Consider the following 288,358-nt stretch of genomic DNA (forward strand, 5'->3'; position numbering starts at 1 on the left):
TGAATGTAATGTAACTGCTTAGCACGGCTGTCCCATTCACAAATAAAACAACAGTACTTGGTTTATCCAAGCTGCATTCCAACTACTTTAAGATCACCACAGATGTTCCAGTTGTACTTTGTGTACTGGATATGCTTTAAGAACAGTTCTATGTTTTCATATGCTTTTACATAGCCTTTTCAGGCAGCATCCATCAAACCCAGGTACAAGCATATCCAGATTGCATAATTTCCAAGGATGTTATGCAACCTGTCCTGAATGCAGAGTTGGGGCAGGGCTAGGGCAGGACTGGGGTGTAATAGAGTGGGGAAGGGTGGAATTGGGTGGACATGGGGGCAGGTCTAGGTCTAAGTAAAATCTGGTGACCCTAGTCAAAAAGCATCTTGATATTCAGTGACACTATCCAGAGAGGGGCCCCTCTGATGGCAATGCCCAATTGTGAGTTTCAAGCTATGGGATTTAGGCCCCCATGTTTACATTTGTTCGAGGCTGCTTTTAACTCCTAACTCCCACTCAGCTATGAAGTACCCATGTCTGTTTTGTCTTTATGGATGCACTCAATTCTTAATACTAGAGCCTTTACTCCCCTCTCTGGTTAAGACTCAATTTCAGGCTTTCTTTACCAAAACGCTTTTCTTAAAGCGAAACCCTCCCAAATGTCTCCTCCTTCCCCCTCCACTATCTTTTCTTTTCTTTATCTTGATGCATTTTTTTACTACCTCTTGTAATCCCCTCTTTTTAAATTTTAATTGCTCTTTTTTTGTGTAAATTTTAATTGCTTATATTGTATTTTTGTTTGAATGCTTTTTATTAATTGTAAACCGTCTAGATACTTTTTTGACAGCAGGTATATCAAAGAAATCATAAACCTGGAAACTTTGGAGATGCAAAAGCCCCATCAGCCAAAGAGATTTGCTGTCTGAGGGGCTCCCCTTCCTTCTTGAGCTGCTGCAGTAAGGAGAGGCAGGTGTTCTTGTGTGAAATGAGCATGCGTCAGGAGTCCCAGTGCGGCAGCTGGAGGCAGCGACACAAGGAGGAGGGGAGGAGCTTGGGAGGTGAATTTCTTTGGCCAGGTGGGGCTTCAGCATCCTCACCAGCAAAGGTCATTCGTTTAATGTAGGGGGGAAATGAGGAGGAGGAAATGCATTGCCCCTCCCCCCCCAACCCGTTCAACCCAGGGCCGCTCCAAAAACAGAGGCTATGCCCCGGGTTTTCCCTCCGACAGAATCTTCTAGGGATGTCGGAACTTTGTGGCATTGCACAAACACAGGATTCCGTGGGAGACAAAAACAAAGGTTCCAGAAACCTCACAAACTTATAGGACTCAAGATTTTTGCAGCTGTAAATACTGTCCTGTCTCCTGAAGAATGTAGGTTGAGGTTCATCAAACGGTCAACAGATCAGTCCCGCAACTTTTCAGCTTGATCAATGAGGAATTATGGTTTGTAGCAGTTAAAGCTTATGCAAAAATGTTGAGGACCCCCAAAAAGATAAAAAAATGAATTAAAAAAAGTTATATTTCACTAGCCCAGTGGCTCAGTTGCAAGGGTTATCCTAGACTAGAGTAACTGGATTCTAGTATTCAGTACCATCATGATTCTCACTAATCGTGATTGAGAGAAAAGGTTACTACAAGTCACAAATAGGGAAACTAATTAGTCATAGAAATTGTTTCTCCTCTCCAGTCTGCAGTGAGAATAATGGCCTAATACTCTGTGTTTGCAGCATGGAAGACTTTTGTTTAAAGAATCGCTAAATTAGCTTCTCAAGCAGATGTTTCAGGTTGTTTTGGCTCGTATTTAATCATTAAAGTGCTTTTGTGATGTCATCTGTTTGAGTTCTGGTTATACTTAAGAAGACATTAAGAACACATAAAATTCTTTCAGCTGTCAGTATTTCTCTAAATATTATATATACAAAACTTTGTACACAATAATCAGGATTATAGCTGGTTAAGCAAAGGTATACCCTAGTTTCAAATCTAGTCAGGATCACCCTACAACAACCCTATACAAAAGGACATTATGGTGGTTGTTTTAGAAGTTTTATTCCTCTTTTGGACGTCTGAAAACTAGAATTTGTACATCCATATTGCATGGATAGCCAAATCCCAGTTCTATAAAACCAAGATATGGATTTCTAACACTGCAGTTTGTCTATTTGGCACGGGGTATGGTCTGGGCATGTTTTAGGTGGCACTAGTGAAGGGCCAAAATATGGATGTCAAACTCCGATTACATAAGGAGAAGGGATATCCATGTCTCTAAAGATGAATGTTTCTGGCTGGCAAATGTACATATGAGAATGGAGTTGATACCACACTGTTCACAAAAGTGTTTTTGAACAACTTGAAAAATTGAAGGTGGACAAAGCCATTGGATTGGATGGGATCCATCACAGGATATTGAGGAAACTTGAAGTTCCAGCAGGTCTTCTTAAAGATTTGTTCACAGTGGCGTACCAAGAGTGGGGGCGGGGGGGTGCGGTCTGCCCCGGGTGCAGCCTGCCCCGGGTGCAGCCTTAGGGGGGTGCACAGCCGGCCCGGTCCCTATCGCGCTCTCTCCCTCCTTACTGCCGCCCTCACTGTGCTTTCACACACACCCTTACCTTCGTGGCACTTTCACCCCCCCCAGGCCCGGTCCGGTCCGACAAACCTCCCTGCCCTGTGCCGGCGATGTCTAAACTGTCTTCTTACGGCAGCCGTAGTGTTGTAGTTGCATATGACGCAACCAGATGTTGCATCAAAAACCTTTACGGCAGCCATATGCAACTATAACACTCCAGCTGCCGTAAGAAGGCAGTTTAGACATCGCCGGCCACAGGGCAGGGAGGTTTGTCGGCCCGGGCCTGTTGGGGGGGGGGGTGAAAGCGCCACGAAGGTAAGGGGCAGGGAGGGAGAAAGGGAGGAAAGGTGGGGTGGAGAGGAAAAAACGCTGAAGGGAAATGGGTATGACAGAGTAGGGAGAAGACGCTGAAGAGAAATGGGGAACAGAGAGTGGGGAGAAGATGCTGGAAGGGAAGAAGACAGAGATGCCAGACTATGGGGGGGAGAGGAGGGAAGAAGATGGGTGCCAGACCAATTTGGAAGGGGGGAGAAAGGGAGAAGCACAGTAACAGAGCAAATAGAAGACGCAGAAAGAAGACACACAGTGGATGGAAGGAATTGAATGAGAAGATGAGGAAAGCAGAAACCAGACAACAAACGGTAGAAAAAAATCATTTTTTTTCTTTTTCTTTTTTGCTTCAGGATAAAGTAGTATATTAGTTGTGTTGATAAAAATTTATAAACAAAGCCCTGCCAGCTGAACATCTCTTTCTCCAGTTCAGCAGCCAGAACTTTGATTTATAAGGAAGGAATAAGCTAAATATTGCAGTACTGAGGCTTGTATGGATGCTGCGGGGACAGTGACGGGGCTTTGAAGGGAATGGCGGTGACAGAGTGGTGAAGTGACGGGGACAGATTTTTTTCCCCAAGTCATTCTCTAGTGCTCACATCAAAAACTTCCCTCTGACTCAGCTTCCTGTTTGCGCTTTTGACTGAGCATCCCGTTACCAATCTGAAGTTCTGTTGATACCGGGGGTAGAAGGAGGTCCGTTGCCGATCTTAAGTGTCATCGCGGGGGGGGGAGGGGTGTTGCCGATCTTGTTGCCAAAATCAGAAAGGTGAGGAAGGGAGAAAGATGGACCTGTGGTGGATGGAGAAATTGAGAGAAGGGGCAGATGGTGGAAGTGGGGAGAAAGGGGAGAGAGAAGAGGACAGATGATGGAAGTGGAGAGAAGGGGGAGGGAGAAGGGGCAGATGATGGAAGTGAGGAGAGAGAAGAGGGTAGATGATGGAAGTGGGGGGAAAGAGAGAGAAGGGGCAGATGATGGAAGTGGGGGGAAGAGAGAGAAGGGGCAGATGATGGAAGTGGAGAGAAGGGGGAGAGAGAAGAGGGCAGATGATGGAAGTGGGGAGAAGGGGAAGATGATGGGAGTGGAGAGAGAGAAGAGGGCAGATGATGGAAGTGGGGAGAAGGGAGAGCAAATGCTGAATGGAAGTGGAGAAAGAGAACACATATTGGATGGAAGGAGGGATAAAAAAAAAGGACATATGCTGGATGGGGGAAGAAGATAGAGTTAGTGAGATAGTAGAGGGGTGAAGGAAAGGGGTGGCATGCTATGGGTAGACAAGGTGAAAAGAAGAAAACTGAAGACTGCATAGTAAGAAAGAATTTAATTTAGACGGAGGCATAAAATAAAGAAGGAAGACTAGAGAAGGGAAGAGAGAGAGGAGAGAGAGAGAGATGCCAGAGAACAGGGAAGGAGACAGAGATATCAGATCTGAGCGGAGGAAATGAGAAGAGAGAGATGCTAAAAACCACAGGGGGGGAAGGAAAGAGAGATGAAAGGAGAAAGATGCCAGACCATGAGGAAACAGAGGGAAGATGATGGATGCAAGACCAAAGGTGGGGGGGGTCTAGAGGAGAGATGGCAGGGGGAGACAGACAGTTTCTGGAAGGGGCAGACAGTGGATGGAACGGGCAGATGCTGGACTGAAGAGACAGGGCAGACGCTGGAAGGAAAAGAGTGAAAAGAAGATAAAAGCAGAAACCAGAGACAACAAAAGGTAGAAAAAAATCATTTTATTTCTATTTTGTCATTAGAATATATCAGATTTGAAATATATATCCTGCTAGAGACATAACTGGGGACTGCAAAGCCCAGGCAGTGCTTCTTTAGTTTCTAGCTGGCTTAGGGCTCTCTCGGACCAGGGGGCAGTTGCCCTAGTTGCACTCCCCTAATACTATTCCTGTCATGTGTGACTGCAGTATCCTGTTAGCATGATATTTCTGTGTAGCATTCTATAATAATTTGGCTTGTTCAGTTTTCTTGATAGTAGAGGGGATATATGTGAAGGGGAAGGGAGACAGGGGTTTTGTTGGTCCTTGCTCTGTATATTTATAAAATGACAATTGTACAGAATATTGTTTCTTTTTATACTTTAATAAAATATCTAATATAATAAAATGCTAGGCCGCTCATGCGCACTAAAAAAAACGTGTTCCCTGATCTGTCGCGAACATGAGAGTGCGCATGCGCGGCCCCGGCTCTCACTGTGCATGGTTCTGCGTCCATCACGCTTATGCTCAAGCTGCCGCCACGGCTCCTCTCTCGAACTGCACCAGGATCGAGAGAGGAGCTTCGGCGGCGGCTTTCAACTAAAAATAAATAAATAAATAAATAATACACAGCTGGGGGTCGCCGCTCTCACCCGGCTCTCACGGTGCTGGCGGCCGGTGAACCCTAATTGCGGCGGCGACTTTCAACTACAAAAACAAACAAAAAAACAAAACAAAACAGCTGAGGGTAGCAGCTCTCACCCGGCTCTCACGGTGCGGCGACCGGCGAACCCTAATGAACATTGAATCAAAGGAAACAACCGGGGCTGCCTAAAGAAACAAAGTTAGGAGCTCTGGTGGCTGCCAATCCACTTCTAATGCTCCCTCTCACCTACTCCCGCTACGGAACTCGCCTCCCTGCTCGCGCACATCTCCATCAAGGAAAAACAGCATTACCGACCGAAGTTTATTTTAAAGTTTAACGCCGCTGCGGCGGCTCCTCTCATCAGCCACACCTGCGTCGGAGAAGGCTTCCGACACAGACAGCGATAGTGCGAGGAGCCGCCGCAGCGGCTTTAAACTTTAAAAATAAACTTTGGCCGGTAGTGCTGTTTTTCGTGATGGAGGTCTGCGTGAGCTCTCCCAGAGCCTGGCCGCACCAAAACGCGCTCCTACGGCAGTAGGCTAGCGTGACTGCGCCTCTGGCCGAGAGCTACGTGGAGCACCGCTGTCCAGGACCCGACTCATTTGCCGCCCCCCCTCTTCCCTTACCGCGGGCCCAACTGGCGATTTAAGCAGCGTGTCAGCACTCTTCACATGCTGCTTCGAGCCCTTCTACTGCCCTGATTTACTCTGGCACGTCCGGAGCAAATCAGGGCAGTAGAAGAGCCCGAAGCAGCGTGTGAAGACTGCTGACACGCTGCTTGAATCACCATGTGTAGTCGGGCCCGCGGGAAGGGAAAGGACTCGGGCCCGCGTTTGTAGTCGCGACTGGTGGAAGGGAAAGAGGGTAGAGGAAACGCTAATGCAGGCACAGGGAACTGGTGTGGGGGGAAGGAATGCTGCTTTGGACAGACAGACAGAGGGAGGAAGGGACACAGAAAGACAAGAAGAAAGACACAGGAGCAGGTGCACAGGGAACTGGTGTGGGGGGAGGAAATGCTGCTTTGGACATACAGACGGAGGAAGGGACACAGAAAGACAAGAAGAAAGACATAGGGGCAGGTGCGGGACAGCGGGAGTCGCGTCAGGAGGGGTGCGGGATGCCGCAGAGGGAACTTTTCCAATGGGTGCAACTGGGCGGCTGTCGGGAGCCTCTGATCACGGGCAGAGCAAGGTAAGTGTATCATAGGGATAAGAAGGAGGAGGGGGGGAGAAAAAGGAAGGGACGCCTACTGCTGGACAGGGGGAGAAGGAAAGAGGTGCTGATGGACGGAGGGGGGTGAAGAAAAAGGAACGGAGGCCTAATGTTGGACAGGGGGGAGAAGGAAGGTGCTGCTGGACAGGGGGGAGGTAAAACAAAGGGAGAAGGGCTGCTGCTGCATAAGGAGACATGTGAAGGGGTGGTGGTGGACACAGGGGAGGTAAAAGGAAGGGAGAATGGACAGGAGGAGCAGGCAAGGGGTGGTGATGGACAGCCAAGGAAAAAGAAAGACAGAAAGAAAGAAAGCGGCTAAGGAGAGAGAGAGAGAGAAAGAAATAAAGAGAGACACACACACATATATTCTAGCACCCGTTAATGTAATGGGCTATAAGACTAGTGTTCAATATAAAATCATAACTGAGACTTGTGCGGATGGGATCAGGTGGTTTGCGGGGACTGAGTTTGCGGAGACAGGGCAGAAATGTGTTTTTAAAATTTCAGTCTTAGTAGTTTCTTTTATTTCTGCCGGTCCACGGGTGTAAAGAGGTTGAAAAACACTGCTCTAGAGCAGAATCAGCAGCTGCGCTGAGGTGCAGGAAGGTCCCCCGATGACTCGTCTGCTGGCTTTGCTCTGGAAGAAGTAAGTTATGTCGGAGGTGGTGGACCCGGCAGACGCAGTCATTGCGGGTCCTTGCCGCAGCTCCCTGCGTCTGCCAGGTCAACCCCCTCCGTCGTAACTTACTTCTTCCGGAGCAAAGCCTGGAGTCATCGAAGGACCTTCTAGCACGTGGCTGCCGACTCTGCTCCAGAACTAATACGTTGGAGTAGGGTGGACCGGCAGCCGGCAGCTATAGTCATAGCGAGAAAGGAGCAGGACTGCTGGAATGAAAGAGTGATGTAGCGAGAGAAAGGGGGCAGGGGGTATGGAAGGGTAGTGCTGATGGAATTGATGTACAGAGAAAGGGGAGAGAGACATATGGGGGAAGGATACTGGATGGAATTGGATCGGAGGGAAAGAAAGGGGGCAGATGCTGATTGAAGAGGGGTGAATGGAGAGAGAAAGGGCAGACATTGGATGGTAGTGTGGCGGGTAGAGGGAGAGCCTATGCTGGATGGAAGTGCAGATGGGAGAGATAAGGGAGCAAATGCAGGGAGGAAATGGGAGGAGAGAAAGAGGGGAGCAAATGATGGAAGTGGACAGAGGAGAAGGTATTAGATGGAAGGGGTAGAGAAAGAGGGCACATGATGGAAGGAGGGGATAAATAAAAGGAGGGCACATGATGGGATTGAGTTAGGGAAATACTGGAGGGGGTGAGGGAAAGAGGTGGCGAGCTGTAGGAAATTGATGAGACGGTAGTAAGAACGTAATCTAGATGGATGCAGAAAATAAATTGAAAAGGAAAATGAGGGAAGAAAGGGATTGCAGAAGAGAGGTGTGGGAGAGGGAAGGAGAGGAAAGAGATGCCAGACCAATGGGGGTGAAAGGAGAGATGGAAGGGGGAGGCATACAGTTTCTGGAAGGGGCATAGAAGGAGAGAAGATGCCATATAGGGGCAGAGAGATTTCAGACAGTGGATGAAAAGAAGAGAGTAACAAGAAGATGAGGAAAGCAGAAACCAGAGAAGACAAAGGTAGAACAAAAATTTTCTATTTATTTATTGCTTTAGGAGACATGTGTCACTGTTTCTGTGGTATTGCATTGTATGCAGAATCCAGCTTTTTGCTGGTTCAATTTAACCTTTGTCTATGTATTTCTATTTTATCCCCCCCCCCCCCCCTTTTACAAAACTGTGGAGCGTTTTTTAGCGCCAGCCGTGGTGGTAGCAGCTCTGATGCTCAGAATTCTATGAGTGTCAGAGCTGTTACCACCTTGGCTAAAATCCACACTACAGTTTTGTAAAAGGGGGAGGGGTTAGTTTGTGATGACATATTCCATACTAGGCGAAGGTGTTTTCTGTGTTCTGTGTGTTCGCAAGACATGGTTTTCTGTTAGGATTGATGGTGTAGGATTGATCTGTACTAGTCTGGCTTGTTTAGTTTTACAATGGGTATATTGATGTTGTACTGCTTACTGCAGTATGTAAGATGCTGCCTTTTCCTAGGTACTCATGTGTGACATGTGGCTTGTTTTTCGTACAGATGGGGGTGGGGGGTGCCAAAAAATGATGGGCCCCGAGTGCTACATATACTAGGTACGCCACTGATGTACTGGCAAACATAACTTGATGCTTAAAGTTAGGACAGACTCTTTTTTTTTTTGTTCTAACTTTATGTGCTTACTTAGTGGAGATATTCAGCAGCACAACCCAGTTAAGAGAAAGATCATTGGAGAAGGACATCATGTTTGGAAAGATCGAAGGAGCCAGGTGAAGAATGAAACCTGGAATCAGCTGGCTAGACATGTTGAAAACAATCATAGGGATGATGCTGGAGGACCTTAATGGACTAGTACAAACCTGATTTCTTTTTAGAGTTGTAATTCATCAAGTTTCTAGGACTCAAACACAAGTCGATGGCACTAACTAACCAGGTTAAGTGCTTCTGAATATTGGCAACTGGGCAGGGGCCTCTCCTGTCCAGTTAAATGCTTTTGAATATTCAATCCCCATATCTTTAATGTGTTTCTTCAAGAAGACAGATGCAAAACATCAACCATGTTGGGACCTTTCGTTTCTGTGAGTGAAGAACTCATGACTTGCTTTGATCAAATAAGTAACATCGATTGAAGTCCCTGTGACTCTGGGCAAGTCACTAAGGGCTAGATTCACTAACCTTTTTTCCGGGGGCGATCTGTGGCCGATTCCACCAGGCCCGATTGATTCAGAACACGAACAAATTCAAATTAGGGCGATCGGAGGAACACCCCCCTCCGACCGCACAGATTGCGAGTTTGCGATCCTGACGCATGCGCAGACCATCTGCTTTCCTTACAGAAGGTCTGCGCATGCATTTTGGGTCCGGGTTTTTAATTTTTTTTATTGCTGGTTTGTTTTTTTTTGAAGCGCCGACTCTCCTGCTCTCCCCTTCATAGAAACATAGAAAATGACGGCAGAAAAGGGCCACAGCCCATCAAGTCTGCCCACTCAATTGACCCTCCTCCTTACTGTCCTCTTGGAGATCCCACTCTGATGACCCCTCCCCTTAACTCTACCCTCTTAGAGATCCAACATGTGCATCCCATTTATTCTTAAAACCTGGCACGCTGCTGGCCTCGATCACCTGTGCTGGAAGCTCATTCCAATGATCAACCACTCTTTCGGTGAAGAAATACTTCCTGGTGTTGCCATGAAATTTCCCGCCCCTGATTTTCAGTGGATGCCCTCTTGTGGCCGAGGGTCCTTTAAGAAAGAAAAAGTCATCTTCCACCTCGATACGACCTGTGATATATTTAAATGTCTCAATCATGTCTCCCCTCTCCCTACGTTCTTTGAGAGAGTATAGCTGCAATTTATTCAGCCTCTCCTCGTACGAAAGATCCTTGAGCCCCGAGACCATCCTGGTGGCCATGCGCTGAACTGACTCAACTCTCAGCACATCTTTACGGTAATGTGACCTCCAGAATTCTACACAGTATTCCAGATGAGGTCTCACCATGGTTCTGTACAAAGGCATAATGACCTCGGGCTTCCGACTAATGAAACTTCTATGGATACAACCCAGCATTTGTCTAGCCTTGGATGAAGCCTTCTCAACTTGATTGGCAGTTTTCATGTCTTCACTGATGATCACTCCTAAATCCTGTTCTGCTGTAGTCCTAGCCAAGGTCTCTCCATTCAAGGAGTAAGTTCTGCACGGATTTTTGTTGCCAAGGTGCATGACCTTACATTTTTTAGCGTTGAATCCCAGTTGCCAGGTCGAGGACCAATGCTCTAACAAAAGCAGGTCCTGCGTCATACTCTTGGACAAATTGCTGCCACTTACTATGTTACATAGTTTGGCGTCATCGGTGAATAATGTTATTTTCCCTTGAAGCCCTTGAGTCAAGTCTCCTATGAATATGTTGAAAAGGATCGGGCCCAAGACCGAGCCCTGCGGCACTCCACTGGTCACCTCCGACGTTTTAGAGAGGGTACCGTTAACCACCACCCTCTGAAGTCTACCACTTAGCCAATCACCGACCCATGAAGTTAGTGTTTCTCCTAATCCCATCGATTTCATCTTGCTCAATAACCTGCAGTGTGGGACGCTATCAAAAGCTTTACTGAAGTCCAAGTACATGACGTCAAGGGACTCTCCCAAATCCAGCTTTCTTGTTACCCAGTCAAAGAAGCTGATAAGATTAGATTGGCAGGACCCACCCTTGGTGAATCCATGTTAGTGGGGATCACGTAGCTTCTCCTCATTCAGGATCGTGTCCAATTTGAGTGTGATTAGTGTTTCCATGAGTTTACTCACTATCGATGTGAAACTCACCGGTCTGTAATTCACAGCCTCTGCTCTGCAACCCTTTTTGTGCTGAGGAACGATGTTAGCTGTTTTCCAGTCCAAGGGGACTCTTCCCATACTCAGGGAGAGATTGAAGAGCACGGATAACAGTTCCGCTAGGACATCACACAGCTCTCTGAGCACTCTGGGGTGTAGATTGTCCGGTCCCATGGCTTTGTCCGCCTTGAGTCTTGATAGTTCGCCATATATATCGCCGGGTGTAAACTCGAAATTCCGAAACAGGTCTTCCGAGCTTGGTTTTGCCTGCAACTGTAGACCGGACCCCGGCGCCTCGCAGGTGAAGACTGAGCAGAAGTATTCATTTAGTAGTTCGGCTTTATCTGAATCTGATTCTACGTAATTCCCGTCTGGTTTTCGAAGGCGTACTATCCCATCTGTGTTTCTTTTTCTGTCACTAATATACCTGAAGAAGGATTTGTCCCCCTTTTTAACTTTCTTTGCTAGATTTTCTTCTACACGAAGCTTAGCCTCTCTGACTGCCGTTATGACAGCTGTAGACCTGGCCATATATTCTATTTTAGCCTCTCTTGTCTCTGATTGTTTGTAGGAAATAAATGCTCTTTTCTTTGCTTTAATGAGGTCCGAGATCTCTGCGGTGAACCATTGTGGTCTATTGTTTCTTCGCCGTTTACTTACTGATTTTATGTAGCGGTTTGTTGCTACGTGTAGGGTAGATTTCAGGGTTGACTACATAGCCTCCACATTATTACATTACATTACATTAGTGATTTCTATTCCGCCATTACCTTGCGGTTCAAGGCGGATTACATCCAAACTAAAACAAGAATTACATTTCAACTTTGAAGTAATAGAATAAGCGATGAGATAAAATTTTAAGGGAGAATTATGGGTTTTAGATAATGTTTAGTAAACAGAAAAATATTAGAGAGTACTAAGGGTATAGAGAATGTTGGATGTTGGGTTAGGATTGTTGTGCTGGATAGGTTTAATGTGTTTTTTGAAGAGTATGGTTTTAATTTCTTTCTTGAAGGTTTTGTAATCTGTGGATGAAGATAACAAGAGTGGTGAGTTATCTGTCCAACTTAGCTGCTTTTTGGAGGCTATTAGGTTGTCATAAAGTTTTTTTCATTTGACATTTTTGGATGGTGGGTAATAAATAGTGAATGGGTTTTTCTGTGTCTGATTGATTTAGTCTGTTATTCCAGTAGGTTGGGCTTTCTCCGTTGATAGCCTTGTAAAGTAAGCAGTAGAATTTGAAGTTCACTCTCGCTTCTATTGGAAGCCAATGCGAGTCATGGTATGCCTCTGTGATAGGGTCATATTTTTTTAGTGAATAGACAAGTCTCAGGGCTGTATTCTGCACCGTCTGCAATTGCTTCATCATGGTCGCGGGACATGGTAGGTATAGTAGGTTGCAGTAGTCCAGCATCCCAAGGATTAGAGATTGTACCAATAGTAGGAATTGCTTCCTTTCAAAGAATGATCGGATTTTTCTCAGATTTCTCATGGTCATGAATGATGTCTTTATTATCAGTTACAGCTTGGTTTTTCAGTGCTCGATGGACGAAATCACCCATGCGTTTGAAGCTAGTGCCTCGAAAGTTGAGTACTTTTGTTGTGCTTGATCTAGTGAAGCCTTTCCTGAGGTTGAACCATACCATGTTATGATCGCTGGAGGCTAGCTTATTACCCACTGAAACCTCTGCGATGCTTTCTCCGTTGGTGAGTACCAGGTCCAGTATTGCCTGGGCCCTAGTGGTACAATACTAATTGTTTGAGTTGTGCTCCCTTTATGGAGGTTAACAGCCTTCTGCTGCCACTGGTTGTCACTGAAAGTGTGTTCCAATCTGCATCGGGCATGTTGAAGTCCCCTAGCAGTACAGTGTCCCCCCGTAAAGTGATGTTCTCTATGTCTTTGATTAATTCTGAGTCCTTGTCTTCTAGTTGTCTTGGAGGTCTGTATACTATACCGAGGTACAGGCATTTTTCGTTGCCTCTGGCCAGGTTTACCCAGAGGGATTCCCCGGAGTACTTGACATCTGTGATTCTCGTAGTCTTGATGGCTTCTTTAGTATATAATGCTACCCCTCCTCCTAACTTGCCCTCTCTGTCTTGACGAAGTAAGTTATAACCCGGTATAGCCATATCCCACCCATGAGAGTCCATGAACCAAGTCTCAGAAATCGCCACCATGTCTAGGTCGGCATTCATTATTTCGGTCTCCAATTCCAGAATTTTGCTGCCTAAACTGTGTGCACTAACATACATAGCCCTCCATACCTTGTGATTGTCCAGTCCCTGTGGGGAGTTTCCCACCTGAGTTAGTGAGGCTCCTAAAGAATGGTTTACTATGTAGGTACTTACCTCAGACTCAGAAATGGAGTTGCGACTCCCCCCCTCAGGATAGTTTCTTACTGCACTGGTGCCCTCCCCCAACTTACCTAATTTAAAGCCCTACGAAGTAGGCGGGCTAGTCGGTGTCCAAAGACGTTCTTACCTCTACCGGTGAGATGGATTCCATCTGGTCCCTGAAGTCCCTGCTGTGCCTCTCCATGGTTTAGGAAACCGAAGTTCATCTCCCTGCTCCATCCATGTAGCCACTCGTTAGTCCTCTGGATATGCTCATCCCTGGCTCTTCCCTTGCCTCTAACTGCTCTTGCCGCCTCTAACTGCTCTTCCCTTGCCTCTAACAGCTCTTGCTGCCTAGACTCTCCTGCTCTAAGCTTCAATTTATACAATATATAGCCAGTATTAAAGAAGGGTTTTGTCGCTGGGGGGTGAGGAGACAGAGCTGCTCTTTTAGCTTAGACATCCAAGCCCCCTCCATATAACCGCCCTTCCCCGCAGTGCAGCCCCGCTTTAAAACTAGGGGCTGCACTGTGGGGAAGGGAGGCATTTTTCCCCACAGACTCAGGAGGCTTGCAGTTTGAACGGGCCCCGACTCTCCTGCTCTCCCCACCCCGGCGGCAACAGCCTCTTCCCTTTTGCCGACTGTCAGCTGGTCATGCCCTCCTCTCTGCAGCCTTCCCTGTAGTGCAAGCCCACGAGTTTAAAGCGGGGCTGCTCTGCGGCATGCAGCCCCGCTTTAAACCCACAGGCTCATACTGCAGGGAAGGCGGCAGAGAGGACATGGGGGAGAAAGCAGGGCTGGAAGATCGGGATTGTTGCTTGCAGGGAAAAAAAAAACCTGACGATCAGGGCAGAGTGCAGGGCGGCAATGGAGCAGGAGAGTCGGGAAGCCGTTTGCGACTGGTCCCCGGCAGTCGCTTTTTGGGTTGATCGGCCAGCCCAGTCGGATCAGGAACTTTTTTTTAGTGAATCGCGTCCCTGCCTATTTTGCATGCAGTTCCCCTCATTTGCATGCGCGGATCGGAATCGGATCGCTACACAGGTTAGTGAATAGTGCAGGAGGGATATCGGGTCGCAAACCGATCGGTACACGATCGGTTTGCTTAGTGAATTTGGGCCTTAATCCTTCACTACCCCAGGTACATTAGAGAGATAGTGAGCCCACCGAGACAGATAGGGAAAAGTACTTGAAGTGCCTGTATGCAAAGGGCTTTGTAGAACTACAAGTCCGATCCTTTACCCTTATTTAATGTGCTAATATTTACAGTCCAGTACTGAAATCAAATTTGGACTCTGAAACACAATTTTGGAGCTATGAACTGTTCCAGTGCTATGATTATACAAAGTTGAGCCTTTGATGCGACAATCTCTCAGCGTTTTACGAGCGCTATATTTAATTCTATTTTTGAAAGTATTACAAATGAGTAAGTAAACTGTTTTAAATATAGCATATGTGAAATGTGAGGTTCCTTTTGGGATTGCGTGATGTTTTCCTCCTGATATTAAAAGACTGCACCCAGTTTGGTTACGGGTTTTTTTTGGGGGGGGGGTCTTCTTTGGGGCTTTTGCGCGTGTGTGTGTTTGTGTAGGTTATACGCTGGACATTTTTCTAAAACTTCTTGCGCCCCCCCCCCCCCCCTCCAACCTATGTAAGCGAACCTGACTTCCTTGCTTCCATTCTAATTTGCATCGCAGATCCGGTCATTGGCAAGGCAGTGGGGTTGAAGGACTGGACGGCAGCTCTAATCACAGCAGTGGAGCAGTGGAGAAAGTTTCTGTGATGTAGAAGTTGACATTTCTGCATCTGGCAGAAGGCGGAAGATAAATGAACCCCTTCTAAAAATGCTCCAGTACATTTCTATGGCTGAAGAAGTTCCAGCAGCTGGTTAGTGATTGAGGAATTGCAGCTTTCAGAGTGCCTTCCTTCCCCTCTCATCTCTCCTGATGATACACAGAAAGCACACACACATATATGAACACTCAACTCCTCATGTGCAGATACATACGTACATACAATACATACATATATTTACGTGCAAAAGGGCTAGAAAGAATCCCATGAATTGTGCTATGCATTCTTTTACCAGTTTAAATATATTTTATCTTTTACCAGGCATTACTTAAGGTAGTCCCTGCAAAGAAGTGGATAGATGCTTTGGATGACTGTAGGGGATCTTTAGAATTGGGGGGGGGGGGATGTAGGGGGCATTGGGAGAGGATGGTTTTCCAGGCAGGGGGCATGGGAGGGGGTTCTTCTATTCAGGGGAGCATAACAAGGTCAAAGAATGGATTAGGGGCATCGGGAGGAGAGGTTTTAGGGAGCATCAGCTGTTTGGCAGTGGTCCGAGGATGCATTTATGAGCCTTTTGTAAAATGCTTTGCAAATTGTGAATTTCCCAGCTGGTCCATTCATCTTCTGACTTAGTTGACCTACACAAAATTGGACTTGTAGTTTTTCAAAGCACTTACTTTTATCGGGTCAGTTTTTCAAAGGTTCTGTTGTTCGGTGGCTACTGCCAGCTTTGAATATTGACTTGTATATGGCCCATATTACAGCATAAGTTTATTACAGCCTTCTTGAGCCTATAAAAACATTGTTCTACAAACCTGGAAGGTGGCTTAGATTTTCCAGCACTGTCAGTGTTCCCTATGGCTCAGGGGACTAAAAAGAATGGAAATACTGTAGTCCTCCTCAAGGTTGCAAAATGTGGGCCGTATTGCTGCCAGTCAGGAAATAGTTAATGATCTCATTGTTTCCTTTGTCTGGGAGGCAGGCGGTGTGTATGTGTGTAGCATTTTTTTTTTTTCTTCTTCTTCTTCTTTTCTTTTAGTAATTTAGGGGAGGAGGCGAATGTGAATCCCACCCAGTTAGAACGTCTGAGACGGGAGGATTCGAAAGGTCCCCTCCCCCTCTGTCTGACTAGGCAGAGTCTAGACGAGGAAGCTGCAGGATGTGAGCAGCGAAGGGAGCCGGGCTCGCCTGTCCATTAGGCTCGCACATGCCGACACTTTTCTGCCCAAAGCGCAGCCTGTTCCCGGGCCGAAAGAGAAGACGAAAGCGGGACGGATCCGGGTAAAAACAAACAAACACGTTTCCATAGCTTTCCTCCCTGCTGACCTGGGGGACTCGCTCTGTCCTCGGCTGGGATAGTTTGTGCGTATAAAAAATGATGAACTGATCGGAGAACTGGAGTTCCCTCGCATGTTGGCTACCGGTACGTTTGCATTCATTTCCCTGCAAAGCATCCCCGTGTGAAAATGAGAAGCAAGCTAGGGTATTGCGCGTCTAAGCTCTGGAAGTTCTGTACCTTTTTGTAAAAAAGAAATTTTTATTATTGGATTTCTTTTCGAAATAAAACATTAGCAAAAAGAAACGCTGCATTTCCCAAAAGTTATGCTTGTTTATCCCATTCAAATGCGGTATGGAAGAAACTTTCGGTGGGGCAATCAATAGCTTTCCTTCCCGTCCTAAGGGCTCTTATGGGGAATGTCTCGGTTGAGGTTCAGAAGGTAGGGGGGGGGGGTTTCCCGGCTTTATTCTCTCTGGATTTATTTAATTTTCTATACTGTTCTTCCAGGAAAGCTCAGAATGGTTTACAAGAATTTATTCAGGTCCTCAAGCATTTTTCCCTGTCTGTCTCACAATCTCTCTGATGTACCTGGGGCAATGGAGGGATTATGTGACTTGCCCAGGGTTGCAAGGAGCAGCGTGGGTTTGAACCCACAACCCTAGTGTGTTCAGGCTGTAGCTTTAGCCACTGCTCCACTCTCTCCCTTTTTAACCGCTGAAATTGTGGGTTTGAGAATGGGGGACTGCAGTGCCTATTGCTGGGCCCTATTTTCTCCCCAGATTATTGGCTTGGGAGTGGGGGGAGGGGGCTATATTGTTTATTGCTTGGGGGGAAGGAGATTATTTTCATGGCTCTATTTTCTTCAGATTGTTGGTTTGGGAACAGGGTGCTGCATTGATTATTGCTGGTGGGGAACAAGGGAGGAGATATTTTCATAGCTCTGTTCTCTCTGGATTGTTGGTTTGAGAGGGGGGGGCTTATTGATTATTGCTGGGGCTCTGGGAGGAGAGATATTTTCACAACTCTTTCTCTCTGGATTGATGGGGGGAGTGGGGTGTCGTATTGATTGCTGAGGGGGGAAGAGATATTTTCATGGCTCAATTTTCTCTGGATTGTTGGTTTGGGGGTGGGGTGCTGTACTGATTATTTATTACTGAGGTAGAGGGGGGGGGGGGTAGATTTTCAGAGCTCTATTTTGACCTGGCTGTTGGTTTGAGAGTGAAGGGCTATACCAGGGGTGGGCAACTCCGGTCCTTGAGGGCCAGAATCCAGTCGGGTTTTCAGGATTTCCCCACAATGAATATGCATGAGGTCTATTTGCATGCAGTGCTTTCAATGGTGCAGGAGGTCTATTTGCATGCAGTGCTTTCAATGCATATTCATTGGGGAACTCCTGAAAACCCGACTGGATTCTGGCCCTCTAGGACCGGAGTTGCCCACCCCTGAGCTATACTGATTATTGCTGGGGCCCTGGGAGGGGAGATATTTCCACAGCTGCTTTTGTTTCCAGATTGTTGGTTTGGGAGTGGAGTGCTAAATTGATTATTGCTGAGGGGAGGGGGAAATATTTTCATGGCTCAATTTTCTCCAGATTGGTGGTTTGGGGATGAGGTGCTGTATTGATTATTTATTGCTGAGGTAGTGGGGGGGGGGGAGATTTTCAGAACTCTATTTTGTCCTGGCTGTTGGTTTGAGAGTGAGGGACTATACTGATTATTGCTGGGGCCCTGGAAGAGGGGAGGGGGGTGATATTTTCACAACTCTTTTTACTCCAGATTGGTAGTTTGAGAGTGTGATACTACACTGATTATTGCTGGGGAGGGAGATATTTTTACCGCTCTGTTCTATTCAGATTGTTAGCTTGAGAGTAGAGTGGTAAATGTCCTAGAAATGCCTAGAAATGTCCACTTATCTTATTTGCTATCTAATTCGCAATTTCTCCTGGAAATATCCAGCTTTCTTATCTCACTTGTAACAAAAAATTGTTATCCTATTTGTAATATTGCCTAGAAATGTCCACTTATCTTATTTGTTATCTAATTCGCAATTTCTCCTGGAAATATCCAGCTTTCTTTTCTCACTTGTAACAAAAAAATTGTAACTATCCTGGAAATGTCCAGTTAGCTCTTTTGTAATCCGCCTAGAACTGCAAGGTACAGGCGGAATAGAAGTCACGTAATGTAATGTAATGTAAATTGATTATTGCTGGGGGGAGGGGGGAGATATTTTCACAGCTTTGCTCTCTCCAGATTTTTGGTCTGGGAGTTGGGTGCTGTTCTAAGAACTGGTGCTCTTATCACTCCAACCGGAACACATGTTGAATGTGCTTTAGGGCCCGCAGCTGCTTATGGGCCAAATCTTCTTGTTTCCGCTGTGAGCCCTGCATTTTAGTTTTGGCTCTGAAAAATGAACAAGACTAAGAAATTCTCCCCCCCCCCCCCCCCCCAAAGCTTAAAGGTAGAGAAATATGGTTAGACTAACTTCAGCCCCTGGTCTAATGGAGTGTACGACAGCACCATCCTGACAGCCCTGTACTGAGCTGGGGGGTGTGACTCACTCTCTCACTCACAGAAGTAAGCTTCTCAAATAGTGAGTGTGAGTGTGTATATATAGAACGAGCTTTAATACATTTTGAGCTTTTGGAGGCTAACGCCCTTTCTAGAAGTGATGTACCAATGGTGGGGGGGGGGGATAGGAAGGGTGCCATGACTTCTGGGTGCCAGCTTGACAGGGGGGCTATGGTGATGAACCTTTTTCCTTTGCCAGCTACACTACAAATTTGGACCACTTGATTTAAGACCATAGTTGGCCCCTGGCAGCAAATGAAAAGGACACAGCCCAACCTGTAAGCTCCCCCTCCCCCTCTGTTTAGCCCGTTTAGGAAGGGAATTGGCCAGAGTGAAGTATGCCCAGAGCTGAAGCAAGAGTAGTGGGTTCCCTACATGAATTTTCCCCCCTCCCTCAAAATTTTGCTCACTAATCTCAACGATCATGATCTCCACAGAAACATCCTACAAAAATGCAAGATTTAAATATGTGTTGATTTTTTTTTTTTTTTTTTTAAGTTTGGCTTCAGGATCTATTGTTTTGCTTTGACTGTGATTGCTCTTTGCTGCCTCCAAAAGGCTGCTGCCCTAGTCAGCCATCGTGTCTTGCCTAGTGGTTGGGCTGTCCCTGATTACTTTATGTCCTGCATGTCATATCCTGCGCTGGAGACAGACCCCCTTTTATGCCTTTTGTCCTTTCCCAGTCATTTATGTAAGGAAAAAAGTCATGAGAGAAGAGCAGGAATGAAGAATGAGAAACTTCACAACTACTGCGCACATCCATCAAATAAATGCTTTCCCACAGGTTCTAGGCTCAGTTCCCTCTAAACTGAGTGGAACTCCACCAATTGCATTGCTGCCAGTAGGGGGTGGTGCAGGTTCCATGGAGTCCTGCAGAACTCGCCTGTCGCTCACTATTGAAAAGGTGATAGTGAAACAGCACTCCTACAAAAATAGAAGGTTGTGGAGCCTCACTCGACCAATTTAGCCCCCAAACTCACTTCACTTGCAAAAATATCTCAAATCAATATACAGTATAGAAAAACTCTTTAATGTGAAAAAAGAAGGAAAAAGCCTCAGAACCCCATCGGGAGCATAGACCCGTTCTCTGATCAGGCAAGGTAATAACTTCATAGGCACAAAATAACCTCCTTCACTTTTAGCGCTCTACATTTTAAATTTAAATTTTTAAATTGCTTGAACATTCAATTTTGTTACCGTGCAAAACTTTTTAAAACTTTCAAAATTCCAGTCCTCAGAATTTGGATTGAAATAATTGAAGACTTGGGCATTTTTGATAGGACATCTAAGTCTGAGTTTGGACACTGGGAAAGATGTCCAAAAATCCAGTAGAGAAAATATCCATTTTCGCAACCAAGAGACATCTATCTTTTTTTTTTTTTTTTCTAATGACCTATCTAGATGTTTTAGCTCCTAGTATATCTTTTTTGGCCATTTTCAAATATGAGAACATCCAAATGAAAAACGCATAGGACCTACAAGTAGCCAGCATAGGACCTACAAGTTGCCAGCATTCTTAGCAAACTGACCACACAGACATCTGACAGAGCAGAGGGCACTCTAGGGGGTCCTGCACTGAATGCCAAATTAAAAAGTCTCAGGTACACATCTTACCATAAGAATGGCCTTACTGGATCAGACCAATGGTCCATCTAGCCCAGTATCCCGTCTTCACGGAGGCCAATCCAAATAGTAGCAGCATTCCATGCCACCGATCCAGGGCAAGCAGTGGCTTCTCCCATGTCTGTCTCAACAGTAGTTTATGGACTTTTCCTCCAGGAACTTCTCCATAACCTGCTTACATTATGTAGTGAGCCCTCCAAAACCTACCCCAGACTTATTGTAACTACCTGTACACCACGATAGTCCTTATGCAAGCAGATGTCATCTTTATGTAAGTTCTGTATGGTTTATGGCTTATTAATTTATATTCTACCTTTATCCAAGGCACATAACAAAATAACATAATTTTTTTAAAAACCAGACAAAAATATTATACTTTAAACAGCAAAATATAAAGAAGTGAAAATGCTGAAGCTTCAGTAGATTTTGGGTGAGTTTTGGAGGGCTCAGCATACAATATAAGCAGGTTATGATGAAGTGTACCTGGGACTTTTTCATGTGACGTTCACTGCAGTACCCCCTAGGGTACCCCTCTGCTCTGCTGAGCTGTGTCTATGTGGACATCTGAAGCTGTAACACAGCCTGGAATGTACTGTTTCTTTCACATCTTTGGGTGGCAGGAGGGGGGTCAGTGACCACTGGGAGAGTAAGGAAGGTCATGCTTTAGCCCACCACTTTGGGCACCTTTCAGCCCTTATTCATTTTTAAAACAGGTCTAGCCCTAGACATTTTGTAAAAATTTCAATTATCGGTGCGAAACATCCACGTGCTAAGCCCGCCCAAATCCCACCCATAACACACCTCCAACATGCCCCCTTGAGATTCAGATGCACTGCAGACAAAAAGCCTCTAGAAAGCCTGTTTCAAAAATGGTAACTTGGACGTTTTGGGGAGAAAAACGTTCAAATGCAACTTTATACCATTTAATTCTATTTTTGAAAGTATTACAAATGAATAAGTAAACTGTTTAAAATATAACATTTTTTGAAATGTGAGGGTCTTTTTGGGACTGTGCGATATTTGCCTCCAAATATTAAAAGACTGCCCCCCAGTTTGTTGTTTTGTTTTGTTTTTTGTTTAGTTTTGGCTTGTCTTGGGGATTGTTTTTTTTTTTAATGTATGTAATATGCTGAGTATTTTTCTAAATTTTCTAGCACTCCCAAACTCAAGTGTCACCCCTCCCCCCCTTCTTATTAAACTGCGATAGCGGTTATTAGCGCAGGGAGCCACACTTTCTCCCGACACTTTATGAGCGTTGGGAACACAATGCAGCTCCCTGCGCTAATAACCGCTATCGCAGTTTAGTAAAAGCGGGCTTATGGCATTTAATTCTATTTTTGAAAGTATTACAAATGAATAAGTAAACTGACAATTGGAAATTTTTTGGATGTCTTTCTGTTTTGAAAATAAGCCCCTTCGCTTTTAACTGCAGAACATTGATATTTATCAAGTTGCACTAGAGGTTTTTAGCGTGAGCCAGCGCAGTAAATGCTCCGACGCTCTTAGAATTCCTAGGAGCATCAGAGCACTTACTTTGCCAACCGTGCTAAAAAATCTTTAGCGCAGCTTGACAAAAGGGTGTGGGGGGGGGGGATAAGCTTTCAATTATTTCAAGTTTGGAGGACTGGAATTTTGAAAGTTTAAAAAGTTTTGCACGGAAACATAATTGAATTTTCAAGTGATTTAAAACTTAAATTTTTAAACGTAGAGAGCTAAAATAAAGGAGGCTTTTGTACCTATGAACGGGTCTATGCGCCTGACAGGATTCTGAGGCTTTTTCCTCCTATTTTCACATTACAGAGTTTGTATATATTTGAGATTTTTTTGTAAATGGAGTAAGTTTAGGGGTTAAATAGTGAAACAGCACCCCCATAGGATACTATGAACGTACATTGTCTTATCAGGCCACCCTCTGGGATAAAGACTTTAAACAATTATTCTTTATTTCCATGTCATATTTGGACTTTAGAAGGCATTTGAAGACTTATTTGTTTTCTAGATTTCTGGGTAATTAATTTCTTCAGATTCTCATATGGTCCTTTGATCAAGGTGCACTACGCGTTTTAGCGTGCACTAAATATTAGCGAGTGCTAAACGCTTAAGCATCCATGGACTTATAATGGGCGCGTTAGCGTTTAGTGTGTGTGTATATTTAGCGCATGCAAAAGAGGGGGGGGGTTAGACTAATTTTTTTGGTAAACCGCATAGATGTTCACAGTTATGCGGTCTATAAGTTGATTTTATGTTATGTTATGTTATGACTGTAGGTCAGGGGTGTCAAAGTCCCTCCTTGAGGGCCGCAATCCAGTCGGGTTTTCAGGATTTCCCCAATGAATATGCATGAGATCTATGGGCATGCACCGCTTTCAATGCATATTCATTGGGGAAATCCTGAAAACCCAACTGGATTACGACCCTTGAGGAAGGACTTTGACACCCCTGCTGTAGGTGGAGGTTCTTCACCTACAGTCCTGCCAGTTAGGGGCGCTGTTTTGTTATCACGTTTTCTTTTTTTTTTTTTTTTTATAAATCTTTATTGATTTTTAAACTTTGACAATGCAATACAATTATCTGAACATAAATATTTCATAAAACGCATTATTAAACATACAATTTATACTTAGAACAATCATTATCTCCCCCCTTACCAAATTACTACAATAAGACAAATTATGTAATTATAATATTATAATTAAGTATTTTAATAAACAAAATATATTTCCCTCCCTCCCCTGGATGTGTAAGGAATTCTACCAACCTAAAAAATAAATAAATAAATACATTACAATTATTTTTGATGTTACAAATATAGATAGGACTCTGAAGCCGTCGGCACAATGCGCGGCAGCGGCAAAGAAAGCAAACAGAATGTTAGGCATGATAAAGAAAGGAATCACGAGTAGATCGGAGAAAGTCATAATACCGCTTTATAGAGCAATGGTCAGACCACACTTGGAATACTGTGTCCAACATTGGTCTCCCAACCTAAAGAAGGATATAAAACTGTTGGAGAGGGTGCAGAGACGAGGAACGAAGTTAATAAGAGGTATGGAGAACTTGGAATATGAGGAACGACTCAAGAAACTGGGACTGTTCTCCCTTGAGAAGAGGAGGCTGCGAGGGGACATGATCGAGACGTTCAAAATGCTGAAAGGCATCGATAAAATAGAGCAGGAAAATAAATTATTTACATTGTCCAACGCGACACGGACAAGAGGACATGGTTTGAAGCTAAGGGGGGACAAGTCCAGGACAAATGTCAGGAAGTTCTGTTTTACGCAGCGAGTGGTAGACGCCTGGAATGCTCTCCCAAAGGAGGTTATTAAAGAATCCACTGTGCTGGGATTCAAAGGCAAATTAGATGCACATCTCCTTATGAGAGGCATAGAGGGATATGGGTGACTAAAACTACATCAGGTGTATACCTGACTGGGCCTCCGCGTGTGCGGATCGCCGGACTCGATGGACCATGGGTCTGATCCGGAGATGGCAGTTCTTATGTTCTTATGTAGTCAATGGACTCCACACTCTATTAAATATATTGGTGAACCCCAAACACTCTGCATTCATTTTTTCATATTTATACGTGGTACAAACATTTGTCCACCAAAACGTGTAATTTAGTCTGCCATACCTCTTCCAATTATGTGTGATCAATTGGATAGCTATTCCCGTCATTATCATAAAAAGTTGACTTTTATATTTATCCAAAGAAGGCTTGACATGTAAAAGCGTACCACAGGTTATGGCTTCATTTTCAATTTTCAATAGCAAGAGAGAGGCAGGCTCTGCAGGAGGACTCCCACTCAGCTTAGAGCAAACCCTGTGCAGGGCCATATTTTGGATTTTTGTAGGTACTTGGAGGGCCTCAGAAAAAAAGAGTTAATGTCTTATTACGATTTTGCATGAGGTAAAACTCTTTATAGTTTATAAATTTTTCCTATTGGCTAAGTCTTAATAACAATACTGTCATTTATAGCTAAAGAGACATATGACCAAGAAACTGTTTTATTTTGCTTTGGTGATTATGATAAACATACCGAGGGCCTCAAAATAGTACCTGGCGGGCCGCATGTGGACCCCGGGCCGCGAGTTTGAGACCACTGGCTTAGAGGGAACAATGGTTCTCTGTTTTATGCAATCCACCTCGTTTCTTACCCTGGGAAATAGCAGAATAGCAAATGAACATAATAAACCTGGGAATATTTTGGGTTAATGAAAACCTGACCAAAAGTCAAATTATTTTAGTGCAAATTAGAGAGTTAATGTGTTCTTTAGTTATATTTATTTATTCAATTTTCCCTACCATTCTTCCAGAGGAGCTCAGAACGATTTGAATGAATTTATTTAGGTACTCCAGCATTTTCCCCTGTCTGTCCCGGCGTGCTCACAATCTATCTAATGTGCCTGGGGCAAAGGGGGGGGGGATTAAGTGGCTTGCCCAGAGTCAGAAAGAGCAGCTGGGTTTGAACCTATAACCTCAGGGTGCTGAGGCTGTAGCTTTAACCATTGCACCACACATTTCAAATTATTGTACTTTTGAATTTAGGTTTTCAGGTTCTGCTTTTTAATGATACTCAGGCCCCCTTGCAATAATTAGCCAATGACTCCCAAACATCCGTAAAAGTCCTGTCCAGGGAGGGTGGGGGGAGGGGAAGGGTGTGAAATTGGAATTTGATTTAGGGTTTTTATGAATAGTTTCATTAAGGTTTAATTTTATTCGTATATCAGATGGGAGGGTGGAAATAATTTAATTGCATGTTAACGTTAGTAAATCACATTGTGCGTGTTTTATAATAGTCTAAAGCGCGCGAGGACAAAGGCGCGCCGACAACCGAGCGCGGACAACTGAGCGCAGGACTTCATCGCGCCGAAGAAAAACCGTATTTTAAAGGGCTCCGACAGGGGGTGTTGGTGGGGAAACCCCCCCACACACACACACACTTTACTTAATAGAGATCGCGCTGGCGTTGTGGGGGGTTTTGGGGGTTGTAACCCCCCTCATTATACTGGAAACTTAACTTTTTTCCTGTTTTTTAGGGAAAAAGTTAAGTTTTCAGTATAATGTGGGGGGGTTACACTCCCACAAACCCCCAACATGGCAGCGTGAGGCAGCACGATCCCTATTAAGTAAAGTAGGGGGGTTCCCCCCACACCTCCCATCAGAGCCCTTTAAAATACGGGTTTTCTTCGGCGCGATTAAGCCCTGCGCTCAGTTGTCCGCACTCGGTTGTCGGCGCGCTTTTGACCCGTCACCTTTATAATATCCTTATCTGTGAATCCGTTGTTGCATAATTGTAGTTGACTAACTTAATAAAGAAATTTAAACAATGATACTCAGGCCCTTATTCCCAAACACATGCAGAGCCCTCACTCCAAATGGGATGTGCACGGAATAATGCGGGTTTTCCACGTTAAAAACCCGGGACAAGTTCACAAATAGCAGCCTCAATTCTTTGCCTAATGTTTCTGGCCATAGATCCAGGACCCTGAACATATGCCTTTGTTTTGTTTCTAAGGTAGTCTGAGGCTCTTATCTCCTTACTGTCTGAGATCCATTATATCAAGGACGGGAAGCATTCCTCCACAGGCTGCAGATAGCCAGAGGATTTTTCTGCTCCGCTCTTTTTTTTTTTTTTTTTTTTTTTGCCGGGAGTTTGTTTTCACAACGGATGGTTAATTACAGAGATACCGAACGCCTGATCTAAGCTGCTGAAACAGTCCCGAGGCCTGATTCGGACTGCTTGCACAGTCATTTGTTGTTTTGTCTCTTGATGTTAGTCCCTGAAATCGTCCTCACTGTCTGTCCATTACACCAGCTCAAGATAATGTTGACCATTTGTGGAGACAGACAGTCTGGATGGAACAGGTGAACTCATCTGCTCTTCACTGTAGATCAGGGGTCTGACGGGGACAAGCCCAGCCGGCTATGTTTTCAGGATCTCCACAATGAATGTGCGTGAGATAAATTGGTTCATAGACAACCCCGCGAAAGACAAAGGCGCGCGCCGAAGAAAATTACAGTTTTTAGGGGCTCCGACAGGGGTTTTTGTTGGGGAGCCTCCCCCAGTTTACTTAATAGAGATCGCGCCGGCGTTGTGGGGGTTTTGGGGGGGTTGTAACCCTCCATATTTTACTGTAAACTTAACTTTTTCCCTAAAAACAGGGAAAAAGTGAAGTTTTCTGTAAAATGTGGGGGGTTATAACCCCCCACAACGCCCCCACAAAGCGGCGCGATCTCTATTAAGTAAAGTGGAGGGGTTACCCCCCCCACGCCCCCTCCCGTCGGAGCCCTAAAAACAGTAATTTTCTACGGCGCGCGCCTCCACGCTGCACTCATTTGTCTGTGCGCGCCTTTGTCCTGGCGCGCTTTTGACCTGACACCGATAAATTGGCATGTCCTATCGCCACTGTATGCAAATCTATCTCATGTATATTCATTCTGAAGATCCTGATTTGCGTACAGTGGAGGGAGGGCATGCCAATTTATCTCATGCATATTTATTATGGAATTCTGACAACCTGACTGGCTGGGCTGAGACCCACTGCTGTAGACGCAGTTTCTTGGCAAAGAAAAGAACTGGAATAAAAAAACTTTTGCACTTGGACTTTTCTTAAAAAAAAAAAAAAAAATCCCCCTGTACATTGTGCAGATGAAACTTGGTGTCTGTTCTGAATCTGTGTCAGATCTATTTATGGGCCATGTCAACATATAGCGATCCCCATGAGCACAAAGGTTTCTAAATGAAACACGATATTAAACTATATTACTCTATTTGGAATGGGGAGGGGGGGGCCTTTGGGGTTCTAATTGTGTAGATTTGTGACTATAACCATGCATACATACCGGTAGTTGTATATATATAGCAGATATACTGTAGTTATGAATTCGCTGCAATTGTAGCCAGAGCCTGAAGCACAGCATCAGGCAAGAGGAGTAGAAGCAGCAAGGGAGAAAAGCAGTTTTAGAAGCAAAAACGAGCAGAGGAGGGAGACAGAGGAGAGCAGGAGGCTAGGGGCTGGGCGAGAGTTAGCTCCGCCCACCCCCACCGCGTCAGAGGAGTCAGCACCCGAACCCCCCATAAAAGGGGGCGGAGCCAACGGCGAACGTGGTGCACAGCATCAGGCAAGAGGAGTAGAAGCAGCAAGGGAGAAAAGCAGTTTTAGAAGCAAAAACGAGCAGAGGAGGGAGACAGAGGAGAGCAGGAGGCTAGGGGCTGGGCGAGAGTTAGCTCCGCCCACCCCCACCGCGTCAGAGGAGTCAGCACCCGAACCCCCCATAAAAGGGGGCGGAGCCAACGGCGAACGTGGTGCACAGCATCAGGCAAGAGGAGTAGAAGCAGCAAGGGAGAAAAGCAGTTTTAGAAGCAAAAACGAGCAGAGGAGGGAGACAGAGGAGAGCAGGAGGCTAGGGGCTGGGCGAGAGTTAGCTCCGCCCACCCCCACCGCGTCAGAGGAGTCAGCACCCGAACCCCCCATAAAAGGGGGCGGAGCCAACGGCGAACGTGGTGCACAGCATCAGGCAAGAGGAGTAGAAGCAGCAAGGGAGAAAAGCAGTTTTAGAAGCAAAAACGAGCAGAGGAGGGAGACAGAGGAGAGCAGGAGGCTAGGGGCTGGGCGAGAGTTAGCTCCGCCCACCCCCACCGCGTCAGAGGAGTCAGCACCCGAACCCCCCATAAAAGGGGGCGGAGCCAACGGCGAACGTGGTGCACAGCATCAGGCAAGAGGAGTAGAAGCAGCAAGGGAGAAAAGCAGTTTTAGAAGCAAAAACGAGCAGAGGAGGGAGACAGAGGAGAGCAGGAGGCTAGGGGCTGGGCGAGAGTTAGCTCCGCCCACCCCCACCGCGTCAGAGGAGTCAGCACCCGAACCCCCCATAAAAGGGGGCGGAGCCAACGGCGAACGTGGTGCACAGCATCAGGCAAGAGGAGTAGAAGCAGCAAGGGAGAAAAGCAGTTTTAGAAGCAAAAACGAGCAGAGGAGGGAGACAGAGGAGAGCAGGAGGCTAGGGGCTGGGCGAGAGTTAGCTCCGCCCACCCCCACCGCGTCAGAGGAGTCAGCACCCGAACCCCCCATAAAAGGGGGCGGAGCCAACGGCGAACGTGGTGCACAGCATCAGGCAAGAGGAGTAGAAGCAGCAAGGGAGAAAAGCAGTTTTAGAAGCAAAAACGAGCAGAGGAGGGAGACAGAGGAGAGCAGGAGGCTAGGGGCTGGGCGAGAGTTAGCTCCGCCCACCCCCACCGCGTCAGAGGAGTCAGCACCCGAACCCCCCATAAAAGGGGGCGGAGCCAACGGCGCACAGCCGTTAGGCGCGCGGCGAAGGCGAGCGGCAAAGGCGCTCGCCTTAGCGAGAGCGCCTTTGCGAAGGGCCTCAAGAAGGGCCAAGTCACTACACCCAAGAGCACAGGGAAGGACTGAAAGGTGAGGAAGTGGCAAGCAGCGCAGAAGAGACGAACACACAAGCAGCAGTAAGGTAAGGAAGAGAAAAGACAACACACACAAGAAAGCAGCAAGGCAAGAAGCAGATACAGAAGGAACAACCACACACAAGCAAAAGTTAGGCAAGGTTGTGCAAAGGCACCAGGCACAGAAAGAACAATCACACAAACAAAAGTAAGGAAAGGTAGAGCGTAGGCAGTCCATACAAAGGCAGAAGGCAGTAAAGCAAGAAGCAGGTGCAGAAGGAAGCAGGCACCGAAGGAACACGTAAACTTATCTGTTTTCTTAAAGTAGTAACCCCGATGGAAGCAGAAGGTAACCAGAAGATGAGCTTTCCAGTGTTCTGCGCGGACTGTCATATGTATGACTACCTCCCCTCGGGGAGACAGTCATACGTATGCAGTCGGTGTCAGGAGCTGAAAAGCTTGAAGAAAGAAGTCAAGCGACTTGAGGACAAGATACAGGAGCTAGAAGGACTTTACACCACGGAGGACCCTACCAGGGCATTTGAAGACTTCAGGAGTGAGAAACACATCGAGAAGGAAGTCAGGGAACTCGAGGAATTCATTGAGGAAGCATACAGGAGGAGGGTGGAAGAGAACGAACTCCAGATGAGAGATGATGCAACACCAACTTGGAAGGGGGAGCAAGAAGCAGATGACCTCAAAGAAGACACCCACAGAAGAATACCACACGAGGGGGAAGAATTGGCTAGTCGATGCCCAGAAGAAGAGAGAGCTAAGCACACCGAGGACATTGACCTGAGACCGATAAGAAAATTGAAGAAGGGAAAGTCAGCGATCCTGGTGGGAGACTCGATATTGAGGCATGTAGACAGCCACATAGCAGGAGGAAGAGAGGATCGACTGGTGACCTGCCTCCCAGGAGCGAGAACCAAGGACATCGTGGACAAAATTGAGAAGGTCTTGGAAGGAGCAGAGACGGAAGAGACCGCAGTAATGATCCACATCGGGACGAATGATGTCAGCAGGAGAGACTACAGAAGAGGCACGCTGATAGAACAGTTCAAGATTCTAGGAAGGAAACTGAAGATGAGGACCCAGAAGATAGCATTCTCAGAGATCCTACCGGTACCGAGGGCAGATGTGAAAAGGCAGGAAGAACTACAATCAATAAATGCATGGATGAGGAGATGGTGTGAGGAAGAAGGGTTCCACTTCGTGAGGAACTGGACAACGTTCTGGGGCAAGAGCAAGCTCTACAGGAGAGATGGACTGCACCTGAGCGTGGCGGGAACAAGACTTCTAGCAAACAACGTCAAGAGAGGAATAGAACAGGCTTTAAACTAAGAGAAAGGGGAAAGCCGACAGTCGACCTAGCGTCGATGATTCGGAAGAAGGTATCCCGTGAAGATACTAAGGGGAAAAAAGGCAGGGAAGAAACAAGAGACAAATTACAGGAGTCAACTAACCCAGAAGAGGAGGTTAGAAAGATTGTAGCAAAAGAGAAGACACCAAAGACTGAAGCACAGGGAAAAGAAATGAAGACAACAAAATGCCAGGATCTAAACTGCATATATACTAATGCAAGGAGTTTAAGAAACAAAATGGGGGAGCTAGAAGCCATGGCCAATGCAGAGGACATAGACATCATTGGAATCTCTGAAACGTGGTGGAATGAGGAAAACAAATGGGATACAGCACTGCCGGGGTACAAGCTCTATCGCCGGGATAGGTCAGGTCAGAAAGGAGGAGGAATAGCCCTATACGTAAAAGAAAGCATACAATCGACTAGAATGGACACAGCGGAGATGATCAACAAACTGGAATCGCTATGGGTTAAAATACCGGGTAGGAAAGGGCATGAAATAAAGATGGGCCTATACTATCGTCCACCCGGGCAAACCGGAGATAGCGATAAAGAAATGGATGCCGAGATGAAGCGAGAATGCAAAAGTGGTTACACAGTTGTTATGGGAGACTTCAACTATCCTGGGATAGACTGGAGTCTTGGAAGCTCAAGATGCGCTAGGGAGACAGAATTCCTGGAGGCTATACAAGATTGCTTCATGGAGCAGCTTGTTAGAGAACCGACGAGAGGAAATGCCACTCTGGATTTAATCCTAAATGGACTAAGGGGACCTGCAAAGGAAGTGGAAGTAGTGGGACCGTTGGGAAACAGTGATCATAATATGATCAAGTTCAAGGTTGAAGTAGGCATACCGAACGGAAAGAGAACCATAGTGACATCTTTCAACTTCAGGAAAGGAAACTATGAAGCAATGAGGGAAATGGTAAGGAAGAAACTTAGGAACACTTCCAAAAAATGGCAAACAGTAGAACATGCCTGGTCTTTTTTCAAAGACACAGTGAGCGAGGCACAAAATCTGCACATCCCCAGATTCAGAAAGGGGTGCAAAAAGGGTCGAACAAAAGACCCAGTATGGATGACTAAAATAGTGAAGGAAGCGATAGGCAATAAGAAAAATTCATTCAGGGAATGGAAAAAGGACAAAACTGAAGGGAACCAGAAGGAGCACAGGAAGTATCAAAAAGAATGTCACCGTGTGGTTCGAAAAGCCAAAAGAGAGTATGAAGAGAGGCTAGCCAGGGAGGCACGAAATTTCAAACCGTTCTTCAGATATGTTAAAGGGAAACAGCCAGCTAGGGAGGAGGTAGGACCGCTGGACGAAGGAGACAGGAAGGGAGCGGTGAAGGAGGAGAAAGAAGTCGCAGAAAGACTCAACATGTTCTTTTCGTCTGTATTTACAAACGAAGACACAACCAACATACCGGAACCTGAACAAATATTCAATGGAAATCAAGCAGAAAAATTAACATCCATGGAAGTGAGCCTTGATGATGTACACAGGCAGATAGAAAAACTTAAAACTGACAAATCCCCGGGTCCGGACGGAATCCATCCCAGGGTTCTGAAGGAATTAAAGGAGGAGATAGCGGAACTACTGCAGCAAATTTGCAACCTATCCTTGAAAACAGGCATGATCCCGGAGGATTGGAAGATAGCCAATGTCACGCCCATCTTTAAAAAGGGATCAAGAGGTGACCCGGGAAACTACAGACCAGTGAGTTTGACTTCGGTTCCGGGGAAACTGACGGAAGCACTGATTAAAGAACACATCGATGAACATCTGGAAAGAAACGAACTTTTGAAAACAACCCAACATGGTTTCTGCAGGGGGAGATCGTGCCTAACGAACTTATTGCACTTCTTCGAAGGAATTAACAAACGGATGGACAGAGGAGACCCCATAGACATCATATACCTTGATTTCCAAAAAGCCTTTGACAAGGTGCCTCACGAACGTCTACTCCGGAAACTGAAGAACCATGGAGTGGACGGAGACGTACATAGATGGATCAGAAACTGGTTGGCGGGTAGGAAACAGAGGGTAGGGGTGAAGGGCCACTACTCGGACTGGATGGGGGTCACGAGTGGTGTTCCGCAGGGCTCAGTGCTCGGGCCGCTGCTATTTAATATATTCATAAATGATCTAGAAACAGGCACGAAGTGTGAGATAATAAAATTTGCGGACGATACAAAACTATTTAGTGGAGCTGGGACTAAAGAGGAATGCGAAGAATTGCAAAGGGACTTGAACAAATTGGGGGAATGGGCGGCGAGATGGCAGATGAAGTTCAACGTTGAGAAATGTAAAGTATTGCATGTTGGAAACAGAAACCCGAGGTACAACTATACGATGGGAGGGATATTATTGAATGAGAGCAACCAAGAAAGGGACTTGGGGGTAATGGTGGACATGACAATGAAGCCGACGGCACAGTGCGCAACAGCCGCTAAGAAAGCAAATAGAATGCTAGGCATAATCAAGAAGGGTATTACAACAAGGACAAAAGAAGTTATCCTGCCATTGTATCGGGCGATGGTGCGCCCGCATCTGGAATACTGCGTCCAATATTGGTCTCCGTACCTTAGGAAGGATATGGCGTTACTCGAGAGGGTTCAGAGGAGAGCGACACGCTTGATAAAAGGGATGGAAAACCTCTCATACGCTGAGAGATTGGAGAAACTGGGTCTCTTTTCCCTGGAGAAGAGGAGACTTAGAGGGGATATGATAGAGACTTATAAGATCATGAAGGGCATAGAGAGAGTAGAGAAGGACAGATTCTTCAAACTTTCGAAAAATAAAAGAACAAGAGGACACTTGGAAAAGTTGAAAGGGGACAGATTTAAAACGAATGCTAGGAAGTTCTTCTTTACCCAACGAGTGGTGGACACCTGGAATGCGCTTCCAGAGGGAGTAATAGGGCAGAGTACAGTACAGGGGTTTAAGAAAGGATTGGACAATTTCCTGCTGGAAAAGGGGATAGAGGGGTATAAATAGAGGATTACTGCACAGGTCCTGGACCTGTTGGGCCGCCGCGTGAGCGGACTGCTGGGCATGATGGACCTCAGGTCTGACCCAGCAGAGGCATTGCTTATGTTCTTATGTTCTTATGTTCAGTACAGAACACCGCTTCAAGGTTAGGTAGGGGGAAGGACCGAGAGAGAGTGGGGGAAGAATTGGGGCCCAGGAAAGGATTCGCAGTCTGGGCTGAGTTTTGATCCCAATCCTCTCCTGGCAATCGCTTTCATTTTCCATAGAGGAGGCAGGATGCTGGTGTACTGTTTGTATGCTTTATTCGCAACTAGAGAATGACACGTGGACGGATTTTTCCCCGTCCCCGCGGGAACTCCTTTTTCCGTCCCGTCCCCGCCAGTTCTTTTCCTGTCCCTGCCTCATTCCTGCAAGCTCTTTCCTCATCTGCACAAGCCTCAAACACTTTAAAATCATAAGTAGCAACATTCTAGAGCTCAGATTGTGATGTCATAATGCCTCATTCCACCAATGCCTAAGCTCTGTCCTCATCTGCACAAGCCTCAAACACTTATCATAATGCCTCATTCCACCAATGCCTAAGCTCCGTCCTCATCTGCACAAGCCTCAAACACTTTCAAATCCTAAGTAGCAACATTCTAGAGCTCAGATTGTGATGTCATAATGCCTCATTCCACCAATGCCTAAGCTCTGTCCTCATCTGCACAAGCCTCAAACACTTATCATAATGCCTCATTCCACCAATGCCTAAGCTCTGCCTTCATCTGCACAAGCCTCAAACACTTTAAAATCATAAGTGTTCGAGGCTTGTGCGGTTAAGGCAGAGCTTACGGGAATAGGGAAGGGACAAGAACCGTGACAAAACTCACGGGGATGGGACGGGGAAATTAAGTTCCTGCGGGGACAAATTTGTCCTCGTGCCATTCTCTATTCACAAACTTCAGGTGAATGCTTCCCCAAGGGCTTCATACTAGCATCTATCATACAGCCTCTCTTGCATAACTTAATCCAAAGCAAAATTTCTAGCAGACAATGCATATTCCTTTAATTACAGCTGTTCTGGTTCTCCATGGTACAGACTACAGCCTATGACTTTATTTTTTTTTTTTTGTCATAAACTTTGGTATCACTTTCTCACTTATTGACTGCAGATCCTGGCTTGTTTGTCTCTATATATTACAAATCTTAGCCTCTCAATGTTCTTCTATTAAAAGGTTATATCTTCGGTTTCTGATTTAGTTACTTTCCCAGAAAACATGCAGCTCTTTGACACAAACTTAAAGCAGGGTATACAGTAAACCCCCGCGACTTTGCGGTTCGCGAATCACGGACTCAGTAATTTGCGGTATTTTCCAACCGCCTCTTCCTGGTACTAAAGTCAGGCTGCACCAATCAGGAGCTATCTAGTGTGTCAAAGCAGCTCCTGATTGGTGCAGCCTGCCTTTAGTACCAGGAAGAGGCGGTTGGAAAATACCGAGAATGATTTTCAGCACCCGCCGGCGCCCCAGCTGCCCTCTCCTGCCTTCGATCAGCTCCTAAACCGCATTCGCGGTTTTTCAAAATTCACGGGTGTTCCTGGAACAGAACCCCCCCCCACGAATTTCGGGGGAGTACTGTATTTCTAATGGTGACGGGACAAAACCGCGTGAGACAAACATGCGCTGACATTTGAGAGCGGACAACTGAGAGCCGTATTCCAGTCGGGTTTTCAGAATTCCCCCAATGAATATGCATGAGATCTATTTGCATGCAACTGCTTTCACTGCGTATTCAGTGGGGAAATCCTGAAAACCCAACTGGAATACGGCTCTCGAGGACCGGAGTTCCCTACCCCTGCTGTAAATAGTCAGAAATCTTAATTTAATGGGTAATGAATTCTAAGCCTTTGCAGCTTGATAAGCAAAAGATGAGGCAAAAGTTTTAAACTTCCTAGCTTCTATTTTTTTGTATCCACTTAGAACAGGGGTCTCAAAGTCCTCTCCTTGAGGGCCGCAATCCAGTTGGGTTTTCAGGATTTCCCCAATGAATAGGCATGAGATCTATGTGCATGCACTGCTTTCAATGCATATTCATTGGGGAAATCCTGAAAACCCGACTGGATTGCGGCCCTCAAGGAGGGACTTTGAGATCCCTGTCACAGTAAAGAACAGAATAGACCAGGAGTAGGGAACTCCGGTCCTCGAGAGCCGTATTCCAGTCGGGTTTTCAGGATTTCTCCAATGAATATGCTTGAGATCTATGTGCATGCACTGCTTTCAATGCATATTCATTGGGGAAATCCTGAAAACCCGACTGGATTGCGGCCCTCAAGGAGGGACTTTGAGATCCCTGTCACAGTAAAGAACAGAATAGACCAGGAGTAGGGAACTCCGGTCCTCGAGAGCCGTATTCCAGTCGGGTTTTCAGGATTTCTCCAATGAATATGCTTGAGATCTATGTGCATGCACTGCTTTCAATGCATATTCATTGGGGAAATCCTGAAAACCCGACTGGATTGCGGCCCTCAAGGAGGGACTTTCAGATCCCTGACTTAGAACTACATACCTCGTAAGTGCTAGTGGAATGCAAGAAGCAAATGTAACGTAACTTGGATGTCTCTTTTCCTGCCTAAGGGCTCCTTTTGCGAAGCTGTGTTAGCGGTTTAACGCGCATAACAGCGTGCGCTAATTTGCCGGCCGCGCTAGCCGCTCTTGAGCAGGCGGTGGTTTCTCGGCTAGCGCGGGGGGGGGGGGGGTTAGCGCGTGCTAAAAAGTTGCGTGCGGCAAAGCCACTAACGCGACTTCGTAAAAGGAGCCCTAAAACTTATGTAAAATTAGGCTTTGAACTGATAAATACCGTATATACGTGCGCACACATTTACATTTCTTTCTGGTATTTTAGGAACTCGAAGAATACGTTAACAAAGAAACGACGCTTCATTTTTGTTAAACCGCCTATCAAGATGGGAACCTTGCGTCTGAGGTTTTATTTGCTCTCCGTGTTGGCCGGGATAGCCCTCGGAAGCACGCTAGAGGGACAGCTCACGAACCTGAGTGTCACCGGAGAGGATGTCACCGCTCTCAGCGGGAACACAACTGCGTTTGTCGTTTCAAACAATTTAACCAGGACCTCACCCTCCCACAAGAATGCAAGCTTCTGTCCGCAGAGGAGCAAAATCAATGAGGTTTTCAAATATATTAACACGGCGATATCCTGCACCATTTTCATCGTTGGGCTGGTCGGGAATGCAACTCTGCTGAGAATAATTTATCAGAACAAGTGTATGCGGAACGGTCCTAATGCACTGATAGCTAGCCTGGCACTCGGAGACCTTATCTACATCGTCATTGATATCCCTATCAATGTCTATAAGGTAAGAAGCTATGTCAAATGCAATTAGCTCTTTCAAAAGTGCCAAAACGGTCTGCAAATTTTGTAATTTATTGCCTGCAGGAATATGGGTCTCGAGGAAGATAAATTGCATGGGATATACAGTGGTACCTTGGATTACGAGCATAATCTGTTCCAGGAGCATGCTCGTAATCCAAAATGCTCGTTTATCAAAGCGAGTTTCCCCATAGAAAATAATGGAAACTTGCTTTGATACGTTCCCACCCACCCCTACCCCACCCCCGATAACCGGCATCGCTCCCCCCCCGCTCGCAAAGGCCCCCTAGCTCCAACCGGAAACCCCCCCCCCGTGTGAACCGCCCCCCCCCGCCCGAACAACTTAAACTTACACATACACACCCCTCCCCCATCTAGCACCGGCACCAGCACGCAGGCACAGATCGTGCCGGTGCCTAGAAGATCTTCCGGCTTCTGCCTGCCTTGAGCATGCATCTGCGCATACTCAAGGATTTCTAATTTCTAATTAATTAGAAATCCTTGAGCATGCGCAGATGCATGCTCAAGGCAGGCAGAAGCCGGAAGATTTTCTAGGCATCGGCACCGGCACGATCTGTGCCTGCGTGCCGGTGCCAGACGGCGGGAGGTAAGTTTAAGTTGTTCGGGTGGGGGGGACCGGTTCACGCGGTGGGGGGAGATGCTGGTTGGAGCGAAGGGGCCTTTGCAAGCGGGGGGGAGCGATGCCAGTTATCGGGGGGGGGGGGGTGCTCGCAAATCGAGTCAACATTCGGTTTGCGAGTCAAAAGTTTGCTGAGTGTTTTGCTCGTCTTGCAAAACACTCGCAAACTGGGTTACTCGCAAACGAGGTTTGACTGTATTAGAAAATATTTCTTCGCAGAAAGGGTGATGGGAACATGGGACAGGAAGCCGATCAAGAGGAGGTGAATGAGGCAAAAAGAGTAACAGATTTCAGGCACTAGGATTCTAGCCACGAGGACCTGGCTGGGAAACCAGAGATCAATTACAGACTTACATGAGGGGATGCTGAAAAGTTCTCAGCCCAACCAACCAATTCCCTAAATTCTGAGCATTGCTTTGCCGCTGTAGCTGAAAAGAGGGTCCATAGTCATTCGCGCGCGAGACTTCAGCGCGCCGACATTGGAGCGCAGACAATTCGGCGCAAGACCTTAGTGCACCGCCAAAAAACTTACTTTTAAAGAGCTCCGACACGGGGTGTAACTGGGGAACCCCCCCCCCAGTTTACTTAATACTGTTCGCGCTGCTGTTGGGGGGGTTGGAACCCTCCATTAAAGAGTAAATTTAACTTTTTCCTGATTTTTTAGGAAAAAGTTAAGTTTTTTCTATAATGGAGGGGGTTGCACTCCCCCCCCCCCCTCAAAGGCAGTGCGAAGACTTTGAAGTAAAGTGGGGGGGTTTTCCTCACGCCCCCGTCAGAGCTCTTTAACAGTAAGTTTTTTGATGGTGCGCTGGGGGTCTTGCGCCGAATTGTCTGCGCTCCAATGTCGGCACGCTGAGGTCTCACGTGCTTTTGTCCCGTCACCGAAAAGAGTGTTGTCGTATTCCGTTAAGTAAAAAACAAGCCAAAACTGCAGATATGTACAACGATGTAGGCAAAATTTATTGTGACAACCAAACTATATATTAAAACCTTTTTACCAAACAGGGGACCCAACACGGTCTGTGTTTCGGACAACCTTCATCAGGGGTCCTATTAGGTACAGATATAACATAAAACACAATATTAAAAATACAATATTATAAACAGATATAATGATAATAAAGGTAAAAAGATAACAAATAATAGAGGTAAAACAACCAGATGATCTTTGTGACCATAAACTATAAATTACTAAAAAAAACATGAGGACAAGTACATGTGTATTCTGTTAAGTGCCAATTTGTAGAAATGAAGTTCTGTGTTTTGACAGTATTTCAGATCATTGACCTCCCCCTCCCTTTCAGAAAACTGCGATAGCGTTTTTTAGCACAGGCCAACGTGCAGAATGCTCTGCGCTGCTCCCCACGCTCATAGAGTTCCTATGGAGCACTGGCCTGCGCTAAAAACCGCTGTCACCGTTTTGTAAAAGGGGAGAGGGGTGACTGAATCATATCCACGTCATTCTCTTCTTGGTTGGGCTGAGAACGTTTCAGCATCCCCTCGTACAAAGAGAAGAAGTTTGGATAGAGTGGATGTTCCCTACAGCCCTTATCTGTCAGCATATCATAGATTTCTATGGACAGCATCTGGTGCATGGTCCTCTGATAAGTCGCTGAATAGGCCAAAACCCAAATAAATAAAAAGCACTTTCAGACATTCTTTTCTTTCTTGTTAAAAGCTTTGCTCTTTCCTAGTTGTCCATATGAGGGGATGCTGAAACATTCTCAGCCCAACCAAGAAGAGAATGGCATGGATATGGTTCAATGATCTGAAACACGTCAAAACACAGAATTTTGTTTCTCCAGATTGGCACTTAACAAAATAAGCTAACTCTCTTTTCAGCCACAGTGGCAAAATAATGCTCAGAATGTAGGAAGTCGGTTGGCTGGACCGAGAACTTTTCAGCACCCCCTCGTATGTAATAAAAGTGAGCCAAGTATAGGACGATCAAGCCATTGCGCCATCACTGATGAGGTTGGCTCTTATTGGTGGAATGAGGCATGATGACATCACAATCTCCGCTCTGGTTACCAGAGACTGAAACTCTTCACACTAGGAGGGGGTGCTGAAAGGTTTTCAGCCCAACCAACAAGAGAATGATGAGGATATGGTTCAATCAATGATCTGAAATAATAATAATAATAACTTTATTTTTCTATACCGCCATAGTCAGGCGACTTCTAGGCGGTTTACATTGTAAGAAGGCTGGACATTCAGCGAATAACAAAAGGTCTTAATACAATACAATAAGTCTACTTACAATACCGAACAATGAGTCTCAATACAATACAATACAATACATTACTATGAGTCTAAATACAATACAATACAGTAAGTCTAAGTACAATACCATACAATGAGTCTAAATATTAAACAATAATCTAAAAGGGAAACTTACGTATTAATTGGAGTTCTATGGATAGTGAGTACCTGAATGCTTTGGTACTAACATATTAAGTGGAGTTCTATGGGTAGAGAATACCTGAATACATGAAAGGAGCTTCTTGAGAGAGAGAAAAGGCGTTTACAGCGGGGAAGTCCTAGTGGGGGAGGGGACAGTTTTAGTCAATTAATTTGGCGAAGAGGGCGGTTTTGATCGCTTTTCGGAATGCACTGTATGTCAGATTGGGTTCGTTTATGTAGTTTTTCAGCCAAACTTGCTGTCTGTTCGCTTGGAACTTAAAGGTTCTGTCCAGGTAATGTCAAAACAGAATTTCATTTCTGCAAATTAGCACTTAACGAAATAAGAGAACACTTTTTTCAGCTACAGTGGCAAAATAATGCTCAGAATTTCGAAAGTTGGTTGGTTAGGTTGAGAACTTTTCAGCGTCCCCTCCTACTACTGACCAAACTGTATACGTAGCTTAGAGCAGTGTTCTTCAATCTTTTGATACCTATAAACTGGAGGAAATAAAATAATTATTTTGTGGACCGGCACCAGTCCGCAGACCAGCAGTTGAAGAACAATGGGATAAGTCGCGGGCCAGACCCCACCCATCTCCACCCAGTCTCCGCCTCAGACCCCCACCCCCATAATAGTACTAATTGTAACACCATTTTTCCCATTCATTTTTCATTTATACAAGTTTCAAGTTTTATTACCATTTGATGAATCGCTTATACAAACTTTCTAAGCGATGAACAACTTAAAAAGCCACTAGTTAGTGGTCAAACAAATAATAGGGTACAAAAGACAACGTACATAATAAATATAACAACTAACAATTTTTCTTGCAGTCAGATTAAAGGCAGACATGGTCATAGAAGGAAAGGGGGGGGGAAGTTACAATTCATTCTATATTGAAAAATACATAAAAGGGAAAAAAACGAGAGGGAGGGAAAAGAGTTGATTTCTGAAACAAAGTATGGAGAGTCCGAAATAAAAATATTAAGTATTAAAAGCATCTTGAAACAAAAAAGTTTTCAAAAGTTTTTTAAAAGAGGTATGATCTTTTTCATTTCTGATATAATGTGGCAATGAATTCCACAGTTTAGGAGCCATAACAGAAAACATGTCACTTCTTCTTGTGCCCACAATATACACACAATATAATCGTATTAACAACACATAATGGTTAACCACAAAATTAAACTACACAAAGCACACTGTATGCTTCTCAATATTCATTCCTACCAGAACACAGATAACCCCATGCAAATACGGGACCAAAAACTAAAAGTACTAATATATACAAACAAACCCTAAGATGCATGTCACAAATGCATTTCTTCCTGAACATACAGCAGATGTCAATCAATCACTAAATTCAAAAATAAAATCATTCCCCCTACCGTTGTTGTCTCCCTCCCTCCATGCTGTGCCTTACCTTCTGGCCTGCTCCCGCCTAGCCGTTTTATGCCGCACCCTGGTGTTATCTTCGGGCCGGCTCCCTCTTCCTCAGTGCTGCAGCGCACAAAGCCGTGGGCAGCGTCCCGCGCCTCATCTGGAAGCCTTCCCTCTGATGTTGCGACGTCGGAGAGAAGGCTTCCAGTTCAGGCGCAGGACACGCTTAGGAGCCTTTGCCCACGGCTTTGTGCACTGCAGCACTGAGGAAGAGGGAGCCGGCCTGAAGATAACACCAGGGTGCGGCATAAAACGGCTAGGCGGGAGCAGGCCAGAAGGCAAGGCACAGCATGGAGGGAGGGAGACAACAACGGTAGGGGGAAGAGGGAGCCGTCCTGAAGACAACGCCGCATCGATCGCACCGTGGACCGGCGGCTGAAGAACACTTTCTTGGGCCCGATGCACATGCCGGTTCTGTGGACCGGCAGGAAATTTCTGCGGACCGGCACCGGTCCACAGCCTGGCTTAGAGTGTCATTTGCTCAAATATTTATGCATGATAGATCAGTTTTAAACAACAGCAGGTTAACACATGTTTAAAATTCAGTCATAGTCATGTGAATGTTTTGTAGATCCTTTTCACTTAACCATATTGAATGCAAGCGATAGGTCACTATAACCCCTCTGTGGTCACTATAGTTACCAAGAAAATATAGACAGTAAGCACTCTCGTTCTGAAATGATTAAATTGGCTTGTGGAACAGTGATCCCGTGAACTCAGGATATTGGTCTGCCAAATGAACCTAATTTGCCTTTAAAAGAAAAGAAAGGCGGAGTCCAAGTGGCTCTCAGGAAAAATTCTTTAACCTCATTTAACTCGGCACCAATGGAGAAATGAGCTCTCTGTTAAGTCTGAATAGCTCGATGGTTATTCAACGGCTATTCTCCATATTCATTAATTCATGTCTTAATGTCTTTTTAAACATCAACAGAATAGATTGTTCCACATTTTGATTTATTCATGGCAGAAACTCAAATTACTGTGTTTAGATAAAATTTCCTAGCTCCGGTATGACAGATTGAACAAGTTAGCTGGGGTGAAATGTTTCCCTAACCGTGCACAGCACCAAAGTATAACGATGCAACGCCGTAGCAGAGCAGAAAATGACTTCTCATGTTGTCGGAGCCTGTGATAATGTGTCAGTCTTTCGAATGTTGGTTTTTTGTGTTGCACTGTTGGGACATTACCTGAAATGGGGCTTCATCTTTACTAAAAGGCATTAAGCCCTAATGCACCCCTCCCCCACCCCCATTCTATATATAGCAACCTAGCTGATGCCCCGGCGTTGCACGGGTATTAAATTATAGCAATAACACTGTAAATGGATTCAAATAAAGATACTTTATAGTGGTGAATGAAATTATTTGTTTACAGCTTTATAAAAAGTACAATATTCAAATTATAATGTGAAATATTTGACAAAATGAATATAATACAACTAACACAAAACTTGATTATAAACAACATTTTTAGTTTCACCTCCAGGAGCAAGAACATATAAATTCTTGGGTGAAGAGACCCCCAGAACATATCACCCCAGGTAGTGAGAAATCTGCATACCAAGTTTCGTTCAAATTGGTCAAGCCGTTTTTGATTTACTGTGAGAATGGCAGCTGTTTACATTTTTTTGAACATATAAATTCTTGGGTGAAGAGACCCCCAGAACATATCACCCCAGGTAGTGAGGGATCTGCATACCAAGTTTCGTTCAAATCGGTCAAGCCGTTTTTGATTTACTGTGAGAATGGCAGCTGTTTACATTTTTTCCATTGACATGAATGGGTGAAATCTGATTTTCTGTTTGTAGCTCCGCCCACATGTGCAGGTGGGCCGCGAAACCCCCAGAACATATCACCCCAGGTAGTGAGGGATCTGCATACCAAGTTTCGTTCAAATTGGTCAAGCCGTTTTTGATTTACTGTGAGAATGGCAGCTGTTTACATTTTTTTGAACATATAAATTCTTGGGTGAAGAGACCCCCAGAACATATCACCCCAGGTAGTGAGGGATCTGCATACCAAGTTTCGTTCAAATCGGTCAAGCCGTTTTTGAATTACTGTGAGAAATGGCAGCTTTTTACTTTTTTTCCATTGACATGAATGGGTGAAATCTGATGTTCTGTTTGTAGCTCCGCCCACGTGTGCAGGTGGGCCACGAGACCCCCAGAACATATCACCCCAGGTAGTGAGGGATCTTTATACCAAGTTTCGTTCAAATCGGGCAAGCCGTTTTTGCGTTGGCAGCTTTTTACATTTTTTCCATTGACATGAATGGGTGAAATCTGATTTTCTGTTTGTAGCTCCGCCCACGTGTGAAGGTGGGCCGCGAGACCCCCAGAACATATCATCCCAGGTAGTGAGGGATCTGCATACCAAGTTTCGTTCAAATCGGTCAAGCCGTTTTTGCGTGATCGCAGCACATACACATACACACACACACATACATACCTCCGATTTTATATATATAGATTAAGATATAGCAGAATTAGACAAGGTTGAAGGAAGAGCGACCAAGATGAAAAAGGGGAAGGAACTCCTGTCGTATGAGAAAAGCTTGGAAAAGAAACGGCTGGGGGGGGGAGATATGATTGAAGTCTACGCCACTTTATTATTTCTATAGTATTACCAGATAAACACAGTACTGTACATCAAACACACTAGAGACGGTCCCTGCTCAAAAGAGCTTACAATCTAATTATAGTCATGCATGTTGGAGATTGGGGGAGCTAAACACCGATTCAACAGCAATTTTAAACAGCAGCTGGAAAGAAAAGTTGGGCAAGTACTTAACCCCTCCATGCCTCAGAAGGCAATGGCTAACGACTCCTGGACCCGATTTGTAGTTACTGCATGTCAGTTGCAAAAATTAATGCTTAATAATAGCAAAGTCTTTGTAATCACTGAGAGCAGTGTGAAATGAGTGTCTAGCTTTAGGTGACTTGTTTGACACCCCTTGAAGAATGCCTCTGCTACCAAGCAGGAGGCTGGAGATTCTTCATGGAGTCACTGAGTAGGTATGCAGATGAGCTAAAGTGGGAGGAGTTGGAGGACCCAGACCTGAGTGGGCGGGGAGGAGGAGTAGGTAAAAGGGAGATGAGGAGCAGAAGCAGGGCTTTTGGTTATCCTGATCTCCTGCCAGAGCTCCTGAGAGAGACTCCTGGAGGTGCTATCTGCCTGTGGGGTGAGAGTCTTGAGTGAGCAACTAGAAGATTGGTTCAGCTTGGCGGGGAAGCAAAGTGGCCCTGAGCTGAGGGAAGAGGGTGGGATCTGAAGTGGCTCACCAAGAGTTAATGCAGAGCCTAGTAGGGTTAGCAGATTTCCTCTAAAAAAATGAAAAAAGTGGCCCAACCTCATTCCGCCCCCCAGCCCCGCCCCATTGTGCCCATGGTCCTGCCCCATTCCACCCACAGTCCCGCCCTGCCCCTACATGAACCTTGTGTTTCCTTCCCCGAGCTCCAGCCCGCATCTAGAGGGCCTCTGTGCATGCGTGGATATCAATGTGATGACATCACACCCATGCGCGCTTGCAAGTGATGTCATCCCTTCGACATCTGCACATGCACAGAGGCCCTCCAGATGTGGCCCTGAGCTCGGGCCTTCCAACACCTGGACAAACTGCCGACAAATATCTTCCTACTTGGGGCCATGACACCAATAATGCTTCTTGACATTCATTCCTACTAGAACACCTGGCCTTGGTCACATGTGCAGAACAAGATAAATCCTATGCAAATACAGGACCACAAATACACATAAAAGAGTCCCTATGATGCTAGACAGAGAAACAGAAATACATATCTTCCTGAACAGTGCAAAATATAGACAGCAGATGTAAATTCTGAAAACCGACATTTCAATCACTAAATTGAAAATAAAATCACTTTTCCTACCTTTGTTGTCTGGTGATTTTTATTTTTCTACTCAACTTTTCCCAGTCTTTAGCTGCATTTCCTTTTGTCTGTGCTCTTAATTCCGTTTCTAGGGCCTACTTATCCATTTGCTGTTTTTCTCGCCTTCGCTTTCTGCCCTACATCCATCTTTCACTCCAAAACCCACCAGGAACAGAGAATCACTTCAAATCACTTTATAAATCCCAACTATACAGCTTATGTGTGCTCATAAATCAATGATTCACAGGCGCCATGCGGTAACATAGTAACATAGTAGATGACGGCAGATAAAGACCCGAATGGTCCATCCAGTCTGTCCAACCTGATTCAATTTAAATTTTTTTTTTTTTTTTTCTTTTCTTCTTAGCTATTTCTGGGCAAGAATCCAAAGCTTTTCCCGGTACTGTGCTTGGGTTCCAACTGCCGAAATCTCTGTTAAGACTTACTCCAGCTCATCTACACCCTCCCCTGCCCATCCTCCTCCAAACGGCCATACACAGACACAGACCGTACAAGTCTGCCCAGTAACTGGCCTAGTTCAATCTTTAATATTATTTTCTGATTCTAAATCTTCTGTGTTCATCCCACGCTTCTTTGAACTCAGTCACAGTTTTACTCTCCACCACCTCTCTCGGGAGCGCATTCCAGGCATCCACTACCCTCTCCGTAAAGTAGAATTTCCTAACATTGCCCCTGAATCTACCATCCCTCAACCTCAAATTATGTCCTCTGGTTTTACCATTTTCCTTTCTCTGGAAAAGATTTTGTTCTACGTTAATACCCTTCAAGTATTTGAACGTCTGAATCATATCTCCCCTGTCTCTCCTTTCCTCTAGGGTATACATATTCAGGGCTTCCAGTCTCTCCTCATACGTCTTCTGGCGCAAGCCTCCTATCATTTTCGTCGCCCTCCTCTTTCACTACTGGTGCAATTCACAGTTTAATCAGAGCACATAGACATGTTAACACATATAAATGGCAACATTGTCACACAGAGTTGAATCTCTCAAAAGTAACAAAGTTTTAAAAAAAAAAGGTAAATTGAAAACACTTAGCTTTGCAGATCTGAAACCCAGCTTTGTGTTTCGCAATAGCTCTTTCAAAAAGCCGAGCAGCAAACGTTTATGAGCCACAGAACCTGTGAATAAATATTACGCGGTATCATATATTGAAAAGAAATATTATAAGATATTACAACTACATTGAATTTCCTTCCAAGATACTGGGAGTTCTCATAGACTCCTTGCTTACTTTTTAGGATCAAATAAACTCTCTTGTTAAGAAGTGCTTTTTTAGCCTTCAAATGTTGAGGAAGGTCAGAGCTCTTTTCCATCAACAGCACTTTTCTGTTCTGGTCCAATCCATCATATTAACCCGGTTAGATTACTGCAATGCAGTCTATCTAGCTTTAACTAAGACCTGCCTTCAAAGATTCCAACTGATACAGAATACTGTTGCGAAATTAATCTTTGGAAAAAGTAAATTTGATCATGTCTCTCCTCTACTTCAAAACCTTCACTGGCTTCCTCAGGATCCAATTCAAATATGCATGTATCACTTTCAAAATCCTATATGGTATTTTTACTCCTCTTGTCGCTCTATCTTGGAATGCTTATAGAACTCAAACTTTCCTTTCCTTCAATAAAGGGAATAAAAGGAATCAAGAAACTCAATCTTTTGTCTTCAAATTAACACAACTATGAAATTAAATTCCTCTTATCTTAAGGGGCTCTGGTCCTTTTCAATTTTTTCATAAAACTTTAAAAACTATTTTGTTTACTAAACATTTTGGAAACCATCCGCATTAATATATATTGTGACGGGGCCAGGGGTAAGACTAATGCTGGCAACCCAGCTCCTGCCACAGGCGCAAGTATTAGTGCTCTTTGGAGGACCACACTGGAATAAGCACAGCAGAGAAACAGAAAAGGAGGAAAAAAAAATCTTCCACCAATAATTGCCAGTTCCAAGTTTTATTATCCAGTTCAATTGTACTGGTTCTAATACATCCTCACCAGCTGATGATGCTTGGAAAAGATCACAAACAAAAGTTCTCTTTTACAGCAAGTCCTTGCTTCAATCAGGAAAGAAAAAAAAAAACCGCCAAAACATTTCCCTTTAAACAGGATTTCTTTCTCATAGTTCTGCTGCCATGCTTTGTACAGTTCTGGGAGTATTATGGTTTCAAGAACTTATATACAAGAGTTTAGCGCCACTCTTTTTAGGCTTGGCACAATTATGGTATTGAGTCCACTGTGTTTCTTCAGGAAGTTTCCCCCACCTGACTGCCTGAAGTATAAATATCCCTATTTCTGGGCAGTGGGCTGGGAACCATCCACTCTTGTTTTAATGGTCTAAGATTCCCCTCCCAAAAGTTCCCACTCTCCGGGATGTGCAATGTCAGGTCACTGAAACAACTCAGGGCTTTATTTCTCCTTCTAACATTAGTTACATTAACCCATCCCCACTCATCATGCTTTGGTTTAATTTCTGTTGCTAACCAATCTTCACATTCACACATCAAATTCTCATTCATTAAATAGTCCCTCATAAGGACGGAATGTTTCTTTTAAGTACTTTAGACCATTGTTACAGAACAAACTTTCATTCCCTTCCCCCACACAGTACCTTACTGACTCATGCTGCATTTAGACATATAGTCTAAGGCTTCTGGGCTGCAGTCCATTTCATTCCCATCGGAGATATCTCCCTCTACCTTCATAGGAGATTCCTCACTTTCTGAAGCTGGGTACAAGCTATCCTCTGGAGCAGCATTAGGCCAGCCCTGCTCATGGAGCTTTTCCCTTCCTTTTAGCCTCTGCTTAGAAAACAAAGTTCTGTCAGCATGGCAGTGCTGTGGGACAGGAGGTTTCTTAGCAGAAGGCAGTAAGACAGAGCTTCTAGCCTTCAGTTCCTTGTTCTGTAAAGAACGTCCTTCCCTCCAGGTTCCTGATTGCCTCTGTGTGTTCTCAGCTGGCTTTGATTTATCCTGCTGTGGAACTTTCACTGGTGCTCTAATCTCATTCTGCCTGTCAGCTCCACCCCTTTCCTTAACCCTTGCTGTGTCAGATTGCATGACCAGAGGTTTTACTGGAGAATTAACAGATGGTTTATAAAAGGGATTATAGTGGCTTGGAACAGGTATTCTGTTCTTTTGTGCCATCCCTGCTCTGTTCTGCCCTACCTGTCTGATCTTAGCACTGGTAACAGAGTTAATGGGCAGCATCCTTGGCTTAAGAATAGGCACATTTTCTATAGTGGCAGGGTTTAAAGCAGATTTTGAACCTGTAACAGGGGCTTCACTGTCACAATATATATTTTTTACTTTGTTCTTTCTTTCCATCTTTTTTTGTATCTTTTTAAATTACTATTAACCGAGTCAAGCTCCTTTTTGGTTGAAAATCCGGTAGACAAAATTAAGTTTTAGTTTAGTTTAGTTTACCTGAGATCCTCAAGGCTGACAGCTTCCAGACTGCTAGAGCAAACCTTTAAAAATTTTTGAAAAAAAGACGCTAGAGTGATTAAAGTGAATATATTGAGGAAAACAAAAAATTGCTCCTTCAGACTATCAAACTTTCTTCTATACACATTTCACAATCGTTTCTTAAACATGATAAAAATATGCTCAGAGACACAGAGGCAAAAATAAGGGGCCGAAGCCCCAAGAATATTGCCTCACCATATATTTCAGTAGTGTAAATATGCTTTTCTTGGCTGCCCACAGCAGTCAAAAACTGTTCTTATTTATTTATTAAATTTTCTATACCATTCTCCCAGGGGAGCTCAGAACGGTTTTACATGCATTTATTCGGGTACTCAAGCAGTTTTCCCTCTCTGTACCAGCGGGCTCACAATCTATCTAATGTATCTTATGCCACTATGCCATCTTATGCCTTATGTAACCTATCTAACGTATCTATCTAATGTACCTTATGCCACTATGCCATCTTATGCCTTATGTAACCTATCTAACGTATCTATCTAATGTATCTTATGCCACTATGCCATCTTATGCCTTATGTAACCTATCTAACGTATCTATCTAATGTATCTTATGCCACTATGCCATCTTATGCCTTATGTAACCTATCTAACGTATCTATCTAATGTACCTTATGCCACTATGCCATCTTATGCCTTATGTAACCTATCTAACGTATCTATCTAATGTATCTTATGCCACTATGCCATCTTATGCCTTATGTAACCTATCTAACGTATCTATCTAATGTACCTTATGCCACTATGAACTTTTAAACAAAAGACTTATCTTAGTCAGGGAACTGGATTTTAAAATCAAAAACCCACAGAGTGGTGTTGTCTCTGAAAACATAAATGTAAAAGGTTTTAAATTTATTTAGAACACTTCAACCGACAATTTAAAAAGTATTAATTTGCTAATATCACAAAATAGATCCTGGCTAAACAGAGGGCACTCGCCCAAAAAATGGTAGAGGGCGTTTCTAAAAAGCTAACTCCTCCACCAATTCTTAATGGCAAAAAAGGCGCCACCGTACTGATACTAATAGCAGCTGACGTAAAGCAACGTAAGGGCGCCAAAAGGCTTCACAGCACAGAAAACCCCAGCATAAATCTATGTCAGTTATCCAAATTTAACACAAACAACTTTTGACTTTTGACTTTTTTTTGTGTGTTGTGATCAATTTGTGAATTGCACCAGTGGTGAAAGTTTTCTTTTACCGCATGGCGCCTGTGAATCATTGATTTATGAGCACACATAAGCTTTATACTTGGGATTTATAAAGTAATTTGAAGTGATTCTCTGTTCCTGGTGGGTTTTACCCTCCGCTATACCCCTTGTTTGTTTTGGAATAAATCTACATCCATCTGTGGCATTAACTTTTAATATTCAACTTTCTTCCATTTTTCTGTTTCCTCCTCAGATCTATCTACTTTTCCATGTCTTCCCTTCCCATCTATTCATGCATATTATCTCCTCCCTCTCTCTGCCCTTCCCCATCATCCATGTGTGCCATCTCCTCCCTCTTTCTTCTCCCCTATTCCCATCTATTCATAAACAGCATTTCTTCCATCTCTCTTCCCTTCCTCACCCCTCCCATCCTTATGCACCATGTCTTCCCTCTCTTTCCCTGTCCAATGGTCTGATATCTGTCTTTCCCCTTTCTCCCTCCTATGGTATGGGATCTTTATCCTCTCTTTCCCACAGTCTGGCACCTCTCTCCCCTCTTTCCTTTTCTTCTTCCCCACTTTGTGATCTGGCATCTCTCTGTCTTTCCCTTCCCCTCCCCCTGCCTTAGTCTGCAATCGTTCCCTCATCCTTCCTTTCCCTGGTCTGACATCTCTCTCCTTCCCTTTCCTTCTTCCAGTCATCTGGCATCTTTATCATCCTCTTCTATTTCCTCCCCTGGAGGTCTAGCATCTTTCCTTCCCTTTTCTCCCCCCCCCCCCTCTGTGATCCAGCATTTCTCTTATCATCCCCATGTTATTCCCCTATCACCCCAGGGATCCGGTGTTTGCTCACCCGGTGCTGTTGTAAGTCAGATTAATCAAAACAAACTACAGAATCCCAATGGTATACTGGGGCTGCCTTCTGCATGTCATACGCAACCATAATGCAGATAGGGCAGACCCCTAGGATTATATACCTTATAGTATGTAATAGCACAAGAAAGAGTTGGGTCTGGCCTGTGCAAACATGGACAGACACATATGCATGGATAGTAAAGTAAAACTTTTTATTAACTCAAAACCCCCGAGTCCTATTACTTCACAGGGACAGTCTCTTTGTTCAAAAAGCAAAAGTCCTGAGATAGGCCTATGGCCAACAAAACCCAAGGCACGGTCCATGGCTTGTAACTGCCATGCCCCAAACACAGTCTTGCAAAAGTCCTTCTTCAGTCAGATAACATGATCTGGCCCCCACCAGACCTCAGAACAAGGCTCACAAGTATTCAGTAAAAGAATTTAGCTTACCTCAGCCAAGCAGAATATCTAGCTGTTATAGTCGAGGTGTATACGGGAGGGGGGGGGGACACTGCTCCCTTCCTCTTCCTGGGCCTTCTTTAATCCAGCTCTGTCCCTGGCTTTTATACTTCCTGACTCCACCCTTCCTATGTCACTTCCCCTTAGGGAGGAGCTATGCAAGTCAAGGTGGCTCTGGCAATATGAAGGAGTATCCAGCAGGGGTAGTAGTAACATTCTATAGACTCTCACAATCACAGACAGGATATTAAACAATATCATTCCAGTATCTGAAAGTATTTTATCACCTGCCCTTCCTTCCTTCCTTCCTTTATTTATTTATCAATATGTCTCAATAAAAGCCATGTAAAGACCTCAGTCACTCCCTTTTTGTAAAAATGTACAATAAACAGTTATCCAACAAATGACCACACCCCCTACTCAAATTAGATTTTAATAAATGTCCATTATTATCCCATATCAGCCTCAATCGCCTCACCCCCACTTAACATAACATAACTTTATTTTTCTATACCGCCTCAATCAAAAGATTTTGAATTTTCTCTGAAAGAAATGTTCCTTTAGTTTTCCTCTAACAAGCAGTCATCTGTGGTCATGTACCATATGAAAAATTACAGAAGAATGTCGAATGATAAGCCTGTTAGACAAGAGCTTTTACTTATGGCATTTAATTACTTCTTAGAAAGAAATAGCCCATTTTTATATAATCCTTTCTGAAACATAAGTGCTTGAGAACTGAATAATAGATCCTAACATTATCTACAAGTATATTCTTAGGAACTTTAAAAATAAACTCTTGTACTTTTAAGAGTGTTGAGTGTTTTTTTAATAACATTTTCTTGCATGCTCTGATGTACAGGGCTTTGCCTATTATTTTGCAGCTTCCTTCTATGGGAAGTGAAAAGACTTTTTTTCAGTCACATTAGTTCGGTGTCTCTCACACTTTTTCAGCTCCGTCACACTAATCGGAGCAAATGTTTTTGACGGCACATTATAAACTGAAATTAATAAAATTGCAAAACCAACAAAAAATTTAATTTGAGAGTTATTTATTTAAAGTTCTTTAAGCTATGTATGAATAATTGTAACAACAGTGAAACTAAAGTAGATAGAATAGAAATGCTAATCAATGCGATGGATCAACTTGTTTTTGAGTGCAAATTAACTCAACACGTGGCTCGATAGTCAACAAGCAAACAAGCTTTTCATCATCCACCATCTGCAGTTATTCTCTTTTTTTTTTTTTTCAATTTAATTTCTGTCAGAACTGAAAATCCAAGTTTGCCAGGATAAGAAGATCCAAACAGTAACAAAGCCTTGATTGCTTTTGTTGCTCACATTAACATATATGGTAACATAGTAAATGATGACAAATAAAGACCTGAAGGTCCATTCAGTCTGCTCATTAGCTATACCCAATAAAAATTAATGATTAAATTAACTTGTCTCTTCTTTGATATTTCTGGAAAATGCTGAAGTTGCCGTCCAAGCTCTCTCCAGCCCATCCAACCGTCCCGTTTGCAGGATATCTACCATAAAGTCTGGCCAGTTTCCAAGTTAGTGGAGTTCCCATTGAAGCTCTCCCCAGCCCATTCTACACCAAATCACCACATATGGGACACAGACTGTGTAAGTCTGTCCAGTACCAGCCTTAGCTCTTTAATTTACATCCTTCATTGTCTAATTAGAGATCCTCTATGTTTATCACATGCTTTTTTTTTAAATTCCATCACCGTTTTCCTCTCCACCACTTCCCTCAGGAGGGCATTGCAGGAATCTACCACCCTCTCTGTGAAAAAGAATTTCCATACATTGCTCTTGAGTCTTCCTCCCTGCAACCTCAAATTATGCCCTCTAGTTTTACTATTTTCTTTTCTCTGGAAAAGATTTGGTTCTATATTAATGCCTTTCAAGTATTTAAACATCTGTATCATATCTCCCCTGACCCTCCTCTCCTCTAAATATACATATTTAGATCTTCCAGTCTCTTCTCATACTTCCTTTGGTTCAAACCCTTTACCATTTTCATCGCCTTCCTCTGGATCGCTTCAAGTCTTATTATATCCTTCACCAGATATGGCCTCCAAAACTGAACACAATACTCCAAGTGCGGCCTCACCAATGACCTATATAGGGGCATCAACATCTCCCTTCTTCTGCTGGTTACTCCTCTTTCTATAAAGCCTAGCATCCTTCTGGCTACAGCCACTGCCATATCACACTGTTTAGATGCCTTTAGATTCTCGGACACAATCACCCCGAGGTCCCTCTCTCCACTGGTGCTTATCACCTCTCACCTCCCAACACATATGGTTCCCTCGGATTTCTACCCCCCCAAATGCATCACTGCACTTCTTCGCATTGAATTTAGTTGCCAGACATTAGACCATTCTTCTAACTTTTGCAGGACAACTCCTTCATAAAACATAAAAATAAAATTGCTTGCCATTAGTTTTCAAGGACCAATCACGTCAAAGAATGATGCATATCTGGGCAGTTGTATCCTTACACACACAGATGCTCATAACATTGACAGACTCTTGTGTGCGCAATGTACATATCATCCCCCAGAGGTCTGGCATCTCTATATTTTTTTCCACTCCATCCCCGCAGTCCAGCATTTCTCTAATGACCCCCCACTTCCCTGCAATCCCCCTGTATTCCTCTCCTCCATGGGATCCGATAAGACAGCTACTCATGCACTCTTTGAGCTTCTGTTAGTATGAGTAAAACACACGTCACCTTCAGCGACCTGGAAGCTTTCCCTCTGCTACTGCTTCATGCTTAAGCTCCTGGGCCACAGAAAGCAGAGTGCATACTTCACTCATGCTGCCGGCAGACCGAAGAGTGAAAGAGCGACTCCAGCGATGAATCCCACCATGCCCAGATCCACCATCTCTCCTTTTCTCAACTACTCCTTCGACCAGCATCTATCTCTCTCCTTCCCCACCACCCTAGGATCCACCATCTCTCCCTTTCTCTTTCCAACTACCCTCCTATCCAGTATATCTGTACCTCCTCCCTCCATCCCTTGGGTCCAACTTCTCTCTTTCTTTTCCCTCCCTCCATCCCATTGTCCACCATCTTTCTCCCTCTGCTCTGTTTCCAAGCCCATTATTTCTTCATCTCCCATCCCCACCTTCAATCCAGCATATCCCCCTCTCTTTGAACCCTCTCCCCCCCCCTAGACTTCAAGAAGAGCCTTTAGGCCAAACAAGGCAGTTGCCCTTGGCCCTGGATGAGGGTGAAGACAAGAGGGAAGCATGCTGGCCTTCAGGGGACTACTAAAGCCACAGGCCTGAGTTAATTAATTAATTAATTATTTTTTTTTTTTTAAATTCTACACCATTTAAAACCTAAACGGTTTACAAAGTGTTACATACATAAGTTTATAAAACAAAATAAAAACAGGCAAATATAAACAAACAGCCCTCAAAAAATCAGCAATAGGAAAATAAAAGCCAAAAGAGGCCCATACAAACAATCACGAAAAGTTCTCAAAAATCAGCCGTCATGAGGAATTAATATCTAGAAAAAGGAATTTACAAACAATTGCGTTTTAAGTACTTTCCTAAGTTTGCCTTTTTCACCGCATTTCTGTAATTGACTCACAAGTGACTTCCACAATTTAACAGGCTTGCACAACAGAACGTCATTGCGCTGGTCTCAACCTATTTCGGATTAACCTTTGCCTTTAATAAAGCTGAACTTTCAGAATGCAGAGATCTGTTTGGGCGATCCGTGGGCAATCCGTGGCCGAGTCTTGCCGGGCGACCGATTCACTACAGAGTCCTTATGCAAATGAAGTCATCGGATGCACGCCCCACAGCGACCCCATGGATCGCTGAAGAGCGATCCTGACGCATGCACAAACCATCCTCTTTGCCTGTAGATGTGATCCGCGCATGCGCTTGCCCCCCCCCCCCCCACACAAGCGTGAGGTCAAAACGAAAGGGGGAGGGGTGGCTGCATTCGCTGGCTCCACGAGTGGACTTCAGGAATCATTTCAATGGAACAGAGCACGCTTTGCAGCCAGATTGGAACAACACAGAACAGAATGCCGCGGCTAAGCTTATTTTCGCAAAAAGTAAATTTGACCATGTCTCACCGCTCCTGTCCAAGCTTCGCTGGCTTCCGATAAACGCCAGGGTCCACTTTAAATGCGCCTGTCTAACTTTCAAAATCCTTCACGGCATCCTCCCTCCCTTTATCCCACTTTCTTGGAACTCCTCAAATTCTAATACCACCAGACCCACCCACAAACTAAAACTATCCTTTCCTTCATTAAAAGGCATCTCCGGTGCAGGAAAACTAGGGACCTCCCTCCCCTTCAGATTCACTGAGCTCTGGAACAACCTTACCTCCCCCCTTCAGATCCTGAGCTCTCTCCAACTCTTCCGCAAACATCTGAAAACCTGGCTATTCCCAAAAATGTAATACTTCTCCTTCCCTGGCATCCTAAGCCCTCCAAATATTCTTCTCACTATATCCTTTAATCTTCATTGGAGTTACTTTCTCTCCCAACTCTTGTAAACCGTGCCGAGCTCTACGATTGTGGAGAGGATGCGGTATACAAACCTAAGGTTTAGTTTAGTACATGCCATAGTGCAGAGCTCTGCTTTAAACCCATGGGTTAAAACCGCATGCTCGCAGAGAGGCAGGACAGCAAAGAGCAGGGCAGCACTGTGGAAAAGTAAAGTAGCTAAATTAAAAGGACACGTTTAGACAATGAAAAAGGAATAGTAAATGTTTTTAACCCTGCTAGAAAGCTGCTAGGAAGCCTGGGAAATTAAAGGTGTCACAGTAACAAACATTTTGTGTGTGCCTTTCTGAAGGAAGGTGGGCAGCCTTAGCAGCTACTGATAAGCTAATTTGCATACCTGAAAGGATGCTGGGAAATGACTGGTTCTTCAGAGGATGGTATGGAGAGTGTGTCGTAGTGGTTAGAGCTACAGCCTAAGCACCCTGAGGTTGTGGGTTCAAACCCCATGCTCCTCCTTGTGGCCCTGGGCAAGTCACTTCATCCTCCCCAGGTACATTAGACTGTGAGCCTGCCTGGACAGATAGGGAAAATGCTTGAGTGCCTGATTTGTAACCCATTCTGAGCTCCTTTGGGAGGATGTGTAGGGTCATGAAATAGTTAACTGTTGTTTAAAATATTGCTCTGGCCTACATAGCTAAAAACAGTGTATAATCTATTGACTGCATCTGCCTGAAATGTATGTCCTTGCCCTACCACATTGTAAGCTGAATAGATAAGAGTTTGAGCCATGATGTGCCCTGCCCTTCTGTACATGTAGCCTTTAGACCTGTAAGATTTAGATAAGCAGAGAAATGAGCTAGTTTCCTATAGGACTATAAGTTGTATCCCTGAGCCTATCATAAGTGCTGGCTTAGGACCAATAATAATTGTAGAAAGTTATAGAAGTAACAAATGAAAATTGTAGTTTTTGCATATATTAGTTTGCGAAAAGGGCATAAAAGTCCGTGTATTTCCTGTTTCTGACACTCTAGTAGGCAGGCTATTAACTGCACTAGAGTCCCGGCATGCTGTGAATAAAACTTGTACTTTCTTCACGCCTCTGACATTGTGTGTCCAAGTGACCTTTCATTTGGCTTCCGAACAGGGACTTGAAGGTCTCTTGACCACTGGTTACTCGATTGGTCACTTGTTTCTGGTCCTACGGCTGATGTGTCTGCTTAGCCGGCTGCCTTCCTTTTGGGGGGTTGGCAGACCTCAGGACGTTGGACCGCTTCAACTGACTTATCTAGTCTCAGTTTAAAGTACAAGAATCTGTATCTGTATCTGTATCTGTCCTGGAGTGGCCACTATCTGGTAAGTGGGGATTGATCATCCCTATCCTGTCTCTCGTCTCCTGCCTAGTAAGCCACGTGATCTGTCGCTGAAAAGTTGTGGGAAAGGGATTCTAGGAACTGTTATTTTCTGGTTGAGTAACTGAACTGAAATCTGTTGTGTTTTGTGTGTTTGAGAGTGTCTGAGACGTCCTTGAGGACGAAGCGAGTGTGGACCTGTTAGTACTGCGTTTCCCTAGCCCGGAGACGGGCGGGGCCAGGAATTCAGGGAAGTGTTTTTGTCCTCCATTGCACAATGGGGGGATGTCTGTCTACCTGTGGGGATCCCTTGATATGTTAGCTAATTTTAAAAAAGGAATTTGTCTTTGATTATACTTAACAAATCAACCCTTATTTGTCTGTGCCAGTTAGAATGGCCGATATTTGGTGTGGGCTGGCCCCCTCTGGCTCCCTGGAAGAGGACATAACTCGTCAAGTTTTTATGCATTCGTTTGCTGTCAGTTCCTCTTCCAGTCAGCCAATTTTTGCATTCCAATGGGAAAACCCTTCCACTGGACAAACCTCCTAAGTAACCTGGACCCGTCTACCCCAGGGCTTTAAAATTAGCCCCTCTCTATTCAGCACTGCCCTTGCTTCAGACCTTGCCAAATTCTTCCCTTCATCTGATTCCCAAGTCCTGCAGTATCCCGGGTTCTTTATGACTTCTGTCTGTTCAAATGTATCAGTGAAGTTTAAACTGTCAGTTGTTCACAGCATGAGAGGAGAGTACTTTTCCTTTTGTGCTGATAAGGGCCATGAAATGTTTAGCACTTCAAATGTGGTTTCTCCTGAAACAGATAAGTGGTTTTGCATTTGAAGTTTTTGGCTATGTTATAAAATGTATATGCATATTCAGAAATGCATATAAACGAAAAATATGATTTCTGGAACTTATATTCCATGCTAAAAAGAAGTTCTTTGTCCAAATTTAGTAGTTATTTGTCTAAATTTAAAAGTTCTGAAAAGGACTACATCTGTAATTTGATCTCTTTGATCTTTAAGCAACTCTCTCTCCTTTGTGAAATTCTGAAGGAAGGGGGAGTAAGTCTCTACTGAGACTCATGTTGATTGTAAAAAAAAAATAAAAATAGACAATATTTAAACTTGTGAGTACAGTAAAACTTTGGTTTGGGACATAATTTGTTCCAAAAGTATGCTTGTATTCCAGGGCACTAGTGTACAAAAATATACATACTTGTATTGCAAGCCCTTGCTAGTTTGGAACAGTCACTGCATTCCTGCAGCGACATATAGAGAGGAACCATTGGCTCAGTTGTAAAAATGTGATGCTTCTATACTGTATGTACGTGTATTGCAAGACGTTGCTGGTATAGCAAGTTAAAATTTAATCATTGCTTGTCTTATAGAACACTTGCAAACCAAGTTATTTGCAATCCAAAGTTTTACTGTATATTCCAATCTTTGTTTTGTATTTCTGTATATAAAAATGTAAGTTTAGGTATAACAATGTAATTTTTAGGAATGCTTTTGTATTGAAGTAAATATTTTTGCCAGTCAGCTGATAGTGAAGGGACTGCTGCTTTAGAGAGCGCTTGTGTCAGACTACCTTGCCTAGTGGGTGGATCCAGAACTGCATTTAGCTTAATTTTTACAAGTCAGCTCTTTGGGGTAGGAACCTGATATAGAATAGGGATTGAGAACAATTCTTATGTGTTAGTACACATCTTAAGTTCAATTATTTTGTACCTTCTCTAATCTTTTGTAAACCACATAGCTCTTCACGGTATTGCGGTATATAAACTGTTATTATTATTATTTATCTGAGTCTTTCAGATAGTGGGTCTGACTTTTAAATTTTCCTGTGGCCATATTTACATTGATTTCAAGTATGCCTTCCTCGTGTCACCTACCTTGGCTTTCAAATCCAGGTCCCTTCGTACACCCGTGTCCAGGCTGTCTGTAGTCTCCCTGTCCCTGATAACTGCAAGGCTCTGAGCACCTTTCTCAGTATTGCAGGATACTGTCCCATCTGGATCCCTGATTTCTCTACTATTGCTTGTCCTCTGTATGATTCCACCAAAGGCGCTGACTCAGCCCCTTTTGTCTGGACCCAACTTCAGGAGCGGTCTTTTCGCTGCCTCCAAAAACTTCTGACTCAGGCCCCTGCCTTCTGGCCCTTCTGCCCAAGAAGCTGAGCTTTATGCCCTCACTTTTGCCCTGCGCCACTCTGCCTCTCAGTCTTGCAATATATATATATACTGACTCCAAATATGCTTTCCTTAACTTGCATTCCCATAGGGCCATCTGGAAATATCGAGGTTTCATTATAGCCTCCGGCCGCCTGATCCACGTACAACTACCCTCACGTGTTTCTGTTATGCACTGCCATGCTTACAGATGCGTGACGGACCTTGTCTCTCGTGGCAATGCCCTTGCCGACCGCACAGCCCGAGCTGCCAGTCTCTGCCCCCTCTTTCGGCCCCCTCTGTATACAATCATTCCTTTTCTGGATTCCCTTACACCCCAGTACGCTTCTCAGGAACAGACTTGGGCATGCATTATTTTGGGCCAGTCTGTCCTGAAAGGGGGGTGGATACAAAATGCGCCAATTCAAGTGCCAATCCAGACCCACACACTGATACTTCAAACGCAAGCACAGCACCCTCATAGTTATTCCTCAACACCTGGCCCTCACGATTGTCAAAAGATGCCATGATCTGGCACACTCTGGAGAACCCGCTATGAAAATTGACTCTCAAGAGACATTTCTTTATCAATCACCTTGATCAGCTAGTCCGGAATATGGTCCGACAGTGTGTTGTCGGTTCTAGAATAAAATTCCCAATCAGATGACTGCCACCTCTTGGATACCAACCTATTGGAACATATCCGATGCAGGTTCTGTCTGTAGATTTTACCCACATGCCCATTTCCCGTTCCCTCAGTCACTTCCTAGTCTTCACAGACACCCTGACTAGATGGGTCAAAGCCTTCCTTACTTGCACTGAACGCGCCAGAGACGTAACCAAACACCTCCTGAATAATTCCGTGCCTTGATCTCCTTGTTTTTATAGGCAGTGACAATGGCCCTGCTTTCATTGCCGATGTTGTCCAACAAATTGCTCAGGCCCTCCAAATTGAATAGAAATTATATGCTGCTTACCATCCTGAGAGCTCTGGTCAGGTCGAAAGAATAAACAGAACTCTTAAGACCCTTCTCACAAAATGAATTGAAGAAACTAATCTGTCCTGGCCTGTCCTGCTGCTTTCTGTTCTTTTTCAGATTAGATGCATCCCATCTAAGCCCCATTTGAGCTCATGTCCGGCCGGCCACCACCCATTGTGAACCCAGATCCTGGTTCCTTTGCTACTCTGGGATCAGATATCCTCCAGAGTCAGGTCCAGTCTTTAGCTAAAGCCCTTTAAGAGCTCCACAAATGGGTCCTGGAAAGGGCCCCACTATCGATAGCTACACAAGTCCATGGGTATGTCCCTGTAAATACAGTATGGCTAAAACTTGGAAGTCAGACCCCCTGAAACTTAGGTGGATAGGTCCTTTTACTGTCCTAATTTCTTCTCTTACAGTTGTCAAGGTGTCCGGACATGAAACTTGGTTCCACTACAACACGGATCTTCAGCTGAAGCTTTCTAAGACCTCAAAAGTTCTGAATATTTACCACTGTACTTAGCAGGTGTTCTGAATATAATTCTTTATAAGTGTTTGAGTTTAATTGACTGCCTGTGGTTCACTACTGCCTTTAGCAAGTGTCTTGAGTATAACTGTTTGAAGTTTTCTAAGTTGTGCCTGAAAGAAAAATGAGCTTCCTATGTTAGTATATATAGATATGATATTTGTGTCGCCCTCACTTATGTTTCTTTCTTCTGTATTTTGTACTTAACAAGTGCAGCCCTTTGCCTGATGTTTGTTTGCATGAAGGAGTTAAGTACAGTGTCAAACATTTGAGGGTATTTTCTGTTTCCAACCTACTGGTGATGAAGTTTAAAAGTGGGCGGAAATCTGCATTTATAATGTTGAGGGTCCACTTATCAACTAGGCTCTTATTGTAGACCCCACTCACCCGGTGTCTTTGTATTGTGATACATGTGTGCTATTTGATGTTTCTCAAGGTCATGGTACTACCCCTAATTCAGTTTTGTGTGGCTCCCTAGATTGACAGCGTTATTATACCAAATGTGCTAAGTATATAGGTCTGTATAACCTGATGCCTTTAAGAACTGCCCCTATGAGGAAACCTTCACTAATGGTGGAGCCTGTCCTTTATGAGAAAGAATACCCCGTCTGCCTCCCTTACTATAGGTCCTAGCTCCGGCCCCTTGTGTACTACAGGCTACTGTAATCCCATGGTTTTCACTATCACTGACCCATATAACTGGAATGCCAATGTCCAAGTCCAGAAGGCCAGAGACTGCATGGCATTGTATATTGATGGTAAAAGGTGAGACCCAGGTACTGATGTATATGTCTGAATTGTATCCCGCTCATGTGCTCCTGTCCATCACTCTTTGGTGTTTCCCCAGTTTTATGAAAGTAGATACTGATATCCTGTAATCACTAGAAATCTGTTTATATAGTTTGCTGAAACTATAGGTCAGACTCTTAATGTTAGCAATTATTTTGTATGAGGAGGGACTGGTATGGGAGAACAGTGGCTATGGGAGGCAATGCAGCTGGACATGTTAAACCTGACTTCACAGACCCTCACTTTTACGTCAGGTCCACGACCTTCACGATGGGCCTTGTGAACCTCCATTGTTGCTTCCCACTGTCTTCAGCCCTTCAGACACTGCTTAATGGAACTTCCTATGAATTATGGTCAGCTCCTGATAGTTGATATTGGCTCTGTGATCCGTTTGCCTACTCTTGGTTGCCTGCTTAATGGACTGGTACATGTGTGCTTTGCATGATCCCTCCCAGCTTCTTCCTGTTACCACTGGCCGATGGTGAACACCTGGGAGCCCCTGTATTCAACACCAGAGGTCGCCAAAAGCGGTCTACTTCCACCAATTCCCTTAAAATAGGTGAATGGGGTGATGACTGGCCTGCAGAACGGATCATTGCTGCTTATGGACCTGCCACATGGACCGAGGATGACACCTGGGGCTATCGGACCCCAATCTATATGCTGAACTGCATTATTTGTCTATAAGCTGTACTTGAACTGATAACCAATGAGACCTCCCGAGCTTTGAGTACCATTGGCAGAGCGAATGCTAAAATGTGCACTGCTATTTATCAGAATCGTCTAGCTTTGGACTATTTACTAGCTGCTGTGCCTGTGATAAATTCAACCTCTCCAACTGCTGCCTTGAACTTGAGTAAAATGATCGAGTACGTTGTGGATCGTATCACCAAACTGGCTCATGTTCCCTGACGTGATCTTACTGCAGACTGGATCTCTGGTACCTTCAGCTCCTGGTTGCCCTCTGGTTCAGCATTGAAGATCATCTTGCTGGTTGCCGCCCTGTCTTCTCTGCTCCTTTGCTGCCTGCCCTGTATGGTCCCCATAGCCATAAAGCTGCTCCACTGAACTATGGACTCTGTTGTCAAACGTTCCACTGCTGCATTGGCCCTCTCCCAGTATCGTCCCTTACCCACTGGGGACCCCGACTTTCCTGACCCCTAACTTTATTTTGTCAGGCTTGGCTCCTTAGGTACGCCAGCCTGAAAGGGGGGAATGTAGGGTCATGAAATAGTTAACTGTTGTTTAAAATATTGCTCTGGCCTACATAGCTAAAAACAGTGTATAATCTATTGACTGCATCTGCCTGAAATGTATGTCCTTGCCCTACCACATTGTAAGCTGAATAGATAAGAGTTTGAGCCATGATGTGCCCTGCCCTTCTGTACATGTAGCCTTTAGACCTGTAAGATTTAGATAAGCAGAGAAATGAGCTAGTTTCCTATAGGACTATAAGTTGTATCCCTGAGCCTATCATAAGTGCTGGCTTAGGACCAATAATAATTGTAGAAAGTTATAGAAGTAACAAATGAAAATTGTAGTTTTTGCATATATTAGTTTGCGAAAAGGGCATAAAAGTCCGTGTATTTCCTGTTTCTGACACTCTAGTAGGCAGGCTATTAACTGCACTAGAGTCCCGGCATGCTGTGAATAAAACTTGTACTTTCTTCACGCCTCTGACATTGTGTGTCCAAGTGACCTTTCAGATGGGCTAAAAAAAAAATCAAATAAATATGTAGAAGAGTAACTTTGATGTGAAGAATTACTTAATGCTTTAATATATTGCAGAATATTCTTCTGGATCAACTTGGATTTCTTATGTTTTCACTCTGAATGAGAAAGAACAGTGAAAGAGAGACCTTTCAAGCTTCAACCTATGTTTGTATTTTTTCCTGGGCTTAGGCCTGGAAGGGAAGTTGATTTGGGTGCCGTCAAAGACAATACAATGAAATCTTCCGCCCAATGTGTGGCGGTGGCCAAAAATGCAAATAGGATGCTTGGAATTATTAAAAACGGATGGTTAACAAGACTAAGAATGTTATAATGCCCCTGCATCGCTCTATGGTGCGACCTCATCTGGAGTAGAAACATAGAATATGATGGCAGAAAAGGCCCAACAAGTCTGCCCACTCTAATGACCCTCCCCCCTAAGTTCTTCCTTGAAGTGATCCCACATGCTTTTCCCATTTTTTCTTAAAATATAGAAGTTGCTGGCCTCAATTACCTGCAGTGGAAGATCATTCCAACGATCAACAACCCTTTCGGTGAAGAAATACTTCCTAGTGTCGCTATGAAATCTCACACCCCTGATTTTCAACAGATCACCTCTTGTTGCCGTAGGTCCTTTAAGGAAAAAGATATCTTCTTCTACCTCAATACGGCCCGTAACATATTTGAACGTCTCAACCATGTCACCCTCTCTCTGCGTTCCTCGAGTGAGTATAGCTGCAACTTACCCAGACGTTCCTCATACGGGAGATCCTTGAGTCCTGAGACCATCCTGGTGGCCATTCGCTGAACCGACTCAACTCTCAGCACATCCTTTTGATAATGTGGCCTCCAGAATTGTACACAATATTCCAGAGGAGGTCTCACCATGGATCTGTACAACGGCATTACAACTTCGGGCTTCCGGCTGACGAAACTTCTTCGGATACAACCCAGCATTTGTCTAGCCTTGGATGAAGCTTTCTCCACTTGATTGGCAGTCTTCATATCTTCACTAATGATCACTCCTAAGTCAGGTTCTGCTGCAGTTCTTGCTAAGGTCTCACCATTTAGGGTGTAAGTTCTGCATGGATTTCTGCTGCCAAGGTGAATGACCTTAACACTTTTTGGCATTAAAACTTAGTTGCCAAGTTGTGGACCAATGTTCCAGTAAGAGTAGGTCCTGCGCCATACTGTCGGGCACTGTGCTTTTGCCCACTATGTTGCATAGTTTAGCATCATCTGCAAATAATGTAATTTTACCTCGAAGCCCCTGAGCCAGGTCCCTTACGAAGATATTAAATAGGATCTGACCCAAGGCCGAGCCCTGCGGCACTCCACTGATCACTTCTGACATTTTGGAGAGAGTACCATTTACCACCACCCTCTGAAGTCTACCTCTGAGCCAGTCTTTAACCCATGCAGTCAATGTTTCTCCTAATCCCAACGAACTCATCTTGCTCAATAACCTACTGAAGTCCAAGTACAAGTGCATTCAATTCTGGTCTCCTTATCTCAAGAAAGATATAGTGGCGCTAGAAAAGGTTCAAAGAAGAGTGACCAAGATGGTAAAGGGGATGGAACTCCTCTCATATGAGGAAAGACTAAAACGGTTAGGGCTCTTCAGCTTGGAAAAGAGACGGCTGAAGGGAGATATGATTGAAGTCTACAAAGTCCTGAGTGGTATAGAACGGGTACAAGTGGATCAATTTTTCACTCCTTCAAAAATTACAAAGACTAGGGGACACTCGATGAAGTTACAGGGAAATACTTTTAAAACCAATAGGAGGAAAAAAATTTTCACTCAGAAAATAGTTAAGCTCTGGAACACATTGCCAGAGGATGTGGTAAGAGCGGATAGTGTAGCTGGTTTTAAAAAAGGTCTGGACAAGTTCCTGGAGGAAAAGTCCATAGTCTGTTATTGAGAAAGACATGGGGGAAGCCACTGCTTGCCCTGTATCGATAGCATGGAATACCTGTATTGCTACTCCTTGGGTTTTGGCCAGGTACTAGTAACCTGGATTGGCCACCATGAGAACAGGCTACTGGGCTTGATGGATCTTTGGTCTGACCCAGTAAGGCTATTCTTATGTTCTTATGATTTGTCTGACTCCATTCAGGCGTGTTATACTTGGTCACTAGACTGGTGGATGATTCTGAAGGTTGTGTCCAAAAGACCACTTCCAGTGACCTGAGACCTCCTTGAGGGAATTGCTCATCACAATTCCCAAAGTGGGTTTTGGAAGGGTTTATATGTATGGTAAGCTCATCTCTTTGGGAAGACAGCCCAGGGGGAGGAAGGGGTCAAAAGTTGTGAAGAATATGGCAGGCAGAGAGGAATGGAGGAGAAGATTCCTTCTTTAGCATGACAAAAGCTAAGCCACCTCAGGATCCCTGGGCAACGTGAAAGGCAAAACCCTCTGTCTCTGTGTAGAAATTCTCCCAAACAGAAAGTTGAGAATTGGAGACTGACCCTGGCAAAAGAGCTGACTTCTCTTCAGGATGTCCGGATTTTCCCAGATATGGCCTCCTTTTTGAGGACATGTCCAGGGGTCTGGACAGCTTTTCAAAACCCGGCACTTTGGGTTTTGAAAAGCCGCCTCTAAATTGCTTTCTTCCTGCCTGACGAAAGCGGGGGAATGGGGCTGGGGCTGAGCTGGGTGGGGCTAAGGCAGGATGGGGGCTGGACTGGGGCGGGGATAGGTAAAACTGGGTGGGCCTGGGGGGGGCGGGTCCAGGGGGGGTCCAGATTTTACTATAGTAAAATCAGGCAACCCTATCTTCAGGCGGGGCTCCATAGTGAGGCTAATACTACCTCTTGGATGGACTGGAAATATATCGTGCCCCTGGGAGGAATAGAAGGGTAGAAGTGGTTCTCACCAGCTCTAGTCCCAGGTGCCAAGAGAGAGGTAAAATATATGGATACTCCCTGAAGAGGGCTAGTTAAGGGAAACTGCCTTGAAGTGTGAGACCACAAGTTGCTATTAGAGAATGACACGGGGACAAATTTTTCCCTATTGCCGTGGGAACTCATTTTCCCATCCCAGTGAGTTCTTTTCTGTCCCTGCCCCATTCCTGCAAGCTCCGTCCTCATCTGCACAAGCCTCAAACACTTTCAAATCCTAAGTAGCAACATTCTAGAGCTCAGATTGTGATGTCATAATGCCTCATTCCACCAATGCCTAAGCTCCGTCCTCATCTGCACAAGCCTCAAACACTTTAAAATCATAAGTGATCGAGGCTTGCGCAGTTAAGGCAGAGCTTATAGGAGTGGGGAAGAGACAGTGAAATTTGGCCCCGTGTTATTCTCTAGCTGCTGTCTCTCTTGTTTGTTTTCCATCTATTTGAGGTGAGGTAAACCTAGGGTGGCTTCTGTCTTTTATAGTGAGTAGAGGAATAGTGGAGAAAGGGAAGGAGAAAGAAACCAATTGAATTTTATCAGCAGTCCTAGAGAACAAATTTTGTTCTTTCTTTGATTAATTTCTGACTTGCTTACAAAAGAGAGAGAGAGGGAACTTGAACTGAGGAAAGGGGGAAGGGAGATTGCCCTCAGGGCTGAAACTGTTTGCTGATAAGTGGAACTTCTGGATAAAAGAGGTTTGGAAAGTAATTTACTAACTGCAGTTAAAGACAAGTTAGCTGGAACTGGCAGGGCAGCCATTTGATCCCTAATTGTTCATTATTACAGTGAGAAGCTCAGCGAAACATAGGGTTTGCCTGGAGCAGCCTGCAACTAGCCTTAAAGGGGCAGTAAGTTGCTTGGCTACCTGATCGGTTCATAGACAGTAACGCGGAAGACAAAGGCGCGCACCGACAACTGAGCGCAAGACGGAGGTGCGCGCCGAAGAAAAAGACTGTTTTTAGGGGCTGCGACGGGAGGTTTTGTTGGGGAGCCCCCCCCCCACTTTACTTAATACAGATCGCGGCGGCGTTGTGGGGGGCTTGGGGGGTTGTAACCCCCCACATTTTAGTGAAAACATAACTTTTTCCCTAAAAACAGGGGAAAAGTTAAGTTTTCAGTAAAATGTGGGGGGTTACAACCCCCCTAACCCCCCACAACGCCCCCAAAACGCGGCGCGATCTGTATAAAGTAAAGTGGGGGGTTCCCCCCCCACACACACCTCCCGACGTAGCCCCTAAAAACAGTCTTTTTCTTCGGCATGCACCTCCGCACTGCGCTCAGTTGTCTGCTCGCGCCTTTGTCCCGGCGCGCTTTTGACCCAACACCACCTGATCTTATGAAAGCCCAAACTGAGCTTTACTAATCACGGAATATAATCTTATACCCGATTAATACCACAATTAAAATTCTAGGGGTTAATTTGGACCAAAATTTGTCAATGAACAATCAGACTGACGCTTTGATCGGAAAAAGTTTTCATATGTTGTAGAAATTGCGTACAATCAGATCATATTTTCACATCTCTTCTTTTAGATTATTGGTGAAATCCTTCATTTTAATAATAATAATAATAACTTTATTTTTTCTATACTGCCACAATCTTGCGACTTCTAGGTGGTTTACAGTGAAGTATTTTGGATAATTGCAATATTATTATTTTGCAGGTTATCCCAAAAATTTATACAGATTACCCATTATTCAAAATACCACTATTTGATTGATTTTCAATTTAAAAAAGAAGGACCATGTTATACTTTATTTTCTCAAATTACACTGGCTTCCAGTTGAGGCAAGAGTGATATTTAAATTTGGTTGCATATGTTATAAGGTGTCACATGGTCTAGCACCAAATTATCTTGTGGACGGTTTCGTATTTGCTAATTTAAAACGTTCACAGCGTACTCATGCTTTATTTGCCTTTCCTTCCATTAAAGGTTATCCATACAAAAGATATTTTCCACAGCGTTTGTCATTTCAGGCTGCAACTTGGGATAAAGATTTTAGTCGTTTGATAGTCAGCTCTGCTTCCTGCTAGCATTTTAGGAAATTGTTGAAGACCTATTTATTTGTAAAATTTTGGAAGCTTAATGCCTTGGATTTCACTGTGATTGTTCAGTTTTTCGTCTTCATAACCACATAGAACTTCAAGGTACAGTCAAACCTCGGTTTACGAGTGCCACGGTTTGCAAGACGGAGAGAGCGAGTGGTTTGCAAGACGGAGAGAGCAAGACCAGAAGGCCTTGAGCATGCACAGATGCTCAAGGCCCAGCCCAGCCAAGAGGGAGGATCTTCGGGCACCAGCACCGGCATGTCCTGTGCATTGGTGCTGGTGCCGGTGCCAAATCGGAGTAAGGGATGGTGTTTGGGTGGATGTGGGATGCTGGATCGCGGGGGGGGAGGGGCGCGACGCGAGTGGGGAGAGGCAATGTCAGTTCGGGGGGTGATGCCGGTTCTCGGGGGGGGGCATTCACTGGTGGGGGGACCATGCCGGTTCTCGGGGGGGGGGGGGGGGGTGGAGCAGCGCCGGTGGCCTCAAGGGGGGGGAACGAATCAAGCGAGTTTCCATTCATATGGGGAAACTCGCTTTGATATACGAGTAAATTGGTTTACGAGCATGCTTCTGGAATGAATTATGCTCGTAAACCAAGGTTCCACTGTAAATTGTTGTGTTGTATCTTGAGAATAGCTGGGATCGAGGAAGGAGTGGCACAATGATTAGAGCTACAACCTCAGCACCTTGAGGTTGCGGGTTCAAATCCCACACTGCTCCTTGTGACCCTGGGCAAGTCACTTAATCCCCCCATAGGAAAAATACTTGAAGTACCTGTATGTAAACCGCTTTGAGTGTGGTTGTATAACTAGCAAAAGGTGGCATACCAGTCATAATGCTTCATTCCACCAATAAAACCCAACCTCATCAGTGATGTCACAATGGCTTCATTGTTCTATACTTGGCTCACTTCTGCTATTGTATTGGAGGAGAGTGTGGCATGGTGGTTAGAGCTACAGCCTCAACACCCTGAGGTTGTGGGCTCAAACCCCCCACTGCTCCTTGTGACCCTGGGCAAGTCACTCAATCCTCCATTGTCCCGGGTATGTTAGATAGATTGTGAGCCCACCAGGACAGAAAGAGAAAATGCTTGAGTACCTGATTGTAAACCGCCTAGATCAGTGTTTTTCAACCTTTTTACACCTATGGACCGGCAGAAATAAAATAATTATTCTGTGGACCGGCATCGGTCTGTGGACCGGCGGTTGAAGAACACTGGGCTAAGTCGTGGGCCAGACCCCACCCATCTCTACCCAATCTCTACCCCAGACCCCGCCCCCATAATATTACTAATTGCACCTTGCACGTCCCATGCCTCATCTGGAAGCCTTCCCTCTGACGTTGCAAAGTCAGAGAAAAGGCTTCCGGTTCAGGCGCAGGATGCCCGTAGGAGCCGCTGCCCGTGGCTTTGTGCACTGAATCAGTTAGGAAGAGGGAGCTGGTTCGAAGATAACGCCGCATCGATCGCACAGTGGACCGGCGGTTGAAGAAGCTGTTTTGGGCCTGATGCACGTGCTGGCCCTGTGGACCGGCACTGGTCCATGGACCGGTGGTTGAAGAACACTGGCCTAGATAACCTTGATAGGCAGTATATAAATACCTAAATTTAAAAAAAAAAAATAAGCTGCAAAGGAATTAATCACGAATTCTTCCAGAAAGACTGTTAGAAAGACTCTGGGTGCACACTCAACCAATCAATGGCAAATGACTCTTTTATGTACTTTATAAATCTGTGAAATGTGTGTTTCTCAGTAGCTGGTACAAATTTATGAAGGTACTTTTCTACGGAGTAACTTTCAGAGGAAAACTATACTGTATGCCTGCTCTCTTTAAAAAAAAAAAATTGGTATAGCTTAAGCACGCGCTTTGTGAACAAGCTATGCAATCTGTAATATTACCCCTTTCCTACCGGTGTCAGGTCAAAAGCACGCCGGGACAAAGGCGCGCGCAGACAATTGAGTGATGTGCGGAGGAGAACGCCGCAGAAAATTACTGTTTTTATCCCAGGACAAGCAGGCAGGTATTCTCACTAGTGGGTGATGTCATCAGACAGAGCCCCGGTACGGACGTCTCACAAGCACGTGTTGCTTGTAGAAACTTAAAAGTTTCTAGATGCCCGCACCGCGCATGCGCCGGTGCCTTCCCGCCCGGAGGTCCGGGCGTGTCTCCTCAGTTCTTTTCTTTCCGCGGAGCTGAGAAGTTCAACTTCATCATGCGCTAGCTGAATTCAGTTAAATTTGCCTTCCTTGTCCGCGTTTTCGCTTTCTTTTAATTACAGTTAACAGTACTTTTCTTTTTCAGTAAAAAAAAAAAAAAAAAAAGAAGATTATTTCCTCCGGCGGGTCGAACGGGCCGGCCACGTGGCTCAGGCCCACTGGCTTCGACCTCGCGGCGGAGATTTTCCGGCCTATGTCCCGGCCAATCACCGGGTTTAAAAAGTGCAGCAAGTGCCAACGCGCGATTTCACTCACGGACCCTCACCGGCGCTGTTTGCAGTGTTTGGGCCCTGACCACATTCCGAAATCGTGCAGGCCTTGCTCTACCCTTACGGCACGCTCATTCAAGCGGCGTTGCCTATTGTGGGAATCGATGTTCAAGATGGACGCAGCTAAGGATCCCTCAGCCTCCACTTCATCTGATACCTCCCCGGTTCGGGCGAAACCGGTATCGACCCCTCCTGCATCGAGTGTGGTGAAACCGGCATCGTTCATCCCGACACCATCCACGAGCTCGACGTCGGTGCCTGCCCCGGTCTCCTCGGTTCAGGTACCTCTTCCTTCCACAGTGCCACCAGTGGTCATCAAAGTGCCGAAAGCTACTAAGCAGAAGCACTCGGCCTCGAAGGAGCGCGATGACCGTGCAGGAGGACCCCCTTTCGGTGCGGATCCCTCCTTATCGGCTTCGCTACGGTCCGTGCTGGAAGCTCAATTCGTTGAGCTCATGCAGACCATCGGACCCGGGCTCATCGCTGCCATACAGGGTGACCTCCCGGTACCGGTCCAAAGGGGCGGTCCGCCCCCTCCCCCTCCTCCACGCCGTTCGACCTCGAAAACCGACGAGGACGAACGGGGGAGGGCGGCGATGCCCATGCGGCAAGCCTCGCTTACCGATATGCCGCCATTAGAACCCATTATGCCTCCGCGCCAACATGGGACCAGACCTCCAATCGATACTCAAAGCCCTGGGCATAGTCAGGAAGAGTTCTTCCGTACTCCTTACCAGACTTGGGTAGCATCGCAAGAATCCGCATCGCAACCCCAGTTGCGATCCACCGCTTCCAGCCCTATCCACCACTTGGGGGCCTCGGGAGACCATGCTATGCACAGACGATCCCGATCCCCGTCCCGCCACCGAGACGGGCACCGATCAAGACACTCATCCTGGCACTCTTCACGCCATTCGGAGGTGTCACCGCAGAAAAAACTGCAACGTAGGGGATACTCCTCATCAGAGGTGTCCCCTCCGGAGGGCCCGGAGTACGAGGAGACACCGGTGCCCGATTCTCCTTGCCACTCCCCGATGTCCATGGACCCGGAGGCCTCCTCCTCCTCCAGCCCGTCCCACAGACCGACGCTGGCGGATCAATTGTCCTTCTCATCATTCCTCCGACAAATGGCGGATGATCTGGATGTGACCCTTGACACGGGCTCCCGATACTCCAAAGAGTATCTGGACACCATGCATTTACCTAACCCTCCGACGGAGTCGCTTCGGCTCCCCCTGCATAAATTGCTGGATCAGACCTTCATGCAGTGTTTCGAAACACCGTACTCCATACCGGCGATTCCCAGCAAACTCGATGCTCGATACCGCATCGTGCACCATAAAGGGTTTGAGGGCCCTCAACTCTCCCACCAATCCCTACTGGTCGAGTCCTCTCTTAAACGCTCTCATCCCTCCCAGGTCTACGCCTCTGTACCGCCGGGCCGAGAGGGGAGAACGATGGACAAATTTGGTAGAAAATTCTATCAAAACTCCATGATGGCGTCACGGGTGCTGAACTACAATTTCTTTTTCTCTTCCTATCTGGAGTTCTTCTTGCCGGTACTCCGCAAGTTCACTCCGTTCATAGACAACCAAGCTCGATTCGAGTTCGAGGAAGTGGTAGCCTCCCTCTCCCAATTACGCCTCCAGCTGATGCAATCCTCCTTCGATGCATTCGAACTCTCGGCACGTGCCGCCGCAAGCGCGGTAGCCATGCGTCGCCTGGCATGGCTCCGTACAATCGATATGGATCCCAACCTCCAGGACAGACTCGCCAACGTACCATGTGCTGGAGCTGACCTGTTCGATGAGTCTATCGAAACTGTTACCAAGAAGCTGTCGGATCATGAAAAATCTTTTCAATCCATCCTGCGGCCCAAACCCAAACCTCAACAGTCTCGACCTTCCAGGCCACCCCTGATTTACCAGCGGCGTTACATGCCCAGACAAACGCCTGCTGCGAGACAACCTGCGAAGAGACAACCTCCCCAGAAGTCTCAGCAAAAACCTCAGCCACCGGCTGCACCTAAGGCTCCCCAGCCCTTTTGACTCCCCTCCCGGGAGCATAACCGACACCGTTCTGCACTCAGCCTCTCCCATAGGGGGCCGCCTCCATCTTTTTTACCATCGATGGGAGGCCATAACCACGGACCTATGGGTCCTTACCATCATAAAAGAAGGATACTCCCTTCAATTCCATCGGGTCCCCCCGGACCATCCTCCAAGAGAGTATCCTTCAAGCTCGACGCAGACCGCCCTTCTTCTTCAGGAAGTCCAAACCTTACTTCAGCTTCGGGCTGTCGAGCCGGTCCCGTCAGACCAATTGAACCGAGGGTTTTACTCCCGGTACTTCCTCGTCCCGAAGAAAACGGGCGACCTGCGACCCATTTTAGACCTTCGGGCCCTCAACAAGTTTCTGGTCAAAGAGAAGTTTCGCATGTTGACTTTGGCTTCTCTATACCCCCTCCTCGAGCAGAACGACTGGTTATGCTCCCTGGATCTCAAGGAGGCCTACACTCACATCCCCATTCACCCGGCCTCCCGAAAGTTCCTCAGATTTCGGGTGGGAAATCTGCACCTACAATATCGAGTGCTACCATTCGGCCTATCTTCGTCCCCCAGAGTCTTCACAAAGTGCCTGGTGGTAGTGGCCGCGGCACTCCGGGACAGGGGTCTACAGGTGTTCCCATACCTCGACGACTGGCTCATCAAGGCCCCGTCAGCCCCAGAGGTCACTTCGGCGGCCTTGGCTACAACCTACTTCCTCCAGAATTTGGGCTTCGAGATCAACTTTTCCAAGTCTCATCTACAACCCACCCAGTCCCTCCCCTTCATCGGAGCGGTCCTGGACACCACCCGACTCCGAGCATTCCTGCCTCTGCAACGCATGGAGTCTCTTCTTCATCTCTGCCAGTCGGTGTCTACTCGCCAAACCCTACCGGCGAGACAACTGATGGTGCTCCTGGGCCATATGGCCTCCACAGTACATGTGACACCCTTTGCCAGACTCCATCTCAGGATCCCCCAGTGGACCCTGGCATCACAGTGGAATCAGACGTCCGATCCACTATCCAAACACATCTTAGTCACACCTGCTCTTCGGCAGTCTCTACTTTGGTGGATGACCTCTTCGAATCTATCCAGAGGTTTGCTGATGCACTCTCCCCCCCATCAGAAAGTTCTCACAACCGATTCGTCGAATTATGCATGGGGGGCCCACCTGGATGGTCTCCGCACCCAAGGATTCTGGACCAGTGCGGAAAGACTACACCAAATCAATCTACTGGAACTCAGAGCCATCTTCAATGCGCTCCAAGCTTTCCAACACCTACTTCACGACATGGTAATCCTCATTCGCACAGACAATCAGGCCGCCATGTATTATATCAACAAGCAAGGAGGCACGGGCTCGGCCCTCCTTTGCCAGGAAGCTCTACGAGTCTGGGACTGGGCGGTGCGCCACAACGCCTTCCTCAGAGCAGTCTACATTCAGGGGGAGAACAACGTCTTAGCAGACAAACTGAGTCGTCTACTACAACCGCACGAATGGACTCTCCATTCCAGCCCCCTTCACCAAATCTTCACACAGTGGGGGATGCCTCAGATAGACCTCTTTGCGGCTCCCCACAACTCCAAACTGCCTCAGTTTTGCTCCAGGATCTACACCCCTCATCGCCTCGAGGCAGATGCTTTTCTACTGAACTGGGGGAAACGATTTCTATATGCGTTCCCACCATTCCCGCTGATCCAGAAGACTCTGGTCAAGCTGAAACTCGAACAGGCCACCATGATCCTAATAGCTCCTCGGTGGCCCAGACAACCTTGGTTCTCCCTCCTACTTCAACTCAGCAGCAGGGAACCAGTATCACTTCCAGTGTTTCCTTCACTACTTACTCAACATCAAGGATCACTGCTTCATCCCAACCTGCAGTCTCTCCACCTGACAGCTTGGTTCCTCTCAACGTAACCCCTCACCACTTCTCTCAAGAAGTGAGGGAGGTCTTGGAAGCTTCCAGGAAGCCCGCCACTCGACAATGCTACTCCCAGAAATGGACTAGATTCTCCTCATGGTGTGTTTCTAAATCAAAGGAACCTCAGCGAGCTTCCTTATCCTCCGTGCTGGACTATCTCCTACACCTATCTCAATCCGGGCTCAAGTCTACATCCATACGAGTCCACCTGAGCGCTATTGTGGCGTTCCACCAGCCCCTACAAGGGAAACCCCTCTCGGCCCATCCGGTGGTCGCCAGATTTATGAAAGGACTCTTCCATGTTAACCCTCCTCTCAAACCACCCCCAGTAGTTTGGGACCTCAATGTAGTCCTTTCCCGTCTCATGAAGCCCCCGTTTGAACCACTCAACAGGGCCCCTCTTAAGTATCTCACCTGGAAAGTGCTTTTCCTGGTAGCCCTTACGTCCGCTCGCAGAGTCAGCGAACTCCAGGCACTGATGGCGGATCCACCATTCACAGTATTCCATCATGACAAGGTGGTCCTCCGCACTCACCCGAAATTCCTGCCTAAGGTGGTCTCAGAATTTCATCTCAACCAATCCATTGTACTTCCAGTATTCTTCCCTAAGCCCCATTCTCACCACGGAGAATCGGCCCTTCACATTCTAGACTGTAAACGTGCGCTGGCTTTCTACCTGGATCGCACCAAGCCACACAGAACCACTCCTCAACTTTTTGTCTCCTTCGACCCTAATAAGTTGGGAAGACCCGTATCAAAGCGCACCATCTCTAATTGGATGGCGGCTTGTATCTCTTTCTGCTATGCCCAGGCTGGATTATCACTTCCTTGTAAGGTCACAGCCCATAAGGTCAGAGCAATGGCAGCCTCAGTAGCATTCCTCAGATCAACACCAATCGAGGAAATTTGTAAGGCTGCCACCTGGTCCTCGGTTCACACATTCACCTCACATTATTGTCTGGATACTCTCTCCAGACGGGATGGACAGTTTGGCCAAACAGTATTGAAAAATTTATTCTCTTAAGTCGCCAACTCCCCCTCCATCCCACTGAGGTTAGCTTGGAGGTCACCCACTAGTGACAACCTGCCTGCTTGTCCTGGGATAAAGCAATGTTACTTACCGTAACAGTTATTATCCAGGGACAGCAGGCAGCTATTCTCACGTCCCACCCACCTCCCCTGGGTTGGCTTCTCAGGCTAGCTACCTGAACTGAGGAGACACGCCCGGACCTCCGGGCGGGAAGGCACCGGCGCATGCGCGGTGCGGGCATCTAGAAACTTTTAAGTTTCTACAAGCAACACGTGCTTGTGAGACGTCCGTACCGGGGCTCTGTCTGATGACATCACCCACTAGTGAGAATAGCTGCCTGCTGTCCCTGGATAACAACTGTTACGGTAAGTAACATTGCTTTATGGCTCCAACGGGGGGGGCCTTGGGGGGGAACCCCCCACTTTACTTAATAGAGATCGTGCCGCGTTATGGGGGCGTTGTGGGGGGTGTGGTGGGTTGTAACCCCCCACATTTTACTGAAAACTTCACTTTTTCCCTGTTTTTAGGAAAAAAGTTAAGTTTACAGTAAAATGTTGAGGGTTACAACCCCCTAAACCCCCCACAATGCCGGCGCGATCTCTATTAAGTAAACTGGGGGAGCTCCCCAACAACCCCCCCCCCCCGTCGGAGCCCCTAAAAACTGTAATTTTCTTCGGCGCGCGCCTCCGTCTTGCGCTCAGTTGTCGGCGCGTGCTTTTGTCTTTCGCGGGGTTGTCTATGAACCCTTCCTACCACATCTAAAAAATACAGCAACAGAAACCCACTGGGAGAGAGAGAGAGCGGTGGGGGGGGGGAAAGGAACAGCTGGGAGCAATATGGAATTAATTTTAGGCCATTTCAGTTTTTTTATTTTCATCAGTTAAATGGAGAAAAAAAGTCCAGGGGTCTGTTTCATCAGTTAAGTCCTGTTTGCTATTAGATGAAGCGTAAACTACACCAAGAATATTTGTTTCTAGAGAAACATCTGCTAGCCTTCTGTTCTGCTCTGTGCCTTTGTTAGCAAAATAATTCCCTATTCTCATCGGCCTTGCGAGCTAACGAAGTTCACATGGTATTTCCAACGAGTAGAGAATCGTGCACATTGCAAGTCACTCAATTACCCGGAGGATACATTAATGACCCTTTGACACTACTCTTTAATTTCATTTCTCCTTTGGAGAATGTTTATATCGTTCCGATTGCTTGCTTTTAGTAATTCCGAGTCTTGTCACTCACTTGGCATATAGAAATTTAAGTAAGTTTTCACAGTACTTAGAGGTGATGAAGTCAGTCTATAATTCCTTTATTTCAACTGGCTATAATTATATACACAGTCCTCGGTGACTTAATATCAGGAACATACGAATAGCCTTACTGGGCTAGCCCAGTATCCCATCTTCACGGAGACCAATCCAAGTCACAAGTATCTGGCAAAAACCCAAATAGTAGAAGCAGTCCATGCCACCGATCCAGGGCAAACAGTGGCTTCCCCCATGTGTCTTTCAACAGCAGACTATGGACTTTTCCTCCAGAAACTTGCCCAAACCTTTTCTAAAACCAGCGACATTAACCACTCTTACCACATCCTCTGGCAACACATTGTAGAGCTTAGCCACTCTCTAAGTGAAAAAATATTTCCTCCTATTGGTTTTAAAAGTATTACTCTGTAACTTCATCGAGTATCCCCTAGTCTTTGTTGCACTAAAAAAATCGATCTACTTGTTCCCGTTCTATTCCACTCAGGATTTTGTAGCCTTCAATCATATCTCCCTTCAGCCGTCTCTTTTCCAAGCTGAAGAGCCCTAACCTTTTTAATCTTTCCACATATGAGAGGAGTGCCATCCACTTTATCATCTTGGTCACTCTTCTTTGAGCCTTTTCTAGTATTGCTGTATCTTTCTTGAGGCAAGGAGACAAGAACTGAACGCAGTACTCTAGGTGAGGTCGCACCACGGAGCGACACAGAGGTATTATAACACTCTTAGTCTTGTTAACCATTCCTTTTTTAAATAATTCCTAGCATCTTGTTTGCTTTTTTGACTGCCTCCGAACTTTGGGCGGAAAGTTTCATTGTAATGCCTACAATGACACCCATAGAAACATGATGGCAGATAAAGGCCAAATGGCCCATCCAGTCTGCCCATCCACAGTAACCATTATCGGTGTCAGGTCAAAAGCACGCCGGGACAAAGGCGCGCACAGACAATTGAGCGCAGCGCGGAGGCGCGCGCCGCAGAAAATTACAGTTTTTACGGCTCCGACGGGGGGGTGGGGGGGAACCCCCCCCCCACTTTACTTAATAGAGATCGCGCCGCGTTGGGGGGTGGTGGGGGGTTGTAACCCCCCACATTTTACTGAAAACTTCACTTTTTCCCTGTTTTTAGGGAAAAAATTAAGTTTACAGTAAAATGTGGAGGGTTACAACCAGTGTTCCCTCTAAGCGGGCGGGTGTTGTGAGCAAACTTTTTTCACCGTGAGCCAAAAATATCGGGCGCCAGCAAGTTATGAGCCAACTCGCCCGATTCTCCTCTCGCCGCCCTGCCATCTGCCGTACGCCTCTTCCGATCGTGCGCTGTGACGAGAAACGTGTGCGCTGCGATGTAATATTTTGTGCGCCAGCGCACGCCAGCGCAGCTTAGCGGGAACACTGGTTCAAATGGTTTTATTTATTTCCCCAAATTTATTTTTGTTATACGCATTGAAAATATTTGATATTGCGTTTAAATCAAAATCTCAATAAACTTGAAACGAGTGCCCGTGAGATTGTGGGAGGGTTAAATACTCAAAACTTAGAAGTTTTTGCTACGCCAGCTTTCTGGTATCTTTACATACAGTGGCGTACCTAGCATATGTAACATCCGGGGCCCATCATTTTTTTGGCACCCCCCCCCCCATCTGTAAGAAAAACATGATTTTTAGTAACAAACCACACGTCACACATGAGTACCTAGGAAAAGGCAGCATCTTACATATTGCAGTGAGCAGTACATCAATACACCCATTGTAAAACTAAACAAGCCAGACCAGCACAGATCAATCCTACACCGTCAATCCTAACAGAAAACCATGTCTTTCGAACACACAGAACACAGAAAACACCTTCGCCTAGTAAGGAATATGTAATCACAAACTAACCCCTCCCTCTTTTACAAAACTGTAGTGTGGATTTTAGCTACGGAGGTAACAGCTCTGATGCTCATAAAATTCTGAGCATCAGAGCTGCTACCACCAAGGCTGGTGCTAAAAACGCTTCACAGTTTTGTAAAAGGGGGGATAAAATAAAAATACATAGACAAAGGTTAAATTGAACCAGCAAGAAGCTGGACTCTGCATACAATGCTTCACAGAAACAGTGACACATGTCTCCTAAAGCAATAAATAAATAGAAATTTTTTTCTACCTTTGTCTTCTGTGGTTTCTCCTTTCCTCATCTTCTTGTAACTCTCTTCCTTCCATTCACTGTCTGCTGTCTCTCTTCCCCTATATGGCATCTTCTCTCCTTCTATGCCCCTTCCAGAAACTGTATGCCTCCCCCTTCCATCTCTCCTTTCACCCCATTGGTCTGGCATCTCTCTCCTCGCCTTCCCTCTCCCACACCTCTCCTCATAGTCTGGTATCTCCCCTTCCCTGATTCTCTGGCATCTCTCTCCTTTCCTTTTCTTCCATCTTTCGTTCCCCCTCCATGCTCTCACATCTCCCCCTTCCTTTTCCCTTAGACTGGCATACCTTCCTCCTACGCTCCAAGCCCTGGCATCTCCTTTAATTCCCTCCCTCATCTTCCTTCTCCCTCCAGCTGGGTACCGCAACACTCTTCCCTGCAGCTCTGCACTTCCCCCCAATTGCCATGCTTCGGTTCCTCTTCTTCCTTCCTTCCTCCCCCCCCCCCCCCCCGCGGGACCCTGCGGCACCATCAACTCTTACTCCCTCTAATGTCGGCCCTGCAGCTCCAGACTTCCTCGCACCTTCTCCCCTCCCCCTTTGGATCGCTATTATTTTAAATGTTATAGCCGCGGAGCTGTATCCATCAGTGGAGATGTCTAACCTCGGCCTGCCCCGGAACTCTTACTGCAGCAGCCGCCCGTCTAGGCAGGAACAGGAAGTCACTGTTGCAGTAAGAGTTCCGGGGCAGGCCGAGGTTAGACATCTCCACTGATGGATACAGCTCCGCGGCTATAACATTTAAAATAATAGCGATCCAAAGGGGGAGGGGAGAAGGTGCGAGGAAGTCTGGAGCTGCAGGGCCGACATTAGAGGGAGGAAGAGTTGATGGTGCCGCAGGGTCCCGCGGGGGGGGGGGGGGAGGAAGGAAGGAAGAAGAGGAACCGAAGCATGGCAATTGTGGGGAAGTGCAATCCCCCCAATGCGTCCCCTTACCTTACCTCCCCTTACCTTTGCGACGCGTGTGTGCGCTGTGAAGAGAAACTTTGCGCTGCGATGTAATATTTTGTGCGCGCGCGCAGGCCAACGCACCTTAGCGGGAACACTGGTTACAACCCCCCAAGCCCCCCACAACGCCGGCGCGATCTCTATTCAGTAAACTGGGGGGGGCTCTCCAACAAAAACCCCCGTCGGAGCCCCTAAAAACTGTAATTTTCTTCGGCGCGCACCTCCGTCTTGCGCTCAGTTGTCGGGGCGCACCTTTGTCTTTCGCGGGGTTGTCTATGAACCCCATTATCTCTTTCTCTCTCTAAGAGATCCCACGTGACTATCCCAGGCTTTCTTGAATTCAGACACTGTCTCTGTCTCTACCACCTCATCCGGGAGACTGTTTCACGCATCTACCACCCTTTCTGTAAAAAAGCATTTCCATAGATTACTCCTGAACCTATCACCTCTTAACTTCATCCTATACCCTCTCATTCCAGAACTTCCTTTCAAATGAAAGAGACTCGACTCACACGCATTTACATCATGTAGGTATTTAAACATCTCTATGATGTCTCCCCTCTCTTGTCTTGCCTCCAAAGTATACAGATTGAGATCTTTAAGTCTGTCCCCATATGCCTTATGATGAAGACCACGCACCATTTTAGTAGCCTTCCTCTAGACCGACTCCATCCTTTTCATATCTTTTCGAAGGTGCAGCCTCCAGAATTGTACACAATATTCTGAATGAGGTCATATATGGGGGCATCAATTCCTCCTTTTTATTACTGGCCATATCTCTCCCTATGCACCCTGGCATCCTTCTAGCTTTCACAGTCACCTTTTCAATCTGTTTGGCCACCTTAAGATCATCACATACAAACACACCCAAGTCCTGCTCTTCTGTTGTGCACATAAGTTCCTTTTCTTGGGTGCTAACCCCCCAAGGTGGACCCTATCATCCGGTAACTGTGATTTGGGTTATTCCTCCCAATGTGCATCACTTTGCATTTGTCCACATTAAATTTCATCTGCCATTTGGATGCCCGGTCTTCCAATTTCCTATGGTCTTCCTGTACTTTTTCCCAGTCTGCACAACTTTGAACACGTAATTGGAAGAATTGGGATTGCTTCAATTTTACTATTTTACTTTACTCTGTAGTTGGTTTTTGTCTTTAATTTCTGGGCCATTTCTTTACACATCCAGGGTGGGAGAAAGTGAGGGGGGGAGGGATCGTATTATTGTATTATTTTAAATAAGTGTAGGTAACATTTGTGTTATTGATTAATCGATGGGTCGGATAAAATGATTGCTTTTGAATACCTGTAAGTTGAATGAGTTTTCCTTGACTTGTTATATGTTCTTATACCTGTGTGTTGCACTGTTAATATTTGAAAATTAATAAAGATTAAAAAAAAAAAAAAAAAAAAAACTTTGAACGTTTCAAACTTGTGCATAATCTGTATGACATCCAGCCTAAAAAGAATCAAATATTCACCCTTTCCTAGAGCTAGCAGATTTTCCGTCTGGTAAAAGAGGAGACATGAGCCCGCCCTAGGACCACTCCTGGGCCCACCCCATCGCTTGTTTGGGGCTAATCAGTCATGTCCAGTGGCACTTAACCAGTTAGTGCTGCTGAATATAACCAGTTAGGGAGACATTCTAGAAATGGCCCCTAGATTTAGGTACCTAAGTTACGTAATAAATGCCCTTTAAAATGGCAAAAAAACCGGCACCACTAAAGCGCATACTGGCACCTAAATAATATGCACCGGAATCGTGCCCTACGCAGGCGCTTTAGGATGCCAAATGCCATAGACATGTGCCGGAAATGTAGGCCCGGAAAACCCAGGCCTACATTTCTGGCACCTATCTTTGGTGGAGGTGCGATTCTCTATAGGGTGCCATCGCGTGATTGACATGCGATCAGCGGCCGCCGATATCGACGCCCTATAGAGAATCCAGGCCTTGGTGCCTAACACAAAACCGGCTATTTTGGGAGTGTTCCAAGGACAGAGTCGGTACTTGCCCAGTTAAGTGCCAATATTTAGCCCTTAACCCCCCTCTTCTACAAAACCACACTAGCGGCTTTTAGCGCAGAGAGTTGCACTGCTCCCGATGCTCATTGAGTTCCTATGAGTGTCGGGAGCAGCACGAGCCATTCAGCGTGGCTCTCTGTGATAAAAACCGCTAGTGCGGTTTCGTAGAAGAGGGGGTAATTGTCCAAGGTTAACTGCATAAATAGGGCCACATAAAAGTCGGTCCTGTCTGTATGTGGTACGTCTTTATGTTGTGTACCATAGCTGGTTAAGTGTTGAATATCTCACTTAACCAGCTATGCTTTAGTTGGCCCTTCAAACCCATAAATTCAATGCTGAAGCCTGGCTAAACCCCAAACACAACCAGAAATTAATAGCTGCAAAATGAATCAATCAAAAAAAAAAAAAAATACAACATTTTAAATGCGATGCCCTCAGATTTTAAAAAAATAACTTCACCTAAACATACAGCGATTTTTGGTGCTGCCTTAAAGGTGAATGGAGTTTTCTTATTCATCAGACTAATCTCACTGGACTATGGCTTTCACAATTCTGTTTTTCTGAGTGGATATGAAAGAGTATGTTGGTTGTAAGAAAGGTTTGGAGGAAAAGTCCTTAGTCTGTTATTGAGAAAGACACGGGGGAAGCCACTGCTTGCCCTGGATCGGTAGCATGGAATGTTGCTACTCCTTGGGATTCTAGAATCTTGTTACTCTTTGGGGAATCTGCATGGAACGTTGCTTACTCTGAGATAATGGAATGTTGCTACTCCTTGGGATTCTAGAATCTTGTTACTCTTTAGGGATTCTGCATGGAACGTTGCTAATCTGTGGGGTTCCGGAATCTTGCTTACTCTGAGATAATGGAATGTTGCTACTCCTTGGGATTCTAGAATCTTGTTACTCTTTGGGGAATCTGCATGGAACGTTGCTTACTCAGAGATAATGGAATGTTGCTACTCCTTGGGATTCTAGAATCTTGTTACTCTTTAGGGATTCTGCATGGAACGTTGCTAATCTGTGGGGTTCCGGAATCTTGCTTACTCTGAGATAATGGAATGTTGCTACTCCTTGGGATTCTAGAATCTTGTTACTCTTTAGGGATTCTGCATGGAACGTTGCTAATCTGTGGGGTTCCGGAATCTTGCTTACTCTGAGATAATGGAATGTTGCTACTCCTTGGGATTCTAGAATCTTGTTACTCTTTGGGGAATCTGCATGGAACGTTGCTTACTCAGAGATAATGGAATGTTGCTACTCCTTGGGATTCTAGAATCTTGTTACTCTTTAGGGATTCTGCATGGAACGTTGCTAATCTGTGGGGTTCCGGAATCTTGCTTACTCTGAGATAATGGAATGTTGCTACTCCTTGGGATTCTAGAATCTTGTTACTCTTTAGGGATTCTGCATGGAATGTTGCTAATCTGTGGGGTTCCGGAATCTTGCTTACTCTGAGATAATGGAATGTTGCTACTCCTTGGGATTCTAGAATCTTGTTACTCTTTAGGGATTCTGCATGGAATGTTGCTAATCTGTGGGGTTCCGGAATCTTTCTTACTCTGAGATAATGGAATGTTGCTACTCCTTGGGATTCTAGAATCTTGTTACTCTTTAGGGATTCTGCATGGAATGTTGCTAATCTGTGGGGTTCCGGATTCTTGCTTACTCTGAGATAATGGAATGTTGCTACTCCTTGGGATTCTAGAATCTTGTTACTCTTTAGGGATTCTGCATGGAATGTTGCTAATCTGTGGGGTTCCGGATTCTTGCTTACTCTGAGATAATGGAATGTTGCTACTCCTTGGGATTCTAGAATCTTGTTACTCTTTAGGGATTCTGCATGGAATGTTGCTAATCTGTGGGGTTCCGGAATCTTGCTTACTCTGAGATAATGGAATGTTGCTACTCCTTGGGATTCTAGAATCTTGTTACTCTTTAGGGATTCTGCATGGAACGTTGCTAATCTTTGGGGTTCCGGAATCTTGTTTACTCTGAGATAATGGAATGTTGCTACTCCTTGGGATTCTAGAATCTTGTTACTCTTTAGGGATTCTGCATGGAATGTTGCTAATCTGTGGGGTTCCGGATTCTTGCTTACTCTGAGATAATGGAATGTTGCTACTCCTTGGGATTCTAGAATCTTGTTACTCTTTAGGGATTCTGCATGGAATGTTGCTAATCTGTGGGGTTTCGGATTCTTGCTTACTCTGAGATAATGGAATGTTGCTACTCCTTGGGATTCTAGAATCTTGTTACTCTTTAGGGATTCTGCATGGAATGTTGCTAATCTGTGGGGTTCCGGAATCTTTCTTACTCTGAGATAATGGAATGTTGCTACTCCTTGGGATTCTAGAATCTTGTTACTCTTTAGGGATTCTGCATGGAATGTTGCTAATCTGTGGGGTTCCGGATTCTTGCTTACTCTGAGATAATGGAATGTTGCTACTCCTTGGGATTCTAGAATCTTGTTACTCTTTAGGGATTCTGCATGGAATGTTGCTAATCTGTGGGGTTCCGGAATCTTTCTTACTCTGAGATAATGGAATGTTGCTACTCCTTGGGATTCTAGAATCTTGTTACTCTTTAGGGATTCTGCATGGAACGTTGCTAATCTGTGGGGTTCCGGATTCTTGCTTACTCTGAGATAATGGAATGTTGCTACTCCTTGGGATTCTAGAATCTTGTTACTCTTTAGGGATTCTGCATGGAATGTTGCTAATCTGTGGGGTTCCGGATTCTTGCTTACTCTGAGATAATGAAATGTTGCTACTCCTTGGGATTCTAGAATCTTGTTACTCTTTAGGGATTCTGCATGGAACGTTGCTAATCTGTGGGGTTCCGGATTCTTGCTTACTCTGAGATAATGGAATGTTGCTACTCCTTGGGATTCTAGAATCTTGTTACTCTTTAGGGATTCTGCATGGAATGTTGCTAATCTGTGGGGTTCCGGAATCTTTCTTACTCTGAGATAATGGAATGTTGCTACTCCTTGGGATTCTAGAATCTTGTTACTCTTTAGGGATTCTGCATGGAATGTTGCTAATCTGTGGGGTTCCGGATTCTTGCTTACTCTGAGATAATGGAATGTTGCTACTCCTTGGGATTCTAGAATCTTGTTACTCTTTAGGGATTCTGCATGGAATGTTGCTAATCTGTGGGGTTCCGGAATCTTTCTTACTCTGAGATAATGGAATGTTGCTACTCCTTGGGATTCTAGAATCTTGTTACTCTTTAGGGATTCTGCATGGAACGTTGCTAATCTGTGGGGTTCCGGAATCTTGCTTACTCTGAGATAATGGAATGTTGCTACTCCTTGGGATTCTAGAATCTTGTTACTCTTTAGGAATTCTGCATGGAATGTTGCTAATCTGTGGGGTTCCGGAATCTTTCTTACTCTGAGATAATGGAATGTTGCTACTCCTTGGGATTCTAGAATCTTGTTACTCTTTAGGGATTCTGCATGGAATGTTGCTAATCTGTGGGGTTCCGGATTCTTGCTTACTCTGAGATAATGGAATGTTGCTACTCCTTGGGATTCTAGAATCTTGTTACTCTTTAGGGATTCTGCATGGAATGTTGCTAATCTGTGGGGTTCCGGATTCTTGCTTACTCTGAGATAATGGAATGTTGCTACTCCTTGGGATTCTAGAATCTTGTTACTCTTTAGGGATTCTGCATGGAATGTTGCTAATCTGTGGGGTTCCGGAATCTTGCTTACTCTGAGATAATGGAATGTTGCTACTCCTTGGGATTCTAGAATCTTGTTACTCTTTAGGGATTCTGCATGGAACGTTGCTAATCTTTGGGGTTCCGGAATCTTGTTTACTCTGAGATAATGGAATGTTGCTACTCCTTGGGTTTTGGCCAGGTACTAGTGACCAGGATTGGCCACCGTGAGAACGGGCTACTGGGCTTGATGGACCATTAGTCTGACTCAGTAAGGCTATTCATAGGTTCTTATGTTAACTCAGTGTTTGCTGCCATTAAACACTGGTATGTGACTGGAAAATAAAATATAAAAACAGGGAGGTTTTTCAGTCAATGATTGAAAATTTTTTCTGACCTCCCAAGTCTCAGACTTTCCCTACCCTGCTGAAGAGTTTTCAGAATATACATATATACCCATATTGCATTAAAAATCATATCTGAAACCCCCTTCTCTAAACATTGCTGCTCTTTGAAAATCTTGGGTCAAACATTTTAGGCGAAAATGGCTCTTTGCTTTAAAAAGGTTGCTGACTCCTGAGCTAGATTAATCCCCAATATTCAGTGCTGGGTAGGGTTACCAGACATCCAGTAAAACCCGGACATGTTCTCTTTTTAGAGCACTGTCCGGGCTCCCAGACGGACTTTCCAAAACCTGGCGAGCTCCGGCCGCTTCTGGAGGGCCTCTGAGCATGCGCAGATGACGTGGCACACATCCGCACATGTTCCAGGCCCTCCAGATGTGGCTGGAGCTTGTCCTGGAAGACGAGAAGAGGCTTTGTGGGGGTGGGGCTGGAGGCAGAATGGGGCAGGATCATGTGTCCAGGGTTTCCCAGAGAAAAATATGGTAACCCTAGTGCTGGGCCGTGTCCAGGTATCGCTAATGAATTTGTGAGCTGACTGAAAGGGCCCTGGCTTCCAGAACTTATGCAAATCCCATCCCACATAATTTTTTTTTTTAGCTCTATGGTCCCCTCGAAAAGCCCCCTTCCTTTCTTCCCCCTCCCCCTAGACAATGAGTCACAACCCCACCCCCATCTCAGTGGACGCCCTCAGCCTACCGAATATCCCTGATGGTCCAGTGGGGCCAATGAGGGCAAGAGTGAAGGCTACTCGCTGCTGTCCATTGCAGCCACTAAGAGAGCATGACTGCTGTGATCTCTCTCATCAACTCATGGCTGCCACTAGAGGTCACAGCAGCCACTTTCTTATAGTGGTCATAATGGACAAGAGCTATCAACCTAGAGAATGACACGGTGACAAAATTCATCACTGTTCCCGTCCCCGCGGATAACCGCGGGAAATAAACCCATGTCATTTTCTAGTGTCTATTTCATCCTCTGTCCTTCTACATCAGCATTATTCAAAGCACAGCTTGTGGGTCAGTGGTTGTGGCCATTCTTACTCTGATTCTTATGGGAGCCAAGGATAATGAAGCCATTGTGACATCACTGATGTGATTGGCTCTTAGGCACTGGTGGAATGAGGCATTATGACATTACAATATCTGCTCTGGATACCAGACTGTCATTCTGTAGTGTCTGTTTCAACCTCGGTCCTTCTACACCAGCATTCTTCAAAGCAAAGCTTGCGGGTCAGTGGTTGTGGCCATTCATACTCTGATTCTTCCCTCTCTCCTTAAAGAATGACATGAAGATGGTTTACTGCGGTTATCCGCGGGGACGGGGACGGTGATAAATTTTGTCACCGTGTCATTCTCTACTATCAACCCCACTGGACCACCAGGGATTTCATATAGGCCTGGGAGACCTACCAATATGGAGGTATCGGGGAGGGGGGAGGGTTATTTATGACTCATGAGCTGGGGAGAAGTGGGGTGGGTTTTCTCAGGGAATTGTGGGAACTAAAAAAAAAAAAGTTATACAGGTCTCAGTAGATATTTTGCACTGGGACCCACATAACCACTGGCTTAGGGTTACCAGACATCAGGATTTTCCTCTAAAAAGAGGACATATCAGGGCATCTGGATGGCTTTTCAAAACCCAGCACTTTGTCCGGATTTTGAAAAGCTTTCACCTCAGGCCCGTGTCGGGAAGGCATCTGCGCATGCATGGATACAACGCAGTGATGTCACACACATGCGGGTGACATCATTGTGTTGCATGCACAGATACCCTCCCGATGTGATCCCGAGGACGAGAACAGGTTGAGGGGGTGGCACTGTGGGGCGAGGCTGGAGCGGAATGGAGTGTGATATGGGTGTAAGAGGGCGGGGCTGGGTGAGCCTGGGGGCGGAGCTATGGGTCCGGATTTTACGAGAGTAAAATCTGGTAACCCTGGCTTCTCCCCAATGTGGCTACCTGTACTGCCCCTGACCTGCCCACTTTTGACATGGGCAGTCGGACGATATGCAGCAGCACTGCAAGGTTTAGTGCTGCTGAATGTCATCAATTTGGTGGATCAGAACGATTTTTATACAGCCCAGACCTAGAGAATGCCACCGGGACAAATTTTTCCCCGTCCCCGCGGGAACTCAATTTCCCCATTCCAACCGCACGAGTTTTGTCACTGTCCCTGTCCCATTCCTGTAAGCTGTGCCTTAACCACACAAGCCTTGAACACTTATGATTTTAAAGTGTTTGGGCAGATGAAGACAGAGCTTGCAGGAATGGGGCAGGGACAGAAAAAGAACTCATTGGGATGGAATGTGAAAATGAGTTCCTGCGGGAATAAATTTGTCCCCGTGTCATTCTCTACCCAGAACTTCTTCTCCTGCCTACTTAAATCACTCTGAATATTGAGGGGATTGAAATTATTGAAAAAGAAAGGACAAATAGCAAATTTAAATATGTACTACCAAAGATCTCCAAGATGTGAATTTTTTGGCACAGACATTATTCAGATGAATCATTCATACATAATCGCTTTCTGTGGTGAGAGAATAATCAGGTAAGCTTCCTACTCAAAGTTGAAAACAATCATATGCATTGTTATTTCAAAATTCCATGTTTCTATATCCATGCATTGTATGGGATTCCAACTTAAGTTTCAGCTCTTGAACAATTTGTGCAAAGCCTGTGCCACAAATCTAAGAAAGGAGGGTCTACGTTTGTATAACCTAGAAGAGAGGAGGGGGAGGGGATGCCATAGATCAGAGGTGCCCAAAAGGTTGATCGCGATCAACCAGTAGATCGCAAAGGCAATGCGAGTTGATCACGGAGCCCATCCCGGGCTCTGTGATAGACTCGCAGTGCCTTTGCGTTCTGTTCTCCCTGCTTCCCCGACACCAGGCCAGGCGCGTACAAGCGCTGGGCCCACAGCCTTCCCCATATGTCAATTCTGACATCAGAGAGGAAGTTCTGGGCCAGCCAATCGCATCGGGGGGAAGGCTTGTAGGCCCAGTCTGCCCCAGCCACGCCCATTTTGCCCCAAACCCACCCAAACCTTATCTTTTCGGGCCAATCTCACCAGCTTTTCAAAACCCAAAGTGCCGGGTTTTGAAAAGCCGTTTGGACGCCCAAACATGTTCTCCGATATTTTTGGATCGTCTCTTGATACCGTGTTCTCCATTCAGGGCACTTAGATCAACACAACAACATTTACTGACTATCCCTTCTTTAAAAGTAATAGGGACCAGGAGATCTACCATTTTCTCAGCTTTGGAACAGTTTACCAATATACTTACGCAATGAACCTTATTTTGAAAAATTCAAGCGTTCCTTAAAAAGCTTCCTGTACAAGGATGCATTTGAAACATAGATAGCTTAACTTACCAATCACTAAATCTTTTAGATCTTAATTAGACCTACGAGTAGGTCGTAAATTTATCTTCTTTTTTCCTTTTATCATTTCTGCCTTTAAATCCCCCTTTTTTTTGGTTTTGTTTTTCTCTTTTGTGTTCCCACCATATGTGTTCTTCCCTAAATGTTTCTTCTCTTTCTTTAAAGATTGTAGTTCATCCCCCTCGCCCTCTGTATCAGTTATGTATTAGAATGTATATAATTTATATTCAATTGTATAAAAAATGTTGTGTTTTGTCCCCTATTTTTTTTAAACGTTATACGTATTAAAGTATATTGCGTATACAACAAACCTTATTAAAACTTGAAACTTGACATGTTCGGGGAAATTTGGATTTAAAGGGCTTTTGCCATGCAACTTTGTAATTGGGGGGCGGGTTTCATCCTCCATTGTCCCAGACACAAAATAAGTGTCTGTATATATGTGAACCACTTTAAATATGTAATCGGAGAAAGGCAGTATACAAATCCCAGTTCCCTTCCCCTTTGAATCTGTGTATCCCAAATATATAAACATGTGGTGACGCATCAAAACCGTGTGGGACATTGCCACGCAGACAATCCCGCACAGGACTTCTGCGTGCCACCTAAAAACCGTTACTGTTAGCGCTCAAAGGGTGTGTGTATATGGGGGGAATCCCCCACTAAACTGACAACTGTTCGTGCTCACGTTGGGGGGGGTCTGGGGGGACCCCCCCACACACTACACTGAAAACTGCCGATTGCCTGAAAACCAAAGGAAAATGGCAGTTTACAGTGTAATGGGGGAGGGGGTCCCTCCTCCACAAACACCCCCAACGTGAGCGCAAACACTTCTCAGTTTACTGGGGGGTCCCCCCCCCAGACCCCCACTCAAAGCGGTATCAGGAACAGTTTTTAGCCGGCACACAGAAGTCCTGCGCGGGATTGTCGGCACGTCAGTGTCCTACGCGGTTTCATTACGGAACCAAACATGTATGCAATCTATTCATGTAAATGCATTTAGCACATTTGTGGTAGATGCCATCCAAGACTTCTAAAATTAGCTCTTTAGTATGTCTGGGCCTTGCAAAGTTCAGATCATGAAACAGAAGGAATTGGAGGTCCCCCACTAAGGCCCTCTTTTATCATGCCGCGTTATGGTTTTTTTATCGCTGACTGCAGCGGTCAAAGCTGAGAATTCTATGAGCGTCAGAGCTTATCCTGCTGCGGCCGGCATTAAAAAAAACCCTAACGCGGCATGCATCAAATAAATAACACGCAAGAAGCAAACCCTTTTCAATAAAAGTTTTTATTATTATTATTATTATTATTAATGGTACAAGAGTGAAAATGGGTAATACAGAAGCAGGAAATGTGTTTTTTTTCACACAAAGCTTTGTGGTTGCTCGGAACACACTCCCAAGACAGATGATGGAGATCAAAAACAGGAAAAGAATTTAAGAAAGCACAGGATAAGCTCCTTAGATCTGAGGCTTAAAGCCTGTGTTTAGGAAGGCTCTTACAGTTTTTGCATCAGGCCCAAGCGAGACTAGGTGGGCCATGAGGTTCTCCTCAGTCAGAGCAGTTCCCTCTAATCTCCCAGCATCAGATCTTGCAGAGAACGTGCCCTGACACACTCTGAGAGGCATGTGAACTTCCTCTTACACACTGCTGTCTGCTGAGTCACTGCTTGCTTTCTCATCGCTCTTGTTTTCTTTCTTCAGCTCCTTGCCAGCCGATGGCCATTGGATTACTCTCCGTTTGGGTTGTTCCTCTGTAAACTGGTCCCTTTCATACAGAAGGCATCCGTGGGTATCACAGTGCTCAATCTCTGTGCCCTCAGTGTGGACAGGTATGGTATGTTTCTATCTTTTATGGAAGTTCCTTAATGCCTAGAGTTACCTTTTGAGGACATGTCCGGGGGTCCGGGCAGCTTTTCAAAACCTTTGAAAAGCCTCCTCAAATCGCGTCGGGCAGGGAGGACGTCCTCCCTCTCCGACGTGATTTGCGGTCAAGAGCAGGCAGCGGGGAGCAGACAGAGAAGGCAGAGTGGGTGGGGCTAGGGCGGGGATGGGGGTGGGGGTGGGATTATGGCAGGTCTAGGGGTCTGGATTTTCCAATTGGAAAATATGGCAACTCTATTAATGCCCAAACTACTAGACTATACCAAAATGCTAATTGCTGATGGTTGTACCTTGGTTGTCTTCACCGTTATCAATTTTTGAGAAACATATCCTATACAAATTGATTGATATTTTTTTCTACTGTCTCTGTGATATGTTAGGGATGTCTGCCAGGTTTCCAGATGATGTAGAGGTGGACTGACAGGGATCTGGGCCCCAGGACAATGTCTCCCCCCCCCCCCCCACCTGCTTTAAAACCTGTTTCTGTGGCAGAATAGCAGCAACAGGGATTCTCTTCAGCTGTCTTGTCACCAAACTCACAGCCTGTTTTCTGCTGCATCCCTCTCTTGTGGAAGTAGGAAGTTATATTAGAAGGGGGCAGGATGAGTAGAGAGCAGGCTGTGAGCTTAGCAGCAGACAGCGGGCAAGAAGCACTGCCCCCTTCCCCCTACACACACACACACACACACACATACACTGCTCTAGGCCAGGGGTAGGCAATTCCGGTCCTCGAGAGCCACAGGCAGGTCAGGTTTTCAGGATATCCACAATAAATATGCATGAGATAGATTTGCATCTCAAGGAGCCAATGCATACAAATCCATCTCAAACATATTCATTGTGGATATTCAGTGTGTGGCGCAGTGGTTGGATCTACAGCCTCAGCACCCTGGGGTTGTGGGTTCAAACCCCGCACTGCTCCTTGTGACCCTGGGCAAGTCACTCAGTCCTCTATAGCCCCAGGTACGTTAGATAGATTGTGAGCCCACCGGGACAGATAAGGAAAATGCTTGAGTACCTGATTGTAAAAACCGCTTAGATAACCTTGATAAGCGGTATATCAAATCCTAATAAACTTGAAACTTGATATCCTGAAAGTCTGACCTGCCTGTGGCTCTCGAGGACCTGGATTGCCTACCCCTGTTCTAGATGTTTTTGCCTCATTGAAAGGAAAAGTGTCAAGAAAAGTGTGGAATAACTTGTACGTTTCATGGCTCCGCATCATTCTCTTCTTGGTTGGGCTGAGAATTTTTCGGTGGCTCCTCATATTGTGATCTCTTAAGCAATCACAGCTCTTATCAAGATATATAATTATAAATTAGTAAAAGTGCTCAGACCACCTAACCTTATGTTTAGTGATGACACCAAACTGCGGGTAGAATCGGGACCATCATAGCAGTTTCACTGTCCCTGACCCAACCTTTAACCTTAGTTATATTCACTTTATACTGGACAAATATAGTCTCTTATCTTTGTCAGCAGGTTGGGTACTCCATTCACCGCAGTATTGTGCAAATGTGCAAATGTGTGAACTGTGCATTAAAGTGCTTTTCTACTACTGTGTCAACTCTAATAAAATTCCGTCACTCATATTGTGATGTCATAATGCTTCATTCCACCAGTGCCTAAGAACCAATCTCATCAGTGACGTCACAATGGCTTGGTTTCTCTATACTTGTGCCTATTTACTAGATCAGGGGTAGGCAACCCCGGTCCTCGAGAGCCACAGGCAGGTCAGGTTTTCAGGATATCCACAAAAAATATGCATGAGATAGATCTGCATCTCAAGGAGCTAGTGCATGCAGATCTATCTCATATGTATTCATTGTGTATATCCTGGAAACCTGACCTGCCTGTGGTTCTCGAGGACCAGAATTGCCTACCCCTGCTCTAGGCCCTTGGGCACTGCCCAATTGCCCATATGGTCAGTCCTCCCTTGAGTTGAGGTCCTCTTTGAGTATGGGAACAATGTACACTTCTCCCTCAATATTCGCAGGGGTTAGGGGTAGAGCCGGCCCGCGAATAACATTTTGGCCGGCTCTGACCCACCCCCACCTTCCCCCCGGCATCCCGGACCTTACCTTGTGGATTTGGAGGGAGAAGTGTAACCATTTTTTATCTCCTTAGCTCTTACTCAACAAACTACCTCGTAGGAGGATGGAAGTGCGACCTTCTGATTGACAGTTCTACCTTCCAGTGGGCTTAAGCGCATGGAGCGTGGGAGGCAGCGATTATTTGTTTTTGGAAAACCACAGCATACTTAACTGCTTAACGGCTCTGACCCTCCCCCGGCATCCCAGACCTTACCTGGTGGTCTAGCGGGCTTCGGGGCAGGAGCGATCGTCCTACGCTCCTGCCCTGTGTAGATCACCCATACAAAATGGCTGCCGTGAGTTCCTTTAGTCTCTCGAGACTTCGACGGGAACTCCCCGCAGCCATTTTATATGAGTGATCTGCATGGGGCAGGAGCACAGGAAGATTGCTCCTGCCCCGAAAGCCCGCTAGACCACCAGGTAAGGTCCAGGGAGGTCTGGAATGCAGCTTTTCCTTTACCAAAAAAAAAATCGCAAATAACCGAATCCGTGGATACTGAAACCGCGGAGGGAGAAGTGTATATCCAACTCCCATCCTTTCAAGCAACTCCTGTTTCTTGCATTGTTTTTAAAAGCACAATGCACTCATCAAAGTACTTTCCCTTACATGAATTTTTCTCATTCTTGCCATTTTATGAAATTTTATACTACCCAGTTTTGCACACTTATTCTTTGTCCAATTTTTAACTTCTTAACTCCTTTGTAAGATTGTGTTGGATAATCATAGTAGGTATTGTCACTTACTAGGGATTAAACCATACTTTAGAATGTCAAAGGATTCCTCCTCCCCCTCTGATGTCACAGCTGACCCGTGGGTGTCCACCTTTGATTATAGGGCCAGCCTGGCAGTCTACTGAGAGAATTACTTCCTTTATGGTCCTGGCCATTCATTATTATTATTATTATTATGTTCTTGTATACCGCCATACCCAATGAGTTCTAGGCGGTTCACATCAATTAATTAAGATCCGATCTGAACACGGATTTACAACATTTTATCCGAGTTAAAGCAACGAGGAAGGATATGTTGGAACATTTTTGCAGAAATGTATCAGAGTTACATGCAGCGACAAGGTTGGATGGGAAGGAAAGAGGGTGGGGAAGCTAAGGGAGGGGAGGGGGGAGGGGATTGTTGCGGGGGAAAGGGGGGTTAGGGGTCCTGTTCGCGAAATAGGTATGTTTTAAGAAGTTTTCTGAAGTCGAGGTAGGTCGGGGCCTCGAGCATCATTGGGGCTAGCCAAGGGTTCAGCTTCGCCGCCTGGAAGGCGAAGGTTTTGTCGAGGAATTTTTTGAGCTGACATAGTTTTAGGGAGGGGAAGGCGAACAGCTGGATTCTGCGGGATTTCTTATTGGTGCAATTCCTAGTGAAGTGGGGAGAGAGGTGTCTTGGTGATAGAGCAAATACTGTTTTGTAGCAGAAGCAGGCGAACTTGAAGAGGACTCTAGATTCGAAAGGCAGCCAATGTAGTTGGTGGTAGAAAGGGGTGATGTGTTCCCATTTATTCAAGCCGATAATGAGGCGGACGGCTGTGTTCTGAATCAATTTTAGTCTTCTGGTGGTTTTCTTCGTAGCGCTCAGGTAAATGATATTACAGTAATCCAGTATGCTGAGAATAGAGGATTGTACCAGTAGGCGGAATGCGGTGTCATCGAAGTATTTTTTTATGGTGCGGAGTTTCCAGAGCACCGAGAAGCTTTTCTTGACAGTGAGATCACCCACCAGTGATAAAAGCTATGTAACTTTTATTGTTTTGTAGCTATGTAAGATTAGCGGTACCTAGGATAGGATAAAGGGTTATTGATTGGTCCAATGATAGCTTATGTTTTGGTGATCAGACAAGACTTGTCTATATCTGACACCTATGGGCACTTGAGGTCCGTTCTCCCCTGATCCGCTAATCTTTTGGTAATTTAACAAATTTGATTATTTGAAAATTTGGATGGGATTCACATCTATCAAGCTTGCCTTGCTTTGGTGTATACTTTTTAGTCTACTCTCAGTGACAGGTCACAGAAAAACTTACTTCCGTCACCATTCTAGTGTCTGTGGTGACGGCAATGTGGCTCCCCAGGCAACTGCCCGTTATTTCCAGCCCTTCTAACAGCCTTAATTTCAGGGCTCACTAAGGTCTGGAAGAAAAATCTTTTCTGAGGCTCGAACTTTGTCCTTCCCAAGCCTTAAACCTGTTTCTCCACAATAAGCCTACACTCTGCCACCCTCGATAACATTCACCTGGTAACATCATTAAAAATACTGAGTGTCATCATCGATGATAAATTTTCTTACCACAAGCACATAAGTAATACCGTTAAATCTTGCTTTTATAGACTGCGAATGATTCGCTCGATCTCTAAGTTTCTAGAGCCAAAATCACTAAATATATTAATTCACTCTTTAATTATCGCTAAACTTGATTACTGTAATTCTTTATTAGTAAATATCACGCAAAAAGAAAAGAAGCGTTTTCATATAATCCAGAACACTGCCGTTAAACTCATTCATAACGGAAAAAAATATGATCATGTCACTCCTTTTCTGACTAAATCTCACTGGCTCCCAATTAACCACCGTATTACTTTTAAAATTTTACTCCTAGTAAAACCCTTGCCACTAATGAACCCCAATTTATTAATAAATTACTCATCCCTTATAGTACGTCGCGTTCTCTCCTGTCCACTAATCAAAAGCTCATGATAGTCCCCTCCTTGAAAATTATTGGAACTCGACGACATGATATGTTTTCAGCGATGGCTGTGCAACTTTGGAACACTTTATCTCAGCATGTAAGAGAGGGAAATAATTTGAGTCGTTTTAAAAGTAATTTAAAGAGTTTCCTTTTTAAAGATGCTTTTAATCTTTAAATGATGTTCAAATTTTACATTAGTTTCTTTCAGGTTTCCATTTTTCCCTCCCTAATGTTCTTTACTTACATGGTTCTCTTCTTTACTTCTTTACTGCCCCTTTTTACCTTGTGTATTGATTAGTCCATTAGTCTGTCGGTCTAACCCATTATTTTAAATTTTAAACGATATGTTTTAATACATGCTTTTTTAAAAATTAATGTTGTATCTCACTTAGTAAAATTAAATAAGCGATTCATCAAACTGAAATAAAACTTGAAACTTGATGGACAGGAGGTTCAAAAACAGGCTAACTGAATGCAAGTCACGGTATCAGCCAAAGTCCCTTCTGTACCTGATCCTGAACTATAGAAATGTCATTGTCCTTTTTACGACTCTTGCAGCTTTCTCCATCAGAAATCCAAGTTCAGTAGCATGCATGCAGGGCTGTGGAGTCGGAGTCGAGGAGTCGAAGGAAATTTTGGGTACCTGGAGTCGGAGTCAGAAGTACAAAAAACTGAGGAGTCGGAGTCGGAACATTTATCTACCGACTCCATTTTTGAACTTGGCATACCAATCACATAAGAACATAAGAACATAAGCAATGCCTCTGCTGGGTCAGACCTGAGGTCCATCATGCCCAGCAGTCCGCTCACGCGGCGGCCCAACAGGTCCAGGACCTGTGCAGTAATCCTCTATCTATACCCCTCTATCCCCTTTTCCAGCAGGAAATTGTCCAATCCTTTCTTAAACCCCAGTACCGTACTCTGCCCTATTACACCCTCTGGAAGCGCATTCCAGGTGTCCACCACTCGTTGGGTAAAGAAGAACTTCCTAGCATTCGTTTTGAAATTGTCCTCTTTCAACTTTTCCGAATGCCCTCTTGTTCTTTTATTTTTTGAAAGTTTGAAGAATCTGTCCTTCTCTACTCTCTCTATGCCCTTCATGATCTTATAAGTCTCTATCATATCCCCTCTAAGTCTCCTCTTCTCCAGGGAAAAGAGACCCAGTTTCTCCAATCTCTCAGCGTATGAGAGGTTTTCCATCCCTTTTATCAAGCGTGTCGCTCTCCTCTGAACCCTCTCGAGTAATCACGAGCGATTCTTTCAGCTATAGCACCCACTATATACACAGCACAAATGGTTTTTTTTTTAAATTATTTATTTATGCAATTTTAAATAAACATACAACATAAAAATGCATTAAGAAATAGAAAGCATATTGCTAATTACAAAAACAAACCACTAAATAATATTTCCCATTTGAAATCCAAGAAGCAAACATATTCATAGCAACTTTCTCTGTAAGTCCTCAATTAAAGATAGGGAGAGGATAAGGAAAAAGAGGCACATCTCAGAAAAAAGAAAATAACTTAATTAAATCAATAATGACAACGTCTCGCCGCCTAAACTAAATATAATCTTCCACTTACTAATAATTATTATAATTATTATACTCTTTCCCCCTGACCCGATACCTGTACCTGTATTTTACGCTTATTCTCAAGAAAAGCCTCCAATTGTTTGGGATCAAAGAAAAGATACCTATTTGATTCATACAATATTAAACATTTACAAGGAAAACGCAAAAAGAAATGAGCACCCAGGGCTAACACCTGAGGGCGAAGAGTCAGAAATTGCTTCCTTTTCTCCTGTGTGTCTATACAGACATCAGGGAAAACCCAAACTTTACCTCCCAAAAAACAATTTATCAGAGTTATGAAAAAACATTCTCATCACCCAATCCTTGTCAGATTCAAAAACAAATGTAACACACAGCACAAATGTTGCAAGCAGCTTCTGCGGCCTTAGAACCTTGATTAAAAGCAAAAAGAAGGTGGTGTCGAAAATGCTCATTTCTCTCAACTTGACATTCCATTTTAACGATCTGAAAATTAACCAGTGCTGTGGAGTCGGAGTCGAGGAGTCGGAGTCGGAGGAAATTTCGGGTACCTGGAGTCGGAGTCGGAGTCAGAAGTACAAAAAACTGAGGCGTCGGAGTCGAGGAGTCGGAGGAAATTTCGGGTACCTGGAGTCGGAGTCAGAAGTACAAAAAACTGAGGCGTCGGAGTCGAGGAGTCGGAGGAAATTTCGGGTACCTGGAGTCGGAGTCAGAAGTACAAAAAACTGTAGAGTCGGAGTCGAGGAGTTGGAGGAAATTTCGGGTACCTGGAGTCGGAGTCAAAAGTACAAAAAACTGAGGAGTCGGAGTTGAAACATTTATCTACCGACTCCATTTTTGAACTTGGCATACCAATCACGAGCGATTCTTTCAGCTATAGCACCCACTATATACACAGCACAAATGTTGCGAGCAGCTTCTGCGGCCTTAGAACCTTGATTAAAAGCAAAAAGAAGGTGGTGTCGAAAATGCTCATTTCTCTCAACTTGACATTCCATTTTAACGATCTGAAAATTAACCAGTGCTGTGGAGTCAGAGTCGAGGAGTCGGAGTCGGAGGAAATTTCGGGTACCTGGAGTCGGAGTCAAAAGTACAAAAAACTGAGGAGTCGGAGTTGGAACATTTATCTACCGACTCCATTTTTGAACTTGGCATACCAATCACGAGCGATTCTTTCAGCTATAGCACCCACTATATACACAGCACAAATGTTGCGAGCAGCTTCTGCGGCCTTAGAACCTTGATTAAAAGCAAAAAGAAGGTGGTGTCGAAAATGCTCATTTCTCTCAACTTGACATTCCATTTTAACGATCTGAAAATTAACCAGTGCTGTGGAGTCGGAGTCGAGGAGTCGGAGGAAATTTCGGGTACCTGGAGTCGGAGTCAGAAGTACAAAAAACTGAGGCGTCAGAGTCGAGCAGTCGGAGGAAATTTCGGGTACCTGGAGTCGGAGTCAGAAGTACAAAAAACTGTAGAGTCGGAGTCGAGGAGTTGGAGGAAATTTCGGGTACCTGGAGTCAGAGTCAAAAGTACAAAAAACTGAGGAGTCGGAGTTGGAACATTTATCTACCGACTCCATTTTTGAACTTGGCATACCAATCACGAGCGATTCTTTCAGCTATAGCACCCACTATATACACAGCACAAATGTTGCGAGCAGCTTCTGCGGCCTTAGAACCTTGATTAAAAGCAAAAAGAAGGTGGTGTCGAAAATGCTCATTTCTCTCAACTTGACATTCCATTTTAACGATCTGAAAATTAACCAGTGCTGTGGAGTCGGAGTCGAGGAGTCGGAGTCGGAGGAAATTTCGGGTACCTGGAGTCGGAGTCGGAGTCAGAAGTACAAAAAACTGAGGCGTCGGAGTCGAGGAGTCGGAGGAAATTTCGGGTACCTGGAGTCGGAGTCGGAGTCTGAAGTACAAAAAACTGAGGAGTCGGAGTCGGAACATTTATCTACCGACTCCACAGCCCTGCCTGCATGCCATATAAATATGCAGTTTAGTACTATAAGAGGATTCCATCAGGGCTGGGTGATCTGTCCCAAATAGATTCAAGCGTCTAGCAGATTACGATGATGAGAAGTGGAAGATGGGAATGGGAGAACAAAATAATAAGAGTTGAACTTAGATAGGCCATTTGCAGCAGAATATTTATTTATTCAATTTTCTATACTATTCTCCCTGGGGAGCTTAGAATAGTTTGCATGAATTCACTCAGGTACACAAGCATTTTTCCCTCTCTGTCCCGGTGGGCTCACAATCTATCTAATGTACCTGGGGCAATGGAGGGATTAAGTGACCTGCCCAGGGTCACAAGGAGCAGTGTGGTTTGAGCCCACAGCCTCAGGTTGCTAAGACTGTAGCTTCAACCGCTGCACCACACTCTCCTCTATGAATCTTTTAGACCCAGTTTGTGTGCAGATAGTCATAAAATTGCAGTTATTTTGCAAATACCGTATATAGTCGAATATAAACCGAGATTTTTAGGTCCAAAAAATGGCCCCAAAATGGGGGTCTCGGTTTATATTCAGACCTGCGCGCTCCTCCATCCCCCACCCAGATCCGTTGCAGGCCTGCCTTAAGCCCTGGTGGTCCAGCCGGTGAGCCGGGACAGAAGCGATCCTTCCTGCATCCTGTCCCAGCCCAGTGTTAACAACCCCACCTCCCTCCTGCCTCCCCGACCCCTCTACAACATACCTTTGAATCCTGGGGGGGGTCTAGCGGTGAAGTGGGGCGGGAGCTATCTTCGTTCATTCTGTTGAGCGGTGCGTGCGTCTGGTAGCGCTATAGAAATAATGAATAGTAGTCGTAGTAGTAGTAGTTCACTCCTGCCCTGTGCACAGCCTCAATCAGAAACGGCCGCTGGGAGTTCCGGCAGCAGTCTCGTGAATTCTCGTGGTCTCACAAAGACTGCCCCAGGAACTTTCAGCGGCCTTTTCTGATCGCTGCTCTGCATGGGGCGGGAGCGAACAGAGACGGCTCCTGCCCCACTTCACCGCTAGACCCCCAAGGTTCAAAGGTATGTTGTAGAGGGGTCCGGGAGGGTGGATCGCTCCTGTCCCGGCTCACTTAGGGTTACCAGATTTTACTAAATCTGGACCGATGGCCCCATTCCATCCAAGTCACGTCCAGTTCTGCTCCAGCCTCACTCCCCCCCCAGCCCCGCCCTCTCAGCCTGTTCTCGTGCTCAGAGCCACGTCGGGAGGGCATCTGCGCAGGTGCGACACGATGATGTCACACACATATGCGCATGACATCACCGCATTGCATCAGTTCATGCGCAGAGGACCTCCTGACGTGGACCCGAGCTGGAAGCTATTCAAAACCCGGACCATGTCCTCTAAAAAGAGAACATGTCCGGGTACATTCGGACACCTGGAAACCCTAGGCTCACTGCTGGGACTTAGCACTACCAGGGCTTAATCGGGTCTGTGGGAGGCCTGCAATGAGTCTGGGAGGCGGGCTGGTTAGCAGTTGGCCGAAACAGGACGCGGGAAGGATCGCTCCTGTCCCAGCTCACCGCTGAACCACCAGGGCTTAATCAGGCCTGCGGGAGGCCTGCAATGGGTCCAGGAGGTGGGAAGGTGGTGGGGTGGTTAACAGTTGACTGGGACAGGATGCGAGACGGATCACTCCTGTCCTGGCTCAATGCTGGACCACCAGGGCTTAAGGGAGACTTGCAGTGGTCATAGGAGGCTGGGTGCAGAGCTGGGCAGGAAGAAGGGAGGGAGGGAGGGAGGGAAGGAAAGCTGTGTGCAAGGCAGGGCAATTGAATATAAACCCTCTGGTTTATATTCGAGTGAACCTTTTTCCCCTCTTTTTTTGGGGGGGAGGTTACCTCAGTTTATTATCAGGTCGGTTAATATTCAAGTATATCTAATCTAATCTTCTATTTCTGCGTCGCACACACCTAAGCAGGCTCAAGGCGACTTACAAAGAAAAGTGAGAGGAAGTGGAGAGAGACGGGGAGAGAAGGAGAGGAGACATGGGGGGGAAACATTTGGGTAGGGGAAGATCTGAGATGTTCAAGTGTCAAAGAGGTAGGTTGTCAGCTTTTTCCGGAACGTGGTGTAGTTGGGTTCCGCTCTGGTCGTTTCAGTGAGGTCATTCCAGGGTTTCACCCCTAGGAAGGTAAGCAGGGAGTGAAAAATTTGCTTGTATTGGAGATGCAGAGATTTACCTATCTTTGATCAGTTTAAATCAGTGAATATAAGTATAATTGCAGTTCATTCAGAGTTCACCCACATTGTTTGTTTAGCACATGTCAAAACAGATTGTGATTGCCCAAATAAATTAAAGGCAAAAACTCAAAGGTCCAAAGCAGAATTTGAGATATGTCAGAGAAAGTTCATTCGTGCGTATGTTCCACTGTAAACATCTGAGTTGAAAAACCTTAAGGCAGTGGTTCTGAACCCCGTCCTAGGACACACCCAGCCAGGTGCTCATGCCCCACTTTCATTGGATGACAATCTCATGAATGCCCATCTGACTTATGCATATTCACTGTGGGAATCCTGAAAGGCTGTATATGTCCCAGAGACTGGCTTGGGAACTACAGCCACGGCATTAACTGTTAGCTTGCATTAATTACTGCATTAACCCTTGGATTCTTTATAGATAGCCCAAATATGTGTATGGATCTCAGATACACAGGTAAACTAATTAGTTTCAAGTTTCAAGTTTAAGTTTCAAGTTTCAAGTTTATAATGGGACTTGATAAATCGCTTAATCGGATATTCTAAGCGATTTACATTTAAAATTTACAATGTAAAATCAAAGAACAATAACAATGCAACATAATAATACATACAATTTAAATAATGGCTAAAATATTCTAAATTTAAACAATGTTAAACACTAGGAAAGGAAGGGTGAAATATAATTTAAAGTAAAGAAGAAACATTAAGGGCAAGTATAAAAAGGATATACAGTAGTTAAAACATGTTCAACCAAATAAATAATTCATGAAATATAAAATTATGTAGAAAAGGCATCTTTAAAAAGGAAAGTTTTTAACTCAGTTTTAAATTTTCCAAGGTCTTTCTCCTCTCGTAAAGAAATAGGGAGGGCGTTCCATGTTTGAGGTGCCGTACAAGAAAAAATAAGTTGTCTTCTTGTATTAATAATTTTTAAGGATGGGATCGTTAGCAGATTTTGATTGCTAGAACGTAAAATTCTCTTTGCAGAATATGGAATCAGTAATCTATATAAAAAAGCAGGGGTCTTATTAATCAAAGTTTTAAAGATAATTACACATAACTTATAAGTGATTCTGTAATTAACAGGAAGCCAATGAGCCTCTTTGAGAAGTGGTGTTACATGATCAAATTTCTTGGAATTATTTATTAATTTTATTGCTGTGTTCTGTATAATTTGTAATCGTTTTATTTCATATTGTGCAATTCCTTTGAATAAAGAGTTGCAGTAATCAAGTTTAGAAATCACCAAAGAGTGAATCAATATAGTGAGTGATTTAGCACAGAGGAATTTCGAGATAGAACGAATTTTACGTAATCTATAAAAGGTGATTTTCACAATGTTGCTGATATGATCATGGAAATTTAATTTATCATCAAAAATTACACCTAAAATTTTTATATTTTTAACTAATTGAAGGGGAACATTATGAATTGAAATTGGATGAACAAGAGAAAAGTTCTCTTTCCATGGAAATAACATAACATTGGTTTTTTTAATATTGAGAGCCAATCTGTTTTTGTCTAGCCAATGATATACTTGATCAAGTTTCTCATTAATAGATGAGATTTCAACTGTATTGTTATTATTTAGAGGGTGTAATAATTGTATATCATCAGCATATGCAAAAACATGAAATCCTACTGATTGGCATAATGTCATTAATGGAGCTAGAAAAATATTAAAAAGTAAGGGTGAAAGAATAGATCCTTGTGGAACCCCATGAAAAATCTGAGATGGAAGGGATGAAGAATTATTGAAATTAACTATTGAAGTACGCTCACTGAAGTAAGATGTGAACCAAGCTAGAACTTCATCTATAACCCCAATAGATTGAAGTCTAGCAAGGAGTAATTGGTGATCAATTGTATCAAACGCTGCTGACAGATCAAGAGAAACTAACAGCACCGATTGATGGTGATCTAGGAAGTATTGAATTGAAGTAGTCATTCCAAGAAGAGAGTGTTCTGTGTTATGGTGTTTTCTAAAACCTGTTTGATTCGGATGTAACACATTAGTTTGTTCTATAAACTCGGATATCTGATTGAAAACAATTTTTTCTGTTAATTTAGCCAAGAATGGAATAGTGGATATTGGTCTATAATTAGAGAGTTCATCTTGACCTACATTTTTATCCTTGATAATTGGACGGATATATGATTTTTTCCAATTTAGGGGAACCGTATGTTGATTTAAACTTTCTATAACTAATATATGAATCATAGGTCCAAAGATTTTAAAATATTGTTTTAGAATTAATGGTGGTATTTGGTCAGCTTTTGAACTTTTGCAATTCAGAGTTTTTAGAACAGTTTCTATCTCATTTAAACTAGGCATCTTGAATTTCGAGCATTTAGAGGATAGCAAATCTGAATTGGTCTGTTCAGAATCACTTATAAGTGAGAGATTTGTAAATAATTTCCTAATATTAGTAATTTTCTCTGTAATGTAGTCAGCAATTTCCTGGGCTGTTGGGGCTATGTCATTGGAATCATTTTGTGTTTTATGAGATGTTATTTTATTAAGAATGTTATAAAGCATTGAAGGATTTTTAGCTTTAAAAATCTTTTCAGAATAGTATTTCATTTTAGTTTGATTAATTTTTGTTTTATAAAATTTCATATGGTCCCTGTATGTAACGCTAACAGTTAATTATTGCAGTTAAGTGGAGTTGATTGCTTTAATTAGGAGTTACATGTACATCTGTCCTATACTCTAGTCCTGGGGTGTCAAATGTCAGTCCTCGAGGGTTGCAATCCAGTTGCATTTTCAGGATTTCCCCAATGAATATGCATGAGGTCTATTAGCATACAATGAAAGCAGTGCATGCAAATAGATCTCCGTCAAATTCGCTCAGTATCAAAATTCTTTTTTTTTTTTTTTTATTTTATATTTATCAAATTTTACATTTTATAAATCAAGTATCCACTTGTACAGAAAGTTGAAGAAAAGCAGAAAAATAATACTCATAGGTAAAATACATAATAATCAACTAAATAAAAATAAATGTTTAGCTTAAATTCATCTCAAGTCCTCTAAATTAGATCCAAGATGGATGAGGCGGACATATTAACAGATGCTGACAAATATCAAATCAAGTATTAGGAAAACAAAGTCCCTTAGCTGAGGAAGGATATCATTTATTCAATTGGACCTCGCTTGATTTCCCTTCATCCAGTCGAGTTCCTGCCAGAAAAGCTGTCAACAGGAATGGCTCAAAGAATACATATTTCTTCATATGGTACTGTATTACACATTTGCAAGGGTGTCGTAGGAAAAAGGTCCCTCCAAGAGATATAACACCTGGCTTCATCAAAAGAAACTCTCGCCTTCTTCTCTGGGTTTCCCGTGCCAAATCTGGGAACATTAATATTTTATGTCCAAGAAATTCTTTCATTTTATTCCTAAAGTACATTCTAAGCAACCAGTTTTTATCTGGTGCAAGGGCCACCGTAAGAAGCAATGTTGCCGGAGATGCTAGCTCTCTGTCCGAAAGTTCCAAGATTGCTGAAACATTAAGTGGTTGATTATCCTCCTGTTGTTTAAGTGGTAATTTAGTAGTTTTCATTGGTAAGTAATATACTTGAGTAAGTGGTGGTAATGTATCCTCTGGAATACCCAAAATCTCTACCATATAACGTTTCATCATATCTCTAGGTGTCACAGAGGCTATCTTAGGAAAATTAATCAAGCGGAGATTATTATTACGAGAAAAGTTCTCCAAATTTTCCAATTTTCTGCGCAAACTTGTGTTATCTTTTACCATTGCTTCATTAAGCTGTTTTGATGCTTTTAACTCCTGTTGTATATTCAGAATTGAGTTCTTGGATTCATCAACTTCAACTTTTATATTTTTTATATCATTTTCTTGAAGAGTAATTTTATTTTCCAGCTGCAAAAGCTGGGGCTTAACAGACTTGGCTAGGTCAGCAACTAAATCCCAGATTGAGTCCAGTGTTACTTCTCTGGGTTTTTCAATAACATATGAAAGATTGGGAATTTGAATAGTCTCACCGGTTATCAGTTGATTCTGGCAATCCTTCTGCTGGGCTGAAATGATCCCTGATGTTTCCAAATCCTCTGTACTTCTTGGACTCACCTGGAAACTCAGGGAGTCCATCTCCACGCTCCCCTCTCTGTTCTTCCTGGCCTCCGAGGGTAGGTGCTTGCTTCCTTCCGGGAGCTCCTCCACTCGTGGGGAGCTGGTAACCTGAGGAGGTGGGGGAGGTGCCCTAGCGTCGGGGCTGAGCGTAGTCTCTAGCCCCAAGGAGATCACCTCATTTCCGCCTCTCTGAGGCGTCTCCAGCGGGGGGGGGGGGTGCCGACGCTGCCGGGATATCCTGCATCCGACGCAGGAGCTCTTCAATATTGCCGAAAGAGGGGACCGCTGAACGCCGCGAGGCTCCAGCGGCGCTGCGGCCTCTCCTCTTCGGCATCTCAAGTAGGTAATCGCTCCAAAAAGAAAATTTTTTTCAAATCAGACTTCTCCGGCGTGCTACTCAGCGTCCGGGACCATCGGCCATCTTGGATCGGACTCCACCCCCAGTATCAAAATTCTTATGTCCAAAGTCTCTGAACATACTAATTCATTCTTTGGTTATTTCAAAAATCGACTACTGCAATGCCCTATTTAAGGGAATGGCTCAAAAGGAAATCAGGCGTCTGCAGATCATCCAGAATGCTTCATGAAAGCCAAGAAATTTGATCATGTGACTCCTTTACTTAAAAAAGCACACTGGCTTCCAGTCGCACATCGTATAATGTACAAATTAAGTTTGCTCACCTTTAAATCTCTGATATCTAACACCCCAGCTTTTATTTATAAAGTATTGATTTCTTATACTGCATCTAGATTACTGAGGTCGAATGACCAACACTTATTAGTCATTCCCTCCCTTAAAATTATTAACACACGACGGCAATCCATCTTTTCCGTTACAGCTCCTCAAACATGGAATTCCCTTCCAATTTACTTAAGAGAGGAAAAAAATTTGGAAAAATTTAAGAGCAAACTCAACAGCTTTCTTTTTAAAGATGCATTCAATGACTAAATGAATTGCTTAGGAGTTTCATTTTATCTTTATATTTTTTGAGAGTTTTTTTCCTACCCCTTCCTATTGTTTTTGACCTTAATTGTCTTTCTTTTTATTAATCAGATTGTATTTCCTTCCTATTCTTTCCTTGTGTTTTATTATGTTTGTAAAGTTGGTTTTTATTATGTTTCGTAGATTTAGTCTTTTTGTTAGTTATGTTTGTTTCCCCTAACTTTGTGCTGCATACGTAATTTTATCAATTTGCTCATCACTTAGAATTTGGAATAAGCGATTAATCAAATTTTACAATAAACTTGAAACTTTACAATAAAACTTGAAACTCATGTATATCCTGAAAACCCGACTGGATTGCGGCCCTCGAGGACTGACATTTAACACCCCTGCTCTAGTCTATATAACATGTGTGCCTAGATTTCACAGCATGCAACTCAAAAGGGGGCATGGCCAATGAACATTCCCAAAAAAGAGGTGTGATGTTACAGAATACTTGGAATTTATGCACCCGGTTGCCAGTTTGGCCACGAGGACGGTGTTGGCTTTCCCTTTGATGTCACTTCCTGGCCCCGTGACCCGGAAGTGATTTCAGAAGGGAGCTGGGTTGGCGCAAGCAGCAGGCTAGAAAAGCTGCTCGCGCTGGCAAAGATGTGAAGATGTGGGGGAAAAGGAGGGTGCGAGCTCGGCGTGGGGGGTGGAGACAGCCCAGGGCGGTCCGCTCCCCTACCCACTTACTACGCTACTGGATGTTGTCCTGCTGAGCAGCGGCTTGTAGTTGAGGTTTTATGAAACACAGTTTTTACACAATTTGTTGATTTTAACAGTGGTGTTCAATTTTACGATACATATACAGTGCTCCTCTGCAAATTCACGGTCCACGGTTCCAGTCCCGGTCATTCGCAGTATTTTCCGACCGCGAAGGGGAAGCAGGAGAGGGCAGTTGGAGCACCGGCAAGTGAAAGAAATCACTCGGGGTATGCTCCGACCGCCTCTTCCTGTACTAAAGGCGGGCCTCACCAATTACGAACTGCATGTCAAAGCAGCTCCTAATTGGTGAGGCCCGACTTTAGTCCAGTTGCTTCAGATACCATCGCTAGATCATTGATAAATATGTTAAAAATCAGCAGTCCCAGCACGAGCCCCTGGGGGACCCCACTATTTACAGTTACTCAAATACTCTATTCACTTTTCTCTCTTCTTTTTATATTAAATATATAGGTTTAATGCAAGTGGAAAGTTGAAAAACATGATTCCTTTCTTAAACCCGAGCAAGAAGTTTTCAACCGCCCAGGACAGGAGAAAAAACCTCAGATCTCCGCCTGTCGCCAGTTATTAGGCTTTGCCAGCAAACTTGAAAGGGAAGATCCTCATTGGCTAAAAAAACCTCCAACCTCCTATCTATTATTTCTAACTAGTCTTTTAGTCCGTTACATTGACGGGAGCTAGAATATATGTCTGTCTGTCTTTCTTTCTGTTTCTCTCCCTCCCGTTCTCTTCTTCCTGCTCTCTCCCCCTTTCTTTCTGTCTGGCTCTTTCCATGGCCCCCTTTGTCTGGCTGTCTTTCTGTCTATCTTCCTGCCTCTGTGGCTTTCTTCCTTTCTTTCTGTCTCCCTCCCGCTGTCTATCTTTCTTTCTCCCTCCCTCCCGCTGTCTGTCTTTCTTTCTGTCTCTCTCCCTGCCCCTATGCTGCAGCAGCATTTCTCTCCCCCCACTTCCCTGTGCAGCAGCCACATCAGCATTCCCTCCCCCTCCATTTCCCTGTGCAGCAGTATTTCCCTCCCCCCACCCCACTTCTCTGTGCATCAGCAGCATTTCCCTCCCCACCCACTTCCCTGTGCAGCAGCTGCCGCAGCAGCATTCCCTTCCCCTCCATTTCCCTGTGTAGCAGCATTTCCCTCCCCCCACCCCACTTCCCTGTGCAGCAGCAGCAGCAGTATTTCCCTCCCCCTCCACTTCTCTGTGCAGCAGCAGCGGTATTTTCCTCCCCCTCCATGTCCTTGTGCATCAGCAGCAGCATTTTCCCTTCCCCCCTTCCCTTCGCACGGTCTGGCCTGCTCCCTTAGTCCCTTGCCCCCACTTCCCTTCTCTTCCCGCGGTCTGGCCAGCTCCCTTAGACCCTTGACGGAGTTTATTTTTAAGTCGACGCAGGTGTGACTCGTGAGAGGAGCCGCCGCCGTGGCTTTTAAACTTAAAAATAAACTTCGGCCAGGTGTAAAGTGTAAGGGAGCCGGCAAGACCGCACATCACCTTGGAGTCTGCAAAAGAGGGACCATTGTATGCGCGCAGGCACACTCTTGCCAGCCACGGACCTAAGGATAACGGATCAAGCAGGTAGTATTTTATTATAGTAGATTTTTCTTATTTATTTTTTACTTTACATATCAAATATATCATTTACAGAATTTGTCTCAAGTACTTAGCTTGTGACGAAGGCCGCCCACATTTCGCTTCTGCTGCGTCAGTGCATCGAACAAATATTGAACAAATCAAATGGGCAGCTACCTCTTCCTACTCACAAACGGCTCAAAACTGCTCTTATATTGAGTATGTGCTGTTCGAAACAACATAAACCTGCATAGCAAATTTCCCTACCACCCGATTTTATTTGCTTAAAATGTTGTTGGATCTGTCCCCTCTAAGAACTAGACCGATATGAACCAACACTTTCCTTCATGTGCAAAAACTTTTAGTTGCCTTGCCCTGTGAGCACTACTCACTCAAAGGGTTTGAAAATGCGTTTATTAAAGTGGCATGTCCTTTAAAACTATTCAGGCCCCACAAGAGTGCAAAATAAAAATATTTCCGTTTACTGATAAAATAGACAACTTCAGTAAACAATCAGGGGTGCATGCAGCGCACTGTTTGGGATCATCGCTACTCTGACATGTTTGGCTCTCAAGACAGTGTTTGGCTTAGAGTAATTCACAAATGCAATAAGGAACTACTATATATGACTGTTTACAAAAAGAGAGAGAGACTGTTGCTAGAAAAAATAGTAAAGCTATATCACATGTAACGTGGCACAGCTGAAATATACAAAAAAAAAAACCCCAAACCCTGAGTACTTACAAATTACAGAGTGAAAACTGTTTCCCTTCGTCCTCTCTTGGTTTTCCACAAATTATAAACACTGTCCAGATTGACATCATATATTTTAATCCTTATTAAATTGTCAAGGTGTTTAGCTTCTAGCTGGTTTCTCATCTTGGTTTTAATGGCATTCATTTAGGCTGAATCTCCTCTAGCAGTCTTTACTGGAAGCTTAAAGTCCCCTCTTCCTTGTTATGCTTCTGGTTGTATGGTCCCTGTTTCAATTGTCAATAAAGATATATTTTTAAAAAAGTCCCCCAAACATCAACATTCTCTTCAAATTGAAGTTACCACAAAAAAACTGCTTAACTGCTGAAACTATTTACTCCTGGCAGAATTATGCACCATGCTGTAACCCTTTAATTGGCAGATGGTGTTGGTAATACTGCAGAAAATGAGGATATCATCAGTGTAACAAAATGGGGTGCAGCCATGTTCTTGAATAATGGTTAAGAGGGGGAGAAGAAAAAATGGAATAAGAGAGGAGCCAAGATGGAACCCAGATAGCAAAGATGTCACTGGGGTCATATTTTGGGAATCTATTTTGATCATAAACTCTCTTTTGATTTCCACATTAATTCTCTAGTTAGAAAATCTCATTTCTTACTTTGGAAACTAAGAACAATTAAGTCGTACTTTGACTTTTTCTCATTTAGATTGCTGGTTCAATCTCTTGTTCTCAGTACATTGGATTATTGTAAGGTGGTCTATCTTTCGATATCCAAGAAAAATCTAAAAAGGTTGCAGATGATCCAGAATACTACTGGGCGTTTGATTTTTGGACTGAAAAGATCCGATCACCTGACGCAGTATTGCCCTAAGCGGCACTGGTTGCCAATAGAGGCCAGAGTGATCTTTAAGTTCGGCTGTGTATGCTTCAAGGCTCTCATTGGGTTATTACCCAGTTATCTCATGGATCATTTTATATTTGCCAATAGAAAACATTTACGTGATCTTCGGATCTTTGACTTTCCTTCTATAAAAGGCTGTGTGTATAAACGTTTCTTTAGTAAGATCTTAGCGTTATCAGGCAGCATTACAGGATAAACTAAACGAAAACTTGGGCCTTCTTTTACTAAGGTACACTAATCGATTTAGCACACGCTACACGCTAACATGTGCATGTTAGTCTATGGATGCATTAGCTTTTAGCGCACAGTAATCGGTTAGCGCACCTTAGTAAAAGAGGGGGTTAGTTTTATACAGCGGGTCATCAATCAATTTGGGGCTCGACTCGGTTAACATTAAGAATGGAGTAATACAAAAGAACAGAACAAAAGAAATCTAATTTGGAAAAAAAAAGAATAATTAATTTCTAAAATGTTTGGCAAACTGAAGACAAGTCTTGTTCGCCAAACATTTTAGAAATTAATTATTCTTTTTTTTTTATTTATTCAGCCTGCCTGAAGGATAAGAAGGGGTCCTAAGCTTCTTAGCGGGAGTAGCAAGTTATTGTGTATCTTTCTCTACTTCATATCTGGTATTTAGAAAATCTACGAAAATTTATCTGTTTGGCAAATATTTTGATTAATTAACTGTACTTATACCATGTACACTTGTATTTTTTTATTTTTGTTAACCGCACAGAGCCGTGAGGTAGCTGCGGTATGCTGTATAAGAAATTTTGTTATTTTATTTATTTATTTAGTCGGATTTCTAGCCCGTCCTCCCAGAGGAGCCCAGAACGGGTTACAAGTTTACGTTGCACAGTGGAAGGTTTAGCAACAAGGTTACAATTTCACATACCGCAGATATATAGAATATGGAGGAGCGTGTGGCGCAGTGGTTGGAGCTACAGCCTCGGCACCCTGAGGTTGCGGGTTCAAATCCCGCGCTGCTCCTTGTGACCCTGGGCAAGTCACTCAGTCCTCCATAGCCCCAGGTACAGTAGATAGATTGTGAGCCCACCGGGACAGACAGAGAAAATGCTTGAGTACCTGATTGTAAAACCGCTTAGATAACCTTGATAGGCGGTATATAAATACCTAATAAACTTGAGAATAACAGATTAAAAGGATGAAGAGCTGTAGTAGAAGTTCCTATGTACATGTTTTGGGCACTGTTATGTTACTAGATACTACCTAATAGGTCATATCTGAAAGATAGCTCTGGAACTAGTGAAGAACGGTCCCCGTAATACCAATGGTATGCATCCAAGATGGCGGATTAACCATTGGCTGAGTTAGACTCGTGCTAGAGAGCTTGCCTAAATTATCTTCCTTTACCTTGCCTACTTCTAATATGCCGAAGCGGAGAGGGTGCAGTGCCGCTGGAGCCTCGCGGCATGTGGGCCCGACCGGTCTCGGCAGAATGGACAAGTTCCTGCATCGAATGCAGGACACCATGGGAGCATCAGCAAGCCCGCTGGAGACGCGCTGGAGCGAAGCGGAGGTGATCCCCTTGGGCCCTGGAACCATCTTAGATCCCGACACTGGAGTGCTCCTTCCCCCTCCCCGGATTGCTAGCTCCCCGCGGGTGGGGGAGTTATCGGATGTCGGTGTTCGACTCTTCCCGGAGGCTGATGGGAACTTGGAGGGGAGCATGGAGATGGAATCCCTGAATACACAGGGTATTCCTTTACCTTCTGGGGACTTTCCAACACCACAGCTTGTCTGTGAGCAGGAGAGCTGCAATCAAGAAGGAAGTACAGCTGGTGAGAATATTAACTTTTCTTCTAAAAAGTTCCCCTTTATATTGAAGAAATCCAAAGAGGTAACTCTTGAAGCTATTTGGGATCTTGTGGTGGATTTGACCAAAATAATAAATCCTCAGCTCTTTTATTTAGAGCAAAAAATTAATACTCAAGAAAGTGAAATTAAGAATATAAAAGTTGATTTACAGGATTTGAAAAATTCAATATTAAATTCTTCCCAAGAAATGAAAGTTTCTAAACAAATTGCAGAAACACTGGTGAGAGACAACACTAATTTAAGAAGAAAAATGGAGATATTAGAAAATTTATCTCGTAGCAATAATCTCAGACTAATTAACTTCCCTAGAGTTGCGGCAGTAACTCCAATAGATATGTTGAAATGCTACATGATGGAAGTGCTGGAAAGAATTATTATTAGAATTATTATGGAAAAATTATTACCGCCATTCACCCAAGTGTATTATCTACCTATTAAAAGGGAAGAAAAGTCAAAGGATGAAGATCAACAATTGCTTAATATTTCTACATTGTTGGAACTTCCAGATAGGGAAGTAGCAAAGCCGGCAACACTTCTTCTTACAATTGCCTTAGCACCGGATAAAAACTGGCTATTAAGACTTTTCTTTAAAAATAAACAAAAAAAATTTCTACAAATGTATCCAGATCTGTCACGAGATACACAAAAACGTCGACGCGAATTTCTGTTGTTAAAGCCGGATGTTATAGCTCTTGGGGCGACTTTTTTTCTTCGTCACCCATGCAAATGTGTGATAGTGCATCAAATGCAAAAATATGTTTTCTTTGATCCTAGCCAGCTGACATCCTTCTTGTCAGCGGCTCGACTGAAAATAGGAGAAGGAATATGAAGCACTCTCCATTTTATTGTTTGGTTTTCTGTCTCAGCCAATATAATTGTTAATTCTTTATTTCCACTTTTGTTTTTATATTTCGCTGATTCTACATTTTGGATCCATATTGAGGACTTGAGTTTAAAGTTAAGATAATTTTGTTGGGTTATTAGAATATAATTTGATTTGTAAATGTATTTCTTGTTTAACTTTATCTTTCTGTACAAGTGGATACTTGATATATTACTGAAAAATGATAAATAAATTTAAAAAAAAAATGGTATGCAATCATTGCATGAAAAGGGTGTGATCAACAAGATCAAAGGCAGAAGAAAGATCTACTAGCTGTACTGTGTACTTAGGGCCAGATTAAAAGATAGGCCCAGTAGGCATATGCCTAGGGCCCAAAATGGTCAGTAAGGCCCACTGAAGGAGGGCAAACAGACCACTCAAGATTTTTATTTTTAAATTTTTTTCCAAACAGGCCCCCCAGCATCGATCAGCAACGCACCCCCCCTCCCCCCAATGGAAAGTAAGATCAGCAAAGTGGGTAAAATCGGCAACGGCGTTGCTTGCTATCTTACTTTCCATCGATGGGGGGGGGGCGTATTGCCAATCTTACCTTCCGTGTGAAATTGAAACTTAATATCTAAACAGATGACATGTAAATTTCATTCTTCTTGTTTATGAGTTTTCTCTTTAAATACTGATGCAAGGTATGAACCTAGGAAAATTTAATCTTGGTTTTCTTTGTAATTTTAACACTTACACCGAGAACCGTAACTATCTTAGTCTAGTGATGGTGCCATCTAGTGTCCTCTCAATATATTACATGCCCCTTCTTTAAAAGACTTAAATAAAAGCAGTAAGCATACTTTATATTTCATTACTGCATTTTTAATTGCAGGGAAAATAATCAAAGTGTGTTCATAGATAACTGTATGCTTACCCATATAAATCACATTTTCATTATCACTCCACTCTCCATGTGGGGAAAAAGTATGTATATTGTTCCCAGACTGGATACCTTTACTAAAAAGGAGCAGAGAGAGGTCAGAGGAATCAAAGTATATGTTGCAAATGTATTTTCAGATCTATCCACTGCCTAAGGGCAGGTGCAAACTATCAAATTAACAAAGTAGCATAGTAAATAACAGCAGATAGATTAGTGGCATAGCCACAGGTGGGCCCGAGTGGGCACAAGCCTATCCAGTTTGAGCTCAGCCCCTCCCCCACCCCTAGTGAGCCAGGTGATCCACAATGGAAGCAGTGCATGCAAATCTCTGTAATGAATATTCATTGTGGATATCCTGAAAACCTGACTGGCTGGGGAGCCCCCAGGACAGGTTTTGGAACCACCGCCCTTTACTATAGACAGCAAAATTCTCTGCCTATCTGGATCATACAATGTGGGTCTTGGTTTCAAACCAAGGTGAATCATTCTTTGTGAAAACTATGTTTTATTGACTCTAATACAGCTCCTGCAGCCTGTACATCACTTACCAGGCAGGTAAATGGAACGACTGGCTGGATAACATTATCATGCATTCCTCATTCTACTTCAGTTTTAGAAAATCAGTAAAAATGAATTTGCTTAATCGATTTGTAACCTAAGATCTTATCTTATAGTTTTTCACTACTTCCATTCTGTAACCTTGTATTTGATGACTGTGAATTTTGACCATTTCGCTGACCTTGCATTCGACGACTTTGTATTGTGACCATTTCGCTAATTGTCCAGCACCTCTTGTTGTAAACCGCCTCAAACTATCATGGCTTTGGCGGTATATAAAAATTATTATTATTATTATTCTGCAGTCTCTTTCCTTGGATTTTGTTGTTCGACACTTAGGGCCTCTATTACAAAGCCGCGCTAACGGCCCCGAAGCCCATAGAGATTTAAAGGGCTTCGAGGCTCTTGCCGCGCGGCAGCCACTAGTGTGGCTTTGTAAAAGAGGCCGTTAGTGCAGATATGTTGGACTCTTTTTTTTTTTTTTTTTTTGCATACAAAATTTGAACATCAGTTATTCTGTGTTATCCTTTTTTTTTGGAATATAAAAAAAATGTGGGTTTGGTGAAAATGTGTTAGAGCACAAGGGTAAACCTTTACAGCTGGCATCTCTTGCATGTTTGCCCTATCTGTAAACTATAATGTCTGATAGAAATGGAGAAGCTTGTCTCTCTCTCTGGTTAATAGTTTGGTGGAAGATGGCAAAGAATTTCTCTAAGCAGCTGGCTACCTCTGTCCATACAGCTCTGGGAATCAGTGTCCCAGATTCCGGAATATACTGGTAAAGGAGGAGTTTCTGTTTTTAACCCTCGATTTACCTCTGAATATACGGTGAACCGTCAAATGCGTGCAGAACATTGGTGTGCCGACAATTCCACCCCGACATTTGCACGCAGGACAAATGCACACTGCTCTAAAACCTTCACTTTCCACTCTCAGGGAGGGTCTAGGGGGGATATTCACACTTTCGTTAAGGGGGGTGGGGGGAACTCCCCCAATACACATACAACTTCCGCTGTCCTCACGCTCTGATCTCTTAGAACTCACTCTGCCAACCTATTCTCTTCCCGTTTCCGGTCTGAGGAGAGGTGTGGGGGGACCCCCCCCCCCACACACACACACACACACTACACTCACGCTTTCATCAGGGAGCTCTGAATTCAAACATTGCCACAAATGCCCCCCCCCCACTACACTTACAATTGTGCTCCAAAAATCCCACTCTCTTGTCGGTGCGCGCATTTGTTAGAGCAGATTGTCGGGGTGCAATTGTCCTGCGTGCTACTGACGGTGTACCAAATATACTGGTAAAAGAGGAGTTTCTGTTATTAACTCTCTATTTACCCTCTTTTTACCTGATAGTGTCCTTCTGGCCTGCCTCGCATGCACAAAGCCAGCCAGAGTACCATCTCTCCTTCACATATCCAACAGACTGCCAAAATTTATTGTTTCTTCTTCTACAGTATTGCTAAAATCAGGTCCTTCCTTTCTAAGCGCACTGCCAAGACCATCATTCATACCCTCATCACCTCTTGCCTAGACTACTGCAACCTGCTGCTCACTGGCCTTCCACTAAACCATCTCTCTCTCCTTCAATCTGTTCAGAATAGAGAATGACACGGGGAAAAAATCTGTCCCCATCACCGCCCCGTCACCGGCCCACCATCCTCTGCATCGCCCCGTCACCATCACCGCCATCCCTTTCACCGCCCCGTCACCGCCACTGCCATCCCATTCACCGCCCCGTCACCGTCCCCGCTGCATCCATATAAGCCTTAGTACTGTAATATTTAGCTTATTCCTTTCTTATAAATCAAAGTTCCTGCTGCTGAACTAGAGAAAGAGATGTTCAGCTGGCAGGGCTTTGTTTATAAATTTTTATCAACACAACTAATATACTATTTTATCCTAAAGCAAAAAATAAATAAATAAATATAATTTTTTTTTTCTACCTTTGTTGTCTGGTTTCTGCTTTCCACATCTTCTCATTCAATTCCTTCCATCCACTGTGTGTCTTCTCTCTGCGTCTTCCACTTGCTGTTACTGTGCCTCTCCCTTCCCCCCCCCCCCTCCAATTGGTCTAGCACCCATCTTCTTCCCTCCGCTCCCCCATAGTCTGGCATCTGTCTTCTTCCCACTCTGTCTTCCACATTTCCCTTCGGGGTCTGTTCCTCTCCACCCTCCTTCAATGTCTGTCCTATTCCTTTCCACCACCACCCTTCCCTCCCTCCTTTACCATCTGTTCCTTTCTACTACCCTTCAGCTCCTCTCGCGTGGCCTATCTATCTACCTTCCTCCCTCTTATTTTCATGGCACGTTACAATGTAATTTGTGCAAGCCACTGGAGCCTGCAAGCTCGGTCCCTGTCCCATCCCCACAAACCATCTCGCTTCTGTGCTCCTATTTTCTCCATTTCTAATATCTCCCCTATGTATCTGTCATTGCCCCCCCCTGTGTCCATATACCATCCCCATGGCATGTCCCCTTTATGTCTCTGTCCCTATGCCCCATGCACATAATTTCCCCTCTTTCTGTTACCTTCCTGTGTCCAGATTTCCCCTATCTTCCTCTTCCATACCAGTGTGTCTCTTCTTTTCAACCCCATCTAGCTTTTTTCCCTCTTTCTTCCCCCCCCCCCTGCTTCTAGCATCTGGCTCACCTGCCAGTCCTTCCCTTTCTTTCCTGCTGTGGGTTTTTCTTTCCGACTTCATCCCCTTGGCCCAGAATCCTTTTCCTTTTCACTCCCTCCTTCCAATTTGAGCCGGGAACACTAGCGATCGCACGGTCCCCGGAGCCACTACCTGCCTGCCCAATCGATCCTAGTGTTTAGCCAGCTCTCTCCCTTCTCCTCACCTTAGTTTATAGGTTTTCTTTTTCGGCGACCTGCACGCTTTCCCAAAGAGCCGTGCATGCGGGGCTGCTCAGTGTTTAATCTTCTGCTCTGCTGCAACTTCCTGTTTCCGGTTGCGTCAGAGCAGAAGATTAAACACTGAGCAGCCCCGCGTGCGCGGCTCTTTGGGAAAGCGTGCAGGTCGCCGAAAAAGAAAACCTATAAACTAAGGTGAGGAGAAGGGAGAGAGCTGGCTAAACACTAGAATCGATTGGGCAGGCGGGTGTGAGCTGCGGGGACCGCGCGATCCTTCATGCCTCACTGCGGGGACAAGACCCATTCACCGCCCCGCGGGCGGTGAATGGCCTTGTCCCCGTCGCCGCAGCGACTGCTAGTTTTCTTCCCCGTTTTCGGCGGGTGGCCCGCGGCTAAAATGCGGTGGCCGCGGGTAAACCGCCACCGTGTCATTCTCTAACATAGATCTCATGCATATTCATTTGGGGAAATCCTGAAAACCCGACTGGATTGTGGTCCTCAAGGAGGGACTTTGAGACCCCTGCTATAGAACAACTCGGACCTAAATGGGTAAGCCTAAGTTATGTTTCATTCAAACAAAACAAAAAAATGCCTGCCAGAAATATTTAGAACTACCAAGCACACAAGCTACCTGGGCAGTGCTCCTTTCATAGCGAAACGAAAGAAAAAGCCTGTTATACAGGTGGGGGGTAACCCTCTCCACCATCCATCCATCACAGGCAGAAAAAAAACTTTCGTTGCTATAAGTAGGCACCCTCTGCAAAATATACTCATGTAGAGTGGACTATTGCAATTCTCTGAATTTGGGAGTTACTAAAGTGAAGATGAGGGCACTGCAGATGCTAAGGTAACTCCGCCGCAAGATTGATTACTGGGGTTTCAAGAATGACTCATATAACCCCAGTGTTGAAACAACTGCATTGGTTACCTAGGCAGCAGAGAGTACAGTTTAAGATTCTTTCAGTCATACAGCAAATCTTATACCACGTTTCTCCAATGGCACTAAAGGAGTCTTTTGAAATCTATCAACCCAGAAAATGTTTGAGATCTGAAAATAGTACCGGGTAAAGCTTTGGATTCTTGCCCAGAAATAGCTAAGAAGAAAAAAATAAAAAAATTTAAATTGAATCAGGTTGGGCAGACTGGATGGACCATTCGGGTCTTTATCTGCCGTCATCTACTATATTACTATGTTACTATGTTAAGATGTTAGTCTCTCATGTTAAGATTGGGGCAACAAGGCTGTCTGTAGCAGGTGCCAAGCTCTGGAATGCGCTGCCTGGTTTTCTGCGATTCTGTGATGGGCGACTGAACTTTAAGAAAATGTTGACAACGCAATTATTTGTCAATGCCTTCATGTGGTAAAGATGTTTTCTGTTAATGCTTTCCCGTCCTGAGAATGTTTTTATGGGATTTTGTCTTTCCATCTTGTAGGATGAATTTGAAAGAGGGTTTTAATAATATTGTTGGTTAATGTTTTATTGTGCTCATCTTGTTTAAACATGTGTAGCATTTTTAAAATGTATGCATGTAATTTTGTAAACCGCATAGTTTTTATGCAGTATATAATTTTTTTTTTTTATTGATTATTTTCAACATTATTACATTCATTCAAACATAATAAGATATGGATTATAAAGAAATTATACACTATCCAAAAAACAAATTTTACGCCCTTAGGCACATATCCATCTAGCCCACTAATGAAGGAAGACATCTCATTATTCATATAAACTTAACAGGAAATACAAAATAGGTATGGAGAGAGGAAGAAAAAAGATCAGACTTACCCCCCAAAACAAGAGGAACAACATGTTTCTAATCCGGCACTAAAAAGTAACATGTGAAATGATCTGTCACAAGCCAGCCTACGATCGTTTCGTAGCCTAGACGCCATTTTCTCATGGCCATCTTTGTGCAGATAGCACCATAACACGTCAACGTGCAAATCCTCTGTCTCAAAAGAAAAAAAACCACTCGGGAGATCACAAAAATAAATTAAATTCCCAGGATTTATCCAAACCAAATCTCTAAGGAATCCTTCAGATCGTTGTAATACTGTATATAATACTTATAAATAAAAAGCAAGATACTAAATAGTGAATTGTTGTGCTCAGCGTAAAACACCATTCTTACACCGGCAGCAGTGTTTCAAAACGGTGTCGTACACAACATCATTGCACCCACCTGCCTGCCACATCTATAATGCACATAAAAGATCAACTACTATGACAAAAACATCTTGTTGTTAGAATGATGTTCCTTCAGGTAAATGGGTGAAAAGCTGCTCAGAGTCCGTTTCCACTGTTGCCGGGAAATCCCAAAGTGCTGAAATGTGTCCAAGAAAGTGCCCTCAATCTACAACACAAACAGTGTCCCAAAAAAACAAAAATTCAACCAAATATCCAAAAATCAATCCACAACACAAACAGTGTCCTAAAAAAACAATTCAACCAAATGTCCAAAAATCAATCCACAACATCTTCTTCCTCAACGCCGATCGTGTTTCACGTTGTTGCTTCGTCAGGAGGAAGACTAATCATCTAGTCCAGGGGTAGGGAACTCCGGTCCTCGAGAGTCGTATTCCAGTCGGGTTTTCAGGATTTCCCCAATGAACATGCATTGAAAGCAGTGCATGCAAATAGATCTCATGCATATTCATTGGGGAAATCCTGAAAACCTGACTGGAATACGGCTCTCGAGGACTAGAGTTCCCTACGCCTGATCTAGTCCTTCTAAGGACGGTAATGGAAATCTGTTCCTTGCCATTTTTTAATCATTTTAGCTTATTTTACATTATTCCGGACTATTTATATTTTCTTCCCCTCCCTTTTGTTTTGCTCCCTCTTCCCCTTTCTCTTTATACAAATTGTATTTCTGCCCATTTCCATCCTGTATCGGTAAGTTAATGTTTGTCAGTGCTTTGATTGTTTGTAGCATTGTTATTTGTTTTTAATGTACGTTCTTATTATACTTTGTTTTTACATTATGTAAAACCGCTTTGAATTTTAATAAGGTGGTATATCAAATTTTTAAATAAACCTGAAACCTGATAGGACTGAGAAAAGAAAGCGCAGGTGCTGACCCTGAAGAGTACGGTGCCTAATTCCTACAGTTTAGCGTTGCTCGAGACCAGGTTTTAACATTTTCACTTGAACAGTATTTCAAAGGGTGAATTACTACTACTACAGCTAATAATAATCATTTGTATAGCATTATTAGACATACACAGTGCTGTACATCAAAACATAGAAGAGGCAGTCCCTGCTCAAAAGAGCTTACAAATCTAGTCAAGACAGACAAACTGGACAAAAAGGTGCATTTATACACAGTGCTCAGGTGGGGGAATTACAGGGGGAATGATAAAACAGATAGTGGTATTTAGAAGGTGGGCTGGAGGTTGGAATTGAAAGTAGCTTCAAATAAGCAGGACTAAAAGAGAACAACTGATCCCAGAAGGACAACCAATAATGGGGAAACAAGCTGAGGAGGAAACAGATACACCACACGAGGAGGATGACCGAGACGAGGCTTGGAGACTAGCAACTTACGAGGGGGACGCCAGGAGTGCCAAACCACGAGGAACACCAGCAAGAAAGGCGAACAACCGGGACTTACATTGCTTGTACACTAACGCTTGGAGCCTAGGGGCTAAAATGGGAGAGCTGGAAGTATTAGCCTGCAAAAAGGGCCTAGACTTAATCGGAGTCACAGAAACGTGGTGGACTGATGACAATAAATGGGATGTGGCCTTACCAGGGTTCAAACTCTACAGGAGAGATAGGTCACACAAAAAGGGTGGAGGAATAGCGCTATATATAAAAGATTCCATACCTTCAACCAGGATGGAAACAACAGTAAGGGCGGACGACTTGGAATCATTATGGGACTACCAGGAGGAGCAGGAACAGACATAAAATTGGGTCTGACTATCGCCCACCTGGACAATCGGAAGAAATCGACCAGGACCTGGAGGCCAAACTGAGGCAGTTATGCAAAAGCGGAAGCGTGGTGGTGATGGGGGACTTCAACTACCCGGGAATAGACAGGAGCATCGGACACTCAAGCTGTACGAGAGAGACCAAATTCATGGAAGTCACGAGGGACTGTTTCATGGAACAGCTGGTCACGGAACCAACACGGGGAGATGCCACTCTTGACCTAATCTTCAACGGACTAGGGGGACCCACTAAGGAGGTGGCGGTACTAGCCCCACTAGGAAACAGCGATCACAACACGATCCAGAACAGGCTAGAAATTGGACCATCAAAGGTGAAAAGAACCACAATGACAGCACTCAACTTCAAAAAAGGGAATTATGATGCCATGAGGAAAATGGTGGGAAAGAAACTCATCGATACCACAAGGAAGATAGAGTCCGTAGAAAAGGCCTGGACCCTACTCAAGGGCACAGTGCACGAAGCACAGAACCTGTGCGTCCCCAAGTTCAGGAAAGGGTGCAAGAAAAATAGAACAAAAAAACCCAGTGTGGATAACCAAATGCAGTGAAAAAGGCAATAAGCGATAAGAAGGCATCATTCAAACAATGGAAAAAGGACCAGACAGAAGACAACCAAAAGGAGCATAAAAGACACCAAAAGGAGTGTCACCGAGTGGTTAGGAAAGCAAAAAGAGAATATGAAGAAAGACTGGCAGGGGAAGCAACAAACTTCAAATCATTCTTCAGGTATGTCAAGGGGAAGCAACCAGCTAGGGAGGAAGTAGGACCCTTGGATGATGGAGACAGAAAGGGAGTGGTAAAAGAGGAAAAGGAGATAGCGGACAGGTTAAATGAGTTCTTCACGTCAGTTTTCACAATGGAGGACACAACAAACATTCCGGAACCCAAGGAGATCGGAAAAGGAGATCAGGATGAAAATCTGGTCCAACTAGAGGTGAGCAAGATGGATGTCCTCAGGCAGATAGACAGGCTAAAGTGCGACAAATCGCCAGGTCCGGACGGCATTCACCCAAGGGTACTCAAAGAACTAAGGAACGAAATAGCTAAGCCACTTCGACAAATATGCAACCTATCCCTAAAAAGTGGAGAGATCCCAGAGGACTGGAAAATAGCAAATGTCACGCCCATCTTCAAGAAAGGCTCAAGGGGAGACCCAGGAAACTACAGGCCGGTGAGCTTGACCTCGGTCCCTGGAAAGATGATGGAAGCGCTGATTAAAGACAGCATTTGGGAACACATCGAAAACAATGGGCAACTAAAGTCGAGCCAACAAACTTATTATACTTCTTTGAGGGGGTGAACAGCCAGGTGGATAGAGGGGAATCCATAGACATCATTTACCTTGACTTCCAAAAAGCCTTTGACAAGGTACCACACGAAAGAATGCTAAGGAAGCTATGGAACCACGGGTTGCAAGGGGAGGTCCACCGATGGATCAAAAACTGGCTGGCGGACAGTAAACAGAGGGTTGGAGTAAAGGGCCATTACTCAGATTGGCAAAGGGTCACGAGCAGAGTTCCACAGGGGTCGGTGCTGGGACCGCACCTGTTCAATATATTTATTAACGACCTGGAGGCGGGAACAAAATGTGAGGTTATTAAATTTGCGGATGACACTAAATTATACAGCAGGGTCATAACCATGGAGGACTGTGAAGACTTCCAAAAAGATCTGACAACGCTGGTAGAGTGGGCCAAAAAGTGGCAAATGAGCTTCAACATAGGGAAATGCAAGGTCATGCATATTGGGAAAAAGAACTCGATGTTCACTTACAAGATGGGGGATCACCGCTAGGGATGAGCAACCTTGAAAGAGACCTGGGAATGATGGTGGACACAACATTGAAGGCGTCGGCGCAGTGCGCCACAGCCTCAAGGAAAGCGAACAGAATGTTGGGTATCATTAAGAAAGGTATCACAACCAGGATGAAGGAAGTCAACCTGCCACTGTATCGTGCAATGGTGCGCCCGCACCTGGAGTACTGTGTCCAGTACTGGTCGCCGTACCTCAAGAAAGACATGGCAGTACTTGAGAGAGTCCAGAGAAGAGCAACTAAGCTAATAAAAGGTATGGGGGACCTCTCATATACTGGCAGACTGAAAACGCTGTGGCTTTTCTCCCTGGAAAAGCGACGACTCAGGGGAGACATGATAGAAACCTTCAAGATCATGAAGGGCATAGAAAAAGTGGATAGGGACAGATTTTTCAAACTAAGGAGAACCACAGGTACAAGGGGGCACTCGGAGAAATTGAAAGGGGAAAGGTTTAGAACAAACGCTAGGAAGTTCTTTTTCACCCAGAGGGTGGTGGATACATGGAACGCGCTGCCAGAGGATGTGATAGGCAGAAGTACGCTACAGGGCTTCAAAGAAGGTCTGGACAGGTACCTGGAGGACAAAGGGATTGAGGGGTACAGATAGGAGTAGAGGTAAGGTTATAGGGACAGGATTAGAGGTAAATTACAAAATTAGTCAGAGACCACTGTTCAGGCAGTGGGCCTGATGGGCCGCCGCAGGAGCGGACCGCTGGGCGAGATGGACCTCTGGTCTGCCCCAGCGGAGGCAACTTCTTATGTTCTTATTTATTATTTTTATAGCGGTGAAAAGACGTACGCAGCGCTGTACATTTTAACAGTCCCTGCTCAGAAGAGCTTACAATCTAATTTAGACAGGATATTTCAGGGTTGGGGAGATTATGGTAGAGGAAATGATTCCTAGGTATAGGTATCTGACAGCATTGAGTGGGAGTTAAGAGTTGAACATTAGCTCATGACCTGCAAATTTAAAAAAAAAAGAAGAAGCGCTGCTTTAATAATACATTAAATCTGAGCCTATTGTATGGGAAAGCCCAAATTTTACTGCTTTCTTTAGTACAAGGTCTCATAAAATAGTTGGGACCCAATACAGCATTTTAAACATCCCATCGGCTGAGCGTGATACAGCAAGCTCCTTGTTCGGTGCATGGTTTCTAGATGAGAGTTTCCCATGGGAAGATTAGTCTGGGCCCAGCCATTCCTCCCTGTCACGTCTGCATGTCCCAGTCCCAGTCAGCTCTGACGGAGTCACACATTGCAGAGTTTATAGTAACACAGTACATGATGGCAGATAAAGACCTGAACGGTTCATCCAGTCAGCCCATATATTATACCCATTAAAAAATACATGATTATATTAACTTGTCTCTTCTTTGATATTTCTGGGCTGTAGACTGTAAAGTCTGGTATTGTCCTAGGTTCCAAATGCTGAAGTTGCCGTCCCAGCTCACTCCAGCCTATCCAACCATCCCGTTGTTTGCAGGACATCTACCGTAAAGTCTGGCCAGTAACATCCTCCTGTTCCATATTAATGGACTTCCCATTGATGCCCATCCTACAATGAAACACCATATATGGCAGGTCTGTCCAATACCGGCCTTAGTTCTTTAATTTACATCCTTCATTTACTAATTAGAGATCCTCTATTTTTATCCCATGCTTTTTTGAATTCCATCACTCCACCACTTCCCTCGGGAGGGCATTCCAGGCATCTACCACCCTCTCCGTGAAGAAGAATTTCCTCCTAAGTCTTCCTCCCTGTAACCTCAAATTCTGCCCATTTTTTCTTCTCTGGAAAAGATTTGGTTCTCTATTAATGCCTTTCACGTTTAGTCCTTATACTCCTATTATAAATTGGAAATGTGTATAGATTGAAGGTTTTCCCTTTGCAAAATGAAGGCAGGCTGTTCAGTATCCACAAAGCCCATTTCCTAAACTCGGCGCATAAATTATACTGCTAAGAGCCTCTCTGTAAGCACAGCTTGCAAGAACAAACCATTCAGTGCTGATCTAAATGAAACATCTATAACCCAATACAGTGAGATCCCTTTTGAGTGCAACTAATCATAAAACTACATAGTTCTCATGCTGGACTTTAGACGGAGGGGGGGAGTGGGGGGGGGGGAACCTGTGCGGCTCATGCATTCAGCATGCCCTCATGTTTAAATTAGACCAGCATGCTGAGGAGACACTCAGGCGCCAAGGGGTCTATTAAATGAAACTCTTGCCAAAGAATTGGTATGTACTTTAAGTGGCCCATAGCAAGTGATTTAATCATATTTACGGTAGCATGGTTGACGTAAAACTGTTGCCGATTATCTTACATAGGAACCTGAAAGCTACAGTAAATATATTATTTACACTGAGGAAACTAGAAAACATAGAAACATACGGGGCTCCTTTTACAAAGGCGCGGTGGCGGTTTAACGCGCGTAATACCACACGCTAAACCGCCGGCCGCACTAGCCGCTACCGCCTCCTCTTGAGCAGGCGGTAGTTTTTAGGCTAGTGCGGGGGTTAGCGCGCGATGAAACGTTGCGCGCGTTTGAAGCCGCTACCGCGGCTTCGTAAAAGGAGCCCACGGTCTATGCCTTCATTTTTTCCTATCTGTCTATCAATTCCTGTGGGCTTTGGTGCTTTTGCCAAGGGAGTATCGCTTCTGCGGCTTTGTAAAAGGGGCCCTTAGATTCTCTCCTCCCCCCCCCCCAAGATTTTCACACTTTTTTGTTCGCGCATTCGTTTTAAAGAGGAATTTTAACATGCGTTAGAACATTTTTTTAAAAAACTCTGCCCCCTCCCCCTCAAAAACTTTAACACAAAATACTATACATTTTTGTATTGCAAGACCTCGCTTGTTTAGAACAGTCGCCGCACCCTTGCAGCATCAGAGAGAGAAGAACCATCGGCTCAGTCGTGATGTGTGTAGACCGTGTGTACTTGTATTGCAAGACATTGCTTGTATATCAAGTTAAAATTTAATCAAATGTTTTGCTTGTCTTGCAAAACACTTGCAAACCAAGTTACTTGCAATCCGAGGTTTTACTGTAATTTAACTTCATCCATCCCAGAAAAGTCATGACCTACACAAGCACAATAAAAAAAAAAAAAAGTTCCTAGAGTTAAAAAAAAAAAAAAAAGAAGTGTTCCATAACAAATTATTATAAAGACAATATCTGCAAGATAATGATAAAATCTTCGGCAGGATGGAACCTGAAACAAAACATCCCCACCCTTTTCCTGCTCCCATATCCAGCCTCCAAACATTCCACGTTCTGCTCCTTCATCAAAGTGCCTGTGAACATCCCAAACTCAGGATAAGTGCACGCTTCCTCGCGTCAAATGCAGGGCTGGGCTTTGTTTTGGCTTTCCGTCCTGTTGCTTGTTGCTTGGGCTTGCAAAAAGTTCCTCATTTGATCTCGGCCCCTTTGCCAACTGTGGTAAAAAGCCACTTCTGTAAGACCTCGCTGAGCATGTTCAGTCCCAGTGGGAGATACTGTACCAGGAGCATTTAGGACTTTAATATAGTAGATGTGTACTGCAAAATGTACTGTAGAAGAAAATGTATTGTCTTCATGGGGGGCAGTTTTCAGATATCTATTCATAACTGGAAATGAGTCTGGGTGTATTTTTCCCCATAGACTTTGTACCCCTTTTCAAAAGGAGGACATCAGGATGTCTGATAACCCTAGATTTGCCCCATGCTTTTTCGGTGGGTATTTTTTTCTCTTCCAAACTATGAATATTTATTGGGATTTACAATATACTGAATTGTCAGACACTCTTAAGTATTTTTCCCAATCTGTCCCAGCAGAGGCAATGGAAGAATTAAGGCCCAAATTCTGTAACCAGCGCCTAAACTTAGGCACCTATTTCGGAGGCGCCCAACTAGATAGGCGCCTATCTAACTTGAATAACACGCTCAATTAAGCTTTTTAATCAGCACTGATTGAAACCTAGGCGCCTATCAAGAAAGCGCGATTCTGTAACAAGGCGCCTCAAAAAATGTAGGCGGTCTTCAAAAAAATAGGCGCTATGCATGTTAGGCGGGGGCACATGTTAGGCGCCTTGTTGCAGAATCACTGCTCTTAAGCGTGCTTATGCGCTCAGCGAGGCGCCTCATTTTTAGTTGTGCCTAGAGCTGGCCTATTTCTTGGGTGTCTCCAAAATAGGTTCCGCTCAGCGTGATTCATTAAACAGCACCCAATTTTACTTGAATCCCGCTGAACAGTGCCTAATTAGGCGCCTAACTTTTGGGCGCTTCTTATAGAATTTGCCCTTAAGTGACTTGTCCAGAGTCACAAGGAGCAGGCTGGGATCAAACTCACAACCTCAGGATGCTGAGCCAGCAGTTCTAACCACTAGACCACGCCTCCACCTTTTTTTACCCAGTCATTGCCCCAGGAAGCAACCCCATCCAATGGGGGTAAATGTATGTGCCTTGAGAAATGACACCCAGAGCTGCAAATCCACTAGGGTCTAGATTCAGTAAAAGTGAGGGAGAGGGGGGGCCTCAAAAATTGGCACAGAAAGAAAAAACTGACACACGGTTCTATTCTATAATGTGCACTCAAAGATGAGCACCAATTATAGAATAGCCCTGAGTGCCAATTTCAGGGCCCAAATTCGAATACCTGCTGAAACCAGGTGTAATTCCTGGTGCCCAGTTTGGGCGTACATCCCGGTGTCAGGTCAAAAGCGCGCCGGGACAAAGGCACGAGCAGACAATTGAGCGCAGCGCAGAGGCGCACGCCAAAGAAAATTACTGTTTTTAGGGCTCCGACGAGGGGCAGCCCCCACTTTACTTAATACAGATCGTGCCGCGTTGTGGGGGCGTTGTGGGGGATTTGGGGGGTTGTAACCCCCCACATTTTACTGAAAATTTCACTTTTTCCCTGTTTTTAGGGAAAAAGTTAAGTTTACAGTAAAATGTGGGGAGTTACAACCCCCCAAACCCCCCACAACGCCGGCGCGATTTGTATTAAGTAAACTGGGGGTGCTCCCCAACAAAATCCCCCGTCGGAGCCCCTAAAAACAGTAATTTTCTTCAGCGCGCACCTCCGTCTTGCTCTCAGTTGTCGGCGCGCGCCTTTGTCTTCCGCGTTGTTGTCTATGAACCGTACATCCCTGGTATTCTGTAACAGTTTTAGGAATCCCCCTGATCCACCCATGCTCCTCCCATGGCCAAGTTCCCTTTTGGATTACATGCTATAGGATTTCGGCACACATCATTTTAAAATTTTCAAACTGGTGCTAATTACGGATGCTTTAGCCTGTGCAGTCGGGTGCACATCTTGGATCAGTGCCCAAATGAACAATCATCCAATTGTGGTGCCATATACAGTGCTCCCCCGCGAATTCGGCGGTCCCGGTCATGTGCGGTATTTTCTGACCGCGAACCGCCGACCCGGAGAGGGCAGCCGGAGCGCCAGCGAGTGAAGGAAATCACTCCCCGTTTGCTCCGACTGCCTTCTTCCTCTTCCTGTTCTAAAGTCGGGCCTCACCAATCAAAACCTGCAGAATACAATGAAAACCAGGAACCTCTAGCCAGACTTGGGCTGGTACTTTGTAAAGCTGGATTATAAAGTCCTACTTAAAATCTGAGTGTCTCCACGGTTCTTTCAGCTAACATCTGTTGTGCTCCGCTGTTCTGATTAATACTGTCTGTGGCCACTATGCCCCTGGGCGGTGTATTCTGTTTCCCAATCATTGTCCACATCTGCTCCTCTTCCCATACACTAATTTCAAAGAAAGCCAAAAGTTCTCAGCTCCAGATGATGGCTTAAAAATGTATACATGTATTATTACTGAGGAAAGGACCTCACTGGTTCATTTCCTAATACAAAAGTCCATAAGCTATTATTAAGATGGGTGTGGAGAAATCCGCTGCTTATTCCTAGAATCTGTTTTACTCCTTGGGATCTTGCCAGGTACTTGTGACCTGGGCTGGCCATTCTTTGGAAACAGGATACTGGGCTTGATGGACCTTCGATCTTATGGTCTTATGGTTGCAGGAGCTTACGACTTTTAGCACTTACCCCCCCCCCTCATGCTATAAACTTGGGTGGATACTTTTATACATAGCGTGCAAAGCTGTGTGTACACTAGTGCTATCCGATAAAGGAATTGATCATCACAGGTCACCTTTGTTGTTTTTCTTGTCAGTCTACCTTGGAAAGGTAGTGTGGTGCTTAAGCACAATGTTTATGAAAGTTAGGCGTAGAGTTGGGCTTAGTGGTGCCTAAACTGGGCTTAGGCATCGATAGGTGTCCTAAGATTAGGCGCACCCTGATGAGTGCGCCTAATATAAAACAAGCACCTCCATGAAAAACATGCCCACAATCTGCCCCATAACCAAGTGAGGCGCCTACCGTCCAATTAAATGTAATTTACATCAATTACAAGGTGTTAATTGTCAATTATCAGTTCTGATTAAGCCTTTTAATTAAGGGCTAGCGGTTTTAGCGCACGCATCCAATTAGCGCGCACTAGCTGAAAATCTACCGCCTGCTCAAAAGGAGGCGGTAGCGGCTAGCACGCGGGGCGATTTAGCACGCGCTATTCCACGTGGTAAGGCCCTAGCGCACCTTCGTAAAAGGAGCCCTAAGTTAGGCATCTAGATCAGCTAGGCGCGCCAATCTAGGCGCCTAACTGTAGGCGTCATTTATGGAATCTGGGCCAAACAAAACAATTTGAACTGTTGGATACACTCGAAGAAAAAAAACCGTGAAGCATTTGAAGAAAATAAATACATTGAGGGGCATAATCGAAAGGAACGTCTAAGTCCGTTTTCGTCTAAGTCGCAAGTCGTCCAAAGTAAAATACAGCTTAGGACACATTTTTGAAAAATACGTCCAACTTCTTTTTTGTTTCGAAAATCGTCTAATTATACGTCCTGCCGATCTGATCGACCAAGTCGCTAAATCGTCCATCTTTATACCACATTTTCGTCCAACGTTTCATACAAGTCCAAAACGCCTAGAATAAACCCTGTTGGACGTGGGAGGGGTCTGCAAAGTGATGGACTGAACATCCAGACATGGCACCTAAATAGTGGGGTACCTTACAGGGCACTGCTGTGAACTTCACAAAAAGGGTGTCTTGTCTTCTCACTACAGCTCCCTTATAGGTCATGGTGAGCCCCCAAACCACTTCCAGAATCCCCTAGACCCACTTATCTACCACCCCAATAGTCCTTATGGCTGCAGGAGCCACATATATGCCAGTAAAAAAGGATTTTGGGGGTGTATAGGGGAGTGCACGTTTCAATATTAATGCAGTGATTACAGGGGCTTATGGGCATGGGTCCTCTGTGCAGCACGACTAGACTTTCCTATGCTAGGCTGCCAAGTGATGATGTTCTGGAGGCACAATTTTCAAGTTGTGATTAATATTTTAATGGGGTGGGGGGGTCAGTAATCACTGGGGTAGTGTGTGGGGGTCTGTATTATGTGTTTGCAGTGCTTATCTGGTCACTTTAGGTGAGTTTTTGTGACTTAGACCATGTTTTAAATGGTCTAAGTCACAACATCCAAGTTCTGTCGATCCTGGGTAATACATGCAGTATGACTAAGTCTAAGCCTGCCACGTCCCGCCCAAATCCCGCCCTCGACACTCCTCCTGAAACGCCCCGTTTAACTATGGTCGTTCAGCGGCACTATGAAAGCCTAGGTCGTTTAGAAATACATCCAAAACCCGTTTTTATTATCGGCACTTGGACATATTGTGACAATGTTCGTCCAAGTGCCGACTTAGGCCGGTTTTTGGACGTTTTTCTCTTTCGATTATGAGCCCCTTAGTATACCTGATTGTAACTTACCTTGATCTACTACCCAGCGACCGGAATTGAATTTCCGGCTTCATTGTTGGCTGCCAGAACTTAACTGGTTAAGCCGATATTTAGTGCTAGCCAGTTAAGTTCCTATTGGTTAAAGTTTTAACTGCTAAACCAATGCTGAATGTCGGTGCTAACCGGCTATATCATACGATAGAGCCAGTTTGCCACTATGTGCCTACCGCAAATATTCAGTGGAGATAACAGCTGTCTACCGCTGAATATTGTGATTGCTGACCAGTTAAATAGTGCTGAATCTTGGGGGGGAGGGATTGTGTTTAAAAGACAGGAGGGATACCCACTCCCTCCTGCCACCGGATGCTCCCCCGGACCATGCAGAGGCTATGTCAGTTTCTATACTCATATATACGATTTAACCAATGGTCTCTAAACATTTGCACACAGTGGCTAAAGTTTTCATCCAATGACAGTGTGGCGGTTACCCGCGGCTAGCCGCGTTTAGCCGCGGGTAATCCGCCAAAATGGTGACCCAAAAAAAATGGTCACCGCAAGTTCGGGGACAAGGCCATTCACCGCCCCATGGAGCGGTGAATGGTAGCACGGGGCGGTGAACAATCTTGAACGCGCGGTGACCCAGCGTTCGAACCGGCAGCCTACTCTCTCCCGCCGGCCGTCCATGTATCTCCCTCCCTCAATTTCCCTTACCTTTCCTTCTTAAAATGGTGATTTCTATAAGGCTACGAGCTGTATTACAACCGGAGCCTTGAAGTCGCGTTGCGTTGCCTGCTGGTAAAAGTCTCCTCTGACGCAACTTCCTGTTTCCGGTTGCAACGGAGGAGACTTCTAGTAGGCACCCCGATGCGACTTCAAGGCTCCGGCTGTAATACAGCTCGTAGCCTTATAGAAATCACCATTTTAAGAAGAAAAGGTAAGGGAAAAGGAGGGAAATGCACGGCTGGCCGGCGTGAGGGAGCTGCTGGACCGCGTGAAGGGTGCTGGGGGTGGGGGGATGGAGAGGAGAAGACGCTGAAGACGGGGACGGGGCGGTGAAAGAGACAGCGGGGCGGTGAAGGAGGCGGCAGAAATGGGGACGGGGCGGTGAAAAGAACAGCGGGGACGGGGCGGTGCAGAGTTTGGTGGTCCAGGGACAGGGCGGTGACGGGGACATAATTTTTCCCCGTGTCATTCTCTAATTAGAATCAAGATTTATGGCATTTTATGTTGAATGTATATTGTGAATAATCAAAATTGCAACATGGAAGATCTACTTTGCAGTGAGTACTGAATTTACTGTTTTCTGTCTTTCAGGTATCGAGCTGTTGCTTCATGGAGCCGTGTACAGGGAATTGGGATCCCCTTGGTCACTGCTATTGAAATCATTGCCATATGGGTTATCTCCATTATTTTAGCTGTTCCGGAAGCAATTGGCTTTATAATGGTGTCTTTCAATTACCGAGGAGAAGAGCATAATACCTGCATGCTCATCGCTACAAGCAGCTTCATGGAGGTTTGTATTATGTGAAAGATATATCTAAAGATTAGCAGTTGGGGGAAAAAAAAAAAGAAAAGCATTAACCATGATTTAGAGAAGGAGAAAGAAACAGGATAATAGACATGAAGCCGCGGAGAAATCAAGAAATATCAGAGAAAGCAGCAACGGTTAAAATTGAGCAGCAGGAAGTACAAGTGTTTACAGCAGGAAATTTCAGAAAAACAAGAGAAGTTGATTGGAAACAAGTAGGGTTGCCAGATGGGCGGGACTAGACTTGCCTATCCCTAGCCCCGCCCCCTGCTGCCCACTCAAAAGTAGGACATGTCCAGGGAAATTCGTATTTCTAGTAACCCTAGAAACAAGGGCAGAGAAAACAGGAGAAGGGGAGGAATATATGGGCGTCATCGTTATCTATTTATTTATTTTATACTACTTATATCTTTTTTTCTCTCTCTCTCTTTATGTACTATAGAGATTAATAACAGTTTCAGTCTAATAATCAATGGCACTTCATTCATTTTTCCAAGTTACTGAACTGAATCAAATTGAATCGAAATTGCCCTTCTATTCCACAGGTTTCCACATAAGTGGTTCAATGCGAATCAGAAAAGAATTTAGCCAGTTAAAAATACCTGGAAAATACAGTTTTACGCAAAATTATTAAGGGCCTCTTTTAGCAAGCTGAATTGCGCGGACCGGCACGGTAAATGTACTGAAGCCCATAGGGATTGAATGGGCTTCAGTGTATTTGCCGCACAGCACTCTCTATCGCAGCTTGATAAAAAAAAGGTCCTAAATTATTTATTTTTATGGACAATTTCCTGGAGGAAAAGTCCATAGTCTGTTATTGAGAAAGACATGGGGGAAGCCACTGCTTGCCCTAGATCGGTAGCATGGAATATTGCTACTCCTTGGGGTTCCGGAATCTTTTGTTACTCTTTGGGATTCCGGAATCTTGCTATTCTATGGGATTCTGTTTGGAATGTTGCTACTCCTTGGGTTTTGGCCAGGTACTAGTGACCTGGATTGGCCACCGTGAGAATGGGCTACTGGGCTTGATGGACCATTAAGGCTATTCTCATGTTCTTATGTCCACAATCAGCTACTAACTCTATGTTGCCATATTGAAAACTTTGCTAACCAGTCTTTTCTTAAGCTGTTATAGTTTCATTGTGGTTCCTTGAAATGCCAATTTCCAATAACAAAACATTCCCAGACATCAGACAGTTTACAAAAAAAAAAAAAAAAACCCCATAATCTTATAGCCTCAGAGAAGCATTTGTGCAAAGACTCAGTCTTTTAATCTCTGACGTATCTGAAACTGGTTCCTCATTCCACAGCAAATAGCAGAACATAAATGTTATTAGTCAAGCTCTGGAAATCTTTCTTCTTGTTTATTTCCAGAAATCCTATAAACTCCTGTTGGTGGCATCTCAAATTTTTAGTTTTGGGAACATATGATCTCGTAAATGGGACTGTCTTCCCAGAGTAAACAAGCTAAGGGGACAGGAGATAGCTTATGAAAAAAAAAGGTCCTTTTCATCCATTTGTGTTTTATTGACTTATTTAGAGGCAGGAAACATTTACATGTCAATCTGGATTCTATTATAGGGCTGGATTTTAAAATTCAGCTTTTAAACATAATGTCGAAATGTAGTGAAAATGTCCACTCAATTCCGAGCACTTAGTACATACCATCAGGGCCAGTTCAAGGATACTAATTGACCTAGGCCAGGGGTAGGCAATTCCGGTCCTCGAGAGCCGGAGCCAGGTCAGGTTTTCAGGATATCCATCTCAAGGAGACAGTGCATGCAAATCCATCTCATACATATTCATTGTGGATATCCTGAAAACCTGACCTGGCTCTAGCTCTCGAGGACCAGAATTGCCTACCCCTGACCTAGGCAAATCAGCCTTATGTCTACCCTGCTAACCCCCTTCACATGGGTGTAAGGAAGAATTTTTTCCAATGGGGGGGGGCAAAGTAATTTTTGCATTATCCAATAGAATGTTTTGGATGACAGTCATGAATTTATGGTTCCAATGGAGCTGATATTCAAACCGTGGGAGTTAGCAGGGCTGACTCCCATGATCGGTAGTGAACCCAGAAATTCAACGCTGGGCCATGTCTGCCAACCGGCAATGAATTTCTGATCTATTTTTAACTGCTAAAAATATAGCTGGCTAAGCCGATATTCATTGGCTGACCAGCTAAGTCATATGGCCAAACCATGGGGATCCTCACAGTTGCATAACTTCATCTAGGTATTTTCTACTTCTCTCCTCCCTTCCCCTCAAATTTTGGGATTCTAGGAAATTGCCATGGTTCACCTAGTTCACAATGTATCCCCAAGTCCAAATCAGACCCAAAAAGCAATGCAGTGAACAGGCACACTTGGATTTAGGATATTGTATCCTAAATCCAAGTATATTTAGGATATTGTATCCTAAATCCAAGTATCCCTTTGCAAGTAATTATCATTCTTTTCCTAGATTGACATCTTCAATTATTTTTTTTTTTTTTACCAAACTCTTGGCAACATCATTTGTTAGAAAGGATAAGCATTAGGTAGATACCAAATTTATGTGTGTACTGTTGACTCTTCCCCACTTTTCACAACAAATTTGTTCTCAGGGATCCGTATAAGGCCATGAGTCTTGCTAAAAGACACAGATGCTTCATCCACTCATGTTAGGATTCTGGCTCTGGGGCTGCTTATCTGATTGAGGTAAAAGTGTACTCTTGAATGAGTTGAGCAATAACAAGCCACAGCGAAGCATAGAAACAGACCACCCAAAAAGAGAAAAACAACAACGTGTGTCACTGCTTGGTTGCTGGAATCACCTTGGAGGAGGGCGTTTCAGCCATTGCTCAGTGGCAGCACCTAGTGGTCAGACTTTGAGCCCACATTAGCTAGGTTATGGAGGGTACCAGGGCTCATGATAGGTGAGTATGAGGGTTCACAGCATAAACAAACAAAGCAAAAATAAAATAAAATAAACATCAGAATTAGCCCTCCAGTTTTCCTGCAGTTTCCATGCAAATGTTTTGTTAAGTTTGAGGCTCAAACTTTTGTTTTTCCAGACCCTGATCGATTCAAGAATTTTCTAACAGCACAGAAACCTCCCTCCCCAAATGTGAACCGAAATCTCACTAGGAGGTGACATTTTCACGGTAACAATTTATAGCCTGCTTTTACTAAGCCGCGGTAGAGGTTTCTATCATGGCCCGGGGCACAAATGCTCCAACATTGCTCCAATGTTCATAGGAATTCTATGAGCACTGGAGCAGCATCAGAGCATATAGCAGTCTGGGCCATGGTAAAAACTTTTCACATCTTATGTTTGAACATTTTTATTGAAGGAACAAAAAGAAAATATATTCATATAATATATAAAGATATTCCTTACAAATAAATTCACATATTTAAAAATTCCCCTCCATATTATATATATATATATATATATATATATATATATATATATATATATATATTATAATAATAATAATTTTATTCTTATATACCGCCATACCCGGTAAGTTTTTTTTTTTCATCAATTAAGGTAGTATCTGCGTAGACACGCAGATTTACAAACAATTTTATCAGATGTGAACAAGTTTTAACAATTTTACAGATTTTACAGATATAAACAAGTTACCACAATTTTATCAGATATAAACAGTTTTAACCAAACTTGACAGGATGACGGGAGGTAGTGGAAGCTCGGGAGGAGAGAAGCTATTATGTGGGAGGAGAAGAGCGGGGGGCGAAGTGGTAGGAAATGCGGGGGGGGGGGGGGGTCGTTAAGGGTCTTGTTTGCTGAATAGGTAGGTTTTGAGTGATTTTCTGAATCCAAGGTAAGTGGGGGCCTCGAGAATCATTTGTGCAAGCCAATATATGTGTATATTATCAAATAATATAATTTCTCCAAACATTTTATATTATAAGCCATAATCCCCCATATCACCCTCCTCTTCCTTTTTCCTCTCCCTCCTTCCCTTCCCCCCACCCTCCAACCCATTCTCCCTACCCCTCCCAGGATGAAAGGTGACAAAAACAGACAAGTTTTGGAATGCAATTAAGAAAACCATAGTTTCAGTGTAAATGATTAAGAATTAAATTTCTTGCTTTGGTGAAAGTTTTTGAATATATGGATCCCAAGTTTTCATAAAAAGATGAGTTCGTCTAGGAGATCTACGAACCTCCCAAACCTCAAATAGCATTAAACGATGTAATTGATTCACGTCTTAGTCAAAGGGGGCTATGTGTATTTTTCCTTTACATTCTAGTCTCCTGCTTAACTAGTTTATGCACTATTCCTCCTCGTTTAGATTTATTTTTCCTTTTTGCTCTTGTTTGCTGTTTAATCCCCCTTTGACTAAGCCACAGTAGAGATTTCTACCATGGCCCATAGTACTAACAGCTCCGACTACTCCAACGCTCATAGAATTCCTATGAGTGCTGGAGCAGCCCCGGAGCATTTAGCGCTCCGGGCAGCAGTAGAAACCTTTACTGCAGCTTAACAAAAGAGGGGATAAATTTCTTATGTGATAATGATGATTCTTATGTTATAACATTTTATTGAAGGAATCAAGTAATTATACAATAATAAAATACAAAGTAATACAAGTCATTTCACAATTCTGATATTTCCATGCATATTACTATCATTCCTCCCATAATTTTTATATGACCTACCCTATCCCACCCTTTCACCCCCCCCCTTTTCCCTTTCCTTCCCCCCTTCCCTTCCCCCCCCTCCCCGGATGGAAGGTGACATAGATTGCCAGGTCTTGGGATACAATGAAGGTTTCAAAAGTTTCAATGTAATTCATTAAGAATCATACTTCGTGCTCTAGAAGAAAGTTTTTGAATACAGGGGTCCCAAATTTGCATAAAAAGACGAGTTCGTCTAGGAAATCGACGAACCTCCCAAACCTTGAATAAAAGTAAACGACATAGTTGGTTCCTTCAATGCCAAAAACTAGGTTCTTTCTGAAACCAATATTGCAAAATACATTTATGACCTATCATATTTCTGAAATAAAAGGCAGTTCCCTTGACCATGTACCCCACAAGCAGCAGCCTTACCAAATAGCACCCCCCCTTGGGGATTCCACTACTGGACTATCCCATAATGAACCCAAATATGATAGGATGGCAGACCAGAATGACTTAATAAGAGGATATTGCCACAAAGCATGAGATAACGTGATGATTCTCTATTGTTTGCTTTTTATGAGAAATATATTCTGTATTCATATTTTTGATATGGCGTTGTAAAATTATAACTATAAAAAAAAAAGAAAAAGCTGCCTTCCTCGCTTGCTCAAGAGGGTCTTTTTCTCCTTTTTCAGTTTTATAGAGATGCTAAGGACTGGTGGCTGTTTGGCTTTTATTTCTGTGTCCCCCTGATCTGCACTGCAATATTTTATACCTTAATGACAAGCGAGATGCTGAACATGAGAGAGGGAAGTTTGAGAATATCTCTCAGCGAACATCTGAAGCAGGTGTGTAATTCATAAAGCTGCTCAATCGTGTGCAGGTTCACATTTATTCCACAGGTGCATTTAAGGGAGGAATTCATCAACAGGCGCTAACCACATTAGTGCATGCTAATCATGTTAGCACACGCCAGCACGTTCTAAACACTAAAGACATCCATTATATTCCTATCAGTGTCTTTAGCATTCAGCAAGCGCTAACGCGGTAGCGCCCGTTGATAAATTACCCCTAAATGTACCTGCCATATCTCCTCTCTTGTACTTTTAAGTCCGTCCCCCAGATTCTATGAAGGTCGCCCAAGTTTGGGCGCAATCTAGAGATGCACAAAAAAGGATTTATTTAGGCACAAAGGTGTCACCAATAGAACAAGCTCACAAAAGTGAGATCCAGACCCTACACGGTCCATGTTTCAGCACATTCTCCGCCTTCGTCAGGGGTCCTTAAAAATAGTTCATTCGTAAAATACACTGGAGAGATGTACTTGCTTGATTTTCTGAGTTTGTACTTTTGGCTTCACTGCTCTTATTTATATTGTGTATCATACTTATGCATGAACAGGAGGCTCCATTAGTTCCGCATGGACTTAGTGAGGTCAGTACGCAACAGTGTGGCTGCCATATAACTTTACTTCTACTGATAGGGAGAAAATCACTAGTATTCTGTGATGAAAAATAATATTATTCTTTATTGAATCACAGCTCTATTATTGTATTTAAGTTCTTAGCAGGTTTACATTTAAAAAGCAGACACTTATCCACTATCAAAAGTAGATTCAGTTTCATAGAACGCTGCAACAAGTCACGTGTTTAGGTGGAAAAACACATTATCTTCTGCAATTTCCAACCATTTACAGCATAAATGGCAAAACATCAGTAAAAGTCTATAGCAGCGTTAATAGGTTGTGCAATTGGTGCAAAGTAGTGCAAAAACATTTTTTTGAAAGTGCTGAGGTGCTATTAAAGTGCAACGAAGTAAAACGCACATACTTTATTGAAGTAAAACGCACATGGCACCTTAAATTGCACTTTAATAGCACCTCAGCACTTTCAAAAAAATGTTTTTGCACTACTTTGCACCAATTGCACAACCTATTAACGCTGCTATAGACTTTTACTGATGTTTTGCCATTTATGCTGTAAATGGTTGGAAATTGCAGAAGATAATGTGTTTTTCCACCTAAACACGTGACTTGTTGCAGCGTTCTATGAAACTGAATCTACTTTTGATAGTGGATAAGTGTCTGCTTTTTAAATGTAAACCTGCTAAGAACTTAAATACAATAATAGAGCTGTGATTCAATAAAGAATAATATTATTTTTCATCACAGAATACTAGTGATTGGCCCAGGCGCCTTAGGCCCCACCAGTAGGCGGAGCTTTGGGACGGATGGGCCAATCCGGCCTCATTCCGTCGATGGCTGCCTGCCGGACAGGCGGGTTTGGCTCCCGTCTGTCCGGCCAACTACAGAAAGGTACGGGGAAGGGGGTTGGGGGTGTCGTGGGGGTCGGCCAGGGGGGTCGCGGGTCGGCTGGGGGTCGGTCGGAGGTTCTTGGGGGGGGGCGGTCGTTGGGGGGAGGGGGGTTTGCGTCGAGGGCAGGAGGGCCTGGGATCCCTCCTGCCCGTAATGTAGTGCAGGGTGGGGTTAGGGGGTCACCGTGGCCAGGAGGACTTGGGCTCCCTCCTGGCCCGATATTGTCGGGGAGTTGGGGAATCGGCGGGGCAAGAGGGCTTGGGCTCCCTTTTGCCCCGATCGTGTCGGGGAGTCGGGGGGGGGGCAAGAGGGCTTGAGCTCCCTTTTGCCCCGATCGTGTCGGGGAGTCGGGGGGGCAAGAGGGCTTGAGCTCCCTCTTGCCCCGATCGTGTCGGGGAGTCGGGGGGGCAAGAGGGCTTGAGTTCCCTCTTGCCCCGATCGTGTCGGGGAGTCGGGGGGGGCAAGAGGGCTTGAGCTCCCTCTTGCCCCGATCGTGTCGGGGAGTCGGGGGGGCAAGAGGGCTTGAGCTCCCTCTTGCCCCGATTGTGTCGGGGAGTCGGGGGGGCAAGAGGGCTTGAGCTCCCTCTTGCCCCGATCGTGTCGGGGGTGCCAGGGACTACACGGAGTCACCCACCGTACCACCCGATTCGGGTAAGCGCAGGTATCGGTGGGTGGCTTATTTGCGGGGGGGTGCCTTATTTTACATTTTTTTCTAAAAAGGGGGGGCTGTCTTATTTGATGGCCCTGCCTTATCATCGGGGAAACACGGTAAAAAAAAAAAAAAAATGAACAGTTAAGTCCCAGTTTTTGCCGCTGAGACTCTGCCCTCTCACTGTAAAATTAGACTCTACTTAGTCTGTCTTTAAATTTAAAAAATGTGTGTTGTTTTAAAAAACAATTATGTTTTTAGATGTATCTAAATAAAAATAATAACCAAAAATTTATCTTTTTTTATGTCATCTTAGCATATTTTATGCTACAGAACGAATTATTTTTTTTAACATGTATTGTTATGGGAAAACGCGTTTCACACAACGAACGTTTCACATAACAAACTTGCTCCTGGAACGGATTAAGTTCGTTGTGTGAGGCACCACTGTATATAAAATCGGAGGTATGTATGTGTGTGTGTATGTGCCGCGATCACGCAAAAACGGCTTGACCGATTTGAACGAAACTTGGTATGCAGATCCCTCACTACCTGGAATGATATGTTCTGGGGGTCTCGCAGCCCACCTGCACACGTGGGCAGAGCTACAAACAGAAAATCAGATTTCACCCATTCATGTCAATGGAAAAAATGTAAAAAGCTGCCATTCTCACAGTAATTTAAAAACGGCTTGACCGATTTGAACGAAACTTGGTATGCAGATCCCTCACTACCTGGGGTGATATGTTCTGGGGGTCTCGCGGCCCACAACTCTATGTTGCTTGCTCAAGGGTGGGTTCACCCAAGAATTTATATGTTCTTGCTCCAGAAGGTGAAACTAAAATTGTTGTTTATAATCACGTTTTGCGTTAGTTGTATTGTATTCATTTTGTCAAATATTTCACATTATAATTTGAATATTGTACTTTTTATTAAGCTGTAAAAAAATAATTTCATTCACCACTATAAAGTATCTTTATTTGAATCCATTTACAGTGTTATTGCTATAATTAAATACCCGTGCAACGCCGGGGCATCAGCTAGTCATTAAATATAATTTACCACATAAGCGCTTAACACAAACTATTTTGAAGGTGGTAAGGGCTCCCGCGGTAATCCTGTGCTAATCAGCATGTGGTAATGTAGATGCACTAAGGGCTAGATTCACTAATGGCACGGATCCGATCTAATCCGTGAGGGATCTGATCCGTGTCCGGGGGGCTGATTCACGAATTGCCCTCATGCAAATGAGGGCGATCAGAATCACGCCCCCAACCGACTGCCGGGATCGCTCTCTAGCGATCCTGACGCATGCACAGACCCTCTGTAGATGGTCTGCGCATGCGCTGGCCCTCCGTGCCTGGCAGAACAGCCCAAAATCTTTTTTCTAAAATACTTTTTTGCGAGCCCGTGGTTTTAACCTGCTTTAAACCTGTGGGTTAAAACCACGGGCTCGAAGTGCGGGGAAGGGCAGGAGAGTCAGGAGGGCGAGAGCAGGGCGGCAAGTCGTGGCGGTAGGCAGGAGAGATTTGAGGCAAGAGCAGGGCGGCCAGAGCAGCAGATCAGGGCAGAGTGGAGCAGGAGATCGGGGCAGAGAGCAGGGTTTTTACACAAGCGACTGGTCCTGAGCAGTCGCTTATTTTTGGATCGGCCAACCCAGTCAGTGTGCCTGCTTTTTGTTAGTGAATCGCAGCCCTTCCTACTTTGCATGCCGTTTCCCCTCATTTGCATGTGCGGATCGGAATCGGATCGGAGGTGATCGGCCACGAGGTTAGTGAATCGGGTCGGAGGGAAATCGGGTCGCAAAGCGATCGGTACACAATCAGTTTGCTTAATGAATCTAGCCCTAACTGACTCGCGTGCATGCCTCTTTTCTTCCCCAGACCCTCCCTCTCAGCGAAATAATAAAAAAATCATTTTTTAGCACGCAGGTAGTGCGCACACATTTGGGACTTACTGCAGGATGCCTGAGCGTGTGTCTTGCAGTAAGCCTGCTTAAGCTGCGGTAAGTACGCCCTTTTTTGTGCACGTATGAAACTCAACGATGCCCCTTGTTTAGATCACTTTTTCAGTTGACAAATTGTTTCCCGTAATCACATAATAGATCAATTTGACAAGCTGAAGATGTGGTCTCAGCCATCACTGATTAACTGAACTTTTTACGCCCTACTAATTGTGTCCTCCATACCACTTCTCTTTCCTTCAGCGGCGAGAGGTTGCAAAGACGGTTTTCTGCTTGGTCCTGATATTTGCTCTGTGCTGGTTCCCTCTCCATCTGAGTCGGATTATTAAGAAAACCATGTACGATGAACGGGATGGTGGCAGATGTGAATTACTTAGGTATGGCAAGATTCTTTTCCTAATTATCTATCATGCCAAAGAGATGTGAGTCGGACGTAGGAGGCTTTGTTCTGTCTAGGGTTACACTACACTTGGGGGCCTAAGCTCCGTTAGGTGTTTAATGCGGCTTTTAATGCATGCCATCTGCACAGCGACACATTCATTGTTAGTTTATGCTATTTGTCACGTTAAACACTTATTAGGAAGCATTGCATGAGTGGACCGTTTACCAGCTGCTAACATGGTAAACGGTGCAGTGCATTTAGCTGTCCCTCCAATGTGCCATTAAGGAGAGGAAGTTATGAACCCATTGCCCCAGGTACATTAAGTAGATTGTGAGCCTGCCGGGACAGACAGGAAAAAATGCTTGAGTACCTGAATAAATTAATGTAAACCGTTCTGAGCTCCCCTGGGAGAACGATATAGAAAATTGAATAAATAAAAAAAATAAATATGGGCTACCATTAAGACAGACTATTTTACTGTTAACCTAGGGTGACCAGATTTTCTATTTGGAAAATCTGGATCCCTAGACATACCCTCCCCCCCCCCCCCGTTACTCCCTGAACCCTCCCCCCAATCCCATCCTAGCCCTGCCCCCGCTGCCTGCTCTCGTCAGGCAGGAGCGCAGGCGACGCGATGCTGTCATGTGCACGGGACATTGCGTGGCCTCCACGCAAGTGCAGATGCACCCCCTGCCTGACAGTGATTTGTACCAAGTTTTTCAGAAACTGGACAAAGTGCTGGGTTTTGAAAAGCCGTCCAGACCCCCCCAGACATTTGTCCTCCAAAGGAGGACATGTCCGGGAAATCCAAACGTCTGGTAACCTTTAACCTGTCATTGGTAACTAGGACTCAACTGGGACCTGTGCTAAAATAGCCTGTCTTAGGGTTACCAGATTTGTTGAAGCAAAAAAGAGGACATGAGGCCCTGCCCCACCCCGTCCCATTCCACCCCAACCCCCCCACCACCATCACCACCAATTCCACCCCCACACAAACCTCATCTTTTCTTCCCTGAGGTCGAGGCCGCATCTAGAGGGCCTCCGGACATGAGCGGATGCAACACAATGACATCACACGCATGTGCGTGACATCGTCGCATTGCATCCGCACATGCTAGGAGGCCCCCCCCCCCCCCCAGACAGAGCCAGGGCCTTCCAAAATCCGGACAAACCGCCAGGTTTTAAAAATCCATCCGGACCCTCGGACAGTCCTCTAAAAAGAGAACATGTCTGGGTAAATCCAGACATCTGCAAACCTTAGTCTGTCTTAATGGTAGCCCACATTGATAACTTCTCCCTCCTCCTTCACCCCCACCCTTAGTGTGAACATAAGAACCTAAAACTAGCCTTACTGGGTCAGACCAATGGTCCATCTAGCCCATTAGCCCATCCTCATGATGGCCAATCCAGGTCACTAAAACCTGGCAAAATCCCAAAAAGTAGCAACATTTCATGCCACCGACTCTAGTACCCTGACTTCACGTGGCCAATCCAAGTCATTAGTACATGGCAAAAACCCAAATAGTAGCAACATTTCATGCCACTGATCCAGGGCAAGCAGTAGCTTCCCCCATGTGTGTCTCAGTAATAGACCTTGGCTTGCACTTTTCCTCCAAGAAAATAAAAACAGCTTATATTGTGATGTCATAATGCCTCATTCCACCAATGCCTAAGAGTCAACTTCATCAATTATGTCACAATGGCTTGACTGCATATACTGTACTTAGCTCACTTTCTTTTTTTTTTCCACATATACCAGTGATTTTCATTTCTAGAGACATTTCTTTTTAGGAGGGTAGCTATCAAGCTACCATTAAAATGTATTGTTTTATTGTTAACTCTTTATTAGTAACTACTGTTGAACCCGTTAGATTAATGGGTGCTAGAATAGATGTGTAGAATTTCTTTCTTTCTGTCTCTCTCCCTGCCCCGTCTTTCTTTCTTTCTGTCTGTCTCTCTCTCTGCCCCGTCTTTCTTTCTTTTTTCTTTCTGTCTCTCTCCCTGCCCCCATCTTTCTTTCTGTCTCTCTCCCTGACCCCCATCTTTCTTTCTTTCTGTCTCTCTCCCTGCCCCATCTTTTCTTTCTTTCTCTCTGTCTCTCTCCCTGCCTCGTCTTTCTTTCTTTCTGTCTCTCTCACTGCCCCCTTTCTTTCTGTCTTTTTTTCTGTCTCTCTCCCTGCCCCCTGTCTGTCTTTATGTCTTTCTTTCTTTCTTTCTTCTATTGGCTCCTGGCGCTATCCATCACCATTTCCTTAGTCCTCTGAACCCTTTTTGGCCTTCATCGATCCTCCATTGCATTTATCACACTTTCAGTTCCAGCTCCATTTCTGTCTATCCTTCCTTCCATTGCCTCCAAGGCCATTCTTCCTGTCCCTATATTCCACTCCCACCCAGCTTCTCTTCCTTTTTTACCCTTTCTCTTGTACCCCACCCCAGGCCCAATTTCTCTCATCTCTCCCCTGTCCCTCCCCACGGTACTGCAACTCTCCCCCTCCCCATTACTTTAACCCTCTTCACCCAACTGCACTGTCAGTGTTGAGTCTTCGAGTCCTCGCAGTGCTACTATCAATAAAGTGAACTTTGAACTTTATACCCGTGGCTGAATTATTGAAATCAAATCCTCACGACTCCTTTGTTGTGCCTTATGGAGGTCGTTCCTGTGCGCTAACACCATTTTTGTACTGCTGGGGTAAAATGGCAGATGTTTCTATTTGTCTTATTAATGGTCACGTGTTAATTTTCCCTTTAGCAAGTGGCTATTAGTGCTTGAGCCCCTACCACTGCCTATTTTGTAAACAGTAAGGATTTCTGTGCCAAACATGCGCAATGTAGCTGCACTGACCAATTAGTGGAGAGCACACCCACTCTCTTCCCCCAGACCTTCCCAGGGAACAGTGGCATAGTAAAGAGTGGGGTGCTGGGGGGGGGGCAGACCACCCCGGGCGCGTCTTAGTGGGGACACCGGCACCTCTCTACCCCCCATGCCATGCTCGTGTCCTCCCTTCCTCCTCCCCACACCTCTTTACATCTTTGACAGTGCGAGCAACTTCTCTGCCCTGCTGCTCACGCCGGCCTAGCTCCCCTCTGAAATCACTTCCAGGTCGCAGGGCCAGGAAGTGACATCAGAGGGGACGCCAACGCTGGCACGAGCAGCAGGTTGGAGAAGCTGTTTACACTGGCGAAGATTTTAAAGAGGTATGGGGGGAAGGGAGGGGAAGGCACGAGTGTGGCAGGGGGCGCAGAAGCAGGAACGGCGGAGCGGAGGGTACGGGGGAGCGCCACCACCTCAGGCACCTCCTACTCTCACTATGCCATTCCTGGGGAGTACTGGAACACCTTAGCACACCCCAACTTTGTAAAAGGGCTTCTAGTTACCAATAACTGGGTCCACTCTAAAATAACACATCTTAACCTTCCCCTCTCGGTCAGTTTTGGAAAACAGCTAACCCTTGCGGATAGTCCCACCCGGAAGGTTCTAATGGTTTGACTTTCCTCTTTGGTTCCCAGCTTTCTTTTGGTGATGGATTTCATTGCTATAAACCTGGCGACACTGAACTCCTGCATCAACCCGATTGCTCTTTATTGCGTGAGCAAGAAGTTTAAAAACTGTTTCCAGGTAAGATCATTCACTGGTTCCAGTGTGTTTCCTAAGCAGGCACCTAGAGCAAACATGGATCCGTTCATCCTGACTCTGTGGGGCCTGAACTGCAGCAGTCTGTGAGGAGGAGAAGGGCGAAGGAACGGTATGACATCAATTCCACTAGTCACAGTTGGGAAGACTGAAGCACGGGGAGGTTAAATTATTTTCTCAGTTGCAGAGTAGCGGGTCTAAAAGTCTGAAGACCAATCCTTTTGTATTTTTAAGGTCAGCAACCAGCACTTACGTAGTTGATTACTGTGCATAAGAACATAAGATTTGCCGCTGCTGGGTCAGACCAGTGGTCCATCGTGCTCCGCAGTCCACTCACGCGGCTGCCCTTAGGTCAAAGACCAGTGTCTTATTTGAGTCTAGCCTTACCTGCATATGTTCTGGTTCAGCAGGAACTTATGTAACCTTGTCTTGAATCCTTACATTCAAGAAACATAATAAATAAAATACATCAATTTTAGAAAAGAAAAATAATAAATTTCCAATTTTTACATAATATTGAAGTATATAACCCACATTACTAGAGAACTAGAACGAAAATAAGCTCTATCAAGTATATAAAAAGAAATATACGGATTAATTAAATCCACATTTGGCATTTTTTTTTTTAATCCTAAAAGGACCCTAACATCTAACTCCATTGCTAACAAGTAACTACTGGGAAACTTTATCCTTCAAGAAACCTAATTGAAGATGGTCAAAGAAAATATATTGTTTCCCTTTCCAGGAGATCAAACACTTACAAGGAAACCTTAAAAAAATGAACCCCTTACTTTCAATACTTTTAACTTTAACTGTAGAAATAACTTCCTCAAGGCCTGAGTGGACCAAGCCACATCAAGAAACACTCGAATCCTTTGACCACAAAACAAATATCCTTTTTTCTTAAAATAAAATTTCAACACCATAATTTTATCCGACTCTGTGGTGAAAGTAACTAAGAGTGTAGCTCTTCGGATAATTTGATCTGTAGAAGATTCCAGAAATTCAGTTAAATTAAAATTACTCTCCTCAAGGAAGTCAAGAGCTCCCCTCCTGTTCACTCACCACACAAAACTTCTGAGGCAAATAGTAAGACTAAGAAATCTTCACTTCTTCTTTAATAAGAATCAGCACCTTAAAATATTTAGAAAGCAATATCTCTGATGTCAATAATCTTGTTTGTGGGAATTTCAAAACTCTAAGATTCTTAGCTCTCGGTGAATTCTATAGCCTCTCTAAGCCATTACAGATTGAGAGACTATCCTTTACTGCAGCAGAACCAGTCATCTTTAGTTTATCTGAGGCTCCACTTTCTGGAGCCTTTGATCAATAAGAAGAATTTGCTTTGCCATATCCTTCATTTTGACAATTGAGTCCTGAGAGAACTGGCACAACTGAGACACATCCTAGACCAGTGGTCTCAAACTCAAACCATTTTCAGGGCCACATTTTGGATTTGTAGGTACTTGTAGGGCCTCAGAAAAAATAGTTAATGTCTTATTAAAGAAATGGCAATTTTGCATGAGGTAAAACTCTTTATAGTTTATAAATCTTTCCTTTTGGCTAAGTCTTAATAATAATATTGTAATTTATAGCTAAAGAGACATATGATCAAGAAACTGTTTTATTTTTGTGATTATGATAAACATACCAAAATAGTACCTGGTGGGCCGCAAGTTTGAGACTCAATCCTGTCCTAGACTCAATCCTGGTCACTGCTGCCCAAATGTCCTTAAAAAACATAAGAATAGCCTTACTGGGTCAGACCAAAGGTCCATCAAGCCCAGTAGCCCGTTCTCACGGTGGCCAGTCCAGGTCCCTAGTACCTGGGGCAATGAGGGGATTAAGTGACTTGCCCAGGGTCACAAGGAGCAGTGAGGGATTTGAACCCACAACCACAAGGTGCTAAGGCTATAGCTCTAACCACTGTGCCACACACTCCCTTCATTTGATATTTTGATATGGATTTGTTTTTAAAAAACTATTTTTTGAGCACTGTTTTTTGAACATTGATTTGACTGCACGTTGGGATTACCCGGCATCAGCAGATAGAATTTATAGCGTCCAGACCCCTCCAGACTGCCTAGAGAAGGATCATAAGATAAGTGACTGTTTTTTGGTTTTATGTTTTAGAAACTTTATTTTATTTATTTATGTTCCGCATATCCTACAATTCTATGCAGATTACAAATTATTCAGGGGCTCGAGATTTTTCCCTATCTGTCCTGGCGGACTCACACTCTATGTAATGCAGTGTTTCTCAACTCGGTCCTGGAGTACCCCCTGGCTAGTCAGGTTTTCAAGATATCCACAATGAATATGCATGAAAGAAATTTGCATATAATGGAGGCAGTGTATGCAAATCAAGTTTATGCAAATTTGGCAAGGGGGTACTCCAGGACCAAGTTGAGAAACACTAATCTAATGTACCCAGGGTCACAAGGAGCAGTGTGGGATTTGAACCCACAACCCCAGGGTGCTGTGGCTGTAGTTTAAGGAGGCAGGGAGGGTGCTATGATGTTTATTATAATGCTATCATGAGACACCGTTACCGGTGTAGGTGGTGTTAATTCACTGAGCATTATTATTAATAACAATACGTATAATTGTTTAAGTTATGTGTGTTACACAAAAATTTCAACAGGCTGATATGTGCTGAGTGAGCCTTTGAAATGCAGTTTTTATTGTTGTATGTACTTTGATGTCTGTTCTGATTCTCTGAAGAAGATATTGCGAAACAAACTCGTCAGAATCAGAAAGAATCAGAATTAGTGTTTAGGATGATTCGTCTGACGCCACTAAGATAAGTGGTTTTTCATATTTTGTAGTATTTATATAATATAAGCGTGATTTTGCACATTATATAGTGTGATTTTGCACAGGAGGTGGTAGGAGGAAGGCCAGTGATTGAAACTTTTTGTCCGCATTGGCTGAATGGCCTTGAGGCTGGTATGTGATACGGACATATAGTCTGAGGCCTCTCCTCCCTGCCACAGATTATCTAACCTTGTATGGATTAGTATGTTGGATAAAATGATTTATTAATTTTTATATTAAAAGTTCCATTTTCTTTTGATTTTTGGTATTCAAGATTGGAAATCCAATTGATTTTTTTATACTCCCATTATTTATATTTTTTAACTTTTTGAAATCACCATTTAAAAAGTGTATGTAGTGTAATAAAGACTCAATAGTGAAAAAGGGGATTCAGTGCAATAATTATCAGCCCTGTAAACACAAATACTTATTTAAAAAAAAAATCAAGTTTCAAGTTTATTAAAAATTTGTTATATCCCCAAATCAGGTTTCAAGGCGGTGTACATCTAATAAATATATTTTTAAAATAACAAAAGGGTATAACATCAATTCATAATATAACAAAAAAACTTAAAACCAAGCATTAATTTATACAAGTTAATACAGAGACAAACAACAAGGAAGGAAAACATACGGAGAAGGAAAATTACGAGAGGGAGGGGAAACCCATAAATTGTAAGCTGAAAGAATTGAAAAGGGAAAAAACGTCCTTAAGATGTTTTGCCACCCAGTGAGAAGTCAAAGAATGATTATAAGGCTTCTCCTCCTGATGAAGCCGGAAGGTGAAACCCAGATTTGAGATGGGGAGAGCTGATAAGGATTGTGAGCTGAAGGACAGGTTTAAATGCCAATTATGGTTTTGAAGAATGGTGTTATGGGGCAAAGAATGCAGGAACATGAATAGTACGAGTAATGAGGACTTTTACTGTATCATCATCTGATTTTTTCAGATAAGTGACTATGAGCTAGATTCACTAAGCAAACTGATTGTGTACCGATCGGTGTGCAAGCCCTTTGTAACCCGATATCCCTCCGACCCGATTGAGGGAGGGGAATCGGCATGCAAAATAGGAAGGACATGATTCACAAAACTTCTTCTGGCACGCCGACTGGCTGGCTGATCAAATAAACTAGCGACTGGTGAGGACCAATCGCTTGTGCTAAAACCCTGCTCTCTGCTCCGATTCTCCTACTCTGGCCGCCCTGCTCAGCCCCAACTCACCTGCCCTTCCCCGCAGTGCGAGCCCATGGTTTTAACCCGCGGGTTTAAAGTGGGTTAAAACCACGGGCTCGCCAAGTTGGAAAAAAACAGTAGAGTTAAAAAGAAAAAAGAAAAAAACTCTGACGGGCACGAAGGACCAGCACATGCGCAGACCATCTACAGCCAAGGAAGATGGCCTGCGCATGCTCCAGCGATCCGTGCGGTTGGTGGTGGGGTGTGCCTCCGATCGCCCCCATTAGAATATTCTTGTTTGCAGAATCGATCGGCCTTGCCTGGATCGGACCCGGATCGGTCACGATGGAGCAGGTTAGTGAATCTAGCCCTATATTGTGGTGTAGGGAACTAGTGACGTGCGATGACAGTTCGTAGCATCTCTTTCCTCCATACTGGAAAATTATTAAGGCAGTGAGCACTTCTTTCATTACGCATAAGTTATTATTTCGGCACCGTGGTGGCGTTGACGAATTATTTTTTTGATTAAATGTTTTATTTTATTTTTCGAAGACGTGATTTTTCGCTTTTCTGTGGCTTCAGTCAAAGCAATTTACATATTATACACAGGAACAATTCCTCTAAGCAATAATTCCATTTCTAGCAACGTGAGGGGGGTAGAAAAGCATGAATGAAGGATTCAAAATTTTAAGTTAGTGAACAGAAAGACATATAGCATGCATGCCAGGCTTTTGTTTGACACAATCCATGCAGCTAAAAGCCAAGGAAAGAGACAGCTATGAGCCTGACACTGTCCAGACCACAGCATACCAAGATACCCCCCTAGGCCTATTGCATTGTTCTTTATCCATTAGACTAAAGTTTGCTTGACAAGTCTTCTGCTGAGCACTGCTTTTAAGGAAGACAAATATTGTATATGTGCTGACATGCCAGCAGTAATCAGGCTTTTACACAGTAAAGTTTGCCTGTAAGACAGGCTTTACACCAGTGTCTCTCTACTGTGTGCCATGGCACAGTTGTGTGCCCCGAAGAGATTCCAGAATTGTACTTTATTTTTTAAAATTCCCTTCATAAGTATACACTAAGGGCCTGTTTTACAAAGCTGCGCTAGCGGCTGCTGCGCGGCAACAGCCCTGAAGCCCATAGAGATTTAAAGGGCTTCAGGGCTGTTGCCGTCCGTTACCATGCTGCAGCCGCTAGCGTGGCTTTGTAAAACAGGCCCTAAAATAGATGTCGTGTACGCAAGAGTCTGTTATGAGCGTCTGTCTGCGTAAGGATATTGTTTGTGCGATATTTTCCAGAATGATTTGTGTTTTATAAGAAAATTTGGGGAGGAAGCAGATTTGATTTGTTTGTATTTTATGTATTGTACGTTAAATTTTTATTGTTTTTATTTTATCTGTGCATGCAACTGTGTAACTCGCGCAGAACTATAGGATGGAGCAAGTAAGACATTTTTAAATAAATTTTAAAAAACCACCCAGACAAGCATCATTCTTTGACGTGATTAGTCCTTGAAAACTAACAGCAAGTAATTTGATTTTTATTTTTTATGCCGTAGTTATCCTAACTTGAGCAACAAAGCAATCAATGCTTTGTTAATGTTAGGATCTTCTTATCTTTGCGAACTTGGATTTTCAGCTATGAACAGAAATTAAATTTTTTTAAAAAAAGATCAACTGCAGATGGTGGATGATGAAATACGTGTTTGCTTGTCAACTATCAAGCCACCTTTTGAGTTAATTTGCACTCAAAAACAAGCTCATCCATCGCATTGATTAGCAACTCTATTCTACCTACTTTAGGGGTCCTTTTATTAAGGCACGCTAATCAATTTAGCAAGTGCTAAATGCTAAGGGACCTATGGAATATAATGGGCGCCTTAGCATTTAGCATGCGTTAAATCAGTTAGTACGCCTTAATAAAAGGACCCCTTAGTTTCACCATACATAACTCAAATAACTTTAAATAATTAGCTCTCAAATTTAATTTTTTGTTGGTTTCGCAATTTTATAATTTCAATTATATTGTGCCACAAAAAACATTTGCTCTGTTTAGTGTGGCAGAACTAAAAAAGTTTGAGAGACACTGCTTTACACTGTCCCCACATGTTATCTGGCAGGTGCTGGTCTCAGTAGCCCCAAGCTCTTTTCTCTGAAGAGAGCAGGCAAGAGTAAAAGAGAATTGAAAATTTAAAAAGAACATAAGAGAAAATGAGGAAGCAAGAAGGCAATGGATATGGGGAAAAGATTATTTATATGACCACTTTCAGTATGCAGAATTTATGCAATAATTATGCAAAGCACACTAATATATATGAACTATTATCTAATATAATAAAATGGTAAGCCGCACATGCGCACTTCCTATGCGTGCTTCCGTTTTCCGTGAGCTGTAGCGACCCATAGGAAGTGCGCATGCGTGGCTTACGGTCTGGCCTTACGCGAGGCAAGACAACTGCACATGTGCGCCCTTCCCTGCTCTCCACCTGCGGAGCGGCGGCTGCCGCCTGCTAGCACACCCTGCCCTCTCCAAGCCGGGACCGCAGCCAGCCAACGATCGCCTCCACAGCGCGGAATTACAGGGAACAAGTCGACGACTCCCCCCTCCCGCACCAACCGCTGCCGCTCCTGTTTGAAGCGGCCTGATGAGGTTCGCGGCCGGCTGTAACGAACCTCGCAGGCCGTTCTCCACATGAAGCACGTTCCCTCTGACGCGATCGCGTCAAAAGGAACATGCTACCATATAGAGAGCGGCCTGCGAGGTTCAATACAGCCGCCCATGAACCTAAGCAGGCCGCTTTGAACAGGAACAGGAGCGGCAGCGGCGGCAGGAAACATGGATGCATGGAGGAAGGTAAGAACGGGAGGGGAAGCCAAAAAAGAAGGGCTATGGAGCAGGCAGAAAAGGGAGCTGTTTTGGTGGGAGGGTTGTGCTGAGTGCACCAGGCAGGCAGGCATTGCACAACAGGGGGAGAGGCAAAGGGGGCTGCTTTGGGGGGATGGTTGTACTGGGGGCCGACAGCAATCATGGGGGGAACAGAAGAGGGCCACAGAGCAGGCAGGCATGGCACAACAGGGGGCCAGAGGGAGAGCGAAAGGGGGCTGCTTTGGGGGGAGGGGTGTGCTGGGGGCAGACAGCAATCAGGGAGGGGGGAGAAACAGAAGGGGGGCCACGAAGCAGGCAGGCATTGCACAACAGGGGGAGAGGCAAAGGTGGCTGATTTGGGGGGATGGTTGTTCTGGGGGCAGAAAGCAATAATGGGGAGGGAGGAATAGAAGGGGGCCATGGAGCAGGCAGGCATTGCACAACGGGGATAGGGGGCTGCTTTGGGAGGAGAGTTGTGCTGTGGGCAGACAGCAATTATGGGGGAGAACAGAAGGGGGCCACGGAGCAGGCAGGCATTGCACAACAGGGGGAGAGGGAAAGGGGGCTGCTTTGGGGGGATGGTTGTTCTGGGGGCAGACAGCAATCATGGGGGGGGAACAGAAGGGGTCCAAGAAGCAGGCAGGCATTGCACAACAGGGGGAGAGGGAAAGGAGGCTGCTTTGGCAAGCAGGGGGGCCAGGGAGACAGACAAAAAGAAAGATGCATAGACAGGGGACCAGGGAGAGACACAGACACAAACAATGACAGACAGACAGCGTCCAGGGAGAGAGAGAGAGAGACAAATAAAAAACAAAAAAAAGACATACAGACATCTACTCTAGCACCCGTTATTGTAACAGGCTTAACACTAGTTACTTATATATAAACCAAGAAAAAGACCTGGGTGTCATTGCAAACACTATACAGAAATTTCTTCCCAGTGTGCAGCTGCGGCAAAAAAAAAAAAAAGAAGCCAACAGGAATGCTAGGAATTATTAGAAAGGGTTGGTAGATAAGACTGAGAATATTATAATGCCTCTGTATCGCTCCATGGTGTGCTCTCATCTTGAGTATTGCGCTCAGCTCTGGTTGCCGTATCTCATAAAAGATATAACAGAAAAGGTTCAAAGAAGAGCGGCCAAGATGATAAAGGAGATGGAACTCAAGACTAAAGAGGTTAGGGCTCTTCAGCTTGGAAAAGAGACGGCTGAGGGGAGATATGATTGAAGTCTACAAAATCTTGAGTGGTGTAGAATGGGTACAAGTGGATTGATTTTTTTTTTACTCCGTCAAGATTTACAAAGACTAGGGGACACTCGATGAAATTACATGGGAATACTTTTAAAACAAGTAGGAGGAAATATTTTTTCATTCAAAGAATAGGTAAACTCTGAATTGCCTTACTGGGTCAGACCAATAGTCCGTCTAGCCCAGAAGTCCGTCCTCACGGTGCTCAATCTAGGTCACTAGTACCTGGCCTTCGACCCAAGGAGTAGCAACATTCCATGCTACCGATCCAGGGCAAGCAGTGGCTTCCTCCATGTCTTTCTCAATAACAGATAAGAGGATGTGGTAACTGCAATTAGAGTAACTGGGTTTAAGAAAGGTTTGGACAAGTTCCTGGAGGAAAGGTCCATAGTCTGCTATTGATATACATGGGGAAGCCACTGCTTGCTCTGGGATCAGTAGCATGGAATGTTGCTACTATTTGGATTTCTAAACTAAACTAAACCTTAAGTTTATATACCGCATCCTCTCCATAATTATAGAGTTCAGCACGTTTTACAAAAGCTTAATATAAGGAAGGTACAGCATAATGGGATTGGAGGTTGAGTATAGGGGGGAAGACAACCTTACATTTTTGTGAATAGCCTAGTTTTTAGATGCTTTCGGAATAGTTGGAGGGAGTCCAGATTCTGTAGTGGGGCAGAAAGGTTATTCCAAAGCCATGTGATTCTGAAGAAGAGAGATTTCCCTAATCTTCTCGCATAGAGGATACCTTTTAGCAGGTACTTGTGACCTGGAAATGCCACTGTTGGACGTGGCAGAGGAAAGACCCTGCCAGGGCTGGCCAGAAGCAGCCTGTTAATGGTACTTCCTCTGCTCACTAGCTGCCGCTACTCCTTTAAGTGAGGGAGGGAGGGAGGGGGTGGAGTTGTCAGGACTGGCTCTGCTGCTTCGGGGACCAGGGGAGGGTTGTCAGGACAGGCTGCTTGCTGCTTTGGGGCTGGAGGGAGGGAGATTTGTGGCTGTAAAGGGGGTCAGACCTGTGCTGAGGAAGGGAGGGCAGACCCCCAGAGGAAGGAGGACCAAAAGTGAGGGGAGAAAGAAGGGGCATGGATACTGGTCCTGCATGGTGAAAGGCAGGGGATGGATGCAGGACCCATAAGTGGGGGCAGAATGGGAGAAAGTGACCCAGAAAGAAGGGAAAAACAGATGCTGGACCTACAGGTGGGGGTGGGGGGATGACCAGAGTGAGGTGAGAAGGCAGACAAAACTATTTTTACAGTAACTCTCAAGCAACTAGAAACTACAGTTATCTGGCATCCATCAACCCCCTGGGGTACCAGATAACTGATAGTCTACTGTAGTTTAATTCTGGCTTCTTTTCTATAATCTTCCCTGAACTTTAATCGGTATGGTGTTGAATGGAAATATCCAATAATGTAATGTATAGTGCTGGGACAGTCTAATGATTTTTCTGTGGCACCGAATATCAGTGGATAGTTCTAGCTGGCACACTAGGGGGAGAGTGTGACGCAGTGGTTAAAGCTACACTCAGCACCCTGAGGTTGTGGGTTCAAACCCACGCTGCTCCTTGTGACTCTGGGCAAGTCACTTAATCCCCCCATTGCCCCAGGTACATTACATAGATTGTGAGCCCACTGGGACAAACAGGGAAAAATGCTTGCGTACCTGAATAAACTCATGTAAACCATTCTGTGCTCCCCTGGGAGAACAGTATACACTTCCCCCTCCTCATTCGCGGTTTCCGCACTCGCGATTTCATATAATCGCAATTTTTTTGGGGGGGGAGGGGAAAACAAAGAAACCCATATTTTTGCCTTCCCCCCGGCATCCTGGCCTTACCTTGTGGTCTAGCGGGTTTTCGGGGCAGGAGCGATCTCCCTACGCTCCTGCCCCGTGCAGATCGCCAATAGGAAATGGCTGTGGGGAGTTCCCGTCGTAGTATTGAGAGACTACGGGAACTCCCCACAGCCATTTCCTATTGGCAATCTGCACGGGGCAGGAGCGTAGGAAGATCGCTCCTGCCCCGAAAACCTGCTAGACCACCAGGTAAGGCTGGGATGCCGGGGGAAGGCGGGAGGGAGGCGGGATGGGTCAGAGCCGGATATTCGCGGTTTTTCGCCATTCGCGGTCCGCCTCTGCCCCTATCCCCCGCGAATAACAAGGGAGATGTGTAGAAAATTGACTGAATAAATACGCTGATCTGGATACTTGCCTTCGACTATCAGTGTATTAAAGTGTTTTCTGCCCTATACTTTAAACACTGACACCCCCCCCCCCCCACACCTGATATTCAACCAGTGGCAGTAAGCATTTTGCTCCCTCCGCTGGCATTATTCCCAGACATTCAATGACGAGCCCTATCGAGGTTTCAACACGGAATATCCAGGATTTTTTAAGCTGGCTAATTATAGCCAGCTATGTCAATATTTAGCCGTTGACTGCATAAGCCAAACCGCTTAAAGAGAGGACTGCCATGTATCCTACCCGATTGAAGCAGTTTACTTATGCAGTGAGGAGCTGAATATCGGTTCTAAACCTGACTCTGCCCCTGGAAGACCCACAGGTTAGCTGCTAACTGGTCATTTTCAGCAAAGATGGACGGATAGCCACAAACAAGTGATTTAATCAGTCAGCAGCCATTTCCAACTGGTTAAATCATTTTGAACATTGGCCAGTGAATATTTGAAAGTACTAGAAAGCTGTTTTTTTTTTTTTTTTTTTGTCATTTATATTCCGCATATCCTACAATTCTATGCAGATTACAAATTATTCACGTCCTCAAGCATTTTTCTCTAATTGTCCCAGCAGGCTCCCACTCTATGTACTAGGGGCAACGAGATTAAAGGGCAAATTCTATAAGAAGCGCCCAAAAGTTAGATGCCGAATTAGACACTGTTCAGCGCGATTCAAGTAAAATTGGGTGCTGTTGAATGAATCGTGCCGAGCGGCACTATTTTGGAGGCGCCCAATCAATAGGCCAGCTCTAGGCACAACTAAGGGCTCCTTTTACAAAGGTGCGTTAGAGCCTTAACGCGCGGAATAGCGCGCGCTAAAATGCCACTTGCGCTAGCCGCTACTGCCTCCCCTTGAGCGGGTGGTAGTATTTCGGGTAGCGCGCGCTAAAGCTCGCGCTAATCCGGTGCGTGCGCTAAAAATGCTAGCGCGCCTTTGTAAAAGGAGCCCTAAAAGTTAGGCGCCCATGTGAGCGCTTAAGCACGCTTAAGACCAGTGATTCTGCAATAAGGCGCCTAACATGTAGCCACGCCCATGCCTAACGTGCATAGCGCCTATTTTTTTTTGAAGGCCGCCTAAATTTTTAGAGGCGCCGTATTGCAGAATCGCTCTTTCTTGGCAGGGGCCTAAGTTTCAATTAATGCCGATTAAAAAGCTTAATTGAGCTGGTTAATCATTTTAGATAGGCGCCTATCTAGTTGGGCGCCTCCAAAATAGGTGCCTAACAGGCGCCGGTTACAGAATTTGGGCCTAAGTGACTTGCCCAGGGTCACAAGGAGCAGGGCGGGATTTGAACCCAAAACCTCTGCACCACACACTCCCCCACAATGTTCAGTTTGCTCGCTCACTGGCACAACTTTTTTTTTTTTCATTTTCCAAGTTTCTTGCAAACGGATTGAAGAATGCACGAGACGGAAAGGGAAAAAGGCCTGGCTAACAAATAAGTCGGCAACGGGTGGAATTCGTTCCCCAGCTTTCATTTCTGTTCTCTTTCCCTGCTCTGCATTACTCTCTCCTTTTCCAAGGCGGAGGTCAAACAGGGTCCCTGAACTGGAAATGAGGCCCGGGTTTCCTACAGACCAGTAAAGAGCATTAACCACTTGGCAAAACAACACTTCCTTAATGTAGAGCTGGCCGTCAAATCTTTGCTGACGTTAATCTTTTCTTTGTGTTTCCAGTCATGTTTGTGCTGCTGTTACCAGCCCGGGATTGTAGTGAGCAGCATGCCAATGAACGGAACGAGCATTCAGTGGAAAAACCATGAGCACATCGAAGGAACTATAAAGACGTCATAAATTTGGAACCAAGGACACATACAGTTCCCGTTGATTCTATGAGAAAATGTCTGCTCAGAAAGGAAAGCTGTAGAGTGTCTGCAGAAAGCAAGAGCTCCTCTGAAATGTTTTACCTTTCTGCTCTCAGCTGGATTGCTTCTGAATCAGGGTCTCAATATCTGGCGCTCCCCAGCACCCAGGAAGCATTCAGCCAGTCAGATTGCTTGCCACTGTACACCACATAGTATGTAAGAGCCTTCTGCAGACACTGAAACGCCAAGTGCTCAGTCAACTGCGGACTTGGCAGCCTATGAGACTATACCGCAGTGAAACTGGCACGCATCGCTCTTCAGCGCTCATGAGATACCCAGCAAGGATACGGGCAGTTTGCGTGCACGGTGTACACCATGACTCTCTTCGATGGTCCTCTACCAAAACCAAAGCATTTCATTGAGTATGATAAACATTTTTCTCCAAGACGAGTGTTCTTTACTTAAACCTTTTACGAGTGTGGATTTGAAAACCTATTATCTTGAAATGTATCAGACTGGAGTAATATTTTAAATATGCGCATGCCAAAACAGAAATCATGTTAATCTGGTATGTTTTATAGTACAGATCTTTTTGCCAAGCAAAATAACGTGCGTAGCACTTCATTATCCAAAGGCTTGCTTTTATGCCTAATAGGTCCTCGTATAAGAACCTTTTTAAAATAGCATGTGAATTTTGCAGTTACAGCAGTCAGATACAGTACACGGTTTATTCTCCATAATATCTTAGCAAAGAAAACATATATTTTTATAGAAAAAAAATGTTTTAAAGGGATGTGTTGTCTTACTAGAGAAGCATACTGAACCATGTTTTTCATCAAGCAAGTCATGTTTGGGTTTCTTCAGGCATGCAAACTACTACAGTAGTTGAATGCAATCTCTATTTCACATTATTCCTGAATGATACCTCCTTATCAACACCGCACAGAGTTACCAAAACACCCCTAAACAGTTCTAAGAAGAATTTGACATTGGTCCTTTGTTAAGTCTATTGTAAACTGTATTTCTTTGTTGTAAATAGCAACAGTCTGAATGCAGCTAGCAGATTTTCCATGAGGGCTTAACAAGAATGCAAAAAAGCGATCGATATAACGTAGAAAAGAAACTTTTTAAAAACATAAGTTTAAGCTTGTAATTTCTCTTTCAAACTGTGCAAATTCAAGAGAGACTGTTTCCTAAGTAATTATAGCCTTTTGAAAAATAGACTTCATGGACCACATTAGTCTTTATCTGCCATCGTTTTCTGAGAAATATGGGAGTTCAACCTCCAGGACTCTCGTTAGGTGTTGTATCAGATGTAAATCTGGTATTCACAATCCTTACACTGGCACTTTTACATTATATCACTGTCAGTGTCCTGGATTTTGACAATTCAGAGTGGTTTCTGAGACACTGGGTTTATAACATGGTATGAACAAAGCTTAAGACTGATAGGCTGATGTTCAAAGCAAACTATGCATTCACCAGCAGCCAGTAACCCCCAAAATCGGTATATAGGGCTAGATTCACAAAGCAAACCGATCGTGTACCAATCTGTTTGTGACCCTTTTACTATCAAATTTCCTTCCAGCCTGATTCACTTACCTGTCCTGCGATCCGCTTCGAATCCGTGCATGCAAATGAAGTGAAACGCATGCAAAGTAGGCTGGGACATGATTCACAACACCAAATTTCAGATTTGACTGAGCTGGCCGATCACCTGAAGAAGCGACTGCTGGGGACCATTCGAAAACGTCTTTCCGACTCTCCAGCCCTGCTCTCTGCACGCCCTGCTCTCTTCTCCTGCCCGTCTGCCCATGCTCGTCTCCTGTCTGCCGGCCCGATGCTCTTCTGGCCACTTTGCCCCATGCTCTTCTCCTGCCTGCCGCCCCAGTGAAAAAGCAAAAAATAAAAAAAGTCACAGTCCCAAAAACCTCCTGCAGCCCCGAATCTCCCGGACTCTCCCACTGCCCCAAACGCCTGCCTGCCTGCCCTGAACGGCTTGCCCTGAATGCCTGCCTGCCCCGAAAACTGCCTGCATCGATCGCCTGCCTGCCCTTACTCCTACCCTTCCCCGCAGTTCAAGCCCGTGGTTTTAACCCGCGGGCTTTTAAGCGGGTTAAAACTAAGGGCTTCTAATGTTAAAAAAAGAAAAAAAAAATCTAAGCCAGGCCCATAGGTCTAGCGCATGCGCAGACCATCTACAAATGGTCTGCGCATGCGCGGGGATCGCTTAACAGCGATCCATGCCTGCAGATGGAGGTGTTCCTCCAATCGCCCCCATCTGCATATTTACTTGTTGGGAATTCGTCGGACCTGCCCGGATCAGGCCTGATCGTGCAGGTTAGTGAATCTAGCCCATAGTGCCTCAGGTTGTGTATGCAAATCAGTGCACATAGCCAATTTGCGCATATAATTTAATTATTTAACAAGCCAATCAGCGCCAATGGCTGGAAATCAACACCTAATAATTGATGCTAATTGGTACTAATTAGAATTTATGTGCACAACTTTCTAAGCACATTCTATAAAATAGTGCACGACACTTCTAGAACACAAATCTCAAAGGGGGCATGGCCATTAGAAGAGCATGGGTAGATGAAGGGTATTCCTAAAAGTTAGCATATGCCCAATCTGCGCACAATTTAGGCACAGGTATTTAGGCCTGGTTTTCAGTGGCCTAAATGTTAGTGATGTATACTGCCTCTAAGCATGATTCTGTACACTCACATAACTTTTATGGAATCGCACTAAGCCCTAAGAAGGCTTGCACCTGCTTTTTGGTCTGGAGTACTGGCACCCGGGTAATAGCTTTCACCTTCCAGATCTGAGGTTTCACTTGTCCATTCCCAACCGAGTATCCCAGGTACTGAACTTCATGTCTTCCTAGGAAGCATTTTTTCAGATTGGCCATCAACCCCGCACTCCGCAAACTGTCCAGAACTGCCTCCACTTGGCTTTTCCAGACCTTACTACAAATGATAATGTCATCTAAGTAGTCCCTATGCAGTCTTAGAAGGCAGTCAAACAAATGGTAAAAAGTAGCAGGAGCTCCATGTAGACCAAAAGGTAGAACTGTAAACAGGAACAGACCCTGGGGTATGGAAAAGGCTGGCTTCTCTTTGGCAGCCAGATTAAGAGGTACCTGCCAATATCCCTTGGTCAGGTCCAGAGTAGAGATGAACTGGATTCCTCCCAGCGTCTCTATGAGCTTATCAACCCTTGGCAAAGGATATGCTTCCATTCTGGAGGCAGCATTCACCATCTGGAAGTCAATACAAAACTGGATGCTCCCATCTATTTTTGGCACAAGCACAATGGGGGAAGACCAGTTACTTGCTGATTCCATAATAACCCCCAACTTCAGCATGTCTGATACTTTTTTCACCACAGCCTGCTGCTGAGCTGCCAGGATCCAATAGGGCCTCTGTTGGACCACTACTCCCGACTCAGTGATAATGTCATAAGTTGCAAGATGAGTCTGGCCTGGCTTCTGCAAACACACCTTGGTTTTGCTTTGCCAACTGTTCCAGGTCAGCTTTCTGTGGAGAAGGAAACTGATCATTAAAGGGAAATTGAAAGTGTCCCAGCTCCGTTAAGATCTCCAGACCAAATCCATCCCTCTGAACTAAGGTTGCAATCATCAGGACCTATTTCTTTAATAGACTGCATAGAAGACCTTTGCCTTACCTCTTTTGCTGGGTTGGACTACCTTGTAGTTAACAGGTCCAGTCTTCTCCACTATTTCATACTTATCACTTTCAGTACATAACAGTTTTGGCAGTAGGACCAATACTCTGTCCCCTGTCTGGAAGACTCTCTGCACTGCTTTCTGGTTATAGGCTCGGGTTTGGCCCACCTGAGCCCTCTCCAAGCAGAGTTTGGCCACGTCCTCAGCCTTCTTCAGTTTCTCCTGCATGGTTAGTATGTACTCGGCTAAATTCCTCCCTCAACTAGGTTCTTCCTCACAGGCTTCTCGAACCACATTCAGGATTCCTCTTGGCCTCCTCCCATATAACAATTCAAATGAATAAAACCCTGTCGAGCTCTGGAGTACTTGTTTCTTGACCTCTCATGTATGGTCTTCTACTTAATTCCTGTTAACTGCATCAAACTTCACGGTGTATTGCGGTATACAAATACAATTTTATGTTATGTTATATGGAAGGAGAGAATCCCAATTTTCCTATCTTTAGCCACAAACTTTCTTAGCATTTAATTAAGAGTCTTATTAAAATGTTCCACCAGACCACATCTCTTGATGGTCCCTTGGTCTGTCAGTTTTTCCTTAGCGATTCCTATCCTGGAGAAAACTTCTCACAAGGCAGTGGCCAACATGGTGACCTTCATGTTGCACAGAGCAATAGCCTTGGGATACTGAGTGGCATAGTCCAGAATGACTAAGATATACTTGTTGCCCTGTGTGGTGCATTCCAGAGGTCATACAAAAGTCCATAGCCATTTTATGAAAAGGAGTGTCGACCAGGACCAGAGGGGCCAGTGGAACCCTTGCAAGACTACTCAACTAGCAAATTGGGCAGGATTGACAGAATAATTTTATTATTATTATTTTTTTTTTTGTATAGGCCTGGCCAGAAAAATCAGGCCAAGATCCATTCTCAGGTTTTCTCCTCCCCCAAGTGTCCTCCTAGCAGGTGACTATGGGCTAACTGCATAACTTCCCTGTGGTAAGGCTGTGGAAATAACAGCTGCTCTATCTTTCCCCACTCCAGAGTTCCCTTGGCCGCCCCTGTACATCAGATCCCTCTTAATTATGAAGTATGGGATTGCTATCTTCAAGGTATCTTGATTGCCCATGGGTTTCTCATCCACCATAACAACTTGAGCTCAGGTTGTCCTGAGGGACTCATCTTCAAACTGTACTCTCTTGAAATCCCCGGAGACCCATCCCCACTCAGGCAGGCTATTCAACAGGTATGGGGTATCATAAGCACATAAGAATAACCTTACTGGGTCAGAACAATGGTCCACCTAGTCTAGTAGCCTGTTATCACAGTGACCAATCCAGGTCACTAGTACCTGGCAAAAATCCAAAAAGTAGCAACATTCCATGCTACCGATCCAGGACAAGTAGTGACTTCCCCCATGTTTGTCTCAATAACAAACTATGGACTTTTCCTCCAGAAAATTGCCCAAACCTTTCTTAAAACCAGCTACATTAAATGCTCTTACTACAATCTCTGGCAATGCATTCCAGAGCTTAACTGTTCTCTGAGTGAAAAAATATTTTCTCCTATTGGGTTTTAAAAGTATTTTCCTGTATCCTGTTCTCCCGATTCTGGATCCTCAGCTGCTACAGTCCCCAATTCAGGGGGCAGCACAACTTTTCCCACCGCCTCTGTGTGGTGCATTTTAGGCACCTTGAGATTCTCCACATAAAGGTTGGGATCCTCCAAAGGAAATATTTTAATGAAAGACCCTTCCCCCTTTCCCTGAGAACCAGTATTTAGTTGAGCCCAGAGAGCTTCAAATTTTGGGAATTCCTGGTCCAAGACAACAGGGTAAGGGAGCCATGACAAGGCTGCTACTTCCATCTGTGGTCTCCATACACGCATGAAAGTGTCATCCTGCATTCATAATTTACATGCAGTCGGGTTACAATCTCTTCATACAAGAGTCTTGATGCTGCCAGAGTCTATTAGCACCTGGTAGGGGTTCCCATTCAGTCCTACTTCCATTAGACAGTTTTGCCTCCAGGTTGAGAGGCCTCCACAATATTGCAATCATGTGGTTCTAACATATTCACATCCATAGCATCTTCACTTATCCCCAGACAGTTTCTTGCCAAATATCCCTTGGTTGCACACTTAAACAGACAAGAGAATTTGATTCTTGTCCCCAGCACCACTTGGTCCATTGCTCGGACCTTCCCTTCAGAGCTCCTGGGCTTGAAAGCCTTCTCTTTTCCTTGAGGTATTCGACCCTTGTCAGTTAAGAACATAAGAATAGCCTTACTGGGTCAGACCTAGGGTTCATCTAGCCCAGTATCCTGACTTCACAGAGGCCAATCCAAGTCACAAGTACCTGGCAAAATCCCAAATAATAGCAGCAGTTCATGCCACCAATCCAAGGCAAGCAGTGACTTCTCCCATATCTGTCTCAACAGCAGACTATGGATTTTTCCTCCAGGAACTTGTCTAAACCTTTTTAAAACCAGCTACATTAACCATTCCTCCTTTCTTCCAGGACTCCCTCCCATCTCTTCTCCTTCCCAGGTTCTTGGATTGGTTGGGCTTGGTAGAACATTCTGCTACTTCCAAGGCATTTTCTAGTGTTAGCTTGGGATGCTGGTCTTACCCACTGTCTCATAGACCGGGGTAGTCCATCCAGGAACTGCTCCAAGAGAACCATATTTGCTATCTCTATTCCAGACCTCTCTTCCGGCTACAATCACCTTCATGCAATCTCAGTATGTATTAAAAAAACAACTGTGCAGGTCTCTTCATCTGGAGGGTACGTTTCTGAAACTTCTACCTATAGGACAGCCATTCCTAGGTGTCTGCCTTAACCTCTTTAAAGGGAGCACAGCCATCAGGATTGGTGCTCTTGAAAGAAATTTGGCTGCTCCCAGTTAACAGGTTTCCCAGATATGTAGTCTACATTGCCTCCAGCCATCCAGCTAAGTTGGCGGTCCTTTCAAAATTCAGCAAGAAGTGATCTGGATCATCCTTCGGTATCATCTTAGGCAATATTGGGACAGGCACTGTCGTGTGGGACCCTGGTCCCTGTAATCTGGGAGAGGACTGGTCTTGAGATCTCTGTTGAAGGTCCACCAATTTCAATAACATTTGCTATTGCTCCAAGTGTGCCTGCATAAACTGCTGCTGCTGATGTCCCTCAAACAGGATCTGGATTAGTTTCTCCATGGTTCCTGGGCAGCCCTCAAGCACGCTGAGTGCAAAAAAAACCCTGCCTGTCTGGCACTACCCATACTGTTTTAGGTTCCTCTCTCAAGACAGAGCTAATCCTCTTAGTCTCAGAGTATAACTGGTTATTAAACTCAGGCCCAGTTTCCTGGAGCACATGGGATCCACTGCTTCTGGCAAGTTGGGAGGAATCTCACTCCTGACACCACATTTAACAGTGCGAGTGGCTCTGGGGGGTTTTGGGCCTGAACATGCAGAGCTAGACATGACCACCACTAGTACAGAAAAGCTCTTTATTGATTCAAACAAAAACTCCTTGAGCCCTGTTACTTCATACGGCAGGATATGCAGGAAAACAGTTTCTTGGTTCACTAAACAAAAAGTCCTGAGATGGGCCTGAAACTGGTAGTGCCATGCCCCAAACACAGACTGCCAAAGTCTTCTGAAACCCAGGTAGAAAGGTCTGGTTCTAGCCAGACCTCAGCCAAGCAGAATGTCTAAGGATTGAAGTCAAGGGGCCACTTCTTCCTCCTGCTGGGCTGGACCTCCTTAACTTAGCTTTGGCCCTGCCTCTTATACTTCCTGGTTCCTGCCTCCCTCTCCCCATGACATTGTGAGGGAGTATCCAGCAGGGGGAGTGGCAGCGTCACGTACACTCCCTCACACGACAACAGTAAGGAGTAGCCGCTTACACCATGTCAATGGCAGATGTAAATGCCTGTAATTAAATGTTTCAGTTGGGTGTGTAACTATTGGTATTCTATATCCTTAACGAGAAGGGCTGGACTCGCCTCTAACCCACCCACGCTCCTCCCTTATCCACATCCCCTTGCAGTTGTGCATTCTTGAATTTGTGCACTAAGGTTATAGAATACCAATTAAGGGATTTTTATTACTAAACTGTGGTAAAAATAGGCCTTGGTGTGCCCTTATACAAGTCCTCCTTTTACCTTTTTAACTTCAGTAAGAGCAGCCACGAAGTTGCTGCTCATATCAGCTTTGACAAGCTCTCTCTGATGTCACTCCTGGGACCCGCGTGGCTGCACGCGCTGAAGATAAAAAGGTATGGGGAAGGGGCATGCACGTAAGGCGGGGAGGAGGGCAAGAGAGAGGTGCCGTCCCGGGCGACGCTCACCCCCGCTGCGCCACTGACTTTGGCCATAAAAGCCTCAATTTCTATTTTTTCTATTAATAGCCATACGTTAATATTGCCGTTAGCGCACATCCATTTATAAAAATTACCATGGGAACACTTACCAACACCTGTTTTGTAGACAGTAAGACCCTGATTCTATATAGAACGCCAAAACCTAGGCACTGAAGAACGCGGGGCTTAGTTCATGTGACTTTAGGTGCACCCGATTTATGTCAGAGTTTTCTTGGCCTAAATATTGGCACCTAAGATGCCTACCCAAGATGTCCGGATTTCTCCGGACATGTCCTCCTTTTGAGGACATGTCCAGGGGTCCAGACAGCTTTTCAAAACCTGGCGCTTTGTGCGAGTTTTGAAAAGAAATCTCATCGGGAGGGGGCATCCACGCAGGCAACGTGATGGTGTCACATGCACACATGCATGTGCACAACGTCATCGCATCTGTGCATGCGACGTCAACTCTGTGCATGCGGGGATGCCTTCTTGTCCAACGAACAGGCAGTGGGGGTGGGGCTGGGGCGTATCGGGGTGGGAATGGGTGGAACTAGGCGGTCCTGGGGGGTGGGTCTAGGAGTCCGGATTGTACTGATATAAAATCTGGTAACCCTATGCCTACCGGCACCTAAGTCTAAAGCAAGCACCTATATGCCAAACACACCCTTAACCATACCTGCTTTCCGATAGGCACCTTGATCTAGGTGATTATCATCCAATTAAAATTTAAGCCAATTATGAGGGCTTTTTAAATAAGTTAGGCACCTCAATCAGCTAGGCATGCGTAACTTTAGGTTTCTTATGTAGAATCTGGGCCTAAGGGCTCCTGCATTATCCATATACTAACTACTTAGTGTATTTATATTACCTCTTGCTCTGGGTAGCATAGGGATGCCCATTCTCCACCCCTGACACAACCCTTCAAAAAAAAAAAAAAAATTATTTAGTATGCACACATTCGAAAACTATTATATGATACTGTACTGTGTCCTGTGCTAGTCCATTTTGTGCTCCATCAGGCACACATTAGCACCTAGCATCATTCCTCCCCTCACCCATCCCCCTGTGCAGCAGAACCCCCACTGACCCTCCCACCTTGAGACTGACATACCTCCACTCTGAGGCCTAAAGCAGCAGGGGTGGGGGTTGCTGAATTGACGAACTTAATAAAAAGGCCCCTAAGTGTAGCTGCACGCATAACGGCAAATTAGAGCCAATTAACAGCCGTGATAGCCAATTATTGGTGGTTAAAGTCAAGTGATCACCTAATTTGTCAATTAAGTTATGCACATAAGTGGCACTAGTCTATAAGCCACGTGTGCAATTTTGCACACTATTCCCCAAATATATGGCACCTTAAGTTCTGCTCGCAAATCAGTGCGCACAGCCAATTTGCATGCACAACTTAATTCGTGAACAACTTGGAAGGCATAATTCTATAAAAAGTATGAGCTAAGTCTCGGGCGCAAATTTGAAAAGGGGGGAGGGGCATGGGCAGATCATGGGCATTCCAAAAAGTTATGCATTTAGGTCTGGTTTTAGGCGTGGGCATTTAGGTCTGGTTTTAGCTGGCCTAAATAGGCATGACTAAATGTTATGCAATGCACAGGTGCTTAGCACGATCCTATAAAAGGTATGTGCACCTTCTAGAATCGCACTAAGCACCATTCTAGTCACTTCCTATTTTTATGGGCGCTATATATAGAATCAGGCCCTAAGTGCAAAATTGTACAAACAAGATTATGGAATGTGGATACAGTATATCTGTTTAGTGGTGTGATATTCAGCTACTAAATGGATAATTTATTCTAACCAATTAGGCCTGTTGAATAAACAAATAGTGCTGACGTGATCACCGACCAATACATATTCAGTATAAATTGAATGTCAGCGCTGATCCAGTGGCTATGTCAGATGAGTATTAGCCCCTGAGAAAGTATGGTAAAGTATATCAGATAATAAATCAAATCTGATTATCTTGTAAATTATTCTTTGTGTTCATTTCAGCTGGGAACCGAATTGCAATAGGAAGGAACCGAGTAACATCTCCAAAAGCTACTGATTAACAATATGTCTGCTGAAACCTACAAGCTGTTCACTGCAATAAGCATAAATAGAATATAAGATCATATAGATTATAATAGCATCATAATGACTGAACAAAAAAGTAATAGCAGTTGATGATGAATAAAGCCATCTAGTCCTGTTCAGGATGGATGGACTAGAAATAATTCATGGTTACAGTGGAGAATGGCCAACACTCACAATATGAAACTACTCTATAAAACTGATTCAGCGAAAAATTACAAAATACTGTGATACTGTGTTTCCCCGAAAATAAGACAGTGTCTTATATTAATTTTGGATCCAAAAAATGCACTAGGACTTATTTTCGGGGATATCTTATTTTTCTCATGTACAACAATCATCTCTCCCTTCCTCTCCTCTACCCCAATTCGTCCTCTTTCCTTTCTCCCCCTCCCCCCCATGTGCAGCATCATTCCTCCCCTCACCCATCCCCTTGTGCAGCAGAACCCTCACTGACCCTCCCACCTTGAGGACTAGACATACCTCCACTCTGAGGCCTAAAGCAGCAAGGGTGGGGGTTGCTGAATTGAAGAGTCTGATTTTTTCGGCTAATCGGGCAGCACTAGTGTCGGGTGGAGTCAGAGAGTGTCAGGGACATTCGGGGGGGGTGGCTTTGGGGATCGATCTTAACTAGGGCTTATTTCAGGGTAGGGCTTATATTAGGAGCATCTTTAAAAATCATGCTAGGGCTTATTTTCGGGATAGGTCTTATTTGAGGGGAAACAGGGTATCACTAAGAATAGAGGAAAAAAGACTTCAGACAACTGTCAATTCCTGGGGAGGCTGTGGCCCCTGTGGCCTCCCCCATCCCGACGCCCATGATGCCAATTATGGCTACCAATATTTGAACTATCTTCTTCCTTCTAATCACTTTATCATTTTACTTTGAAGGTCTAGATCAGTGGTTCCCAACCCTATCCTGGAGGACCACCAGGCCAATTGGATTTTCAGGCTAGCCCTAATGAATATGCATGAGAGTGATTTGCATATAATGGAAGTGACAGGCATGCAAATCTGCTCCATGCATATTCATTAGGGCTAGCTTGAAAACCCGATTGGCCTGGTGGTCCTCCAGGACAGGGTTGGGAACCACTGGTCTAGATAACTCAGGGATCTCAAAGTCTCTCCTTGAGGGCCGCAATCCAGTCGGGTTTTCAGGATTTCCCCAATGAATATGCATTGAAAGTAGTGCATGCACATAGATCTCATGCATATTCATGGAGGAAATCTTGAAATCCTGACTGGATTGCAGCCCTCAAGGAGGGACTTTGAGACCCCTGAGATAACTACAGATTCAACCTTTGCATTTGTTAAAAGTCATGTTACCTTTTTTCTGTATTCAAATATTACATCCCAAAAGAATATGCGATGTTTACAATTAATGCAAAATGCAACGGTCAGACTAATCTTCGGGCTAAAGAAATTTGATCACATGACACCCTACTACCAGCAGTTGCATTGGCTACCAATGGAAGCACGCGTAAAGTTTAAATTCACCTGCTTCTGCTTTAAAGTACTATACGGACTTGCCCCTAAATACATAACTGACCTTTTCTCCTTCTCAGCCAACAGACACAAGAGAAGCTCACATTCCAACTTCGTTTCCCCCACAGTTAGAGGTTGTAAACTGAAAAAACGCTATGAACACCTTCTCTCACATCAAGCAGCATTATGGGGTAAAGATCTAGGACAATTGCTTTCGCCCGCTACTTATGAGGAATTCAGGAAGCGTCTAAAAACATACCTGTTCCTAAAGTATCTAGACAACTGATCCTTTCTTCTCTTTCTCCTCAATAATGGTTTTCTTGTCCTATTAATCACTCTCTTCCACCTCTCTTATGTTCAATCAATTTGTTCCTTCGTTTAATCTTTTGTAAACCGCATAGAACTTCACGGTATTGCGGTATATAAACTGTTATTATTATCCTTATAAAACTGCTTTTTCTTACATGAACAGGTAAATACATTTAAGGTTCCATCTTGTCAAAAAATTACTGCTCCACAATTAATTAGTAAATAAACCCTTCACTTTTTCAAGAAAAGGACTCTTATGCTTAAGTTCTCCTAAGAAAGGTTTTGACCAGTGCAGGCTGGGTTTCTCTAGACATCTGTTCTCACATGGAGGGTTATTGGAAGTCTGGGTGATCATGCTGGAATTCATTATGCTTTCAAGTTCAGCATTCCATTTGCTAATCCAGAAATTTCCATCTTTGGGTGAGGAAAGTGGTTAGGCTTTACTTCTGAGGTAGCATCTGTTGAATTAGCAATGGCTCCATCTCACATCAGCTCACAATACAGTACTTTCTTTTTTTCTTCACGTCAGTTGTGTCAGGTCTCATGTCAGCTGGACAGCAAGGATAACAAGGAGAGAGAATCTCTTGAAGTGAGTAAAAATATGGAACAGACATATGAATCAAGGCAGAATGAATACAGTTCCCTAAATTACATCCATTTAAAACACATCTCCTTCAACTGGCCTACCTGTTTCTTTCAAATTTCACAAACTTAGCAATACACACAAGAAAACAATTAGGCCTCCTTTTACGAAGGTGTTAGGGCCTTAACGCGCGGAATAGCGCATTCTAAAATGCCATGCGCACTAGCCGGTACCCCTCCTCTTGAGCAGGTGGTAGTTTTTCAGGTAGCGCGCGCTATAGCACATGTTAATCCGGTGCGTGCGCTAAAAACGCTAGTGCACCTTCGTAAAAGGAGCCCTTAAAGCTGAAGAAAAAAAAAAAGAGAAAGAAAAAGAGAGAAGAGAAAAAGAGAAAGAAAGAAAAAGAGAGAAGAGAAAAAGAGAAAGAAAGAAAGAGAGAAGAGAAAGAGAAAGAAAGAAAAAGAGAGAAGAGAAAAAGAGAGAAAGAAAGAGAGAAGAGAAAAAGAGAAAGAAAGAAAGAGAGAAGAGAGAAGAGAAAGAGAAAGAAAGAAAAAGAGAGAAGAGAAAAAGAGAAAGAAAGAAAGAGAGAAGAGAAAGAGAAAGAAAGAAAAAGAGAGAAGAGAAAGAGAAAGAAAGAAAGAGAGAAGAGAAAAAGAGAAAGAGAGAAAGAGAAAGAAAGAAAGAGAGAAGAGAAAAAGAGAAAGAAAGAAAGAGAGAAGAGAAAAAGAGAAAGAAAGAAAGAGAGAAGAGAAAAAGAGAAAGAAAAAGAGAGAAGAGAAAAAGAGAAAGAAAGAAAGAGAGAAGAGAAAGAGAAAAAGAGAAAGAAAGAGAGAGAGAGAGAAAAAGAGAAAGAAACACCTAATGCAATAATGATTATATCTAGCAAACTAGGAAAAGTCCTTAGTTTCAAACTATAAAGCTTTTAATGTTCAGTCTCTTAAAACTGTTGCATTTGTAGACTGGCAATCCGGTGTCAGGTCAAAAGCGCGCTGGGACAAAGGCGCGTGCAGACAATTGAGCGCAGCGCGGAGGCGCGCGCTGAAGGAAATGACTGTTTTAAAGGGCTCCAACGGGGAGTGTGTGGGGGAACACCCCCACTTTACTTTATACAGATCGCGCCGCGTTGGGGGGGCGTTAGGGGGGGTTTGGGGGGTTGTAACCTCCCACATTTTACTGAAAACTTCATTTTTTCCCTAATAAACAGGGAAACAGTTAAGTTTCCAGTATAATGAGGGGGGTTACAACCCCCCACAACGCCGCCGCAATCTGTATTAAGTAAAGTCATGGGGTTCCCCAACAAAACCCCCCGTCGGAGCCTCTAAAAACACTCTTTTTCTTTGGTGCGCGCTTCCGTCTTGCGCTCAGTTGTCGGCGTGTGCCTTTATCTTCAGCGCTTTTGTCTATGAACCAGCAATCCTGATGACATAGAAGTCTGTAACACACTTGCAGCTCTCTCTGGCAGCAGATGAAGAAAGAGTCCTGATGCTAGAAATCATGTGAATCTATGTTAGGTCATGTAGCTTGGTCTTTCTCATCTGGAAGACTATGAATGGAAGGCTTCAACAAATGTCAAATGAAGGTTCTGCTTAAAACAATAAATCCGTTAAAACACATCAGCCACTTCATCATTGTTTGGAATATAGACCTCATATTTGTTTAGACCATAGTTTAGTCAGTCTTTGCATAAATTCTAACAAGCTTTGTCATTAATGTTATATTTTCCCCTCTTAGTGCCCCTATTGACCATTATACCAGCCTGGTTCCTTTAAAAATCCCACTTGCTTAATATTTTTTTCTTATATCATTCAGATCTTTATGCCTTACAAAGTTCTTTTTCATAGAAACATGACGGCAGATAAAGGCCAAATGGCCCATCCAGTCTGTCCATCCCACGTACTTGTCCCAAGCTTTCTTGAATTCAGACACAATCTTTGTCTCTACCAGGAGACTATTCCAGGCATCTACCACCCTTTCTATAAAAAAAAGTATTTCCTTAGATTACTCCTGAGCCTATCACCTCTTTAACGTCATCATATGCCCTCTCATTCCAGAGCTTCCTTTAATTGAAAGAGACTCGTCTCATGTGTATTTATGCCACATAGGTATTTAAACATCTCTATCATATCTCCCCTCTTCTACCTTTCCTCCAAAGTATACAGAATTATATGCAATTCACAGGATATCAAAGTCTCATTTCTTTACTGCTATCAGAAATAAAATCCTTTGCAATTCTTGTCTATCCTGAAAGTGCATATCATAATTCACATAAATACCCCTATTCAGGTGCTATACACATATTTATTTATTCAATTTTCTATACTGTTCTCCCAGGGGAGCTCAGAACGGTTTACATGAATTTATTCAGGTACTCAAGCATTTTTCCCTGTCTGTCCTGGTGGACTCACAATCTATCTAATGTACCTGGGACAATGGAGGGATTAAGTGACTTGCCCAGGGTCACAAGGAGCAGCGTGGGTTTGAACCCACAACCTCAGGGTACTGAGGCTGTAGCTTTAACCACTGCACCCCTCTCTTCTAATCAACCTGCATTTTCCTTTCTTCTTATACATATTGTGGAACAACAGTACAGTATATTTAAATAAATATTAAATTTAGAATGTGAATCCTCAGTGTGAGGTCTTGAGCTGTAAAGAGCGCTATCCCAAAATGGGAAAAAGCTCTAATGCTCATACATGGCCCCAGTTCTAACAAGCTTGAGAAAACTCTCACCATTTAGGCCTTATACCATCATAGGAATTCACTTGAGTACAATAAAGAAACTGGTGCCTTAACATGTGCAATCAGTGAATCTAACCAAATGAAAATAAAAATAACTGTGTACTATGTTCAACAAGAGAGTTCCCCCTCCCCCCCCCTACCAATTTCAGCCACAGTAGAAATGAAATGTGAGAGATAAGAGCTGGACTTGTCTTGATTGGAAAGCGCGTCTATGAGTTCACCAGGAAGACCGCCATTCTGCAGAGCTTAATGCGCCTCCTTTTGTGAAAAATTATGTGCATTCAGGTTCAACCAAGTTCAGTTTCAGGAGGAAACCCCCCTTCTTCAGAAACCTTGCAATCACTTTGCTTGACAAAAGTCGAAAACAAAATTAACTCAGATACTGCTGCTCTACACAAACAGGAAAGACCTGAGTAAGGACATGTTATGTCCGCTTTTTACCACAATTTAATAAAAGGACCCCTAAATTACTATAACTGCCTTTGAAATATTGACTCTCAAGGTGTACATATGTATTCATTTGAATCACAGAAAATTTGACTTTATTAGAAATAAAATTTGTGAAATACGAGGGTCATTTCATAAATAATGCACAGGTAGGCAATATTGGGGAGTGGATGAAGCAATTGCAGTACATCTTGTTTCACTTTCACTTCAGCGCTTAAAGCAGCAGGATGTGTGCTTAGGAGCTCTGAAGTGTACATGGTATGGCTGTGACAAGTGTGGGAAATGGAGACTGCAGGTGTCTCGGGGATTGTGTGTTGACGATCAGAAGTCGTACATTAAGACTGAAACTCTACTTGGTAAAAAAAAACCCGACAGAAATCCACAGTGCATTACATGAAGTTTGTGATGAGTTAACAGTGCACCGTAGTACATTACATTACATTACATTAGTGATTTCTATTCCGCTTGTGCCTTGCGGTTCTAAGCGGGACATTTCCAGTAGCATTGCAGTACATGTAATCAAGAATGCGTCAAGTTACAATTGTTATTCTGGACTTTTCCAGGAGAAATTGATAGCAGGTAGTAGATAGTGATAGGTTGTTTAGACGAATAGAGATAATATTGTCCGGATTCTGTTGTTTAGACGAATAGAGATAATACTGTCCGGATTCAAGGTGTTGCTGGTGGTGGTGGTAGGGTGGTCATGAGAGCATTTTCTAATACTTTTGTGAGGTTATGATGATGGGAAGTGTTTTTTGAAGAGATGAGTTTTGATTTCTTTTCGGAATGCTTTAATGTCTATTGATTTGGTCAGTAGATTGGTGATGGTAGTATCGATCTTTGCTGCCTGTGTCGCTAAAAGGCTGTCATATAGTTTCTTTCGTCGTGTTCCTTTGAGAGGGGGGTGAGTGAATAGGCTCTGGGTTCTCCTTAATCTGTGTGAGAGGTTACGGTGTAGTCTGTTGTTTAGGTAGCTGGGGGCTGTTCCATGTATTACTTTGTATAGTAGACAGTAGAATTTGAACTGGGATCTTGCTTTTATTGGTAGCCAGTGTGAGTCTAGGTATGCTTTGGTGATGTGATGTAGTACAGTTTCTTGGTGAGCAACTCGTTTTTGGAGTGGTCGCGTGAGCGTAGATGATGATGATGCAAGACCAGGAAGGCCGAAATCAACAACTGATGAATGATGTGTGAAACTCGTGGCTGATGCCCTTGAACAAGATCGTCGTGCAACATGCGAGGAACTTTCTGACATTCAGTATACTGAATTCTGACAAATGATTTTAAAAAAGAGAAAAATTTCTGCACGATGGGTCCCCCACTTCTTGACTGCTGAACAGCAGCAGAAACGCCTGGACAATGCAACCGTGCTGAAACAAAGATTTGACATTGAAGGTCAGGCATTCTTGAATCGCGTTGTTGCTATTGATGAAACATTGGGTCAGAGACTTTGAGCCGGAGCTGAAATCACAGTCCAAAGAGTGGAGAGCTCCATCTTCCCCACAACCCAAAAAATTTTGACAAGCTCAATCAAAAGTCAAACAAATGATTTTTGCTTATGATCATGAAAGCATCAGCATCACAGACAAAGTTCCATGTGGAAGAAGTGTCACAGCATTGCATTATCGTGATTTTTTTTTTTTTTTTTTTACAAAAAATGCACAGAACAATGCCCAAAACCCGACCTCAGTTGCTCTTGACTGGACCACTCATTCTTCTTAACAATACTCAACTGCACGTAGGGAATGTCATCTTTGAAAAAGTACGCAAATATGGCTGGGAGGTGTTACCTCATGCTCCCTTCAGTCCAGACATGAATCCACCAGACTTTGACCTTTTTCCAAAGTTGAGATAACTTATGCATGGACATCGTTTTGCATCTATGGAAGGGCTTTCTTCTGCTGTTAACAAAGCCATTCGGCAACTGAACAAATGGTGTTTTGGATGGAATAATGGTGTTCCTGGACGTTATTGCAACACAGGGAGACTATATTGAAGGATTGTAAAGAAATACTTGAAAAAAAAACCCATGTAAATAAAAAGAAATAGTGTGCATTATTTTTGAAATGACCCTCGTATGTTTAAGGAGGCGACTATCTGAGAAAACAAGCCCAAGGAACTTGATAGTCTACAGATCCTAAGCCCTAAGCAGCTCCACGGACCAAAACTTCTTCTAAGAAACTGATATCTGGTGCTAGAGGAAATCTCATACCACAGAAAGCTGCATCTGTGCAGCTGTTTATTTGCTAGGCTTACCTGAGACTTCTTTTTCTTTCTCTGTGTTTCTTTTTCTATCTTTTGCACCTGCATAGTTGATCCTGCACAAACACCTGTCCCCCAAGGGGTGCATCTCCTTCCAAAAATCCAAATACCGATGAGCTCATGCAAAAGAGCCATGCATGTTCCACATGAGGCCGATATTAAGGAAAGTCCTTACGGTGCAGTAGGAGAGGAAGGAAGGACAGAAATCTTTTGATTTTCCTCCTGTGGGGTCTGCTTGTGACATAACGTACAGGCTGTTCACTTTCCATACAGAACAAGCAGCTGGCTTAAGACCATAAGCAGAAACTGAACTTTGGAAGTTTTTCAGAACTTTGGAAGGATTCTGGGAGTTTCTCAATAGTAATAAAATGTTGAGGTAGCCTTGTTAGTCCACTTTTAAAGATACTATATAAAAATAAAACATAAAGGAAATAAGGTGATATTTCTTTTTATTGGACTAACAATGCATTTTTTAATTAGCTTTTGAAGGTAACTCTTCTTCAGATCAGAAATCAGCAAATGTTGACAAATACCAGTATATATATATATATATATATATATATATGTGAAACACAAAGGCATTCCAATGGCAGTTGAACAGGGAGAGGGAAGGTGTAGGTAAGGTGAGAAACACGTAGAGCCGGGTGGACGAGAGACAGAGAGATATATGAATGGGTGATAGGAAAAAGTGACAAAGCAGTATAGTAACATAGTAACATAGTAGATGACGGCAGATAAAGACCCGAATGGTCCATCCAGTCTGCCCAACCTGATTCAATTTAAATTTTTTTTTTTTTTCTTCTTAGCTATTTCTGGGCGAGAATCCAAAGCTTTACCCGGTACTGTGCTTGGGTTCCAACTGCCGAAATCTCTGTTAAGACTTACTCCAGCCCATCTACACCCTCCCAGCCATTGAAGCCCTCCCCAGCCCATCCTCCACCAAACGGCCATATACAGACACAGACCGTGCAAGTCTGCCCAGTAACTGGCCTAGTTCAATATTTAATATTATTTTCTGATTCTAAATCTTCTGTGTTCATCCCACGCTTCTTTGAACTCAGTCAAAGTTTTACTCTCCACCACCTCTCTCGGGAGCGCATTCCAGGCATCCACCACCCTCTCCGTAAAGTAGAATTTCCTAACATTGCCCCTGAATCTACCACCCCCTCAACCTCAAATTATGTCCTCTGGTTTACCATTTTCCTTTCTCTGGAAAAGATTTTGTTCTATGTTAATACCCTTTAAGTATTTGAACGTCTGAATCATATCTCCCCTGTCTCTCCTTTCCTCTAGGGTATACATATTCAGGGCTTCCAGTCTCTCCTCATACGTCTTCTGGCGCAAGCCTCCTATCATTTTCGTCGCCCTCCTCTGGACCGCCTCAAGTCTTCTTACGTCTTTCGCCAGATACGGTCTCCAAAACTGAACACAATACTCCAAGTGGGGCCTCACCAATGACCTGTACAGGGGCATCAACACCTTCTTCCTTCTACTAACTACGCCTCTCTTTATACAGCCCAGAATCCTTCTGGCAGCAGCCACTGCCTTGTCACACTGTTTTTTCGCCTTTAGATCTTCGGACACTATCACCCCAAGGTCCCTCTCCCCGTCCGTGCATATCAGCTTCTCTCCTCCCAGCATATACGGTTCCTTCCTATTATTAATCCCCAAATGCATTACTCTGCATTTCTTTGCATTGAATTTTAGTTGCCAGGCATTAGACCATTCCTCTAACGCAATAGAAAACCAAGGGCTAGATTCACTAACCTGCCCAATCGTGACCGATCAGTGTGCAATCCGGGCAGGGCCGATCGATTCAGGAACCAAGAACATTCAATAGGGGCGATTGGAGGCATGCCCCCATCCGCCGACCTGGATTGCTAGGTAGCGATCCCGACGCACGCGTACACCATCTACTTTGCCTGTAGATGGTCTGCACATGAGTTTGCTGTCTGGGGTTTTTTTTTGCTGTTGTTTATTTTTTTTTTTTACTGGCCTCAACTCTCCTGCTCTCTGTCGCCCTTCGCCGCAGTGCGAGCCTGTGGTTTTAACCCACGGGTTTAAAGCGGGTTAAAACCATGGGCTCGTGCTGCAGGAAAGGGCGGCAGAGAGCAGGAGAGCTGGGGAGCCAGAGAGAGTCTGGGCAGGTAGAGAGCAGGTCGCGGCAGAGAGCAGGAGAGTCGGGGCAGGCAGAGAGAGAGTCGGGGCAGGCAGTACTCCGAGTGGAGCCTCACCAAGGACAAACAAAAAATAATAGTACCTTTCTATGCATGAGCAGGGCAGAGAGCAAGGAAGGCTGATCAGGGCAGAGAGCAGGATGGCCAGAGCAAGAGAATCAGGGCAGAGAGCAGTTTTTTACACAAGCGACTGGTCCTCACCAGTCGCTTGTTCTTGATCGGGCAGCCAGTCAGTGTGTCAGGAAAAAAAGTGTAGTGAATTGTGTCCTTCCTGCTTTGCATGCCAATTCCTCTCATTTGCATGCACGGATCAGGATCGGATCGCTAAACAGGTTAGTGAATCGGGTCAGAGAGAAATTGGGTCGCAAAGAGCTCATAAACCGATCGGTACACGATTGGTTTGCTTAGTGAATCTAGCCCCAAGATCTTTGTTAAGTCCTGTCCGGTGGGTGTCAAAAAAGAAGGGTTAGCTTTGAAAGCTAATTAAAAAAATGCATTAAGTTAGTCCAATAAAAAGGTATCACCTTATTTCCTTTATGTTTTGTATTATTTCTATAAATTATCAATAGTAATTTTTTTAAAAAACAGATACTAAAACAAGATTGATTCCCTCAGTTTCATATGATCTTGAGACATGTGGAAACCTCGCGTCAACCAGGTATCTCTCTAACTCCCTAACCCTAACCCCCCTCCCCCCTTTTTACAAAACCATGCCAGAGGTTTTTAGTGCAGGCCGGTGCGCTGAATGCTCTGCGCTTCTCCGATGCTCATAGGATCTCTATGACTATCAGAGCAGCGTAGAGCAATCAGCATTCCGGCTGGTGCTAAAATAAATCTCTTGCGTGGTTTTGTAAAAGGAGAGGGGGTAACTATAGCTAACATAAAGGAATGGAGATCAACGCAGGATTGAATCAAACCTTAATTAAATCCTGTCTTTATGAAAAAATTGTGAATGTGTGGGTGTGTTTATATAGATATTATAAGGGTAATTGTATAACTGGGTGCTCATATTTACATGTCGCTTGTATGCATAAATGTGTGCATAACTGGGGTCTGATAGGCAGTTGCCTAGTGTATGTCTGGAATCAGATTAACCTCTATAGATAAACAGGGCTAGAATCAGAATCCTCCGGAAGGACATAGCAGCTTTACTCTGTTTCCACAAATGCACTCACTCAGCTGCCCCTCACTATCTCTTTTCACTTATCTCCCCTTATGATTTCCCCCCCCCCCCCGTGAGCTCCGCTCAGCTGGTAAGTCCCTCCTATCTGTGCCTTTCTCTTCAACTGCCAACTCCAGATTCCGTCCCTTCTGCCTTGCTGCACCATATCCTTGGAACAAGCTGCTCGAATCCCTATGGCGTGCTCCGTCTCTGGCAGCGTTCAAGGCCTAGTTAAAAGCCCACCTCTTTGAGAATGCTTTCAGCTCCTAACTCCTCTCACCATGGGTCCTGCATCCCCAACCCTATATGCTGTGTCTGTCTGTCCAAGTTAGACTGTAAGCTCTTCTGAGCAGGGACTGTCTATAAATGTCACAATGTACAGTGCTGGGTACGCCTTTCAGCGCTATATAAGTGATAAGTAGTAGTAGTAGTAGCACTCTCTCTTCAGTTGATCTAGAATACTGCAGCTAGGCTGATCTTTGCAAAAAGTAAATTTGATCATGTTTCTCCGCTTTTGCTAAAACTTCACTGGCTTCCAATTATTTCTAGAGTCTATTTCAAATGTGCTTGCTTTACATTTAAGATCTTGCATGGCATCTTTCCTTCCTTCCTTCCTTTATTTTGGAATTCTACAAGATCTGAGATTACCAGACCTACTCAAAAACTTCATCTATACTGGCGTCATCTATACTGGAAAACTAGGGAAGTCTCTTCTTTTCAAAATTACCGAGCTCTGGAATAATTTTCCTGTCCAGTTGCGTGATCTGGGCTCTCTCCAATTATTCCAAAAACATCTGAAAACGTGGCTTTTTTTCAAAATTATGATCTTCGTTTCCCTCTATATTAACCCTATCCCTATTGTATTTTTTTTCTTTAATTTTTTGTAAGCCCTGTCGAGCTCTATTTTTATATAAGCTTAAGGTTTAGTTTAGTTTAAGCCGGTCTACTCTCAAGGCTGTTCTGATGTTTCAGACAAGTCTCTATAGGGAAATAATGCAATGTGACAGAGGCAGGTACAATGCAAGAAGCAACAAATGGCAACACAATTCCAGTGTCTCTGATACCTGATACCTTAAACTCCAAAGCTCAGAGAAAAATGCAAACTCATACAGTACTCACAGTTCTTCTGATGTCAGCTGTGAGGACACTCAGGCTCTGACACTCAGATGTGGTTTCTTTCACATTATGTTTAGCTGAAATGTTTTGGGCTTGTATCCTCAGGTACCCTGTAAAGTTAGATGGTAAACTTCCTTAGCTAAGTGGGAGTCCTCCATCGACAGCCTTGCCAGTGGAAAATGCTGTTTCAGTATCACATTTTCTTTAGAAAGGGGCAGGCAAGATCTGCAGGAGTTCTCCAAGGAGCCTGCCTATACTTAGAACAGTGTATCGCAAATTGTGTGCTGCGACACACTAATCTGCCTCCTGAGATTTCATGCTGCGACACACTAGGGAGGAGGAGAGGCATCAGCTGACTGCCTACAGGACACGCCACTCGCGGCGAGAGGCACGTCCTGTAGGCAGTCAGCCAGCGCCAGCGCCTCTCCTTCTCTCCGGTCCTCTTCCCTGCTGGCACCCCCTCCTGGTGGCTCAGGGCCCATCTGGAGGGCCACCACACATGCGCGGATGCTGACGTGATGACATCACACATGCGCATGACATCATCATGGCAACATCCACGCACTTCCGGAAGCCTCGAGCCGTGGCCACTACATTTAGTCTGTCGCGGCTTGACAAAGTTTGCGGGATGCTGTCCTAGAGATTGAAAACACAGTATTGAAGTACCACCCTCTAGTGGTAGCAATGCAGTTGGAGGTTTTATTTGACAAGTACTCGTATATGTTGTATGTTTTGTCGTCCCCCCCCCCAAAAAAAAAAAAAAAAAGTTGTATGGATTTTAGCTTTGCACGTTGCTTTGAAGTTCGATTAAGCGATTAATAAAATTTTTTATAAACTTGGAAACTCAGCTTAGAGGGAACAGTTGCCCTCACTGCACGTCCTTAGGGAACCTAAAAGGGGGCCCCAGATGCAGTAGTTTCAAGTTTATTTAAAAATTTGATTTGATCGCAATATCAAATTCCAATGTGAATTACAAATAATAATAAAAACAGGGTAAAAAAAAAGCACTCAATTTTAAAACTATGACACTACAGGACACAAGAGGAAGACAGGTTTAACTACAGTTCATAAAAAAAAATAATAAAATGAACATAAAGGTTAAAACAGTAAAATTGGAATTGTTACCCACTTAATTTTCATTTAGAGGATTTTAGTCCACTACAGAGTGTTTGAGTTTTACAAAATTCAAGCAGCTCAGTTGAAAGCGTCCTTAAAGAGCCAGCTTTTTAAGAGACCTTTGAACTTACTAAGTGATTTTTCTTCCCTAATATAAATTGGAAGCGAGTTCCAAGTTTGGGGTGCCGTGACAGAGAAGATCGTGTCCCTCTGTGTGTAAATGAATCTTAGTGAAAGGACTGAAAGGAGAGATTTCTCCTCAGATCTTAAAGATCTTGTAGGAACGTAAGGGATTAGAAGTCTTTCTAAAAATGCAGCAGCTTTATTCATTAACGTTCTGTATGTAATTCTATAGTTTACGGTAACCGATGTGCTTCTTTTAAGAGGGGAGTGACATGATCAAATTTTTTCTTTTTGGTAATTATTTTTATTGCAGTATTTTGTATTATTTGTAATCTGCATATTTCTTTTAATGTTATTCCAATAGTCTTACAGTAATGTTATTCCAGTAGTCATTACAGTAGTCTAATTTTGATATGACTAACGAGTGTAGTGTAGTTAGGGGGGGCAGACCACCTCGGTTGCCATCTTGGTAGGGGCACAGGCACCTTTCCGCTCCCTCCCATGCCACGCTCGCGCCCTCCCTTCCCCGCTCCCCCATACCTATAAATCTTCACCAGTGCGAGCAACTACTCTGGCCTGCAGCTTGCGCCGGCCTGGATCCCTCTGATATCACTTCCAGGTCGCAAGGCCAGGAAGTGACATCAGCAGGAAAGCCAATGGCAGTGCTAGCAGCAGGCCAGAGAAGCTCACACTGGCGAAGATTTAAAGAGGTACGGAGGTGGGAAGGAAGGGCGCAAGTGTGGCATGGGGCATGGAAGGAATGGAGGGGGGCGTGGAAGGAGCAGGGGGCGCCACCGCCCTGGGAACCTCCTACCCTCGCTGCACCACTGAGCAGATGCAGAATTGCACCCTACATGTTTTAATATTTCAGCAATCTAAATGTAATCTTTAAAGAACGATTTATATTAACATGTAAAAGTATGCTATAAAAGGAAAATGTGCGTCAAGGAGCCCACCTGTAGCCCAGTTACGTGGGCCATAAGTGTGCCACCATTATGGCACAATAGGTAAAGACCGAATCACTTTCCAAACTTAGTACAGAAAAGTAAGGAACAGCCTTACCAGCCTGGATTCAAACAATCCTGACCTGTGCATATGGCATACACTGAGCAGTAACAGAATGAATGTTATCTTGTGAATTTTTGTGGCTGTGGAGTTTTGCTTCACTTCCAGTGCTGGTCTGAAAGAATTCTTAGAATTCTGAATAACACTGTCCGCTCCGGGGCAGAAGCATGAAAGGATAGCGTGAGATTCGGGAATCAAGCACATCATGCACATTTAAATCTGAAAATAAACATTTTTTTGTGGTATGTTAGAAAAAAGAGGAGCTGTGATTATTTCTAAAAGGGCATTTAAGAACTTCTTTGTAATTCAATAATAATGTTTGTATGGTGTGCCTTATTGACCTATATAGACAGAGGTGGCCTGTGAGTGCCATGTACAGAGTATCTCTGTGGTGCTGGGATCAAGGATGGGCTTCCCCTTCCCCCCTTCCCCTCCCCCCTTCCCCTCCCCCCCTCCCCCCCGCATTAACTTGATTCTTGAGTTCATGTCTTTTTCAGCACTCTCCAAACCTCGAGTCCCAGGTCTCTTCTATATGTTCTTTGGTTCTCTCTTTCACAGTGCTACATAAGAACATAAGAATAGCCATATTAAGTCAGACCAATGGTCCATCTAGCCAATATCCTGTTTCCACAGTGGCCAGGTACCTGGCAGAATCCCAAATAGTAGCAAGATTCCGTGCTACTGATCCCAGAGCAAGCAGTGGCTTCCCCCATATCTATCTCAATAGCAGACTATGGACTTTTCCTCCAGGAATTTGCCTAAATCCAAAATATAGCTATGTGATGCAAGGTTCTATGTTAGGAGTCACTACCCAAGAAAAGGATCTAGGTGTCATTGTTGAGGATACGTTAAAACCCTCAGCTCAATGTTCGGCGGTGACTAAGAAAGCAAATAAATTGTTAGGAATTATCAGGAAAGGAATAGAAAACAAAGATGAAAATGTTATAATGCCCTTGTATCACCGTATCTCAAAAAAGATATAATTAGAAAAGGTGCAGAAAATGATAAAAGGGATGGGACAACTTCCTTATGAGGAAAGACTAAAGCGGAAAAGACTCTTCAGCTTGGAAAAGAGATGGCTCAGGGGCGATATGACAGACGTCTATAAAATGGAAAGGGTAGATGTGAATTGCTTGTTCACTTTTTCCAAAAAATACTAGGACTAGGGGATATGCGATGAAGCTACTAAGTAGTAGATTTTAAACAAACCAGAGAAAATATTTCTTCACACATCGTGTAATTAAACTCTGGAATTTGTTGCCGGAGAATGTGGTGAGATCAGTTAGCTTAGCAGGGTTTTAAAAAAAGGGAAGTCCATAAGCCATCATTGAGATGGCTTGGGGGATAAGCTTATCCTAGGATAAGCAGCATAAAATGTTTTACTACTTGGGATCTAGCCAGATACTTAGGACCTGAGTTGGCCACTGTTGGAAATAGGATGTTGGGCTTCGGTCTGTCCCAGGATGGCAATTCTTATGTTTTTATATGCTAATCCAGTGTTTCTTTAACTGTGCCACGGCATAGTGGTGTGTCCCAAAGAGATTCCGGGTGTGCTACGAGAGATTCCAGAATTTTATTTTATTTTTTAAAATTCCCTTCTTAAGTATACACTAGAATAGATGACATGTAAGTCACGTATGCAAGAGTCTGTCAATGTTAGGAGCCTCTGTGTACTTAAGGATACAACTGCCCAGACAAGCATCATTCATTGACGTTGAGAAATGTAAAGTATTACATGTGGGAAGCAGAAACCCGAGGTACAGCTATACGATGGGAGGGATGTTATTGAATGAGAGTCCCCAAGAAAGGGACTCGGGGGTAATGGTGGACAGGTCAATGAAGCCCGACGGCACAGTGTGCAGCGGCCGCTAAGAGAGCAAATAGAATGCTAGGAATAACCAAGAAGGGTATTACAACCAGGACGAAAGAAGTCATCCTGCCGTTGTATCGGGCGATGGTGCGTCTACATCTGGAGTACTGCGTCCAATATTGGTCGCCGTACCTTAAGAAGGATATGGCGTTACTCGAGAGGGTTCAGAGGAGAGCGACGCGTCTGATAAAGGGGATGGAAAACCTTTCATACGCTGAGAGATTGGAGAAACTGGGTCTCTTTTCCCTGGAGAAGAGGAGACTTAGAGGGGATATGATAGAGACTTATAAGATCATGAGGGGCATAGAGAGAGTGGAGAGGGACAGAAAGAGAGAGAGAGAGGGAGAAATAGAGAGAGAGAGAAAGAGAGATAGAAAGGAAGAGAGACAGAAATATATATAGAGAGAGAGAAAGAGAGACAGAGAGAAATAGAGAGAGAGAGAGAGAAAAAGAAAGAGAGAGAGAGAAAGGGAGAGAGACAGAAATAGAGATAGATAGATAGATAGATAGAGAAAGATTGGATGAACTGGGACTCTTTTCCCTGGAGAAGAGGACACATAGAGGGGATATGATAGAGACTTATAAGATCATGAGGGGCATAGAGAGAGTGGAGAGGAACAGAAAGAGAGAGAGAGAGAGAGGGAGAAAGAGAGATAGAAAGGAAGAGAGACAGAAATATATATATAGAGAGAAAGAGAGACAGAGAGAAATAGAGAGAGAGAGAGAGAGAGAGAAAGAAAGAGAGAGAGAGAAAGGGAGAGAGACAGAAATAGAGATAGATAGAGAAAGATTGGAGGAACTGGGACTCTTTTCCCTGGAGAAGAGGACACTTAGAGGGGATATGATAGAGACTTATAAGATCATGAGGGGCATAGAGAGAGTGGAGAGGGACAGAAAGAGAGAGAGAGAGGGAGAAAGAGAGAGAGAGAGAAAGAGAGATAGAAAGGAAGAGAGACAGAAATATATATATAGAGAGAGAGAGAGAAAGAGAGACAGAGAAAAATAGAGAGAGAGAGAGAGAAAAAAAGGAAGGGAGAGAGACAGAAATAGAGATAGATAGATAGATAGATAGAGAAAGATTGGAGGAACTGGGACTCTTTTCCCTGGAGAAGAGGACACTTAGAGGGGATATGATAGAGACTTATAAGATCATGAGGGGCATAGAGAGAGTGGGGAGGGACAGAAAGAGAGAGAAAGAGGGAGAAAGAAAGACAGAGAGAAAGAGAGATAGAAAGGAAGAGAGACAGAAATATATATATAGAGAGAAAGAGAGACAGAGAGAAATAGAGAGAGAGAGAGAGAGAGAAAAAAAAAGAAAGAGAGAGATAGAAAGGGAGAGAGACAGAAATAGAGATAGATAGAGAAAAATTGGAGGAACTGGGACTCTTTTCCCTGGAGAAGAGGACACTTAGAGGGGATATGATAGAGACTTATAAGATCATGAGGGGCATAGAGAGAGTGGAGAGGGACAGAAAGAGAGAGAGAGAGGGAGAAAGAGAGACAGAGAGAAAGAGAGATAGAAAGGAAGAGAGACAGAAATAGAGATAGATAGATAGAGAAAGATTGGAGAAACTGGGTCTCTTTTCCCTGGAGAAGAGGACACTTAGAGGGGATATGATAGAGACTTATAAGATCATGAGGGGCATAGAGAGAGTGGAGAGGGACAGAAAGAGAGAGAGAGAGGGAGAAAGAGAGACAGAGAGAAAGAGAGATAGAAAGGAAGAGAGACAGAAATATATATATAGAGAGAGAGAGAAAAAGAGAGAGAGAGAGAGAGAGAAAAAAAGAAAGAGAGAGAGAGAAAGGGAGAGAGACAGAAATAGAGATAGATAGATAGATAGAGAAAGATTGGAGGAACTGGGACTCTTTTCCCTGGAGAAGAGGACACTTAGAGGGGATATGATAGAGAGTTATAAGATCATGAGGGGCATAGAGAGAGTGGAGAGGGACAGAAAGAGAGAGAGAGAGGGAGAAAGAGAGACAGAGAAAAAGAGAGATAGAAAGGAAGAGAGAAAGAAATATATATAGAGAGAGACAGAGAGAAATATATATAGAGAGAGAGAGAGAAAAAAAGAAAGAGAGAGAGAGAGAAAGGGAGAGAGACAGAAATAGAGATAGATAGATAGATAGAGAAAGATTGGAGGAACTGGGACTCTTTTCCCTGGAGAAGAGGACACTTAGAGGGGATATGATAGAGACTTATAAGATCATGAGGGGCATTGAGAGAGTGGAGAGGGACAGAAAGAGAGAGAGAGAGGGAGAAAGAGAGAGAGAGAGAAAGAGAGATAGAAAGGAAGAGAGACAGAAATATATATATAGAGAGAGAGAGAAAGAGAGACAGAGAGAAATAGAGAGAGAGAGAGAGAAAAAAAAAGAAAGAGAGAGAGAGAAAGGGAGAGAGACAGAAATAGAGATAGATAGAGAAAGATTGGAGGAACTGGGACTCTTTTCCCTGGAGAAGAGGACACTTAGAGGGGATATGATAGAGACTTATAAGATCATGAGGGGCATAGAGAGAGTGGAGAGGGACAGAAAGAGAGAGAGAGAGGGAGAAAGAGAGAGAGAGAGAAAGAGAGATAGAAAGGAAAAGAGACAGAAATATATATATATAGAGAAAGAGAGACAGAGAGTAAGAGAGATAGAAAGGAAGAAAGACAGAAATATATATATAGAGAGAAAGAGAGACAGAGAGAAATAGAGAGAGAGAGAGAAAAAAAGAAAGAGAGAGAGAGAAAGGGAGAGAGACAGAAATAGAGATAGATAGATAGATAAAGATTGGAGGAACTGGGACTCTTTTCCCTGGAGAAGAGGACACTTAGAGGGGATATGATAGAGACTTATAAGATCATGAGGGGCATAGAGAGAGTGGAGAGGGACAGAAAGAGAGAGAGAGGGAGAAAGAGAGAGAGAGAGAGAAAGAGAGATAGAAAGGAAGAGAGACAGAAATATATATATATAGAGAGAGAGAGAAAGAGAGACAGAGAGAAATAGAGAGAGAGAGAGAGAGAGAGAGAAAAAGAAAGAGAGAGAGAGAAAGGGAGAGAGACAGAAATAGAGATAGATAGATAGATAGATAGAGAAAGATTGGAGGAACTGGGACTCTTTTCCCTGGAGAAGAGGAGACTTAGAGGGGATATGATAGAGACTTATAAGATCATGAGGGGCATAGAGAGAGTGGAGAGGGACAGAAAGAGAGAGGGAGAAAGAGAGACAGAGAGAAAGAGAGATAGAAAGGAAGAGAGACAGAAATATATATAGAGAGAGAAAGAGAGACAGAGAGAAATAGAGAGAGAGAGAGAGAAAAAAAGAAAGAGAGAGAGAGAAAGGGAGAGAGACAGAAATAGAGATAGATAGATAGATAGAGAAAGATTGGAGAAACTGGGTCTCTTTTCCCTGGAGAAGAGGACACTTAGAGGGGATATGATAGAGACTTATAAGATCATGAGGGGCATAGAGAGAGTGGAGAGGGACAGAAAGAGAGAGAGAGAGGGAGAAAGAGAGACAGAAAGAAAGAGAGATAGAAAGGAAGAGAGACAGAAATATATATAGAGAGAGACAGAGAAAGAGAGACAGAGAGAAATAGAGAGAGAGAGAGAGAAAAAAAGAAAGAGAGAGAGAGAAAGGGAGAGAGACAGAAATAGAGATAGATAGATAGATAGAGAAAGATTGGAGAAACTGGGTCTCTTTTCCCTGGAGAAGAGGACACTTAGAGGGGATATGATAGAGACTTATAAGATCATGAGGGGCATAGAGAGAGTGGAGAGGGACAGAAAGAGAGAGAGAGAGGGAGAAAGAGAGAGAGAGAGAAAAAGAGATAGAAAGGAAGAGAGACAGAAATAGAGATAGATAGATAGATAGATAGATAGAGAAAGATTGGAGAAACTGGGTCTCTTTTCCCTGGAGAAGAGGACACTTAGAGGGGATATGATAGAGACTTATAAGATCATGAGGGGCATAGAGAGAGTAGGGAGGGACAGATTCTTCAAACTTTCGAAAACTACAAGAACCAGAGGGCATTCGGAAAAGTTGAAAGGGGACAGATTCAAAATGAATGCTAGGAAGTTCTTCTTTATCCAACGTGTGGTGGACACCTGGAATGCACTTCCAGAGGACGTAATAGGGCAGAGTACGGTACTGGGGTTCAAGAAAGGATTGGACAATTTCCTGCTGGAAAAAGGGATAGAGGGGTATAGATAGAGGATTACTGCACAGGTCCTGGACCTGTTGGGCCGCCGCGTGAGCGGACTGCTGGGCACGATGGACCTCAGGTCTGACCCAGCGGAGGCATTGCTTATGTTCTTATGACATGATTGGTCGTTGAAAACGAACGACAAGTAATTTTATTTTTTATATAGTGGTATTTATTCTAACTTGAGCAGCAAAGCAATCAAGGCTTTGTTACCGTTTGGCTCTTTTTATCTTTGCAAACTTGGATTTTCAGCTCTGACGGAAATTAAAATCGAAAAAAAAAGAGAATGGCTGCAGATGGTGGATGATGAAATTCATGTTTGCTTGTCAATTATCGAGCCACATTTTCATTTAATTTGCATTCAGAAACAAGCACATCCATCGCATTGATTAGCAATTCTATTCTATCTTACTTTGGTTGCACCGTTGTTCTAATTACCCATACATAAGTTTAAAGAACTTTTAAATAAATAACTCTCAAATTTAATTTTTTTGTTGATTTTCCAATGTTATATTTCAATTATAATGTTCGGTGAAAAAAATTTGCTCTGTTTATCGTGTCAGAGCTGAAAAGGTTTGAGAGACACTTTGCTAATCACTGTAACCACATCCTCTAGTAACAAATTCCAAAGCTTAACTATTTGTTGAGTGAAAAAATATTTCTTGCTCTTCACTGCCTGTAGAGAACAAGGCAGCCAGCACTAATAATCTATTTGGGAATTTTTTTTATTTTTTTGTGGCATTTGCTGCTGTTTCATCCATTCATGTAATTCAGGGCTCCTTTTACTAAGCCGTGTTGGGGCTTTAACGCACGGAATAGCACGCGCTAAATTGCTGCGCGCGCTAGACCTTAACGCCAGCATTGAGCTGGTATTAGTTCTAGCTGCGTAGCACTGATTTAGCGCACGCTAAAATGCTGCATGTGGTAAAAACGCTAACGCAGCTTAGTAAAAGGAGCCCTCAATGTGCCTTTTGAACTGTACATGATCAGTTCTACCACAGAGAACATAAGAATAGCCTTACTGTGTCAGCCCAATGATCCATCAAGCCCATCTCAAAGAATAGCAAGATTCTGGAACCCCAATGAGAGCAACATTCCAGAGCTGAGATTGTGATGTCATAATGCCTCAGAGCCAACCTCATCAGTGATGTTACAATGGCTTGATTGTCCTATATTTGGCTCACGTAAGAACATAAGAATAGCCATACTGGATCAGACCAATAGTCCATCTAGTCCAGTAGCCCGTCCTCAAGGTGATCAATCCAAGGCCTTTGTACCTGACCAAAACCCAAAGAGTAGAAACATTCTATGCTACCGATCCAGGGCAAGCAGAGGATTCCCCCATGTCTTAATAGCAGACTATGGACTTTTCCTCCAGGAATTTATCCAATCCTCTCTTAAAACCAGCTACGTTACCCGCTTTTACTGCAACCTCTGGCAACGCGTTCCAGAGCTTGGTTCAAACACTTCATAGAAATAAAAGACAAATATAGTAACATAGTAACATAGTAGATGACGGCAGATAAAGACCCAGATGGTCCATCCAGTCTGCCCAACCTGATTCAATTTAAATTTTTTTTCTTAGCTATTTCTGGGCAAGAATCCAAAGCACTACCTGGTACTGTGCTTGGGTTCCAACTGCCAAAATCTCCGTCAAAACCTACTCCAGCCCATCTACACCCTCCCAGCCATTGAAGCCCTCCCCAGCCCATCCTCCACCATATACAGACACAGACCGTGCAAGTCTGCCCAGTACTGGCCTTAGTTCAATATTTAATATTATTTTCTGATTCTAGATCCTCTGTGTTCATCCCACGCTTCTTTGAACTCAGTCACCGTTTTCCTCTCCATCACCTGTCTCGAGTGCGCATTCTAGGCATCCACCACCCTCTCCGTAAAGTAGAATTTCCTAACATTGCTCTTGAATCTACCACCCCTCAACCTCAAATGATGTCCTCTAGTTTTACCATTTTCCTTTCTCTGGAAAAGATTTTGTTCTACGTTAATAAATTTGTTCTATGTTAATAAAGACCATCTAGCCGATATTCAAAGAGAATTACCCAGCCAGAAATGGTTAACTCACTTGGTTGTGGTTAAGCGATCATTTTCAATGGCACTTAAATAGTCATCTTCGCTGAAACTGAATTAAAGCCGGATATGTGTCCGGTTAGGTCCTGATATTCAGAACTAACTGGCCAGGTTTAGCGTATAAATAGTTGTCCTATCTTTATACGTTAACCCATGGCTGGTTAAGACTGAATATTAACTTACACCCCTTTTACTAAGTTGTAGCAGAGGCTTCTATCATGACCGGGAGCACGATATGCTCCGACGCTGCTCCGATGCAGATAGAATTCCTATGTGTGTCGGCACATTTAATGCTCCAGGTCACAGTAGAAACCTCTACTGAGGCTTAGTAAAAGAGGGCCATAATTGGTCATGTGCTAGCGGTAGCTTAAAACAAGCAAACAAAAAAAAAAAAGAAATTCACTCCAATTACTATCCTTTTCCCTCTTACACATGGAATTTCTACCCATTGGGATTCCAAGGTGTGTTTCTGCTCCTGCCTCCTTAACATATAATGCTACACTTCCACCGATTCGATCCACCCTATCACTACGATATACAGTATTTCCCCCCCAAAAATTCACGGGGGTTCCGTTCCAGGAACACCCGCAAATTTTTAAAAACCGCAAATATGGTTTTTCAGCTGATCGAAGGTGGGAGAGGGCAGCCGGGGCACCGGCGGGTGCTTAAATTGCGCTTACGAAGCCGGGCACATTTTCTGACCGCCTCTTCCTGGTACTAAAGTCATGGTTGCACCAATCAGGAGCTGTTTTAATGCGTGTCAAAGCAGCTCCTGAATGGTGTAACCATGACTTTAGTACCAGAAAGAAGCGGTCAGAAAATACCGTAAATTACTGAGTCTGCGATTTGCGAACCGCGACTATGCGGGGGTTTACTGTAGTTTGTACCCCGGTATGACAATGTCTCATTGGTTATATTCCTTCTACCAGGTCTCAGAGATACCTAGTATATTTATTTATTTAGGTTTCTATCCCATCCTCCCAACAGCTCAGAACGGGTTACAAAAGGCCATTCACAGTGTAGGAGGAGGACACGAAGTCAAAGACAGGGACTACAGAGGGCAAAAGATTTAAAAAGGAAGAGGGGATACTGATAGAAGCATACAAGGAGACAGTTTCTTAACTATATAGGGGCTGGAGGATGCAGATAGAAGCTTTCAAAGGGGTCAGTTTACAAGGAGCCATTATCTTTGGTAAAAAGGAAGGTCTTTGTTGCTCTCTGAAAGGCCATTAGCGAGTTCAGTGACCTGATCTGAGTAGGTAGTTGGTTCCACAGGCGAGGGATAAAGTGGCTGTATGAGCATTTGCTTGCTGTTTCTAGTTTGAGAGATCTTCCTGCAGGGATACAGAGTACAATATATTCTAACTCACCCATCTTGTTTCTTAGGCTTCTAGCATTTGCATACAGACATTTCAAACATTGTCTGTCATATCTATTTACAATTTGCTCAGCAGTTGACATGGATAATTTGCAATCTTTAAAATCAGTCTGCTTTGGATTTAAGGAAACCTGGTCTATTGTGCTTTTTTAAACATTTTTGTTAGTGATATTGCTGAAGGGCTGTCAGGTAAAATTTGCCTCATTGCAGATGATACCAAAATCTGCAATAGACTAGACACCCCTGATTGTGTGAATAACATGAAGAAAGACCTAGTGAAGCTTAAAGAATGGTCTGAAATTTGGCAGCTAAGATTTAATGCTAAGAAATGGAAGGTCATGCATTTGGGCTGTAATAACCCAAAAGAATGGTACAGTATAGGGAGTGAAGAACTTTTGTGCACAAAAGAGGAGCGGGACTTGGATGTGATAATCTTAAGGTGGCCAAACAGGTTGAAAGCTAGAATAATGTTTGGGTGCATAGGGAGAGATATGGCCAGTAGGGAAAAGGAGGTACTGATTAGAGAATGACACGGGGAAAAAATCTGTCCCCGTCACCGCCCCGTCACCGGCCCACCATCATCTGCACCGCCCCGTCACCGCCGATCCCTTCACCGCCCCGTCACCGTCATCCCTTTCACCGCCCCGTCACCGCCACTGCCATCCCATTCACCGCCCCGTCACCGTCCCCGCTGCATCCATATAAGCCTTTTTCCTTTCACTCCTTCCAATTTGAGCCGGGAACACTAGCGATCGCACGGTCCCCGCGGCCACTACCTGCCTGCCCGGTCGATCCTGGTGTTTGGCCGGCTCTCTCCCTTCTCCTCACCTTGGTTTGTGGGTTTTCTTTTTCGGCAACCTGCGCGCTTTCCCAGGGAGCCGCACACGCGCGGCTGCTCAGTGTTCGATCTTCTGCTCTGCTGCAACTTCCTGTTTCCGGTTGCGTCAGAGCAGAAGATCGAGGCTGAGCAGCGGCGGGTGTGCGCGGCTCTCTGGTAGCGTGCGGGTCACCGAGGAGGAGGATCTGCGGACTGGGGTGAGGAGAGGGGAGAGAGCTGGCTGGACACTGGAATCGATTGGGCGGGCGGGTGTGAGCTGCGGGGACCGCGCGATCCTTCATGCCTCACTGCGGGGGACAAGACCATTCACCGCCCCGCGGGCAGTGAATGGCCTTGTCCCCGTCGCCGCAGCGACTGCTAGTTTTCTTCCCCGTTTTCGGCGGGTGACCCGCGGCTAAAATGCGGTGGCCGCGGGTAAACCGCCACCGTGTCATTCTCTAGTACTGATAACACTGTATAAGACTCAGGTGAGACCTCATTTAGAATATTGTGTACAATTCTGGAGGTCGCACCTTCAAAAAGATATAAAAAGGACGGAGTCAGTTAAGAGGAAGGCTACTAAAATGGTCTGTGGTCTTCGTCATAAGGCACATGGGGACAGACTTCAAGATCTCAAAACGCATACTTTGGAGGAAAGATGGGAGAGGGGAAATATGATAGAGACGTTTAAGTACCCACATGGCATAAATGCTTATAAGATGAGTCTCTTTCATTTGAAAGGAAGTTCTGCAATGAGAGGACATAGGATGAAGTTAAGGGGCGATAGGCTACTACTACTACTATTATTTATTATTTCTATAGTGTTGAAAAGGCGTATGCAGGGCTGTACATTTTAATATACAACAGACAGTCCCTGCTCAGAAGAGCTTACAATCTAATTTAGACAGGACATTTCAGGGTTGGGGAAATTATAGTGGGTATAGATATCTGACAGTAGTGAGGGGGAGTTAAAAGAAGGATGGTAGATTCTTGGAATTGTCTCCCGGTAGAGGTGGTGGAGACAAAGACTGTCTGAATTCAAGAAAACGTGGCGCAGGCACGCAAAATCTCTTAGGATAGTGGATGTTGCAGATGGGCAGACTGGATGGGCCATTTGGCCTTTATCTGCCATTATGTTTCTATGTTTCTATCTAGTTTTCTCAAATGAACAGCATATTTAGGCTAACCACATGAAAAGTTTAAAACAAAGCTCTTAAAACTTTTAATTGATTTCATGCTCCTGCAAAGACCATTGACAGTATTCACTGTACAACATTTTCACTCCTCTTTGTAAGGGACTTTGATGGCAGCAGTTATGTTATGTATTTGCTGCATGCAACCAGGGGTCCTGCTTTTGTTCTTTACTACAAACATGTGTTGGTACTTGCCTTCATCCAACCTCTGTTACAGGGGACTTTGATTTGACATATGCAAAGAACAGTCTTTCTGAACTACAGTATTTGAAATACTTACTGGATTGGTAAAAAGATACAGAACCTTTCTCTCTTGAATCTCTGATTCAGATCTGGTCCTGATTTAGTAATAACTGATGCCATTACCTTGCAGGCATATGCATGGAAAATATTTCATTTTCTTTTTTTATATTTTCCTGATTTTATGACTTTTTTTTTCAGTTCATTTGGATGTTAGAATGTTTTAATATGCAGAAATTAATTTATTTCATTTTCTATACCATTTTCCCAGGGGACTCATTCAGGTACTCAAATTATTTTCCGTCTGTCCTATTGGGCTCACAATCTATCTAATGTACCTGGGGTAATGGGGGGATTAAATGACTTGCCCTGGGTCACAAGGAGCAGCGTGGGTTTGAACCCACAACTTCAGGGTGCTGAGGCTGTAGCTTTAACCACTACACCACTCTAGAAATCAAAATGCATAGGAAAATGAAGCCATTGTGACATCAGATTGGCTCTTGGACATTGGTGGAATGAGGCATTATGATGTCACAATACCAGTTCTGGTTGTCAGAGGCTGAAACATTTCACACTATTTATTTATTCAATTTTCTATACTGTTCTTCCAGGGGAGCTCAGAACAGTTTACATGAATTTATTCATGTACTCAAGTTTTCCCTGTCTGTTCCAGTGGGCTCACAATCTATCTAATGTACCTGGGGCAATGGAGGGTTTAAGTGACTTGCTCAGGGTCACAAGGAGCAGTGTGCATTTGAACCCACAACCTGAGGCTGTAGCTTTAACCACTGCACCGCACAACTGCATTTTTAAGGCTCCTACACAAACTGAATGTATGCTAACAATGCACATTCCTGTGTAGTTGAGCACATCATATCACCAAAATGATATCTACAAACGACACAAAATAATGGCACAGTCGGCATATACCAGGACTAAGCTTAGATATTTTGATAAAAGCATTAACATAGTAACATAGTAAATGACAGCAGATAAAGACCTGATGAACAGTCCATCCAGTCTGCCCATTAGATATACTCATTTAAAATACATGATTAAATTCTCTTTTCTCTTTTTGATATTTCTGGGCCGTAGACTGTAAAGTCCACCCGGTTCTGTCCTTGGTTCCAACTACTGGAGTTGCCGTTCAAACTCACTCTGGCCTATCCAACCATCCCATTGTTTACAGGATACCTACCATAAAGTCTGACCAGTAATGTCCTCATGTTCCAAGTTCCATGTTCCCCAGCCCATCCTACACCGAATCACCACATATGGGACACAGACCATGCAAGTCTGTCCAGTATCAGCCTTAGCAACCCAAGTAGCAGGACTAGACCACCACCCCTCCAATCTGATGACCACAACGCCCAACTACAAAACCTTCAGGACAGAATTTAAAACCATGCTATTCAATAAATGTGTCAATTGATCTAACTAAACCTTCTCAACTCCCCAGATCCTAATGCTTTTTCCAACTATCAGCCTTGTAATCTCTCTGAGAATGCCCAGGCCAATTCTTTTGTAAACTGCCTAGAACTGAAAGGTATTGGCGGGATAGAAGACACCAATGTAATGTAATAGAAGACACCAATGTAGGATTTATACAATTCAATTTCTAATTAGAGATCCTCTGTGTTTATCCCATACTTTTTTTTACTTCCATCACCGTTTTCCTCAGGTTCAGATGCTTTGCCTGTACCAAACACCTCATATGAGATGTTGACTCAGTAGCTTATTTAACTATTTGATGGTTTTTACCCATGTGGAGGATAACAGGGTAAGAAGGTGCCTAATCATTGTAGCTGCTATTTCATAAAGAAAAGTAGAAAATTGCTTTTCTTTACAAATTACTAACAGAGATACCCAGCATTGAATGGGAAATGTAATATTGCATTCAAACAGATTTTTTTTTAATTCAAGTTTCTCATTACATTCAACAATCAATGTGACTGAAGGAAATAAAGAAATGTAAATCTTCTTTTAAGGAAAAAAATGTGAATACAAGAAATAAGTAAATTCCAAACTTTCGACCACAAATACTAAAACAAGAAATAAGTCAAAGAAAATATTTTCACATATCTAGAAAGATATCTTGGCTATCATTCAGCTAGCTGGTTAAGGAACTTCCAAGGGAAGGCTAATTATAACAGAAGGATCTCTTGCAACTAAAAAATCTAGCAGCTGTTTGGGGTAGGAGAATAAGTAATTATGTCTACTCAAAGAAACAAAACAATGACAAGGAAACTTTCATGAGAATGTTCTTCCCAAGGCAAGAACCCTTGGTTTAAACCCCAAGAATTCCCTCCACCTGGATTGGGTCATCCTGAGGTCTCAAAGTCCCTCCTTGAGGGCCACAATCCATTCGGGTTTTCAGGATTTCCACAATGATTATGCATGAGATTTATGTGCATGCACTGCTTTCAATGCATATTCATTGGGGAAATCCTGAAAACCCGACTGGATTGCAGCCCTCAAGAAGGGACTTTGAGATCCCTGTGTGACCTAGACATATCAGGAAGTACATGACTTGAAGACTCCAAAAGCTGTTGCAACATATGCCAAAAGTAAAGTTTCAAAACAGTATTTCGGTCATACTCAAGAGCAAAAGTTTCAAGGATAGTCATTCTAGATGTTATTGGTTCCAATGATGACTCAAGAAACTGTAACATTCAGAGGTCCCCCTTGACCCACTCTTTGTTCTACTTCTTTTCCAACAATATTGGATACTGAGACTCATGTATATAGCTCACGTATATAGCTCTCACCACCGGTAGTACGGTAAATTATTTTCAGGAAGATCATCAAACGGTTTGGTTTGATATAATGGCTAAAGTAGAGGGCGGCCGCACGATACTAAAAGTCCTAGATTTCAAAAGTACAGACATTAATAAAATGGGAGAGTACCTGAAGAAAGAGCTGTTAGGATGGGAGGACATAAGAGAAGTGAAAAAACAGTGGTCTAAGCTGAAAGGAGCTATAAAAATGGTTACATAACTTTATGTGAAGAAAATAAATAAAAACAAGAGAAAAAGGAAACCGTCTCTTGTTCTCTAAACTAGTGGCGGAGAAAATAAAGGCAAAAGAGTTGGCGTTCCTGAAATATAAAAATACCCAAGAAGAAGAGTACAGAAAGGACTACCAGGTGAAACTGAAAGAAGCTAGGAGGGAGATATGCCTGGCAAAAGCGCAGGCGGAAGAGCAAATGGCTAAAAATGTAAAATAGGAAAACAAAATTTTTTAAAAATATATCAGTGAAAGGAGGAAGATGAAAAATGGAATTGCTAAACTAAAAGATGCTAGGAACTAATACATGGAGAGTGATAAAGAAAAATCAAACGTGTTAAACAAATACTTCTGCTCTGTGTTCATGGAAGAAAAACCTGGAGAAGGACCAATATTGTCTGGCAAAGTTACACTAGAAAATGGAATAGATTCTGCGCCTTTCATAGAGGAAAGTGTTTATGAACAACTTGAAAAACTGAACATAAGAATTGCCGCTGCTGGGTCAGACCAATGGTCCATCCTGCCCAGCAGTCCACTCATGCGGCGACCCCAAGATCAAGACCAGTGCTCCAAATGAGTCCAGTCTCACCAGTTTAGCATGAACTTGTCCAAGTGGACAAAGCGATGGGACCGGACAGGATCCATCCTAGGATACTGAGGGAGCTCAGAGAGGTTCTGGCAGGTCCTATTAAAGGCTTGTTCAACAAATCTCTGGAGATGGGAGTGGTTCTTGGGGACTGGAGAAGAGCGGATGTGGTCCCTATTCACAAAAGTGGTCACAGGGATGAAGTGGGAAACTACAGGCTGGTAAGCTTCACTTCGGTTGTTGGAAAAATAATGGAAGTGTTGCTGAAAGAAAGAATAGTGAACTTCCTAGAATCTGATGGGTTATAGGATCCAAGGCAACATGGCTTTACTAAAGGTGAATCGTGCCAAATGAACCTGATTGAATTTTTTGATTGGGTGACCAGAGAACTGGATCGAGGATATATGCTAGATGTCATTTACTTAGATTTCAGCAAAGCCTTTGACACGGTTTCTCATAGGAGGCTCTTGAACAAACTTGAAGGGCTGAAGTTAGGACCCAAAATGGAGAAGTGGATTAGAAACTGGTTGATGGACAGACATCAGAATGGAAGTCGTTTAGGGAAAGGAAAGGTGAGTAGTGGAGTCCCTCAGGGTTCGGTACTGAGCCGATCCTGTTCAATATGTTTGTGAGTGACACTGCTGAAAGGTTAGAAGGAAAGGTTTGCCTTTTTGCAGATGATACAAAGATTTGTAACAGAATAGATACCGAAGAGGGAATGGAAAACATGAAAAAGGATCTACAAAAGTTAGAGGAATGGTCTAAAATCTGGCAACTAAAATTCAATGCAAAGAAATGCAGAGTAATACATTTGGGGATTAATAATTGGAAGGAGCCGTATATGCTGGGAGGGGAGAGGCTGATAAGCACAGATGGGGAGAGGGACCTTGGGGTGATAGTGTGCGAAGAGGCAGTGGCTGCTGCCAGAAGGATGCTGGGCTGTATAAAGAGAGGCATAACCAGTAGAAGAACGAAGGTGTTAATGCCCCTGTACAGATCGTTGGTGAGGCCCCACTTGGAGTATTGTGTTCAGTTTTGGAGACCGTATATGGCGAAGGACACAAAAAGATTTGAAACGGTCCAGAGGAGGGCGACTAAAATGATACGAGGTTTGCAACAAAAGACATATGAGAAGAGACTGGAAGCCCTGAATATGTATGCCTTAGAGGAAAGGAGGGACAGGGGAGATATGATTCAGACGTTCAAATACTTGAAGGGTATTAACGTAGAACAAAATCTTTTTCAGAGAAAGGAAAATGGTAAAACCAGAGGACATAATTTGAGGTTGAGGGGTGGGAGACTCAAAAACAATGTACAGAAATTCTTCTTTACGGAGAGGGTGGTGGATGCCTAGAATGCACTCCCGAGAGAGGTGGTGGAGAGGAAAACGGTGACGGAGTTCAAAGAAGCGTGGGATGAACACAGAGGATCTAGAATCAGAAAATAATAGTAAGTATTGAAGAACTAAGAAGGCCAGTACTGGGCAGACTTGCACAGTCTGTGTCTTTATATGGCCATTTGGGGAAGGATGGGCTGGGAAGGGCTTCAGTGGCTGGGAGGGTGTAGATGGACTGGAGTGAGCTTTGATGGAGACTTCGGTAGTTGGAACCTAAGAACAGTACCGGGCAGAACTTTAGATTCTTGCCCAGAAATAGCTAAGGAGAAGAAACTCCCCCCCCCCCCACACACACACACAAATTTTTAGATTGAATCAGGTTGGGCAGACTAGATGGACCATTTCGGGTCTTTACCTGCCATCATCTACTATGTTACTATGTTAGATACAGAATTTCTCTAAAATATTTCCTCAACATTAAGACAGCTTAGAGCTATTAGAGATTTTTTTAGATGAGAAATCATTGCATATGTTAATTCATGCCTTTGTATTGTCAAAGTTAGATTATGGTAATTTAGTATATGCAGGTATTGGGTTAGGACAGTTGAAACATTTACAAACAGTGCAAAACACTGCGATTAGATTATTAGGCTGTGCATATATTTGTGATCATGTGACACCTCTGTATTTAAAATTCCAGCAATCAGGTAATAACTTTGCCAATCTATTAGCTAAGACCTTAGCCAATAATTTAGCTTCATAACAAAGAAGAGAAATTGGTCTGTATGACTCCACCTTATTAGGATCTTTACCCAGTTTTGGAAATACAACAATTTGAGCTTGACAAAGTGTTTTTGGTAATATTTGTTCCTTAATCTGATTATTAAACATTAACTCTAAAGGAGTCGCAATATTTTGCCCAAGAATCTTATAAAATGCTGCTCTATAACCATCCAGACCAGGTGCTTTACATAATAATTTTTTTTATTTCTTATATACCGCTATACCGTGAAGTTCACGGTTTACAATAAAGATACATTTGACAGTACATGGGATAGAAACGGTTTACAATAACGATACGTTTAGTCAGTACATGGGATGCAAGTGGGTTACAGTAAAGATATATTTTGTCAGTACATGGGTCTTGTTGTATAGCTAATAACAGTTCTTCTTCCCCAATAGGACGATTCAAATTGGTTTGATCCACCAGCCCAAAACAAGGTAACTCCAAATTAGACAAATAAATAATAATAATAATAATTTTATTCTTCTATACCGCCACAATCTTGCGACTTCTAGGCGGTTTACAATCAAGAGTGTTGGACATTCAGCGAAATACAATAAGTAGATATTCAGAGGAAATACAGAGATCAGAGACCTCAATATCACTGGCTAATCCTTTATCTTGACTAGGAGCAAACAAAGGAGAAGAATAAACCTGAAATATTTTACCAATATCTTTATCTTTTATATGAAATTGACCTTGAACCGATTGAATTTGCAAAACTCTAGATGTAAAACATTTACCCCTCACCAAATGAGCCAATAATGCTCACATCTTATTACCGTGTTTATACAATTGATATTGATATTTTACAGATTTAATAGCCATTTGATGAAGGAGCTCATTCAATTGGAGTTGTAAAGCCAATAATTGAGCAGTACTATCTTCTGTAGGACACCCGGCATGAATACCTCTAATTTTAATAATTTGTTTTTCTAAGCGTAAAATATCTCTATCAAGGGCTTTCTTTTTTTAACTAGAATATACAATTATTTCCACCTCAATACCGCCTTTGTCGTTTCCCAAAACAAAGTAGGAGTTTCCTTATGCTGTTCATTATTAATCCTATTTTTAAATGAAGTTCCTTTCTTGATGAATATGTATTATATATTGTACACCGCTTGGATCCTTTTCTGGCTGTTTTGCAGTATAGAAAGTTTTTAATAAACATAAACATAAGGGAGATTTGGGGAAAATTAGGAATCTTAAATTGTTCTTTCTATTTTGATTCTCAGGATATTCCATTTGCCTGTATATGATTTCCCTTTCTTTAACGTGAGCAGCACTCACAAACTGAGTCTCAAAATTCTCCAATCTGGTGGCTAATTGTTCTTGTTCCTGAGCCAGACCTACATTCTGTGTAGAAAAAAATCATTCATCTTAGTAGAAATATTAGAAAATTGTACCTGAAGAGATTGTTCCATACCAGTTAGAACTTCCCAGAGAGAGTCAAGCATTGCAACTGAAGGCTTATTCAAACCTCCCCGTATATTATCTGGAGCTGTTACAATTGAAGTCCCACTCTGCGGCTGGATAACACCTGCAGAGTTTTCTCCACTCTGTGGCAAAGTTGGGGATGACATCACCAGCGGTTAGGGTTACCATAAGGCTCCAGAAAAAGGAGGATGGATTGAGACATCCGGGTTTGCCTGAGTGTGAGTGGTATGGATAGGCCAGGATGAACTGGAAGGGATATGACTGTAGTCTAGCTAGGCTTTGGCTGGGAGGGAGGAGGAGGAAGAAGAAAAGGGAGGATAAGGTGAGATTGTAAAGGAAGAGAGATTGGGCCTGATTTTTATACCACTTATATCCTAAGTGGTTCACATTCAGATATTTTATCATATTGGCGGGCTCAAACTCTATCTAGTGTACCTGGGGTAATGGGGGGATTAAGTGACTTGCCCAAGGTCACAAGGAACAGTGAGGGATTTGAACCCACAGCCTCAAGGTGCTGAGGCTGTAGCTGTAACCCCTGCGCCACACACTCCGTTGGAAGTATGAGACCCACCCACGCCCTCCCAGGCTCCATCTATGTGTACCCCACCCTTGCAAATACAGGCTATGCAGGGTAGACATAAATTTACAGAATAACACTTAGGCATAAATTTGCCATATGCTCAAGTAATATGTATATACTCAGGCAGCCCTGCAGAGTTCTCTCTGTTTCCTTGCTGACATCACTTCCTCTTTCCTTCCTGGCTGGGGCAATGAATATGAATCACTGCAGCCACCAGCAACACCTCAGAGGTACACCAGTGTGAGGTAAGATGAAAAAAACTGAACTGCTATCAGCTAAAAACTTGCTCCATAGATGGGGTAGAGATTCTGGGAGAAGTGCCAAAAGACATCCAGCCAAGCCTTTCTTTAAAGCGTCTTTAAAGTGACTGTGGGGCCAGGTTTCACTTGGCATCTAGCTAGGTTCTTGGGACCTGGGTTGGCCACAGTTAGAAACAGGATACTGGACTTGATGGACCTTCGGTCTGTCACAATATGGTAGCTCTTATGTTCTTAAGTGAGCCAAGTATAGGACAATCAAGCCATTGTGACATCACTGATGAATCTGACTCTTATGGAATGAGGCATTATGACATCACTATCTCAGCTCTGGAATGTTGCTACTTTGTGGGTTTCTGCCAGTTCTTGGGACCTGGGTTGGCCACTGTTGGACCTTCGGTCTGTCCCAGTATGGCAATTCTTATGTTCTTAAGAAAGCTTTTTTTGTACAAATTAGTAATGCAACGTTACAAAAAAAAAAAAAAATTCAGTTTTGGAGCTTTTCGGTTTTTAGAATTTTGGATAAAGGATCTTGTACCTGTACTGGAATCCAATCCAATCCAACAGTGATCATAAAAATAGCTTTTTTTTTCTGTACTACTATTAATTATTTCTATAGTGGTACCAGAGATACGCAGTGCTGTACAGAGTCACAAAGATGACAGCTTACAATCTAAAAAAATTGCCAGTTGGACTTAGGAAAGAAACAACAGTGTTAGCCTTCCCTTCTAAGTGAGTCTTCCCTTGTAATTTTCTTACTGTGACAATCCATCATTGCACATGGCAAGGATAGGAAATGAATCTCCTTCTGAAGATGATCAAGCCAAGCAGTCATCTTAGGCCCCACCCCAAGCATGCTGTTCACAAAAGAGAAAATGTGTATGTCAGTCATAAAGCCTTTTGTAAACTAGGAGCGGCAAGTAAGTTCCCAGCTTGGGCTTATAGAAAGCAGATGCTGCATACACAGAGGAGAGCATTGGCTTCATATAATCACCTCAGTGAAATTTCGTTCTGCTTATCCTTGCTAATTTCATTTGGCTGTAAGCAAAGCGGCACGATAACGTCATGAAAAACCACACAGTATTCAAAACAATGGAAAATAGTCATTGCCAACAGCAAAAATATATGAAACAAAGATCAAACTGGTTCTGTTAAAGGTGCTCGCCAAATAAAGGGGAAATGTGGTACAGACATGTTTTTGTTTAGGAAAACATAATTAAAATGAAGGACTTGGAGGCGATCCAAGATAGCGGAGGCCCCAGACATGTAACCAGGTCGGTCTGTAGAATCTCAGCAACTGAGTAGTATTATGTTGGGTTTGTTTTTTTTTTTAGCAGATTGTGAGCTGTAGCATAGGCTAAAGGAAAAATAATGTCTTGATATATGTTCTGGAATCTCTTCCCAGTTGCCAAACTTTCATTACTCAGTATACCAGTGTGTCAGGAGTAGGGTTACCATATGGCTCCAGAAAAAGGAGGACGGATTGAGACATCCGGGTTTTATTTTCACTGAAAGCAATGGAAGTAAGGAGTAGTGCTGCCCGATTCACGATTCGAATCGGTTCACCGATTCACTTCGGGTGAATCGATTTGAATCAGTTCAAAACTAAAAAAAACGGCTTCCCGATTCGCCTGACCCTCCCCCCCCCTCGCCCCCTAAAGCAGGAGCGGCAGCTGCCGCACCTGCTTTAGAAGGCGAGGGGGGAGGATCAGTCGGGAAGTGCTGCTGTCGGCTTCCCCCCCACCGGCGTCCAGCTTCCGGCTCCCACCCCCTCGGCCTTCCACTCCCCCCGGCCTCCCCGCACTGTTTACCTTCCAGCCGGAACAGCCTGCAAGCAAGATCGCAGTGTTAGCGATCTTAGTACCGCTTCGGAGCTGGTTCCTCCGTCGTGGTCCCGCCCCTCCTCTGACGTCAGAGAAGGGGCAGGACCGCGACGGAGGAACCAGCTCCGAAGTGGTACTAAGATCGCTAACACTGCGATCTTGCTTGCAGGCTGTTCCGGATGGAAGGTAAACAGTGCGGGGAGGCCAGGGGGGAAAGCGGAAGGCCAGGGGGGTGGAAGCTGGATGCCGGGGGGGAGGGGAGAATGAGAAGTCCTTTGGGGTGGGACAGGCAGGCAGGCCTTCAAAGGGGTGGGATAGGCTTTCAAAGGGGTCAAGCCTTCAAGGGGGGAGGCAGGCCTTCAAGGGGGGGGACAGGCAGGCCTTCAGGGGTGGGATAGGCTTTCAAGGGGGGACAAGCTTTCAAAGGGGGGCACAGGTCTTGAAGGGGGGGGACAGGCCTTTAGGGGGGACAGGCAGGCCTCCGGGGGGGGTTAGGCTTTCAAGGGGAGGATAGGCCTTCAAGGGGGGGGGACAAGCCTTCAAGGGGGGAGGCAGACCTTCAAAGGAGGACAGGTCTTTAAGGGGGGGGGGACAGGCAGGCCTTCAGGGGTGGGATAGGTCTTCAAGGGGGGGGGGGACAGGCAGGCCTTCAGGGGTGGGATAGGCTTTCAAGGGGGGACAAGCCTTCAAAGGGGGGCACAGGTCTTGAAGGGGGGGGACAGGCCTTTAGGGGGGACAGGCAGGCCTTCAGGGGTGGAATAGGCTTTCAAGGGGAGGATAGGCCTTCAAGGGGGGTGGACAAGCCTTCAAGGGGGGAGGCAGACCTTCAAAGGAGGACAGGTCTTTAAGGGGGGGGACAGGCAGGCCTTCAGGGGTGGGATAGGTCTTCAAGGGGGGGGGATAGGCAGGCCTTCAGGGGTGGGATAGGTCTTCAAGGGGGGGGACAAGGCTTCAAGGGGGAGGCAGGCCTTCAAAGGGGGGGACAGACCTTCAGGGGAGGGGGGGCCCTGGTATAGAAGTACAAAGAGGGAGGGAAGGGGGGGTTCAAAGAGATGTGCATATGCTAGACTTTGGGGAGGAAGAAATGGGTCTGAAAATAGAGAGGGCGCGAAGGAGAGAGATGATGGACAATGGGATTTAGGGAGGAAAGGAACAGAAAGGAAGAGAAGTTGGACGCAAGGGATGGTGTGGAGGGGGGATAGAGATACTAGATAGGAGGGTAGTTGGGAAAAGAAAGGGAGAGATGGTGGACCCTGGGGTGGCGGGGAAGGAAGGAGAGATGCTGGATGAAAGGGTAGTTAAGAAAAGGTGGATCTGTGGAGGGAAATGAAAAAAAGGAAAGATGCCAGACCTCCTGGGGAGGGAAGAGAAACGGAAGGGGAGGACAGAGATGGAAGATGGATGGTTAGCAGGGAGAAAGAAGGAGACTCTGGCAAGCAAGTTATCAGAAGACAACCAGAGCCTGAGACCAACAAAATTTGAATAATGACCAGACAACAAAAGGTAGAAAAACTAATTTTATTTTCTGTTTTGTGATTACAATATGTCAGATTTGAAATGTGTATCTTGCTAGAGCTGGTGTTAGACCGCAAATTTGAGCTAGGATTTAACAGAGAGAGGAAAAGTTTTGTTTGTTTATTTTGTTTACACCACAGCGCCAGTGTGGTTAGGAGAAGGCAAAGGGGGTGAAGAGGCTGTAAAATAAACCCACCAGGATGTTTGGGAAAAAAAAAAAAATACCCACCCAATTGGGCAGGAAAATTGAATCGAATCGAAAAACCAATTCAATAGGCTGAATTGAATCAAAAATTTTTTTCTTGAATCGGGCAGCACTAGTAAGGAGGACAGATTGAGTCATCTGGCTTTTACTTCCATTGAAAGCAATGAAAGTAAATTCTGGATGTGTCAATCCATCCTCTTTTTTCTGGAGCCATATTCTAACCCTAGTCAGGTGGTACGTGGCAGTCAGAGAGCATCCTCGTTGTTGGCTATTGAGGGAAACTTAACTCTGCCATGAGAAGGAAGTATCCCTTAACCCAGATTCCTGAATTTCCCTTCCTAGATTAGAGGGGACGTTCTGAGTTCAGAATCATCTGATGACATCTGGAATGATACTTGTTGTTACTGGGAATGGTATCAAAGAGCTGTGGGGGTGGGGGGGTGCTGGAAGTGACAATGGGAGAGCAGCTTCCAGTAGTTCACCTGAAAACTTGCTCCATAGATGGGGTAGAGATTTGGGAAGAAGTGCCAAAGGATATCCAACTGAGCCTTTCCTGAGGTCACCAAGTAATGAGTGGTGCCCGTACAGTGTGAGAGGTTGGAGCAGCCTGAGGTAATCTTGCACGCCATGGTTCATTTGGAAAAAGCTGTGAGCCACATTGGGGACTTTGTAGAGCTTGAATATTATTTTGTTTTATTGTGCCTAGGAGTTCAACCTTAACGCAATCCTATTTCTCCTCTACACCTAAGCTCAGAGAGTGGATGCAGGCGGTTCCCCATTCTCACTATCCCAAATGAAGCACAAAGCTTACATAACTACAGTAACTATATCTGCTCTTAATCCTTTTAGCACAGGTTGTTCTAATTAGAGTAATTAAATTTCTCCCCAGCAACTAGTGTAAAGTCTAATTTACTCCCCACCTCCCTTTTATCAAGCTGTGCAACAGGTTTCTAGCATCGGCCAGGGAGGTAAGTGCTTCATAGGAATTCTTTGAGCATTGGAGCACATACCATGCAGCCCACGCTAAAAACCTCTAGCACGGTTTGATAAAAGGAGCCATTTTATTGCTTTTGTTATGGCCTTTGGAATTCTCTGTAGCCATTCTGACTGCAGGATTTCCAAAGTCTTTACATTATTTAACATCAGCCCTATTCATTTGCACAAAATGGAAATACACAGTAGTGCTGCCTAATTCACCGTTTCAAATAAATTCACTTAAAAAAAACACAATAAAACACACTGTTTTGTTTGTTGTTGGGTTTTGGGGATTTTTGGGGGGGAGGTTATCTTATGATTATGTTTGGTATTTATTTGTAATCCACATAGGTATAAGTGGAATATAAGTTTTATAAATGAATAAATTTTCCACGTATAAATAAGGCTTATTATTTGCCTATTATAAAATCTAAAAAAGGCTGACGCAGGAGATCAAGTAGTAAATGATGGTATAAGGTCTGTAAAAGATCTACAGGATATTAGGGATATTTTAGAGCAGCGTTTCTCAACCTGCGGTACGCGTACCCTGGGGTGGAGGCCAGCAGGCGAACTTTCGGGAGATGGGATGTCGACAGGAGGGATTGGGCATCCCTCCTGCTGGGGAACATGGGGGGATTCGTGGGGTGTTGGCAGGAGGGATTGGGCATCCCTCCTGCCAGGGAACATTGGGGGGGAGGTTTGTGGGGTGTCAGCAGGAAGGATTGGGTATCCCTCCTGCTGGGGAACATTGAGGGGGTTCGTGGGGTGTTGGCAGGAGGGATTGGGCATCCCTCCTGCCAGGGAACATGGGGTGGGGGTTGCGGGTTGTTGGCAGGAAGTAGTGGGCATCTCTCCTGCCAGGGAACATTAGGGGGGTTCGTGGGGTGTTGGCAGGAGGGATTGGGCATCCCTTCTGCCAGCGAACATTGAATGGGGGGGGGTTGCAGGGGATTGGCAGGACGGATTGGGCATCCCTCCTGCCACAATCATTTGGGGAACTGGGGGGGTTCCGGCCTTTATTTGCCATCATGTTTCTAAGTTTCTAAAGAATGCTTCTCTGGCCTATGGGATCTTACCTCTGCTGCGTCCCACCCATAGGAAGTTGCATCAATGCAGTGGGATGCAGCCCAGAAAGGCAGCCTTTAGTGCCTCTGATGCTGTAGCTGTGGAGGACCCATCTAGTTGGTAAATACACTTCTCCCTCCGGATTCGTGGGGGATAGGGGCAGAGCCGGACCGCGAATGGTGAAAAACTGCGAATATCCGGCTCTGACCCACCCCCGCCTCCCTCCTGCCTTCCCGGTCTTACCTGGTGGTCTAGCGGGCTTTCGGGGCAGGAGCAATCTTCCTACAACGGGAACTCCCTACAGCTATTTCCTAATGGCGATCTGCACGGGGCAGGAGTGTAGGAAGATCACTCCTGCCCCGAAAGCCCGCTAGACCACCAGGTAAGGCCGGGATGCCGGGGGGAAGACTTAACGATGGGTTGTTTTTTTTTCTTTTTTCCCCCTCCTCAAAAAATTGCGAATATGTGAAATCGCGATTACCGAAACCGCGAATGGGGAGGGGGAAGTGTAACTGAGCGCGGGGCAGGGGGTGCACATAAGCCGGAGGGGCCATCCTGGTCTTCTCACCCAGAGCCCATTGAGTCCCAGTTACAGCACAGTTCTGGAGGTCAAACTGATAAATAAAAAGAAAGATGGAAACCCCCCCCCCCCAAAAGAATTGATTATTTCTATAAGGGTCTCTGAGGATGCACTGAGAGCCCTTAATAGTCACCGATACGCAATGCTCCCTATCACCTCTTTATAAACTGCTCTAGGGGTCTTTACCGTCCACTTGAACAAATAAAAGACTGAATGAAAGGTGATCTTGGTTCAGTGCTTTACCCTAAGGGGAAAAAAAAAACACTTGAGCAAAGCCCACAGCATTGTTTTGCTTCCATCACCTCTGGGATGGTGCCCAAGTGTTGTTGAAAGTACTTGTCTTAAGACATACCGTGCTGATGGTTCTTTGTACAGACTGCTCTGGTTACAAAGAAGTCTGTCATTCTTTGGGGGAGGGGGAAAGAGGAATTTTGTCTGCAACAAGCTGTGTTGAATCATAAAAATACTGGAAAGCATGTAATATTTTAAAATGCCTGGAAATCAAACATTTCCGCATGCTTAAAATATTTTTTAAAAAGACCACTTTTGGTAGATATTTAGCCGACAGTGGTCAGTGGTTTTTTTGGGGGGGGATTTTTTTAAATGCTGATCAACACTGCATAATTAGCCCCGGGAATTCAGTACTGGGCCTTGTCCTGACACTGGCGCTGAATATCCAGAGTTAATTTATCCTGTACTGGCTGCTGGAGTTTATGTGGGTCCTAGCCAGGACCTACATAAGACATTTATGAGGGCCCTGGCTTAATATTGGCTGGGACTTATGTAAGGGACGCAGGTGCCCTCTTCTCCCTTGATTCTGATCCTCCCTCTCTACTACCCTCAGAAGATGAAGACCCTTTTTGTGATCCTCCTCCCTTCCACACAACCCCTAGGGTTACCATATGGCTCCAGTAAAAGGAGTTTCTTGCAAGCAGTTCACTCACTAAATTGACCTGTGCGTTTTAATAATACCTCTTCCGTATCATAGGCTCTATCTCCAAATTTTTCTATTTCATCATTATACACTTTATATACATTGTAATATAAAATAAGTGAAGTGCTCAGCCAACAACCCTACGTGCTCTATTAATAAAAAAGCACAGGTTGTCAAAGGAAACATCATTGCACCTCACGGTTCCCAATCCGTCAAACTAATTTGATTCTAGCATAAGATATAACATTCATAAGAACATAAGAATCTGGGTCAGACCAAAGGTCCATCAAGCCTAGTAGCCTGTTCCCATGGTGGCCAATCCAGGTCATTAGTACCTGGCCAAAACCCAAGGAGAAGCAACATTCCAGCATCTCAAAGAATAGCAAGATTCCGGAACCCCAATGAGAGCAACATTCCAGAGCTGAGATTGTGATGTCATAATGCCTCATTCCACAGTGCCTCAGAGACAACCTCATCAATGATGTTACAATGGCTTAATTGTCCTATACTTGGCTCACATATGAACAAAACAATAGCAATACTGGGTCAGACCAATGGTCCATCAAGCCCAGTAGCCCATTCTCACGGTGGCCAATCCAGGTCATTAGAACCTGGCCCAAACCCAAAGAGTAGCACCATTCCAAGTTACCAATCCAGGGCAAGCAGTGGCTTCTCCCATGTCTTTCTCAATAACAGACTATGGACTTTTCCTCCAGGAAATTGTCCAAACCTTTCTTAAAACCAGCTACACTATCCGCTCTTACTGCAACCTCTGGCAACACGTTCCAAAGCTTAACTATTCTCTGAGTGGAAAAATATTTCCTCCTTATCTCATTGTGTTATTGTTTGGTGGAGTAATTGATTCCTTATATGCTGACATGCCTGCGCGTGTGAATCTCACTTCCCCATGTACATTACCGAGTCGCCCCAGTTAAGTGCCATTGACTATCCCCAGTTAAGCCTCCACAAGTCATTTAAACAGCCAATAACCTCTTCTGGCTGCAGAGGCATACCCTGCAGGCTCAATGTGCAGCAGCAGCTAAGAAAGCAAATAGAATGTTAGGAATTATCCGGAAAGGAATGGAAAACAAAGATGAAAATGTTATAATGCCCTTGTATTGTTCTATGGTATGACTGCACCTTGTTAGTTACTGTGTGTAATTCTAGTTGCAGTATCTCAAAAAAGATATAGAATTAGAAAAGGTACAGAGGAGGGCAGTGAAAATGATAAAAGAAATGGGATGACTTCCCTATGAGGAAAGACTAAACCGGCTGGGGATCTTCAGCTTGGAGAAGAGACAGCTCAGGGGTGATATGAGAGAAGTCTATAAAATCATGAGTGGAGTATCATCCTTGCTTCTCTTTTCTCCCATGTCCACATCACCCATTTGTGTCCCTACCTCCCCAATGTCCTGCATCCCTCTTGTGTCCCTATCCCTCTGTGCCCATAACCCCTGTCTGTCCAGCATTGTTCCTCTGTCTCCTTACCCTCTACCTGTCCAGCATTAACCCTCTGTGTTTCTATATCTATGTTCCCTTCCCCCCATACCCAACATTTCCCATTTGTGTGTCTCTATACCTCACTGTCCAACATTGTCCAGGATATTTCCTATCTTTCCCCCAACTCACATGCGGTCCAGCATCTGTCTCTCTCCTATCCACCCCGTCCCCTATCCAGCATCTTTCTCTCCCTATATGGGTCCAGTACCTTTCCTCCTCTTCCCTCCATTCCCTACACACCAACATCTTTCTCTGTCTCTCTTCCCTTTACTCTACCCCCTCTCTGGGTCCAGCTTCTTCCCCATCTCTTCCTTCCATTTCCTGCAGTCCAGCATGGCTTTCTCTTACTCTCCCCCCCTACACCCACACACCATGGTCTGGCATATTCTCCCCTCTGACTTCTCTCCTCCACCCCCAGGGTCCAGCTCTCTCTGTCCCCCTCCCCACTGTAGGACCAGCATTTCTTCTGCCTCCAGGATCTCTCTCTCACCCTCCTCCCCTCCCTTCGCCCCTTCATGGGTCCAGCATCGTTACCCTCTCTCCCTCCCCCCAATGCAATGCCTCTCTCTTCTGCACCCTCTGTGAAACCACAACTCTCTTTCTTCCTCCCCCCCCCCCGGACCCTGGTTCTTCATGGCAATGGTAGTGATAACACAATGCTGGGCTGGTGCCAGAAGCCTTCCATCTGTCATGTGCACACCCTCTGGTGTAACTTCCTGTTTATGCATGAGTGGGATACAGCAGAGGGAAGACTTTCTCCACTGGACCAGGTAGCATGTTATCACTACAGCTTCCATGAAAAGCTGAGATCTGAAGAGCCCATGGGATGGGGGTGCTGAGGAAGAAAGAAAGAAAGAGAGAGAGGTGTGGACAATTTGCACCCAAGAGTGCTCAGAGAATTGAGCGATGTCCTGGCGAAACCATTGGCTGAGCTATTCAATCTCTCCCTAAGTAAGGGGAAAGTTCCCCTGGACTGGAAATTAGCTAATGTTGTTCCTCTGCATAAAAAGGGTTGAAGGGCAGAGGCTGCGAATTATAGACCGGTGAGTCTCACATCAATAGTGTGCAAACTCATGGAAACACTAATTAAAAGCAAATTGGACACGATCTTGAATGAAGGGAATCTTCGGGATCCCAGTCAGCATGGATTCACCAAGGGTAGGTCCTGCCAATCCAATCTCATCAGCTTCTTTGACTGGGTAACAAGAAAGTTGGACTTGGGAGAGTCTTTGGACGTCGTGTACCTGGACTTCAGTAAAGCTTTTGACAGTGTCCCACACCGCAGGCTGCTAAGCAAGATGGAATCGATGAGGTTAGGAGAGACACTATCTGCATGGGTCAATGATTGGCTGAGTGGCAGACTTCAGAGGGTGGTGGTTAATGGTACCCTCTCTAAAATATCGGAGGTGACCAGTGGAGTGCCGCAGGGCTCGGTCCTGGGTCCACTCCTTTTCAACATATTCATAGGGGATCTGACTCAAGGGCTTCAAGGTAAAATAACACTATTCGCCGATGACGCCAAACTATGTAATATAGTAAGTGAATGCAGTTTACAGAATTATATGGTGCAGGACCTGCTTACATTGGAAAGTTGGTCCTCAACCTGGCAGCTAGGCTTCAATGCTAAGAAATGTAAGGTCATGCACCTCGGAAGCGGAAATCCATGCAGGACGTACTTCTTGAACGGAGAAACTTTAACTAGGACTTCAGCAGAACGAGATTTAGGAGTAATCATCAGTGCAGACATGAAAACTGCCAATCAAGTGGAGAAGGCTTCATCTAAGGCAAGGCAGATATTGGATTGTATCAATATAAGTTTCGTCAGCCGAAAGCCTGAAGTCATAATGCCGTTGTACAGGGCCATGGTGAGACCTCATCTGGAGTACTGTGTGCAATTCTGGAGGCCACATTACAGTAAAGATGTGCGCAGAATTGAATCGGTTCAGCGGACGGCCACCAGGATGATCTCGGGGCTCAAGGGTCTCTCGTACGAAGAGAGACTGAACAAATTGCAGCTCTACACTCTCGAGGAACGTAGGGAGAGGGGAGACATGATTGAAACATTTAAGTACCTCACGGGACGTGTCGAAGTGGAAGATGATATTTTCTTTCTCAAGGGACCCTTGGCCACAAGAGGGCACCCGCTCAAACTCAGGGGCGGAAAATTTCATGGTGACACCAGAAAGTATTTCTTCACAGAAAGAGTGGTTGATCATTGGAACAAGCTTCCAGTGCAGGTGATCGAGGCAGACAGCGTGCCAGACTTTAAGAATAAATGGGATACCCATGTGGGATCCCTGCGAGGGTCAAGATAAGGAAATTGGGTCATTAGGGCATTGACAGGGGGTGGGTAAGCAGAGTGGGCAGACTTGATGGGCTGTAGCCCTTTTCTGCCGTCATCTTCTATGTTTCTATGACTTGCAGGAGGGGAGCAGAAGGGAGAGGCACTACATCCTTGAGGGGGGAAGTAGAAAAGGGCTAGGCAGGCAGACAATATACTCCCTTATTGCCTGCACCCAGTGCAGACCACCCCCACCACCCTGCCTTTGGTACGCCACTGGCTGGCCATTCAAATCACTTTGAATATCTACCCCTACAAGTTTTTAACGCTCATAAAGCAATGACTAACTATCTTGTGGTTGGGAGAAGTGAATTTATAAGAAAAGCTATTGCATAAAGTGAATCCAGGAATTGTTCCTTAATCAACTGCCATGAACTGGTGCCAATGTTATAGAATATTACTACATCGTCTATGATAGCAAAGTATTATGTGATTTTAGAAACGTCTGTACTGAAAATTAACTTTTCTTTTTATATCTTTTTAATGTGGCAATGTGACAGAAAAAAACTTGACTAATAATGTTATTACAGACACTGAATGCCTGCAGCACTGACATCAAAGTGATATAAAAATATATTTTTTAAAAGATGCAGTAGACTTCATCTAAGAGAGGCAAAGGCAGCGCAAGAGATACTTTCTGTTTGCCAAACCAGGACACTGGATTTTTGGGGTGGAGGAAGTTTATGGGCTTTGCTTTCTTAAGATGTGGGATTGTCATTCAGAAAAGTTTTCACGCAAGGTACTTGATATTTTCATTGGGGAATGTGCAATCCAACACTAGCTTCAAGTGGGAAAGGAAACGACTGGCATCGGGCCAGTCTAGAAGGATCTAAGACTGACGTGCAAGAAGGACTCAGAAGACCCAAGAAAGAGTATTAAAGAACTTTTGGTGTATTAACCTTGGAGTATTAAAGAACTTTTCTCCTTCCAAGAACCCAGATCAGAAGAATTATCCAGCACCTGGCTACAAGACCACAAAACCCATTTCGTATAAAGACCACGCCAACGCTGTTTTGCTTACGGCCTTGTTCAACGTAGTCTATTAATTTATTTAAAAAATTTATATACTGCCTGAAACCTCAGCGGTTTCCATATGACAAACATAATAGACTTACCCCCATGTTAGTCTATGGACGCATTAGCGTGCGCTAAACGCTAATGCGTCCATAGACTAACATGCATACGTTAGCGTTTAGCGAGCGTTAATTTGATTATCGTGTGCTAATTGGTTAGTGCACCTTAGTAAAAGAGAGCCTTAGATCTTACAATTAACAATTACACATGGTCCTTATACAATTGCTCCATACACAAGGGATAAAAGTGCGACCTAAAAAAAAAACAACTTCAATGCTATAGATCAGTGTTCTTCAACCACCGGTCCATGGACCAGTGCCGGTCCACAGAAATTTCCTGCCGGTCCACAGTGCCACAGTGTTCTTCAACCGCTGGTCCACGGTGCGATCGATACGGCGTTATCTTCGAGCCAGCTCCCTCTTCCTAACTGATTCAGTGCACAAAGCCACGGGCATCCTGCGCTTGAACCGGAAGCCTTCTCTCTGACGTCAGAGGGAAGGCTTCCAGATGAGGCACGGGACGTGCAAGGTGCAATTAGTACTACTATGGGGCGGGGTCTGGGATGGAGATTGGGTAGAGATGGGTGGGGTCTGGCCCACGACTTAGCCCAGTGTTCTACAACCGCCAGTCCACAGACCGATGCTGGTCCACAGAATAATTCTTTTATTTCTGCCGGTCCATAGGTGTAAAAAGGTTGAAAAACACTGTTATAGATAATACAATATTGCAGAAAAAAAACAAAGCAGCTTCTAAGGAAGTAGTTCACAAATAAGCATCTACAAACAGCTTAATTTTTATCATTCTTGGCTGGAGTCAAGTGTGGATCTGTTTCAAATGCCTTTCACATGAAAGAAGTTTGAGTGCTTCCACATTTGTACTGCGTGCTTCTTGAATCAGAAGCTCTCTCTCTTTCTCTCTTATAGTTCATTGTATTTCATAGTGCTCCTGTTGCACAAACATAGAAACATAATGGCAGATAAAGGCCAAATGGCTCATCCAGTCTGCCCATCTGCAGCATCCACTATCTCCTCCTCTCCCTATTGGCTAAAGCTCTTCACACCTGCATTGTGATGCAATAGAACTTTATGGTTATAGAAACATCGGGCTCCTTTTACGAAGGTACGCTAGGGCCTTAACGCACGGAATAGCGCGCGCTAAATTGCAGCGTGTGCTAGCCGCTACTGCCTCCTTTTGAGCAGGCGGTAGATTTTCAGCTAGCGCATGCTATTCCGGTGCGTGTGATAAAACCGCTAGCGCACCTTCGTAAAAGGAGCCCATAGTGCCACCAAAATAAACTAAAATGGCACTGGAGATAATTTCTTTCTCTCTATTTATAGACAGGAACAAGCCTCAGAATATTGAGTATTAGATTTTCACCCATTCAGGGTTCTTGCAAAGAGAAAGACACTTCTTTTCTCTTCCTCACATTCACATCACTGGCTTGAAACATTAAATATAATTTTATTTCTTCACTGCTTAATACTATTTACTACTATTTAATGCTAGAGGGACTGTGTACTTCATTCATAATAAAAGTTAATTAAACCTCACAGTTCATTTCAGAGACTCTGAACCGACAGAAAGTGCACTAGTGGATGGGCCATTTGGCCTTTATCTGCCATCATGTTACTATGTTTCTATATAACAAAAGTAGAAAAACCCTGATGGTTACCTATCACTTGAATATAATACAGTGGTACCTTGGATTACGAGCATAATCCGTTCCAGGAGAATGCTCGTAATCCAAAATGCTCATTTATCAAAGCGAGTTTCCCCATAGGAAATAATGGAAACTCGCTTTGATGCGTTTCCCCCCCCCCCCCATGAGAACCGGCATTGCTCCCCTCGAAGGCCCCCCTGCGCTCCGGCACCCCCTCCCCCTGCGATCCGGCACCCACCCCCAAAGTGATCTTGCACCCCCTGCCACGATCCGGCACCCCCCGACACAATTGGGCACCCCCCCCCCCCCGCCGCTTCTTACCCTCATCTGGGCACCCCAAAGATCGGCCTCCTCATCTGCTGGTCCTTGAGCAAGCGCAGATGCTGAAGGCCCAGGAGACGAGGAGGCCGATCTTCGGGGTGCCCAGATGAGGGTAAGAAGCGGTGGGGGGGGTGCCCAATCGTGGCGGGGGGTGCCGGATCGTGGCGGGGGGTGCCCAATCGCGTCGGGGGGGGGGCCAGATCGCGGGGGGGAGGGTGCCAGATTGCGGGGGGGGGGGGGGCTCGTAAATCGAGCCATGCTCGGTTTCCGAGGCACCGATTTTGCAAATGTTTTGCTCGTCTTGCAAAACACTCGCAAACCAGTGCACTCGTAAACCGAGCTACCACTGTATATAGAACTCAACCAGCTCAGGCTTGAATACATCATTGCACTCCTTCCTCCCTACCAATAAACATAATAAATAAATGAAAGTTGGAGGAGTATTTATCTCAGCTGGAACAGTTGTTACATCCTGGGTTCATAGTGCTTTAAGTCCAAAAAAGTGCTCAGTGCTCCCCATTCACATCAAAAAAACATAAATGAAGATCAAAATCAAAAATCAAAAACCAAAAAAGCAAAAGAACAAAAATAATCCACAGTCACAATCCATTATTTCATATAATTTTGGACCTTGCTTAATGGTTAGAAACATAGAAAGATGATGGCAGAAAAGGGCTATAGCCCATCAAGTCTGCCCACTTACTGACCCACCCCATTAAGTCTGTGTGCTAATGACCCAATTTCTTAACTCGACCTTCGTAGGGATCCCACGTAGATGTCCCATTTATTCTTAAAGTCAGGCACGCTGGTGGCCTTGACCACCTGCACTGGAAGCTTGTTCCAGTGATCTACCACTCTTTCTGTGATGAAATACTTCCTGGTGTCGCCATTAAATTTCCCGCCTCTGAGTTTGAGCAGATGCCCTCTTGTGGCTGAGGTCCTTTGAGAAAGAAAATGTCATCTTCCACCTCGACACGTCCTGTGATGTATTTAAATGTCTCAATCATGTTCCCCCTCTCCCTACGTTCTTCGAGAGTGTAGAGCTGCAATTTGTTCAGTTGTTTATAAGTGGAGTTTTTTTGCCATATGAAGAGGCCTTTTCTCCACTTTTTTTCTTTTTTCTTGTTGTTTGTGTGTTAAGTGAATGAGCGGATCTTTGTATGAGTGCCGTGGGTAGACCTGGTAGTGTCTAGGTAGGTCCCTTCTATGGTTTCCAATAGGGCATAGTTCATTAGTTTTAGGAGTTTTGTATGTTCTTCCTGAGATTTTTGGGGGGAACCCCCCCCCCCATTACAGAGGAAACAGCCTTTTTCTCTGTTTTTTAGGGAAACATTATTGTTTGCTTTGTAATGGGGGGGTTTCGCCCCCTACTACCCCCAATGGGAGCACCAACATTTCTAAGTGGGGGGGGGGAATTCCCCCACACACACCCTGAGCGCTTTAAAATAGCATTGAAATTCAGCACTGACGTCCTGCTCACGATTGGGCGGGTTTGTCCGCGTGCAATTGTTTCGCGCACTTCTGACTGGACACCAGTTGTAGGCTCGATAGTTTTAGAGCAAAGAACTAGTGTTACATTACTGTAGTCTAGTTGAGATAGGATTAGGGATTGCACTAAAATTTGGAAAACCTCTGTTTCAAAGTATTTTCTGATGAATCTCAGCTTTCTCATCACAAAGAAAGATTGTTTTATTATTCATTGTACATGGCTTTTCTTGGATAGGTGGTTATCAATTTCTACTCCTAAGATTTGGGATTGTAGTTCTAATGGAATATCTGTGTTGTCTACTGTAATCCTTGCAGTGTGGTGAGGGTCAGATGAGGGTCCTAGCCAAAGGAATTTGGTTTTGTTCTTGTTTAGTTGGAGGTCCAGTTTTCTATGATATGGACACATGAAGTTGACTAAGGGCTCCTTTTACTAAGCTGCGATAGCGGTGTTAGCGTGCGCTAAATTGCCCCACGCGCTAGACGTTAATGCTAGCATTGAGCTGGCGTTAGTTCTAGCCACATAGCGCGGGTTTAGCGCATGCTAAAATTCTGCGTGCGCTAAAAACGCTATCGCAGCTTAGTAAAAGGAGCCCTAAATATGCAAGTAAATCAGGGTGGGAACTAGTAGTGGGCTGGGCTCAGCTGGGAGCTTGGGCCATTCTTCCATACAAAAAAGACATTCTTCTGCCCTTCCCTGAAGAATATTGAATTTATTAAAAAATAATAATAATACAGAAATATTTCTTGAAACCACCTGACTTAAAGGTCTGGGAGATAACACACAGAATGATGAGGACTTGAGGTTATACAGTAGAATGGATTCTCTAAGAAAAATGTGTGCGCTGAAATATTAATATTTCATATTGGGATGAATTATGTTAGAACTGAAATAAGAAATAGATCAAAGTGGCTGATTCATGATCTACAAACTAGTTTTCAAAATCTTTGAAGAGTGGATATCCACTGCAATTATTTTTAGCAGGGCTTTAATCTTTATGATGGTCAAAGAATTCCAAATTAGGAAACTGTTTAAGCCTTCTGGGGATAATGTGTTTCCATCACACGTTTTTATTTTCTTGTGTTTTATACATTTTTTTTTTAAAAAGTAAAACTATCACTAGACTAAGCTGAAATGCGGCTGTAAATTAAGTAGTTTCAAGTTTATTTAAGTTTTGATATACCGTTCATTGTAAAATTGAGTGGTGTACATAAAAAAAAAAAAAATCAGGAAAAGAGAGGTAGGAGCTTCCATTCATGACAGTATGGAACAGACTCAGGAGAGAAGAGGGCCGGTGTTGTTCAAAATACTAAGTCAAAGTTTTTAAGTGAAAGTACAAATATTTTAATACTTAAGGCCACTTTTACTAAGCCGCAGAAGCAAGTGCCACACAGCAAATGCTCCAACACCCATTCGATCCCTATGGGCGTCGGAGTGTTTAATGTGTCGGCCCACACGATTGAGCTTAGTAAAAGAGGGGGTAAGTAAAAGCAGAGTGCAGAACACATTGAAAATTTTACTTAAGCGAAAGTAAAAATGTTATTGTCTAATATACAGTAATACAGTACTTTTTGAGTGGAAAGTACCACTATTACAATGAATGCAACCACTTTTAACATTTTTTTCTCAGCAACTGTATTCTTCTACAATTAAAAAGATAATGTATTTATTAAAATTTTGAAAATGACTGCTGATCGTGGGAGTATGCTTGTGAGTCATTAATCCCAGCACAGCTAAAAAGGTGCTCAGCAACTGCACTAGCTCAGTCTGATAAAAAGTTCTTTCAAATCAGGCCAGGCTCCAAGATTACTCACGTAATGAACAAGGGAATCTGTCTCAAACACTTGTGGTATAGTAAGGGTGTGCGGGGGGCATTCCGCCCCAGGCACGGCCTTCCTCAGAGTGCTGGCACCCCTCCTGCTCTCTGCCCCCTCCCCCCACCGCGTGCCCTTTCCTTTCCCTCCCCCCCCCCCGGTACCTTTTTATCTTTGGCGGGAGCAGCCACAAAACGGCTGCTCACGTTGGCTTCAGCACTTTCTGATGTCACTTCCGGGACCCGCACCTCAGAAGTTACGTCAGAGAGAGTGCCAAAGCTGACTGCTCACGCCAAAGATCAAAAGGTATGGGGAAGGGGCAGGGGGGCAGGGAAGAGGGTGGGAGAGGGGCACCACCTCCCCACCCCCCGGGCACCGCTCACCCCTGCTATGCCACTGCTTAAGTTCTATACAGTCCAATACATCACCTGCATCTTCGTCTTCATCCTTGTCATCATCATCATCACACCATCCAATTACAGCGAAGGACCGAGATTGTCCGGCAATAGAAGGACCGAGATTGTCCGGCAAAGTTACACGAGAAAATGGAGTAGATTCTGCGCCGTTCACGGAGGAGGGTGTTTATGAGCAACTTGAAAAACTGAAGGTGGACAAAGCGATGGGACCAGACGGGATCCATCCCAGGATACTAAGGGAACTCAGAGAGGTTCTGGCGAGTCCTATTAAAGACTTGTTCAACAAATCTCTGGAGACGGGAGTGATTCCTGGGGATTGGAGGAGAGCGGATGTGGTCCCTATTCATAAAAGTGGTCACAAGGATGAAGCAGGAAACTACAGGCCGGTGAGCCTCACTTCAGTTGTTGGAAAAATAATGGAAGTGTTGCTGAAAGAAAGGATAGTATATTTTCTTGAATCTAATGGGTTACAGGATCCGAGGCAACATGGCTTTACAAAAGGTAAATCGTGCCAAACGAACCTGATTGAATTTTTTGATTGGGTGACCAGAGAGCTGGATCGAGGACATATGCTAGATGTAATTTACTTGGATTTCAGCAAAGCCTTTGATACAGTTCCTCATAGGAGGCTGTTGAACAAACTTGAAGGGCTGAAGTTAGGACCCAAAGTGGTGAACTGGGTCAGAAACTGGCTGTCGGACAGACGCCAGAGGGTGGTGGTTAATGGAAGTCGCTCGAAGGAAGGAAAGGTGACTAGTGGAGTCCCTCAGGGTTCGGTGCTGGGGCCAATCCTGTTCAATATGTATTTAAGTGACATTGCTGAAGGGTTAGAAGGAAAAGTGTGCCTTTTTGCAGATGATACCAAGATTTGTAACAGAGTAGACACCGTAGAGGGAGTGGAAAATATGAAAAAGGATCTGCAAAAGTTAGAGGAATGGTCTAATGCCTGGCAACTAAAATACAATGCAAAGAAATGCAGAGTAATGCATTTGGGGATTAATAATAGGAAGGAACCGTATATGCTGGGAGGAGAGAAGCTGATATGCACGGACGGGGAGAGGGACCTTGGGGTGATAGTGTCCGAAGATCTAAAGGCGAAAAAACAGTGTGACAAGGCAGTGGCTGCTGCCAGAAGGATTCTGGGCTGTATAAAGAGAGGCGTAGTCAGTAGAAGGAAGAAGGTGTTGATGCCCCTGTACAGGTCATTGGTGAGGCCCCACTTGGAGTATTGTGTTCAGTTTTGGAGACCGTATCTGGCGAAAGACGTAAGAAGACTTGAGGCGGTCCAGAGGAGGGCGACGAAAATGATAGGAGGCTTGCACCAGAAGACGTATGAGGAGAGACTGGAAGCCCTGAATATGTATACCCTAGAGGAAAGGAGAGACAGGGGAGATATGATTCAGACGTTCAAATACTTAAAGGGTATTAACGTAGAACAAAATCTTTTCCAGAGAAAGGAAAATGGTAAAACCAGAGGACATAATTTGAGGTTGAGGGGTGGTAGATTCAGGGGCAATGTTAGGAAATTCTACTTTACGGAGAGGGTGGTGGATGCCTGGAATGCGCTCCCGAGAGAGGTGGTGGAGAGTAAAACTGTGACTGAGTTCAAAGAAGCGTGGGATGAACACAGAAGATTTAGAATCAGAAAATAATATTAAAGATTGAACTAGGCCAGTTACTGGGCAGACTTGTACGGTCTGTGTCTGTGCATGGCCGTTTGGAGGAGGATGGGCAGGGGAGGGCTTCAATGGCTGGGAGGGTGTAGATGGGCTGGAGTAAGTCTTAACAGAGATTTCGGCAGTTGGAACCCAAGCACAGTACCGGGAAAAGCTTTGGAAAATTTAAATTGAATCAGGTTGGGCAGACTGGATGGACCATTCGGGTCTTTATCTGCCGTCATCTACTATGTTACTATGTTACTATGCTTTCTCAAAATTGAAATCATCTGTTGTTCTTTTAGCAATTTTTCATCTGATGGTAAACTCTGTTTGAATATCTTCAAGAACTGATCAATGAATGCAGAGACATAGTAAGGGGGACGGAGGATGTACTGCCCCAGCGCCATCTTGGTGGGGGCGCCAGCACCTCCTCACCCCCCACACCATGCTTGCGCCCTCCCTTCCCTGCCCCCCTGCCCCTTTAAAATCTTTGACAGCGTGAGCAACAATTCTTTTTTTTTGAAAATATATTTATTGAATGAACCAATCACGAGAGGTACAATCAGCAACCAAGCCAAAAGAGAATAACAGCATAGATACAATAATCAGGTATACAATACAGCTAGGCCAGAGATCAGGCATTCAAACATAGCCTTCTATTTTCGTGTTTGAAACAGAACAACAAGAAAACAAACCTCCCTCCCCTCCCCCCAAATCCCCCCACCCCCCTCCCCTTGCATCCCAAGGAACCGACCCAACTTAGAACGAGTCCCACTAGCCTGCTGCTTGTGCTGGCCTGGCTCCTCTGAAATCACTTCTGGGTCACAGGGCCAGGAAGTGATGTCAGAGGGAAAGCCAATGCCAGTGCAAGCAGCAGGCCAGAGAAGCTGCTTGCGCTGGTGAAGATTTAAAGAGGTACAGGGGTGGGAAGGGAGGGTGCAAGTGTGGCATGAGGGTGCAGAAGGAGCAGGGGGCAGAGAGCAGGGCACGGGGGGGGGGGGTGGAACCACCACCCTGGGTGCCTGCTACCCTCACCATGTCACTGTATGAATGTCATATGTGTGGGAACTCTTCAGTCTTAAAGCCAGACATGCAGACTTCTTCTCTAAAGACTATATCAATCCAGTGGATAGTCGCCCCAATGTAAAAATTTTCCATCGGATGGCCAACAGTCTGTTGTAATAAGAGACATGTTTGTTCACCAAGAATTGCAACTAGCTTCAGCGTCATCTCCCCTTCAAAGTGACCCAACTCAACACTGTTCTGTTTGGCTGGAGACTAGCAACCAGTTTAGCAAACACAGCTGTTCTCATAGGTTATATTCACTGAACAGAAAAAGTTAAGATGCGATGATCCACTGTGACGAGGTTTGCAACAGCAAAATCTTGTCCCAGGTTTTCCTGTTCCATTTGGTTGACTGTCAGATCATCATTTACATCTCACTTCTGCTTTTACTTTTTAACTGCAAGCATTAGATGCAACTGAGTAAAACTTGCTGAAGGTATTACTTCAGTAAAAGTAACAAATATTTCCTGTACTTCTTTACAAGCAAGACAACTTTTACTTAAGTACAGTAACTAGCTGCATTTACTTAGTTACTATGCATCACTGGGGAGGGCTAAGCTAATTTTCCAGCTAAGACTTTTCCTATGTTATAAAAGAATGGTTGATACTCAGCATCAGTTAACTAAATAGAAGAGGCTCTCATATGGTTAACTAGAGCTCACTGGGCCAGGCACTGATATACAGTAAAACAATACAAATGGTACTGTATTAACAAAATATACAAATATTGAAGACCATTTGCAAAAAATCAAAAATGGGCCCTGAATCTAGATTCCCTGTAAATTTGATTTGATTAAAAGCTAACAGTCTACTTAATAAACTTAATGGTCCAATTAATAAACTTAGTGAAAAGTTGCGATTTTTACAGGGAATCTAGAATCAGGGCCCATTTTTTTATTTTTCGCAAATGGTCTTCAATACTGATATACAGTAGCAATGAACTGAATAATGCCACTGAATAATTGTTGTGACACCACAACACTGTCTAGGTAGTGTTGGGGCAATCCAGAAATGGAATTGAGGCAGAACTGGGAGTTATCCTGATAGCCGATATTCATGGTGGAACTATCTAATTAACTTAGGATTGAAAAAGGCTGTCCAAAGTTAACTAGGAAGCTATCTGGCTTTCAGTACTAACTAGGTAACTCCAGTGGCCATCTTGTGCCGGAGTCTAGACAGGAGCCAGCACTGAATATTACATTACATTACATTACATTAGGGATTTCTATTCCGCCATTACCTTGCGGTTCAAGGCGGCTTACAAAAAGATTTATAAAATGGGGTTACAATGTAGGAATTGAAGATACATTAGAGTGGCAGTTAGGTAGTTTCGAGGTAAGGATAATTACAGTTTACAGTAAATTGTGTACATGGAGGTAAAATTAGGTGAAGTTAGGGCTGATTTAGGAGTTTCTTAAAAAGTATTGTTTTTATTTCTTTTCTGAATGTCTTGTAGTCTGATGTGGTCATCAGTAGTTTGGAAATTCGGGTATCCATTTTTGCGGCTTGAGTGGCTAGGAGGCCATCGTGAAGTTTTGATCTTCTTACTTCATTGATCGGGGGGGGTATGAATGGGGAGTGCGTTTTTCTGTGTCTGAGTGTGGATGTTTGGTTGAGGCGGTTATTCAGGTAGGAAGGACTGTCTCCGTTTAGGGATTTAAATAGCATGCAGTAGAATTTGAATTGTATTCTTCCTTGGATTGGTAGCCAATGTGAGTTGATGTAAGCTTCTGTGATGTGGTCAAATTTTCTTAATGAGAAGATGAGTCTCAAGGCTGTGTTTTGGATTGTTTGAAGTTGTTTGATCATAGTAGCAGGGCATGGGAGGAATAGGATGTTGCAATAGTCTAGCAGTCCTAGGATTAGAGATTGTACTATAAGCTGGAATTGATTTCTTTCAAAAAATTTCCGGACTTGTCTCAAATTTCTCATGATTGTGAAGGATTTCTGGATTGTATTATTTATTTGTGGTTGCATGGTACAGCTTCTGTCTAAGGTCATTCCTAGTAGTTTTATGGTGGTTTGGATGGGGTAGTTGATAGAGTTGATTTCTAAATTTTTTGAGGTTTGGATTTTGTCATTTTCGAATAGGATGAGTTTGGTTTTGTCTGGGTTGAGTTTAAGTTTGTGATCTTTCATCCAGATCGTAACTGTATTAAGTATTCTGTGTAGGATGTTTGGCATGGTGGGTTTAGGTTGATCGTAAGGTGTGAGGATGGTAATGTCGTCCGCGTAGCTGTAGGTAATTATACCTAGATTGTTCAGATGTGTTCCGAGAGAGGCAGTGTATAGGTTGAAGAGGGTGGGTGATAGTGGGGAACCCTGTGGTACTCCGCAGGGGTTTGCCCAAGGTTCTGATTTTACGTTGTTTGATTTTACGCTGTAGGTTCTGGATTTTAGGAAGCCTTCAAACCAAGCGTATACTTTATCAGAGATACCTATTGCGTCCAAAATTTGCAGAAGGATATTGTGATCCACTAGGTCAAAGGCTGCGGTTAGGTCTAATTGTATAAGGAGCATTTTTTTCCCTGTGCTGAGGTGTTGTCTGATTGTGTCCATAAGGGAGGCTAGGAGAGTTTCTGTGCTGAAATTGGATCTGAAGCCAGATTGTGTGGGGTGGAGTATGTTATGGTCATCCAGATAATTAGTGAGTTGTTTGGCCACTAGGCCTTCTGTAAGTTTGACGTATAGCGGTATTGAGGCAATAGGTCTGAAGTTGGAGGGTTGGTCTGGTGGTCCTTTTGGATCTTTTTGGATTGGAGTGATGATGATTTTGCTGAGTGCAGTGGGGAAAATGCCATCCGTGAGCGTGGATTGAATCCATTGTAGAAGTAGTGTTCGGAATTTTACACTGGAGGTGGTGAGGAGGTATGAGGGGCAGTGGTTGTAGTCACAGGAGGCGTGGCTGTATTTTTTGTAGAGGTTATTGAAATCAGGCCATTGTATGTTGGTGAATTGAGACCAAGATCTGTCTGCTGCGGTTGAATCTTTTTCTGTGGGGTGAGTTGTGATTATGCTTAGGAGGGATGGGGTAGAATCGAGGGTGGCTCTGGCATTGATAATTTTGTTCTTGAAGTGATCAGCTAGGAGGGTAGCTGATGGGGGTGGGGTATTGTTTGTGGTTGTGTAGGGTTTGGTGTCTGTCAGATCTTTTAAGATTTGGAAAAGTTTTTTGGTGTCTTGGAATTCTGTGCCTATTAGATTTGAGTAATGAGTTTTCCTTTTGTCTTTTAGTAGTTGTTTATATTGTTTGTTGATGTTTTTCCAAGCAGTTTTTGTTTGTTCTAGGTTTGTTTTTCTCCATTTTCTTTCTAATCTTCTACATTGTCTCTTGAGTTGGAGCAGTTCATTGTCAAACCATGGGTCTGATCTTCTGTTGGTTTTGGTTTTGGTTTGTAGTGGGGTTAGTTCATCTAGGATGTTGGTGGACATATGTTTCCAGTGAGAGATGAAGTTTTTGGGGTCTTGGTCTTGGAGTGATTCATCTACTTTTGACCAGAAGGTGGTTGGTTCGATATATTTGCGTGAGGTGTATGTTCTTTTTATGTTAGGTTGAGATGTGGTTTTGGTCCTGTTCCAGTTGATTTTGAAGTTGTAGGTGAAGTGGTCTGACCAAAGCGATGGGGACCAGGTACCTTTGGGGGTTTGAATTACTGGGGTTGGTCGTTGATACGTCATGAACGCTGCAATGTCCAGTTGATGACCTTTTTCATGTGTGGTTTGTGGGTTTAGGATTTGGAATGACAGGGCATTGAGGAAGGATAGACAGTTTTTTGCTGGTGTGGAAGTTGGGTCATCTAGGTGAAGGTTAAGGTCTCCTAGGATAAGGTTGTATTCCGCAGTTAATATCCAGATCTAATTTAGCCCCTCCCCCCTTTTATCAAGCCAGGTTAGGGTTTTTTTAACATTGCGATTAGAGATCTGACGCTCATAGGAATTCTATGAGCATCGGAGATTTTACCGCAATAAAAAACCTTAATGCATCATGATAAAAGAGGGTCAAAGCCATTGGAAGACAGCATTTAAAGAACAGTTGCCCATCACTGACTAAATATTGAGCCCTTCCTTTTCAAGGTCTCCGTCTCCAGTTTTATAGACATCAAATATCCCTTTTTGAATTAAAAACCTAAGTTTATTGGTATTCTGTATAAGTCCACTTTAAAGTAATATAAGAACATAAGAATTGCCTACTGCTGGGTCAGACCAGAGGTCCATTGTGCCCAGCAGTCCGCTCACGTGCCATATATCTAGCCTTACCTGCGTATGTTCTGGTCCAGCAGGAACTTATCTAACCTTTTCTTGAATCCCTAAAGGGTGCTTTCCCCTAAAACAGCCTCCGGAAGAGCGTTCCAGATTTCTACCACTCTCTGGGTGAAGAAGAACTTCCTTACGTTTGTACGGAATCTATTCCCTTTTAACTTTAGCGAGTGCCCTCTCGTTCTCTTCACCTTGGAGAGGGAGAACAATCTCTCTTTCTCTACTAAGTCAATTCCCTTCAATATCTTGAATGTTTCAATCATATCCCCTCTGTCTCCTCTTTTCAAGGAAGAAGAGGCCCAGTTTCTCTAGCCTCTCATTGTACGGCAACTCCTCCAGTCCCTTAACCAATTTTGTCGCTCTTCTCTAGACCCTTTCGAGTAGTACTATGTCCTTTTACATGTACGGAAACCAGTGTTGGACGCAGTATTCCAGGTGGGGGCGTACCATGACTCGGTACAGCAGCATGATAACCTTCTCAGATCTGTTTGTGATCCCCTTCTTAATTACATTACATTACATTAGGGATTTCTATTCCGCCTATACCTTGCAGTTCAAGGCGGATTACAAAAGAGCTAACTGGACATTTCCAGTGAAGTTACAACAGTTTTGGGGTTTTTTTTTTTTTTTTTTGGTTACAAGGGAGGAGAGGTACCTGGATTAATTCTGGAAGAACTTGCAAATTGGATATTAAATTGACTGTACTTTACTGTGTGATATAACAAATAGATTACAGTTAGAGTACAAATAAGATTACGTAACATTTCAGGGATCTGAATACTTGGTTGGTGTTTTGGGGAGGAAGAGATTATTTAAGTGGCGGTTTTGGGGGAGAATTTATCTAGGAGGAGGGGGAAGGGTTGGGTTAAGATATCTGGATAAATTTTTTGAAAAGTAGGGTTTTGATTTCTTTCCTCTTAATCATTCCTTGTTATAAAGTAAAACAGAAAGAAAACACCTTTTTATTGAACTATCAATGTATTTTTTTTATTTCTGTTTATTACTTTAAATTGGATTAAAATAGCAACCATACTACTATGTTCTATATAGTATACTAGCTGATGCCCCGGCGTTGCACGGGTATTTAATTATAGCAATAACACTGTAAATGGATTCAAATAAAGATACTTTATATTGGTGAATGAAATTATTTTTTTACATCTTAATAAAAAGTACAATATTCAAATTATAATGTGAAATATTTGACAAAATGAATACAATACAACTAACGCAAAACGTGATTATAAACAACATTTTTAGTTTCACCTCCTGGAGCAAGAACATATAAATTCTTGGGTGAACCCACCCTTGAGCAAGCAACATAGAGTTGTGGGCCGCGAGACCCCCAGAACATATCACCCCAGGTAGTGAGGGATCTCCATACCAAGTTTCGTTCAAATCGGTCAAGCCGTTTTTGAATTACTGTGAGAATGGCAGCTTTTTACATTTTTTCTATTGACATGAATGGGTGAAATCTGATTTTCTGTTTGTAGCTCCGCCCACGTGTGCAGGTGGGCCGCAAGACCCCCAGAACATATCACCCCAGGTAGTGAGGGATCTGCATACCAAGTTTCGTTCAAATCGGTCAAGCCGTTTTTGAATTACTGTGAGAATGGCAGCTTTTTACATTTTTTCTATTGACATGAATGGGTGAAATCTGATTTTCTGTTTGTAGCTCCGCCCACGTGTGCAGGTGGGCCGCAAGACCCCCAGAACATATCACCCCAGGTAGTGAGGGATCTGCATACCAAGTTTCGTTCAAATCGGTCAAGCCGTTTTTGAATTACTGTGAGAATGGCAGCTTTTTACATTTTTTCCATTGACATGAATGGGTGAAATCTGATTTTCTGTTTGTAGCTCCGCCCACGTGTGCAGGTGGGCCGCAAGACCCCCAGAACATATCACCCCCAGGTAGTGAGGGATCTGCATACCAAGTTTCGTTCAAATCGGTCAAGCTGTTTTTGAATTACTGTGAGAATGGCAGCTTTTTACATTTTTTCCATTGACATGAATGGGTGAAATCTGATTTTCTGTTTGTAGCTCCGCCCACGTGTGCAGGTGGGCCGCGAGACCCCCAGAACATATCACCCCAGGTAGTGAGGGATTTGCATACCAAGTTTCGTTCAAATCGGTCAAGCCGTTTTTGCGTGATCGCGGCACATACACACACACATACATACATACACACATACATACCTCCGATTTTATATATATAGAATACTGTATCTTTGCACCACTCGTATGCAACTAGGTTTCAAATTTTAGAACTATAGCACCCCCTAGTGGTCATATAATTTTTATACTTTTTCACTTACAGAGTGGATAGAATCATGTGGTAGCTGTGTTAGTTCAGTTTTAAAGGTAATGAACAGAAGCAAAAGAAAAATAAGTTATTCCAATAAACAATGTATCATTTTATATTCTATTTTTTATTTTGTTTTATTTCTAGTCACTTAGGAGCCCTTTTAGTAAAGGGTGTTAAACTCTTAAGTGCACGGTTAGCGTATGCTAAAAGACTAGTGCACAACGTATCAAAGCACTTTGCAGTATTTTGCCTGTTTGTAGACAGTATAACATTTATGTTATCTATTTTTAAAAATATATATTTTAGGAGGGAGTATGTCATGAGCATTCTCTCATTATTCAGTTGGCAGGTTAGGATTAGATCGCCCTAACTAGATAATGCAGTGTTAGCAGTAAAGGGCAAATTCTAGAAGAAGCGCCGAATTAGGCACTGTTCAGCGCGATTCAAGTAAAATTGGCTGCTGTCTAATCAATCATGCTCAGTGGTACCTATTATGGAGGCACCCAATAAATAGGCCAGCTCTAGGCACAACTAAAAATTAGGCGCCTATGTGAGCGCTTAAGCACACTTAAGAGCAGCGATTCCGCAATAAGGCGCCTAACACGTAGCCATGCCCACTCCTAACGTGCCTAGCGCCTACTTTTTTGAAGCCGCCTACATTTTTAGAGGCGCCTTAGAAACGCTCTTTCTTGATAGGCGCCTAAGTTTCAATTATTGCTGATTAAAAAGCTTAATTGAGCTTGTTCGTCAATTTAGATCTGCGCCTATCTAGTTGGGCGCCTCCAAAATAGGTGCCTAACGTTAGGCGCTGGTTACAGAATTTGGGCCTAATTTTTTGGCACATGACCTGCAAAAAGAAAAGGAAAAAAAGGCCCTACAGAAATTATTGGGTACAGGACTTGAAACAGTAGTGAGAATCTCTTTTAGATTTTTGCCTCTTGACTGTTTCAAGTCCTGTACCCAATGGATTTTATAAATGTGGCAAATGCAATATGTGTCAGATCACTCTACCTGCGAAAGAATTTACTAGTCCCAAGGATGGGAAGATCTATAAGATCCAACATTTTCTTACCTGCTCCTCTGACCACATAGTATATGCCATTATTTGTCCGTGTGGTATGTCGGTATGTCCACTAGATCATTTAAAACAAGACTTAGCGAACACAAATCCAATTTAAAGTGTGGGAGAATGACAGCACCCATAGTGGAACATTGTGTACAGATGCAGCACAGATTCCTGGATCTTAGAGCTTTCTGTTTTGATAAGGTCATATTAAACAGAAGAGGAGGAGACCGGAAAAAATTGCTCTTACAGCAAGAGTCCCGATGGATTTTTAAATTGGGCACTATGAAGCCGGCTGGACTTAACAGCGTAGTGGAGTGGAACTCCTTCTTTTAGGAAATCAATTTAAGAATACATTCTAAGAATAACATAAGTCTAGTTCTTATCTTTACCCCGAAAATTTAATACATTAATTTTTGAGCTTTAAAGCATTTAAACACACAGCTTGAATAGCGCATGAATCTTATGAATAATTAATTAAGCACCTTTTAAAGCGCATGCGTGGCGTTCTCACTTTGCAAACGCCATTTTCAATTCAGAACAGAAAGCTGCGAATTAAGCTGCCCAGTAAGTACCGCCGTTTTATTATTATTTTTAAGAGTATTAGCATGGTTTGTAATAACACATTTTCCCTATATTTATTCTAGTAATTTACCACGACCCCTGATGAAGCCGAAGGTTCGGCGAAACGGGTCACGTTGGGCAAAGACCGCTTTAAGATAAGTGCTGTCTCTATTCTTAAAGTTTATACTAGAAGATTTTATAGTTATGCACTAGGTTTGCACTTTATATAAAAGCAGAACCCGATGAAAGATAACCACTAACCTGTTGAAGCTGTTTAAAAGCCTTCGTTGATGAAGAACAGCACAGGTATCTGAAGGCACTGCTATAAGTTATCATCATTACTCTATGCTCACAAGTCTCTATTTTTGACTATTTCTACTACAACTACTTATCATTTCTATAGCGCTACTAGACATATGCAGGGCTGTACATCATAAGGTCACACTCACTGGGAAGAAGCTTACATTTATATATTTTTCCTGTCACCTATGTCTGAGAATCCCTTTCATATACTTTTGCTCTAAAATGCCCAATCTATCCTCTCGTCGTTAACTAGATCAAGTTTCAAGTTTAATAATAATTTGTTATCCCACCTTTTCAAATTACAAAGCGGCTAATAATAATTAAAAAAAAACAGAAAACAGGGAAATACAGACATATTAAAAATTAATTATATCAATAAAGACAAGTACAAAAGATGCACAAGACAAACATACACGAGAGGAAAGAGGGAAGAAACTACAATAATCAAAGGAAAAAAATTAAAACAATAAAGGAAAAACCAAAAGGTAGGGGGTATATTTACTAAATTGTTAAGAATGCCAAGGAAATGCCTAAGAAGTAATGGTAAAATATTATATATCTGTCCTTAAAAAGACAATTAGACTGCAATCAAATTGCAAAAGCATCTTTATAAAATATTGATTTTAGAGTTGACTTGAATTTATCTAATGTGCAGATCTCCCGTAAATGTAATGAGGCTGAATTCCAAAGGGTGGGAGCGGTAACAGAGAATATATTATTACGCACGGTATTGATGATTTTAAGTGAGGGAACAGTTAACAGATTTTGGTTTGACGTCTGGAGAGTACGCTGAGAAGATAGGGGAATTAGAAATCTATTGATAAATTCTGGCTGTTTGGTTAATCGGATTTTGAAAGTCAACAGCATTAATACATTCAATAAATTTGTACAAGCAACTATTGGAGAAAAGGGAAATCTAGTGCACCTATCTACTCACCCAGTCATTAGTAGCGGTATAGAAGCTTTCAATAAACATAAACACATATCTTGACCTGAGGATGTTTCTGGCCTTTGAAAGCTAGTCAAAAAGGGAGCAATTCTTTTAATGGGCACCTTCATTTAAGCACTCAAATGCCACGCGATGAGAGCCTGTTCTATACACTTCTCCCTCCGGATTCGCGGGGGATAGGGGCAGAGCCGGACCGCGAATGGCGAAAAACCGTGAATATCCGGCTCTGACCCACCCCGCCTCCCTCCCGCCTTCCCTACGATGGGAACTCCCTACAACTATTTCCTAATGGTGATCTGCATGGGGCAGGAGCTTAGGACGATCGCTCCTGCCCCGAAAGCCCGCTAGACCACCAGGTAAGGCCAGGATGCCGGGGGGAAGACTTAACAATGTTTTTTTTTCCCCCTCCCCAAAAAATTGCAAATATGTGAAATCGCAATTACCGAAACCGCGAATGGGGAGGGGGAAGTGTAATGGCATCTGGACTCTCAGATAAGATTCCAGAATACTAAGATAACCCGGTACAGACACATCCAGTGTTTATATGCCAGCAATTATTGTTTATTGAGAACGTCTATACCGATACTAATGACTGGGTAGTCAATTCAGAGCAGTTTACATGAGCCTCTATGATGGTGTTACGATACATGAGCTTCAGTAGTGGTGTTACTATACATGAGGTACAATTTATGAGCTTCTATTATGTTATTGATTTATTTTAAAAATTTATATCCCGCTTGTAAACTAAGCGGGTTACAATCCTTATATACAGATGCATCAACACAAGTTAAAAGACAGGTTATGTAAGACCAGTGTTTCTCAACCTTTTCAAGCCAAGTACCCCCTTAAGCCTAACAAATTTCAACCGAGTACCCCGCCCAAGCTCCACCCCAGAACCGCCCATACTCCACCCCCTTAACAACAGTATTAATTGTAATGCAATTTCTTCTATCCATTTTCCTGGCAGAGCCATTAACTGCGCTTTTCAATCTTTCCCTAAATAAGGGAAAGGTCCCCTTGGACTGTAAAATTGCTAACGTCATTCCACAAAAAGGGATGCAAGTCAGAGGCTGAAAATTACAGGCCGGTGAGTCTCACATCAATAGTATGCAAACTTATGGAAACATTGATTAAAAACAGATTGGATACGATTCTAGATGATGAGAGGCTGAGGGATCCCCACCAGCATGGATTCATGAAGGGAAGATCTTGTCAATCCAATCTGATAAGCTTCTTTGACTGGGTAACGAAACAACTGGGCAGGGGAGAGTCCCTGGATATCGTGTATTTGGACTTCAGTAAGGCTTTCGATAGTGTCCCACACCATAGGTTATTAAACAAGATGAAAACAATGGGACTAGGAGAAACATTGACTGCATGGGTTAAAGACTGACTCAGTGGTAGACTTCAGAGTAGAGAGTTGCGCGGGTACAGAAATCCCACCCGTCCCCGTGAGGAATCCCACCCATCCCCGTGAGGAATCCCTCCATCCCCACCCGTCCCTGCGAGGAATCCCCTCCGTCCCTATAAACTTCAGAAATAGTTATTTCATTTAATTATGCTACTGAATTAAAGGCTCTGGTAGAAACCCATTTACAAATAAGCAAAAAGACTTTATTAATTTGGAAATATTTGTTGGGATGTAACACAGGTATAGAAAGCTAACCAGGTACCTTTGTGGCGCTTCCCCGCCCGACCGACAGCAGAACAGGCCCAGTCCGACAAACCTCCCTGCCCTGTAGCCGCGAATCTAAATTACCTTCTTACAGCAGCTGTAAGAAGGTAATTTAGATTCGCGGCTACAGGACAGGGAGGTTTGTCGGACCGGGCCTGTTGTTGGTCGGTCGGGGGAAGCGCCACAAAGGTAAGCTGTGCTGCACCCGGGGCGGACCACCCTCCCCCTCTTGGTACGCCACTGCCTTTTCCCTACCTTCCCTGCCGCAGCACACAGCCAACCGGAAGTCTTCCCGATGTAAGCGCTAACGTCGGAGGGAGGGAGGGCTTTGCTTAAGCCCTCCCTCCGACGTCAGCGCTGACATCGGGAAGACTTCCGTTCGGCTGTGTGCTGCGGCAGGGCAGGTAGGGAGAAGACGAACCTTGCGGCTGAGTACATCCAGCCCCGCAGGAACCCCGCAACCCTCGGAGGCGTCCCCATGGGATCCCTGCGACACTAGGGGGCGTCCCCACGGGATTCCCGTGACCCTAGGGGGCGTCCCCACGGGATCCCCGTGACCTGAAGGGGAAACCCGCGGGATTCCCGTCGTCCCCGTTCCCGTGCAGCTCTCTACTTCAGAGGATGGTGGTAAATGGTATCCCCTCAGAAACGTCGGAAGTGACCAGTGGAGTGCCACAGGGCTCGGTCTTGGGTCCGATACTGTTTAATATCTTTGTACGAGACCTGCTTCAGGGACTTCGAGGTAAAATTACACTATTCGCCGATGACGCTAAGCTATGTAACGTGGTTGACAGCGCAACCGTGCCCGACACTATGAGGCAGGACCTACTTTTACTGAAACAATGGTCTAATACTTGACAACTGAGTTTTAACGCCAAAAAGTGTAAGGTTATGCACCTTGGTAGCGGTAACCCCAGCAGAACATACACCCTGAATGGTGAAACCTTAACAAGAACTGTCGCAGAATGAGACCTGGGTGTAATCATTAACGAAAATATGAAGGCTGCCACTCAAGTGGAGAAAGCCTCGGCCGAGGCTAGACAAATGCTGGGTTGCATCCGAAGAAGTTTTGTCAGCCGTAAGCCTGAAGTCATAATGCCATTGTACAGGACCATGGTGAGACCTCATCTGGCGTACTGTGTTCAGTTTTGGAGGCCACATTATAAAAAGGATGTGAAGAGAATGGAATCGGTTCAGCGAATGGCCACTAAGATGGTCTAAGGTCTCAAGGATCTCCCATATGAAGAACGTCTAAGCAGGCTACAGTTATATTCTCTCGAAGAACGCAGAGAGAGGGGAGACATGATAGAGACGTTCAAATATCTTACAAGCTGTACCGAGGTGGAGGAAGATATCCTTTTTCTTACGGGTCCCACGGCAACAAGAGGGCATCTGCTCAAACTCAAGAGTGGGAGATTTCATGGTGACATCAGGAGGGGTGGCTGATCGTTGGAATGGCCTTCCACGTCAGGTAGTTAAAGCCAGCAACATGCTCGACTTCAAGAAACGATGGGATAAACATGTGGGTTCACTTTCGGGAATTGCTTAGGGGGAGTGTTCTTTTAAGGGGAGTGTTCTTTTGAGTGGGCAGACGTGTTGGGCCGACGGCCTTTTTCTGCCGTCATACTCTATGTTTCTATATACAATATAATCTTATTAATACATAATGGTAACCACAAAATTAAAAAACACAAAGCACACTGTTCGCAGAGAAAATTTTTATTATTTATATTGAGTTTTTTTCAAAAAGGTCAAGGCAGGATTGGCTGGGCAGGAACCTTCTCTTCACCGTCTGAACTGATAATGGGGGAAGGCTTGTGGGCTGGCCACATGCAGTCGCTAAATGTGCCTGGCCCATCCCTGTTGCGGTAGTGGCAGGGAGGTAGGAGGTGGGAATGGAGTGTGGCAGAGACAGCTTTGGTAGTGGGGGCAGGTAGGAAGCAGCGGCAGCGGTGGTGGCTTCAATGGGGGGACAAGCAGGGAGAGATCCCAGGCGGCGGCCAGCCTGCGTACCCCCAACAGGCGGCCCGCATACCCTGTACCGCATGAGAAACACTGCATTAGACAACTTTCTTTTGTTTCTAGTTTGCCAAGGAAAGCTGAAACAACTGCTAATCTTCAAACAGTCAGTTATGAAAGACTCTCACTAATAAATATGTTTTTAAAGATTTTTTCACAGCACAACACAGGAATCGTGAGGATCAGATGTCAATAATTCAGCCACAGGTGTAAAGTTCAACGTTCACTTTATTGAAAGTAGCACAGCGAGGACTCGAAGACTCAACACTGACAGTGTTTCGGCATCTATGCCTTTGTCAAGAGTCTCAACGTCTGGTAGTTCTATCACATAAATAGAGCATTCAACACAGCTCAAATTTAGAAGCGAGCAGGAAAATATCTGGTGTCCAAAGCAAAGCTGAGGATCACGAGTGAAAGATTTAAAGTCTGCACAAAGTCTCAGTGAAACTTTCAATGAGTTCCATGTTCTTGGATCTGTCACAGAGACAGCTGCCATATAGTTTATAATGTACCATTATTGTTTATAATGTACATCATGATTGTTTTCCAAAGATGATCTCATTGCAGACTCAGATTGTAATGCTCTGTTAGGGAATGGGGACTTGTATACTATCTTTTTTGTTGGCTTTGGCATTCAAAGCTGGGAATGGAGGATTAAGTGACTTGCCCAGGGTCACAAGTAGCTTCACTGGGATTTGATCTCACAACCTCTGGGTGCAGAGGCAGTGGCTCTACCAGTTGAGCCACAACCCTTCCTTGACACATCCTGTTTCAAAACCTGGGTCAGATACCATGGTGCCTTCCAATACAAGATCGATATCAAAAACAGAGTTCAGAAATTATTATTTCTTCTTTATCAATACACCCAGAGACAGTATCAGTTCAATAATAATATGACAAGTATGCGAGTCTTAGCTATAGATTGTATCTGGGCTTTTTAACGAGAGGGAAAAAGACCTCAGACCATTGTTGTCATTTCAAATCAGCCAAAAGGCTGTTCAGTTGAACAAGACAATACTGTAATTATAGGTCATAAACAACCCTCTTAAGTACAGTGGTGCCTCACACAACGAACTTAATTGGTTCCAGGAGCAAGTTTGTTATGTGAAACGTTCGTTATGTGAAACGCGTTTTCCCATAGGAATACATGTAAAAAAAAATAATTCGTTCTGCAGCATAAAATATGCTAAGATGACATAAAAAAGATAAATTTTTGTTATTATTTTTATTTAGATACATCTAAAAACATACATCTCCCTGTCCTTTTACTTCCACTATCTTCCTATCCCATCTCTATTCCCTTTTGTCCCTCTCCCCATGATCAATCATCTCACCACCTCTCTCTGCCCTCACCCTCAGGGTTCAAGATTGCTTCCACTCTTTTTCCTGTTGTTCTCTCTGCCTGTCACCCTATGATTTAGCATCCCTTCTGCCCTTGTCCAATATTTCCCCTTCTCTCCCTCCCTCTCATCCCCTGCTCCAACATGTGCTTTCAGCGGCCTTCTCCCCCCTTAAGCGTCTTTTCTTCTCCACTCCACCTTTCCTCCCTCCCTGCCTCCACCTTTGTGGCGCTTTTGCACCCGACCGACAACAGAACAGGCCCGGTCGGACAAATCTCCCTGTCTTGTAGCCGCGAATCTAAATTACCTTCTTACAGCAGCTGGATTATTGAAGCTGCTGTAAGAGGTAATTTAGATTCGCGGCTACAGGGCAGGGAGGTTTGTCGGCCGGGCCTGTTGTCGGTCGATCGGGGGACCTGACCAGCTGTGCACATTCTTCGGGGCGGACCGCCCCCTCCCCCCTCTTTCGTTCGCCATTGCCTTCTTCCTACCTGCCCTGCCGCAGCCGCACACAGCCGAACGGAAGTCTTCCTGATGTCAGCGCTGACGTCGGAGGAAGGGAGGGCTTTGCTTAAGCCCTCCCTCCGACGTCAGCGCTGACATCGGGAAGATTTCCGTTCGGCTGTGTGCAGCGACAGGGCAGGTAAGGAGAAGGAGACTACCCTCGCGGCTCGACCAACCCCGCTGCGATCCAACCCCGCAGGAACCCCAGACTTCGTTGTGTGAAACGAAGTCCGTTGTACGAATCAAAACATAAAGTTCGTTGTGCGCAGCGTTCGCTGTGCGAGGCGTTCGCTGTGCGAGGCACCACTGTATTAGTGTTTAATTATCATTAGTGTATTATAAAAATTCATATATCACAGTAACTTAACTTTTGGTTGAAAAAACACTGATTCAAAAACCTGATTCCGATGGGCCCATTTCGCCCAACACTTCATCGGGGAATCAGTCCACAATCCAAAAGGCAGGGGCCAGAACTACACCGGTCACCCCACCTTGCATCAACCAGATATCATAAATACTTGTGCGTAAATGGTATATATTTTAACCTGAATCCGTACTGTACTGTAAACGGCTCATGCCCATTACCACCGCCATTATTAGTGGCAGCAACTGGCAGGAGTCGTTTACTTTTACAGTGCAGATGGTATGTTGGTCAGAATTTTGAACTCATTTTGGGAATCAATGGGCAACCAGTGTAAACTGTTCAAAACTGGAGTTACATGATCATACCGAGATACTCCAGTAATTAGCCTTGCAGCTGTGTTTTGTATCACCTGCAGGGCACAAACCCTTGCTTTTGTTATGCCTGAGAACAGAGTATTACAGAAATCTATTTTGCCGATAACAAGACTTTGCACAACAATTTGAAAGTCTATTACTGATAACATTGGTCTAACTCTTGACAGAACCCTCATCTGCATGAATGCTGCCTTGTTATAATTAGTAAGCTTCATGTAACGGTGTTAGAATTTTTGAGCTTCTATAATGATGTTACAATACATAAGCTTTAGCAAAAAAGGAGAGGGAAGCCTCCCTGGAATACTGCGGAGGGACATCGGAATCCACCCTCCGGGACGCTGAAGAAGCCCCGCTAAAAGAGCGGGGGGGGAGTCGACGAAAACCTGCGTTTGGAAGTACCCCGGGGGAGGACCCCAGGGTCCGGGCCCTCGAGGCTCCATAACCCCTCCACGGGTAACCCCGTCCCGAGGACAAGCCCCACGAGAAGGAGGCAGGATCCCCCGAGGTCGGCACCTCGCGAACAGGAGAGCGCAGCATACTCGGATTGGACAAGGTAAGGTCCGAAGCTTTAATGGACCCGGTAGTGCGAGGACCCGGGGATCTACCCCGCCTCGAGGGGGATGCCCGGGGACGCTTCGCAAAACGCCTCGATGGATGCCTCGATCGAAGTTGATCCGAGGGAGAAGCGTGCCTTGAAGGAAGAGGTGAGGAATCTGACAAGGATAGCCGCTGAGACCGGCGTACCCATTCCCGAGGAACCTCGATGGGGCGCTCAGGCTGGTCAACAGTGCACGAGGTCGAGGCCGGCACAAGGTGAGCCAACGCCGAGGAGAGCTCCGAGGAAATGATTTGCCTTCAACACCTTCTCAAACATCGGCACCGTGACCATAGAAGGCCGAGTAGATGCAGCAGTGCGTTCCACCGGGGGCGACCTCGAGGAAGAGTATTCCCGTATGGTGGAAGCACACTTGGAGGATTTTGAGGGTGGTCTCGTCGAGGCCTGCGGGACTACACTCACCGTCTGGATGGCTAGAAACTCCGAGGAAGGCTTCTTCGGTAGCTGAACTAAACCTGAAGAGTGAAGAGGAGACTTACCCGGAGCTGTCTTTGAGGCCGAGGCCTTCGAGGTCGAGGGAGACCTGCCCGATGCCGAGGTCTTCGAGGCCGACGTCGAGGCCTAGACCGGGGTCGAAGCAGGAGCGTTCTCCATGGCAAAGAGCTCCTCAATCCGGGTCCTACAGCGGCGAAGAGCCCGAGGTTGGAGAGTGGCACAGCGAGGACAGGCGTCCGTCGGGTGGACCGCTCCGAGGCAGAGAATACACCAGCGGTGCGCGGGTCTGTGATTGAAATAACCCGACCGCACTGGGAACACTTTTTAAACCCGGTGAGAGGCTGGGACATAAGTCAAAAAGATGGCCGCGGCCACAGCGAACCGGGAGCCCCTGGTCGCCGAAGCAAAATAAAAAATTTTTACAAACGTGGAAAAAAGATAAATAACAAACCTCACAGCGACTCCCGAAGAAAATAAAGAAGCCGTGGTGCTAGAAAGGCACTTAGAGAACGCAGAGAAGAGAGACAGGGCTTTCTGGCTCCACAGAAAACTAAGAACTGAAGACCACGAGGAGGGGATGCGCCCTTTAGTGGAGCAGGAAGGCACGCATGCGTGGGCAGTGCTAGCAAACTTGAGATCTTCAATCAAGTTTGTTTGAAACGCTGTCCGCGACGGGGCTCCGTGGATGACATCACCCACATGTAGAGAATATGCTGCCTGCTTGTCCTGGGATAACTAGGTATTTATTTTTCCTTAAGGCACATTTTGTATAAATGTGATTATTGATTATTATTTTTTTGTAATAGCTATTTTCTGTTTCTTATGGCATGTAATATGCTGCAAGTTTAATTAAAATTGAATAAATAAATAATTTTTAAAAAAGTTTGTCCCTGACCCTGTTCCTGCAGGCTGTATCCCTGAACTCATCCCCATGGGCTCTGTCCCTGTCCGTACCCCGTTCCTGCAGGCTGTCCCCATCCTGCTGTTAAATATGGGTACCCATCCCTGTGTCATTCTCTATAAATCGGCAACAACATGCACAGGGAGTCCTGGCATCGGTAGGCATGGCACTAACTTCTTTACTGTAGCTGCACCAAGAGGAGAGGAGCAGCTCAGGCAGCAAATATCTTTAGCTGGCAGGGCTTCAGTATCCCTACTGACAAAGATACAGTAGAATCCCACTTAACCGGTATTCAACTAATAAACAACTGACCAAAAAAAAAGAAATTGTCTCCCAAAGTTGTGCGTTCCTGACCCTCCAGCCCCCAAAGCATCAGCAGCAGCCACAAACCCCCCTTTCTTCCCTCCTTCCAGGCCCCAAATAAACAGGCAGTCGGCCCCTCCCTCTGTTCACCGAAGCAGCAGAACTGGTCCTGACAACCCCCCTCCCTCCATCCATTCCCTGAAGCAACAGAGCCTGCAGAGGAAAAGCCCTGGCGGGACTAGCCGGAAGCTGCCTGTTTACGGCACTTCCTCTGATCACCAGCTACCATTATTGCTTGGATAAGTGAGGGATTGGGGGGGGGGGGGGGGGGTTTCAGGAACAGTTCTGCTGCTTTGAGGAATGGAGGGACCAGCTGCCTACTGCTTCAGGGGCCAGATGGAGGGAGGGGGGGGGGTTTATCAGTACCAGCTGCCATAGATGCTGGACCCATAAGTGTGTGGGGGCGGAGGGAAATGGATACTGGTCCGGCAGAGTGAAGGGGAGGGAAGATAGATGGATTTAGGACCCATAAGAGAGGGGAGAAAGTGACCCAGAAAGAAGGGAACAACAGATGCTGGATCTACAGGTCAGGGATGACATTGTGAGGTGGGGAGACAAAACTATTTTACAGTAACTTTCGAGCAACCAGAAAAAAATTATCTGACATCCAATTCCCATGGTGCTGGATAACTTTGATTCCACTTGTAATATTTTAACGTGTGTGTGTTGAGGGGGGAGGTAAGAAATGTATTAAACCCCCTCCCCCCCCCATCCAGAAAAAATGAGTGCTGGTTGCGGCCCTTAATAATCTTCATTTATGCAGGCAAGGGGCGGTTACCTATACTGTTGTCCTTCAAATGTATTGTTAGTCCAGCAAGAGCATCATTTTTTTTTTCTTTTTTAAGATTTCTTGTGAAACTGGCGTCAGCACATGTTCCTGTTTCACTCACACTTTCGCTCTCTTCCAAAAGTGACCGATGCCAATTACAGTGAGCATGATGCGCCTGCCCTAGTCACGTGAATTGTTAGCCCGCCCCAATCTTTCTCCTAAAATATCTTTTGGCCTCGCAAGTATTTCGACAGACAGAGAGACTCGCGCGGACTTCGCCTCAACGTCCACGCCTCTACTGCGCACGCGCCCCTACCACCGCTTAGTCACGTGAGCAACCTCGACGTCACTGTCTCACGCCCGCACGACGCCGATTGGTGGTGTTGGAGGAGGAGGAGGCGGGGCTCGGTGAAAAGGCGGAAGCGGCGTTGTTTTGCGGAAGCGTCGCTCGCCGATGCTGAGAGGTGTCAAGCGCTGAAGTAAAAAAAAAAAGAAAGAAGACCTTCCGGATTACTAGGCAGCGCCTGTGGGGGGGTCGTGGGTGCTAGAGCCGCTTTTTTTTTTTTTTTTTTTTTTCTGATACTCGGGCGGGAGGAGAAAGGGGTCGCTCGGCCTCACCATGCCGTGCACCTGCGGGAACTGGAGGCGATGGATCCGGCCTCTCGCCGTGGTCTTGTACTTCGTGGCGCTGCTGGTGGCGATTCCGCTGTGCATAGTGGAGCTGCACGATATGGAGGTGAGAATGCGGGCCCAGCGGTTTAGCGGGGGAACGAGGCTCCCGGCATCACCGCCCCCTTCCCCTAGAACACCCCTTCAAAAGATGGCTGGCATCCAACAGATATTCCACCAGAAATCTTTTCCACTTACAATTCCCAGTATAGAACAACATGAAGACTACCAGGCAAATGACCTTATCCATCCAATATCAATGAGCAACATGCTGGAACCAACCACCACTACGATCTTGTGACCGATATCTCAGGTTCAGAAAACTTAAAAGCATTTCTGTACTAGAGAATGACAGGGGTGGGGGGAGGGAGACACAAATTTTTCCCCGTCCCCACGGGAACTCATTTTCCCGTCCCCGCCAGTTCTTTTACTCTCCTGCCCCATTCTTGTAAGCTCTGCCTTAACCCCACAAGCCTCAAACACTTTAAAATCACAAGTTTCTGAGGCTTGTGGGGGTTAAGGCAGAGCTTACAAGAATGGGACAGGGACAAAACTCAGGGGGATGGGGAAATTGATTTCCTGTGGGAATGGGGACAAATTTGTCCCCCTGTCATTCTCTATTCTGTACCAAGACAGGGAGCCAACCTGGAAGTACCTATAATGGTAATTGTAAAAGCCTATTTCTAAACTGTCCAGTGCAACTCCTGGGACATAATGATGAGCCAATGATGACCTGCTAAAACTTGTTATGTATTTCTAACTATGACCTAACTGTATTAATAACTGTACTGATCTACCTGTATTAGCAACTTTGTTGAATGTCCTTTTCAAACTAAATTGTCCATTGTACATTCCTAGGTAACTGATTCAACCTCTTGTAATGTAATCTGATCTTGAATTAACTAGGTAAAGGTGGAATAGAAAACATAACTAACAATCTCTTCTTACCTGCTGCTTGCAGCCAGGGTTGCCACACATTTTCTAAAACCCTTGAAAAAACAGCCCAATGTATTTCTTCATATTCCCAACAGTAAGTAGGTTTACAGTGATTGACTGCAGGTAGGTGGCTAGGTACCCATGAGGTTCCTGGCCCTGTAATCATTTTGGGGCCCTTAAAGAGTCAGATTTCTGATGAAGCTCTTGTCACTATTGGTTTTCAGGCCTTATCTAGTTCATTGCTGGGGGGGTCATAAAAGCTTACAAGCTAGCAGCAGGTAAAGACTATTTGTATCACCCAGTTTGGCCGTCTACTATGCTGAGATCTGGTCCAAGGGGAAGATATCCTGCTCAGAAGATCTGAGCAGCGATGGTGTGAAATACAAGCATGTGGGAGCTGACAAATCTCCTATTCCCCAGTCTGGGATTGTGAAAGAAGCCTCGGTCCATCAATGCAAGGTTTTTCCTGATTTGTCAGCCTTTTATGGAAAGCCTACTTAACAGGACCAGGAAGTGCTCCACTTCAGGGGAATCCTTTTCCCATGCAGTTGTGTCTGCCTCATACCACACTGGCTCCTAGTGTTGGTGACCCTTCAGAGAAGGATTGGAAGTCAATTTTCATGCCTGTATTGTTGCATCGCTCTTCTGCATCTGTGGATTATTTGGGATCCCTGACAGGATCTGGTAGCTTGGGGGCAGGAGTGGCGGCAGTTCACTGTGATGATCCCTCAATGTGCCACCTTTTTCAAATTAGCTTCTGTTTCCCATATCATTTTCCACCTCATAGTGCTCCATTATATGTGGCACTAATGCACAGACGAGCCTTTTTCCTGCTCATACGGACATCACCTCCTTAGTTACTGACCATTGGGAATCACCTAAAGGTTCTCTAAAGGTTGCCTGAGTTATGTCTAGACTCTATCCTATGACTCTGGACTTCCAGCAGCTGTTTATACATCCAAAGGTGGAATCGGCAGTAATGCAAGTGACCAAGCGCACTTCCCTTCCTAGTGAGAGTGGAGTGATGCTGAAGGATACATAGGATTGTAAGATAGACGTGTCCTTAAAAGATGGTTTGAAGTGCTAGTTTTGGGTATCAAAGCTGCTGCTGCAGCAGCTGCCTCCTTCATAGTGCGGGCGTGTCATACCAGATTGCAGACTAGTTCCTCAGAGCTAGGGGATTCCTGTCCTCACATGTTTAAGGAGGGAGTGGATTATGTGTCTGATGCTCTTTATGATACCAGAGTCCTGAATAAGGTTTCAGCTTACTCCATTTCTGCCCACAGGATGCTCTGGATCAGACAATGGGTGGATCCAGCTTCCAAGGCCATTCTCAGCAGATTGCCCTTCAAGAAGCAAATGCTGTTCGGCAAAGGGCTTGACCTCATGGTCAGTGTGGCGGATCGCCATCCCAAATCCATCCTGCAAAAAAGGAAAAGTGTGCCTTTTTGTAGATGGTACCAAGATTTCTAACAGAGTAGACACTGAAGATGGAGTGGAAAATATGAAAAAGGAGCTGCAAAAGTTAGAGGAATGGTCTAATGCCTAAAATTCAATGCAGAGTAATGCATTTGGAAATTAATAAATCGGAAGGAACCATATATGCTAGGAGGTGAGAAGCTGATATGCACGGACAAGGAGAGGGACCTTGGGGTGATAGTGTCCGAAGATCTAAAGGCAAACAAACAGTGTGACAAGACGGTGGCTGCTGCCAGAAGGATGGTGGGCTGTATAAAGAGAGGTGTAGCCAGGAGAAGGAAGAAGGTGTTGATGCCCCTCTACAGGTCATTGGTGAGGCCCCACTTGGAGTATTGTGTTCAGTTTTGGAGACCGTATCTGGCGAAGGACGTAAGAAGACTTGAAGCGGTCCAGAGGAGGGCGACAAAAATTATAGGAGGTTTGCGACAGAAGACGTATGAGGAGAGACTGGAAGCCCTGAATATGTATACCCTAGAGGAAAGGAGGGACAGGAGAGATATGATTCAGACATTCAAATACTTGAAGGGTATTAACATAGAACAAAATCTTTTCCAGAGAAAGGAAAATGGTAAAACCAGAGGACATAGTTTGAGGTTGAGGGGTGGTAGATTCAAGAGCAATGTTTGGAAATTCTACTTTATGGAGAGGGTGGTGGAGAGGAAAACAGTGGTGGAGAGGGAAACAGTGACTGAGTTCAAAGAAGCGTGGGATGAACACAGAGGATCTAGAGTCAGAAAATAATATTAAATATTGAACTAAGGCCAGTACTGGGCAGACTTGCAGGGTCTGTGTCTGTATATGGCCATTTGGGGGAGGATGGGCTGGAGAGGGCTTCAATGGCTGGGAGGGGGTAGATGGGCTGGAGTAGGTTTTGACGGAGATTTTGGCAGTTGAAACCCAAGCGCAGTACCGGATAGAGCTTTGGATTCTTGCCCAGAAATAGCTAAGAAGAAAAAAATTTAAATTGAATCTGGTTAGGCAGACTGGATGGATCATTCGGGTCTTTATCTGCCATCATCTACTATGTTACTATGGACAGAAGGAGCCATCATTCTGCCAGGGGTGGCAGAGGCAATTTTCATGCCTCTAGGAGATCCCGCCGATGTTCCTCTTGATTACTTGTCTCTGAGGCTATTTCAGGGGTTTAAACAGATTTGACAGATACATGCGCCAGCAGCCTGTAGGCTTCCACAGTGGCTTGGCCTCCAAGAAGCATCAATGATGCCGGGATGACTGCTGCTCCTCTTATCAGCAGGCAACTGTCAGCTTTCTGGAAGGAATGGGAACAGATTTCGTCTGATTGTTGGATTCTGGACATTATTCGGGAGGGGCACAAGATCGAGTTTTCTTGGCCCCCCTCGGACCTGTTCCTTGACTCTCCAGCCGGATGGACAGAGAAAGAAGTCAGAATCTGAGCGATTGTCTAAGAATCATTGCACTTTCATGCAATAGAACTAGTTCCTGAAGAAGAATTGGGATCAGGCAGATACTCTTTATCCTTCATAGTGCCCAAGGAAGGCACCGAAGATTGGAGGCCCATTCTGGATTTGAAGTCAGCAAGCAAGGCTTTCGCTTGGAGTCGATCTGCTCCATCATTGCATCGTTGGCTCCGGGAGAATTCTTTGCCTCTCTGGATTTAACAGAGGCATAAGAACATAAAGAATTGCTATACTGGGACAGACTGAAGGTCCATCAAGCTCAGCACCCTGTTTCCAACAGTGGCCAACCCAGATCCCAAGTAGTAAAACAGATTTTATGCTGCTTATCCTAGGAATAAGCAGTAGATTCCCCCAAGCCATCTCAATAATGGCTTATTGACTTCTCTTTTAGGAAATTATTATTATTTAGATTTTAGCAAAGCCTTTGACAAAAGAAAAAAAAGACAATTTAATTTAATCATGAATCTATCATGTATGTAATGGACAGGATGGATGGACAGGTCTTTATCAGCTGTCATTTACTATGTTACTATGTAAGTGTAGTGTGTGCTTTGTAAGGTTGGGAAACACTGTCATGCACTATACGTGGCTGATACTAATTTTGTACCTTATGCCTCTTTCTTTTTCGCTAAGGTTGGCGTGCATACCAAGGCTTGGTTTATTGCTGGGATATTTGTGCTGATGACCATACCAATCTCTCTGTGGGGAATATTGCAACATTTGGTACATTACACCCAGCCTGAATTGCAGAAACCCATAATAAGGTAAGTACTTGCTCAGCGATAAATGTTTAAATGGCAATTCTGTAATATAGGCGCCTATATCTACATGCATGTTACATGTGTTAATGTTTAGAATAATAGCATATACATGGGTGTGTATACAAAAATTCTGCTTAGTCTGTAACTTGCTCTTATTATATTGTGATGTTCTTATCTCTGTTTAGTCTCCGGGTTCACCTTGTTATAGCACAATAATATACAAAGAGGTAAGTTATTCCACACCAACTGTACAAATTTTCAGAATGATCCCCACCTTACCATTTCCAATTTCAATGAAACTTGGCAAGTATATGCTCTGGCTTGAAAAACTAAGCCCTGCAAAGTTTCAACCTCAAAAACATGAAATTCATGTAGTAAGAGGTGCCTTAAGTAGAGGCCTTAAAATTTTTGTGCATGTCGTACAAAAGAAATGGGCAACTTCAAGACCTCCTGTACACAGAGTATTTATTACTAACATCAGCCTGAAATTTAATCTACATGTACAACCTTTTGTATTTAATAAGCTGTTAGAGTTTTCAAAAGTCTAGTCTATGTGATGCCTCAATGCCACAGGTGGCCAAAAACTCATCGCTAATTTTTGCTTCATCTTTGGGGTGCCATAGATTTGTAACAAATTTAAGTGGTGATTTCTTGCTTGGTACACCTTCTTAACTACTGATTGTTATCCATCTGTGAAAATTTCAAGGCCTGCTTTCGTTTATTTGCAAAGATATTTCAAGTCAAACAGCAGCAAAAATATTTATAACAAATTTTACCCATTTTTGAAGCTTTGTGTTTCAGTTTTGACACCAGCAATCACTTTGGTTCAAAAAGCATTGGATAGAGCAACTTTTTCTCTAACAGATATCAAATTTCAGGAGGGTTTTTTTTGTATAGGGAAGAAATTTGCAATTGAATTATGATTTGTCACAGCAGTGTAACTAGCTATTTAAAAGTATTGAGTGTATTTGTCATTGGAGGGTTCTTCAAATATTCAAGTTGAACTATGAAATAACTTTACACCACACATAATTTACTGTTTATTGTTTATTTTAAAACTTAATTGTGGTACAGGGCTAAAAATTGCCAGACACTAAGAATATTTGGTTAGTAGTAAAGAAATTGCATTAAGCATACTACATATGTATTTAATAGTTAGTAAACTTGCATTGGTCCTTGATGGTTTAACCACTACCAGTTTATTCAAACTGACAACTCCATCACCAAGAGGTCTCACCTGATAGCCAGTCAAGTCCAGCCAGGGGTGGGTGGGTTTTTTAGCCAAGGTTCCCAAGCCCTAAGTGATTCTTTTTATGGTTCCCAAGCCATAATCAACGGTATATTTATTGTATAATGTTATGAAATTTATCTTCAATGAATTGAATTGTTGATTCTGTAAATGTGTATTGTCGACCAGTTACTGTGCTTGGTGCAGGCAGAATTGCAAAAATGTGGTCTTCAGAAATCCACCAAGTGTATTTCCTAGGAGACCAATGAAATGAGTGAATTGGTCCATGCGGATGCATGAAATTTGAGTGCACCCTTTAATTGATGTCTCGCAAATATTTCCAACCCACCATTTGTTGTCATAAACACATGCTATGTATTGTCCAGGTTGAAGATTTTCTGCCTTTAGAGAAGCATTAACTGGAGAGTCATCCAGTGAACCAATAGTTGCAGTGAATGATGAACAATCATTTGATACTCGACTCGTATCTTATTTATCCTTTCAGGAATAAACTGATGATTTTCATGACTTCTAGCAATTGTAGAGGCAGTCCCAAATCATCTTTCTTGATTGAGTCTAGCAGACTCAATTTCTTCTTTTGAAACAAACAACTAATGGGTGGGGGAAAGTACCTGTGGAGTGACGATGTTCTCAAATGGAATTTATTTGAAAGTATCAAAGTTCCAAAGGTACACTAAAATCATCCACATAAAATAATTCCATCCACATAAAAGTAAATCATCCACATAAGAGCCTTAAAGGACCTAGTCCGCTAGGGATACAGGACCCAACACGGTCCGCGTTTCGACAAAAAGTCTTCTTCAAGCAGTGGTCTTCTTCAAGCAGTGTCTCACTTCCGGTTCACCACCCAATTGTTTCCCACGTACTCACCTTTATAGGACCCCCAGGGACCTCTGAAGAAGACTTTTTGTCGAAACGCAGACCATGTTGGGTCCTGTATCCCTAGCGGACTAGGTCCTTTAAGTCTCTAATGTGGATGATTTACTTTTATGTGGATGGAATTATTTTATGTGGATGATTTTAGTGTACCTTTGGAACTTTGATACTTTCAAATAAATTACATTTGAGAACATTGTCACTCCACAGGTACTTTCCCCCACCCATTCTGGTTCCAACATGGAGAGTTTGCCAATACTCATCAAGCCTACTAACTTATCCAATGCTGCTCATCCATGTCAATACAAATGATACTACTATGTATTCCACGGAATGTATCAAAAGCACCCTCCTTCTGCCTGGGAGAGAGGGTGAAATAGACATTCATGAGTAAAGGCCAAAGCAGAGAAGCCCACATGCTGGAGATGAATGCTTAGCTGTGCAGATGAGATCACTGAGAATGACTCGGAAATGCTATAGATCTCTCGAGGGATGAAGTGTGTAATTTAAAATCATTTGGAATGGGTGCACAAAGCCCCCAGATAAGTAAAACATTAAATAACCTCTGTACAAATGGGGGGAAAATTAGTTAATGTGAGAATTACCACATGCTGTTATCACATGGCATTATCTTCTAGTGTATGGTAAATCTTATGTTGGAACAGCTATTGCAACTTAATAAATAGGCCCTGAAGAACTTTTCTATGCTAAACATGCTGTTTTCAGTGATGCATTAATCTTTCTTATTCTTTATGCTTCTGACAGGATACTGTGGATGGTGCCAATTTACAGTTTAGACAGTGTAAGTATACTTTTTTTTTTGGGGGGGGGGCTTCATAAGCAATTATTTCAGCACCATTAATCACTTAACTGTAGAGCAGGAGAACCTAATATTTAATCAAGTCTGATTGTAAAGATATCTGCTCTGTGGGACTGAACTCACTGGGAGGATTTTGTAGCTGATATTTTGGCCATTTAAAAATGAGGAGTGTATTTTGTTCTGCCTTTTACCCTGGAAATTATTCTGGACCAAGTCGACAGCACATTTTGAAATTTGCAGGAAATTAAAACCTTGAGTATTCCTATCTTGTGCCTATTGCAATGTACAGCTTCAAGAGAGCATGTGAAAAGTCCAGTTTAAAGAAGCAGCAGAATCAATGTTAGTTAATAGCAGTTCTATATACTGTAGAGCTAAAGGCACTAAATGTATTTTGTAAAAAAATTATAAATAAACACAAAATACTAAATCTAGATAGCCATTGCTTATGTAAACATATTATCAAGTAAAGTCACATTAATGGAAACAATTTTTTGTAGGACTTCAGGAGTAACTGAATATTCTGAAGATTATTATGAATTTTGAGCACGTTTTTGCACTTTAAAATTTCAAAAAAATCAAGACTAATGATAAGACACTGTGGAACAGCATTTCAGCTATCTTTGGTCCAATAAGTGTTGTCTTCATAGTATTCACATTATTCAAATAAATATCATTTCTCATTAGTATAAATTAATAAGCAAAAAGCTAACCCCCTCTTTTACAAAGCCGCACTAGTGGTTGCTGCGTGGCAACAGCCCCGAAGCCCTTTAAATCTCTATGGGCTTTGTAAAAGAGGGGGTGGGCTTTGTAAACGCGTCAGGGAGGGAATAAAAAAGCAGATAAAAAAGACCATGTTTCGCCACTAGGGCTGTCTCGGGGTAAACTCCCTCCTTTTTCCTTTTCTACTGCATGTTAAAAGCTCAAAGCAATGTCTGTCTAGAGCAGGGGTGTCAAAGTCCCTCCTCGAGGGCCGCAATCCAGTTGGGTTTTCAAGATTTCCCCAATGAATATGCATGAGATCTATTTGCATGCATTGAAAACCCGACTGGATTGCGGCCCTCGAGGAGGGACTTTGACACCCCTGATCCAGAGATAATAGTACTTACCATTGTATGGATGGCCACGTTTATATTGTCTGCTTTCTTTTTATTATTATCAGTAAAAATGTTTAAACCTAAAATCCATTCAGGGAGTTATTTAAAATTTGTTTGAAGGTAGGTGGGTTGTTTTGCTTTTGTTTTGTTGTGTGTAGGTTTTTTATACTTTTTTTTTTCCCCCTAAATACAAAAGTAATAACATTGAACTTGGCTTCTCCATACCCTGGTGTATTTATATTAACTCATTCAAAAAGTCTGGCATATAACTAATCAAATAATTCATCTATACAAAGTGATTCACCTCCACTGCAATTAAATTCAGACATTTAAATTAATATCAGTGTTATATCAAGTAAAAGGCCTCTAAATTGGAAAGATCCCAATAAATGCATTTTATACCCTATTAAGAAATCGGACACCTGTAAGATAAAGGCAAAAAATAAAGTAGCCACAATAGCAAGTGCACAAGACTGTCAGTTGTAAGAATCGCCACTACTTAAACTGGGTAACTCATAAGACATCTGGGAAAATTGATTTTAAAAAAAATCTAAAAAATAAGCCTTTTTTTGTATCTTTTTCCTCTAAGAAGGTAACCACTGGAGTGGTCTAGAGAAAATCATACATCCTTAGAATTTATTCATGAAATCAAATTTTTTTTTTTCCCATTATTTTTTATTTTCAAATTTTTCATAAAGTGAACAAAATATTAAAGTACAATTGATGAATATACAATATCACTTTTATATCTAATACATCATTTTTCTAAATATATTTTCCCCCTCTCCCTCCCCCCACCCTTCTATTACTTTTTCAGTCATATATTACATATTATATATCATATTATATCATTTTATGTAAAACTTATTTTCACTACCTTCCCTCTATGTGTGTCACAAAAAAGTTATTAAAAGGAAGAAAAGAAGAAGAAAAATTCTATTGTTTATTCATTGCAATATTTTGTCAATGGCCCCCATATTTTTATAAATTTGTTATATGTCCCTCTTTGTATTGATATTGTTCTTTCCATTTTAAATATATGACATATTGTATTCCACCAAAATGTATAATTTAGGTTATTATAATTCTTCCAATTATTGGTTATATGTTGAATGGCAACCCCTGTCATAATTAATAAAAGCTTGTTATTTTCTGGTGAAATTTGACTTTTTTTCCTCATCATCATTCCAAATAATATTGTATCATATGATATTGCAATATGATTTTCCATCAATTTATTAATTTGTGGCCAAATTGAATTCCAAAAAGTTTTAATGTAGGGACAATGATACAATAAATGATCTAATGTCCCTGGTTCTAGATTACAGTGCCAGCATTTATTGGACTTAGAACTGTCTAATTTTTGCAAACGTGTAGGGGTCCAAAAAGCTCTATGTAATAAAAAGAACCAAGTTTGTCTCATAGATGCTGACACTGTACATCCCATTCTCCAAGACCAAATTAGTGGCCATTGAGATGCATTAATCTGATGTCCAATCTCAATGCTCCAAATATCTCTTAGACCATTTTTTGGTTTTTTATTCAAATATCCAGATATTAATTTATACCACAATGCGGCTTGATGTCCTTGGAAGTCTGCTTGAAAACATAAGAACTTTAAACTATATTGATTATTTAATGTTTTCCATTCAGGGAACCCAACCTGAATGGCCTGCTTCAATTGCAACCATTTAAAACTTTGTGTTTTATTAAGACCAAATCTATGTTGCAATTGTGAAAAATCCAGCAGTTTACCTTCTGAAATAACATCGTCTAGAGATCTAATGCCTGCAATAATCCAGTTCTTCCAAAGGATTTGAACTCCGCCTATTTTGATCTTGGAGTTTATCCATAGAGATTGATTAGTTGATTTGTTTATTGGGATAGGTGTTAATTTACTAATAAACCTCAATGTTTTCCAAGTATCCATTAATATTTTATTTTCTCTGTATCTTCTAGGTATGTTAATACTTGGCAGATGAACTAAATTTAGGGGAAACATAAGGCGCCATTCCAAATATAACCAATCTGGTGCATTATCTATAAGTTCTGGGAGGATTTCCACCCTCATGAACCACTTTCAATTTGCTCCTCTCCTGAAATTACAATATAATTATATTTCTGCTTCTAAATTATATTAGGTATTTTTTTTATTTGAATTTAAACATTACTGTTACACATAATAGTAAGGAGAAGATTACAAAAAATAGAAATCAAGGAAAAAATAAAATTCCTAGGTACAGAGCCTCTAGTCTACATCGTGGGAGAGTAACCTGATCAATAAGGGCTCCTTTTACTAAGATGCGCTAGTATTTTTAGCGTGCGCTGAAGGTTAGCGCGCGCAAACCCCGCACTAAACAAAAAATACTAACGCAAGCTCTATGGAGGCGTTAGTGTCTAGTGCGCATGGCATTGTAGTGCGCGCGTTAAAACCGCTAGCGCACCTTAGTAAAAGGAGCCCTAAGGAGCTTAAAACATAATCATGATTAAACAATCAACTATCAATGGTGCTTGAATATTTCATCGAACTCCTATTCCTATTGAAGTCTAGTGAAAATTACTTATTAGTTTCCTGCAAACCCGAAGTGTATGTACACGAATGCAAGGAGCCTAAAGAATAAGATGGGTGAATTAGAAGCTATGGCAGAAAAAGATAATCTTGACATCATCGGCATCAAGGAAGCATGGTGGAACGAGGAAAACGTCTGGGACCCTGTGCTACTGGGATTCAAGCTATACTGCAGAGACAGAGTGGCTCAAAAAGGTGGGGGCATTTCCTTAAACGTCAGAGGAAATTGAGTCTAATGGAGAGAACACAAAGAAAGAGTTAGTCTCTATGGGTCAAAATTCTGGGAACAAATGGAACGGAAATGAAGATCGGCATCTACTACCGACCCTCAGGGCAGTCCTAAGAAATTGATGGAGAAATGAAGGACGAGATTAAACGCAACTGCAAAGGAGGCAACGCAGTTATTCTGGGTGACTTCAATTATCCAGGGATAGACTGGAACCTAAGTACCTGTGGTAGGGAGACCAAGTTCCTGGATGCTGTAGGCGATTGTTTCCTGGAACAACTTGTCAAGGAGAATACAAGAGGAAATGGAATTCTGGACTTAATTCTAAATGGACTACGAGGACCGGCACAAGATGTAGAAGTAGAGGGGATGCTGGGAACCAGTGATCACAATATGATCCGCTTTGACCTGGACACAGGGGCAAAACATTGATCCAGAGCGACGGGCTTGGTGCTGAACTTCCGAAAAGGGAATTACAAAGGGATGAGACTCATGGTGGGAAAAAAGATTAAGATGAGGATAAACACTGTAAAGATTCTAGAACAAGCATGGTCCCTTTTTAAGGACACAGCCACCGAGGTGCAAAATCTATATATACCGCATATCGGCAAGGGATCCAAGAAGAAAAAGAACAAGGAACCGGTGTGGCTCACTGTAATGGTGAAAGAAACGATCAGAGACAAGAAGACTTAGTTTAAGGAATGGAAAAGGTCAAAAAAGGATGAAAAATGGAAAAAGCACAAACAGCATCAAAGCAGGTGCTATAAGGCAGTAAGAGGGGCCAAAAGAGACAACGAGTTAAAAATAGCCAAGGAGGCAAAAAACATCAAGCCGTTCTTTCGATATGTTAAGGGGAAACGACCTGCGAAGGAAGCAGTGGGGCCATTGGATGACCATGGAATAAAGGGAATGCTAAAGGAGGACAAAGCCATCGCCGACAAACTGAACACATTTTTTGCGTCTATGTTTACCGAAGAGAATATACACAACATACCGGAAGCCGACAGGCTATACACGGGAAACGAAGACAGGAAACTGACAGGGTTGATGGTCAGTCTAGAAGAGGTATGCAAGCTGATTGATAGGCTTAAAAATGATAAATCCCCAGGACTGGATGGCATCCATCTGAGGGTAATCAAGGAATTGAAAGGGGCTATAGCTGAACTGATTCAACTAATAGCCAATCTGTCGATCAAATCGGGAAGGATTCCGGAAGACTGGAAGGTGGCAAAAGTTACGCCGATCTTCAAGAAAGGTTTGAGGGGTGATCCGGGAAACTACAGACCAATGAGTCTGACCTCGGTACCATGAAAGATGGTAGAGGTGCTGATAAAGGACCGCATTATTGAGTATCTTGATGGACACGATCTGATGAGGACCAGCCAGTACGGCTTCAGCAAAGGAAGATCTTGCTTGACGAACTTGCTGCACTTCTTCGAGGGAGTAAACAGGCAGATAGACAAAGGCGACCCGATTGACATTGTATATCTGGATTTTCAGAAGGGGTTCGACAAGGTTCCGCATGAACGACTACTTTGAAAAATTGCGAGCCATGGAATAGATGGTGAAATACTCACGTGGATTAAAAACTGGCTGGCGGATAGGAAACAGAGTGGGGGTAAATGGACAATACTCGGACTGGAAAAGTGTCACCAGTGCAGTGCCGCAGGGTTTGGTGCTTGGACCCGTGCTCTTCAACATCTTTCTAAACAATCTGGACATTGGGACAATGAGTGAGGTGATTAAATTTGCAGATAATACTAAATTATTCAGAGTAGTGAAGATGCAGGAGGATTGTAAAGATCTGCAACATGACATAAACTGAGTAGCAGCGCTGGCTGGCTGGTAGGGGGCGCTATAATGCTGTAATGGAATGGATAGTGTGCAAGACATGTTTCCCCCGACTTTGATAAAGACAAGCAAAACGCGTCGGGAAGGGGAACACTTAACAATAAAAGCTAAGTTATAATGAAAAGTTAAGATAAGATAAATAAGATGCATGAAATTATAAGTGGATAAAATCGAAGTAAAAGCTATAATGGAAATAATGAAGAATGACACCACCAGTAACATTAAGAACTGAGTGGAAATCTGAACTCCCTTAAACTCCCTTAAACTCAATCTGAAGCCAGTGTAATTGAATGACAACCAGAATCGCATATACAGACCAGGCCTGGCATAATAAACTAGTGGCAGTATTCTATAGTTGACCTTTCTCCGTTTCTACCTTTAAATCGTTCCCCCTCATTCTTAGTTAGCCAGTAGAAATTCTGGAGAAAAACGGTGGGGAAACCAGAGACCAAACAGCAATTGCATAGTACTGGACTAGAAAGCAAATATGAGCATACAAGATAGGTTTGTGTTTGTCACCATATTTTTGTTTTTGAGAGGAATTTTCAAATCATTTCTGCAGGTAAAATGACTCTTTGCTCACAGAAATAGGAATTTATAAAGTTGTCCAGTTGATATACATGTGAAAAAAAAAATCATTGTCATTGTATGCATGCTTTTAACTGCACTAAGGGAGAAAGATATTCTTCAGAGTGTGATTGGTAAGTGTGTATGTTTTCACTTGCGGAAAAAATAGCCATATAAATTGGCAGGTGGCAAAAAAGAGTTCACAATTATCTGTAGATTTTCAGAAGTGATTTAGAAACTGCCCCCTTACAGAATCGGAGAAATCTGCTGCTTTAAACCATATTGATCTGAAAAGACTTAGGAAAGATTTAGTTTACACATGTGAAATGGTTAGCACTAAGTAAATGAGATTTTGGGCACTTAAAATGTTTTTCATTACTTTATTGCTAGTGGATATCGTTGAAGTATCCTGGCATTGCAATTTATGTGGCTACCTGTCGAGAATGCTATGAAGCTTACGTTATCTACAACTTCATGGTGTTTCTTTCAAACTATCTAACCAATCGATGTCCCAACCTGGAAATAATCCTCGAAGCCAAAGACCAGCAAAAGCATCTGCCACCTTTTTGCTGCTGTCCACCGTGGGCGATGGGAGAGTAAGTTAGAGTGTGTGTTGTGCTATGTACATTTTTATGAAAGGGATGTTTCACTTTGAAGAAAGGGATGTTACCAGTGGTGTGCCTCAAGGTTCTGTTCTTGGACCTGTTCTCTTCAACATTTTTATAAGGGATATTGCTGAAGGGCTGTCTGATAAGACTTGCCTCTTTGCGGATGATACTAAAATCTGCAATAGAGTAGACTCCCCCAGAAAGTGTGGATAGCGTGAAGAAAGACCTAGTGAAGCTTGAAGAATGGTCTGAAATTTGGCAACTAAAATTTAATGCTAAGAAATGTAGTCATGCATTTGGGCTGCAAAAACCCGAGGGAATGGTACAGTTTTGGCGGTGAATAACTTATGTGCACAACGGAAGAGCAGAACTTGGGTGTGATTGTATGTGATGTTCTTAAAGTGGCCAAACAGGTTGAAAAGGTGATGGCAGAAGTTAGAAGGATGCTAGAGTGCTTAGGAAGCAGTATGGCCAGTAGGAAAAAGGAGATATTGATGCCCCTGTATAAAAGTCTGGAGGCCGCACCTTCAGAAAGATATAAAAAGGATGGAGCCTGCGTATGGGGATAGACTTAAAGATCTCAATATGTATACTTTAGAAGAAAGGCGGGAGAGGAGATATGATAGAGATGTTTAAATTCCAAAATTTAACTATACAATATTACTCACCAGAGATGGGTTACACACCCCCGATAACCATTTCACAAACCAGTGGAGAAAAAGCCTCAAAAATTTCAATGCAGCAGTAAACAAATACTGTTTAAAGTCCAAGCTGCTTATGTACTATCACTGGCAAAAAAAACTCCACCACCACTAAAATGTAATTATCAAAAGGGTAATATCCCCATCACTGTGCACAGGAAAAGCAAAAAAAGTTTTACTTAGCTTGGGGACCATGGTCTGAAACGCCGTGCTGTACTGGTAGAAAATGTCTGGCCAGACGTGCACAGAAGAGGAGTGGAGTTTTCCAGCTGATACATTCCCTGAGGAACCCTTTGAGAGGTGAAACAAGGCACTTGTTGGAGGATTGGGCATGGATTCTGGATTGTACATCTGAATGGTGCTGTGGTGTTTTCATCTACAGTCTGGCCAGACATTTTCTACCAACACAGCACAGCGTTTCAGACCATTGGTCCCAAGCTAAGTAAAACTTTTTTTGCTTTTCCTGTGCACAGTGATGGGGATATTACCCTTTTGATAATTACATTTTAGTGGTGGTGGAGTTTTTTTTGCCAGTGATAGTACATAAGCAGCTTGGACTTTAAACAGTATTTGTTTACTGCTGCATTGAAATTTTTGAGGCTTTTTCTCCACTGGTTTGTGAAATGGTTATCAGGGAAGTGTAACCCATCTCTGATGAGTAATATTTTGTAGTTAAATTTTGGGATTTTTTTCCATTACTCTTTGTTTTTTTCTTGTGAGAGATGTTTAAATACCTACGTGATGTAAATGCGCATGAAAGGAAGCTCTGGAATGAGAGGGCACAGAATGAAGTTAAGAGGTAATAGGCTCAGGAGTAATCTAAGGAAATACTTTTTTACAGAAAGGATGATAGATGCTTGGAACAGTCTCCCGGAAGCATGGGATGGGCATGTGCTATCTCTTAGAGGACGAGATAATGGTTACTGTGGATGGGCAGACTGGATGGGCCATTTGGCCTTTATCTGCCATCATGTTTCTATGTTTCTAAGAATGCACCCGCTATAATACCCTTAGCGTGAATGCGCACTTCAATCTCCGTGGTGCCTTGTGCCCGCATGCACATTAGAATAGAACTCTGCCTGTGACAGTTTCCAGGCTGCACCCCACGTGGCTGACGTGTAGCGGACCGCTGTTGTGCTCTGTGCCAGAGAGGGGAGGGAGTAAGTGGGGCTGAACGACAACAAATAAGCGAGGGCCCGCCGCATGGAGTCATGCGCTCGGCTCATTATCCCCCTCTCCTCTTCTTCATGCTGGTGTCCCGGGTTCCCTCTTCTCCTTCCCCCTCACCCCCATCTGGTGTAGGGGGGTACTCTGGAGCAAGAGGACAGGGAGAGGGTGCTAGCGTTGGGGAGAGCTGCTGCCACCCTGGCAACGGGAGGAGAAGGAGAGGGCCCGGGAATCCTGGTGATGGGGGAGAGAAAGTGGAGGGTAGTGTGGGCACCCAGGTGCAGGTGCTGTAGAAACCCGAAGCAGCAAAGATGATTGCTGGAAGCAGTACTCCTGAAGGAACTGACAGGGGGGAAGTAAAAGGAAGGGAGAAGGGCTACTGCTGGACAGGGGGAGCAGGGAGGGAGTGCTGCTGGACAGGATGGAGGGAAAAGGAAGGGAAAAGGGCTACTGCTAGACAGGGGGAGCAGAGAAGGGGTGCTGCTGGACAGGGGAGAGGTAAAAGGAAGGGAGAAGGGCTACTGCTGGACAGGGGGAGCAGGGAGGGAGTGCTGCTGGACAGGATGGAGGTAAAAGGAAGGGAGAAGGACTACTGTTGGGACAGGGGGACATGGGAGGTAAATGGAAGGGCCTAAGAGAATATAATGACCAATATGAAATAACAATTATATAATCCAATAACATATGCATATAAATAACAGTTTGAAATGTCATTGTAGTAATCCACGTAATATGAATCATTAACACAAGGTTAGTAGAAACAAACACTTGAAAAAAGATTGAACATTGCTTGACTGGAAATACAAATAATGGTAAGTACATATGAGAAATAATGAAAAGATGATTTTTATAAAAAATGTACAAGTTCCAGTTCTGTATTTAATCCTGCTGGTGAAATTGTATTTGTCAAAAATAGTTCTTTGCTCAGCTTGTAGCAATAACCAGTTGATGTTACCTCCTCTCCAACCCTGTTTAAAGGTCCTATAAACAAAGAATTTTATATCCTAATTCATGCCAGTGTGTCACTAATGGTGCTGATGTGACATTCCTGAGAATACAGCTCCTGTGTTCAATAATGCTGAGAAAGGCGTGTTTGCCGAAACACATGTAGAGGCTGGTTGGACTATTATTGTAATCTATTTTTGTATTTTTATGATTTTGTTGTAAAGTAAATTAATCATTTTCAGGACATCTTATCCACAGTCTGTTTTTGCTTTGCATTGGATCGATTTTACTGCGGATTGTTGGGTCTTTCTTTTTTGGGGGTTTTTTTTTCCTTAGCATCTGGTAACCATGATTTGGGTTATTCTTCCTAGTTTGCATCACTTTGCATTTGTCGACATTTAAGGTCTCCTTTTACTAAGGTGCGCTAGCGGTTTTAGCGCACGCTACAGTGCCATGCGCGCTAAATGCTAACGCCTTCGTAGAGCTTTCGTTAGTATTTTTCATTTAGCGCGTGGTTTGCGTGCGATAATCTTAAGCGTGCGCTAAAAACGCTAGCGTGCCTTAGTAAAAGGAGCCCTAAATTTCATCTGCCATTTGGATGCCCAGTCTTCCAATTTCCTATGGTCTGCCTGCCTTTTTTACACAAACTGCATGTGTTATAGCAACTTTGAACAGTTTAGTGTCATATGCAGACTTAATCACCTCTGACTTCAGAGGGAAGGCTTCCAAGTCAGTTGAGGGCAGCATATAAGAACCGCTGCCCATGGCTTTCTGAAGAACAAGTACAGCTGGAAGGAAGGAGGAGGAGGCCTATTTGGATGTCTGAGCCAGGAAACAGGTACACCACATGAGCTCCTCTGTAAGAGGTGCTTCCATCGCTGGAATCCTGCAGACCTGGGGTGAACCCCACAGATTCCACAGTGTTCCCGTGCAGCTCTCTAATCTGAATTGAAGCATGCATGGGGCATTTTTACAAAGCCGCAGTAGCAACTGCCATGTGGCAAATGCTTTGATGCCCATTAAATGCCTACCGCAGCTTTGAAAAAGGAGCTCTAAGAGAGAGAAAGGGATAGTGGAGATACTTGGTATGAATAAGCAGATTAGATAGGTCGTATGGTTTTTTTATATGTCGTCATTTTCTGTTTTATGTAAAAGGGAGGAATGGTGTCTTAAGTCCTTTGTTTTCAGACCTACTAAGTAGTTAATGTTTGTTTGTCTGAATTAGAAGAGGCAAACGAGGAATTTTGTTGAGCTGAAATTTTTTTTGTAAAGGCATTCTACCAGAATATAACCAGTGATTGGTCCACATGATAATACTAGAGATCAAAATGGTGGTCTCTTTCCCGGGCAGTTCAAGTTCCTTTTGCTGACCTACAAGTGTGTTCATTCTGCTGCCCCTCAATATCTCTCCTTTCTTCTCTCTTCTTATACACCTCCCAGAGAACTCCGTTCCTCATATAAGTCATTCTTAACGTTACCCTTCTCCTCCACTGCCAGTTCCAGACTTCGTTCCTTTCATCTATGTCTGGAATAAATTACCCGAGTTTGTCCACCAAGCCCCTTCCCTTACTTTGTTTAAAAGCAGACTAAAAACCCACCTTTTTGATATAGCCTTCAATCCATAACCCTACTCCCCACGGCTCTCCAACCCAGACAGCAGATTAACCATTCCGCTTAACTTTATCCATGGCATCCTGTTTCAGTGCTATACAAGTGATTAGTAGTACTAGGATTCTTCCCAAACATGTCAACCAGGGCTGTGGAGTCGGTAGATAAATGTTCCGACTCCAACTCCTCAGTTTTTTGTACTTCAGACTCTGACTCCAGGTACCCGAAATTTCCTCCGACTCAGACTCCACTCCACAGCACTGGATAAAATGGAATGTCAAGTTGAGAGAAATGAGCATTTTCGACACCACCTTCTTCTTGCTTTTAATCAAGGTTCTAAGGCCGCAGAAGCTGCTCGCAACATTTGTGCTGTGTATATAGTGGGTGCTATAGCTGAAAGAATCGCTCGTGATTGGTATGCCAAGTTCAAAAATGGAGTCGGTAGATAAATGTTCCAACTCCGACTCCTCAGTTTTTTATACTTTTGACTCCGACTCCAGGTACCCGAAATTTCCTCCGACTCCGATTCCACAGCCCTGATGTCAACAGATGGTAATTCAATCTGTAACTGCTGCATAGCAGCCAGAGATGTGTATTTTAATCATGGGATAGTGTTTGTGTGTCCAAAATAATGAGAGAATATGATAGACAAAGGATGTAATTATATTAACTATAAGCTTTTCAAGTTTCAAGAAGGAATTCTTTTGGCTTGGGTGTACTGATTGCCTCACCGGCTGCACCTGCTTATAGGAAAGTCTTAACAGGTTTGCTATGTTTCTACCTAATTGGAAAAGAGCAGACCCCACTGGTCTGGCAGAACTCGGGTGCAACATTTATCAGTTAAGGTATAACTGTACTTTATTTCCTTGTCTAGATAGACTTTGGGGCTCATTTTCAAAAAAGATAAGATGTCCAAAAGACAGCATAAACTAGCACTTGGGACGTCGTACTAGGTAAAATGTCCAAGTGGGAATTCTCAAAAGACTTTCTAGACCTCTTTTCTGGTTGTTCTATCTCCAGCCCATCCAAATCTTAAGGGGATGTATTTTGGGCAGGCTTAGGACTTGGACACTCGGCAGGCATAATCAGACTTTTAACAAAACATCTTGCGCTTTTGTCTAAATGCTAAAAAGATGCCCAAACTGACCAGATGACTACTGGAGCAATTAAGCAATTAACCCCCCCCCCCCCTTCCACCACCCAAAGATGTGAAACCCCCCCCCCAGTATTTTCCAGCCTGTATGACAGATTCACATACGAGGGGGTCCTGAAAAGTTCTCAGCTCAACCAGCTTTCAAAATCTGATGTTAAATTTTGCCACTGTAGCTGAAGAAAGTGTTAGTTTAGTTTTGCAAAGTGCCAGTTTGCAAACTCTAAAGTAATAAAACTAACATTCTTTTCAGCCACAGTGGCAAAATTAACGTCTGATTTAGGAAGATGGTTGGGTTGAGAACTTTTCCACAGCAGAGCAGAGGGGCTCTCCTAAGCATTATTCTAGAGACGAATCACATTAAGTCCCAGGCAGATGTTGGTATAACTTGCTTATATTGTATGGTGAGCCCTCCAAAACCTACTGTACCTATATAAAGATGGTACCTGCAAGCATAAGGGCTATTGTGATGCACATGTTTGTACAGTTAGTTGAGTGGGTACTTGGGACTTTTAATATGACATTCTCTTTAGCAATCCTTCTGTGCTCCAGAATGCTCAGCTGTCTGAACAGTTTGCTAAGAATGCTGGCTGCTTGAACCTCCAAAAAGAATGTTTTCGTGCGTTTTTCATGTGGATGTCTTATTTCAGAATACACTTCCCCCTCCCCATTCGCGGTTTCGGCAATCTCGATTTCACATATTCGTGATTTTTTGGGGAGGGGGAAAAAAGAAAAAAAACCCATAGTTTAGCCTTCCCCCTGGCATCTAGGGGATTTTCAGAAATCCAGCAGAGAATGTCCATTCTCAAAACAGCAAAACATCCATTCTTTTAAGAATGACCTATATAGATGTTTTGATCCTTAGTAGGTCTATCTTTTTTGGCTACACTTCTCCCTCTTGATTCGCGGGGGATAGGGGCAGAGCCGGACCGTGAATGGTGAAATACCACGAATACCGGCTCTGACTCACCCCCGCCTCCCTCCTGCCTTCCCCCCGGCATCCCGGCCTTACCTGGTGGTCTAGCAGGCTTTCGGGGCAGGAGCAATCTTCCTACACTCCTGCCCCATGTAGATCGCCAATAGGAAATGGCTATGGGGAGTTTCCGTCGTAGTCTCGAGAGACTATGGGAACTCACGGCAGCTATTTCCTATTGGCGATCTACACGGGGCAGGAGCGTAGGAAGATCGCTCCTGCCCCGAAAGCCTGCTAGACCACCAGGTAAGGCCGGGATGCCGGGGGGAAGGCAGGAGGGAGGCGGGGGTGAGTCAGAGCCGGTATTCGTGGTATTTCACCATTCACGGTCCGGCTCTGCCCCTATCCCCCGCGAATCAAGAGGGAGAAGTGTAGCCAAAAAAGATAGACCTACTAAGGATCAAAACATCTATATAGGTCATTCTTAAAAGAATGGATGTTTTGCTGTTTTGAGAATGGACATTCTCTGCTGGATTTCTGAAAATCTTTCCCAAAACTCAGACTTAAGACGTCCTGTCGAAAATGCCCCTCTTTGCCTCAATTAAAATTTAGAGTCTTATCAAGAATGAAGTCATTTTACCTACGGTTACAAAGCAAGTCAGTGGGAGAGATACAAGATGGTGAATTCCAGCAACCTTAGTTCTCAGTTTGATGCTCTAACCACTAGACTTTCTCCATTTAAAAACTGAAAGATCAGCATGCAAAGTAGAGTTCTGATATATATTAAATTCTGCAATTTCAGTGAGCTTTAACTCACTCTATTTGAGGGATTACTGCAGATATAAATAAATATTTTGGGGCCTCTTCTATCAAACTGCACTAGCATTTTTTTAACGCAATGAGCCGCGCTGAATGGCCCACGCTGCTCCTGACGCTCATAGGAACTCTGAGCATCGGGAGCAGTGCGGGCCATTCAGCACGGCTCACCGCGCTACAAACTGCTAGCACAGTTTGATAGAAGAGGCCCTAGGTGTCATGGCAGAGGGAGTTAAGCCTGAAACTCATAATACACGCTGCCTAGCTGAACCTGTTGACCTCTAGATAGAAATCTGAATTACTTGGGCTAGCACTCTGGAGGATGCTGAGAATTGTGGGGTCTCGGATGAAAGAAGCTATTGAAAGGCAGTGAGGTTGAGAATGCAGATGTGAAAAAAAGTAAGGGATAACCCAAAGAGATCTTTAGTTTCTCCTTCCTCCCAAGGCAGTACACAGGACCAGGTCAAGTTATTAAACTCAAAGGGGAAGCAGTGATAGAGCATCAGTTTGCAGAAAGAAATAGAAACCGAAAAATCAGAACAAAACCCCAAGCTTCAATCTGACATTAATAATTGCCCTTCTCTCAATATTAATTACTCAAATCTAGAGCTCTACTGAAAAGCATATTTTACTATTCAGCCGAATATGAATAATGAAAATATTGTCTGGCTGAATAGGAATACTGTTCAAAAACAAAATGGAATTCAAACTTTGATTTAAATGTAAAATGTGCCCTCAATATTTAGCATTTCAAAAAATGATGATAAATTCAATAAAGGATTGAGTAAGCTGTGGAGAGGAGGTAGGACCTCAGACCATCCCCCTCTTTTACTAAGCTGCGCTAGTGTTATTAGCGTGCGCTGAAACCGCATTATGCGGCTAAAACTAACGCCAGCTCAATTCTGGCGTTAGCGTCTAGCGCGCGGGGCAATTCTGCATGCGCTAAGCGCGTGCTAAAACCGCTATCGCAGCTTAGTAAAAGGAGCCCTATGTCTTCGTATCACATATCAGCCAATGGCCATTCAGCCGATACAGACTCTGGTTTTAATCACTGGTCCTCCTCTACCACCTCCACTATATGTGCAAATCAACAATATATTTAGATGTGCAAAAATCGCAATCTATTTATGATTTAATTACTTAAATAATGAAAAAATATATAAGAAGCCACTTATCTTGGTGGTAACAGACAAATCATTGCAGGGACCGATTCTGCCGGGCCCATTCCACCATATCTTCTTCAGAGAATCAGAACAAAATGCTTAATACAATTAGACCAAGGTGCTGTGTCTTAAAGGATATAATCGATCTGTGATGGCGCCGGAATAATGGCGTCTACCATTAGATTGCGATTTTTGCAGGTGATAAGGATTCTGGTAATCAAGGCTCCATATTGCATCATTCTGATGTAATTCATATGTGTTTTTTTTTTTTCAGTGTATTGTTGTTTAGATGTAAACTAGGTGTATTGCAGTACACAGTTGTCAGACCAGTCACCACCATCATTGCTTTGTAAGTATGTCAAGTGAAAGCTGGTCTTCTGTTTTATTATAGAACAATCTGCATAAGCAAAAGTTGGTTGCGGTCGAGGAAAGGGGGCTAATATTTTATCCCAGGACAAGCAGGCAGCATATTCTTAACGCATGGGTGACGTCACCGACGGAGCCCCAGTACGGACACTTTTAACTAGAAAGTTCTAGTTGGCCGCACCGCGCATGCGCGAGTGCCTTCCCGCCCGACGGAGGAGTGCGTGGTCCCCAGTTTCTTCATTTCCGCGGAGCGAAGAAGTCGCATGTGGTTTCAACGGCCGTTGAAAACATCCTTTTTGCCATCCCGCTCGCGTTTTTTTTCTCGTTTTTTCTCTTTTTCCCACTTCGGGTTCTCTTTTTCTTCAAATTAAAAAAAACAAAAAACCTCTCGATTTTCTCGATTTTTGAAACCGGCCCCAGCGGGGCCTGTTGTCACCATACAGGCCTCCGGTTTTGATTTTGCGGAGGCCGTGTTTCCCTTCATGCCCCCGCAACCGGGCTTTAAGAAGTGCCAGCGGTGTGCACGCCCGATCTCCCTCACTGACCCACACAATTGGTGCCTACAGTGTTTGGGTCCAGAGCATCGGGCTGACACCTGCACCCGCTGTGCCACTCTTAAGAAACGTACTTTAAAGAATCGCCAGATCCACCAGAACATCCTTTTCGGTACCGGATCTGCTATGGAGCCTGCCGCGACGTCGACGGTACCGCAAAAGACGGCACTGACTACTTCGACGACACCCGATCTTTCCTCGGGGTCGTTGGCACCAGGTAAGCTGGCTAAGAAGCCTTCCACCTCCCTTGAGCGCCCACCTGCCACAGTGGCGACGCCGGTCCTCCCGGCCTCACGCCGACCCCGCAAACGCTCCGCCCCGATCTCGGTGAGCGCCTCGTCATCGCCGGGGCGTGGAGCAGCACCTATGGAACCGAAAAAGAAAAAATCGGTTCCGGTGCCACCCCTGGATGACCGCATCGCGGCCATACTCCAAGACAAATTGCAGGAACAGCTGCAGCAAAAACTCCAGCACCTGTTACCGACCCTTTTGGCACCACTCCTTTCGGTACCAGACCGGCCCGAGCCTCGCACCATCCCACCGGTGTCCACTCCCTCGGTGTCACTCAACACTTCCATGCCAGTCCTCTCGGCTGAACCACTCCGTGCTCATCCTGTAGTTCAGACCCGCGCTGCAGCCGAACCTCCTCGGGTCCAGGAAGGGCACCGGTCTCCCCGGGACCGAGAATGGCACCGCTCTTCCCAGGACCGGGATCAGCACCAGTCTTCCTTTCCCGGTACCGTCTCAATGCGCTCTGGCAAGTCTCTTTCTAAGACCCACCACACCGAGCCTTCCATCCCGATATCTCGGCGTGCGCACACTGATATCAGAGACCCGGACTTATGGGAAGAATCCCCACCCGGTACCGAGGAGGACGCATCATCAACAGACGAGGAACCCTCAGCGCCCGATACCACTTCTAAGCCTGAGCAATCCTCTTTCACCAGGTTCCTCAGGGAGATGTCGGCGGCTCTTTCTATTCCTTTAGAGTCCGACTCTAAAAAGTCCCAGGCCTTTCTGGATGCCTTGGATTTTGAACAACCTCCCAAAGAATTTCTCAAGTTACCCGTCCATGACATACTGCGGGAAACTTTTTATAAAAATTGGGAGAATCCACTCACCGTCCCCGGAGCCCCTCGTAAACTAGATAGTCTATACAGGGTCATCCCAATTCCGGGTTTTGACAAACCTCAATTGCCCCATGAGTCTCTCCTAGTTGAGTCTACATTAAAGAAAACTCAGGGCTTCAGTGTTTATGCCTCCACCCCTCCTGGCAGAGAAGGCAAAACGATGGATAAGTTTGGCAAACGCCTTTATCAAAATGCGATGCTGGCCAATAGGGCGAACAATTACACATTTCACTTCTCATTTTATATGAAGCATCTTGTACAACAACTATCCGCCCTACAAAAATACATCCCTGAACGCAAAGTTCCACTCTTTCAACAACAAATTTCCAGCCTCCTTCAACTGCGGAAATTCATGGTGCGCTCTATTTATGATTCATTTGAGCTGACCTCCCGAGCTTCTGCCATAGCTGTTGCCATGCGGCGTCTGGCCTGGCTGAGGGTATCTGATCTGGACATCAATCACCAAGACCACCTAGCTAACGCACCCTGTCTTGGGGGATGAACTTTTTGGGGAGTCCCTGGATTCAACCACCCAGAAGCTCTCAGCCCATGAGGCCAGATGGGACACTCTGGTGAAACCTAAAAAGAAGGCTCCACCTGCTCGTCCTTACAGACCACAGTCCTCTTACAAGCGCAGGTTCTCGGCCAGACCTCTCAACCCGCCCCAGCACAGCCTCGGAGACCTCGTCAGCAACAACACACTCAAGCTCGCTCTCAATCTCACCAACCTGCCAAGCCTCTTCCTCCGTCAAAACCATCTCAGCCCTTTTGACTCCTTTCTCCAGGGCATAGCCAGTCTCCCACCATCATTACCTCTCCCTCAACCCATCGGAGGACGCCTTCAACTCTTCCTCAACCGTTGGGAGGTCATCACATCAGACCTGTGGGTCCTCAACATCATTCGCCACGGCTACTCTCTCAACTTCCAGACTCTTCCACCAGACAATCCTCCAATAGAGTCTACGTCTCAATCCTCCCAGTCCTTTCTCCTCCTAAGGGAGGTCCAATCCCTCCTTCTTCTCAATGCCATCGAAGAGGTTCCCACAGACCAAAGGGGTCAGGGATTCTACTCCCGCTACTTCCTGGTTCCCAAGAAGACAGGAGACCTCCGTCCCATCCTCGATCTCCGGGACCTCAACAAGTGTCTGGTCAAGGAAAAGTTCAGAATGCTCTCCCTTGCCAAGCTTTACCCTCTTCTCTCTCAACACGACTGGCTATGTTCCCTAGACCTCAAGGAGGCCTACACTCACATTCCAATCCATCTGACTTCACGTCGCTACCTTCGATTTCAGGTACAGCACCGTCACTATCAGTACAAAGTGCTACCCTTTGGCCTTGCATCATCGCCCAGGGTGTTCACCAAGTGCCTCATTGTGGTGGCGGCCTTTCTCAGGTCCCACAACCTCCAGGTGTTCCCCTATTTGGACGATTGGTTAGTGAAAGCACCTATGTCTCCTCTTGTGCTACAAGCCACTCAGCACACCATCTCCTTCCTCCATCTCCTGGAGTTCGAGATCAACTACCCCAAGTCGCATCTGCTTCCCACACAGCGACTTCAGTTTATTGGAGCCGTCCTCGACACCACTCTGATGAGGGTGTTTCTCCCCTCGGACCGACAACGGACCCTGCTCCACCTCTGCCGTCAGGTGCTCCTTCGTCGCTCCATTCCAGCTTGGAAAATGATGGTCCTCCTGGGCCACATGGCCTTGACGGTCCATGTGCTTCCTCTGGCGCGACTCCACCTCAGGACACCTCAATGGACTCTGGCCAACCAATGGTCACAGACCACGGATCCTCTTTCTCATCCCATCTCTGTGACATCGTCTCTTCAGCAATCTCTTCAATGGTGGTTGAACTCCTCCAATCTTTCCAGGGGTCTACTCTTTCATTTACCCCCTCACTCCATGATCATAACCACGGATGCCTCCCCTTATGCATGGGGAGCTCACCTGGGAGATCTTCGCACCCAGGGACTCTGGACCCATCAGGAGCGTCAACATCACATCAATTTCCTGGAACTCAGGGCCATGTTCTATGCTCTCAAGGCCTTCCAGCACCTTCTCTACCCTCAGGTTCTTCTCCTGTGCACAGACAACCAAGTCGCCATGTACTACATAAACAAGCAAGGTGGCACCGGATTCCCCCTCCTCTGTCAGGAGGCCATCCGCATCTGGACCTGGGCCACGGCACACAGTCTCTTCCTCAAGGCTGTCTATATCCAGGGCGAACAGAACTCCCTGGCCGACAATCTCAGCCGCATCCTTCAACCTCACGAGTGGACTCTGGATCCTCCCACACTCCGCTCCATCTTTGCTCGGTGGGGCACTCCTCAGGTGGACCTCTTTGCAGCTCCTCACAACCATCAGCTGCCCCAGTTCTGCTTCAGACTCTTCTCTCCTCATCGTCTGGCCCCGGATGCATTTCTGCTCGACTGGACGGATCGGTTCCTCTATGCCTTCCCTCCACTGCCTCTGATATTGCGAACGTTATTCAAACTCCGCAGGGACAGAGCCACCATGATTCTCATCGCCCCTCGGTGGCCTCGCCAACACTGGTTCTCCCTCCTGCTCCAGCTCAACTCCAGGGAGCCCATTCCTCTTCCTGTGTTTCCTACTCTACTTACGCAGCAGCATCAGTCTCTACTACATCCCAATCTGTCCTCGCTCCACCTGACAGCTTGGTTTCTCTCGGGCTGACCTCTCCAGAGAATCTGTCTCAGCCTGTCCGTCGTATTTTGGCTGCCTCCAGGAAACCGGCCACCCTCCAATGTTACCATCAGAAGTGGACCAGGTTCTCCTCTTAGTGTCTACTGCATCACCACGATCCCACCTCGCTGGCGGTGGAAACTGTACTGGACTATTTGCTCTCTCTGTCTGACGCTGGCCTCAAGTCTACCTCAATCAGAGTCCACCTCAGTGCCATCACTGCGTTTCATGAGTCTATCCTCGGAAAACCACTCACGGCTCATCCCCTGGTTTCCCGGTTCATGAGAGGCCTCTTCAATGTCAAACCACCTCTGAAGCCTCCTCCAGTCGTCTGGGACCTGAATGTGGTTTTATCAGCCCTCATGAAACCTCCGTTTGAGCCTTTTGCCACTACTTCACTCAAATTTCTGACGTGGAAGGTGCTTTTCCTCATTGCCATCACCTCTGCCAGGAGGGTTAGTGAGCTGCATGCACTGGTTGCTGACCCACCTTTCACTGTTTTTCACCATGACAAGGTGGTTCTGCGTACCCATCCTAAATTCCTTCCCAAGGTGGTCTCGGACTTCCACCTCAACCAATCCATTGTGTTGCCTGTCTTTTTCCCTAAGCCCCATTCTCATCCTGGGGAACAGGCGTTACACACGCTGGACTGTAAGCGTGCCCTTGCATACTACCTTGACCGTACCAGGGCTCACCGCTCGTCCCCTCAGCTCTTTTTGTCCTTCGACCCTAACCGTCTAGGTCACCATGTCTCTAAACGGACGCTTTCTAACTGGCTTGCTGCCTGCATTGCGTTCTGTTATGCTCGGGCCGGTCTCTCACTGGAAGGTGCTGTCATGGCCCACAGGGTCAGAGCTATGGCTGCTTCTGTGGCTTTCCTCCGTTCCACGCCCATCGAGGAAATCTGCAAGGCTGCCACTTGGTCCTCAGTTCACACGTTCACTACTCATTACTGTCTGGATACCTTCTCCAGACAGGATGGACACTTCGGCCAATCTGTGTTACATAATTTATTTTCCTAATGGCCAACCATCCCTCCTCCCTCTCTGTTAGCTTAGAGGTCACCCATGCGTTAAGAATATGCTGCCTGCTTGTCCTGGGATAAAGCACAGTTACTTACCGTAACAGGTGTTATCCAGGGACAGCAGGCAGATATTCTTACGTCCCACCCACCTCCCCGGGTTGGCTTCTTAGCTGGCTTACCTTAACTGGGGACCACGCACTCCTCCGTCGGGCGGGAAGGCACTCGCGCATGCGCGGTGCGGCCAACTAGAACTTTCTAGTTAAAAGTGTCCGTACCGGGGCTCCGTCGGTGACGTCACCCATGCGTTAAGAATATCTGCCTGCTGTCCCTGGATAACACCTGTTACGGTAAGTAACTGTGCTTTATAGCCAATGCAACATAGGGATAATTTTGTAAATCTTTCCATGTATGCTTTAAACTAAACTAAACCTTAAGTTTATATACCGCATCCTCTCCACGGAAGTGGAGCTCGGCACGGTTTACAAGAACTTAAAATATAAGAAGAGAAAGGAAAAGGTTTACATGAGCTTATATATAGAATGAAAGAGTAAGGGGGAAAATAGAATTACATGTTAGAGAAGAGCCAAGTTTTCAGTTGCTTGCGGAATAGTTGGAGAGAGCCCAAGGGATAGTAAGGTCGTTCCAGAGACCTATGATTTTGAAGAGAAGAGATTTTCCCAGTTTACCTTCATAGAGAATACCGCGTAGAGAGGGGAAAATGGCTGTTAATACTGTGTATTTATGAGTTAATTGTTCCTTCTGTGTGATCTACATGTGGGTGTTCCATTGGGGGTGGGGGGAGCATAGTTTATGCAAGGTTGGGATAGCTTTATAATGTATTTATAAAACTGACATTTACATGCTTATACATGGATCAGATATAAATTTGTGCAAGAGAATTTCTGTACTATTTGGGTTAGATCTAAGAGCCCTTTTTCAAAATAAAGTTACCTTGTTATAAACTATCAAAAATACAATTCTAGCCAAATATAGAACCAATAATTAAAGATAATATTAATATCGGTTCAAATACCATGAAAAGCATTTTATATTTAAAACATTGTTTGGAATTTGCTTCTGCTTCAGGGATTCTACTCCAAAGTAATGGTCCACAACATCCGCTGCTTTTATAACACATTAATCAGTGATCTAGAGATGGGAATAACTAGTGAGATAACTAAATTAGCTGATGGCACAAAGTTGTTCAATCACAAGAATGTGAAAGATTGTAAGAAGACCTTGTGAGATTGGGAAATGGATCAAAATGACAGATGACATTCCCACCACCCCTCTCTTTTTTTTTTCTTTTTACAAAACCACGCAAGAGGATTTTGGCACCGGCTGGTGCGCTGAATGCTCTGCTCTGATGCTCATAGAAACTCTTATAAGCATTCAGTACGCTGGCCAGTGTGACAAACCTCTTGCACGGTTTTATAAAAGGTGGTGAGGGGGGGGGGCCGTTGGTGTTAAATGTAAGCAAGTACAAAGTGATGCACACGGAAAAGAAAAACCCAAACTATAGCTATATGATGCAGGGTTCCACATTAGGAGTTGCCAACCAGGAAAAGGATCTAGATGTCATTGTTGAGGATATGTAGAAACCGGTTCATAGACAAAATCGCGCGAGACAACGGCGCGCAGACAACTGAGCGCAAGGTTGACGGCGCGCCGAAGAAAAGCACTATTTTAAAGGGTTCTGACGGGGGGTGTTGGTGGGGAACCCCCCTATTTTACTTAACAGACATCGCGCTGGCGTTGTGGGGGGTTTGGGGGGTTGTAACCCCCCTCATAATACTTGAAACCAAACTTTTTGCCTGTTTTTTAGGGAAAAAGTTCAGTTTTAAGTATAATGTGGGAGTTACAACCCCCCAAACCCCCCACAACGCCAGCGCAATGTCTGTTAAGTAAAGTGGGGGGGGTTCCCCCCCACCCCCGTCAGAGCCCTTTAAAATAGTGCTTTTCTTCGGTGCGCTGTCAACCTTGCGCTCAGTTGTCGGCACGCCGTTGTCTCGCGCGACTTAGTCCCGTCACCGTAGAAACCCTCAGCTCAATGTGCAGCGGTGGCTAAGAGAGCAAATAGTATCTTAGGAATCATCCAGAAAGGAATGGAAAACAAACAGGAAAATGTTATAATGCCCTTGTATTGATCTGTGGTAAAGCCGCACCTGTGTGCAATTCAAGTCTCCGTATCTCAAAAAAATATATATAGCGGAATTTTTAAAAAGGTACAGAGAAGGGTGACGAAAACGATAAAAGGGATGGGATGGCTTCCCTGTGAGGAAAGGCAAAAGCGGCTAGGGCTTTTCAGCTTGGAGAAGAGACGGCTCAGGGGTGATAAGAGGTCTATACAATACTGAATGGACTGGAAAGGGTAGATGTGAATCGCTTGTTTACTCTTGTCTAAAAATACTAGGACTAGGGGGCATGCGATGAATCTACTAAGTAGTAGATTTAAAACAAACTGGAGAAAATATTTCTTCACACAACGTGTAATTTAAACTCTGGAATTTGTTGCTGGAGAATGTGGTGAAATCAGTTACTTTAGCGGGGTTTAAAAAAGGTTTGGATAATTTCTTAAGAGAAGTCCATAGGCCGTTATTGAGATGGCTTGGGGAAATCCACAGCTTATTCCTAGGATAAATGGCATAAAATCTGTTTTACTACTTGGGATCTAGCTAGATACTTGGGACCTGGGTTGGCCACTGTTGGAAACAAGATACTATTGGGCTTGATGGACCTTTGGTCTGCCTCAGTATGACAATTCTTATGTTATTGAAACATCTGGGTTTTACTTCCATTGCTTTCAATGGAAGTAAAACCAGATGTTTCAATCAGTCTTCCTTTTTCTGGAGCATATGGTAGCCCCACTGTGAATTATTGAGCATGCTTGATAAAACTTCAATTTTATTTATGTTTAGGAAAATCATGAGTATTGTTGAACCATACTGCTAAATCTCTAAATGAACCCCACTGGCATTCAACCATGGACTATCGTTCTTATCAGAGTGATAAGTGCTTATCAGGACTCTTCAAGACTGCTAATTATTTCCACAATACTAACCATCTGTTAGCTATTGATTGGACCCTTGAAAAAGACTTGTCAGCCAAAACATGGCCCGTGTCGAGTCATGGTCGTCTTTTATACATTGATGTGGACTTCTTTTACCATTATTCAAACCATTATTCGAAGATATTGTGAAGAAATAAAGGAAAGTCAAGAACATTGTATTCCTCCACAGTTTTTCTTTTGAATTACCCCTTCTGTGGAACTTGGGTCTTGTTTTTGTGCTTCACACTTTTGGATTTTATACTCACATGGTATAAACCTTAAATGCTGATGGAATTTTTTTTTTCTTTTTAAACTTGCAGTGGCAAAGGAAAGTGGTGGGATGTTGTGGGCCATAATTTTAAATAGAGTCCACAGTGCAAAAATGGCTTCCAAACATGATATCATGCTGGACAACTGGTGATTTGGGAGAAATGAGGCATGATAAATACAAAGATAAGTGCATTTATTATTGGAGTAGTATAACTTGTTTTTTATATGGATAATCTCCAGATCTAGAAATCTCCAATATACATAGAAACATGACAGTAGATAAAGGTCAAATGACCCATCCAATCTGCCCATCTGCAGCATCCACTATCTCTTCTTCTCCCTAAGAGATCTCATATGCCTGTCCCACGCTTTGTTGAATTCCGACGACAGTCTTTGTCTCCACCACCTCTACTGGAAGACTATGCCACGCATCAGCCACCCTTTCTGTAAAGATTACTCCCGAGCCTATCACCTTTTAATCTCATTCAGAGTCGCATACACTTTTTATAAAATGTAAAATTATTTAAAGTAGCAGATTTAAAATGTTGAGAATGGGCAGTTTTTCATGTCATGGGTCCATAAGCAGTCTGCAACTTACATGTCTGAACTTCTATATCTTTCTGTAGCTAAAAGGATGGGGTTTGTGCTGTTGTATTACAAATTGTTTGCTCTAACAATTTATTTTTTGTTCTGATGATCACATTTTATATATAAAATTAATTTTAAAATGTTTGGACCAACTAACTTGTAAACTAACTTCCGCAGCTATTGTTTCCCCCTTTATTAAATTGCTATTACACTTCCCCTTCTATATTCGGGATTTTTGGCATGCTGGCTCCTCCCCCCAAATTACACCATCCGATAAAAATTTTGGCGCTTTCAAAGTAGCAGCTACCATTTTCCATTCATCAGAGAGCTGCAAGAGACACGTCTTTAAATTCCTATCGTCACATAAAGAAAAAGAAAAAATAACAGTACCTAGAAACATCTCAGCCCTCCGTCACCAAAACCTTGACTCTAGACAAAGTCCAGTTAAGAAGTTTAAGCACCATATTACATGGGGGGAGGGAAGAGAACAGAAAACTCAACATTACGCCAAGTTGCTAGGCGACCCAACTTAGAGGAGCCGTGTGCAAGGCAGGAGGAAGGAAGGCCAATTGGCAGCCACGACTCAGCCGAAAAGAGGGTGAGGCAGGGTCAAAGCCGTAGGAGAACAGCCTGACCCATTGCGTTCTCTATTAGCCAATGACAACAAAGGGGCGTTAACATCTCGCGTGACTTTATTTTTGGGTTGGTTTTTTTTTTTGGTAGCCGCCATTTCCTGCGTGTGGAGAGAAGTACAGTATTTGCGGTTTTTTCGTATTCGCCTGTGTGTTCATCCCCTAATCACCGTGAATACGGAGGGAGAAGTGTACTTTTTCACTTTGGAATTTGTAACTTTTTTTCCACTTTTTGTGTCTTGTCAAGTTGTATTTATATTGTACACCAGTTAGGCAATATTTTGATTTTGTTGTATATCAAAAGATGACTACTATTTCAGCTTTTATAAAACAATCATATAATAAGCACCTTTTGGACTTACCATTTAGGCACCCTGTTATAAAATTGTACTTAACCCATTCCTTGGGACACACCCACCCCATTGGGTTTTTAGGGTATCCTCAATGGATTAGCATGAGAAGACTTGCACACCTTGCCTCCTATGGTATGCGTATCTCATACATACGAGTGGATATCCTGAAAACCTGATTGGCTGAGTGTACCCTAGGAATTGGACTGAGAATCTCTTTTCTACAAGTGTATGATAAGTTGTTCAGGTCTTCAAAATAGTACTGACTGAGTTTCAATTAAGTCTCCATGCTCCAAAATACTTGTGATGTTTTGTTAAGCAATGCTTTTATTCTGCCAACTCTTTAAAAGAAGCCCAAAGCGGATTAATCTATGAAACAGTTACTAGGAAAATAGATCATAACAAAAATTATGACAAGACAGAACAATTCCCAATCTGTTTTAAATCATTGGGAAGAGAGGGCCAAACCTGTACTGTCTGTTAACTTATTGAACTATTTAGATCTCTTATATTGTACCCCTGAAACTGAGAGGAAAAACACTGAAATCTGTGCATTTCATTCTTAGCTTACCATCTCTCCCTGTCTGCAAAGAAAAAGTGTAAAATTATCTACAGAAACTCTTTGGGCATAAACTGCAAATAGGATTATGAATTTTGTGACCTGAGTTTTAGAAAGTGACTTGTGACTGATTGTATCCTTTCTTCTAGAATCTGTCAGTTGATTGGGGTCTATGGTGAAGGAAATTTTAGCTTTAAAAATGCATGGACTTACATGGTTATAATCAACAATTTGTCCCAGTTGGTGAGTTATGTGGGTTCTATTTCTTAAATCCAACAGATTCTTTTGGGCATGTGAAATATTGTCATCCGAGCATGTCATTTCACTAACAAAAAGGGCTGATAATACAAATCCATGGGGTTTCCCATGCCTTGGTATGGGCAGACTTGATGGGCCGCGGCCCTTTTCTGCCGTCAATTTCTATGTTTCTATGTTAGCTTCCTCTTTCTCATGCATATTTGTTGTGGTTCATGAAGGACTAACTTCTGCCATTTGACACCAAGTCTCACAAGGTTGTCTTGCAATTTTTCACAATTCTCTTACGATTTAACAACTTTGTGTCATCAGCAAATTTAATTATATCACTGAGTTGTCTGTTTTATGTATTTTAATGATTTTCACTTTTAAGATTGTATATTTAACTGATTTGTCATTGTAAGACTGGGTTATACATTCCATTGTAAACCGCTTAGATGCCTTTTAGGCTTATTTGTGGTATATCAGTTGCCAATAAAGAGATAGGAATAACTATCTCAGATCATGTTAGAGCAGTAGTCCCAGCACAGACCCCTGGGGAATCCCACTATTTACACAAACTCCCAGTTGCTAAATGTAGAATGTAGTGAAGGAAGAGTTTATCCAGAGTCTAAAGAGGGGAAAGCCTCACCCAACTGGAGAGGGTAAATCACTTCATTGGCTGAAAAACCTTCTTATCGTTAACTTTGTAAGTTAAACAATTACAGTGGAACCTCGGTTTGCGAGTAACCCGGTTTGTGAGTGTTTTGCAAGACGAGCATGTTCTGGTGTATGAGCACCTCCCCCCCGCTCTAACCGGCATCGTACCCCTCCCCCCGAACCGGCATCGCAACCACCTCCCCCCCCCCCCCCCCGCGAGAACCGCAAAGCACCCCTGTGCTGAAAGCGGCATCCGCCCGCCCTTCCTCCCAAGCACGGTCCTTACCCCTTCTGCTTGTTATAAGGGTGAATGAGAGCTCCCGCCTCTTGCCTGGGCTGGGCCTTGAGCATCTGCGCATGCTCAAGGCCTTCTGGCTCTCGTTCTCTCGGAGAGAACGAGATCTCTGAGAGAACAAGAGCCAGAAGGCCTTGAGCATGCACAGATGCTCAAGGCCCAGCCCAGGCAAGAGGCAGGAGCTCGCATTCACCCTTACAACGAGCAGAACGGATAAGGACCGTGCTTGGGAGGAAGGGCGGGCGGATGCTGCTTTCAGCACGGGGGTGCTTTGTGGTTCTCGCGGGGGGGGCGGGGGTTGCGATGCTGGTTCGGGGGGGTGCGATGCCGGTTAGAGCGGGGAGAGGGGGTGATGGAGCAGTGCCGGTAGCCTCGGGGGGGGGGAGGTTGGTGGAACGAATTGTTCAAGTTTCCATTATCTTCTATGGGGAAAGTTGCTTTGATATACGAGTGTTTTGGTTTAAGAGCATGCTTCTGGAACGAATTATGCTCTTAAACCACTGTATATTGTATTATTTGTATTTATTTATACCCAGCCTTTCCCAAGGCGGGTCATAATAGAGGACATAAACAAACAGAATCACATACAGTACAACAAATCGAACATGAATAAAACATAATAATGATAATGTAAAGCCTCCTAAAATTACAAAGAGGCTACCAGCACCTCACATCAAAAAAACATAAATCAAGTCAAAAGAGGTATTTTGTCAACATTTTCTTAATACTACTCAAACATGTTTGCTGTCATAAATATCCTTGAAGCTTATTCCACTCCCGAGAACCCACACACGAAAACATGCTAGCTCTAGACACAGCTAGTCGCAGCTGTTTCACTCTCGGAATATGTAGGTCTTCGTGAGTCACCGAGCGCAACATGCGCTGTGGTTCGTATGGCAGAATGCTATCCATCAAATGTTTTGGTGCTTTGTGTATACAAAGATGCACCATGACCAGTAATTTATAAAGGATTTGATGTTCTAATTTTAACCAGTACAAAGATATAGCATTCTGTCATGTTCCTTTGTGTCCTTATGTTCTCTAGTCCAGGGGTAGGGAACTCCGGTCCTCGAGAGCCGTATTCCAGTCGGGTTTTCAGGATTTCCCCAATGAATATGCATTGAAAGCAGTGCATGCAAATAGATCTCATGCATATTCATTGAGGAAATCCTGAAAACCCAACTGGAATATGGCTCTCGAGGACCGGAGTTCCCTACCCCTGCTCTAGTATAAAAACTGTTAGTATGGCGTTTACAGCTGTAATAAGCTGGTACACTTATCTTTTCTGATGTGCCGGTACATTGATCTCTTGGGACATAGTTGAGCAAAACGAATTGGTCCTCCACAGTGAGCCAGGTCTCATTAAGGCAGAGTAGGTCAGGGGTAGGCAATTCCGGTCCTCAAGAGCCGGAGCCAGGTCAGGTTTCAGGATCTCCACAATGAATATGTATGAGATGGATTTGCATGCACTGCCTCCTTGAGATGCAAATCTATCTCATGTATATTCATTGTGGAGATCCTGAAAACCTGGCCTGGCTCCGGCTCTCGAGGACCAGAATTGCCTACCACTGGGCTAGGAGATTTCCTTTTGTTGTAAGGAGGGCATTAGATGAGATTATGTATGGAACAAGCATTTGGCATAGAGGAATTGTAGTGTGAGCAGACATGCTGTAGCGGAATGTAGATAAGATTTCTTAACTGCAATTACGTACAATGGGGTGGGAGAGTCGATACCCCCCCAGAGGCCTGGAATAAGTTGAGCTGGGCACATGAGGAATTTGGTGTTTTGGGTTTTTTTAATCTTTATTCATTTTTAAACTTATAATAAATGTGATAATATATCCATACAAATAACCATAAATATATCACTTAATAATCAACAATGATACATATAATATTCTCTTATCTCCCCCCTCCCCACCCTTATCTATCATATAATCAATACTTATACAACATGTAACAATAAAAATACCCTCCCTCCCACCCCATAATTGAACTTGTAAATTTAAGGGAAACAAGATTTTTCTAATCATTGCAATACTTTGTTAATGGCTCCCAAATATCTTGAAATTTCCTGAAACAACCCTGTTGTATTGCAATAAGTCTCTCCATTGTATAAATATGACATAAGGAGTTCCTACATGAGGAATTTGAAGCTAAGGATAGATTTGAAGGGACCAATAATTTCCGTGCCATAGTCTCTTAAGAATGCAGAGTATAACGGGTAAGCATAAAGCACGACCTGCTTCTTATGTGCATTCCTGCAGCATGTGCCGCTTAGGCAGTTCAAGATAAACAGTTAACTGGTGATATCACTTTTGGGTAGGCAGGGCTTTGGGGCTCAGACGATGACATGTTCACGGTGGGAATGAGAGAGAATATGCAGCTAGCAAAAGAGTAGAGTCCAAAACACACACAAGTAGCAGAACATAAGAATAGCCTTACTGGGTCACACCAATGGTCCATCAAGCCCAGTAGCCGTTCTCACGGTGGCCAATCCAGGTCACTAGTACCTGGCCAAAACCCAAAGAATAGCAAGATTCCAGAACTCCCAATGAGAGCAACGTTCCAGAGCTGAGATTGTGATGTCATAAGGCCTCAGAGCCAAAATCATCAGTGATGTTACAATGGCTTAATTGTCCTATACTTGGCTCACATATGAACAAAACAATAGCCATACTGGGTCAGTCCAGTGGTTCTCACGGTGGCCAATCCAGGTCACTAGTACCTGACCAAAACCCAAGGAGTAGCAACATTCCAGAGCTGAGATTGTGATGTCATAATGCTTCATTCCACAGTGCCTCAGAGCCAACCTCATCAGGGATGTTGAAATGGCTTGATTGTCCTATACTTGGCACACATAAGAACAGCCATACTGGGTCAGACCAATTGTCCATCAAGCCCAGTAGCCAATCCAGGTCCTAGTACCTGGCCAAAACCCATGCTACCGATCCAAGGCAAGCAGTGGCTTCCCCCGTGTCTTTCTCAATAACACATTATGGACTTTTCCTCCAGGATTATCGAGGTAAGAACCTAGTCCTCCCATATTTATTGAAGGGCAGTGCATCAAATAAACATGAGCTAAATACATTTGAATACAACTTTAATGTGTTGACAGTGGATAAGAGATGTATTTTATCCACCTTTATTTTACAGTTTGCTATGTACTGTCTTATACTGTTTTATCAAGCGCTGAAGGAAGAGCTCCGCCCACTTCAACCTGTTGGCAAGTTCCTTTGTGTGAAGATGGTTGTCTTTGTGTCCTTCTGGTAAGTGAATTAGAGAAAGGTAACCTTTGGTCAGTATCATGTGTCATGTTAACAGCATCTTACCAGCAGTGCAAGCGCTAGATAATAGCATTTGTGTGTCACTCTGATCTCTTAGGCAGTAGATTGGAATGGGCTACTGTGACCCTGGCTTGACCATCCATTTGCCCTAAACAGCATCACCAACTATGGAATTTTGGGATAAGGGACTTAGTTTAGTTTTAGGCCTCCTTTTACGAAACTGCGATAGCCGCGTTGAATGGCCCGCGCTGCTCCCAACGCTCATTGAGTTCTTATGAGTGTTGGGAGCAGCGCGGGCCAGTCAGCGCAGCTCCCTGCGCTAGAAACTGCTATCACAGTTTCATAAAAGAGGGGGGTTAGTGTCTCTTCCCCCCCCCCTTTTCCAGGACCAAAAGATGTTCACTGCCCCTGGCTGAATTTATTGTTCCAGCACAAACAAAGAGAGGATAGAAAGCCAATTAGAGTTATGCCTGACTGAGACCCTCGCTTCAGAGCCCATATTATGGGGAACTTGAGAACCAGACTGCATACAAGGGAAAAGTTGTTTTTAAGCTGAATCCACAGTCTGGAGAGGGAGAGAGAGAGGGAGAACTATTAACAGAACCAAAATACGATTCCACAGACTATTAAGTTTCAAGTTTAATAAAAATTTGATTGATCGCCTATCTTAATTCTAGGCGAATTATACAATACTATGTAAAAAAAACAGGCATTACAAATTTAAAATACTCAACAAAAAAACTAAATTACAAAGACAAAACAGATGAATGCGAGTGTACTCAAAGAAAGAGTTCTTCAAGGAAACATGAAGCTAAACCACTAACGGTCCACCTTTTATCCTAATCGTACCACACAGTTTCAGTCATGCATTGTGTAATTGTGACCAGATAGAGCAGGGATCTCAAAGTCCCTCCTTGAGGGCCGCAATCCAGTCGGGTTTTCAGGATTTCCCCAATGAATATGCATTGAAAGCGGTGCATGCCCATAGATCTCATGCATATTCATTGGGGAAATCCTGAAAACCCGACTGGATTGCGGCCCTCAAGGAGGGACTTTGAGACCCCTGAGATAGAGTAAAGTGAGCTGTACTTATTGAAACTTGCAAGGCTGAAATCTTGGATCGTTAGTGGTTTAACTTCATGATTGTTTTTTGGAAGAGCTCTTTTGTTGGGTGAGCACACTTGCATAGCGTATGTATTTTTGTTAATTATTTGTGTTTTGACACAGTTAATAGTCTATGGGGTCATATTTTGGTTCTGTGCATAAAGAACTACTGTTACTACTAAGTAAGTCTGTTTTGTTGGTCTATGTTTAATATTTATTGTTCATCCCCTATCTATTTTAAATTACAATGTACAGGGCTTTGTACACCCGGAGAAGCATTTAATCAAAATTCAAATAAACTATGAAACTATTATTTCTATAGCGCTGAAAGGTATACGCAGCGCTATACATTCTAACACGTAATAGACAGTCCCCGCTCAGAAGAGCTTACATTCTAATTTAGACAGGACATTTCAGGATTGGGGAGATTATAGTGGGTCTAGGTATCTGACATCAGTGAGGGGGAATTAAGAGTTGAAAACAGTTTCAAAAAAGTAGGCCTTTAGCTTGGATTTGAACACTGCCAGGGACGGAACATAAGAATTGCTGCTGCTGGGTCAGACCAGTGGTCCATCGTGCCCAGCAGTCCGCCGACTGTGCTGCCTGAAGGCACCCGCCTCCCCGGCCTGTGCTCTCCTCTCAGTCCTCCCCGGAAGGAGCGGAAGGTCCCCCGCTCCCAGACCCGGCCAAAAGGAATGAAGGTCCCACTGCTGCAACATGCAACACGGAACCGGAGCAGCCCGAGGCCTCAGGTAGGCTGATGAGAAGCCTCCTAATAGGAAAAGTCACTGCCCCCCCCCCCCACCCCCCAGGTCTCCCTTGGCAGTCCAGTAGCGACACCCGAGACCACGCCAGCACTCCTCAATCGCCGGTCCAGTCCATAGGTACAAAAAAGTTGAAAAACACTGGTGTAGATTGTAAGCTCATTCGAGCAGGGACTGTCTCCTTTGTATGTTTGGTAGCGCTCTAGAAATAATTAATAGTAGAAGTAGTAGTAATTAAAGGCATTATTTATTTATATTTGCTTTTACTGCAGCTCCTTGTGATTTTGGTCAAAGGAGAGTTAAGTGACTTGCCCTGAATCACAAGAAGCTGCAATAAGGGAGAAAAAAATACCTCTAATCGCACTTAACATTTTAATCAAAATGTAGGCCTAAAAATAACATAGGGCTTCTTACTTTTTCAAATCTTGTTTCAGAAAAGATCTACGTTTTCTTTATGTTCAGTCTAAAAAAAAAAAAAAAATCAAATTTTAGGCTTTTACCATCTTTCATATAAAATATTCAATCGTACAGCATGAAAAATTATACCATTTGGGCTTCAGTATTAAAGGCTGCCTATTGAACTTTAATTTAAAAAAAAAAAATTGCTAAAATCTGGTTTCACAGATAAATACAAGGATAGATTTAGATGAACATTGTTTGCGCATGTGAACACCATTAACGTTCTGTTAGTAAATTAGTTCTATGTAAAACAGAACCTGTGCTAAAGAAATGTATGTTAACCTTATTAGTGTCCAGTACTAGCTGCCCACTCTAGAAAATCTTACACCTACTTGAAAAGGCACTTTAAAACACGTCCCCCCCTCCCCCCGCCTTTTTACTAAGCCGCGGTAGAGGTTTCTATCGCAGCCTGGAGTGCTAAATGCTCCAATGCTCATAGAATCCCTATCAGTGTCGGAGCATTTAGCGCTCTGGGGCCTTAGTAAAATGTACAACCAGGAAATAAGAACGATAAAATAATAAAAACCCAAAAAAGGCAATTGTTGCCAAACTGCCAAACTAGACTAAAAACTACATTGGGATTTCAATGCAGTTTTGTTTTGTTTTGGGGTTTTTTAAGTCAGTCATTTTTGGTGACAGCTATTGTTTTTCTGGTTTTTGCACTTTGAAGTGATATTTGCCCTCTTGCATGTTTGATAAAATAAACAGGTGTAGGAAATGGCAGTGATGGCCCAAATAGGAGACAAAGCAGCCAAGGATGCAGAGTACAGTTCCCCCTCCGAACCCGCGGTTTCTGTACCCGTGGATTTGATTATTCGCAATTTTGTTTTTTTATTAACAAAACTCTGCATTGGGCCTTCCCCAGACCTTACCTAGTGGTCTAGCAGCGACAGGAGGCAGAATCGATCTTCCTACGCTCCTGCCCCGTGCAGAGCCGTCATCAAAATGGCTGCCGTGAGTTCCTGTTGTAGTCTCGAGACTACAACGGGAACTCACGGCAGCCATTTTGATGACGGCTCTGCACAGGGCAGGAGCGTAGGATGATCGATTCTGCCCCCTGTCACCGCTAGACCACCAGGTAAGGTCTGGGGGGAAGGTCCAGAACACAAGAGGGAAGCAGGGGTGGGTCAGAGCAGGTCCTAAAAATTATCTGCGATTTTTCAATATTCACATGCCGGCTCTGCCCCTAACCCCCGTGAATATTGAGGTTCTGCTGTACTTTTAATCCAAGGTTTTGTTGTGAGGCTTAAAATTTCTGGTGCATAAATGGCCCACTATTGTCCTCAGTAAGAGCAGTATGATTCTTTTGCGCAGCTAAATGTTGAAAGAGTCCCTTGATCACCATTGATTTTTACAAGTGCATTTGTAAGACAACAATCCCAAATGCAGGTGACACTTGCCAAAGCATAGCTGTGTTGAGTCTTTTGTACAACCAGATAAATTTTGATGGCTCACAATAAAACCTTGGATTAAAAGTATTTATCCTCGACTACTTTCCCTTCTCATCTGAGTTGTCACCACTTTTCCAATATCAGTTTTACTATTGTAGAGGCCTTCCTCTTCTTTTGGAATTTGCTAAACAAACATTACAGTTTTCTAGTTGTTGATCCTCTGACTTCTTTACTTGGGGTACCTTTTTTGTCTGGGCATATTTTTAGGACAAGACCAATTGCAGCATGTTTAAACTTCCTAAAAGGGAAGAAAGATTTTTATGAAAATTCTGATTCTCTTTCCCCCCTCCCCCCCTGTTTTCAAATTAATTTCAGCACAAGTTCGGTGCCTTCTCGTGAATGCTCTGTGGAGCATAGTCTGGGACCTTGTCTGACTTTGTACCAAATGTCTCTTTGTAGGCAAGCTGTAGTAATTGCCCTGTTGGTAAAAGTTGGTGTTATTTCTGAAGAGCAAACCTGGGAATGGAAGAGCGTAGAAGCTGTGGCTACTGGACTACAAGTATGTGAAAATTTAAGTCCTAGCATCTGCTTTAAGAACATAAGAAGTTGCCTCAGCTGTGTCAGACCAGAGGTCCATCCTGCCCAGTGGTCCGCTCCCGCGGCAGCCCATCAGGCCTAGTTGCCTGAACAGTGTCCATGACTAATTTTGTAACTGCCTCTAATCCTCTAATTCTATCCCTATTACCTACCTCTACTCCTATCTGTACCCCTCAATCCCTTTGTCCTCCAGGTACCTGTCCAGACCCTCTTTGAAGCCCTGTAGTGTGCTTCTGCTTATCACATCCTCCGGTAGCGTGTTCCATGTATCCACCACCCTCTGAGTGAAAAAGAACTTCCTGGTGTTTGTTCTAAACCTTTCCCCTTTCAGTTTCTCCGAGTGCCCCCTTGTGCTTGTGGTTCCCCGTAATTTGAAAAATCTGTCCATGTCCACTCTTTCTATGCCCTTCATGATCTTGAAAGTTTCTATCATGTCTCCTCTAAGTCTCCGCTTTTCCAGGGAGAAAAGCCCCAACTTCTTCAGTTTGTCAGTATATGAGAGGTCTTCCATACCCTTTATTGAGCATCTATCTGATATTAGAACAGGCAGTAGACTTGTCGGTTCCTGGACCAGTTGTTCCAAGAAGCAGTCATTTATGGCGTCTAGTAATTTTACCTCCCTAGCACTCCCTGATGTAACATTTAACCAGTCAATGCTGGGGTAGTTAAAATCGCCCATTATTATACTGTTGCCCAATTTGCCAGCTTTCCTAATCTCTGAAAACATTTCTTCATCTGTATGGTTATTCTGTTGCAGGGGACAGTAGTATAACCCTACCTTTTATATTCTTTCCCTTCACACACTGAATTTCTATCCATATGGATTCCACACTTATCTATGTTATGCAGAATGTTTATTTTGTTTGATTCAATTCCCTCTTTAATATATAGTGCAACCTTTAATATATAGTGCAATCCTCCAATTTGATCTGCTGTATCCTTGTAATATAATTTATACCCAGGTAATACAGTGTCCCAGTGATCCTCTGTGTGTCCCACGCTTTCTTGAGCTCAGATAGACGAATCCACCATCCTTTCTATAAAGAAGTATTTCCTTAGGTTACTCCTGACTTTCTCTTTTCTTTTCAACTGAGATGCTTGTTTCTTGTTTGTTTATGCCATAAATGTACTGGTCTTTTAAATGCCTCAATCTTTTATCCTTTCTTCCAAAGGATACTGTACAGCATTAGAGTTGTGAAGTGAAATAGGTTTCATCTATGAAAAGTTGTATACAAAAGAAAAATGTACTCTGCTGTTCTTCCGTTGCAGGATTTCATTATCTGTGTCGAAATGTTCTTTGCTGCAATCGCTCATCACTTCAGTTTTTCCTACAAGCCCTACATCCAGGAAGCTGAAGAAGGATCCTGCTTTGATTCTTTTCTTGCAATGTGGGATATTTCTGATGTTAGAGCAGATATATCAGACCAAGTGCGTAATGTTGGTAAGTACCAATTTAGGAGTCTTTAGCACGTTGGTTGTTGGCCAGAGTTATATGCATATAGACAGATAATAGCAAGGCAATAATAAGATCCATATAACCTATTCTTTTTTCCCCCTTTTATTGCAAGACTATAGACCAGTAGTTCCCAAACTTTTTCTGTTCACGGCTCACTTAATATTTCAAAAATGTTTCCACAACTCCCCAGGTCAAACGATAATTCCGTAACCTAATACAGTTTCTCAACTTCTGCAAGCCAAGTACCCCCTAAGTCTCTGCCCCTGACCCCTCCCCCATAATAACAGTACTAATTGTAATGCTGTAACTTCCATCCATTTTTCATATACACACAATATAATCTTATTAATGTATAATGGTAACAACAAAATTAAAAAAACAAAGCACACTGTATGCAGACAAAATGTTAATTATAATTTATATTCGGGGTTATTTTTTTTCAGAGGTCAAGGCAGATGACTTTAAAATATGCAATTTCACCTATAGAAAAAACAGAAAAATAAAGTGCAAAATATAGACAGCAGATATAAATTCTCAAAAATGACACAATTCGATCACTAAATTAAAATAATTTTTCCTACCTTTTGTTGTCTGGTGATTTCATGAGTTTCTGGTTGCACTTCTTCTGACTGTGCATATAATATTTCTTTTTCTGCCTCCTGCATGCTTCCTCTCCTCCGGACCTCATTCCCTTCCACAACCAACATTTCTCTTTCTGTTCTTCCATGAGTCCAGCTTTTCTTCCTCTCTCCTCCACCCCTATTAGCAACAGGGGTGGAGGAGGGGACAAATCCCTCTCACTATCCTTGTCTAATTCCCTCCCTTACTGCAAAGGGAGTGGGGAAAGAGAGAGAGATCCAGGGCATATCTCTCCTACTCCCTCTACTGCCACTCCAACATTTCTCCTTCTCTCATCCCCTGGATCATTTGCAGTATTTTTCACCATTGCCCATCAGCCCCATGCTCATTTCTCCTTCTGTCGCCCCTCTCAAACACCATGCCACATCTCTCCCTCCATCACTATGTCCAACATTCCTCCCCCCTTGCATCCTCTTCAATCTGCCCTCTCCACCACCATATCCAACATGTCTCCCTCTCATCCCTTTCT

The 288,358-nt window shown here is 44.1% G+C and overlaps 2 protein-coding genes and 1 long non-coding RNA gene across 5 annotated transcripts in view; 2 read left to right on the forward strand and 1 right to left on the reverse strand.

Annotated features, from left to right (window-relative positions):
- The first annotated feature begins 16,081 nt into the window (after positions 1-16,081).
- EDNRA (endothelin receptor type A) lies at positions 16,082-159,695 on the forward strand. The gene is made up of 8 exons (XM_033940284.1): positions 16,082-16,436; positions 36,120-36,591; positions 90,937-91,064; positions 132,537-132,735; positions 138,080-138,232; positions 142,554-142,687; positions 146,200-146,308; positions 158,345-159,695. Exons 2-8 carry the CDS (start codon positions 36,181-36,183, stop codon positions 158,459-158,461), a joined length of 1,251 nt encoding a protein of 416 aa, XP_033796175.1. The 5' UTR covers positions 16,082-16,436; positions 36,120-36,180; the 3' UTR covers positions 158,462-159,695.
- A 10,803-nt stretch (positions 159,696-170,498) lies between these two features.
- Positions 170,499-242,491, reverse strand: LOC117358734. The gene is made up of 3 exons (XR_004539069.1): positions 242,179-242,491; positions 180,875-180,981; positions 170,499-170,935 (listed from the first exon to the last, which is right to left on the reverse strand). It is a non-coding gene; the product is annotated as an uncharacterized LOC117358734 (long non-coding RNA).
- Positions 242,492-242,734: 243 nt separating this feature from the next.
- TMEM184C (transmembrane protein 184C) overlaps positions 242,735-288,358 on the forward strand; it is a 53,586-nt gene continuing 7,962 nt past the window's right edge. The window contains exons 1-9 of one of the 3 annotated variants that reach the window (XM_033940296.1): positions 242,736-242,905; positions 247,326-247,456; positions 250,344-250,380; positions 257,096-257,301; positions 266,051-266,125; positions 277,153-277,246; positions 281,349-281,461; positions 285,657-285,756; positions 287,064-287,235. In XM_033940296.1, coding sequence (XP_033796187.1) covers positions 242,789-242,905; positions 247,326-247,456; positions 250,344-250,380; positions 257,096-257,301; positions 266,051-266,125; positions 277,153-277,246; positions 281,349-281,461; positions 285,657-285,756; positions 287,064-287,235 — 1,045 coding nt within the window. In that variant the 5' untranslated portion in view covers positions 242,736-242,788. Of the gene's footprint in view, positions 242,906-243,133; positions 243,152-247,325; positions 247,457-250,343; positions 250,381-257,095; positions 257,302-266,050; positions 266,126-277,152; positions 277,247-281,348; positions 281,462-285,656; positions 285,757-287,063; positions 287,236-288,358 lie in introns of those variants that run through there. The other 2 variants (XM_033940314.1, XM_033940306.1) reach the window with 2 other exon arrangements.

This window comes from Geotrypetes seraphini, chromosome 1 (genome assembly GCF_902459505.1).
Source record: "Geotrypetes seraphini chromosome 1, aGeoSer1.1, whole genome shotgun sequence".
Lineage (NCBI taxonomy): Eukaryota > Metazoa > Chordata > Amphibia > Gymnophiona > Dermophiidae > Geotrypetes > Geotrypetes seraphini.

Coding starts and splice junctions, on each gene's coding strand:
- EDNRA (XM_033940284.1), top strand. CDS start 36,181: ATGGGAACCTTGCGTCTGAGGTTTTATTTGCTCTCCGTGTTGGCCGGG. Junction 36,592..90,936: donor TCCCTATCAATGTCTATAAG/GTAAGAAGCTAT, acceptor TTCTTTCTTCAG/CTCCTTGCCAGCCGATGGCC. Junction 146,309..158,344: donor AGTTTAAAAACTGTTTCCAG/GTAAGATCATTC, acceptor TTGTGTTTCCAG/TCATGTTTGTGCTGCTGTTA.